The sequence below is a fragment of the Schistocerca cancellata genome, chromosome 1, assembly GCF_023864275.1.
Source record: "Schistocerca cancellata isolate TAMUIC-IGC-003103 chromosome 1, iqSchCanc2.1, whole genome shotgun sequence".
Taxonomy (NCBI): domain Eukaryota; kingdom Metazoa; phylum Arthropoda; class Insecta; order Orthoptera; family Acrididae; genus Schistocerca; species Schistocerca cancellata.
This window is the reverse complement of record NC_064626.1, coordinates 492,306,239-492,594,596: the sequence shown is the minus strand read 5'-3', so window position 1 is coordinate 492,594,596 and position 288,358 is coordinate 492,306,239. Positions and strand designations below refer to the sequence as shown.

Here is a 288,358-nt window from a genome sequence, read left to right as displayed (position 1 = left end):
TGTCAAGGTGTGGAGTGGAGTGGGCAGGGGTCGACCACATGGGCCTGGCCATGGAGTCCCCAACTCCACCAACCAACCAGAATTTGACATGAAGGGAGAGTCAAGCAAGAAGATACTCAATTGTAATTATAAAATTTCATCGTGTGACATAGCAGTGGTAGATAGGGGGCCGCACGGGGTAGCCGCGCTTTCTGAGGCGTCTTGTACCGATTCGCGCTGCTCCCCCCATCGGAGATTCGAGTCCACCCTTGGGCATGGGTGTGTGTGTGTTGTCTTTATCTTAAGTTTGTTTAAGTTGTATTAAATAGTGCGTAGGCCTAGGGACGATGACCTCAGCAGTTTGGCCCCATAGTCCCTACCACAAATTTCCCATTTGGTAGATGGGGGGAAGTGAAATGGAAGACAAGGAAAGTGTGGTGTTATGCACTTCACCTGCTGGGGGCTTGAAGTAACGAGGGTGAATGTTAGTAGTGGTCCTCGACAGCAGTTGAGCCAACCACACAAGGCACAATCCAGCTAAGTGGGGGATTGCGCAAAAGCCCACACAGGTAATTGGCGAAATAGGTGTGGTAGGATGGATGTTGTTCAATCACCGCATGTGCATTCTGTAGGAGGCTTGAAAGACCGAGCCACGCTTTGTAGCCATCTCCATTGAGGTAGGTGATCACCTATCCTTCGACCCAGACTATTACATGAGTCTTGGTTGCAAGGAAACACACGTCCTCCGGACGAATGAAAGTGTACGTTTCAACTATGGTTGGAGGGGTGTGGAGGAAACAGGCGACCATTTGTTGCCCCATCGTCCAGATTGCATGAACACCGGTGTAGTCAGGCGATGGGCATCATCGTCCACCAAGTGACAGATGAAACATAAAGGTGTGTCCATCAAACCAATCATATGTAAACGCTGGTTAGTGGCGTGATAGCACGTCGATCAGACTGTTGTCGGGAGGTAAGGCTGAGGATGGTTGCGCCACATCAGAGTCCAACTTGTTAATGGATATCTGAACTCAATACTTTTGTAAGGTATGGCATTCAGTAATTGAACATCGAAATTCTTCGGATGTGGGGGGGGGGGGGGGAGGGGGGATGTACGTGGGAGGCTGACATGTTCATAGCTAAGATCCACAAAAAAGGCAGACAGATACATGAAGAGAGACGCAAAATGTCCTGCTGACACAGGTGGGGAGATGGAGGTTCAACATGTAAATGTCCAAGAGTTGTCACATGAGTGAGTTCCTGTGCTGGACCACTATTTGTTTATGGTGTTCAGATATAAGACGCAGCTCGACACTGGATGATTGTGTGTCCAAGTCCCCCTGCCTTCTGGGGGAAGGTGAATATATCTTATTTGACTTTAAAAGTGTTATCAGCCACTATAAAACAGTCCAACGTGTGTTGTAGGATGCGACCAGTTGCTGGCGACATCGGAAGAACCTGTGCAAAGAATCAAGGCAATGGAGATGATGCTGCTGAACGGTCTCGCTGGTGACTTAAAGGGCATTACAGAAGCTGACCACTGCAGTGCGACATGTGGCGCTTGTAATGACAGGGTCAAAGTATTGGAAGCTCTGGACGCAAGGTAGTGGCGCCATTTCTCCTCATGTGCGTCCACAGCCAGTTGGCATCAGTGAAGCTTTGGCAACACACAAAGCACTGCCTGCCACAACCCTTTACGCGGAGATCAGTTCAAGTATGCACATGGTTTCTTCCCTTAACCTTAGAAGCAGTAACAGGTCATCTGCATGGCCATGACAGCAGAACGTGTATTGCCGCAGGGTGAATCCAGACAAGTGCATTGTGTCAGTCCGAATAAGTGGCTCCTGGGAAAGAGTATAGAGGAACATCGATTGTAGGCATCCCTTACGTAAGGAACAGCGGATCAGTACTGGTCTGGTGATATGACCATTAGCCTGGACAAGGGAGCAGGTGCTGGCATAGAGATGTCTTAGGGTACCAGCGATGAGGGCCAGAAAGCCCATCTGCTCCCTGATGGCGAAGATGTAACCATGTTGCACCTGATCAAAAACGCTGTCAAAATTGGTGGCCACCAATGCTGCATGGGCATTATACATAGCCACTAGAGTGATCACGTCTCAACCTTCACCAGTTGCTGTATGGGCACTGACAGGCCCACCTGGCGTCGTTTCTTTGGTGGATATTATATTCGGAAGGATCCGACGGCATCATGTCGCCAAAATAAGTGCAAATAACTTTTAGTTGGTATTCAGTAAGATTAGGTCACGTTAATGGCAACTCAGTGTTCAATGGCTCTAAGGGACTTAACATCGATTAGTGAACACAGGATTGTCGTAGCGAGATTGAATATTGTAATCGCCAAATCCTCGAAAAATAAGCAAAAATATACCTATTTAAAAAAGCAGATAAAAATTCACTTGACGCCTTCCTGAGAGACAATCTCTACTCATTCCAAATTAATAATATAAGTGTAGACCAAGTGTGGCTTGAATTCAAACAAATAGTATCGGCAGCAATTGAGAGATTTATACCAAATAAACTAACAAACGCCGGAGCTGATCCTCCTTGGTACACAAAATTGGTTAGAACACTGTTACAGAAACAACTAAACAAACATGCCAAATTTAAACAGACGCAAAATCCCCAAGATTGGTGATCCTTTACAGAAGCTCGAAATTCAGCGCGGAGTTCAATGCGAGACGCCTATAACAGTTTCCACAACGAAACTTTGTCTCGAAACCTGGCAGAAAATCCAAAGAGATTCTGGTCGTACGTGAAGTATGTTAGCGGCAAGAAACAATCAATGCTTCTCTGCGCGATAACAATGGAGATACTATCGAAGACAGTGCTGCCAAAGCAGAGTTACGAAATGTATTCACAAAAGAAGAAGTAAATATTCCAGAATTCGAATCGAGAACAGCTGCCAACATGAGTAACGTAGAAGTAAATATCCTCAGAGTAGTGAAGCAGCTCAAATCATTTAATAAAAGCAAGTCTTCTGGTCCAGACTGTATATCAATTAGGTTCCTTTACGAGTATGCTGATGCATTTAGTTCATACTTAACCTTGAACTGCTGACGTGCGGTCTGTGAGACCGGGCGCGTTTTCCATCACTTGATTTAAATACTTTCCCGCGCTCACTATAGCGCCACCGTTTCAGTAGCTTCTGAGAAGTTCAAGACGACTCACGTAACTGCGAGTGAAACAGCTTTTCCGCTAGACAGGTGAGTTAGAACTAATTAAATGTTGACGGCGGTCTGTCAGACCGCATGTCAGCGTTAGTGTAATTATTTACAACGAAGGGGTTACTTTGTCATTCTTCTTTATGGGTATTGTACACATAAATAAATGGAAGTAGCCGGTCCGTCTGGCAATAAAAGGTCGAAAAAGGGCCAACAGCAACACATATGTGTTACTAATGAACATTTTGAAACAACTGTGCAACGTTGGTTAGAGGAAACCGAAGATTCGGACTTCAGTGTTGTGGGACAGACCCCAGACAATTCAGAGAACTAAGAAATAGTCTTTGACTATGATACAGAAATGGTTGTTTCAGAAAAGGAAGAGGAAGACCTAGATCCCGTACAAAGAATTTCCAATGGTTTTTATGGCAAGAACCGGTACAAGTGGTCGAAAAATCCACCGAACAGAGCAGTTAGAGCTCCTGCGCATAATGTTATTGTAAAATTACCTTCTTCCAAGTTGCCTAAAAATGAAAAGCATGATCCTCTTTCCATTTGGTGCAAGTTGATACATAATGAAATGATGAATGAAATTTTGAAATGGACGAATGAAAAACTAGCCGCTTATAAAAATAAATTCTTACGCGAAAATCGGCCTGAAATCGCTGAATTAGACTCTATGGAACTGAGAGCGTTTTTTGGTATTTTATTCTATTCGGCAGTTTTCAAATCAAATCATGACAATGCTGACTACATTTTCGCATCTGATGGTTCTGGCCGAGAAATTTTCAGGTGTATTATGAGCAAAAATAGATTTCTTGTACTACTGTACTGTTTACGATTCGACGATGCAACAGACAGGATTGAAAGGTTGTTGAGTGATAAGCTTGCAGCTGCATCGTTCATATTTGAAAAATTTGTTTCCAGTTCTCAGAGCTTGTACAATTTAGGAGAAAGTGTCACTGTGGATGAAATGTTGGTGTCTTTCCGAGAACGTTCTTATTTTGTTCAGTACATGCTACAAAAACCTGCCAAATACGGCATCAGAATTATGAGTATGTGCGACAGCAAAACCAGCTACTTCTACAATGGATACGTCTATAGTGGAAAATGTTCCGATGGTCAAAATTTATCTTCTGAAGAAGAAAAATTTTTGGTACCAACTCAATCTGTTATCCGCTTATGTAAACCAATTTGTGGCTCACATCACAATGTTACTGCTGACAATTGGTCGATTATTTGATAAATGAGGACCTTACGTATGTTGGAACAATGAAAAAAAATCAAAAAAGAATTAGCTAGTGAATTTCTTCCAAACAAAAACCGTGAAGAAGGGTCTGCGTTAATTGGTTTCACCGGTACAAAAACGTTATGTTCATATGTGCCTAAAAAAAAATAAATCAGTGGTGTTAGTTTCATCAATGCACCATTCTAATGAAATAGATAGGCATACAAACAAACCTGAAATTATTGCCTATTACAATTCCACGAAGAGAGGTGTGGATGAGGAAGAAATGCGCAATTTACTCGACGAGCCGAAGGACAAGACGATGGCAGATGACAATTTTTTACAGAATTTTCGATCTGAGTGGGGTAAATGCGTATGTGATCTACAACACACAATTTACCAAGCCAATAGAAAGAGGAGTTTTTCTGAAAATGTTAGCACGAGCTTTAGCGTTGCCTCGAATGAAACGACGTGCTGTGAACAACAAGTTGCCACGGGAATTAAGAGCGGCCATCATCAGAGTTCTTGGACCCGATGCACCGGAAGAACAATCACCAGGCCCAGAAGAAGGACGTAAAAATAGGCGAACCTGCTACACCTGCCCTTCAAAACTAAAGAGAAAAACGGGTTATTCGTGAAACACATGCAAAAAGGCTATTTGTCTACAATGTGCAATATTTGCTTGTAAAAATTGCAGCTAATGTTGAGCTATAGCAATTTTTTTTATTATAAGACTGAAATACGCCATTAGCATGTTAAGTTACTCAGAGTTCCTTATAATTTATTTTTTTAAACAGTGTATGGTAAAATTAAAAAAAATTGTAGTTTTTTAAATTTTTATTTCGTTGTTCCTTCTCCGCTAATGCTTGTAACACACAATCATGGAATACGTCAAAAAAAACTTTATAAACAGTCCATTTCATAAGTAAATTTACATGCCTTTCAATTGTTATACATGTATTTGAAGTATTTATACATATAAAAACAAAAAAAAACACATCAAATTGTTGCCTGTACGACACAAACAATACAGCGGTCTGAGAGACCGCACGTCAGCGGTAGTGTGACAAGATCGGCACGTCGTCAGATAAAGGGTAACAATCATATACAACCGATCGCTCGACGAAAGATCCGTACCCAAAGACCGGAAAGTTGCACAGGTCACATCGATATTCAAGAAAGGTAATAGGAGTAATCACTAAATTACAGGCCCATATCGTTAACGTCGATATGCAGCAGGATTTTAGAACATTATGTTGTGTTCGAACATTATGAATTACCTCGAAGGAAACGGTCTATTGACACACAGTCAACATAGGTTTAGAAAACATCGTTCCTGTGAAGCACAACTAGCTCTTCTTTCACATGAAGTGCTGAGTGCTATTGACAAGGGATTTCAGATAGATTCCGTATTCCTGGATTTCCGGAAGGCTTTTGACACTGTGCCACACAAGCGGCTCGTAGTGAAATTGCGTGCTTATGGAATATCGTCTCAGTTATGTGACTGGATTTGCGATTTCCTGTCACAGAGATCACAGTTCGTAGTAATTGACGGAAAGTCATCAAGTAAAACAGAAGTGATTTCAGGCGTTCCCCAAGTTAGTGTAATAGGCCCATTGCTGCTCCTTATCTATATAAATGATTTGGGAGACACTCCGCACAGCCGTCTTCGGTTGTTTGCAGATGACGCTGTCGTTTATCGACTATTAAAGTCATCAGAAGATCAAAACAAACTTCAAAACGATCTAGAAAAAATATCTGTATGGTGCGAAAAGTGGCAGTTGACCCTAAATAACGAAAAGTGTGAGGTCATCCACATGAGTGCTGAAAGGAACTCATTAAACTTCGGTTACACTATAAATCAGTCTAATCTAAAAGCCGTAAAATCAACTAAATACCTAGATATCACAATTACGAACAACTTAAATTGGAAAGAACATATAGAAAATTTTGTGGGGAAGGCAACCAAAGGCTGCGTTTTATTGGTAGGACACTTAGTAAATATAACAGACCCATTAAGGAGACTGCCCTACACTACGTTTGTCTGTCCTCTTTTAGAATACTGCTGCGCGGTGTGGGATCCTTACCAGATAGGAGCGACGGAGTACATCGAAAAAGTTCTAAGAAAGGCAGCACGTTTTGTATTCTCGCGAAATTTGGAAGAGAGTGTCACAGAAACGATACAGGATTTGGGCTGGAAATCATTAAAAGAAAGGCGTTTTTCGTTGCGACGGAATCTTCTAATGAAATTCCAATCACCAACTTTCTCCTCCGATTGCTAAAATATTTTTTTGACACCGACCTACATAAGGAGGAACGATCACCACGATAAAATACGGGAAATCAGAGCTTGTACGGAAAGATATAGGTGTTCATTCTTTCCGCGCGCTATACGAGATTGGAATAACAGAGAATTGTGAAGGTGGTTCGATGAACCCTCTGCCAGGCACTTAAATGTGATTTGCAGAGTATCCATGTAGATGTACATGTAGAACATCGGAGGTCATCAGTCCCCTTTAATGGCAACTGTGGGCCCTGGCGATGACTTGTGAACTGGGGTGATAACGCCATCAACAACTGGGACCCATTGCAGTCAGCCTTGGCGCCACCAACTCATGGAAAGCCCTGTAAAATTCCACAGAGAGACCATCCAAGCCAGGCGACTCATTTGGAGCACCCTTTGCTATTGCATGTCTGATGTTATGACAAGTGATGTGCTCCATCAGAGATTTTGCTTCGACACATGAGATGGTGCAGGTGATATGGGAAAAAATCAGCTTCAAATCATGAACTTCATGTTGCTCATACTGGTAGATATGGTGAAAGTGTTCCACAAAGCCAGCCACGATATCTGCCTGGATGGTAATCCGATGACCCCACGAGTGCGACCCCTGAAACAATTTTTTGCAGACGATGCTTCCTGGTAATCATGATGTGGTGCACTGTGAGGTCTTCCTGCCACATCGTGTCTTGCTACCATATCCTCAGAACCAGTCCCTGCAATCTGAGATGGGTCAGCGCCACTATTTGAACCTTGATCCTGATGTGGTCGAACTGAGCAGCTGGAGTGGGTGGTTACATGTCAAGGTCACACAGAGCACAGCACAGTAGAAGTATGTTGTATGGCAGTTCCAAGCACACACCTCCCTGTCAAACTGCATCAAGGCTCGCTGTATTGCAGGCTTGGCACATTGGCACACTCCAACCAACAGGCCATCATTGTCACATATATCGGATGCAGGCATTCCCACGCCATCGAAACCTCCACTACATGTCACTGGCAGACAGGATTGTTAAGGTCTACAGTGTTTAATTTCTACATCACACGACTGAGTCACACTGCCTGCCATGTGTTGAGGAAGGTGCTGATGTAGTTACAGTGGTTAAAGAACGCCAATGGCCAGAGCTTTGCATCTTGGATAGCACTGGTGAGCCCCTGGGAGACATAAATCCTATCCAGGCTAATCGCAGAGTGGCCTGTCTGATATGGACAACCCTGTGTATCACCATATAGAATCTCCCAAGTGTCACAGAAGGAAAGGTCACAGAAGACGAAGTACAGTTCCTAACAGGGGTTGACGTGTGGTTGTTGTTCCTTCTGATGTAGAATACAGTCGAAGTTTCCACCAAGCAGGCAATGCCCATCATGGCCCAGAAAGAGCGGAGTTATCTCCTCAGAGTAAAATCGAGCTGTGACCTTTCTATGGCCAGAACCAGGTGGGGCAGAGCGTACATGTTCATAAAGTGCGTTCCCATCTGGTAAGTGCCACATCCCTTACAGATGGCAGATACTTGATTCTTCTGCTATACCCTCCTAAACACACACAGCCACTCTGTGCCCAAGCAAATCATTTTCCGCAGAAGGTGGAGTTTCACATCGCACAATAACCCTGAGTTTGCTGTGTGCCTGCGGTGGGGTGGGTGGACCACTGTGGCCTGTTGTGAGGTTGTGAACCACTGAGGGCTACAGCGGGGTGAAGCCTCTCCATCGTTTCTAGGTCCACAGTTCAATACACGATACACACAATACACAATGTTGTTGATTTAATCGTAGCCATGCAGTGTGTCTGAAGCTGTGGCCTACCATGTGGGGGGATCCTGCCAGTAGGCAACAGACATGCCTGTAATCCACCGTTGCTACCATACGTTTATTGCTCCATCGCAGGCGCTACAGGCCCCTACATGGGGTCCGGCACGTCCTCAAAGTCGTCGCTCAATGCCAATATCGTTGGAGCGTCGTATGTGTCCATATGATTCACTGAAAACATGGCTGATGGCAGCAGCAGAGCACATGAGCTGCCAGTGGGGCAGATTCGTCAGTTTGCACAGGCATCGCACTTATCACTGCTGGTCCATTAGCCAAAGTAACATTGTGGTCCTCTTCATCTTGAGAAATCATTGAGGTGTCACCACGGTGATGAGTCACGGAATCCCAGGTGGGAGGCGAGCATCCCAGTCGGAGGTCTTGAGGCGCCATCGCTTGCGCTTCTTAGATGACCGCTGCTTGTATACCCGACTTTTAGTGTAGGAAGACAGGAGGGATTCCAGACGTTCCAGCACAAAATCCGTCGTAGGAACGATGAGTGATGAAAGTTCCATTGAAGTATCCGGCACAGTATCGACAGGCGTCGATTTTGTAGGGGGTGGAAGGGATGCAGGCGCCTCAATTCCGTCTGTCTCCACAGATAGGTGTGTCACTTGTGACAGTGGCTCTGTTGGTCGCCAGCTAATGGTGGCCAAGTGAGGACCGCCATACAGTTGACAGGCAATACCGTTGGTGGAGTCTCTATCGGCATCTCAGTGCGCGGCAGTTGAGTGATGTGCCACTGCAGATTTGCTACACCCAGTGCAGGTCTTGGGTTGTCTATCGCATATAAGGGCCGGGCGACACCCACGGATGTTTACAGGACGTCACATGACATCGAAGGTCAATCGTGGCCTAACGGAACCCGTTTAAAACGGGACACGTACTGAACTGCACCCAGCGTTCTGCTGTGTGACTGTAAAGCTCACTGTAGGGCTGGAAGGCTGCTATGACTTTCTCTGTCGAAAGCTCTAAAGGCAACTCAAACATGCGTATGGTACAAACAACCACAACAACCACACCGACATTTCCGAAAGCGTGGCGAAACCAGATGCCATATTGAGCAGGTTTCAAGATCCTGTCATAAGCCGCATTTTCAACAACCTGGCACATGCGACATTACTAAGAATGAAAGGAAGTATTCCCAGCATGTTCGATCATGGTATCTTTGCCTCATCGAGGAAGCGTTCTACTTCGAACGCTTTTGGTCGTGTATATTCATCATTAAAGGTGAATCGAAGTGTTTCTTTCGTGAAGTGGCTGGTCATATTCCAGCTCACAATCAGGCAGAGTCTAACAAGGAACGCCTTGAGTGCGAAGTCGCAGAAGGTAAATGATGTTTACTGCATTCGACACCCCAGATATTGTCTACCATGCAACCACACTATTTGCTGCTAACTGGAAATGGGGGCGGGCCTGGGGGTATCCAATGGTGAGGACAGCATGAGGCTACAGAGCGTAGTTGAACTGCTTAGTGGATGAGTAACTCTCAACAGTGCTATAGTGCTAGTTCTGTTGATACAAAGGAGAGCATTATTTCTACAACAATTACCGAAGTTGACATTTCGTCAGAGAGGAACCCAAAGAATTTCGCGAAGTGAGAAAGAAACGGCAGATGAAATATTATTGTTTCTTCAAGATGAGTCAGTGGAATGCGTGGTGTATAAACTAGACTGTGCGGACAATGTACATGAGGGGTACAATGATGACGATACGTGTTTGAAAATTGAAAGTAATATAGAAACAGGTGTCGGGTCATGTAGTTCACCATCCTTGTCAGACAGAGAGCCACAAATCCCGTCTCCAGTGAAACTTAGTAAAGGACAATTGTTGTCCAAGTAGCGGGTACTGAACATAATTACGGAATATCACCGCATCATAGTAAAAAAAAACAAAACAATTATGAGCAGATTTCGAAGAAGTCCACAGCAGAGTGGCCGTGTAGTGCATAAGAAAAACTATGGATATTAAAGGGAGGACAAGGTACACTTGTTACAAAAACTGGTGTATGCGAGTTTAGAGGATGCTCGAGACAATTTACAGGATGTGCACGATAATGACTTACTACGTTATCCACATCAAGTTGCTCACGACGTTGATTACAATGATTTCAAGGGAAGCAGTGGATGGTTGCATAACTTCAGTGCTACAGAACTAGAAAACGTAAGATAACGAATTTTCAAACAAGGTGTCAACTTGACGATGCCCAGCAAAATACGGAATCGGTCCGAAAATTTGCAGATGCGACAAATAAACTATTCCATCGTCCAGTAACGAATTTGTTTTCAACTCCGACCAATCGGGATTTTAAGACGAAATGCATATGAAAGAAACTCTGTAAATTGGAGGTACCAAGAGAGTTGTATCAAGATCATATAAAATCAGTGCCTTAACGCGTTCGTACACAATTATGTCAACTGTTGATCTGGATGGTATTTTGGCTGGAAAGTTATTTATTACGCTGCGAGAAGCTGGAGGTGCTCTGGCCCCTATGATTGTTTCTCGTGAGCTTGATATTGCAAGGGCAGTAGGGAATATTTGTGTCACAGCCAGCAAGAGTGGGAAACTGGGCGTGAGAGAACTACAACTATGGACAAAGCTGGTCAAAATAAGTTTCTTTGTCTTGATTCCTGGTCTGCATATAAAACTCGTGCATTTAGAGAAAACTATCCCTCCTTAAAAGTTTGTGACATTGCAGTTCATATCACCTGGAACCAATGGAAAAATTCAGCCTCTAAAAGTTTGTTTTTTTCCGTGCCTGAAAAACATATTATCGCACTATATGCAGCTACGCCTTAAAGCACACCCAGTTGCACGATAAACTCCACGACAGACTGTTTTGCGTTCGGTTACATGCCATCACACCCTACCAGTTATCATCGCTCCATTACATCATTATGATTCTATGTGCATTCTTTAAGAGTGGATACCTAGCCAAACCTCCTTCACGGTTTGTAACTCCCAAGGGGTTCGCCTTCGATCTTGATGGTACGACCCTTTGTCGTCACTGTGGCGCTTGATTTTTTATTCGGCGTTCATTGTACACGTTAATGGTTTGTTTTAACATTTCTTGAATGTTGACGATATCCGTTTTGTGTAGTGCATACATCTACATCTACATACATACTCCGCAAGCCACCTGACGGTGTGTGGTGGAGGGTACTTTGAGTACCTCTATTGTTTATCTCTTCTATTCCAGTCTCGTCTTGTTCGTGGAAAGAAAGATTGTCGGTATGCCTCTGTGTGGACTCTAATCTCTCTGATTTTATCCTCATGGTCTCTTCGCGAGATATACGTAGGAGGGAGCAATATACTACTTGACTCCTCGGTGATGGTATGTTCTCGAAACTTCAACAAAAGCCCGTACCGAGATACTGAGCGTCTCTCTTGCAGAGTCTTCCACTGGAGTTTATCTATCATCTCCGTAACGCTTTCGTGATTACTAAATGATCCTGTAACGAAGCGCGCTGCTCTCCGTTGGATCTTCTCTGTCTCTTCTATCAACCCTATCTGGTATGGATCCCACACCGATGAGCAGTATTCAAGCAGTGGGCGAACAAGTGTACTGTAACCTAATTCCTTGCTTTTCGGACTGCATTTCCTTAGGATTCTTCCAATGAACCTCAGTCTGGCATCTGCCTTACCGACGATTAATTTTATATGGTCATTCCATTTTAGATCACTCCTAATGCCTACTCCCAGATAATTTATGGAATTAACTGCTTCCAGTTGCTGACCTGCTATATTGTAGCTAAATGATGAAGGATCTTTCTTTCTATGTATTCGCAGCACATTACATTTGTCTACATTGAGATTCAATTGCCATTCCCTGCACCATGCGTCAATTCGTTGCAGATACTCCTGCATTTCAGTACAATTTTACATTGTTACAACCTCTCGGTATACTACAGCATCATCCGCAAAAAGCCTCAGTGAACTTCCGATGTTATCCACAAGGTCATTTATGTACATTGTGAATAGCAACGGTCCTACGACACTCCCCTGCGGCACACCTGAAATCACTCTTACTTCGGAAGACTTCTCTCCATTGAGAATGAGATGCTACGTTCTGTTATCTAGGAACTCTTTAATCCAATTACACAATTGGTCTGATAGTCCATATGCTCTTACTTTGTTCATTAAACGATTGTGGGGAACCGTATCAAACGCCTTGCGGAAGTCAAGAAACACGGCATCTATCCTTAGAAGGTTGATCTCTGCACCTCCCCGACACTCATTTTCTGTCATCCTCCTGATGCACGTAGTTAGTCATTAGCAGCTAATATATTGCCTGTCATAGTAGTTAACACATGACTTTCTAATGACTCTTGAACTGGCGACCTCGCGCTCAGCAAAGTAGACGGGGCTGCGCGCTTCGCAGGCGGAAACAGCGTGCATCCGCACTGCTCAGCTTCTAGAGCCAGACTGCCACCTGCGCTACAATTTCCACCGCGTAATTAAAGTTTACTATATGGCATATACTGCGTCAACATCGAATCTGCAAATGTCGGTATTTGATATTTAATATGCAAAGTACCAAAAACACTCGCTGTTGATAGATCATCATTGTGCTGTAACATTAGAACGCTATACGAACGATATACTTTCGTAGAACACATGTTATGACACTGGAAACATAAATTACAGATAGCCTTCGCCTGCCGGCAAGTGTTTTCCTGTCATTTTATTATAGTAAATAGCAGCTAAAGCGACGCGTTTTCGAGAGATCATCAATGCTTTGAAACAGCTTTTAGATTCATACCAGGTACTCTATGAGATAGAAAACCCACGATACACGATTTTTAAAGGCATACAACTTGGCTTCTCGTACTGTACGTTCCGCTTGTGGCATGAAACGATGTCGCACCTCATGGCCAAGTTCCTCTCCACGAGGCAAAAATCTGACATGCCAGATTCTTTATTTTACGCACCGAAGTGGAACGGAAGTCACGCTGTGGCATCACCAGCTCCTCGTCCAGGTGCGTGGTCACGTTCCGACAACAAAACGTTTCGTCAGTAGCAGTTGGGCAAAAGGAGACTGTCGCGAAGAAGTACGTTTTGTAATATTCTTACAAAAAATACGAAACCTTTCACTGATACCGAATTAGTGAAGCAACGTATGATAGATGTTTCTCAAACTTGGTTTCTACGTTTCTCAAACAGTAAACAAATACTGGCTGGAAAATAGCTTACTCTTTAGAAATATACGTGTTGCGGTCACACTGAAGATATTTCAAAATATATGTTATATGCAAATATTTTAGTTCTGCATGTTATCCCAGTGCAGATACAGTTTTGACGGCTCAGTTTCCCTTAGTTGTTCGTTATTGTACAAATGCATGATAGTAGAAGAAAACGTGTTAGTGGTTAGAACCTTGAGAAGTCCCACAAAAGGTTGTGATTTTATAGGTGCAATTAAATATTTTGTCCTTTTTTTCTATGGGACATAATATTCCTTCATTCCATCCATCTGGTATCCTTTCCTATTCCCATGTGAGAGTGATAAGTTCAAACAGAGACTGCTCTAATATTGCTCCTCCACATTTTAACATTCTGCAGGAATGCTATCAGTGCTGGCGGCCTTGTTATTCTTCAGTTGCCTCAAAGCTTTTTTAACGTCCTCTAACCCTTGGCCATTCAGTGGCTTTTTATTATCCAATCCTTGCTCACAATCATTAGAGATATCCTCTGCTTGCTCTGTCTCTCTTCGCCATCTTTCCAGAGTCTCTTTACTCTCACTTATTATGTTTCCTTCTTCATCTCTAATCAAGCTGGTTACTGGAGCAATTTGTCTTCTAGCATTGTTTGATTTTATGAAGGACTTCCTTTTTTCATTCTTCTTCTTGGACATTCTATTTCAGCCTTGGTGCATTCCCTTTTCTTTCGGCGATGTGTCACCTTTTCCATTCTCCTTTTCTCTCCATAATCCTCCAGCAAGCTTCATGTGCAGCTCGCATGTAATATCTTTTGATGCGCAGTGTTCTTTGCTTCAGTCACTCTCTTACACTCTTCATCAAACCATGTGGGCCTTATTGATTTTCCCTCCATCCCTGGTGTTCCCTTTGCTGAAATGTCTGTAGCTCTTTTTATCGTCAGCCACTTTTGTTCTACGTCATTACTGTCTTGCATTGTTCCCTGTTCTTGTTCTAGGGCCTGAGAAACTTTCTGGCAGTACGATTCGTAAGTTTCTGTTAATTGCAGTGCTACAATATTATAGCGTTCTTTCCTAATATGTCTTTCTTTCTGAGCATTTGATATCGTTGCTGTTATCTTGGCCATTACAAGAAAATGATCTGAATCCACATTAGGGCCACCAAAGGTTCGAACATCCAACAAGTTAGATTTATGCCTCTGGTCTATCAGCGTACATGATCAATTTGATTAATGGTTCCACCATCAGGTGACTTCCATGTGCCCTTGTGTATCTCCTTGTGGGGAAACCTTGTAGAACCCACTATCATATACTGGGAGGCTGTGAAGAGGCTCAATCTTATTCCATTATCATTCGCGGATCCATATTTACTGTGGGCTCCAATTACGGGCTGGAACATGTCTTCTCTTCCAAGATGTGCATTAAAATCACCCAGCAAGATCTTGATGTCATTCCTTGGGTACTTATCATAAGCTTTTTCAAGGGCATCATAGGAATTGTCTTTTAGGTCTTCAATAGATTCATCTGTTGCTGCATGTCCATTAATTATACTATAATTAAAGAATCTTCCTTTAATTCTAATTATTAATAGCCTTGGATTAATGGATGTACAATTCATCACCAAATGTTTCAGATATTTATAAACAACCGAAACCTGTACCGAACTCATATCTGTTATCATCACAGGTATAGAACATAGTGCCCTCTTTCTTTTTCAGTACCGACTGAATGGAGTGTAGAAACCACCGTGGAATCACCCTCCTGAACCTGGGGTACAAGATGTTATCTAATATTATTTTTACTTGGCTAGTCCCATAGGTGGACAAAGACATTGGAATACGCCAAAGCGAATTTCGACGAGGAAGGTCAACAATAGAGCAGACTTTCAGCCTGCGCCAAATTTAGTAGAAAACTGTTGAATATAGAACTGGAACACATCATCTCTTTATGGACTTTAAGGCTGCATAAGACAGCATCAATAGAAACCAGTTGTTTCATGCCTTACAGGAGATGGGGATGCATGGAAAGGTCCTGAGAATGGTTAAAATGATGATGTTTGAGGTAAGAAACTGCATTCGAGTTCGAGGAAATTACTCAGACCCCACGGAAATAAAAAAATGGGGTGCGTGAAGGAGATGCATTAGCATGCTTATTATTTAATGTAGCACTCGAGAAGGTGATTAGCGAAGCAGGTCTCGGACCAGGGGCACCATCTTCTACACGTCAGTGCAAATTTTAGTACATGCAAATGATGTAGACATCATAGCACGGACAGTACCAACACTAAAAGAAGCTTTTACAGCCTTAAGTCAAGCAAGTAAGAAGATGAGTATTATGATAAATGAAGACAAAACTAAATACATGACCTGTGGTAAAGCATATCAACCCAATATGCCATCAACTTTCAGTGTGAATGGATACACATCTGAAAGAATTGATAGCTTCAAATACCTTGGTTCCACAGTCACTTGCTTTAATGACATCTGAACTGAAATTAAGATTAGGCTGATATCAGCAAATAAGGCATATTTCACCTTGAGTAATTTATTCCGGTCAAGGACGCCTCAGCCACCCAACAAAATTCACTATTTATAAAACCCATGTTAGACAAGTTCTCACTTATGCTTCCGAAACATGGCCCTTGACACAAACCGATGCAAGATTGCTCGACGGATTTGAGAGGAAAGTTTTGAGGAGAATAATGGAGGAAAAGGTACAATGCAGAATTGTACACTATATATGCTGATGCTCCTGTAACAAAAATCATACAATCAAGAAGGTCATGTGGCAAGAATGGAGCAGTCTGAGGTGATAAAGAAGATTCTCTTTGACAATCCAGAAGGACAAAGAGGGTGAGGTCAACCTCGAGCAAGATGGCTGGATGGAGTGGAGACCTACGGGACCTCAGATGCAAAAACTGGAGAAGGGTAGCATGTGACCATGATGGATGGCGGAAGCTCATTGGGTAGGCCAAGGTTCATCCTGGATTGTAGCGCAACAGAAGAAGAAGAATTAAATATTTTGTAGAAACAAACAGTTTACCTACGAGCAGTTTAATATCTTTGTGTACAGCGACTGTCTGTGAATGATGGGCATAAAAAATAGTTTTATACCATTGATCAAGAGGGAATCGAATTTACGAAATTTACACTCCATTCCCTGTTTACTGCACCAAGAAAGATAGGCATATCAAACTTCAAGTAACAAACTGAAGGATAATATGAGAGTCGTCAGAAGCTATTTTGATTCATGTTGGTTCTTCTGAACACTACGGCCTTTAATGATTGTTGGTAAACAAGACGGCCCTCCTCTAGTTGCCTTATTTTCCAACAACTATCATAACCGTTACACATTGAAGAGCCAAAGAAACCGGTATCTGCATGCGTATTCAAATACCGGGATATGTGAACAGGCTCAATACGGTCTGGCGCAATTGTTAGATCGGATACTGCTGCTGCAATGGCAGGTTATCAAGATTTAAGTGAGTTTGAACGTGGTGTTATAATCGGCGCACGAGCGACGGGACACAGCATCTCCGATGTAGCAATGAAGTGGGGGTTTTCCCGTACGACCATTTCACGAGTGTACCATGGATATTAGGCATCCGGTAAAACATCAAATCTCGGACATCACTGCGACCGGAAAAAAATCCTACAAGAACGGGACCAACGACGACCAAAAAGAATCATTTAATGTGACAAAAGTGCCACACTTTCGCAAACCGCTGCAGTTTTCAATTCTGGGCCATCAATAAGTGTAAGCGTGCGTAACATCATCGTTATGGGCTTTCGGCGCCTTTTCGTGTACCCTTGATGACTGGACGACACTAAGCTTTACACCTCGCCTGGACCGATCAACACCGGCATTGGACTGTTGATGACTGGCAACATGTTACCTGGTCGGACGAGTCTCGTTTCAAATTGTATCGAGCGGATGGACGTGTACGGGTATGGACTCTGCATGTCGGCAGGGGACTGTTCAAGCTGGTGGAGGCTTTGTAATAGTGTGGGGCGTTTGCAGTTGGAGTGATATGGAACCCCTGATACGTCTAGATACGACTTTGACTGGTGACAAGTACGTAAGCGTCCTGTCTGATCACTACATCCATTCACGTCCATTGTACATTCCGATGGACTTGCGCAATTCCAACAGGACAATGCGACACCCCACACGTCCATAATTGCTACAGAGTGGCTCCAGGAACATTATTGAGCATGTCTGGAATGCCTTTCAGCGTGCTGTTCAGAAGAGATCTCCATCCCCTCCTACTCTTACGGATTTATGAACAGCCCTGTAGGATTCATGCTGTCAGTTCCCTGCATCTTCAGACAATAGTCGAGTCCTTGCCACGTCGTGTTGCGGCACTTCTGCGTGCTCGCGGGGGCCCTACACGATATTAGGTAGGTGCACCAGTTTCTTTGGCGCTTCAGTGTATGTCATTCGAGTACAAGAACCCAGTCATGAAAATTTAAAGAACTACTGGAAGAACTGCAGGCTTGTCACTACGATGTTATCCTATGTGTTGCTATCAGAAATAGCAAAGAAAAACTGCTGGAACGATTTGTCAATTTGAAATGGGAAATTATTTTATTCGTACAATGAAGCTGAAGCTGGTAATGGTGAATGGTGACTACATATGGCATTTTCTTCTGATGTTACACAAAAATCAACAAACTTAACTGAACCTGCAGGGACGTAATAATATAATTGGGCATATGACTATTAAAATATTCGTATTTGAAGCCAAACTGCAACTTTATTTAAATGACCCTGAAGAAAAGAATTTGTATAATTTTCTAACTGTTGTTACGCTCCAATTAGATTTAACTACTTCCAAAAGGATTTACCAAGACATGTTGTCATAATTGAAAGAATAGTTGGAAGACATAAAAAACAAATTTGCGGATGTTAGAAATACTCGAGGCTTGTGATATTGAATATGATGACCTCAAATTGTTCTGCCGATTTGGGTTTCATAAAACTCATTTGACAAATGAAATAATCGAACTTCAATGAGAAACAAAACATAAAGCTCAATTTATAGAACCTTGTGAAGAGATATGTGGGGATGTGTAGCTAGCAATTATAAAAATTTATCAGACTATACACAATTCATTTTAACACAGTTTCATTCACTTACCTTTGTGAAGCTTTGTTTTGCCGGCCGGTGTGGCCGAGCGGTTCTAGGCGCTTCAGTCTGGAACCGCGCGAATGCTATGCTCGCAGGTTCGAATGCTGCCTTGGGCATGGATGTGTGTGATGTCCTTAGTTGGGTTCAAGTAGTTCTAAGTTCTAGGGGACTGATGACCTCAGATGTTAAGTCCCATAGTGCTCAGAGCCATTTGAACCATTTTGAAGCTTTGTTTTTAAAAATGAACTACTTGAAAAATAAATATCGAAATCAATTATCCAGTCATTTAGAAGATGCAGTGGGGATTGCATGAAGTCCAAGTGACACATACATAACGAGATAGCCAAAACAAGTATGTCATAAGTCACACTAATAAAGATTTTAATTATTTTAATCAAGTTTGATTTGCAATTAGAATGAATAAAAATCCAGATTTAAGAATAAGCTTGTAGCTTGTGTACATAGCCTTTGCCATGTGGAGGATATCAGAAACTAAAGGGCTTGTAAGTTTTATGACATTTGAAAGTTTGAAATTAATGCCATTAGAATAAAGATTATGAGACCATTTGAATATTGCCACATAATTTTTTAATTATATAATTGGCTAATGTTGTATAAAAGTACTCTGTAATCAACATCATAGACAATATACACTGATATCAGACTCGTTTTTGATAGTGACTCAAAATAATTAAATTACTAATGAGTTTCTTCCTTTCCTGCATTCTTCATATTTACCTGTCAAATAAAAGGTGAACTTTATTTGTACAGGGATAAGGTGGACTGGACCCAGTTAGACAGGCGCTATGTATTCCTTCTTTTAGCTTACTGAAAATGTATCAGCATCAGTTTATATTACTTTCCATTTTCTACATGTGCAAATATTGTGGCAGTCATTCTGTGAAATTGTATCAGTGATGAATCTCGCTATTGCCTGATTATTATTCTATTATTCGAGTCAGTGCCAACACTTGACTCCTGTGAATACAACCTTCTAAATCTAATTGTTGACAAACTGGCATCATTGTGTGTAGAAACGACATAAGTGTGCAGTATTCTATGGTTGTGAGGACATCATAAATACTTGCTTTGGTTTTGAAACTCCATAAGTTACTAAAACTTAAGAATACTTAAACAGACAACTGATGGTTAAATCAAACATGAGATGTTTCAAGGGAAGAATGCTCAGAATTTTCTAATGTAAAGTACAATTTCTACTTAAAAACTTTTCTCTGCTTTTGATATTCATCAGTTGGATGTTTATCTCACTTGTGATTCTTTCACTATTAGGATTAAAGATGGAAGTTTACCTGACATTGGAAAAAGAATAATTGTTTTCCAAAAAACAATACACCTTAGAAGAGCTAAAAAATTCTACAGTCTATTTCAACACATATCAGATATGTCAAAAAGAAATGGTGAATACACTAGGCATATGAACAGATTATACGCAAAACTGACTCTTACTTAGGCCACCAGTGCAGGAGGAAGTTAGTTGTGGCTGTGTTTCGTATTCACAGCTTATGATTCTGCTATTCACTGCTACCATAAGGGTATTGTAACTAAAGTGGCAGATGAGGTATGCTTATTTTTGAATGACTATATTAAAGAGATTCCTGAAAATGTAAAACATTCGCATATTATCTCAGGAGGGTGTTCCACCCAAAAGAGGAGTAATACTATAGTGAAAATGCTTCTTGTAGTTTTCAAAGTCAGATTTTATTCTATAAACCAGTACTTCCCTCTCAGAGGTCAGTCCTCCCCTTCCCTGTGACATGAGCTTTTCTGTCAACAAGAGAAAGGTAAGGAAATGTGATAGGATGTACTCAGTGATGAAGTATGTGTCAATGATTACTAATACAGACAGGTATTATAGATTCTCAGTCAAAATTGTAGAAGATAATGATATCATTGCTCGCAAAACCTTGTAGCCTCCCTTATTCAAGAAAACTGCCCTATCCATTGAATCGCATGGTGAAGCAATATCTGGAGTGAGAAACTATCATTTCAAGTATCACAATATAACTAGTTTGCTTACTCAGCAGAGCATTTTGTGTAGTTAAAGCTAGCCAATGGATTAGTAGCCTTGCATCTCACACATCCAGACTTGTGAGCTATGATACCAACACAATTATGATGCCAGAAAAAAAGAATATACTCCAGTAAAGTTCCAATACATTTATATAAAGGAAATGGAGGATTTTTAGAAAGCTAGAGAGATACTTGCCTATTGAGGATGAAAGTAAAAGATTTTGGAATGCTATATATGAGTAGAACACCATTAACAAGAAATCAACTGGAAATTTTTACTTTCATTTTCATTCAAGAAGCATATTCAATTTATCACTATACATTAATATATTTTCCTTGTGAAAATCGGTTGTAGCTTATCAGTAATGTAAATGTCTATTACATTTAATACTCAGATAAAGTAGACACACAGATCAATAATGAAGTTTGTTGTTTCTTAAACACAATAATAAACTGTTGTTCATTTCATTGTAAAATCCCGTAAGTCATAGGGTTTTAAACTTAACTCTAGGGAAATCTAATGAATAATTAATGTTCATGTCATACTTCCATGATACTAGGGCTATCCACAAAGTACATTACGTTTTGGAATTAAAAATAAATAAAGCATTCGAATTTTTTTATTATATACAGATGAAAGCCACACTTAAATACTACTTTTCTACATAGTTGCCATTTAAATTAAGGCACTTATCGTAGCGATGGACGAGCTTGGAAATTCCTTCGTCGTAAAATTCGGCCGCCTGCGCCTTCAACCACGTAATGACTGTCTTTTGGGACAGAAAAGGTGTGATTTTTGTGGATTTCCTGGAAAGAGGCTCTACAATAAACTCTCAAAGGTACTGCCAAACTCTGCACAACCCCAGAAGATCAATAAAAAACAAGCGCAGGGGAAAGTTGGGCTCAAAGATCTTGCTGATTCACGAAAACACCCGGGCCCACACGGCAAATGCCACTCGTGAAGTTCTCGAATCTTTTAAGTGGAAGTTGCTTCCTCATCCGCCGTACAGTCCCGACCTGGCACCGAGCGACTTCCACTTATTCCCAACAATGAAGAAGTGGTTGGCTATGCAGCGTTTTGATGACGACGCACAGCTTCAAGAAGAGGTAACCACGTGGTTGAAGGCGCAGGCGGCCTAATTTTACGACGAAGGAGTTTCCAAGCTCGTCCATCGCTACCATAAGTGCCTTAATTTAAATGGCAACTATGTAGAAAAGTAGTATTTAAGTGTGGCATTCATCTGTGTGTAATAAAAAAAATTCCAAATGTTAAAGGAATACTTTAATACCAATGCTTCTATTCTAACATCTGTAATTGATGTAGATGACAGAGAATTATGCTGAATAATGTTTATTCAAGAGATGACATCTCAAGTAAATGTGAAGTGGTTCTATGATATTGAATTACAATGAAAACGGAAAATATTCGTATCAAATACAGTGAATTTACATTGAGGGCATTATGAAAATGGTAGTAAAAACCCCAAACTAAATTATCACGAAGATAAGACAAAACTAAAGCAATTTCATAACCATAAAACACGAAATATTGCTAAAACAGTTCAGAGTTCAACATGATGATTTAAAAAATTATCCCACACGATAGGAAGGATGGGAACTCATACTCTGTCTATCCTGAGTTCTGTAATACAAGCAGAAAAAGTTAGAGCTCTACTCTGGAGCACATTCAGACTTCTCGAAATATAAAGTAGCTCCAGAAGTTAAAGTATGGCAGCGACCATTCATCACACAGAATCAGACACCTCCTGGTTACCGCAGGGAGGTCTACCTTCTTCCAGAGCTCACATAAAAGTGCCCTTGAGTTCTCTTGAAAAAGACCCAGGCTTCACATGACTCCTGTAGTGTTCCTCTACTGGCTGCTTTTTATTGGCTAAAGGCTGTCTGCACCAAAAACCATCGTTCTTAAGTTCTATGGACATCACTTGACTCAATTCACCAATACCTAGACTAAACTAATATATCACAACAGTATTTTACTAAAGAAATTTTATTAACATTCAGTAACACTCAGACCATTCACAATAAATGTAAATATAGGTTTATCCATAAATAAATATGCTAATAATCTTGTACGAGTGCACTCATCTTGAATGACCACAGACCATCATTAAATATCGTTTAAACAATTATTTACATCTTCTTGTCAGAAGCGTCTTTTGCCACTCTTTTAAAAAGTTAGTGTCAACTAATAAATGCAATTGACCACTTCTTAAATTACTGTGAGTTTTTATTATCAACTATAATTAGTATTTAAATAAAGCTATTGGCAAAATAGTAAACTGTTCATTAAATAAATACATTTATGACATGATGTGAGATATTCATGACAAAATGTGAGGTATTCGTGCTGTATTCATTTGTTGTGTAATTCTGGAGTATAAAACATTCTGACAAACATTTGCACATTTAAAAGATATAAAAAACGTAATAAATCGAGAAATAAAATACATACAGATGTGTAGCTTTCAGAGAAGATAGCTATAATACACTGCTGTCATCTGAGATATCAGATGTTGAAATCGCCTGATGAGTTTGAATGTTGCTAATTCAGAGGTTCATTGTGAAAGTGTTTATTCACTGTAAAATATAGACTTCCATAGTTTTAAACATGCTGACACATTCTTGTGTCATTCAATGCGCACCATTTTTCTGAGAATGCAGATGTATTCAGATTTGCTTTAAAACTCGACTGTAAGTTGTTATAGATCCTTGAAGAACAGTAAGAAGCCATGTTTCAGCTTGTCTGACACCCTTCCAATTCTTGGAGCATTGTCTGTCCTCTTAAGCAACAAAACTCCCTGTACTGGGACTGACCCATTTCTGGCCATGCACTCCTTGTCTTTGCACCTGGAGTAGCCACACAGTTTCCTCAATCTGGTGACTCACACCCAATCAAGCATTCAAATTCAGCTCTCCTCAATACCAGCCCTAGGTGGACAAATAACTTTACCACAAATTCAAGATACTCATTTCTTCATATGATTAAAATTTTCACATGTGCCAAAATGGCTATATATCCAGTGTGATGATGTTATTTAAGTAAATAAACCATATATTCTCCAAGATATTCCATTTTTCAATACCAGGCCCTTGATCATTGAACAATACTCCATCATGCAATTTCAACTCTTCTCTGTTAATTTGTTCTTCCCATACTTCTGACATCCTTCTCATTTTCTGTCTATCACTCTTTGAAGATACAGAGATTTGTAAAACATTCTATTCTCTTTCATTTTTATTTTTATTTCATGTCCTTGAATAATTCCAGGCGTTCCAAAACAAAAACTCTTTATATTCATTTAAGGTTCTTACCAGTTGCTGTCTCTGAAATGGTTCTAAGTCCACATTCTTGAAGTTTGGTGGACAAATCATCCTCTATGATTACATCATTTACAAGACGTTCTCCATTAAACACTACATCATGGTGCTGGCCAGGCACTACTACAGCAACCTGTCATACCTCTTTTTCTGACTCTTTCTCCTTCAATGGCAATTGATCACCCAAAAATCTTACTTCTCTCTCCCTCATAAAATGATTTCTGTTTCAGTCTCCAATAAAGACGTTGATTTGCTTTTCCCTAAGCCAGTAGATTCACAGCTAAATTTTCATGCTTAATCCCATTACTACAAACTGTCTGCTTGAAATTCATTCGTCCAATACAAAATCTTATGTTAGCCCTCTCCTTTAACGTCCTACTGCTATCACAATTCACTCCATGAAAAACTAAATTTTTTATTGGTAAAGTAACTGCCTCATCATGCTTCTTGATCATCTCTCAACGTGTTCTGTCTATCACACATATATCACTTCTAGTGTCGATCATTAATGTCTCCTCTTTGTCATTGACCCACCAATGGGTTTGATAAGGCTGACTGCTGTTTTAACTGTTCCTCTAATAATAATTTTTTAACTCAACTCCTCCATGTCATCTGACAAAAGCTCACTCATACATACATTACTATGTATGAAGTTTTCAGCTGAGCTGGTTCCTGCCTCAAGTGGATATTCACTAGTTCTCACATCTTCTGCAGCAACTGCTTCTCTCCAAGGTCTGTTAGTATATCTTGCCAGTTTCCACATTCCTTGATTCTCCACAGGTGGACTAACTCTTCATAACTTCTCCCATTATTGTTATAACTGTTATTATTTTAATAGTTCTGGACTCCCTCATTTCTGTTTGGGTAACTGATATTGTTTCTTCTCCTGTTCGTGTTGCTGTTCTGCAAGTTGGGTACTATCCATCCATAACTCGCTTAGTAGATGCATCCCTCCTGGCCATTTTCCCCCCTCTGATCATGTATTCACTTTATGTCCACTCTATTCTCTTTTATTATTATAACTGTCCCTTGATACATTTAAATAATCAAATTGATCAACAAATTCTAACTATTTCTGGACATTGTTACAGGTTTTCACTGTCGATTTTTCTCTAGCTACTGTGGGTAACCTACTGAAAAGTTCTTCGATCAGTCATGGTTCTTACTACCGTCATCTGAATATTTTGCCTGATTGATATGTTATTCCACGAAATACCTGCAACAATCTTAGGTCTCTCTCTATACACTTTGACACAGAAGCTGGAAGCTTAGTCTTTTCTGTGCACCCTTTGACCAAAATTTTCATAAAAATTCTCTTTGAAATTCCTTGTAGGACTCAGACCAGTCTATATCCAACAGTCCCCACTGCAAAGGATTTCCCTCCAAGTGATTTATCACAAAACTTACCTTTTTTGTAGTGCATGGGCACAGCTAAGATTCTATGAAATCCTTGCAGAAAAGTAACAGATTGCATTTTCCCTTCTGAGCTATGCCCTTGTCCTTGTCATAATTAAATTAATCCCAAAATTCATTTCCAGTATTACTACTCACCTCTCACTGTGAAGGAAAACTACTTTTAAAATTTGCCCTTCCTCTTAAACGTCCCATATAACTTTCAGAGTTTCTCCCGAGTGGGCTAATCCTCTCTTGCAACATGTCCTCATCTTCTCCAAAACTAAAAGGAGAGGTTATCTCACCACTACCCTGACCTACCTGCATTTTACTACTCTGCCCACAAGTGTCCAAACTGGTCCCACTCACACTATCCACAGATAAATCACAATCCTCAGCTTCTTTACTATTCAGTTCTGCACCTCAGATATCTTGTTATTCAGTTTCTTGTCTAAGAATTCTAATCCTTCTTCAGCATGTTGACTATCAGTCTTAAGTTCCCTAATCTTATGTAGCAATTTTTCAATCCTACCTTTCATCTTAACTTTTTCCACTATTCATTCTGAACTTGCCTTATTCATATGCATGACTTGATTACTTATTTTATCTACCTGTCCTATAAAATGATCTTGCAAGGCTCACATAAACTCTTATTTACTTTTCTGCAATTCCATAGCTAGTTGTCTTTTTACATCAACTACCAGATTTATGTTCTCTTCCTGTTGTATCAAATCCGTTTTTACATCATCTAATAACATCTCCCAAATGGGCTCCCAGTGGCCATCAATGCCACATCATCATTTCATTAGTTGCTAGCAAAACATTAAACCTCCTCTTTATTATTGAAACTAGCCATTTTGTTGAATATAAAAAGTCGTTCTCGTATACAGAAAATGGATCTCAATACATCTATATGTATCATATTAGCATGCTCAATGCTACCAGAACTATTGTGCCATTAGCAATCTACTAGCAAACTGCTAATTTTGTAGCAAAAATTCCTGTATCTCAAATTCGGAAAGGAAGAAGACAAGAAAAAGTTGACATTTCTGAACTTGAAGATTACTACAGTTACTACTGGAGGCCTTCAGTCACTACAAACGTGTACCCTTCACAACAACCCACCATCACAAATGTCAGTACATAAGCATGCAAGAGGAATTGTTATTTTCTGACGAACACCTTTACCTCACCTGTAGCAGTGTGCTGTAGTTTATCGGAAGTGCTCCCTTTTATTTCCACCTGACTGTGCATTCCTTTCTCAGCTGACAGCAATGTCATTTTAGTCTCTCGCCTGCTCTCTGTATCATATAGTGTTGCCAGTCCTACAATCTGGATCATACATCTATGATACTTTAAGATGGTGTAAATACAGTTGATCCAATCATTGTACATCTGTTGTATGGTCCTATGAAACACTTACTATTGTTATTAAAGTTTCATCATTTTTATTATTTTAATTTTTAGGGCTATTTAATTTTTGACAATGTAGTTCACAAATACGATTTTGAGCAGCCTATGTGCCAGCCTGTCTGTCTGTGGGATTCCTCAATTTCGTTACACTGTTGTTGCATGACTCAACTTAGGTTGTTCCCTGAGATGGAACAACCTGGGAAATTCACCATATTGACTGAATTGCACCATGCACGGTGCTCAGTAAGTGAAAAGAAATGGCACCATGAGAGGGTTAGCATTGGTCATTGAAGTAAAAATATTAATTTCTGTTGCAACTTGATTTCAATCATTGTTTGACCATCATCAGTGTTAGTATTAAAACCGCATGGACTCAGATTCAAGCAGTACAACTGCAATATTTGCACTTATCAATGAAGAGGACTTGTCAGACCAAAGGTGCAAATGCAACTCGCTAGCCAAAAACTGTACACTGGATGTGTTTAAATATAAGAGGCGAAAACAAATATAAAAAAAAATCTGGAAAATTAATTCTGAATTTAAAGGCTGGTTGTGTGCCGATGAATCGAACTCTAAAAGGGCTAGATGTGGAATTTGTAACATAACTTTTTCGTCTGAATTTGGATGCATTAAAACAGTCTAAAAGTGAAAATCTTGTCAAAAAATACAGTGGGTCTCATCTAAAGGCCAGACGGTTTTGAGTACATTTTGAAATCAGCTACCATTGATACCTCTCCTAATAAACAGACTCACAAAGCAGAAGTTAAACTGATAGGATGCATGGCAGAACACAATCTTCGTTTCAGGTTTGTATATTACCTGGAGAGCATAATTTAGAAGACACTAAAATTGCTGACACTATACATCTGAGTCGCACTAAATGTGCCCATATCATAAAAAAGGTTATGGGAGAGAGCCATAAGAATGAACGTCCAGAGAACTCAGGCATACAAAATTCATTCTGGTTGCTGATGAGTCAACAGACATAGGTTCTCTTAATACATTCTGTGATGTAGTTTGATAAAGTCATAAAATTGAAAGTAACTTTGAGAATATTCGTGAAATTTTCAAGTCAGGCGAATATGATAAGGCTAATGAAGGTGCAACAAGTAAAAACCTTTATTCTAATCTAATACTTTCATTGTTCCTGAAAAAATTATAGAATTTGCTTCTGATTGCTGTAATTCAATAATGAGGTCAAGAACCTTTTTGTTGCTACTCAGTTAACTGAAAAATGTCTTGAATTAATTATTTTCAAATGTATATATATATATATATATATATATATATATATATATATATATATATATATATATATATATATATATATATGCCAGTGAAGCTTGTAAATGTCTTTGCAGCCATTGTGAAGGCCTAGCTGGGAACATTCGTAATCATTTCAAAACTAGCGCTAAGAGACAGGCACAACTGCATGATTTTCAAACATTTTTACACATCTAACTTCATAAAACATTGCATTCATCACAGACTAGATGGCTACCTATCTGTAGGACAGACTGGTTGTGGCAGAAAAAAATTCACCAATCCCTCAATAACTATCTTTTTAAATTATTTTATTTATTTCTGGGCGATATTTTACCGAAATTTAGTGATCTGAAAAGTATTTGCCTAGTGGTAAAGTTGTTGTCATTGACATACATGAAAAGATGGTAGAAGGTTACTAGAAAATGTTGGTTTTCTACATGGACCAGCAGTATGTAGTTAGCAATAAACTGATTGACATTGACCCCAACAACAAGTCAAAGTTTCTACCTGACAGCGAAAAGTGTATAGGAGTTGAAGATCTGAAGGCAATTCAAAAACTAGAAGTATATAATGGACAGGATGCCATGAAAAGTTTTGCCACAAATGTAAGATTTTCATGCAGGAAGAATCTTCAGAGCTGAAATAGAGATATAACTGATGGTAATTTATTGCTATTGCTTGCAATTTTGACGCCTAAAAGAGCTCTATCACACCTCTTACGCCAAAATTACGAAGAATGGTCTCTTTCGATGACGGCAATAATCTACAGCAAATCGAAGATGACAGGAGGAAACTTCCTATTGCAAACATACACAGAAATATTAAGAACTGTTCAGGAATGGATGTATTTTGGGGCAACATACTCATCATAAAACTTTATCTGGTGAGAGGAAATTCCTTCTCCTAGCAGGATTTTCACTCTCATGTTTACCCCTCCCACATTGAAATGCTGGTTGCAAAAGAGGTTTTAGTCAAATAAATTTTACAAAATTTAAAAATAAGAATACTCTCACAGAGAATGGATGTTTGCTTGCCAGCCAGTTTGTGAGGAGCAGCAGCTTATGCAAAATTTTTGTTCATACCACAAATATACTCAGTATCATAAAGAAAAAGCAGTTATATTCACAGTCATTCACTTCCAGTTTTTCTGTTCCTGGTCCTCCAGAGGAGGAATATGATAATAATGATGCATTCAATTTTTAAGTTTTCTTCCAAGGTAAGGAAACAAAAGTAAATTTTTATGTCATTTTATTAATCATTTTTAATTTTAATAAATTATTTTCGAATAAAAATGTAATTTACCAATGACATTAAAATGTGCGGAAGTTAACGTGAAATAATTGGAACAGGCTTATTTTTCTGTCCTGTATGCTCGATACCCTAACAAAATGTATGATAATTTTGATGCAATTGTACGATCCAGCAACACTGAAAGGTTGGCAAGCTGTTATCACATTCACACCAACGAGGAACCTACTTGGTTCACATTGTATGCAGTATACCATTCAGCTGCAAACAAAGCACTGACGACAGTATGATTCTGTTTTCATTACCAGATTGTGAACCGCCTGAATATTTATTACAGATTTTGACAGAACAAAACTCGTCCTGTCCTGTTAGCGAAATCGTGAATCGGACTTCAAAATTAATATTTTACGTACTGAGTATTTAATTTCGATCGCCAGGATATTGGGCTAAAACCTGTATCCAAAGTAAATAAAGAGGGTTTGCTGTTGGTAATGTAATGAACAGTGAACTTAAGAACTAGATTTCACTGGATAGGCGGTATTCAGTTTCAGATTGGCAATGGCGGCTTTCAGGTATGACTGACCACAATTTGTAGATAGAAGATAAGATACATATCCCATTTCCTTGAAAATATGCTCTTGCACTTATTGTATTATATTTTGGGAGGCCAGAGCTACTACATATATACAGAGGAGCGTGCAGATTAATGAAAATCATCTAACTAACCAGCACACTTTCTCACTTCTATAGTCTTACAAGAAAACTAGACACCAACTGCCACAATATGAAACACACTCATGAAATGGTATTCACTCAGTGAATTAATGCTGAGCTACACCTCTCCTTAAAAGTAAAGATGAAACCAGTCCCATGTATGTGCTCCGATGCGCCATAGATTACTTATATCATAGCCAAAAACCTCTTGTACTGATTTTCTGTCACTTAAACGTTGTCTTAGAATTTTAAAAGAAAATAAGTAGTTCGCACTTTAACTAATGAAAGAAAGACTTTTTCATTACTTGTAACTCTATTCTAACATCCAGTTAATTAACATTCACTTGTAATTACAATCTCTTGTAAAGTAACTCTATTCTAACATCCAATTAATTAACATACACTTGTTATTTACAATCTCTCTTGTTATTTACAATCTCTCTTGTTATTTACAATCTCTCTTGTTATTTACAATCTCTCTTTCCTCTTTAAAATCCACAAGAAAACCCTTTTCTGTGTCTGTATCTCACAGATCATTTTCATTATATTACAGAAGAAAACAACACATTTCTCTGCTCCATTAAAGAACAGGACCAGCCCTCATAATAATTAATTTTAAATCACAATATCAGACTATAATTATCCTCAGTATAATTATATCTATACCGCTCATTTTAACAAAACTCTCTGGCGCTGCTGAGGTGTACTGTCTCGTCACAGATCTTCGTTTATCATTTTTTCCAAGTTCTCCTAATTCCCCACAGAAGCAGCAATTTCTTCTCTCAGAATTTCTTTTTCAGTTTTCTACAGCATGAAAAGAGGAATGAAAATTAGTGTCTACTCAGCCTTTCCCTATTCAGCCAGAAAAAAACATTTTATGCAATTATATTTCATTGGGGTGCTGTGAGAAATTATCTGAATTTGATAGAGTACAGAAACACACTGTTTGTGAAAGAAATTTGCGTGAAAGTATATATGCGATAAAAATGTTCCCTTACATCAGCACTCCACGAAGCTACTTTTTTGAAGGTGATGTGCTACGGTTCAGAACTGCTAAAGACCATACAAGTTGCTGAGTTCACTGAAGAGTGCCAATTCAAACTGGTGTCCTCCACCAGTCATGCTGGAGTCAGGGCAGCCAAAACGGAAAGTCCATAACTGAACAAATGCCCTTGTCGTGGATTCTACCGTGATGTTCGAGATTGGTATGGCTCCAATCCAGTAGCTGACTTGCTCGATAACTGAAAGAAGTAACAGAAACTTCCTGATTCAGGTGGCCTGATGAGATTCTGGTGAACATTCTGTAAATAATCTCCGGGTGTCGAGTAGTGGCCATTGTCGGCTGCGTGTATCGGCCTATTTTACAACATTAGTAGGCTATACAAGCCTGGATCTAGTGTTCACAATCACATATGTTGATCGACCATGTGAAACGGTCCATGATTAGTCTAGTTGCTGGAGTGCCAAACAAATGTGACACCCTGTACAGTGTGTCGAAACTACCGTTCCACAAAACGATTGGGACGACCTGTCTAAGTCAGTTCTGTGATATGTCACTCAAAGCTTGTGCTGATGTACCAGGAATGGTGCAACGTTCTATTTACAAGTCAGTAGCGGTGTTGCTTAGGCGATCGAGAAATTATGTCTCCTGAAGTTGTGCCTTGGCCATATCATCACAGAAAATATCTGCTGAGAGTATGTTCATAGAGACAGAGGACATTGTCTGTACCCTGGAGATGTCAGTTGTCAGTTGAAAATTGTGCAATATAATCTATACATCGAAAACGCTACAGGCAGTAGACTGTGGATGAATTGTGGACAGAGTCACCAACAACCTGAGATCTGTGTAGGAGATAACTGGCCTAACTTCAATATCATCTTTGAAATGGGGCTTCGATTCATACACCATCAACAGTTCCCTATGGTATACTGACTATTTGCACTGGGAGTAACAGTCAGTTTTTCAGATAAAATACAGACCTGTTGCTGTACACCTGCTGTCATCTGCTCAAGCACTGCACAAATATCAGAACTGCTTGCATCGGAAGTGATTTTCAGAGGGGCAGTGAGAAGTTGCTGTGCCAATGTCATATTTTGAGAGAGACTGTCTTTAATCTGCTCAAATGCTCATTGTATCTGCAAGGTCTACATAAGGTCATGTTTTCAGTATTTGTATTTTCTTACCAGAGTGTACATTAAATGGGCCTGAATGGTATCTGCATGAGGTACATGCTATGGTATCCCCTTTTTCTAGCCTTATTTGAGATTTAAAGGAAAGAATCAGACTATGCCTGTTATTACAAACTTGAAAAACAATTTCGCATAAAATAATATTATGCTGTACACAAGCGAAGTGCCAATGGTGATAGTATGCTGAATCTAATGCAATAGCACTATCCACTCTCTGACAGGATGGTAAATTTTTACTCCATGTATCAAAATTTCAGTGAAGGAGGAAACCTTGTGATGGGCTTTTTGTTGGAGTCATGGATCTGTGAAGACATATAAATTACTAGATACTCTATAATCATTCATTGTTATGGTGGCCAATGTAGCTATTTTCTGAACAACGGATTTCATATCTGCCTATGGACGAGCTTGATAAGGATTTGCTTTGCAAATGATAGGGAACACTTGAATTACTTAATGAAGAATATATATGGATGCTTGAACTGCTTAATCTGGATAACCTAATCCTCAATAATTCATGTGATGATGATGATGCCGGCCAGTGTGGCTGAGCTGTTCTAGGCGCTTGAGTCTGGAACAGCGCGACCACCACGGTCGCAGGTTCGAATTCTGCCTCGGGCATGGATGTGTGTGATGTCCTTAGGTTAGTTAGGTTTAAGTAGTTCTACGTTCTAGGGGACTGATGACCTCAGATGTTAAGTCCCATAGTGCTCAGAGCCATTTGAACCATTTGATGATGATGATGAGGTCCCATACTCCGAGGAACGGAGGGGAACCATGTGGGAGACCCACACCACCGACTAGACAAGGTTCTAACAGCGGTGGTTTGCCATTTCATTCCTCCGACCATAATGGGGATGAATCATTATGGTGAAGACGACACAACAACACCCAGTCATCTCGAGGCAGGGAAAACTGTGATCAATCTATCTATATCTATGTATAAATGGGTTGTGAGTGTATGTAATGACAGACTTTTCTTCATAACCATCTACTGTCAGCCCTTGCTGTCATACTGTCAATAAGGGAGTTTTGTCACATTTCATGGAAGTAAGTGCGTGTGGCGAGCAAAAAGCGACGAAATATGGAGCAATAAATACTTCTAGGAAAGGCTATATACTCTGTGACATATGAACTTTACCATACATGTGAAAATGTTTTATTGTTTCATTCGTCTGACAGAATATGATGCTCACACAGTTTCGTCATAAATAAAGATGTGGAATGTCAAATTTATCAGCTTTTAATCTTTCTGCATATTTTTGTCAATCACACTTTGCTGACGACCAACAGAGACACAAAGAAGAAAATGCAGATAGACCCAAACATAAAAATAATCGTAACTTGCAACAGTACACCACAGCGATTTTGGATAAACAATTCAATTATTCTTTGTGAATGTATTTCTTTTCAAAATGTAGTATATTTTCGTCAATCACTGCAAATATCGTCTATAAGCAAGCACTGTGAAAACAAGATATTATACTAATTTATATGCAATGAGAAGGAAGTATAATTAAATAAATTAACTTCCATTCCTTATCAGCTTGGTTTAAATACTATTATGTTAAGACAATATTACTGAACTAGCATTGGCCCCAGGGTGTTACCCATAGTTATATATGACTGTATAACGTAATGTTAATGCCAGTATGGGTGGAACAGGGTGAGGATTTTATAAGCTAGTATGTTTAATAATACAGTAAAGTTCAAAAGTCATAAAGAACATAATTTTTTGTAAGGGAACTTAGTGTTCCAAACTGCATATTGTATTGAGATATTTTTCAACCACAATCACCCATTTCCACCCAAAACACTATGGAGGAAACATGTTGAGGATTCTATCACCATTATACTACACCATAAGTGAAACAATAAAAACATTTTCACATATGCAGTAAGTTCGTAGCTTTACCTAAGAGTACCTGGTTTTCTATGTTTTGAGAATTTTTGCGCACCACACTCACCTACTGCCATGCACTGTGACCAAAGTACCTTATTAACAGATAATTGCATTCATAATTTCCTTAGTGAGATATACATCTGTATGCATCTCTTATCTAGAATGGTACTTATGTCTTTTCCCATACTATATGTTCTGACCTGGACAATGCCAGGTTTCTCAGCTAGTATCTTTATAATTCGTGGGAATATCTGCAGCATAACTGGGTAGATAGAACCTGCACTCTTTGGTAAATCATTATTTAACTTGACTTTCAGTCGTTAGTACAACCAAGAGCTACCCTTTCAATAGCCATACAGTGAGTCACACTAGCACACATATGGTCTCCCTTCTGTTTGTAAATACATAAAGAGACTTAGAATTAATTGCAAGTGCCCATATAAATGTACCGCTACCAGCATGTTTCAGATTTGCTACAGAATAATTATGCTGAAATGACAAAGACCACTTCCTGTTATATTATTAGAATCATTATGAATAGAAAATCGAAAGGCATAAACATTGATGTTAACTCTATATTATTATAGTTTCATCACTGATGAATTTGTACTTTGTAATAAAATTTGACCATACTCATGCACGAGGATAAAGGTAAATTCATTCACACTACAGAACTCGAAACAATATACTTCAATATCAGATTTTGTACATCGTTTCCATCACAACAATATTCTTTATATATGATTGATAAAGATTACATTTTAGTTGTGCACTAGGTGTCAGGACATTTGTATAATACATTACTGCAATTGTGCTAATTTGCATATTTTATTTTGTTCCATGTGTCCATGCTTGAGAACAAGGAGGTGTACCATGGATGAACCTACATCAATTAGATGAGCCCTGTGCATCGCTCCAACGTTTTGTTGAGGCAAGCATATGTACATTGACTGTCATCATTGCCTCACCTGTACCAGTTAAGTAACAAAGAGATTTTTAGCTCTTTTATTAATCTATGTTGTACAGTCTTTACTTATTTTCCTGTTATTAGAAAAATTCGGTCACCACACTATCTTCTGAATAGTCCTTCCAGGACATACTTAGTGTTATATTGTATGTCGCTTTTCTCCAGGATTCCATGTGCATCTTATATTTAATTTAAGTTATGAGTGTTAGTATTAAATTCATATCCCTATAAGTCAGGACAGATTTCAGTCTTCAGTGTATTGTTTGCATATTGGTCTGAAAATTAGCTCACAATTAAAAATGGAGCATCAACAGCAATTAAATGTTCAGGCTGTGGAGGAAATTGAAGAAGTTAGTGAAAGTGCAGTTGCTAGTGAATCCATACCAGATATGATAGCGGAAATTTTGTAGTAACACAAATTAATAGCAATGGGCAAGATAATCCACCTACCAAGCAGGATGTAGCCGTAATTTCACATCAGCAAAGAGACCTCACACTCAAGTTATCAGACCAGTCAATGAAACAACTGAGTTGCGCAAAGCTCAGGAACAGTTTCCTCTGAAAATGAAAAACTTGTCTACTGATGAGAAGAATAAAATCAGACCCTGGCAGGAAAGTTTAGACTTTATAGTAGACAGACTTGCAGAGCAAGTAGCAAATATAAATACCAGACACAAACCTTTCATTAAAGCCAAGTTTGAGGAACATAAGCAATGTGTCTCAATGGAACTAAATGCATGGTCCAATTTGAAGGAAGAACAGATCACCCAGCACATTAATCAGAGTATCCAGTCACTGCCACTAATTTTACATGTGCAGTACACGAAATAAAAGGTCAACTTCTTTCAGATTTCATACACAGGAGAAGCAAGATCGTCCCAATGGTGGAAAAAGTTACTCAAGAAGTCTAAGATATCTGGGGGGGGGGGGGGGAGACTGTGAAAGATAAACAGATGGGAATCTGAGAGTCAGAAAGACTACAGACCTTGAACGCCAAATCACTTTATGGGAGATATACATGCAGGCTAACCAATGCTCACCAGTGTTAAGTTTGGCACAGTGCTGTTCCTTCCACAACATTATATGCTGCCATGTTGAGGGAGGAGAAATTATTGAAACGGAAAATTACAAGCATTCATTACTGATAAAAAACTATTAACTCAGTCATATTTATAAATGGAGATTGGAACATGTTGCCTAGGTCATGGAGCGATCAAGAGCACGTTTGCTATGTTTCGGGATATATTCTTGGTGAAGGTGGCCTCTAGGCTACAGAAATGATGGAATCCTGTGGCTCTTATAATGCATTTGAAAAGCTTTTACTTGACAAACATTGGTCAAGAGGAATACAGGAATGGCTAAGGAATGAAGTTTTTAACCCTGAGCCATTTGCCTTCAGGAATGGAAGTCTCAGGAGATATTTAGAAAAATATTCAAATCGAAATATTGGTATGAACCCATAGCACATTCAGATATTTTTCAGATTCTGAAAGCAAAATTGCCCATAGACTTTCATGAGATGTTTCTACATGTCTCGAAGGCATACTGGAAGATATGTTTTCAACTCTCAATTCAATGGATTTAATACAGGAGGATGCGAGAGCAAAATTTACGCAGGAAAGCTTTAATTCACATAATCGGGGACCAAGCCATGTGCATGGTAACAGTCAACTGCTGTGAGAACAAAATGTGAACTGGTCTGCTCACAACAATAGTACAAATGGATTCACAGTAATGGCAAGTAGAAAACTTCCAACAGAACCAAAACAGACCAAATTTCTGTGCACATAGACACAACCTTGGGTTCACAGCAAATCAAAATCTACAGCATCGGGACCTAAACCAGACACCCCAGCAACATAGCAATGGTTGGTGGGCGCAGACCCCAATTATTACTATGGTAGTGGATGACCCTACTCGTAATAACAAACAGCACACATTAACCTCAAACTGGCTACATCACGCCCTAAAGGAGCAACTAAATGATGGGGCAGGCACCATAGTGGAACCATGAAATTCTTCGGATATGATGACAGTGAGGATGTACATGAGGAAATCTCTGCACATGTTAATCACTGCAATAAGGAGTATCCAATAATTATCCAGTCTGTGATACAGGCCATGGTTGAAGACATTCCTTTTACCATAGCCATGCATAAAGGAGCTCTGGTGAACGTGATATCATCCAACAGCCAACTTTTTCAACAATATTTCTGCGTGAAAAATGCTACAGGTCTTCCCAGTAACTGTTAACGCGTGATGTGACCTTTCTGTAATGAATACCACGAGGTGGGGTCTCTGGGACCCCTGAGTTTAAACCGAGATTTAAGGCAAAAATCATCTGATATTTTTAATTTATGCTATGTAACATTTATTTTTACAATTATTTAAGTGTTGTTTAAGTGCTTCTAGTTTATTTTATTGTACTAAACAAAGCCTGCAGCATTTTACTATTTATCAAACAAAATCACATAATTTTGTGTGGATCTTTTATATAGTACACATAAATAGACTGTTAGAGTACTGAATTTTACGTTCTGAAAAATTATACAATCTCTGTAGCGAATAAATTTCCAAATAAAACTAAATTCCAGGGTTTAAAGTTGTGCATGAAAATTCCTCCCGATAGGTACAAAAAGAAAGTCTATCAAATTGACATTAAATGCTGGGAACCACAATTTTAACACCGCTCAGAACATATTCGATTTTAACAGACACTTTAAGTATTTCACTGAAAAAACAGACAGTTCCCCATCACAACTTTCCTGAGGTTCTTCCTCTGAATGATACCCTTGTTCGATAGCAGATCTGCGATCGTTGGCTAATGTATTCTATATCACTGACACCTTACTCCATAGACCGACTAACAATTTAATCAAACACAGGAAAGTTAAAAATGACACATTCTTGCCAACACATTTTGAGCTGCCCTCAGGGGCTCAGCATTTGCTTGCTGAGTACAGGCTTGGTGACCCCGGGTTTCCTGAGCTGGGGACTGGAAAGTGCTGCCAGTCTCCTGTCACCGTAAGCTCTGGGCATGCTTCAGCGACCGCTGTGGCAATCTGTGGGGAACCTACCGCACCACAGTTGTATGAGGCTGACTCAGGCACATGGGGTTCTGTCTGAATGGATCCTTATTTCCCCAGCTGCTCGTAGGACCGAAATGGATCCTCTGAAATCTTCTTCTACTCCTCCCAATGGAACAGGTGGGCCACTGGAAACTACTAACACCCCCAACTAAAAAGAGGGCTTGGGTGGCCAGCCCTCCAGATTCGAGAGTAAGATAGCACACAGCAGTATCGAGTAACAGAACATAAGACAGTAATCAGAACGTGTTTTTAGTAATAAAAAAGAAAGAAGGTCATTTCAAGAAGGTCTCGCCCTTTTACATGCAGAAGGGCTTAGAAGGAATTGCTGGGACTTTAAAATCTGTAATGCAGTTGCGAAATGGGACGCTGTTGATTGAAACGTCCGATTCCCAGATAGCTGTTAACCTACAGAGTGCTAACTGCCTGGGCGAATATGCCATTGATACAGAGCTTCACAGCATTTTGAACTTCAGCAGATCTGCCGTATCATGTAGGGACCTCATAGATCTACCACTCGAAAAACTGAAGAGTGAGTGGGCTCCAGAGGGAATTGTGGATGTTCAGAACGTCATGAAAATGGTGGATGGAAATCTGGTCAAATCTGACTCCTTCATTCTTACCTTCAACACCTCCAAACTTCCAGAGTACATCAAGGAAGGCTTTCTTCGCCTAAACGTACTGCCTTATGTCCCAAACCCAATGCGCTGTTTTGGGCGAGAACCCTTGGGTGTAAAGGAGAAGCGATGTGTGCAACTGCGGTATGGCCGCTCATGGAGTTGGTTGCTTGTCTCAAGCTAAATGTATCAACTGCTCTGGACAACACCCAGTTTGGAGTAGGGACTGCAGAATCTTTCTAGAGGAACGCAAAGTACAGGAAATAAAACCAACAAAGTGTATCCCCTATGGTGAGGCCAAAAATATTTACAAGTCCATGCAGCCTCCCACGTTTGGTACGTCCATTCTTCAGAAGCCTACTCTGAAATCTGATGCCTCTGCACAAATAGAGGTGGCGAGTGTTGACACAAAACACCTGCATATTTCAGTGCACTTGCAAGGCAGCAAGTGTCCCAACGCCTGTAGCCCCCCCCCCCATCCTACAGCAGCAGACAAAGGTACAATGGCCAACTTGAGCGAGCCCCAGGCACCCTCGACGGCTGAGGCTGTTCAGAAGCCTGCACAGCCATTACCACTCCTACCCCAGCTCAAGAAAAGCCCACAAAACCGCGAAAAGCTACTGTAAAGCAGCAACAGCAGGTAAAGCCAACTGGTAAGCCATTCGACCATGTCGATCTGGTTCTACCTGATACTTCATTTGACTCTTCCCCAGAGCTGACGGAGTATGAGATATGTGTGGGGCAATCATCTTGACCCACGACTGCCCCTCCACCTGCTCCAGTCTCCCCATCCCAGTGGAGAGACAGGATGAAGGTGCTACAGCTGTGAGACATGGTTCCCATACCTCAGTGGAATTTGCAGGGGTTCAGGACGCATGTGGAGGAACTTCATCTACTATCTCAGGGTAAACCACGTTGTCTGTGTCTCCAGGAAACTCTTTTCCATCAGTCACACACCCCTGAGCTTTGCGGCTATATATATACACCATGAAAAGGACGACCTGCATGGACAGAGAGCTAGAGGACGCATAGGTATTTTCGTCAGGACCGACTACCACTCCTTGCCTCTCCCACTCACAACGACTTTACAAGACGTTGCTGCACGTACATCATCTGTTGACAATATGTTCCCTTTACTTGCCCCCACACGACGCACTTGATGAAGAACTTATTACACAGCTCCCCCAACCCTTCATCATCTGTGGTAATCTTAATGCCCACAGTGTGTTTTGGGGATCTGCAACTACCTGCCCAGGGGTAGAGCAATCGAGAGGCTTCTCGTGTCATCATGTGCATACTTGCTAAATGTGGGACAGACCACTCACTTCTGCACAGCAACTGGGTCATTCTATGCCAATGATCTCTCGTTTTGCTCTCCAGCCCTTGCTCATATGGCTCAATTGGAAGTTGTCGCCGACTTGCATGGCAGTGATCACTTCTCAATCAGGAGCCACTTGCCAGATGGGGTGGAACCTGAAAGGAAGCAGATTGGACACTTTACAGGCAGCTAGCCCAGTTAGAACAATGTGCCGATGTTGAGGAATGGGTGGATCATATTACCGAAATGATCCACCACCCTGCTGCAGCATCCACTCCACAGCCCACAGGGCAAGGGAAGAGGCACCTTGTTCCTTTGTGGAGTGGCGAATGCCGCACAGCAATCAGGACTAGGCGTGCGGCTGTGCGTAGGTTCAAGTGTCGACCAACTGCGGAAAATCTTCCAGCCTTTCGAGTGGCGAGGGCGAAGTGTCACCGGATTATTCGAGAGAGCAAGAAGAGGTCGTGGCGACAGTTCCTGAACTCTATTACTCGTTCCACAAAGAATTCTGTTGTATTGAAGACAATCAGGCGAGTTTCTGGGAGAGGAGTAATGTGCCCCATGGCTGCTGTAATGGGGAATGGCACTCTCCAAACAAATCTGCGAGACATTGTCCAGACGATGGTGGCCTATTTTGCCACAGTTACTGCAACTGTCAGTCAGGATCCAGGTTTCCAGCACCATAGAGCGGTTGCCGAGAGGAGCAGTTTGGATTTCCAGTCTGCCTCTGATGAAGATTACAATTCCATGTGTGAGCTGGATTCTGCATTCTCTGTGGCTCGTGACACATCCCCTGGTCATGACAGAATCCATTAAAGTATACTGTGGCACCTCACCATCCGAAATAAATATACCCTCCTCGCACTTTTTAATGCCATTTGGGCGTCAGGTCATTATCCCGACTCGTGGCGTAAGGCCATTTTGATTCCTCTTTTCAAACCTGGGAAGGACTATACGCACCCAATAGTTACCGCAGTGTTGCCCTCACTAGTTGCCTGGTCAACCGCCGCCTGGTCTGAATGTTAGAATCCAGGTAACTCCTTAGTCGCTTTCAGTGTGGGTTCACGAGGTATCGATCCACCTTTGATAACCTGGCCCTCCTTGATCCTGGCTATACAACGTGCTTTCCTGCCCTGGCATCACCTTTTAGGTATATTTTTTGGCATCGAGAAGGCCTACTATACTACTTTGTGGCAGCTCATCCTCGAGCAGCTTCACGACTGGGGTTTTCGTGGTTGTCTTCCCATTTTTATATGGGTCCTTTCTCTCGCCACAGTATTTTCGATACCGAGTCGATGACGTCCTGTCTGATCGCTTTGAGCAGGAGAATGGATTCCCTCAAGGTAGTGTTTTAAGTGTGACTCTATTTGCCATAGCTATTAATAGTATTGAGTTAGCAGTGCAAAATCCTGTCCAGTGTTCTTTGTTTGTGGATGACTTCTCTGTGTTTTCTCTTCTTCCAGCCTTACCACGACAACACGTCACTTGCAACTCACTTTTCGACGTTTGGATGAATGGACGCAGAGGAGCGGTTTTAAGTTTTCAGCCGATAAGTCTGTATGTGTTCTTTTTAAGCATTCTCGTTCCATGTTAAACTTTCCTGAGTTGAGGATGAGAGACACTGTTCTTAATTTTGCAGACACAGCGAAGTTTGTGGGCCTCGTATTTGACAGCAAACTTACATGGTTGCCACAACTTAAGGACCTGAAGAAATGGTCGCTTAAGGCTCTCAGTATTTTAAAATTTCTTAGCCACACTACAGGGGGAGCAGACAGGACTTGTCTGCTGCAATTTTATTAGGCATTTGTGCGATCTCGACTCGATTAAGGGTGCACGGTGTATGGGTTTGCAAGACCTTCTTATTTGAAAATGTTGGACATGGTGCATCATGATGGCATTCGATTGGCCACTGGGGCATTCAAATCAAGGCCCATACCAAGCCTCTGTGCAGAGGCTGGTGAACCACCATGTCACATCAGGCGACAGCTGCTTATGGTGCGCCAGATATATAAAACACTGTTCACATCATACACACGGTTGCTCAGCTTCCACTGGCGCGGCATTTTTAACACCCAACAATGTGCAACGAGGCCCTATGAGATTCATGCACAGAATTGCCTTTTTAGAGATGGACGTGGCTAGGCTTAATGTTTTGCGTCGAGGTTGGAGCAGATTTCCACCTTGGCTCCTCCAGAGACCCAGAATTATTTTAGAGTGACAAATTTTAAGAAGGATAGTACGCCAGATTTTACATTCCATAGTCTGTTTTTTAACATTTTAGATATGCATCACGGTTTCACAGTCGTTCCCACTGATGGCTCCAAATAAGGGAATTCCCTTGGCTGCTCTGTAGTGTTCCATGACCATGTCACCAGGATTCGCCTTCCTGCCGAGTATACTGTTTTTGCAGCGGAGCTCCTTGCGATCCTGAAGGCACTGGAGCAGATGCATCGTCTTCCGGGCAAACGTTTTCTCATCTGCTCTGATTCCCTTACTGCCTTACAATCGTTGCAGAACCTGTACCCAGCTGAGGAGTTGGTCCGGCTCATATTTGACCAACTGTACTTACTCCAATGGTGGGATTTTCTGTTGGGTGCCCAGTCATGTAGGGATATGGGGCAATGAACAGGCGGATCGGGCTGCTAAGGAGGGCTGCATGGGGCAGGATGTGGCACAGTGTCCTATTCCCTTGCAGTCTGTCGTTTCTGTCATACACAGGAAGTGCATGTAGCTGTAGGAGGAGGAATGTGTGGCAGTGACGACCAATAAGCTGCAGTTGGCGAAGTCGACAACCCAGCCATGATGTTCCCCCTGCCAGATTCTCAGGTGGGATGAAGTCACACTCACTCGTCTTAGAACTGATCTCTGTCCTCTCACACATGGTTTTGTATTATGGCAGCATGATCCCCCGTTTTGTGATGCTTGTGGTGTGCACATCTCTATCCACCACATTTTAACAGAGTGCATTTATACCATAATACAAGGGCAGCAGCAAATAGTGGTGGTGATCTGCTCTCTATTTTAGCTGATGATGAGATGAGTGTTACTGGGGTTTTAAAGTTTTGCGATGTGCCTGGACTCTGCCCTAAGCTTTTAGGCTGGCGATTTCAGTGTGATGCAGAGTGGCTGGCTCATTCTTTTTTTTTCCTTGCGGTCAGCCAGCCACATCCATCTGCTATATTGTTTTAGCTCCTTTTACCACTTTCTTCCCAGGTCGTTCATGTTTCACTACTAACGCCATGCTTCGTCCACTGCTTCAGTGTGTGTCTGCACATAGTTTTTCACCCTTTGTTACATGTGTTTTACTTGCTGTTTTATCTTTCTGTACTGAGTATTTTCCTGACACTCGTCTCAATCTGTTTTGGCGTGGGAGCTAAAGAACTTGCCGTTGTGCGCCCATACTACCATCACCATCGCCAACATTTTGAGCTATACACTGAAGAAAACAGGTACATAGTTCATGAGGCACGGTCAAGGAGACTCCAATACCTATCAGTAACACATGTCAACAGTAAACACAGAAGGCGATAACGCAACCGACAGCAAAATATAGTAGGCTTGGCAATTTAACGAGAGTAGGGGGAGTACAGAAGCATTCAACCACAACTGACCTTGGAGAGCGAGTTCGAAAATTTTCGCGCAGTCTGAGAGACCACACCTCATGAATTAAGGAATAAGTAAGCATGAGATTATTGTTGCTGCAGGCACGAGGTCCTGGAATGTGCGAATGCAGAGTTGTATAGCGATTAGACTAGAAAATGTAGCTGAAGCATGCACCTTCATAGTTATTGATGGTTTGATGGTGAGCTGCATCTTGGAGCTGGAGATTATTAAAGAAAGAATACAAAAATAGACTTTTCTACATGACATGTCTCATTCCACACCACATCAACAGAGCTGTAACCCAGATTGAGCTACTGAAACAGAAAGGAAGTTATGGATGTTATTGTCACAGTAACTAGATCAATCTTGTATTTAAACAATGCAGTCAGTCCTGAACGCTTCCAGTATGTGCTATGCAAGTACTTGGAGCAGAGGCACAGGTGGAACAGAAAATACAGGAGCCTGAGAACCTCAGCCCTCCAGTAAAATAATACAAACAGACCTACTGCTGCAATATTAAAAAGTATTCGAAGAAAAGCTGGGAGTTATAAAAGGTTTTCCCATATTAGACGTTATGCCAAAGTTTTTGTCCTGTCCTCTGGTTCCAGCGAAATGCTGTGAATGACGAAATAGGAAGGATGCTACAATGGAATTTGATTTAGAAATCTACTAGTCCTTACTGCAGCCCACAAATGGTTGTGTCAAAACTTGGATGCAAAGTTCGCTTGGTACTTGATGCTCATGTGATCAACAAGGGCATTATACACATCTGGACTCAGTCAGAAAACACTGTTGAACTAATCTAAAATTTTAATGGAGTCTGCTACCTGACTAGCATAGATTGACATCCCTCCTACTGGCCAATCTCACTGTCAAGAAAAAACGCTACTTTTATTGTTACTGCCTGAAGTTATCATTTCAAAGTCCTTCTCTTTGACCTGAACATTACTTTCGGTTTGTTTCAATCATGTCTGGGTTCAGTTCTTGGTCCAGAGATAAGAAGCCAACTGACATTATTCACTGACGATCTTCTGGCAGCATGTATGTCATGGTAAGAGTGCATAGCACTCCTAGTGAGAGAAATCTTTAAGCAAGCCAGGACGACACCTAACTTGCAAAAATCACATTTTGAGCTCAATAGAGTTAAACTTTTGTGATATCTAATAGACTCAAAAGGGATTCTTCCCAATAGCGAAAAGATTAGTGTGATGAAGAACTTCAGAATCCATGAGATGAAGAAACAATTGAAGAGATTTCTAGCCATAGCATTATTCTGTCATCACTTTGTACCCAATCAGTCAATGATTGTAGAACCACTATCACAGCTGTCACAAAAAGATGTGCCCTGGCAACAGACAGGCGACTGCTGATAAGCATTCAAAGCTGTCAACAAGGGACTTGTATGCTCCAGGATATTATTCCACCAGCATATATCACTTGATTACGGTGTAGTGACAGATGCATCATTAGTCACATTGGGAGCTTGTCTGTTCCAGATCAGAGGCTTGTATAGTAGGCAGATCTTTTACCCTATCGCTTTTATCTGACTGAGAGGAAGCACATATTGCAACAGAGGTTGAAGCATTAGCCCTTGTGTGGGAATTTCACAGATTTCAATATTACTGCTTTGGGAATATAAATCACTGTATAGTGTGATCAGGTGCTGAGCTTCCTCCAGGCCCATAAATCACTTCATGCTAGACTGGCTCGATGGACTTTGGCGCCCCAGTAGTATAATTTTAAGATAGTACACACAGATGGGAAATAAAATGTTGTCACTGATGGTTCATTTCGCCTTCCAGGGGAAATCGATCTGGGAACTCTACCAAATGACCAAGCCACTTATTTTCTAGTATTATTAATGAGAGATGATGCACGTCGATAATACTACGTTGATTTATGTAGAAACATGGCCCAGTTGCAAGTGTCTCAATTGTGATGCAATCTGGTACACCATCGGTTACAACAACCCATAGAAAATCGTGTAAAACAGTACTACCAGATTGTAAATGATGCATTATTTCACAAATGAAGTCTTCAAACGAAGAACAGGTATATACGTATACCTTTGGCATACAAAGGTTAGCTTATTTGGTATGCACATTTCACGTGGGGACATTTTGGTATTAACAAATGTTCCAGCAAACTGGGAACCCACTGCTACTTTCCCAGTCTCAGAACGAAACTTCAAGAGATACTAAAAACATGCCCTATATGCCAAAATATCAAGCCAGACAACAGAAGTTGCAGATGGCAGTTGCAAGCGATTAATCATGATAAGCTCTTAATTCTTGTTTCGGTCGGTGTCTATGGCCCCTTGCCAAGAGCTCAAGGGGGATATAAATACATTGTCGCCTTCTATGACGTGTTCACGAAGTATTCACGAAGTATTTATAGGTATACTCTATCAAGATGGCTACAAGTGCACCGACTCTTAACCCCATCTTGGATGACTAAATCCTGCTTGTAAGAAAGTCGAGTGTCATACTTTCAGACAGCATCTCAAACTTAAGTTGTTTTAGATGGTAGAACATTGTTCCTCAGAACAACATTACCCAAATACTCACTTTCTGATATCACTTGGAAAGTAACCCAGGTGAACACGTTTTTCGAGAAATAAATCGATTTATGAGTATGTATTGCCATAACTGACAAATGTTGTGGATAACCTATCTGCACTGATTCAAAGTAATAGTCAATAACCTTCTGCACCCATCAACACAGTATATGTCTACGAAATTGATGTCCCAATGAGCAGATAGCAATGGCTGGTTGGATAAGTTACCAAGAGCAATCAGTGAAGAACTTCAGTAAGAGGAGAAAGTTTAAGAGCCATCAATCAATCTCTTGGACAAGACTGTGCAGCGAAAACAACAAATATGATCACAAGTTTATATGAGTTCAACGTTGGAGACAATGTTATATCGACAATCTACGTTCAGTCATCATTGTTAAAGAAGCAAAATAAAAAATGGCAGTTCTTATGTACAGAGTCATTTGTTACACTGGAGATATCCAATTTGGGAACATACTTGCTGGGATATCCAGGAACCAACAAGATTAAGGGATTATACCGACACCAAATTTTAGAAAATATTGTATGTGAAGAAATAAGAATGACTTGAACTTTGAATCTATAATATTAACTGACTATTCATCAATTAAGATTTTGTGGCATGTCATAAGTAGGATTCACTGTTCCTTTGTAATTTCTCTTGTGAACTTGTGTGGGTAAAAGGGAGCAATATAGATGTAGGAACAAATGAGTATTATCTTTGTCAAATAATTTGACATTTATTTCAGTATATGAAAGAGAACTTACATTTCTTTCAGATTTTTCGAATAATTATGTATTCATAGATTGTGTTAATCATATTTTATTAAAGGAAATTTATTAATAATGAATAAAATGATTCTAATATATGTAAGATTTAAAGCTATTCTTTTTTTCATTTGTCATTCAATTGAAAGTGTATAAACTCAAGTAGTTGAGCGATTTTCGGAAGTCACAGTCATAGCTGAATATTTCCTATCAAAACCTGATGTAGATGAGTGTAATTACTCCTGTGGCAGGATAGTTTAAGAGCTAGTTCATTTATATGTAAAGTGACCTACACTTATAGAGATTACTGAGGTGGTACTGGTGAAATACTTGCATTGGTTAATGTGTGGTGCATTGCACTCTAAGTGTAATCTTCCTATGAAGCGACCTACTTAGTTTCTGTTATTGGTTCTGGGTGTGGTTTAGTAGAAGGTATATTACTGATCTGAATTTAATTTGGTTCAGGGTGATAACGTCTTATCAATGTAAAGCTGCAGTTATAGCCACCGAATTCCATGAGAAATGACTATCAAGTTACAGATTAGTCTATGCTGCTTTTCTGTAATCTGTGATGTGTGAAATATTGTCTGGACTAGTGATGTAGCATAGTTCGAGTATTTTGTGGTATGCACAATAAATACAAATCCTTGCTGAGTATTATGGAATGAATGTACAAATTCCATTGTTATCTCTGTTTCTCATTGCAGTGTGTTGACCTAATTCCTTCATGTAAGGAAATTGTGTTTGAATGAGAGACACTCAGCAGCTGTGTAATATATTCACCCACCAGTTCATCCATGAGAAATACTCTTGACGAAAATGGTCTACAGTTCAAAACAAATTGCACATTTTCAGCCTAATCTAAAATTTCAGACTATTATGTTCTCATTTCTGTACTTATCTCATTTGAATAAAATGAATTCAGGCCAACCTAACTAATACTTCTCAGATTTGTATAGAGATTCTACGAGGGTCACTCCAAAAGAAATACATACTATTTTTGTAAAAATACAATTTTCATTCTGCATGTGTGAAAGTTTTACAGTACGTAGATACATCCTTCCTGCTTGTTTTCAGACTTAGTTCAACCTGTTCCCGTGAGTGGTGTCTTCACAGCATGTCTTCAAGATGGCTGCTACACTTGACGTTCGTCAGAAGCAACTTGCTGTCATAGAATTCCTGTGCTGCGAAAACGAGACAGTGGGAAAGATCCACAAGCTATTGAAAAAGGTGTATGGAGATGCTGCTGTCGATTGCAGTACAGTTAGTCGGTGGGCAAGCAGGTTACATGATGAAAGCAGGCACGGCAATATTGAGGATTGTCCTTGCAGCGGCAGGCCTCTTACTGCACACACTCCAGACAATGTGCAGAGAGTTAACGAATTGGTGACTGCTGACAGATGCTTCACAGTGAATGAATTATCATGCTATGTTGGGATAGGGGAAGGAAGTGTTTGCAGAATACTGAAAGTGTTGGCGCTAAAAAAGGTTTGTGCCAGGTGGGTTCCCAGGATGTTGACAGTGGCTCACAAAGAAACAAGAAAAACGGTATGCAGCGAACTTTTGGAACAGTACGAGAAAGGTGGAGATGAATTTTTTGGAAGAAATGTGACAGGTGATGAAACATGGCTGCATCATTTTTCACCAGAGACGAAGAGGCAGTCAATGGAGTGGCATCATGCAAATTCACCCAAGAAAAAAATTCAAAACCACACCTTCTGCTGGAAAAGTTATGGCTATGGTGTTTTTCGATTCCGAAGGACACATGCTTGTGGACATCATGCCAAGTGGAACCATCACAAATTCTGATGCATATGTGATGACACTGAAGAAACTTCAAGCTCGACTGAGTGTTCGACCACATCGGCAAAAGCAGAATGTTTTGCTGTTGCACGACAATGCACGGCCACATGTCAGTCAAAAAACCTTGGAAGCGATCACAAAACTCAGATGGACAACACTGAAACACCTGCCTTACAGTCCTGGCCTGGCTCCATGTGACTATCATCTCTTTGGGAAACTGAAAGACTCTCTTCGTGGAACAAGGTTTAAAGATGATGACTCCTTGTGCACGCTGCCAAACAGTGGCTCCAACAGGTTGGTCCAGAATTTTACCATGCGAGTATACAGGTGCTGGTTACAAGATGGCGTAAGGCAGTTGAGAGGGATGGAAATTATGTGGAGAAATGAAAATATTGTTCCTAAAGGGTTTATCTACACACTGTAAAACTTTAAAACATGTAGAATAAAAAATGGATTTAAAAAAATTGTGTGCATTTCTTTTGGAGTGACCCTCATATTTCATTCAGGGCTTACTCTTATTCAGAAGTTACTAATTCCCTTTACCTGTGATTCATGTATGCATGCAGTCACCAGAAGCATGGCGCCCAGAGGGTCGTTTTACATTCCAATGATTGACTCAGTTCCTGACAATCCTATATCCTGTTGATATTCTGAAGGATGACCATCACCTACAATCCAAGATCCACTCCACAAAGATCCACTACACCATTCATCTACGTCATGCTAATGTAGCCATGATGTCCTATTACGATTAATCTAAAATGTCACTGTTTTATACCACAGCACGTTTATGTTCATCAACATATATTATGTAATGACAGCAAAATGTACTCAACACAGTTAAAACTGCTCAGTTACCTAATATGTGTAAGTAAACAGATGTCTTCTTATGAATTATTATTGATCTCTGTAGACATGATGATCCACTTCATATTTATTGTACCCTATGTAAAGGTCACTTGTATACCAATCGCTGATTGAAAACAAACTCAAATTTACTATACTTTTCTTATAAACCCAGCAGTTTTCTATAAATTAAATAAAATAACCATTGTCTCTTGTAAGTCTCAAAATCTAAAAGAAGGTTGACTGCACTTTGGTCCAGCTTTTCCATAGTTTCCCTTCAAACCCATTATTGAATGGAAACCACACAATCAGTCATTTACATCCATGGGTCCACAAGCAGCTCATGGGACAAAACGGTGTTGAGTGTCAGAAAATCAGCTACCAATATACACATAAGCAGCAACCAGTTAATAACAAATACTGATCCCATAATTGATGCATAATAGTCCCTAAATTCACTCATGTTTCATGCACTGAATATTGGTGGAAACTTTGTACGTTTTTTAACATAAATTGACAGTTTGGACACTTGTTATGATTAGAAGTCAAATGTAACTTAGATTAACACAAACAATGAGTGAGCTCATATTATTAATGTTGATAAACATTTGTAGATGATACTTCAACACGTATGTACAAACTTGAAGACTGTCTTAAAGAGTGATGTCAGAAAACTTCTTAACTTATTAACCATTTTCTACCATGGGGGCTTCATGCTACCCGTTTTGTATGCTCGCTTGTGATTTAAAGAAAAGAACTAAAGTCTAAATTTTATTACAAACTTGAAAATAATTTTTAAAAATGTAATATTACAATGTAAGTTAGTGAAGCACTGATGGTGATGCAACACTGAATCCAGTGCAACAGCACTATGTTCTCTCTGAAAGACCGGGAACTTTTTACACTGTGTATTAAAATTCAGATGAAGGAAAAAGGCTTGAAATTGACTTTTTCTCGAAATTATGAATCTGTAACAAAGTGTAGATTGATTGATATGGTATAATAATTCATTGTTACGGTAGCCATTGTAATAATTTTCTGAATAATGGATTTCATGTCTGTTTATGAAAGTGCTTGATAAAGATTCTCATTGCAAATGACAGGGAGTACTTACATCAATCAATGAAGAATAAATATGAATTTATATTAAAGTACATTTCAACTACTTAATTTGAATAACCTGATCCTCAATATTTTACGTACTACTATCAGTGTCTTTATAAGTCATGGAAATGTCTTCAAGATGAATTGAAAGATAGAACCTGCAGCACAGTCATTGCCCTCTTGTGTAAATCATTATTTAACTTGAGTTATGAGTACAACCAATAGCAACCCTTTCAACCCCATGCAGTGAGTCACACTGGCACATGTGCAGTCTTCTCTCCATTTATAAATATAGAAAGAGACTTCAAATTAATTACAAGTTCCAAAACTAATGCACTGTTACCAGCTCATTTCAGATTCGCTGAAACAACAAATACCACTTGCTGTTATTTTATTAGAATAAGGGTGAAATAGAACATTGAAAGGCATAAAGATTGAGTTAAACCTGCATTATTAAAGTTTCAGGATTGGTGGATGTGCACTTTTTGATAGAATTTGATCATACTGATACAAGAGGATAAAGTTAAATTCAGTTTCACTGCAGAACTAGGAGCAACATACTTCGATTTCAGATTTCAAACATAATTTCCATCACAATATTATATATTCATAATTAATAGATATAACATTTTAGAGTCAATGATAAAAATTTACCATCCCACAACATAGGCATAGTTCGTGTTAATTTTGTAGCCATGGCTGCTGGTGGATGAGTTCTGTGCATCTATAGTAGTCTGTATGCTGTCATTGCTAATGATATATCCATGAAAGGTAACAACAGAGAGGTCATCAGTCCCACATGTGGAGATGTGAAAATGACTAACATATTATCGAGGTATGCATAACAGAAGGTGAACTTGAAGAAAATATTGTCCATCGATTGCTGTCAAGCCCGTGCCATATTTTTCAGGTTGTATGGGATCTAAACAAATTTATAAAGTCCAGATTGAGTGATAATCGCTGTCTTGGGTACTTCGCCCTGTCCAAAGAAATCTGCAAGTAAGCCTGTCTACCATCTAAAATACTGAGCATAGAGGTGTCTGCTAAGGTATGGGTGAAATCCTGAATGTTTGCAGTCAGATAGCTGTCCAGAATAGTATAGGCACTGAGAGCCCAGTCATTGCTGCACAGTCTATATGTCATCCTTTTTTGTATTAGATGAATTGGTGAGCCCCAGGGAACCTTGTGGCTCATAATAATTCATCTATGACCGACTTCGATACATGAGGTCTATCTGGGGCTAGTCATCATATTGGTGGTGAACCAGGAGTGGAGTGGGGCGGGATCTGGGGTGGTACTAATATGATACACAGGGGTTCAGTGTCAGATATCACCCTTCTGTTGTAATATCACATTGAGACCTGATGGGCAGGGAGTTAAACATGGCAGATGTGCTGACATCATGAGAAAAATTCACTGCACTGACATATATTGGCGATAGTACAAGTGTTACAGACTGCCCTAATGGTGTGTGTCTACAGTTAAACGAATTTTGGCACACAGGCCTCTCTTCATGTAAGCTGATGTCATCATAATGCTTGGTAATGTATCATCATTCCAACTCCAAATCCTAACAGTCTTGGAAGATCTGTTGGTGGTTATCTTGCTCATCAATGGGCTGAAGTAGTTGCAGGTTGGTATCTGTCATTTGTGTGTATGGCAGTGGTGCACTTATGATGCCAGTAACATGTTCTCCATTGCTGCAGTGTAGGAGAGTACCCCATGCCAAGTCGTGAGAAAGCTGGAAACATCAGGGGAAATCAGCTCCCAGTATAGGCTTTCTGACGTCGTTGATTATAAACTGCCATGGAAACATGGCCGCACAGGATTAGCCAAGCAGTCTACCATGCTGCAGTTATGGACTGTGCGGCAATGAGGTGGTTCGATTCCTCCTTTGGGCATGGGTGTGTGTGTTTGTCTTTAGGATAATTTAGGTTAAGTAGTGTGTAAGCATAGGGACTGATGACCTCAGCAGTTAAGTCCCATAAGATTTCACACACATTTGAACATTTTTTGGAAACATGTCCTGCAACCTGAGATCCACAGCTCAAGAGGTGGATCAATAAATTACGATGAAAAAATCGTTTGCAGCACAAAGTAGGATGCTCATTATAATCAACTCTGTCAATTGTTGCTCACAGGGACCCCGTGTTGATGAGAAAGTATTGGTTGCTCAAACAATCTAGCACACAGAGTCTAGCCTAATCATGTGTAATTATTTTGGCCCACATGTCATGGTTGTAGGCGACTTGTTTTAGTTCAGTGATACAGGTGACTATTGCTGATCGCCTTTTGAATGTGGATGATCACAAGGTGCCACACAGTAGTGTGCTTTGTCACCAAAGCTTGTGTAGTTTCAACAAATGTGAAGCTGAGTCTGCCTGCCTGAGTGCAGAATATTGCTGACAGCCAGGGGCGCATTTGTTTTGACTAGCTGTAGGTCGCTGCTCTCATGGCGGTTGTAACTGATGTCATCCTCAGGAGCATCCATGCTTGCTTTGGGTGGCTTGGCTGCCTATAGATGTATCCCATGGTGTGATCCCTGGCTCGGTTGGAGGTGGTAATTGTTATCCAAATAATCCGTGTGTTGACGATGTTGTAACATGGCTAGAAGACATGAGAGATAATGTCCACTGACGATCTGCAGTGTCCTTAGTGCATAGTCTGGCATGAGGGATAGGGTGATTAACGTTTGTAGGCTACTCCAAAGTTGAGGACACATTATGGTGCATAGTCAGTCGTTCTAAATGGCTTGATGCAACTGTTGTTTCTGTGTCCTGGCTGATCAGTGCAGCAATGCTGCTGCCAATATATAGTATTTACCTGTCCTTGCAGTTATCTGAAAGATGTCACTGATGACGTTAGAATGCTCGTCTATATGGCTCAGTAGTGCGACAGACTCGAATCTGTTGTCGAAGATGTTGTAGTTGTGCGAATGCACTTCAGATAAAGAACGACATTGCCAGTTGTTCCAGGAAAAATGGTTGTAGTTTGCTGTGGATTCCTGCTTTAATAAAAGTTCTATAGAAATTTTGGCTCAGATGTGGTGTCATAGGAGGTCAGAGAGCATCAGCGGAGGAGCTCCTGTTGTCCAGACTTGGCGTGGAAGAAAAACCGATGATAGAGTGTTGCGGGGCCCAGCCAGCTGGGCTCCTCATGACGACCCAAACAGGTTCAGCGGAAATGTCCCAGAAACAGCTGTCCCAACATCCTTGGGTGGTATTTCATTGAGTCTCTCTGCGACAGACTGATGAACCGTGTCTTACTAATAGGAAAACGTGTTGCACTCGGTTCCCTACAAGTTATCACAAGGTTCTTGAGAGTGAAAAAGTTGGATTCTACACTACAGACCATCTACACACAACATACCGCACTAAAAGTTCAGAAAATTTGTGTTATCCTTCTTTTTGAGTAACTGACAACTCGATTATCATTGTTATATTAACGAAGCAGAGCACGGGCCATTAAATATAGCTATTGTTCTTTTCTGAATTTGTTCGATTTTTAACTCAAAGCTATTCAGATGATAGCTTACATGGTCTAGTGACATTTACGAATGGGCCATTAAGATACTTTGATGTAATTTTCATTTGCATGTAGACACACTGTACATGTGTTAAAGACCAGATGTGAACATGTTACAAACTTTAATATTATTACTATCAAAGCGGACTGCATTCACTCGTCTCACAACATCATTGAAAAGTGTCTCAGCAATTATATGACGCCACAGTAAATGTTACCGGTTAGGGCATCATATAGAATACAAACCATTGCTGACACATTGTTCCATTTAGAAGCTTATCTGAAGTTGTTTATAAGTTTCGTTATATGACTACTTCACAAGAGATCTTCAAGCCAAATTCGGATCCCGATGGACATAGCATAATCAATAACGTAGTTGTTTGGACGTATGCTATTATAGATAACTGCGAAGCATGGGGGAAAGTGAAGGCGTGTATCACTGTCCTCTCCAACAGTAAAAATGGTAGGGTGCGGACTTCCATACTTTTAATCTTTGGTCAATAAGGTCTTTGTCTTAACTTGTCTGAAAGACGCGTGCGGTATCGTTGAAAGTGTGTGGTAGTTTGATGTTGTGGTAAGTGGTGTTTATGTAATTCATTGCAGGAAAAAAATTACGAAAAATTTGTTATTTTAAAATAAAAGTGAAATGCGTTTCATATCTATAAGTGCTCACGTTCCGGTATACGTTTTAATAGAGATAGATAGTGACATCACTTTGTGTCAGGATTTCGTAAATATAAACAAAACTGGCAGAACAACCACTGTTGATCAGCAGATCGGAGAGGTAACTCTTGAATTGCATTTCCTTGTTTGTGTATGATTTTCATATTTGTATTTGCACATGTAACTTTATATTTACTCACTTAAGAAGAATCGTGCAACTTGCACGGAAAGAAAATGTTAAGTGATAAACTGCATATTTCAGAATCTGAATAAAAATTGTTATAAATGCTTGGTTAGAGAACAGAACTCGGGAGATGAACTGTGGCAGGCTCAGGAGTGATGGCACAAATACTTTTGCAAGTTCAAGTTTGTTTAAATGAATGTCGCATGTAATTTCCACCTGTTGTATGTTGATGGTATTGCATGCAAGTGATTATAATTTTTGTTTTTAAATTGTAACACGGTTAGCAGGTATGCATTTACCAATTATTTAGTCACCCAATTTATGATTTATTTTGTGTTTGCCTACAGATATAGTATAGAATGGCAGAAGATGCAAGCTGTAGCCCCAGTCTTCTGAATAAGATATATATGTTTAAGAGAGAGGGACCAGCAGCGACACTGCCACGTATCTCCAATGACTGTGATTTCCAACCAGTTAGAAATGGCATTGATGCAAACGTGATAGGTAAAATGCATTTTAAAAATTCTTTCACTTTTCTAAGTGTATTCCAATAGTTTTGAAAAATAGATAATTGTGGGATTGCATTAGCCGTGCTTTACAGTCTTATACCACTTAAACTCATTTATGAAGAATTGCACATAGTTTAGTTCCTTACAGGTCTGAATAATATAGGAGAGAGCTCTTTTGTGCAGTATTGTGATAAGTGTCAAACTTTATTAAGTGTAAAAATGTTGTTAACGAAATGAAAAATTGAAAATTTGTAATAAACCAAAAGTGATAGATATCTGAATTTATTTTCAATAAGGACTTTGGTCCCAAAACTATGAACATGATTAATACATACACACTTCTGAGCTTTTTTCGTTTATTTATTTATTTATAAATTGAGTAAGAAAATTTGTAACTTTTTGCAAATTTCAAAATTATGTTTTGAAAATACACTGTCTTGAGAAATGGTAAAGTGGAAGGACAGCTAATTGTCATCTATGACACTAATGCATGAAATTCTTAAAACTGTCAAAATATTTTTACATAAAGATGAAAGGATCTGAAATTTATTGTTTTTTTAGAATTTTTTTCTCCAAAACCTCCATCCTAAATGTTCTAAAAATTTCATGGTATGTTAGTTGGCCACTGTACTTAGGGAATGTACAATCAGAGTGGGCATTACTTGTCTGTACAAAATGTGAGGATTTTTTAGATAGACCTAGATCTACTCACAAGGTCGAAAAATCATGGACCCTTAAATATTTAAACTGATTGCTGATTTTAAGTAAATGTCATACAGAACTGTTATTTCTGAATCAAAATAATTACTTTACAACATTATAAGTAAGTGAGAAAACAATTTGTAATTTTGTTTGAAAGCATTTTATAACAAAAAGGAGACTATTTACACTCATTTTTCTTTTTATGATATTATTCACGAATTATTTTAGTCTTCTGTCATGATTTTACTGCTTCGTGACTTTCCATGAATTAAAATTGCTTACAATGTATCAACATTGCACTGTTGAAGAGAGTTCATTTGGTTTTTTCATCTGCTCCTCATTGAATTTGTAAAACTGAGCTGAATTTGGACAAGACAAGGATGATCCAACAAGAACAGTACTTGGGAAATGGGAAATGCACAGTCTTTTGATGAAGGCCATTTGAAAGCATTGGCAGGGCTATGAGGTGTCATAAAGGAGACAATTACATACTTGCAGCTCATAAGAGACAGTTATTATCTGTCCCAACCACCATTGATTCTCATACACACAAGAAATTAAGTGGCTCACTACAAAGTCACCTAATGTATACTTTGTTCTCTGCATTTCACACACAGTAACAGGCTGCATTTCATGGAGAACTGTTCGTAGGTGACACTCCAGAATGAATTCCTACTGCAGGCTTATAGCAGACCACTCTTCTCTTCATTTAGAATTAAGAGTTTAATGTTTGTTACTAATGTTGATATGGTGTGTACAAATCCAGTAGCATGTCTTACAGTGTCAGCAGCTTTATGCTGGAGATTAAATCTTGCTGCAAGATGTTTACAGAGACCTCCTACCCCACCAAATGCACTTGTTCCATTACCTGTTGCTGAAAATATCCATTTTCTGTCTTAATTCATGTAGTACACTGTTGACCAAGCTCATAAAGCTGAAAGCAGTTTTTAAAATGAGATGCTGCACCATCTTTCACATAAACATGCTAAGGAAATGTATGGCCTCAAGAAGCTGTGTCATCGATTGTCATGCGGACAGGGTATCCTGCATGTGCACTGTGATGAATGAGATCATCACTCATAATAGCTAAACAGTGTGGTGTTCCAAGAGAGTGAGCAACACATGTGAGTGTTGATACCTGTGATGTATGCCAGTAGTAACTTTAATTTTGTTGTGCAAAGCAACAGACCAGTAATCAGCAAAGTTGAAATGAAGAATTAATGTGTCAGTACTCTGGGATGTGGCTGATTGTATTTCTGCTATGGCCTGTCTGTGAATCCTCTGGATCTGATGGAGAGCTATTCCTCTCATGAGCCAATGCCTAACTTATGTAACAAACTTCTGTGGGTCTACTGTCTTCTTCACCAACTCTCCTCCCTCCCACAAAGCATAAATTATGTCATTGTCAATATCCTGAAGGTGTAATACTTCAACAGTCATCACTTCAGCACCAGGACACATTGCACACTCCTGCAACCAATATTTTATCTTGTGGCTCTTGACATATACTCAAAAGCATCAGGTCTATCTTTTTGTACTTCTTCCCTGTGACACTGTGTATGGTGATACAACACTGCGTATGGTGATACAAACAAGTGTCAAATTAGTGCAGTAAATCATGTGCATATTTCCTTCTCTGGCTGGCATTTTACCCATTTTGGCTGTAAGAAGTAGAATTTAGACCATTTTTTAAGATTGGGTTCTCCTGTTTCATTAGGAGATTCTCGTATTGATCTTGTCATATATCTTTTTAACTTTTTCACCAGAGGTAACATCAGCCTGGTTATGACTTTGCTTGCTGCAATATTTGTTGTCAATTAGGTAATATTCTAGAGCAACAGTAAGCATATCATCTTGCAACGTGTGCCCACAGTAAGAATCTGGGCATGCCCAAATACCTTTCTCATTCTTTTTTTTGTGTGGTTTTGAAATCAAATAGTAATGTGAGAAAGTGGGTAAGTGTTTCAGTGTCTACTGCTTAGAGTAGCTACCTGGTATCAGTGTCAGTAACTGTACCTTCTCAATGTAGGTGGCTGCTTTACAGCTGTATTTAGGATTCTAAACCACACATCACATTTTTGCACATATCACTGTCTTCGGTTTCTGCACCAAGTACATCTACATTATTCACTTCACAAAGTTTTGAAAATGTTGTTTGTGAAAATCTTGTTTCAGTGTCTTCCACTTTTATTTTTGCGTACTGTTTTCTTCTTGTGCTTCTTATCTTTCCTGGATGTTTAAGGGGGGGATCTAGTCGGGGCTATAGCAGCCATGCTAACATTTAATGCATCAACAATTTCACACCCAGGAATATAAACATCTGCACTGTCTTCTTCAGTTTCACATTCGGGTGATGGTGATTGTTCAGGTGGGTTGTCACTAAATTTCTTCTTGTAGTGAGTGTAGCAATTCCTGCATAATGGGTGTTATGCTAATACTGTTACTTGAGGACCAAGATATTTTGCAATGCTTCTGACAGATTTCCAACAAGTGTGAAGAGTTTTTTTTTTCTTCATTTTTCTTAAACACCATCTTCTTGTTTCTTTTTTTCATAGTCTGTGCACCTCACTCTTTTCACTACTGCTTTTCCTTGCTGAGATTGTATCTGACAAAAAGTTCAAACCAAGCATAAATCTCGATGCAGAATGGCTTATCTGCAAGTTTTCACTCGTTTGTTATAAACAGAAGAGCACTGGGGACAGTGTTGCCAGCATGCATATTCTACACTGGAAATTCAGTGATGTGAAATATGGAGAATGTTTGAAAAATTTTTAACATTTTACAAAGAAAAATATTGCCCACTGTGGTTGCACTGATTACTGGCATATTAACCAAACAATATTCTGTGTAATTCTCAAAAGATTTTGGATGGGGTTTTCAAGTAAATAATTCTTAAAAACTAGTAATAATGCAATTTTTTACGTTTTTAATAATAAATATTTACATAATACAGATAGCTGTAGCAGACAAGATACTGTTTATAATTACATCAGTAATATCTGGTAATATGAAAGAAAAGATAGCATTCTGTGACTTTCCAAATTAGAAAAAAATTTAATTGGAAAAATTAACTTAAATTTCGTATTTTCATCTTATCTCCATGAACCATGGACCTTGCTGTTGGTGGGGAGGCTTGCGTGCCTCAGCGATACAGATGGCCGTTCCGTAGGTGCAACCACAACGGAGGGGTATCTGTTGAGAGGCCAGACAAACATGTGGTTCCTGAAGAGGGGCAGCAGCCTTTTCAGTAGTTGCAGGGGCAACAGTCTGGATGATTGACTGATCTGGCCTTGTAACATTAACCAAAACGGCCTTGCTGTGCTGGTACTGTGAACGGCTGAAAGCAAGGGGAAACTACAGCTGTAATTTTTCCCGAGGACATGCAGCTCTACTGTATGATTAAATGATGATGGCGTCCTCTTGGGTAAAATATTCCGGAGGTAAAATAGTCCCCCATTCGGATCTCCGGGCGGGGACTACTCAAGAGGCTGTCGTTATCAGGAGAAAGAAAACTGGCGTTCTACGGATCGGAGCGTGGAATGTCAGATCCCTTAATCAGGCAGGTAGGTTAGAGAATTTAAAAAGGGAAATGGATAGGTTAAAGTTAGATATGGTGGGAATTAGTGAAGTTCGGTGGCAGGAGGAACAAGACTTTTGGTCAGGTGATTACAGGGTTATAAATACAAAATCAAATAGGGGTAATGCAGGAGTAGGTTTAATAATGAATAAAAAAAATAGGAGTGCGGGTTAGCTACTACAAACAGCATAGTGAACGCATTATTGTGGCCAAGATAGACACAAAGCCCATGCCTACTACGGTAGTACAAGTTTATATGCCAACTACCTCTGCAGATGATGAAGAAATAGATGAAATGTATGACGAGATAAAAGAAATTATTCAGGTAGTGAAGGGAGACGAAAATTTAATAGTCATGGGTGACTGGAATTCGTCAGTAGGAAAAGGGAGAGAAGGAAACATAGTAGTTGAATATGGATTGGGGGGAAGGAATGAAAGAGGAAGCCGCCTTGTAGAATTTTGCACAGAGCATAACTTAATCATAGCCAACACTTGGTTCAAGAATCATAAAAGAAGGTTGTATACCTGGAAGAATCCTGGAGATACTAAAAGGTGTCAGATAGATTATATAATGGTAAGACAGAGATTTAGGAACCAGGTTTTAAATTGTAAGACATTTCCTGGGGCAGATGTGGATTCTGACCACAATCTATTGGTTATGAACTGCAGATTGAAACTGAAGAAACTGCAAAAAGGTGGGGATTTAAGGAGATGGGACCTGGATAAACTGAAAGAACCAGAGGTTGTAGAGAGTTTCAGGGAGAGCATAAGGGAACAATTGACAGGAATGGGGGAAAGAAATACAGTAGAAGAAGAATGAGTAGCTCTGAGGGATGAAGTAGTGAAGGCAGCAGAGGATCAAGTAGGTAAAAAGACGAGGGCTAATAGAAATCCTTGGGTAACAGAAGAAATATTGAATTTAATTGATGAAAGGAGAAAATATAAAAATGCAGTAAATGAAGCAGGCAAAAAGGAATACAAACGTCTCAAAAATGATATCGACAGGAAGTGCAAAATGGCTAAGCAGGGATGGCTAGAGGACAAATGTAAGGATGTAGAGGCTTGTCTCACTAGGGGTAAGATAGATACTGCCTACAGGAAAATTAAAGAGACCTTTGGAGAGAAGAGAACCACTTGTATGAATATCAAGAGCTCAGATGGCAACCCAGTTCTAAGCAAAGAAGGGAAGGCATAAAGGTGGAAGGAGTATATAGAGGGTTTATACAAGGGCGATGTACTTGAGGACAATATTATGGAAATGGAAGGGGATGTAGATGAAGACGAAATGGGAGATAAGATACTGCGTGAAGAGTTTGACAGAGCACTGAAAGACCTGAATCGAAACAAGGCCCCGGGAGTAGACAACATTCCATTTGAACTACTGATGGCCTCGGGAGCGCCAGTCATGACAAAACTCTACCATCTGGTGAGCACGATGTATGAGACAGGCGAAATACCCTCAGACTTCAAGAAGAATATAATAATTCCAATCCCAAAGAAAGCAGGTGTTGACAGATGTGAAAGTTACCGAACTATCAGTTTAATAAGTCACAGCTGCAAAATACTAACGCGAATTCTTTACAGACAAATGGAAAAACTAGTAGAAGCCGACCTCGGGGAAGATCAGTTTGGATTCCGTAGAAATGTTGGAACACGTGAGGCAATACTGACCTTACGACTTATCTTAGAAGAAAGATTTAGAAAAGGCAAACCTTCGTTTCTAGCATTTGTAGACTCAGAGAACGCTTTTGACAATGTTAACTGGAATACTCTCTTTCAAATTCTAAAGGTGGCAGGGGTAAAATACAGGGAGCGAAAGGCTATTTACAGTTTGTACAGAAACCAGATGGCAGTTATAAGAGTCGAGGGGCATGAAAGGGAAGCAGTGGTTGGGAAAGGAGTAAGACAGGGTTGTAGCCTCTCCCCGATGTTATTCAATCTGTATATTGAGCAAGCAGTAAAGGAAACAAAAGAAAAATTCGGAGTAGGTATTAAAATTCATGGAGAAGAAGTAAAAACTTTGAGGTTCGCCGATGACATTGTAATTCTGTCAGAGACAGCAAAGGACTTGGAAGAGCAGTTGAACGGAATGGACAGTGTCTTGAAAGGAGGATATAAGATGAACATCAACAAAAGCAAAACGAGGATAATGGAATGTAATCGAATTAAGTCGGGTGATTCTGAGGGAATTAGATTAGGAAATGAGACACTCAAAGTAGTAAAGGAGTTTTGCTATTTAGGGAGTAAAATAACCGATGATGGTCGAAGTAGAGAGGATATAAAATGTAGACTGGCAATGGCAAGGAAAGCGTTTCTCAAGAACAGGAATTTGTTAACATCGAGTATAGATTTAAGTGTCAGGAAGTCGTTTCTGAAAGTATTTGTATGGAGTGTAGCCATGTATGGAAGTGAAACATGGACGATAACTAGTTTGGACAAGAAGAGAATAGAAGCTTTTGAAATGTGGTGCTACAGAAGAATGCTGAAGATAAGGTGGGTAGATCACGTAACTAATGAGGAGGTATTGAATAGGATTGGAGAGAAGAGAAGTTTGTGGCACAACTTGACTAGAAGAAGGGATCGGTTGGTAGGACATGTTTTGAGGCATCAAGGGATCACAAATTTAGCATTGGAGGGCAGTGTGGAGGGTAAAAATCGTAGAGGGAGACCAAGAGATGAATACACTAAGCAGATTGAGAAGGATGTAGGTTGCAGTAGATACTGGGAGATGAAGAAGCTTGCACAGGATAGAGTAGCATGGAGAGCTGCATCAAACCAGTCTCAGGACTGAAGACCACAACAACAACATCTTAAATTTGTAAGTTAAAGGAAGCCCATAAGTGCACGGGTGTCAACTAAATTTCAACACACTAAGAGGGAGCTTTAATGCAAAACATCTTCCACATCTCCAGTACTTTTGGTTTGTTAGGTTTTTTTCCCTTTCTCTCTCTCTCTCTCTCTCTCTCTCTCTCTCTCTCTGTCTCTACTGTTTCAAGAGTTGTTCACAAAATATACATTTTTCAAAGGGCCGTGCCACTTACAGAAGTTAAAGTAAATTCTTTATTTCTTAACACTTATGATACAGAGGATTTTCAGAGAAATTCATGACCACAAGTTGACATGACCTGTATGATTTGAGATGAAATAACCTATGTATATCAATCACATTTAACTGTAGGAGTTCATAAATTTAGAAATAAATATGTATTGGGTTGAATATGGGCTCTAAAGCTTCATAAAAATTGTCATAGCTGCTGATGAGTTTAATATGTGCACTCATTTTAATAAATGACAATTTGACTTGTTGTAAATGATTAATGGAAAATCTCATATAGAGATGTGAAACAAATACTAACAAAGAGATAGAGGGGCTGGCCAGTACTTACCTCAGCTCAGTACAGCCGATAGATACACACAAAACAAAACCGAAAATTTATGTTCCTAGCTTTCGGAACAAATGTTCCTTCATCAGGGAGGAGAGAGGGGAAAGAAAGGGAAGAAGGGAAAGGAGATTCAGTTACTCACAACCCAGGTTATGAAGCAACAGGGAAAGGAAAATAGGGAGGGTAGCAAGGATGGAGGCATGGTTGTCAGAGGGAAGCCAAAGATATTCTACTGTAAGTACTGTGCCAGCTTGAAGCATCCTCTTTGGTTTTTTATATATATATATATATATATATATATATATATATTTAGATGATGAGACTTACCCAACAAAAGCGCTGGCAGGTCGATAGACACACAAATAAACACAAACATACACACAAAACTCAAGCTTTCGCAACAAACTGTTGCCTCATCAGGAAAGAGGGAAGGAGAGGGAAAGACGAAAGGATATGGGTTTTAAGGGAGAGGGTAAGGAGTCATTCCAATCCCGGGAGCGGAAAGACTTACCTTAGGGGGAAAAAAGGACAGGTATACACTCGCACACACACACACATATCCATCCATACATACAAGACACAAGCAGACATTTGTAAAGGCAAAGAGTTTGAGCAGAGATGTCAGTCGGGACGGAAGTATAGAGGCAAAGATGATGTTGAAAGACAGGTGAGGTATGAGCGGCGGCAGATTGAAATTAGGAATTAGCGGAGATTGAGGCCTGGCGGATAGCGAGAAGAGAAATATATTTTTCCCACGTGGAATGTTTCCCTCTATTATATTCATATATATATATATATATATATATATATATATATATATATATATATATATATATATATATATAATAGAGGGAAACATTCCACGTGGGATAAATATATTTAAAAAGAAAGATGATGAGACTTACCAAACAAAAGCGCTAGCAGGTCGATAGACACACAAACAAACACAAACATACACACAAAATTCTAGCTTTCGCAACCAACGGTTGCCTCGTCAGGAAAGAGGGAAGGAGAAGGAAAGACAAAAGGATATGGGTTTTAAGGGAGAGGGTGAGGAGTCATTCCAATCCCGGGAGCGGAAAGACTTACCTTAGGGGGGAAAAAAGGACAGGTATACACTCGCACACACACACATATCCATCCGCATATACACAGACACAAGCAGACATTGGTTGATATGAAGCAGAAAATGTCTGCTTGTGTCTGTGTATATGCGGATGGATATGTGTGTGTGTGCGCGAGTGTATACCTGTCCTTTTTTCCCCCTAAGGTAAGTCTTTCCGCTCCCGGGATTGGAATGACTCCTCACCCTCTCCCTTAAAACCCATATCCTTTTGTCTTTCCTTCTCCTTCCCTCTTTCCTGACGAGGCAACCGTTGGTTGCAAAAGCTAGAATTTTGTGTGTATGTTTGTGTTTGTTTGTGTGTCTATCGACCTGCTAGCGCTTTTGTTTGGTAAGTCTCATCATCTTTCTTTTTAAATATATATATAACAGGCTGAAATGAACGATGCGAACGACTTTATGAACAGTATCGTGATATTGCAGACGCCCTCCTCCAAAGTCTTGATGCTGCTAGAAGAGTACGATGATGTGAGATGGTAGAAAGTGTAACTCAGATATTCAAGTAGAAAGGTGTGGAGCCTCCTGCTTAAGCTTGGCGGTGCCTCCAATAAATCCGGGCAGAAACGTGGTATTTCAGGAAAACCAAATCGCTAACCATATAGTTGAAACATCTAGATCGCTGAAAGGTTCAAAGAAGTTTCATTTCAAACACATACCCGACTCGTACGATTAAAGTTGGTGGTGACTTCTTACCCTCGATATTTTGGCTAAAATACATCATCTGTAATTGTGCTTATCACATTCTCTGAAAATTATTTTGAGCAGTTAGTTCATGAGCCCACGCAAATAGTAAATGGTTGTGAAAACACACTTGACCTCTTAGCAACAAATAATCCTGAGTTAATAACGAGCATCAAAACCAATACAGGGATTAGTGAACACTGGGTTGAATGTTGTAACCACCAAATCCTCCAAAAATAAACAAAAAATATACATATTCAAAATGCCTTCACAAAAGAAGACAAAGTAAATATTCCAGAATTCGAATCGAGAACAGCTGCCAACATGACGAACATAGAAGTAAATATACTCCGAGTAGTGAAGCAACATAAATCATTTAATAAAAGCAAGTCTTCTGGTCCAGACTGTATACGAATTAGGTTTCTTTCAGAGTATGCTGATGCATTAACTCCATACTTAACAATCACATACAACCGTTCAGTCGACGAAAGATCCGTACCCAAAGACTGGAAAGGTGCACAGGTTACACCAATATTCAAGAAAGGTAGTAGGAGTAATCCACTACTTACAGGCTCATATCATTAATGTTGATATGCAGCAGGATTCTGGAATATATCTTTTGTTCAAACATTATGAGTTACCTTGAAGAAAACGGTCTACTGACACACAGCCAATTGTTGAGTGCTATTGACAAGAGATTTCAGATCAATTCCATATTTCTGGATTTCCGGAAATCCTAACTAACCACACAAGCGGCTTGTAGTGAAATAGCGCGCTTGTGGAATATCGTCTCAGTTGTGTGACTGGATTTGTGATTTCCTGTCAGAGATGTCACAGTCTGTAGTAATTGACAGAAAGTCATCGAGTAAAACAGAAGCGATTTCTGGCATTCCCCAAGGTAGTGTTATAGGCCCTTTGCTGTTCCTTATCTATATAAACAATTTAGGAGACAATCTGAGCAGCCATCTTAGGTTGTTTGCAGCTGACGCTGTCATTTATCGACTAATAAATTCATCATAAAATCAAAACAAATTGCAAAACGATTTAGAAAAGATATCTTAATGGTGTGAAAATTGGCAGTTGATCCTAAATAATGATAAGTGTGAGGTCATTCACATGAGTTCCAAAAGGAATTTGTTGAACTTCGGTTACACGATAAATCCACCAAATCTAAAGGCCATAAATTAAACTAAATACCTAGGAATTACATTTACAAACAACTTAAGTTGGAAGGAACATATAGAAAATGTTGTGGAGAAGGCTTCGTTTTATTGTCAGGACACTTAGAAAATGTAACAGATCTACTAAGGAAACTGCCTACACTAGGCTTGTCCATCCTCTTTTAGAATGCTGCTGCACAGTGTGGGATCCTTACCAGATAGGACTGACAGAGTACCTCTTAAAATTTCAAAGAAGGGCAGCACGTTTTGTATTATCATGAAATATGGGAGTGTGTGTCACTGAAATGATGCAGGATTTGGGCTGGACATCATTAACAGAAAGGCATTTTTTGTTGTGACGGAATCTTCTCATGGAATTCCAGTCACCAACTTTCTCCTCCGAATGCAAAAATATTTTGTTGACACTAACCTACATAGGGAGAAATGATCACCACAATAAAATAAGGGAAATCAGATCTCGTATGGAAAGATATAGGTATTTTAAATCTGTCCTGCGACACCAAGGAAATGCCTTCTTTTGTCACCAAATGTGTTTCATGTTATTTAAATGAACTAACAGCAGTGGTCTTAATGAAACACGTATACCATTTGGTTTGCTTTCTTCATCAAAAACAGTGCATTACAAAAGATTTTGATTTTAGTACTTAAGATGTTTGCTCACACAAGAGAGAAATACAAAGATCTAAAAATTTATCAGGGAAAAATACTAAAACTGGTCTGGAAATCAGGGAAATATCAGGGAATTTCACTTGGGGAAACTTGTGGCAACCCCATGTGAGCAAGGAGAGGAAATTAGGTAATGGTCTACCACTGGGCTCCATTTAGGCACATCCCTCCCCACCATTATTCAATCTATATATCTCTGATCTCGCCAGTACCAGGTCATCAAAATTCTGCTACACGAACGATATCGCTCTTCTGTGTAGAACCAAGAATCTTGGAGGAGTGGAGATTGTTCTCGCAGAAGATCTAGCCGTTATGAGTGCCTGTTTTAGAAAGTACAGTCAAACAGATCAGTAACAGCTTGCACTGTACGTGCTTGAGCATTGTCCTGAAAAATCATGGTCAGATGTTGCAGAAAGTGTCATCACATCTGTCTCTATGCTGTTCATTTTTTGGAACACAACCTACTCCCAGGTTGACTGATGGGGCTGCTAAGTGCTATACCACCTACTGCACTCCCCTGACTTAAGCCCTCATGAGTTCAACTCAGTTTCTAAACTGAAGGAAACATTTCACAGCATTCGCTTCAGAACTGCTACAGATCCATTGGGCAATAGCCCGCGCCGCTCGAACTGTCATCACAACTGGCACTGCTAAGAGTATCTTACGACTTTCACATCGCTGGCAACAGGTTATACTCAATGCTGGTAACCGCTTTGAAGGTCAGTAAAACTTTGAAACACATATCTATTTTGCATGAGCTGTAAATAAATACAGGGCTATTACAAATGATTGAAGCTATTTCATAAATTCACTGTCGCTCCATTCATTGACATATGGTCACGACACACTACAGATACGTAGAAAAACTCATAAAGTTTTGTTCGGCTGAAGCCGCACTTCAGGTTTCTGCCGTCAGAGCGCTCGAGAGCGCAGTGAGACAAAATGGCGACAGGAGCTGAGAAAGCGTATGTCGTGCTTGAAATGCACTCACATCAGTCAGTCATAACAGTGCAACGACACTTCAGGACGAAGTTCAACAAAGATCCACCAACTGCTAACTCCATTCGGCCATGGTATGCGCAGTTTAAAGCTTCTGGATGCCTCTGTAAGGGGAAATCAACGGGTCGGCCTGCAGTGAGCGAAGAAACGGTTGAACACGTGCGGGCAAGTTACACGCATAGCCCGTGGAAAATTGACTCATGCCACAACTGGAGACCGACAGTGCCGACTTCATCTTTCAACAGGATGGTGCTCCACCGCACTTCCATCATGATGTTCGGCATTTCTTAAACAGGAGATTGGAAAACCGATGGATCGGTCGTGGTGGAGATCATGATCAGCAATTCATGTCATGGCCTCCACGCTCTCCCGACTTAACCCCATGCGATTTCTTTCTGTGGGGTTATGTGAAAGATTCAGTGTTTAAACCTCCTCTACCAAGAAACATGCCAGAACTGCGAGCTCGCATCAACGATGCTTTCAAACTCATGCTGCGCCGAGTGTGGGAGGAACTTGATTATCGGCTTGATGTCTGCCGAATCACTAAAGGGGCACATATCGAACATTTGTGAATGCCTAAAAAAACTTTTTGAGTTTTTGTGTGTGTGTGCAAAGCATTTTCAAAATATCTCAAATAATAAAGTTATTGTAGAGCTGTGAAATCGCTTCAATCATTTGTAATAACCCTGTAGTTACCACTATTAAAGTTCCAACCCTCGTATGTGTCTCTGCGGTCACCTTCATACTCTCTCTGTGAGATTGAGGTTGTTGGTGATGTCTCCAATACAATCAGCCACACCACAGGAACTGCTATTCCTCTTTCTACAGGCACACTCAGTACTCCAGTCCCATGGTGGACAAGAATATTGCAACAGCTTCTTATGATTGCCATAGGGCCCTGCAATATCTCAAGCGGCATCCCTTATAGGCCACCCTCATCACTCTCTCCACAAGTCCAAGAGAACGGCATTCCGCAGGCCTTCATCATGACCATGAGTGGGCTAGCGACCTCTTTCGGGCCACTGGTACACCCCCACACTGTCTGTCAATGACTTTTGCATTTGGTGCAACTCTTAATGCGTAGCCTCTGTTGCGCGCCAGCTTCAGTGTGCCATCTGAAGGGACATCGCTTGGAGCCCTTACCATGGTATCCAAATCCGTTCTCCTTGGGTCACACGTCTGTTGTCATATCACATTCCATCCTGATCGAGAACTCTAATTTGGTGTCCAGCACTTTGACGTTGTTGCAATCCCATTTTTTGGGTAACCTGTTTGATAAAAAACTGACTTGACTGCTCCATATTCATCAGTGAAATACTACGCACATGCAGAACCTTAGCAGTCTCTGCTTCCTTGTCCACACTTCTTGGGCTGCAGATCATGCTACTCTTATCCGTATTAAAGGGGTCCTGGTCTCATACCAACTGCCGACCAACCAGTTGCCAACATTAGGACTTGGTAGTAACAACTTCAGCTTTGACATCATTAGATCTAATCCACCATTGTGGCATTTGACTGGCTACTGGTGCCTTCTGGACTAGTTCAGTGACCAGTCTCCTTGGTGAAATGGGAATTTTCTCTCATCAACTCCAAGGTACCAACTGTTTCTCACTTACCACAGTCACCATCTGCCAACTTCCTCATCACCCAATTTGTCATGGTCTTTTCGCATGTGAGAAGCATTGATCCCCTGATACCCATCCCCAGGTGTGATTACCAGTTGGAATGCACTTAGCAGCCATATGTGAAGACCTCCACCTAACTCGTTATAATGTACTCCCCATGTTCCAGTCGCCATCATAATCTTTCGCAGTCTGTTCCTTCCAGTTCTCCAAGAGAATCAGCGTGCTACCATCATTTAACAGTTATGGCTGTAAAACCATGGTTTTGAGGAGATACGCATTTGCATCTCCTGCCAGTTGAGAACAACATTAGTCGCTGGGCGCATGGATTGATTTTACAGCAGAGCTGATAGCTGCTAACAGAGCCCTACGTTTTATTAAACAGACCTGCTATGACTATGTTTTAATTTTCAGTGACTCAGTGAGTAGTCTCCAGGCCATTAATCACTGTTATTCTTGTTACCCTGTTATTCACACTATGCGCAACCTTCTCTCTGAGTTTATTCGTAGTGCTTGCTCAGTTGTACTTCTCTAAGTCTTAGGTCATGTGGATATCCCAGGGAATAAACTGACCGACTGTTTGGCTAGAGAAGCAATATTTGGCTCAAATTCACTATGATGATCCCCAGTATGGATTTGCAGGTCCAAATAAGGCCTGTGTTCACTTGTAGATTGAACAAAATTTTTGGCTACTGCCCCCTCTATTAAACTCCACACTATCAAGAAGACTACTACTGCATAGTGCTCCTCCTTCCATTACTCCTGGAAGGCATCCACTGACATGTCACATCTGCACCGGTGATATGAGACTAACCCATAGTTATATTTTATGTGGCAAGCAATACCCACATTGTGGTTATGAAGTCTTTAATGCCTTGACCATAATGATCAGGAGTGGAACGGCTCCCGTTGTATGCTGACTTTCCTATTTTCCTCATCCAATTTTTGTTACTCATGGTCCAACTGATGTCCATTAGATTGTTAGCCTTCTCACTCTTATTGTCTGGAATTTGTAGACTAGAAGTCATTATTTGTTCTGTAACTGTCTTCGCTCTTAATTACGTTGGTGGTGATGGGATATGGGTCGGATTTCTCTCGCCATGGGTGAGCCCTGGGAGATCGCTCGTCTGCTTGACTTATGCACCAGATCAATCCATTTATTTCTCTGTAAATTATTTCTCAGCGTTAGTATTGCTTCCATTGCCTCAATTTGACTGCTCCTCTGAACCTTCATCATCAGAAAACGTTACTGGCAGATGTCACTAACTTCAAATGAACTATCCCTGAACTTAGAACCGATGACCTCGCTGTTCAGACCCTTAACTCTCCAACCACCCAAACAACACCTGAACTGTCATAAACCCACTGTGTCTTCTTCTGAAGCAAGCTGGCTCACAACTATTCTTGGTGGTCCTTGATATTCTGAATATTGGCACTTGGACTGAGTTGACATTGGAGCTGGTCCCATACATGTTTTATTGGGGACAGATCTGGGGATCATGCTGGCTGTGGGAGTACCTCAACATGACTCTGACTGTACAGAGATACACAAGATATGTACAGACAAACATTGTCCTGTTGGAAAATAGCACTATGGTACTGTTGCATGAGAGTTAACACATGAGACTGCAGGATGTCCATGACATTACATTGTTTCATCTGTTCTCTCAGTCACTACCAGCTGTGACCTGAAATCCTATCCAATGGGTTTCAACAGCATAATGCCAAAAGTAACACCACTGTACATGACCAACTCTCTGGAAGAATCAAATCTCTCCTAACGTTGATGCCATACTCATCGACAGTAATTGTCCAGGTTAGTGCAGATTCATCGCTGAACACAATGCTACACCATTCATCAAAAGTGGTCACAGCAGCACTCCAAAAACAGTTGGGGTGTTAGCAGCTGCCTACACAAGGAATGGTAATTTTGTTTCAGACTGCTGCTGTTCCCAGGCCAATGGTTCTGGATAACAAAGGATGTTGCAGTGTAGTATACCTTTTTCTTGGAAGGCAGGCACAGAAGAGAAGGGACTACAATGAGCTCAGTGCTCAGTATGGTAACCCTGTCCTGCTTTGGTCAGACATGGAAAACCAGGATCTTGACAATGAATATTGTCCTTGCATACCCATGCAGAACAACTTTGGATCACTGTCACATCTGAATGTCTTAAATATCTGGATATTACATGATACAACCATCCGGCCAAATGGAGACCCACAGAGAGACGCCTTTCAAACTCTGTCGGGTGCTGATAATGCTGTCACGCAAATGTACATGTCATCTCCATGTCCTTCACAGTGATCACTCTACATTTGATGCTGTTCACACCCCCTTGCATATTTATCTGGTAACAACAGTAAACACGAACAATGCTGATGCTCTCTGGTGACCGTTCTACCTGTCGGATAGAATTGCAGTTTTAATCATTTACATACATGTTGATGGTGTGTATGGCTATGAAATTACATTGACCAAGTCTTCTGGGTGCTTTCCTTTTTTTGTCAGGCAGTGTATACAAGGAAATAACTGCTACTTTTAATGAAACAACTGCTGCTTCTCTTATAGTAGTCAGTTGCTATTTTTGTCTAATGCTTAGGAACCATTTCGTGAAATTAGCATCTATTTTTTTAAATCTACGTCTGTGCTCTGCAAACAACCGTGAAGTTCATGACAGAGGGTACATCCCACTCTATCAGTTATTAGGGTTTCTTCATATTCTATTCATGTAGGGAGAGTGAGAATAATGATTGTCTGAATGCCTCTGTGTGTACAATAATTATTCTTAGCTTATCCTCAAGAACTTTATGTGAGTGGTACATGAGGGTGTAGTATATTCCTAGAATCATCATTTAAAACTGTTTCTTAAAACTTTGTTAATAGGCTTTCCTGGAATAGTTTTCGCCTGTATTCAAGAGCCTTCCAGATCAGTTTCTTCAGCAGCTCTCCCATAGATCAAAGAAACCTGTGACCATTTGTGCTGCCCTTCTCTGTATATGTTCAGTATCCACTGTTAGTCCTATTTGGTACGGGTCCCACACAAGTGAGCAGTATTCTAGAACTGGTCGCACTAGTTATTTGCAAACAGTCTCCTTTGTAGACTTATTGCACTTCTTCAGTTGTCTACAAACAAACTTAAGTATATCACTTGCTTTTACCCACGACTGAACCTGTGCGATTATTCCATTTCATATCCCTAAAAAAATGATACACCCAGGTGTTTGTATGAGTTGGCAGATTCTAACAGTGACTCATTGATATTATAGTCCTAAAATACTCCGTGGTTTTTTTGTGAAGTGCATGATTTTACATTTCTGAACATTTAAAGCAAGTTACCAATCTTTGTACCACTTTGAAATCTTATCGAAATCTGACTGAATATTTATGCAGCGTCTGCAAGGTCATTAATATACAACAGGAACAGCAAGGGTCCCAACTCACTTCTCTTGGGAACACCTGAAATTACTTCTACCTGTCACGATGACTCTCCATCCAAGATAACATTCTGCATCTTCCCTACCAAAAAGTACCCAGTCCAGTCACAAATTTCTTTTGATACCCCGTATGATCATACTTTTGACAATAAGTGAAGGTGTTACTGAGTCAAATGCTTTTCAGAAATCAGGAAATACTACATCTACCTGATTGCCTATATCCAAAGCTTTAAGTATGTCCTGGGAGAAAAGTGCAAGTTGGGTTTCACATGATCGATGTTTTCGGAATTCCGTGCTGGTTGACATTGAGGAGGTCATTCTGTTCAAGATACATCATTATGTTTGAGCTCAGAATATATTCTAAGATTCTACAACTAATTGATGTCAAGGATATTGGATGGTAGTTTTATCGATCACTTCTACTACCCTTCTTGCAGACAGGTGTGACCTCTGCTTTTTTCCAAGAACTGAGCAAGGCTCTTTGTTCAAGTGATTTATGATAGATCATAACAATACCAGAGAAGGAAAGTTGCTACTCACCATATAGCAGAGATGAACATAAGGTTAGTTTGCATGTTGAGGGATTTGGGGAATGATGTTGAGGCAAGGTTCGAGGTTAATAAATTCTGGAAAGTTAACAGGGGGTGGTTTGGAGGCAGTGTGGGTGGATCACAGTTGGATGGAGAAGTGAACTGAGTTAGGCAAGGTTCAATATTGGTCTTTGGTGGAGTCTAATTGGTCGGGTTGGTAGTGAAAAAGTGTTTCCACTGTAGGGACTGGGAGAAGGAGAGAAGGTCTTTAACTAGTCCAGCATGGTTGAATTTGGGAGTGGGGCTAAAGGTGAGCCCTTTGGAAAGGGCTGATATTTCTGTGGGACTAAGGCTTCTGGAGCAAAGGTTCATAAATGTGTTGCGGGTCTGTTTAGGTTCTGGGTTCTGTGTGGTGGTGGGAGGGAGTTTTGGAGGGTGGGGTAAATGTAGTAGGTCTGCAAGACAGGGTTTGTCAGCTATGAGGGGGTGTGGGGGAGGTTTGGAGGTGGTTGTAGAAGTGGTGGACAGTGGTATTCCGAGGTGGGAGTAGGAATTGAGCAGAATGGAGAGCTTTTTGAGGTGGTGTTGTGCATGTTGCTCAAGTTCCTGCAGGGCAAGGGTTTCAATGTGTGTGATGTTGAATTTGAGATTGCATAGCAGGAGAATTTTGCGGATAGAGAGAAGGTACTGCAAGGAGGATTGAGCTTGGTTGATATGGTTTTGCAGGACTATGTTGGTGAGGGCTAAGGATTGGCAGAATCTGAACAGGTGGAGGTCATTGTGGAAGGAGGGGTGGCAACCAGAGATGGGTAAATTGATGGAAAGCCATTAGGGGGGATTTCATGAGCCAAGCAACAACGTAGGAACAGTATGTGGGACTGGGATCTTTCCTCCAGAAGCCTTAGATCCACAGAAATATCGGTTCTTTCCAAAGGCCTCACCTTTTGCCCCACTCCCAAATTCATCCATGCTGGACTGGTGAAAGACCTTCTCTCTTTCTCCCAGTCCCTACAGTGGAAACACTTTTTCACTACCAACCCGACCAATCAAACTAAACCAAAGACCAATATTGAGCCTTGCCTAACTCAGTTCACTCCTCCATCCAAATGTGATCCACCTCCCACTGCCTCCAAACCACCCCCTGTTATCTTTCCAGAATTTCTTAACCTCGAACCTTGCCTCAACATCATTCCCCAAATCCCTCAACATGCAAACTAACCTTACATCCACAGAAAGAACTGCAGTCCACCCTGTAAAAACTGATCCTGACCTTATAATCCTACCTGCTGACAAAGGCTCGTGTGTGTGCGTGTGCGTGTGCGTGTGCGTGTGCGTGTGTGGGCGCGTGCGTGTGTGCGCGCGCACGTGTCTGTCTACTGCTGACAAAGGGCATAATGGTATTGTTACATTCCATCCTGGATTTTCCATTGTTTGTTTATGATAGATTATAGTTAGAAGAGGGGCTAACTCAGTTGCAAATTCAGTATAGAATCTGACAGGGGTACAATTGGGCCCAGGAACTTTGTTCTCTTTTAACGATTTGAGCTGTTTCTCATCACTGCTGACACTAGTACTTATTTCATGCATCTTTCAGTGTTATGGGATTAAATAGAGGCAATTTTCCTGGGTTTTCCTTTGTAAAGGAACATTTGAAAATGGAGTCAAGAATGTCAACATTTGCTTTGCTACCCTCAATTTCATTTCCTATCTCATTCATTAGGTACTGGACACTAACTTTGGTGCCACTAACAGCCTTTACATGTGACCAGCATTTCTTTGGGTTTTGTGAAATGTCATTTGGCAGTGTTCTGCTACGGTAACATTGAAGGCATCATGCTCTCTTGACAGCCAAACGCGTTTCATTCAGCATGTCTCTATCTATAGCCTACAATTTCTTTATAGTGACTGTATACCACGTGGAGTACCTTCCATTACGAACTGTTCTACTGGTTACATAGATATCCAGTGCAGAGTTAGTTTTTCTTTTAAACTTGATCTGTAGTTCCTCTACATGCTCCTGCCCTGTGCTGAAAGTTTAAAGTTCTTTACTGAGAAATGACTAATTTTTTTTGTATCTAGTTTACTGAACATATATACTTTCCTTCTTGTATTAGTTGTCATTTGTATCGTAGTAATCAATGTTGCCACAACCATGTCATGATCACTGATACCAGTTTCGATGTGGACATTCTCAAAGAGGTCAGGTTTATTTGTTGCCATTAGATCCAATATATTTCCATCATTAGTGGGGTTCCGAACTATTTGTGCTAGGTAGTTTTCAAAGAAGGCATTTAGTAAAGTTCCTCAGGATGTCTTATCACGCCCACCAGCAACAATACTATTATTTTCCCAATTAATTGTTGGATGATTTAAGTCTCCACCAATGATTACAGTATGATTGGGGAACTTGTGTACAAGCGAAATGAGGTTTTCTCCCAAGTTTTTGGTTACATTAGAAGATAGAGTCTATTGGGTGATAGTAGGATCCAGTTATCATTTTTTGCCTACTTCTGATACTGAGTCTTGCCCAAACAGTCTCAAATGCAGCTTCAATTTCTAACTTTGTGGATTTGAATTTCTTGTCTATTGCGACAAATACACCACCTCCATTTCCACTTCACTTCTTCTTTCGATGTACAGGTAAATTTTCCCCAAAAATCTCACTGCTATCAATTTTGAGTTTCAATCAGTTTTCTGTGCCTAGTATTATGTGAACTTCACTGCTTTTCATGAGTGGTTCAAACACTGGGAGGGGGGGGGGGGGGAATGTTGTGTGCACCCCACATGCTGTCATCTACGTGAGCAACAGGCTCTTAATGTGTAGCGCACACTTGACCCATTTAGGAGGACTCTCCTGTTCTCAACCTTATGGCACAAGTCCAGGAATTCGAAGCCTAGTTTGTCACAGAACCTTCGAAGTCTCTGGTTCAATCTTTCCACTTGACTCAGAACACAATCAGTTCCAGGGACAACGCAGCAAATTGTGAGCTTCGTTAAAACTCCGTACACTAGGCTGATCTTCTGAATCTTCTCTGCAGTTGCTGGAATGGCCTCCAGTTGACAACAGACAAGACAGGTTTCACCAAAACAGGCGAATTGAGTGCCACTGGCCCAGTTTTATTTAAGGACAGCACTTCAAACTTGTCCCTGCAGCAAACTGGGGCAGTGGCTAAGTAGTATGAGGCATCTTTCAGTCCACAGTCAACTGTGAGTGCACTTTGGTTCAAATTGCACTTTTTGCAATATTTTTACTCCTTGAAAAGAGAATGGAAGCTTTTGGGAAATTGGTATATTGTTATTTTCAGTTAACTACATTGTGTTGTGAAAATGGGCAAAGAGTGGTCAGTTGGAAGCCTCAGTATTTTACACAATGTTATCTCATACATTGTATGATCAAAATAAACTCCCACGTGAAATGCTTTCATAAAAGTAAATGAAGTTTGCTTCCCAAGACTTTTGTATGTGCAGGAAAATTGCAACAAATTAAATGACTCTTTTCTCTCTCTCTCTCTCTCTCTCTCTCTCTCTCTCTCTCTTTCTCTCTCTCTTCCTTTTTCTTAAAAAAAATAAAAATAGAGAAAATTGCATCCCAGCATTAATTGCATAACACATTTGGACCTCCGTTTTCTTCATAGTCCCGAAAAGAAATCAGGTAAGTTAAAAGGAAGTAACACATTATGTGAGAAAAACATTGAAAAACAGAATGACTGCATGAAGGATTAAACACTTCACAATACAGTTTTTCGTTTGAAGTAACCATATATAGATTTCACAAAGGCTTTCATTCTCTTGCTAGAGAGTAAAAATATAGAGAAAAGTCTGATTCGAGTCTATGCACATGGGAGCTGACTGATCTGCACATAGGCTTCATACCATTTGACTACTATTCCAGTCAGGAAGAACTTGCCTTATGTTTATTGGCTAAAGATCAAAATGACAAAGTTTTCAGTTTCTTGGAATCTGTTAGGTTACAAACTTGACATGTGTAAATGAACTTTCCTCATTTTCTAGTTTTCTACAAGTTCCATGTGGAGTGAAATGGGACCCGCATAGTAACCTCAGTCCATTTCACAAGACCTACTTTTGTGTGACTCTGGACTAGTATGCCAAAGCTCCTCGAAACCAATGTTGTCACCAGGTCTGTCCCATCCTTGTTAATCACCTGCACTTTGTGACACTTCACACACTGTGTAATTCTGTGTACATTATAATATTGTCTGATTACTTGGTATTAGATGATACTAAAGTTCATACTGAAAGAATGATATGTGTCATGTGTAATTACTTTTGAATTCTTGTTTTGTACAGTTCATACAACATTTATTATAATTTTGCTCATTATTTTTTTTCCGTTCTGTTAACACACTGTTCTCATTTTTTTCATGCTCTCAGTCTTTCTTGTTTGTTACCTTGATTATATGCTTTACTGTCTTGAAACTAAAGAAAAGTGTATTCTGTGCATTCCATTGCTTCTCGTTTCCTAGCCCATGAATGTGTTCTCGAACCATACACATAAGTACAAATAATACAATTGCAAATATATTGAATACAGATACACTATGTGATCAAAAGCATTTGGAAACCCCTAAAAACATACGTTTCTCATATTGGGTGCATTGTGCTGCCACCTACTGCCAGCTACTCCAATCAGGACCTCAGTAGTCATTAGACATCGTGAGAGAACACAGTGGGGTGCTCCGCAGAACTCACAGACTTCGAACATGGTCGGGTGATTGGGTGTCACTTGTGTGGACGTCTGTACCTGAGATTTCCACACTCCTAAACATCCCTAGGTCCACTGTTTCTGATGTGATAGTGAAGTGGAAATGTGAAGGGACATGTACAGCACAAAAGCATACAAGCCGACCTTGTCTGTTGACTGACAGAGACTGATGACAGTTGAAGAGGGCCCTAATGTCTAATAGGCAGACATCTATCCAGACCATCACACAGGAATTCCAAACTGTATCAGGATCCACTGCAAGTACTATGACCATTAGGCGGGGGGTGAGAAAACTTGGATTTCATTGTTGAGCGGCTGCTCATAACCCACACATCACGCTGGTAAATGCCAAATGATGCCTCGCTTCATGTAAGGAGTGTAAACATTGGACGATTGAACAGTGGAAAAACGTCATGTAGAGTGACGAATCACAGTACACAATGTGGCGATACAATGGCAGGGTGTGGGTATGGCAAATGCCCGGTGAACGTAATCTGCCAGCGTGTGTAGTGCCAACAGTAAAATTCGGACACGATGGTGTTGTGGTGTGGTCGTATTTTTCATGGAGGGGCTTGCACCCCTTGTTGTTTTGTGTGGTTCTATCACAGCACATGTCTACATTGATGTTTTAAGCACCTTCTTGCTTCCCACTGTTGAAGAGCAATTCGGGGATGGAGACTGCATCTTTCAACACTATCGAGCACCTGTTCATAATGCACAGCCTGTGGCAGAGTGGTTGCACAACAACAACATCATCAACATCAACATCCCTGTAATGGACTGGCCTGCACAGAGTCCTGACCCGAATCCTATAGAACACCTTTGGGATGTTTTGGAACGTCGAACTCCGACTTTATGCCTGACCTGAATCCTATACAACACCTCTGGGACGTTTTGGAATGCCGACTTCGTGCGAAGCCTCACCGACTGACATTGATACCTCTCCTTAGTGCAGCACTCTTTGAAGAATGGGCTGTCATTCCGCAAGAAACCTTCCAGAACCTGATTGAATGTATGCCTGTGAGAGTGGAAGTTGTCATCAAGGCTATGGGTGGGTCAACACCATATTGAATTCCAACATTACCGAAGGAGGGCGCCATGAACTTGTAAGTCATTTTCAGCCAGGTGTCCGGATACTTTTGATCACATAGTGTAATTGTTTATTTTAACATCGGAGTTTTATGAAGCTGATCTGTAAATGTGTATATTTTGTTGGCTCAAATAAGACACTGTATGCCAATGAACTTCATCTGAAAGTAGATGTGTGCTTGTCACTTTGTTTCCATCCTCTGTGCCATTACTTAAACAATGTAACATAACTCTGGAGTAGATTTGAGTTGTTAATACATACAGTGATACAGAATAGTAGAGCTGCTACTTCATTGATGTTTCAGATTCCTTTGTTAGTTTTTGCTAAGATCTTCATGACTCTTTCCTTACACATTTTCCATTTGGGATGACATGTGGCAAGTTGAAATGGAGTGTTAGTATACAACTTGCTACTGGTTGCTCCTGATTCTTTCAGAGTAATTGCATTGCCCATTCTAGGCATTCAACAGTTGATTTGAGTTTTGGTTTTAACTTCCCAATTCCATCAACACAGAATATACTATTCTACTTGGTCTAACCATCAAACCAATTGATATTATACTTTAAAATTCCTTATAAGCTATATTAATATTATTATTTTCTCTCATTCTTTCCTTCCAGAACTAGATGATGATGATGATGATGTGAAGCCGTTTCAGCGTAAGAAGATTACTTATTGTATAATAGATGATGATGATGATGATGACGATATCCAAGAGATACCTATCGAGCCAGTACCATCAGTTTCTGAAGAACAAGAGGTTATTCCTGTAGAGAATGGGGTAGAACCTGAGGCTGTTGATGGCATACAACCTGAGGCTGTTGATGACATACATGAAAAACAAGTAAGCCTTGACTTCCTGGAAGATGCATTTCCCACTAAAGATAAAATGGTGAGCAGTGCATGAGACCATTCATCTTTTTATTTTGTTGTTATTTTATAGTTATTTATGAAATGACAAGTTCTTGATTAAATTCTAATTAAAATTACTTGTGCCACTTGACCATTACCACAATATGTGGCAGCTACCACTGAGTTTTTGATGACAGAGGCATACTGCAGAGAAATAGAGGATAGTATGTAAATAGGATGAAAATTTTAAAGGTATATGCTGTCATCAGATGTTACTCGCCGGCAGCTGTGCTGCTCCAGAGTAAGTGCCACCACTCAGTTCATGATTATACTTTTAGAAGTAGTTGAATAAATGGTAGTAATGACTGAGCGAAGTGGTGCAGTGGTTAGCACACTGGACTCACATTCGGGAGGACAGCAGTTCAAACCAGCGTCCAACCATCCTGATTCAGGTTTTCCATGATTTTCCTAAATTGCTTTACGCAAAATCCAGGATGGTTCCTTTCAAAGGGCATGGCCGACTTCCTTCCCCATCCTTCCCTAATCCGATGGGACCGATGACCTCACAGTTTGGTCCCCTCCCCCAAATCAACCAACAAACAAGTGGATGTAACGATTAATTCATGTACATTTTGTTAGAAGGGACATTCATTATTCCACATTTAAAGAGACAGGATGCTGGGGAAAGGTAGTAAGCAAAGGACAAAAAAGAGAAACTGTTGAAAAAACTTCTGGAAGTCAGTCAGTAAATCAGTTTGTCTTGCTATCTAAAGGAGTGGAGGAAAGGCCTCATCCAGATGTAGTTGAATATATGTTGAAGCAGAATATTAGCTTAAAGAAAAAAAGACATGCCGGGATCAAATCAGAATAGGAGAATAGTTCTGCTTCTAGATAGCTGTAATGAGAGGGATGTAGGACAGCAGCTTCAGGAGAAATTAAGTGCAGGATACCAGGTCACAAGTTTTGTGAAACCGAATGCTAGCCTTAGCCAGGTGACAGAAAACTTAGGTCAGCTATTCAGGGACTTTGAGAATGGAGATCAGGTAATTATAGTTGGGGAGCAGGAAACAGCCTGGCTATGAATCCAAGATATAATATTAGGAGTGACCTGGATAAAATAGGAGCAGAAACTGGGCACACAAGTGTCGGGTTTGTGGAGTTCTTTAGCACCATGATCGGCCCTGGGTAAACACTACTTAAGGCATGTTAACACTGAGCTGAAAGGGATGCTCCAGACACCGGCAAAATCTCTCATAAGTGGTGTTCCAGTTGATGCTATTAGTAGTTGGGGATGCACTACACATGGTCTGCACCTAAATAGGAAGGGGAAAGATATGTTAGCTTCTCTATTAGCAGATACTGTAAGGAGTGCCACGTCACACAAGGGATGATCCCTGTTGTTAGTGGGACCATGCACACAGGTTTTTTAGGTTAAAGCCAAAGTCCAGACAGACAACAATCAAGAAAAATAGAATAAAAAAAGCTTCATGTACAGTAAATATGGATAAAGCTAAGGGTAGTATCAATTTACCTCATCAAAATATCAGGAAATAAAAAATAAAGTATGTGAGCTGTTAGTGTGTTTAGATCCTCTCAAAAATAAGAATGAGATTGATACACTTCATCTGTCTCAACACCATGTAAATGTAGGAATAGAAAGTGTCAGTATAAACGGATATAATGTAGCATCTTATGCTTTCAGATCTAACGTGGATAAAGGAGGAGTTGTCATTTACACAAAACAACGGTATAAAAACAAAACTGTAGAAGCAAGCATTTTGTGTAGATCAGCACTTTGAAGTTTGTGTATGTGAATTACAGCTAGATGATGTAGTGTTGATATTAGAAATAGTATACAGGTCTCCATTAGGAGATTGGGAGCTATTCACAAAAAAGTTTGAGTCCCTATTATGTTGTCAGTCAGACAAAAGGAAGTTATTAATCTGCGGTGATATCAGTGTAAACTTTCTAAGCAATTCTGATAAGAAAAGTGAACTACAAGTGTTATTAATGACATATAACTCAGAATCAGTGATAAATTTCCCTACACGTAGAACTCAAGACAGTAGCACTCCAATAGATAATGTATTTGCTCAGCAAGAGGGTGTAAAACTAACACATGCTTTCCCTGTCATAAATGAATTATCAGACCATGATGGACAATTGATTAATTTACAAAATCTAACAGGGTGTACATTTCAGAAACCATTAAGTAAAAGTGTAAGGTTGCCCAACCCGGTATCTATCCTTTCAGAGAAAGTTTAAGAAATGTTAATTGGGGAGATGTGTAAAACGAATCAAATGATAATTGAAATATATTTCTTGATAAATTTATATCCCTTTTTGAAAATTGTTGCCCCCCCCCCCAAAAAAAAAAATAAAAATAAAATAAATGTAACACCAAACAGTTTTCAAAGAAACCTTGGATTACTACTGGTATTAAAGTGTGTTAGAAAGAAAAAGAAAACTGTATGAGACAACAAGAATTAATAAAGACTCTGAAGTAATTTTCCACTATAAAAATTATTGTAGCATACTGAGAAAAGTCATCAGAAAAATCAAGAAATATGTATGTTACAGATTCAAGCGATAAAATCAAATCAGTGTTGTTAGAAGGGAGACAGGAAAAGTAACCACTGGGGTAGGTAGTATTACTATTAAAGAGACCATTTTAACCAACAGTACACGAGTAGCTAACGTGTGTAAAAACTTTTCTTAATTGTAGGCAAAAAAATTGGTGAGAATAGTTCAAAAGAAGAAGCCTTAACCAACAGTACACGAGTAGCTAATGTATGTAAAAGCCATTTCTTAAGTGTAGGCGAAAAAATTGGTGAGAATAGTTCAAAAGAAGAACACAAGCTGTACATGGAAGAGTCAATTTTGAGAACAACCTCTTGCGAAATAACGGTGTATACGACCCGGGAGATCTGGGAAAAACCCGGGAATTTTTTCATCCGGCAGAAAACCGGGAAAAACCTGGGTATTGTTTAGAATTCCGGGAATTTTTCATTGTTTTAGTTATCAGTTAAATTTTTGTGATTTTGACTGGTAAGAACCAATACTTTAACAAAGGATATTACTGTATCCCGCTTCTGCAGAATAATACTGCAGCAACAAAACATGACCAGGGGGAAAAAAAATAAAGAAAATAAAACTTAAGTTGCAAAGGAAATGCGCCATATACAACAACAAAACAGTGCTCGTGCAAGCGCCTGCCAACAGCAAAATGTGTCAAAGGCTTTAGGAAGACTATGCAATGCTTTGTAACAAGTTGCCTCTGATGAACGTGGTGTGACAACTGTTTAAATTAGATTTGTTTGAGCAGTAGCGGGCGGGCTCTTGCGCATGCGGAGTTGAGTCGCGTATGAGTAGTACATTCCCCCGCTTCTGGTTACAGATGTGTGGCTGGGCGCCACTACTTAATATTGCCCCGGTTCAGAAATTAGTAAATCTGGGGCTGATGCACAGAGCAGTCTGAGTTGTGGTGGGGAGGTGGATCGTCTCCACGTGACCTTTGTTTACGTTTAGTGATCTTGTTGTTTCCTCTTCATTTATTGCTCTCATGTTAAATGATAATAAAACGGATTTTTGTGGCCGGGAGCTATCAAATGAATTAAAATACATTTGCGTAATTACGGAAGGCTTAAATATGTTATTAGTTTTAGATTTTATTACCACCTAACTGACAGTCAAACATTAATCGCCTTACAGAACAATGAAGTTATTTTGGCCGGTTTGCTAAAGAGATTTGGCTTTTATTAATCTTTTCTGTTGAGGCAGTCCATTTATTTGAAACGAAGTGTTTAATTTCACACTATTGGCTAGTTTCAACTGTTCACTGCATTTCAAGTGAACGTATGGTATTATGCCATAATAAAGAACTAAACATGACATAATACAGTACTGGTACTCCAAGAAAATTTGCATACGAATGTGCATTTTAAGCTGAATTATGCGTTTTAGTATGGTTCACGAAATTCCGACGCTCATGAATTATCCTCTGATGTCTAAGTTTCTTTTATGACATATTGTGAGTTCTTTTAATGTTTTACACGTACAAACATATGGGCTTCCTTTGTCATTGTAGCTGCGCAAGCGCAGTGACGCTTGTTTTCTGGCGCTCTCTTGCAACTGCTGAAACAAACCTATTTCTAACAGGTCGCGGGAAAATGTTGCGAATGGTGGTTTGAAAAGCTTTACATTCAAAGGAGATTCCCTTTTACGTAAGATGAGCTATGTGCGAGAATTTACCATGAATTTATTAAATCACAAAGCGTTTGACCTTCATTTATAAATCAACTCTTTGAGGACGACCATTTAGAAGAATTTCGAGCCCAGAAGATCAGACATATACGTCATTATTAAAAATTTAACTGGCACATTTGTGTGATGTATCTTAAAGTGTAACAAGCGCAAGAAAGATCAACATTATATGTGGAAGCTTAGCTTCTCTTCCAGCTTATTAACCTTCGAGGCCAATATTATAGGTGAATGCTATGTATATCAATTTAAACCATTAAGTTTTCTTATTTGTGTGTTCGCGCTACTTAAGAGTGATGTTGCTATTGGCTGACTATATCACGTGTCCTACGTTGTCATCAGCTGGCAAGATCACATGACATGAGCTATGACTAGCTTACAAAAGCGCATCGCAATCTCGATTTCATTGCTTCGGAAAGTGACATGCAGTGTTTGATGGAATTAAAATTTATACCTTCGTAATATGAAAATATGCAGCGTACATGTTGCTGCACATCAAAGGTCTTTCAAAACTTGTTTTCCCCCCTGAGTTACGTTTTCTGAAGTGCCAGAAAATTCTACTCCGGTATATAAAAACATTAACATTCAAAGGATTGATGATTTTTACAGTGCCGAATAAGAGTATACTGTCACTTAACATGGAAAAAGTGTGTTTTCACCTGGGAGAAAGTGTATTTTTAACTGGTAAAAATCTGGGAATTTTTTTCCTTGTCCATGTATACACCCTGAATAAGGAAAAATCATTAAGTCTTCGAAAAATAAATATTCTGTTGGAGTAGATATCTTCTCTAATAAGATATTAAAACAATGTGGAGCAGTTACAGCTGATGTTCCAAGTCACATGTGCAATGTATCACTAACGCAAGGTATTTTCCCAAACAGATTAAAATATGCCATTGTCAAGCCTCTTTACAAAAAAGGGGACACCAGAGATATCAATAATTACTGACCAGTATCCTGGCTTACAGCATTTTCATAAATTGTTGAGAAAGTAATGTACTCAAGAGTGGTTAGCCATCTCAACAGTAATGGGACACTTAATAAATCACCATTCAGATTTCAAAAATGCTATCCCACCGGGAGGGCAATATACATTTTCACTGCCCACATAACAGAGTCTTTAAATAGTATAATTTCACCAACAGGAATTTTCTGTTACGTATCCAAAGTATTTGATTGTGTGAACTGTGACATATGCTACAGAAATTACCATTCTATGGTATGATACAGAACAGCATATGAATGGTTTCCCTCATATCTACAGAACAGGAAGCAAAACGTTTCTTTACATGGTTTAAGTGATTTAAGGAAATTTACCATCTCATCTAACAGGGAGAAATTACATTAGGTGTTCCACCGAGTTTGATCATGGGTCCCCTTCTGTTCTTGATGTATGTGAATGACCCCTCTTCTTATTTGAAACAAGAGGCTAAACTGACACTGTTAGCTGATGATACAAGAATCATTATTAATCCAGTAAAAGAAACTCCAATAGAAAGTGATACAAATAACGTCTTTGGAAAAGTTATTAATTGGTTTTCTGAAAATAGGCTTGCTCTGAACTTACAAAAAACACAGTACGTCCAATTTTCTGCTGCAAGGAGTACAGTTCCTTCAATAAAAATTACACATCAGCAGAAGTCAGTAGCTGTGATAGGGCATACTAAGTTTTTGGGTGTACATATACATGGGAATCTTAATTGGAAAATTCATATTTTGGATCTTCTAAAGCAACTAGGTTCAGCAACTTTTGCAGTCAGAATAATTACCAATTTTCAGGTTATTGAAATTAGCAAGCTAACTTACTTAGCATACTTTCACTCTCTGGTGTCACACAGAATAACATTCTGGGATAACTCAACACTTAGGCAAAAAGTATTCCTTGCTCAAGAGAAAGTGGTTAGCGTAAAGTGTGGGGCTCATAGTTGCACATCGTGTAGGCATCTGTAAAATGTTAGGAATTCTTACAACAGCCTTACAGTACATTTATTCAGTAATGAAGTATGTTCTCAACAACATGGACCTGTTTAAAAATGGCAAACATTCATGATTATAATACCAGAAGAAAGAAAGGCTTACACTATCCTCTTCTTAACCTATCTTTGGCACAGAAAGGGATAAAATATGCTGCCGTAAAACTTTTTGATAAATTACCAGATGAAATAAAATGTCTTGCAGACAGCAGTAATTGTTTTAAAAACAAATTGAAGTCATATCTCCTTGACAACTCCTTCCGTACCATAGATGAATTCTTGAATAGGAATAAATGAATCTATAGGTATAATATATGCATTTTGTGCCATTTAAGGGAATGGGGTAGGTAATAAAATTTTAAGCAAAAAAAAAAAAAAAAAGAAAAAAGAAGAAGAAGAAGAAGAAGAAACCCTAATTCATGTGTGCATTTCTGAAGCACTTGACACGTTCCACACCATAATGGTTACTGTGAGATTGATTATTTGAACACACAACTAACTAACTAAATTGCTCATTTCATGCATTTTACAGAAGCTCGCAGCCTCTTTCAGCGACATTTTCCACACTTTGCGCAGTTAGTTTCTCAACTCCACTGACACTAAACTTTTTATAGTAAAACACCATTTTTATGTTCCCGCATATTAAGTTTTCCCACTTTTTACATTCATTTTTGTCAGTCCAAACAGAAGTTCTATTCTGTCAGTACAGTGCAGTCCCATCATTAATGACTCTTTGTTACAACATTTCTCACATTTTAAGTTTTCTTTAATATTATTGCAACTTTTAACATTGATTTTGGCACAGATTTCTGCAAAAAAGTGCATTTTATTCCTGTTCAAAGTCAGGCTTGGAACAAAGCAGGAAAAGCAGACAACACAAAGTTATTGACCATGTAATGTGGCATTAGCATGGTAAGCAAGATTTTCATTGTCAGTGTGTTGGGTCATGGCCGCCTTTATTACAGTTTGCAGTGTTTAGAAAGATGAGAAAGTATGCTGTGTCACTGTCTTAGTGATAACCACAGTCTGGGGATAGTGATGCTAGAAGCAACCTTCCTTCTGCTCATTGCGTTGTATTACAACAGCTTTAAATTTCACAGTGATTTTTATAAACAAGCACCTCTTTTGAAGACAGTAGGCTCTGTAATGGGCTTTCATGAATTGTCATTACTTCCGCTTAAAATACACTGATCTGTACCAGGTGCATAGACTAAGGTTGTTACCACCTGATGTAAGACGTAAACATTCCTCCTCAGGATGCTCCTTAACATGATGACAGTTTCCACCCTCTTCCTCATCTATGATGTCCCTGAACCGAGTAACCTCCTTGTGGCAACAAGCTGTAGATTTTGTGCCTATTGTTCCCTGGTTACAAGAAATGCCAACTTTAGTGTTGTAACCAAATATTTTGTTACGAGCTTTCTACCACAATTTTATGATGATTATGTTAGAACACAAATATCTTTTTAATGTGGTTCCATGAAAGACTTTTGTTTCTGTGCTTTATTTACATCACTGGACATGGAGTGCTGACACACACAAATGCAAGCATCTTTTGTTAAACCACATTAAAATATATATTCATTTTTAATAAGAAACTTATTTTTCTTAATCATCATAAAATTACGGTAAATAAAATATTAGTTAATAGAATAAAGTTGGCAGCCTTCGTAAACAGAGAACAATAGGCATGAAATTTACAGCTTATTGTGTTTCCTGTATATTAAGTTTTCCTGCATTTTATACCTTCTTGGGCCAGTGTGATGAGCGTAAAAATGGGGTTTTACTGTATTTTGTTCCTTTTGAACTGATATACAACAATGTCAGTGATAAGGAGGCAGTCTTAAGGTAAAGATCTCTGTGTTATAACCCACTATGTTAATAGTTAGAGCTCTGTGGGGGGGAAAAAAAAAAAAAAAAAAAAAAAACGTTACCTGCACCACATCCGCATGACCCTTATCTGCATCTGCAAGTTCCATACTGCAGCCACAGATATTTGAAGATAACCCCAAAAAAGGGGGGGGGGGGCAATCTTGTCAGAAAAGCCATTTTACCTTCCGAAGTTGGCTGTGGAAAAGGATTTCTTGACAAGGTGCAGTTCATTATTGATGTGGAGGCCAAGTAAGGTGCATTGAATGTCATGAAGCAGGAGGTCTCAGCTGCGTTCACTGCAGCATCTCGGAAACAGTGCGGTGTGGGCGCTACGAGTATGAGGTCGACAATCGTACATAGTGCAGCTGACAGATGACAAGGCTCCACTGTCCCAGGCCATTTCAGAGCAAGCAACAATGCTCTGAGGTGTGTGTGCCGATTTCATTGTTCACAGAGAGCTACAATCCTCTATGAACAGAACCAGCCTGCAGTGTGTTGCTGTCTTGTGTTAGTAGTTTAGGTAGGCATTTAACAGATCATCATTGTTTAATTCCATGATGTTTTGCACATCTTATTTTGAAGTTAAATATTCTTGTTGGGAATAGTAAACATACTAAAAACATTTTGAGGTAGGTATTTTTAAATTATATCAGAAAGCTTACTACATCTTGCAACATTTTTTAGCAAAAAAATCATTTAAATTGCCTTGATTTATCTTGGACAAGATTGCTAGAACTTGGAAGAACTGCAAGGTAATTGACTCATACATGTCAAGTTGCTGTCCCATTATGTGTCCATATCTCCCTTCAACTACTTATACAGTTTGTTCTGAAGCCCATGTCTTTTAAGAAAGGTTGTGAAAGCTCAACAAGAATTTATTAATATTTACACATCACTCTTCATATTATTGATATCTCCTACAGTCATGTGCTCCAGCACATTATTGAGAATGTGCACTGAACATAAGAGTCTCTTGTATTGATGAAGTTCTGCTGCAATGCTTGGACCTCTGTTGACAATGAACACAGCATTTTGCACAGTTCTGGATAAACTGAATTACTCTAATATCAGTTGCCGGCCGAAGTGGCCGTGCGGTTAAAGATGCTGCAGTCTGGAACCGCAAGACCGCTACGGTCGCAGGTTCGAATCCTGCCTCGGGCATGGATGTTTGTGATGCCCTTAGGTTAGTTAGATTTAACTAGTTCTAAGTTCTAGGGGACTAATGACCTCAGCAGTTGAGTCCCATAGTGCTCAGAGCCATTTTTCTTAATCAGTTCATGTTTATGTTTTCCCCAGTTTTTTTTTTTTTTTTTTTTTTTTTTTTTTTTTTTTTTTTTTTTAATCTCACTCTTGAAATCTCTAGTGCACAACATTGAAGTTTTCCTTTTTCACTGTTAATGTAATGAGCAGTCACTCCCATGTAGTTTATTGTATGGTATGAATCACTCCATAGACCAATTGTTGGTGGCCTACCCTGGAAACATACCTCCTCTTGATCAGAGGTTTCTTTTTAATTTCTTGAAATGGTGGTTGGATGAGATGGCAGATGCTTGGCCCTCACTGTACTGTACGTGGACCCCACATCAATAAGAAACTGCGCCGTTTTAAGAAATCCATTTCTATATGCCAACTTCAAAAGGTAAATTGTCTTTCCTTACAAAATTGACAATTTCTTTCTCACAGCTGCCTTGAAATTTCGTGCAACTTCAAGAAACTTATATATCTCTTAGTATTTTTTAAAATAAAATTATAAACAGCCGACCAGTTGCAATGGATAAAGAATTCTTTACCTAGGTTTCAACAAATTTAAATTTGTCTTCTTTAGAAGGTGGCCTAAGGACAATGAACATCATAGCTTACATTAGAAAGGTATGAAACTTAAGTCAAGAATAGATTTTAACACAAATTAGAGAGCTCTTGCATTACAGAAATATGAGAACGACGACTGGTACTTACAATTTTACATTAGTATGGACTAATGTATCATCGCCGTTTTTACAAATGTCGGCATAGATCCATTTGTCAAAATTAAAATATGTCTCTAGAAATAGGGTTTGTCACATAAATATAAATTAGTACATGGATGTTGCAGAGCTCACAACCGACTGAGTGTAATCGGCCAGCGTAGTTACTCTGCGGCCAGGGCAGGTGGCGCTCATGGCGCGAACCATGTGCCAATTGGCGTACAGAAGCAACGTGTAAATTATCAGTATTAAGATCGTCCTTAGATAAAGTAACAATAAAAAGAAGGAAAGCGTTTAACACTCCCGTTATAACAGTATGGGAGCCTTGGTACAATTAATGTAGTTATACATCAAAAAGGCAGGTGGCACTTACGCCGAGAGAGTTACGCACAGTGGCATATACAGCCAAAATATAAAAATTACATTACTATATTAGTGAAGCCCACAAACGGTATATATGTCAGAACTTTAAAATTGACAATAATGGCTCTTGAGACAGAATTACGAACCCTGGTCCACAATCCAGTTAATACACATTCGCAGGGAACCAACGTTTTAGAGCCAGACAAAATCACATAAGGGCCGATGTAGTGGCAGCCATACATCGTGAGAAGACCTCATTACATAAAGGGTAGTGAGCTTAAAGCATTGAAAGTGCATCATAGCTTCCTGAGAAAGTAGACCACTGAGGTTACCAGCATTAATGTTATACCATAAACAGTACACGTTTAAGGCCTTCGAAAAATTGTCTACAAGCAAGGTTCAACTGGTCGTTCAGTATATTACCGTCTTTGAGCTCTAGATGTTTAAAAATTTGTAACTCTTCCCACAGATCTAGTCTACGCCCTTTGACTTGTCTGTGTAGGATAACAGTGTCTTCTAACTGTTTAGGCGTGTGGCCGGCTATCAAGAGGTGTTTGTACGCCAGTTGGCACATGGTTCGCGCCATGAGCGCCACCTGCCCTGGCCGCAGAGTAACTACGCTGGCCGATTACACTCAGTCGGTTGTGAGCTCTGCATTATCCATGTACTAATTTATATTTACGTGACAAACCCTATTTCTAGGGATATATTTTAATTTTGACAAATGGATCTATGCCGACATTTGTAAAAACGGCGATGGTACATTAGTCCATACTAATGTAAAATTGTAAGTACCAGTCGTCGTTCTCATATTTCTGTAATGCAAGAGCTCTCTAATTTGTGTTAAAATCTATTCTTGACTTAAGTTTCATACCTTTCTAATGTAAGCTATGATGTTCATTGTCCTTAGGCCACCTTCTGAAGAAGACAAATTTAAATTTGTAAAACCTAGGTAAAGAATTCTTTATCCATTGCAACTGGTCGGCTGTTTATAATTTTATTACGTGGAACCGTTGCTATTGTGCAGCTATTCTTAAAATACTATTTTTTAAAAAGTAATTTTACTGCTTTTTCCAGCATCACAAAATGTTTTAAAAGATTTGAAGCCCCCACTTTCGCGTCCAGTGTAAGTGTATACATTTCTATCTACAAAACAAGCCACTATGTCTTTGATTTTCTCATTGCCAGCAAATGCATAAGCAAATTTCTTCCAAATCAACAGTTTTAACTTCCAATAATGTGACATCATCTTGTTTCTTGTTACATGAAATTATGTCTATGGTGTGCATTTTATCACTAATGTTTACTTGGTCTTATTCATTACATGGTCACTCAGTTACTACAAGGCATTAACTGAAATCAGCAGAAACGTGGCAATTCTCATGTCTCAGGTAGCCAGTGGCTAGGGTTGTCATCCAGAATGTGCTTAACAGACTGCACAGAAAGGTTGCAGTAACGCACAGTCACAAGGTGTAGAGCCCTTGGGTGGGGTCACAGCCAGAAGGTAAGAAATGGATAGAGATTTCTGCTTTACTTGGGCTCTCAGACTTCAAGTTTCCCACTAACACTGCAACAGATATGTGGTGCTAATTCATGCAATCTCGTTCACTGACTGTAAGTAATACAATTTGACAAAAAGCATGTAATAAGATTGATATTGTCGTTTAATTTTTAGCTATCTGATTCAGTCCTTTGACTGGTGAGTAATATTCCAAGTATTGGTCAATAAGAATTTGTAAGCTACTTGTTTTGTGGGTGGACCACAGTTTCTGAGGAGTCTTTCAGTGATTCAAGGAGCACATCATCAACCTGGGCCACTGGTATCTACTGCTTTATGGGTCTAGTGGATAAGCAGGGTAATCTGGGTTCCATATGATTTTTGTTTGTGGATTCCATATTGTTTCCTACAGAGGAGATTTTTGGTTTCCAGAAATGTCACTGTGAGTATAAAATGCCTACCAAAATTCTGCATCATACTAACATGACATCAGTGGTACAGACCTAGAGTTTTGTGCGTCTGTTTGACAATGCTTCTTGAAAATGTGAATGACTTGTGCTTCTTTCCAATCTATCATTTTGGCATTTGTGTGATGATTAAAAAGAAGAACCACATTACGATCCTTCTCAGTGAAACACTTTTGGAGAAAGATACGAAACATTTCGGCTTTCTCTGTGTTATTCATTTCAGTGTCCTCTGTGTCATTCATTTCAGTGTCATTATGGTCCCAGTGTGTCAGGTCAGATGACTTCAATATCTTGACTGATTTAACACAAGACCAAAACTTCTTATGGTTTTCTATGAGATGAGTAGGTAGAATTTTAGTTTGGAATTCACCGAACACTCAACATGTTGCTCTCCGTATGCTAATTTTGGCTTTGTTCAGTTTTTGTTTCTCTAGGAGGCCTTGGCTGCATTTAAACCTGAGTGAAACTCTTATTGATTTCGGAGCAGCTTTCTAACATGGCTATCAACCACAGCAGGTCTTTCCCATCTCTCACAACTTTGCTCAGCACATGGTTTCTAAGGCATATTCTAAAATACTTCTAACTTTGTTCATTTATGCTCAATATTTCCGCTGCTAGAGATGAATGTTTCAATTTGATCTCACATGTAATTTGAAATCTGTTTCTTGCCACACTGGCTGAACAGAAATATCTTCCTACATTTACTATTTACTGCCATATTCAGCGATGTTGTAGCAGCCTTATGTTCACTGATTCCTCGTTCTACATTAACTGGGTTGAAAAGTTCGGGTCTCCTAGTAACCAGGAACTCTAAAAAATAAGGTTCTCTGGTTAACTGTTCAAGATAATTTTTGGATAAGACGTTTAGAACAATTTCACTCTCTTCCCTGCCCCTACAACTTGCCCTAATCACTTGAGTCTCCCAGTCCATAGCTGGTAAGTTGAAATAACTTGACCAAAAAATTTGTGGCCAACCTTCTCCATCTTTTCTCTTTAAATGTCTGCCATTACTGCTCCTGAGGCAGGGAGTCAATAAAATCTGTGATTAGCATATTGGATCCACTTTTAATGCTCACCTTCAAGCAAATCATTTCACATTTGGAATCTATACTAACCTCACTTGACATAATTGTATTTTTTACAGCCATAAGCACACTTCCACCACCAGTGTTCAATCTACCTTTGTGACATACATTTCAGTCAGAATTTAGAATGTCATTGCTATTAACATCTGGTTTTAGGCAGCTTTCTCTCCTGAGATCTATCTGGGTATTCTTGCTGCTTACAGGCAATATTAGTTCTTGGATCTATACATGGACACTCATGCAGTTCACTAATACTTTATTAATGTTTCCTTTCTCCAGTATGACATGACAAATGCTACTCTCTTTAATTAATAAGGCTGATATTCTTTTCTGCCTGACATCAAAAAGTATCTATTCAGATCCATGGAGGAATTTCTGTGTCCTAAAAAACCTACTTGTGCACACCGCTTTGCCATCTGATTGTGGAGATTGAGAAATTTGCATCCAAGATCATTACAGAATTGTCTGAGGCTCTGTTTTAAGCTTTCCACTCGTCTCCATACCAGAGGACTATAGTTGGTTTCTAGAATGGGAATCATGTTGAAAAATGCACTCGAGGCTAGCTGTCTTCTCCAAAAAAAGCCAGCTCCTGTAAGAAGCAGGATGGCCTCTGAACTACAAATGGGGGATCCACTAGTGTACTGATTCAAAGAGGCAGATCCTTCTAAGGAGTGACGGCTCAGTGAATCAGAATCATTTTACATGTCTAGTTCCATAGGGCCCAAGTTGAGGAGCAAATCTCCAAGGTCATGGAACGTGTTAGTACATGAAATTACAAAGAAAATTAATAACAGATGAAATAAAATGTTTATGAATCCAAAAAAAAAAAGACAAACTGTAAGTTTATGTAAACGCAATCAACAATGTAACACAGAGTAACACAGAAATCAGCTTAATTTTTCTAGGAACTTGTCAACAGAATAGAAGGAGTGACCCCTTGAGGAAACTCCTCAGTTTCAATTTGAAAGCATGTGGATTACTACTAAGATCTTTGAATTTTTGTGGTAGCTTATTGAAAATGGATGCAGTATTATACTACACATGTTTCTACACAAGAGTCAAGGAAATGTGATCAAATGCAGATTGAATTTCTGCCTAGTATTAACTGAGTGAAAGCTGCTAATTCTTGGGAATAAGCTGATACTGTTGACAATAATTGACAGTAAAGAATATATATATTGAGAGGCTGGTGTCAGAATATGCAGACTAATAAACTGGGGTCGCCAAGAGGTTCATGAACTTACATCACTTATTGCCCGAAGTGCCCATTTCTGAGCCAAAAATATGCTTTGAGAATGGGAAGAGTTACCACAAAATATAACACCACATGTCATAAGTGAATGAAAATAAGCAAAGTAGACTACTTTCTGTGTCAAACTATCACTTATTTCAGATACTGTTCGTATACTAAAAATGGCAGCATTAAGTCTTTGAACAAGATCCTGAACGTGGGCTTTCCAAGACAGTTTACTATCTAAACACCTAGAAATTTGAAATGTTCAGTTTCACTAATTGTATGTCCATTCTGTGAAATTAGGACATCAGGTTTTATTGAATTGTGTTAGAAACTGTAAAATCTGAGTCTTACTATGATTTGGTGTTAGTTTATTTTCTTCGAGCCATAAACTTATACCATGAACTGCACTATTTGAAACAATGCCAGTGTTGCACACAGCATCCTACACTACCAAGCTAATGTCATCAGCAGTTGATCAAATTATGACTTTCAGGACCCCTCTTACATCTGACTAGGGTTTTACATGTAATTACAAAACTCATTACAGTCAGAATATGTTACATAGTAATGAAATTAAAATAAAATTAAAGATGATTTGAATTTAAAGTACAGAATAGAGGCAGACATTGTTGTAGCTATCTTTTGTAGCTGGATATGTTATTTGGTTCTCTGACATAGTGAGGGACATCAGTCCACTGTGAGGTTCCTGATACAGAAAAGGACTTGCAGAAGATGGTTGAGTGATGGTACTTGACAGAAAGGATTTGGCTCTGGTGGAATAAGTATTTCATCTGTGTTATCCATATAAAAGCTTTATGGTCTAGGGAAAATATTAGCAGTTGTTATTGTGAGCAGTAGTATGTCAGTAATAAGCTTGATCAATTCTATTGAGGGGCTGTCATGTCCAGTAGATGCCCGTTATGTCCAGCAGATGCTGATTTGATACGCATGATGGATATTTTGACAGTGTTGCCAGCAACAAGCTTAAGATAGAAGTTTTCATGACAACCATAATTTATCTGCAGGAAATAATAAATAAGCCCCCCCCCCACCCGCGCGTTCACACACACACATACACACACACACACACACACACACACATACACACACAGAATTAAAGTGAAGACGGCCAGTGATCTCTTATGGGAATCAGCAACATGCTGCAAGTAATGAGAATAATGGGCAAAGGCCACTAGGTTAGTAATGTGTGGGAAGCTTGAGAATTTGGGCCTGATGGGAGGCTTGCTAGGGCAGTCCATGCAGTTGCGATGACCGCTGAGTCTGAATGGATTATTAGTAAGAGCTCTGGTTCAGTTACCAGCCTGGCACAAAATTTCCCCAATGATTTGAATCAATGCCCACTCACAGCCATTGTCTGTAATTACTTTGTGTCTTAATTCATAGTGGTGCAGTGGTTAGCACACCGGACTCGCATTCAGGATGACGACGGTTCAAACCCATCTCCCGCCATCCTGATTTTAAGTTTTCCATGATTTCCCCAAATTGCTTCAGGCAAATGCCGGAATGGTTCCTTTGAAAGGGCACGGCCGATTTCTTTCCCTAATCCAAGCTCGTGCTTCATCTCTAATGGCTCCGTTGTCAATGGGACATTAAACACTAATCTCCTCCTCCTCCTCCTCCTCCTCCTCCTCCTCCTCCTCCATAGTGGATGCTGGATCAAAATGGTGTCTGTTCTTTAGTAGGACATGGCTGAAAGAAACACACACACACACACACACACACACACACACACACACACACACACGCTGATCAGTCAGAACATTATGTCCACCTACGTAATTGCCAGTATGTCCATATTAGGCATGGGCACAGTGGCAATGCACCATGATACAGAAGCAATGAGGCCTTAGTAGGTTGCTGGAGGGAGATGGAACCACAATCGCACACACACAGGTCACCTAATTCCTGTAAATTCCAGGGAGGGGGTGCAGTGATTTCTGACACCACGTTTTATCAATACAGATGTGTTTGATGGGGCTCAGACTGGGTGAGCTGTGGAGCCAGCACATCAATTGGAACTCGCCACTGTATTCCTCAAACCACTCCATCACACTCCAGGCCTTGTGACGGGATGCATTATCTTTTGAAAAATGCCACTGCCATTCGGAAACATTATCATCATAAAGGGGTGTACGTGGTCTGCAACCAGTGTGTGATACTCCTTGGCCGTCATGATGCCTTGCGTGAGCTCCACTGGGCCCACGGATGCCCACGTGGATGTTCCCCAGAGCATAATGCAGCCGCTGCCAGCTTGTATCCATCCCGCAGTACAGGTGTCAAGGAGCTGTTTCTCTGGAAGAAGACTGATTCATGCCCACCCATCATGATGAAGAAGGTATCAGGATTCATCAGGCCATCAGCGCTCTGTGGTCGTGCCTATGTCCAGTGCCAAAGGTCACGTGCCCATTCAGTCATAGTTGCTGATGATGTAATGTTAACATCTGCACATGCATGGGTCATCAGCTGTGGAGGTCCATCATGAAGAGCATTTGGTGCACTGAGTGTTCAAGCACACTTGCCTCCCAGGGGGCTCACAGTTCTTTTGTGACTTTGTGCATGGCACGTATAGGGCCTCGAGCTGCTGCAGCCCTTTCTCCCTCCCCTGGCTGCATTTCCTTCACCTTGCACCTCCCTTCCCTATCTTCGCTCCTTCCTCTCTCTAGGTTTTCTGATTTATATCCACCTGGTTCCCTGTATTGATCCCCTCTTGACGTTTGACCTCCACTTCTAAATTTTCTGTTTTTAGTATGAGCCATTTGGGGAAGAACTCCCTCCTTAGCATCTACGGCATGGATTCCTCTTCCTCCTTCCTTCCCCACCGTAGCTCTCCACCACCCCGCTAGATCACCATTACATGTAACCAGTCCATCTGGTGGAGCTGCTATATACCCATTTGACTGAGCCCCCTGACAACACAGGGATCACACTACTGATACCTGAGCTTTTCCCTCCTGTGTATGCCAAAAAGTGGTTGCTCATCTTCCTGGAGCATCTGAACTCCCAGCGATGGCTGCCCTATCACCAGGAGCCCTTGCTGTGCCAGGTGGCGCTGATTGGGAGAGCCGCTGCTCAGTGTGACTGGCATCACGGTGGATGCTTGGCGCAAGAAGCATATCAAGCTGTAAAAATCTGGCCGTTCTCAAATGGACGTCTCTATGAATTGTAAAGGATCATTGAATGGTGCTTCGTATGTCCCAGTAGCCTTCCCTTCCCTGGCTACACCATGGGAGGATGGCCAGACTCGCTACCTTGGGATGAAGCACTTTCCCCACTACCTTATCTATACTAGGACAGATGGGGTCATATTAACTGCCACAAAGCGCCCCCCCCCCTCTCTCTCTCTCTCTCTCTCTCTCTCTCTCTCTCTCTCTCTCTTTTGTGAAGTGAAGTCTTCCAGTAAGATGCGGTCGGGCTCCCTGTTGATCAGAGCTTCTTCTGCTGCGCAGTCTGCAGCTCTTTGTGCTTGTGATGTCTTGCCAATGTCCCAGTGTCTGTTACCCCTCATCAGTCTCTGAATATGGTCCAGTGAGTGACTTCATAGGGATCTCATCCTGCAAACTGATTAGGAACTCTGGGCTAATCTGGAGCAAATCAGCATTCATTTTGCTGTAGGTGTGCAGAAGAGTCATAAAGACAATGCTCCGATACCAGTGCCTTCATTCTGGCTTTCAAGGGAGATACCTTCCCACAGATGTGACGTGAAGCCGTACGTCTCACCACCCATGAGGTGCCTTTTGTTGCTTGCATTTTGGGCATATGTCTTCCTACTGTACCCCAAACACTCTGTGTGGTGACTGTGGACAGCCCTCCATGAGGGACTTCGGATATTAGATGCTGTCCACTTTGCGGGCATTCAGATATTGACTGGAGCCTTTCGGACCAGCCCAGTTCAGAGTCTGTGTGCAGAGGCTAGTGAACCACCACTCTTGATTCGGTGACGTATCCTTTTGGCTTGACGCGCTGAAAATCTCAGCATCTCCCCAGTCTTTGGCATTTAGTTCAGTGATCCAACGCCCACCTTCGAACGACTGTTCAGGAATCGGCCCCAAGCGACCCAGCCATTTGGTATATGTGCTACGGACTGCCTCATGGATCTGGATCTCTCAGGTATGAAAATACACACCCAGGGATGGAACGCACTGCTGTCTTGATGTCTTCGGAGGCCCAAAGTGATTTTAAGCTTGATGCAGTACCCAAAAAATTGTACTCCAGATATGGTTTTTACAACTTTATTTTCGTCTATTTTAAGTATGTACCATAGTTTTATCGTTATTTATACAGATGGATTCCAGCAGGGGAATGCTCTCGGTTGTTCTGTGGTTTTCCCTTATAGGGGTTTTAAAGTACGTCTTCCAGAACAATTTACAAATTATGATGTGGAGTTATATGGCATTCTAATGGCACTGGAGAGGGTTCACAGACATCACTGTACGAGTTTTCTTATCTGTTCTGACTCTCTTGGTGCACTTAAAACGCTTCACCAAGTGTATCCAGTAGACCCTCTGATTCAGCTTATTCCTGACTGCTTACAATGGCTCAAACACCACGGCAAGGAGGTGATCATTTGCTGGGTACCTGGCCATGTTGGGATACAGGGTAACGACATGGCTGATAAAGCTGCCAAGGAAGCATGTTGGGATGATGCTGTCCACCAATGTCCCATCCCGTTGCACGCCATTATCTCATTTTCTGACAGATGCATCATGCATCAGTGGGAGACTGAATGGTTGCAGTTGTCGGACAACATACTGCGGTTGCTCAAACCGACCACAAAACTTGGTGGACTTCGTGTCAGCCTCGCTGCTGGAAGGAGGTTTTGCTTACCGAACTGTGCATCGGGCTTAGCCCTCTCACACGTGGTTTCCTCCAGGATCCACCTGTCTGTGAAGTTTGTGGTGTGCTGCTTTCAGTTCAGCATATTGTGGCTGCGTGTGTCCTGTATACTGTTATTAGGGCAGCCCTTGGTCTCGCTGGAGATCTACCCACCGTCGTCGCAGATACCGATACCAGTGTTAACAGAGTGGTGAAATTTTGTGAACTACCAGGCCTCATCCCTAAACTGGTGGGGAAGGGCGGCAGACTTTAGTACGTTCTAAACTGCTCTGCATGTGGGCACAGCCTTCATCCACACCCGTGAGATTTCATGTTGACTTTTCATCAGGGCGCTGATGACCCGTGATGTTGAGCACCCCCTCCACCCAACTCATCTTCATCATCATCATCCATGAGGGAAGCCCCAGTGTTCTGCCTCGTTTGTGTGTGTGTGTGTGTGTGTGTGTGTGTGTGTGTCAGTTGTCATGATCACCACTCTCCACACTTGGCAGATTGCCCAGCTTACAGTAGAGAAAAAAATATCCAGCTGTACAACTCCCTGGTTCGCCTGTCTTATGCTGAGGCTCACCAAAAATGTGACAGACTCCAACCAGTGTCACTTTCTTCAACTTTTGCTTCTGTTACATCCTTTTCCCCTCCTACCTCCTCTTTGCCCCAGCCCCGTCCCTTTTTCCCCTCCCCCTCCCCCTCCCCTGCAGTTCCCATGGCCTCTTGTCCTGGAGCTGCTCCCCCTCCCTGGCCAAAGAAGTGCCCTCCTCCTGCGGCACTTGCCGGTGATGGGGCTCGCCCCCGGGACCCCTCCCCCCAGCGTCTCTCAGGCTGTAAGCCTGCTACTACAACTTTGCCACCAGACTCACCATCTATGCACCCCTAGGTCACCTGCTATCTTTCGGTTCTGGATCTTGCAGAAACCTGTTCTCCCTCTGTGCCCTGCCCTCCCCCACCTCTGAAAGAGAAGAAGAAGAAGAAGAAGAAGAAGAAGAAGAAGAAGTCCCAGTACAAGGCCATCCCCGGTGTCCCCAAGGGGCCATCTCCCTCTTCTCAACTTGTGCCTGACATCTTATTCATCGATGTCACCCCCACCTTATCAGTAACTACCACTGACCAAGTGGTGTGACCTCCCCTCAGCTCCTTTATGCCTAACCTGGACTCTCGACTCTCGATAATGTAGTGGAATTGCAGTGGTTATTATCATCACTTACTGGAAATACAACGCCTTATTTCCCGGAAATACAACACCTTGTTTCCTCCTATTTTATGTTCTGTCTTGCTTTTCTAGAAACACACTTCCTTGATGACCATTGTTCAACTTTTTTTGGTTATTGGCTGTTCTGTTGGAACCGTGCTGGCCCCAGGATAGCATTTGGAGGGGTCTGCACTTTGGTTCACACCAATGTCATTAGTGACTGGATCCCTCTTTGTAACAACCTGGAAGCAATAGTGGTTAGAGTGCAAACAATTCCAGAAATCACCGTTTGCAATGTCTACCTTCCTCCAGGTAGGCCACTTCCATATGTTGAACTGTCTACCTTAACACAGTAACTCCCACCCTGTATCCCCTCCTTAGGGACTTCAGTGCACACCACCCACTTTGGTGCTTGCTGGGAGTGCCACTTTGATGGGTATAGGTCTTCTAGTTAACCAGTTTATTACAGACCTCGATTTGTGTTTCCAAATGATGGTTCCCCTACCCACTATAGTGCCACTCAAGGCATCTTTACTGCTGTCGATCTCACGATCTCCTCCCCTGCTCTCATGGCTTCCTGACATTGGTCACCCCATGATGATCTTTGTGACTGTGACCACTTTCCAGTGGTTATATCGTTCCCCTGCCAACGCAAGGCAAGCAGGCTCTCATGTTGGGAATTTTGCTGCATTTCAACACCTCTCTTGAATAGCTTTGATGCGGTCATGCAGGGCTTCTCTGCCACCATTTTTCATGCTGTTGGCACTGCTTTCCCCCTATCCATAGGCTCCCCTCATTTTTGACCAGTACTGTGGTGGACCAAGGATGTAGCAGTTGCCGACCAGAACCACCACTGCTGTGATTTAAACGACACCCTTCACAGACCAATCTCTTCGCTTTTAAGCATCTCCATGCTAAAGCTCGATACCTTATTAAGAGGAGTAAAAAGGAATGCTGGGAGCACTGTGTTTGCTCCCAGTGAACGTATGCCTCTTTGTCACTGGTTTGGTCCAAGCTCCACAGCCTTCTGGGCTGCCAGTGACATTCAACTGTCCAGGGTCTTATCCTCTGAGGTGTTCTGTGTAATTATCCATTGATTCTTGCAGAACGCTTTGCACCACACTTCTTGACAGTATTGGCATCCTCTTCCTGTCCTGCTACCTTTCTCTGGCAGAAACACTTGAGTTGAGCATATAGAACACTCCCACCTCTTTCAAGCTCCACCAAGCTGAACCCTACAATGAACCCTTCACTGAATGGGAATTCTTGCAGGCTCTTACCTCTTCACATGACACTGCCCCAGGCCCGGATTCTGTCCACAACTAGGTGATCTAACACTTGGACATTACCCAGAGGAATGTCTACTCAAGGTCTTCAACCACATTTGGCTCATGGGTACCTTCCCTTCACAATGTCAAGACAGTATAGTTATCCCTGTCCTTAAGCCTGGGAAGAACCAAATGTCTCTCCACAGCTTCCACATGATTAGCCTGATGAAAGTGCTTTGTAAGCTGTTAGAGAGGATGGTTAGTTTCTGATCACGTTGGGTACTCAAATTGCGGGGGCTTTTTCCCCATATCAGTGTGGCTTCCAGGAAGGACAATCTCCAACTGACCATTTACTCAGATGTGAAACAGCAATCCGACAGGTTTGTACTACCCACTGGCTCCTTGTCGTGGTCTTCTTTGACCTACTTACAGCATACGGCATGGCTAGGTGATATCACATTGTAGTTACCCTCTCTGACTGGGGCTTTCGTGGCCCCCGTCTGATTTTTATCAGTGAGTTTTAATACCACTGGCGAGTTGACACTTCACTCAGTGCCTTTCAGATTCACGAGAACGGTATCCCACAGGGTTCTGTGTTAAGTGTCACACTCTTCCTCATAGCCATCAATGGGCTTGTAACCTCTGTCGGGCCTCGGGTTACCCTGACATTGTATGTTGACAATTTTTGCGTTTGATCCAGCTCCCACTAGGTAGAGTACCTGCTGAGCTCTGTCTCCAAAGTGCCATCTGATGAGCTTCTGCATAGGCCGTCACAGATAGCTTCTAATTTTCTTCCTACAAAATGTGAGGTATGTATTTTTGCCATTGACCCACAGTACACACTGATCCAGAACTTCATTTAGGCAACCAGCTCCTAAACGTTGTAGCACAGTCCGGCTTCTTGGGTCTTATTTTTGATAAAAAGCTGACGTGCCCCATATTCGTCACCTGAAGACTACATGCATGCAGAAGTTTAATGCTCTACACCTCTTGGGCCACACATCTTGGTGTGCAGACCTTACTACTCTCCATCTTTACTGTGCTCTGGTCTTGTCCAAAATAGATTGTGGTAGTCAGGTTTATGGCTCAGTGGCTCCTTCCTCTATGAAAATATGTGACCCTGTTCACATTGTGGAGTGTGTCTGGCTAGTGGTGCCTTTCAAACTAGTCCTGTTGACATTCTCCTCAAAGAAGCAGGGATTCACTCTCTGCTTTCTTACGCAATCACCATTCGCCAATTCTCTTACCATCCCGTGTACCCTATACTCTTACCCACCGCCCCCCCCCCCCCCTCCCCAGTTCACTGGTTGTTGGACTGGTCCTCAGTTTCCTCTATGAAACTGGTTTTTATTTTCAGATACAAGATTTTGCTTCACTCTTAGAGCAGGGGAGGGTGACTGTGGTTGGGACTTTCCTTCATATTTTCTCAGTCTGGGACCCCATGACCACTCTTTTTTTCCACTTTTTAGATTTGGGCCACCATTTTATGCCTTCTACAGTGTTTGTTTTAATTTCCTCTGGCTGGATCCGTCCACTTTTAGCAGACCCTCTCTCTTGTGTGAGTAACTTTGGGATCGCAGGCTGATGACCTCGCTGTTTAGTCCCATAAGCCCTCTCAGTTATAGCCTATGATGTCTGACATTTGTAATGAGGGATGGCAGCCTTATCCCACAACGTCTGGATGTGGTTCTTTGTTTCCCTGAGTGTTGAAGACGCTCACCACAGCACTTCTTGAATACCAGACAAGTCATGCAGTTTCTGAAATGCTCGTGCCGAGCCTCCAGACCATCACAACCTGCCCTCAGTCAAACTCAGATAGATTGCACAGCTTCCCCCTTCTACACATGGACAGCATGCTCACTGATACTACATGCCCTGTGCGTGTGTGTGCGGGCGGGCGCGCGTGCGCAAAATTAAGGTGATGACAGCCAATGATCTCCTTAGTATGGATGCACACCAGGCTCAAACTCATGTGGGAATCAGCAGAATGTCATGAGTAATGGCGATAATGGACAGGGGGCACTACATTGGTAGGTAAGTTGAGAATTTGGCTCTGAAGAGAGGCATGTTAGGGTAGTCTGTGCACTTGTGATGACCACTGTATCCAGTCAGAGCACCTGCCTAGTTAGCAGGAGACCTGGGTTTGAATCCCAGTCCGACACAAATTTTCAGCTTTCATCCTTGATTTAAATGCCTACTCACAGCCAACACATTGATTTAAATACCCACTCGCAGCCAATGTCTGCAGTTCCTTTGTGTATTAGAATAGGTTTTGTTTGTGGTTCAATGGTGGTTGTCACTAAAGTGAACTGCTGGCTTACTGGGAGAATGGGATCAGTTGGTGCTTTTACTTTGTCTATATTTAGACTACACAGATTTTTCCATAGAAAATTTGATCTCTTTGTTGTTAATGTATAGGCATTATTATGTCTCTCAGATTCATTGAATGTTCCTTTCCTGTGTGTAATCAATTTGATTTTAAAGTGTGGGATGCTGTTTATATGTCAGATGTGTACCATCTCTGAGATTCATGACCAGTTTTAGCTTGTGTTAGTTGAGGTAGAGGTTTCCTTCTCAGTTTTCCATTCATTGGTGGAGCATATTTTTTGTGTAGATGGACAAGTTTGTTTGTAAATACGTGAAGTTTGTCTTTTTAAGTCTGGGAATGGGATGAAAGTTGTCTCCCAAACACTCTGGTGTCTCAAGTGTAAGTTAAGATATTTTGATGCCCTTAAAGTCACTGTATGTAGTCGATTGTGGTTTCTTTCTTGAGTATTTTAGTGAGCACATCATTAAAATGATGTCATGGGCAGATATTTAGGTTTTTCTGTTTGTACAGTACAAACTAATCTGCAGATTTCATTGCAAATACATGTATTAAGAGTGTGACTGTTTGCCGCGTTACAAGTAGGTGCAAACTGAAGTAACATCGCATTTGAGTAAGAAAGCATATGCTTGAATTTCCCAATGGAACTGCTGTTGTACAGAATATTTATGTTACTGTCACCAGTAAGTGTATATATGCTGCTACTCACTCCCTCTCCACAAGTCTGTTACAGTTCTGGTGTATTTGAAGGACATTGCAGTCTATATTTACAGAACTGGAGGGCATGCTTGGCTTGAGCCACATCTCTGATAGAAGTGTTACATGGATGCCTGTTTTACAACATAAGTGGAGGTCCTCAAGATCAGTTGGAAATGATTGAGCATTTATATGTGTGACAAGGAACATTGTGTGGTTAGATGTAGCATGTGTGAGGTTATCACTTTTAGGTACAACGTCTGACTATGTCTCAACACCTGGTTAAAAAAAGTGTGAGGAATGCACTTGAAGGGTGTGGGAGATGGAAGTAGGATAGACTGGAACAGTGGAGCAGCTAGGAGGAGAAGGAAGGTGTTGCAACGAAGGTCCGCTGGTTTTGCAGTAGTCGTGACAAGGAAAGGTGAGGCAGGATAACGAATCTCACTAAGAACAAGTATAATTTGCACATAACAGTACTACAAACAAAATAAAAAGAATGGGAACAGAGGGTATTATTAATGTTCGTGCTGCTAATGACATGTAATTCCATTAGTATGATAGTGTTGCTAAAAATTAAATGCTTAATTAGCACAGCAATTGAGAAAGTCAATAAAAATAGTAATAAGATCAAGTAAATCAGTTAATAAATGCATTAGTTAATTATGGTCAGCTACATTCTACTGTAGCAGTGCAAGCACATTTATAGAACTAGTGGCCGCATGAGTTGGCAAGTTCTCAGCTCCCAAAGCAAAGGCTTTTGAGTTCATTTGTATTGCTGACTGATATTTTTTCCAGCTTCTATCATCATCATAAGCCTGTCATCACTTGTCAACATGTTGTGTAGCCCAAATTTATGTACCAGCTATTCAGAATTTGTGATCTTTCATATGAGAAATCCATGCATATTGTCACATCTGACTTTGTGAGTTTGCTTTTTGCTATGAAGATTTCAGATCTTTTCCTGTATCATGCACAGTATGATTGCAGTTCTAGGTTTTGCGAATCATGATGTTCTACATCAAACTCTATAACTTCTGATTATAGAATACATTGCATGTACATTTATTCTCATCTTAAGTTTTTACTGTGTGAGAAGTCTGTCTTAATAGTAAATATTTTAATTTGTCCAATCATACTTTTCAGTGCCTCAGGACAATCAGTTAACCACTTCGCCTTCACCTAGAAGAAAGTCTTTGTGTGATAAATGATACCATTTTACTAAATAAATAAATAAATAGAGAGAAAAATTCCATTACTGCCAATGGATAATTCCATTTTCTTCTGTCTCCTTGTCAAGACTGAAGAAATATCTAAAATTAAAGTATCTTAGAGTACCTCTCCCCCCCCCCATGAACCATGGACCTTGCCGTTGGTGGGGAGGCTTGTGTGCCTCAGCGATACAGATAGCCGTACCGTAGGTACAACCACAACGGAGGGGTATCTGTTGAGTGGCCAGACAAACGTGTGGTTCCTGAAGAGGGGCAGCAGCCTTTTCAGTAGTTGCAAGGGCAACAGTCTGGATGATTGACTGATCTGGCCTTGTAACAATAACCAAAACGGCCTTGCTGTGCTGGTACTGCGAACGGCTGAAAGCAAGGGGAAACTACGGCCGTAATTTTTCCCGAGGGCATGCAGCTTTACTGTATGATTAAATGATGATGGCGTCCTCTTGGGTAAAATATTCCGGAGGTAAAATAGTCCCCCATTCGGATCTCCGGGCGGGGACTACTCAAGAGGATGTCGTTATCAGGAGAAAGAAACCTGGCGTTCTACGGGTCGGAGCGTGGAATGTCAGATCCCTTAATCGGGCAGGTAGGTTAGAAAATTTAAAAAGGGAAATGGATAGGTTAAAGTTAGATATAGTGGGAATTAGTGAAGTTCGGTGGCAGGAGGAACAAGACTTCTGGTCAGGTGACTACAGGGTTATAAACACAAAGTCAAATAGGGGTAATTCAGGAGTAGGTTTAATAATGAATAGGAAAATAGGAATGCGGGTAAGCTACTACAAACAGCATAGTGAACGCATTATTGTGGCCAAGATAGATACGAAGCCCACACTTACTACAGTAGTACAAGTTTATATGCCAATAGCTCTGCAGATGACGAAGAAATTGAAGAAATGTATGATGGAATAAAAGAAATTATTCAGATGGTGAAGGGAGACGAAAATTTAATAGTCATGGGTGACTGGAATTCGAGTGTAGGAAAAGGGAGAGAAGGAAACGTAGTAGATGAATATGGATTGGGGCTAAGAAATGAAAGAGGAAGCCGCCTGGTAGAATTTTGCACAGAGCACAACTTAATCATAGCTATCACTTGGTTTAAGAATCATGATAGAAGGTTGTATACATGGAAGAACCCTGGAGATACTAAAAGGTATCAGATAGATTATATAATGGTAAGACAGAGATTTAGGAACCAGGTTTTAAATTGTAAGACATTTCCAGGGGCAGATGTGGACTCTGACCACAATTTATTGGTTATGACCTGTAGATTAAAACTGAAGAAACTGCAAAAAGGTGGGAATTTAAGGAGATGGGACCTGGATAAACTGAAAGAACCAGAGGTTGTAGAGAGTTTCAGGGAGAGCATAAGGGAACAATTGACAGGAATGGGGGAAAGAAATACAGTAGAAGAAGAATGGGTAGCTTTGAGGGATGAAGTAGTGAAGGCAGCAGAGGATCAAGTAGGTAAAAAGAAGAGGGCTAGTAGAAATCCTTGGGTAACAGAAGAAATATTAAATTTAATTGATGAAAGGAGAAAATATAAAAATGCAGTAAGTGAAGCAGGCAAAAAGGAATACAAACGTCTCAAAAATGAGATCGACAGGAGTGCAAAATGGCTAAGCAGGCATGGCTAGAGGACAAATGTAAGGATGTGGAGGCTTATCTCACTAGGGGTAAGATAGATACTGCCTACAGGAAAATTAAAGAGACCTTTGGAGATAAGAGAACCACTTGTATGAACACCAAGAGCTCAGATGGAAACCCAGTTCTAAGCAAAGAAGGGAAAGCAGAAAGGTGGAAGGAGTATATAGAGGGTCTATACAAGGGCGATGCACTGGAGGACAATATTATGGAAATGGAAGATTATGTAGATGAAGATGAAATGGGAGATACGATACTGCGTGAAGAGTTTGACAGAGCACTGAAAGACCTGAGTCGAAACAAGGCCCCCGGAGTAGACAACATTCCATTGGAACTACTGACGGCCTTGGGAGAGCCAGTCCTGACAAAACTCTACCATCTGGTGAGCAAGATGTATGAAACAGGCGAAATACCCTCAGACTTCAAGAAGCAGGTGTGGACAGATGTGAAAATTACCGAACAATCAGTTTAATAAGCCACAGCTGCAAAATACTAACACGAATTCTTTACAGACGAATGGAAAAACTAGTAGAAGCCGACCTTGGGGAAGATCAGTTGGGATTCCATAGAAATACTGGAACACGTGAGGCAATACTGACCTTACGACTTATCTTAGAAGAAAGATTAAGGAAAGGCAAACCTACGTTCCTAGCATTTGTAGACTTAGAGAAAGCTTTTGACAATGTTAACTGGAATACTCTCTTTCAAATTCTAAAGGTGGCAGGGGTAAAATACAGGGAGCGAAAGGCTATTTACAATTTGTATAGAAACCAGATGGCAGTTATAAGAATCGAGGGGCATGAAAGAGAAGCAGTGGTTGGGAGGGGAGTAAGACAGGGTTGTAGCCTCTCCCCGATGCTATTCAACCTGTATATTGAGCAAGCAGTAAAGGAAACAAAAGAAAAATTCGGAGCAGGTATTAAAATCCACGGAGAAGAAATAAAAACGTTGAGGTTCGCCGATGACATTGTAATTCTGTCAGAGACAGCAAAGGACTTGGAAGAGCAGTTGAACGGAATGGATAGTATCTTGAAGGGAGGATATAAGATGAACATCAACAAAAGCAAAACGAGGATAATGGAATGTTGTCGAATTAAGTCAGGTGATGTTGAGGGTATTAGATTAGGAAATGAGACACTTAAAGTAGTAAAGGAGTTTTGCTATTTGGGGAGCAAAATAACTGATGATGGTCGAAGTAGAGAGGATATAAAATGTAGACTGGCAATGGCAAGGAAAGCGTTTCTGAAGAAGAGAACTTTGTTAACATCGAGTATAGATTTAAGTGTCAGGAAGTCATTTCTGAAAGTATTTGTATGGAGTGTAGCCATGTATGGAAGCGAAACATGGACGATAAATAGTTTGGACAAGAAGAGAATAGAAGCTTTCGAAATGTGGTGCTACAGAAGAATGCTGAAGATTAGATGGGTAGATCACATCACTAATGAGGAAGTATTGAATAGGATTGGGGAGAAGAGAAGTTTGTGGCACAACTTGACCAGAAGAAGGGATCGGTTGATAGGACATGTTCTGAGGCATCAAGGGATCACCAATTTAGTATTGGAGGGCAGCGTGGAGGGTAAAAATCGTAGGGGGAGACCAAGAGATGAATACACGAAGCAGATTCAGAAAGATGTAGGTTGCAGTAGGTACTGGGAGATGAAGAAGCTTGCACAGGATAGAGTAGCATGGAGAGCTGCATCAAACCAGTCTCAGGACTGAAGACCACAACAACAACAACAACAACAGAGTACCTCTGGAATGATGTAATTCAGAAAGCCAATGAAGCTCACCATCAACCAATACAGAAATTTGAGAAATAGTTTTTCATGAGTTGTCCTCACTGAGGTCTACTTCCATCTCCAACAAAGGCCTCCTCCCGGGAAGTGAAATTGAGTCTCGGCTGTACCCAGTGTGTCATTATTGTCTGGGTCTGAACCAAGTCATGGTTTGATTTCTTTTTTGACACCACTGCCCCCAACCACTTTCCATTTGCAACAAACCAGAAGTAAATTTGTTAATGTTAGCAAACTAACCACATTAAATAAAAGTATGACATTAGATACGCAACATAATAATTTGCAAAGAATATTGTTCTTTCTCTATAGTTCAAGGCACATAATTTAAAAAAAAATTATAGGTATACTGTGCCCATATTATAATTTACCAAGTCGAAAAACATTATCACTCTCTCCAATTCCTAGTTTGTATCATGATTTGATAAAATTGAATAGGGTTTGGCCACTGGAAAGACCGATTTCCTCATGGCTAACAGGTGGACAGATATAAATAATATTAATTTCTATGTGCTTGCAACACAATTCATAGATGAAAAAAGTCAACTAAAGCCCAGATCATGTAAGAAATAACTGCCTGTCTTTACTTCAAAATAGATAACTGCATAAATTGTTGTTCTATTGTGCAAGCGATGTCACAAATGATGCTATGATGCTTATTGACCTATATGTGTCACATTATTGACAACACTGCTTCTTCACTGATGTGTGTGAGGGTTATTTTGTTGTTGATAGCAAAACTTGGCCATAGTGCTGCATGCTGAGTATGTTCGCCCCACAGCAGACAGTAGCTGAAAGTGGGCTGTGGTTTCTACTGAGCAATTTTTCTCAAGTTTCTCATCAATGACAGCAGATTGACTACTGTGTTTTCTACAAACAGCATTTATTTCTGCTGTAGGGATAATTCTTACAATTATATGCTGTGTAAATAAATGAAATCAATGAAAAGCAACACTTATAAACATTTCTCATGAGTTAGTGTTTGACTACAGGTTGTACTGCAATAAAAACTTTCTGATAAATTGTTGGATATACATAGTCGCATAGTTTACACACTTGTAGGTCCCCCCCACCCCCCTCCATGCTGTGTGTTTACTATCTCTTTTACAGTTAATTTTATATGAATTATGATGCTAAAAAAGTCTCTGCGCGCAGATGCAGGGTGACAATTATTGAACTATATGAAATAAAATTGTCATAGCTTCTGAACGGTTTGTGTTAGGACATTCAAACTGCATAGTTGGCCGAGGGGCATGATGGGAATTAGGGTGGTTTGGTTTAGCGACGAAGCCCACTTTCATTTGGATGGGTTCATCAGTAAGAAAAATTGGCACATTTGGAGGACTGAGAATCTGCATTTCGCAATTGAGAAGTCTCTTCACCCTCAGCAGGTGACTGTGGTGTCCAATGCCCAGTCATGGAATAATTGGTGCGATATTTCTTGATGGCATGGTGACCATCAGTAAGAAAAATTGGCACATTTGGAGGACTGAGAATCTGCATTTCGCAGTTGAGAAGTCTCTTCACCCTCAGCAGGTGACTATGTGGTGTCCAATGCCCAGTCATGGAATAATTGGTGCGATATTTCTTGATGGCATGGTGACCACCAAACAGTACATGATGGTTTTGGAAGATGATTTCATCCCCATTACCCAAAGTGACACTGATTTTGACATGATGTGTTCATGCAAGACGGAGCTGTATCCCATCGAAGCAGGAGGGGGTTTGATGTCCTGGAGGAGCTTTTTCGGGACCGCATTCTGGCTCTGGGGTACCCAGAGGCCACTGGCATGGGCCTTGATTGGCTGCCATATTCTCCAGATCTGAAGACATATGATTCCTTTTTGTGAGGCTATATTAAAGACAAGGTGTACAGCAATAACCCCAAAACCGTTGCTGACCTGATAACAGACATTCAGGAGGTCATCAATAGCATTGATGTTCTGACACTTCAGCAGGTCACGCAGAATTCGTCTGCGCCGAGTCATCGCCAATGATGGCAGTCACATCGTACATGTTATAACCTAAATCTGAATATCTGTAGTGATATTTACATGTTGAATAAAGTGTGTGCATGCCATAGTTTGTTACTAATATGTGTTTGTTTTTCATATAGTTCAATAATTGTCACCCTGTATATCATTAGAAAGCTTTCAAATTCATCTCAGCTTCTTTGAATTTGGTTAATTAGTTTAGTGAGAAGTGTTGAACAGATATAGTACCAACACAACTGTAAATAAACAATTGTTAACTGTCTGAAGCAGATGAGTTTTGACTTGGAGGTCCTACGGAAATTTGGCTACACCTGTCTGAGTAATTTGTTTCATGCTTTTCCGTTTTATGGTTGTTCGTCACTTGCCAATATGGTCATAGTGATTCTCTCTGATTTCTTCTTATCAGATTCTAGCAATACTACAAATAAATTTATCCGAGTACAAGCAATCACTGTAGTGGATGACACAAGTATACAGGCACCCACTACTGTTCCATTTACTGTGTTTTTCCATCCATCTGCTTCTTCCTGACATTAAACTGAACACGTAAAACAAAAAATCACACACACAAACAGATTTCGCTGCATCAAATAAAAATTTAACTGATCAATAACAGGTGTAGAAGACTCATTGCCATCGCTATTCAAGTAAATTAATCGAGCACAGTTCATGTAGTAAATACAATTTTGGTATCACTGGATATCATGTTCTGCCACCATGGACGTAATCCCTTATTTTGAATAGTGTATGTACGAGGGGTGTTTTGAAAAGTCCGTGCAAAAAAAAAAAAAATCCTTGCGTATTTGGGGTAAACCCTTTTTTATTTTTCGACGTAGTCTCCTTTTAGACTTAGACACTTCGTCCAACACTGTTCAAATTTGTTGATCCCTTCCAAATAATAAGAATTGTCCAAATCTGCAAAATAGCTATTAGTTCCTGCAATCACCTTCTCATTTGAATAAAATCTTTGTCCCACCAACCATTTCTCTAAATTGGGGATGGGTAGGATGGAGCAGTCCTGTTTTAGAGATTTACAGCTTGGTCACTGGATCTCACCTTGATGCAACTGATGCAATTCTTTTCCTGATTTTCATGTTATTGACTGCATAAGAAATCATATAGGATGTCCATTTAAAAAGCACAATTTTGTGTAGAATATAATACTTGCTTACATTTAAGAATGTCCCATAATATTTAGTTTCACGAGCCCTTGCCTTACATTCACGCCCATAGAAGTTATTTTTCAACATGGTTCTTGAGATGTACCTTATGTGGTCTGATGGAAGACCTATCCTTTCGTCTGTGTCAAATAGTGTGATACCAGCATGATGGATGCCCTGTGCATAATGCTGAAGTGGCAAGAAATGCGCTACAGCAACAATACCCAAATCAATGGGTAAAAAGGGGGAGTCCTGTCAATCGCCTTCTAAGAAATCGCAAAGTGAAGTTGATGCTTGAAATAAACAAAGAGCACCACTATTGCGCATCCCGAGATGGAAGCATGAATCCCATGTTGCTCTTAATCACAATGTAATTGATATGTGTAATCTTACTTTTACTGTTTTCATGGGGGCCAAAAGTAATAATAGGGTTTCCTGCCACAAGTATTGATATGTACATAACAGTCCCCTCTTGTGTGTTTTATTTGTCTACGTACACACTACAGAACAATACCTGGGAGAGTTTGCTAACCTGTTGCACTACCTGGTACAAGTCCTCACCTCTAGAGTTGTGTACTGGAACGAATCACAGTCGGCACAGTATGTTGAAACACCACACTATGAAGCAGTTGATTTTTGTGGAAGTACATACAGGTAAATGGGGCTGGTGTACTGTACACTGGAATGGCAAAAATGTTGTAAACATGGTATTGATTTTCCTTACCATCCATTCTAGGCATTCAAAATGGTTTTCACAAATGAAGAAATGGTTGAAACATTACTGATTTTCAGGGAATGTCACAAAAATGGCACATGGGCAGCACAATTGCATGCCCAGAGTTAAGCCTAATAGACATCTGACCCACTGTGCCTTAATAAATACTGTTAGAAGGCCTCGCGCAACAACACACATCTCTATGAACACGGATCTGGAGTAAAACAGCAACACATTAAGCAGCAGAAGTAGCTGTTCTGCCAGCCACTGCAATAAACTCTCATGCCTTTTCTTGTGATATGGAGAGAATGGTGGGAATTTCTTGAACAAGTATGCTGGGTATTCTCCACAGACAGAAATACCACCCGTACCTCATGTTGCTACATTGAAGGCTATGACTTTCAAATTAACTAGTTAGTTAGTTGGTTGCTTGTTCCATTGATCAGTTGCTCAGTACTGAAGCTGTTATGATGTGGAACGTGTCAGTTGCCCAAGAAATGCACATATGATACAAGATTTTATAATATATATGTATTACAGTACAGTGTTAAAGATTAATATTTCTATTATTTACCCCAGTCCCTTAAATGGCACAACATGCATATACTATACTAATAGATTTATTTATTCCTATTTGAGAATTCATCTATGGTATAGAAGGAGTTGTCAAGGAGATATGATTTCAATTTATTTTTGAAGCTATTACAGCTATCTGTCACGCATTTTATTTCATCTGGTAATTTGCAAAAATTATATAGCAGCATATTTTACCCCTTTCTGTGCAAAAGATAGTATTCTGGTATTATAATGATGAATGTCACTGTTCTTTTAAAACTGGCCCATGTTATTGAGAACAAATTTCATTAGTGAGTAACTGTACTGTGAGGCTGTTGTAAAAATTCCCAATCTTTTAAAAAAGATGCCTACAGGACGTGCGACTATGAACCCCACACATTATTCTAACCACTTTCTTTTGAGCAGTGAATACTTTTTGTCTAAGTGTTGAGTTACCCCAAATATTATTCTGTATGACATCAGAGAGTGCAAGTATGCAAAGTGTGTTGGCTTACTAATTTCTATATCCTCAAAATTGACAATTATTCTGATTGCAAAAGTTGCTGAACCTAGTTGCTTTAGAAGACCCAAAATATGAATTTTGCAAATAAGATTCTCATCTATATGTATACCCACAAACTTAGTATTGTCTACTGACTTCTGTTGATGTGTTATATTTATTGAAGGAACTGTAGTTTTTGCAGCAGAAAATTGGATGTAATGTGTTTTTTCAAAGTTTAGAGCAAGCCCATTTGCAGAAAACCAATTAATGACTTTTCCAAAGATCTTATTTCTATCATTTTCAATTGGAGTTTCTTTTACTGGATTAATAATGATGCTTGTATCATCAGCAAACCGTGTCAATGGAGCTTCTTGTTTCAGATAAGAAGGGAGATCTTGCACATATATCAGGAACAGGAGGGGACCCATGATTCAACCCTGTGGAATACCTAATGTAATTTCACCCCAGTTAGATGAAGTGGCAAGGAAACTTTTTGTTTCCTGTTCTGTGACTTAAACCACTGATGTGCTATTCCATTTATACAATAGAATTGTAATTTCTGTAACATAATGCCATGTTTCACACAATCAAATGCTTCGGACAAGTCACAGAAAATTCCTATTGGTGACATTTTACTATTTAAAGACTCTGTTATGTGGACACTGAAATTGTATACTACTGTCTCAGTGGAATAGCATTTTTGAAATCCGAACTGTGATTTACTAAATATCCCATTACTGTTGAGATGGCTAACCACTCTTGAGTACATTATTTTCTCTAAGATTTTTGAAAACACTCTAAGCAAGGATACTGGCCGATAATTGTTGACATCTGTGGTATCCCCCTTTTTGTAGAGAGGCCTGACAATGGTATATTTTAACCTGTCTGGGAAAATACCTTGAGTTAGTAATGCATTACACATGTGAGTTAGAACATCAGCTGTAATTTCTCCACATTGTTTTAATATCTTATTAGAAATGTCATCTACTCCGACAGAACATTTATTTTTCAAAGATTTAATAATTTTACTTATTTCACAAGAAGGTGAAACTTAATCTGACTAAAATATTTCAAAACTGACTGTTCCATACACTGCCATGCTTTTTCTTTTTTTTCTCTTACACTTAAGAAATGGTTGTTAAATACATTAGCTACTTGTGTACTGTTGGTTAGGATGGTCTCATTCTCTTTAATAGTAATACTACCTATCCCAGTGGTTACTTTTCCTGTCTCCTTTCTAACAACATTCGGTATTGATTTAATTTTAATGCCGGAGTTGTTAATTTCTTCGCTAACATACATATTTCTTGATTTCCTTACAACTTTTCTTAGTGTGTTACAATAATTTTTATAGTGTAAAACTAGTTCTTGGTGTCTCATACAGTTTTCTTTTTCTTTCTGAAGACACTTTAATACCAGTAGTAGCGCAAGGTTTCTTTGAAAAGTGTGTGGTGTTACATTTAGTAATTTACGTTGGGGGACAATGTTCAAAAAGGAATATGAATTTATCAAGAAATATGTTACATTTATCATTAGCATTTGGCTCATTATATACATTCTCCAATTAACATTTCTTAAACTTTCTCTGAAGTGCTCTATAGATACCGGGTTGAGCACTCTCAAACTTTTACTTAATGGTTTCTGAACTACATACCCTGTTAGGTTTTGTACGTTAATCAGTTGTGCATCATGGTCTGACACTCCATTTACCATAGGGAAAGCAGGTGTTTGTTTTACATCCTCTTTCTGTACAAATACATTATTTATTAGAGTGCTACTGTCTTGAGCTATACATGTAAGGAAATTTATCACTGATTCTGAGTTATATGTCATTAATAACACTTCTAATTCACTTTTCTTATCAGAATTACTTAGAAAGCTTACATTGAAATCACCACAGATTAATAACTTGTTCTTTTTGTCTGATAGACCGCATAATAGGGAGTCAAACTTTTTTATGAATAGCTCCCAGTCTCCTAATGGGGACCTGTACACTGTTGCTAATATCAATACTACATTATCCAGCTGAAGTTCACATGCACAAACCTCAAAGTGTTGATCAACACAAAATTTCCTTACTTCTACAGTTTTGTTTTTATACCCTTGTTTTATGAAAATGGCAACTCCTGCTTTATCCATCCTAGATCTACAAGAGTAAGATCTAAATAACACCCATTTATACTGACACTATCCATACCCACAGTTACATGGTGTTCAGACAGAGTACATCAGTCTCAATTTTATTTTTGAGATCATCTAAACACACTAATAGCTCATCTACTTTATTTTTTATTCCCCTGATATTTTGATGAAGTAAGTTGATACTGCCTTAAGCTTTGCTCCTATTTACTGTACATGAAGCTTCTTTTGTTCTGTTTATCTTGATTGTTGTTTGTCTGGACTTAGGCTTTAACCTAAAATACCTGTCTGCCTCGACACATTAACCACAGGGATCACCTCTTGTGTTTGCCTGGAATACTGCCAGTGGGTTATGCCGCAAGGCTATAACATTATGCGTAATATACTGTTTACTGATGAAGCCAAGTTTACAAACCATGTAAACATTAACTTACATAATATGCACCACTGGTCACTGGAAAACACACATTGGTTTTGTCAGGTAGAACACTGATGTCAGTGTATGATATGGTATTACAGGACAACACATCATTGGTCCATATTTCATTGATGACACTATTAATGGGCAATAGTATATGTGGTTCTTGTGATGTATCCTATGTGGTCTGATGGAAGACCCATCCCTTCATGTGAGTCACATAATGTGATCCAACGTGATGGATGCTCTGCGCATAATGCCAAGGAGGCAAGAAATGCACTACACCAACAATTCCCAAATCGATGGGTAGGATGGGGCAGTGCTGTTTAGAGATTTACAGCTGGCTCTCACTTTCATAGACTTATTTGTCTGCAGACATGTGAAAAATCTGGTGTATAAGCAGATTCCAACAACAATGGACAGCACGAAAGCCCCTATTACTGGTGCTTGTGCTGCAGTAACACCAGAAACACTGACAGCAGTATAAGTCCATCAGTGCTGAAGCATTCACAGTGGTATTGCCATGTAAATTGCGATCTCTTCAGATGTACATTGTGGTGTTTCTACCAAGATAAATGTGATTACATACTGGCATACATTCTGTGTGTATCTGAGAAGACATATGTTCATTTTGTGGATACTATTGTATGTTTATGTAATCATTGCAGCCTGTGCAAAAGTTCAGTTGTAATGTAGTCATTAAAATGTTCAGTGACTCATGCTGTACGTGTCATGTACACTATATAATTAATGTAAAAGTACCTACAAATAGTCTTTACTCCTCTGTTATATCCTTGGTCCGTCATTAATTATGTTTACCCTGGCATACTCAATATTTAGTTACAGTTATACCCATTCTAGTACTGTAGTAAAGATCAACAAATCACAAATGAGTAAACACTTTTCATTGGGTTTCAATGGACATCTGTATTGTTTCCAGTTGAGTTATAACAGTGTAAATAGCAATAAGTACAGCATTTGTTGCTTTGTAGTAAATCAATCACATCACAATTACAGGCAACATGGTGTTCACACTTGCATCTCAGAACATCCAGCAGCAGTGCATTTAGTTTATTTCAATTGTCAACTTTGCTTTACAATTTCTCTGGATGTAATTGACGTATTGTGTTACAGCCAACACCATTTTTTCATATTATTGATTGCATAAGAAGTAATATGGGATGTCCATTAAAAAAAAGTTTCTGTTGAAATTAGTATATGCATACATTTTAGAATGTCGCATAGTATATCCTTACATGAGCCCGTGCTGTACACTCATACCTGTGAAAGTCGTTTTTCACTTCTGTTGTTGCTCCAGAGATATTTGTGTTGAAGTGTGTGTGTGTGTGTGTGTGTGTGTGTGTGTAAAATCTGCAGAGTGTATGTGTGGGTGTACGTCTGGAATCTCCTCCCAAATCTGCGGATCGAAATCAACCAAATTTGGCGCAGGAACAGGAGACCTCAAGAGTATCAGCACTGTGGGGGTTTACAACCACCTAGTTCAGATAGGAGCATAGATACAGGTAAAGAGTTACTTTTGTCCTCCCCCTGACATAAAGGTTGCTCTGCATGACAGGAATATTCTGTGGGGAGAGTAACACCTGCTTGATCATTCTGCTTTGCAATACAGCCTACAAGTCAGGGGCAAGAAACGATTTTCCAGCCCCTGACTTGAAAGATGCCAGCAGAACAGGCATGTTGTTGTTGTTGTTGTTGTACCAGCCTGCTTTATTGACATCTTTTGCAGAGGGAAGGTTGAGATGAATAGAGGAGGAGATGGAGAGAGAAGGGAATAGTTAGGGGGAGAGGGGGGCAGGAGGGGTTGGGTAGGTAGAGAAGGAGTGGGAGTGGATGCACTGAAATGGTGCGAGAGGAGGAAATGGACATAGAGAGAGGGGGTGGAGGAGATGCACAGAGAGGGAAAGAGAGAGGGGGGAGAGGAAGAGATGGATAGTGGTAGGGGGAGGGGAGAGACAAGAGGGGAGGAGAGATTAGATGGGCTGAGATGTGGGAGGAGGAGACAGACAAATTAGGGAGGTAAGGAGGTGATAGCAGAGAGGGTAGAGGAGGAGATGGCTAAGAGATTTGTGCATTATGCATGATGTGCATGCACTCAGGTAAAGCAATGGGGAAGAGGCTAGTATATATGTAATATGCAAAACAGAGAGAGAGAGAGTGTGTGTGTGTGTGTGTGTGTGTGTGTGTGTGTGTGTGTGTGTGTGTGTGTGTGTGTGTGTGTGCATGCGTGCGTGCGTGCATATATAAGAACTATGTCCAATTCCCTGGAGTCAGTGGGCCAAATCTGACACACAAATTCCTTGCCCTGAGAGGACCAACATAACTAGGTTTACAACACATTAGCTCCAGTATTTGTGGAGGTACAGACAGGCATGTTTTTTAAGCCCCTGCTGTATTGGTTGGCCTGCATGACAAATGCGTTATGTGGGAATATTATCTACCTGCTTTTCAGGGCAGCCCACACATCAGGGGCAAGAAACGTTGATCACCCCCCCCCCCCCCCCAACCTGTAGGCTGCCTCACACAACAAGCATGCTGTGTTGTTGTATTGGCCTGCTTTACCAGCTGCTTTACAAGGCTGCCTATTCGTCATGGGAAAAAGAGTGCCTCCAAGGCCCTGAGAGATAGACGATGCTGCATTACAGGCATGTTGAAGTAGTACCAGCCTGATTTGTCAACCTCTTTCGCAGGGGCTACATGTGCAGATGGGTACACCTGGGGGTAGAGGAGGAGATGGAGACGGAGGGGGGGGGGGGCAGGAGGGAATGGATAAGGAGGGAGGAGGGCAGGAAGGGAAAGGTAGGGAGAGGGGGGGTGGAAGAACGGGGTATACAGAGAGGGGAAGAAGGAAATGGACAGAGAGAGGGGTGAAGGAAATGGACAGAAAGGAGGGAAGAGGAGATGAGCTTGAGAGGTGGGTGGGAGAAGCAGATGAACAGATAGGGAGGTGAGGGCCAGAGAGAAGAGGAGGAGACGTACAATAGATATAGCGGAGGTTAGGTATGTATGTCTGGGATTGATTTCAGCCAAATTTGGCACATGAACACAAGGCCTCAGGAATATCAGTGTTGGATTTATAACCAGTCTCCAATAGCAGTGGAGATAATGGTAAAAATAATTTTTTCCTGCTTCTTGCATATAGGCTGCCCTGCATCACAGGCATGTAGTGTCGGAGCAGTAAGAGCATGCATGGAGGGGATATTCAGAAAGAGAGGGGGAGGCAGGAGGGCATGGATAGAGAAGGGAGAAGGAGGGTAGACAGAGAGAGGAGGAAGCAAATTGAGAGCGTGGAGGAAGAGTAGGGGCATAGAAGATGGGGGCAGAGATCAGGCATAGGAGTTGAAGAGAGAGAGTGGTGAGGTGAGGTGAGGTGAACAGAGAGATAGGGAGGAGGAGATGTACAGAGAGTGGTGGGGAAGGATGTGGATAGAGGGAAGGACATAGATAGATGGGGGAGGAGATGGTGATGAAGAGAAAATGGGAAGGATGAGGTGGACGTAGTGATGGAGGGAAAGGTGGGAACACAGAGGGGGAGGAAGGTGTGGAAAATATTGTTTTGAAGGCACATGTGGGTAAATAACAGTAATATTATGAAAATATAACAATGAAAACAATTATTGACAGAATTATTTAGCTGAATACATAAAAAAATCTGTTCATGAGGCGGCAGCAGAACGCTCATATAAAAGACGGTTGTAATGGGCAAGCTTTTGGAGCCAGTGGCTCCTTCTTCAGGTGAAAGGGTTGAAGGGGAAGGAAGAAGGGTGAAGGAAAAGGACCGGAGAGGTCTAGGAAAAGGGCTAGATTTTGGGAAAGTCAACCCGAACCATGGCTCAGGGTAAGCTTACCATACAGGATGGGACGGAAAGACTGATTATTGGGGACTGAATCGGACGAGATTTGAAAACGTGTTGTTTCGCAGGTGGCTCTCCCTTTGATAGTATATGTTTTGCCAGTTACAGGGTTATTATAGGTGGTGGTACGAGGGTGCATTAGGAGCCATAGGGTAGAGAGATGGGTGCGGAAGGAGCATAGGGTCTCTCAAGAATATTGCAGAGACTGGGAGGGTGACAGAAAGCTATTCTAGGTGTGGTGGGAAAAATTTCAGACAGAATGGATCTCATTTCAGTGTACAATTTTAGGAAGTCATGGCCCTGTCGAAGTAGCTGATTAACACATTCCAGACCAGGATAATACTGAGTCACCAATGGTGCTCCGAGGCTGTTTTTTGGAGGGATCAGCAGTACCAGGATTGGCTGTGATGGCCTGAGAATCCTGCTTTTTAACTAGGCTGGTGGAGTAACTACATACAGTGAAGGCTGAGGTGAGAAGGCGGTGTTTTGCTGTAAAGAGTCTGCATCCGAACAAATACCTTTGCCTTGGATTCCAATGCTGTATGGGAGGGAATGTTTGACATGGAAAGGATGGCAACTATCAAAATGTAAGTACTGTTGTTTGTTGGTATGTTTAATGCGTACGGAAGTGTGTAGGTGGCCTTCGGTGAGGACGAGATCAACATCAAGGAAAGTGGCATGGCATTCGGAATAGGACCATATGGAATTTAATTGGTAGAAGGTATTCAGAGATTCCAGCAATTTTAGCAGTTCAGCCTCACCATGAGTTCACTCGTCCTGACCTGCTGATCGACACGTCATATACCAGTTGTTATGTAAACACTGTTCAGCCTTCTTAATCGGCATGACTACCTGCAGATAATCAATTATGGGCAGAGAGTGTATACTGACAGCTCGCAATATTGTATACTGACAGCTCGCAATATCCTGTTGCAGAACATGCTCTACAATGTAACATTCGTGACCTCGGCGCCTGTTTCACAACACGCGCCTTCTAGATTCTTCCCCCAGATATCAGTTTCTCAGAACTCCTCAGGTGGGAACTAGTACAAAAACATGTCCTTGGTTCTCGCCGTCCACATGGCCTTAATTTACGTTATTTTCTTCTGCCTCAGCAGACAGTGACAAAATAGACTAATCAGATCGAGAAATCACACTAGTCTTGGGTACTAACTGTAAAGCTTTTTCAGTATTAGACAATTACATTTCGATTTTTCGTGTAGCATAATGTGGTACTTTGATGAGGTAATAGATTCTTTCGCAGAAAGGTAAGCACGCCATGTAAAGCTGCAGCAAGATTAGAGAGAAAAGAAATGCTAGGACCTAAGGATTAAAGAAATGTGTACTGTCTTGCTTGTCTCTTGTCTTTATTGTTGTATGTATCCTACATTTCATTTTATGTCACACAAAACAGCAAGTTATTAGCTAATAGGAAGTAAAGAGTGCAGATTTTCTGAAGAGTTCTTGTTCTCCCGGTTACAAATAATCCCATCCAGTGTCAATTGCGAGGTTTTTGGAAAAAGAGCGGCGGGATGTCAATCCAGCCGACTGGTAGCAGGAGAGGCACCACAGGACATTATAATTTCCACTTTCGTGATTATAGTTTGATGGTATCCATTACAAAATATACACCTCGGAATTCCACAGAGCAAAATGCAGTGACGTGCGATAGAAGAATGCCCTGTGAAGAGGTGTGGCACTGTACTTGGCACACTGAACACCAAATAACATATCTTACATTTCCTCGAACATATATGTTTTATGTGCCAGACTGTTCAGAAAGACATGTGCTAAAAAATTAATGTTTTTTCGAAAAGTCTATTTTTTTTTTGAATTTTTAGGGTCCGATCCCAAACGTTCAGGGAGGGGGGGTTGGAAATACTATAGATCCGAGGCAAATGCGCAGAGCAGTCTGAGCTCTAGTGGGGAGGTGGGTAGTCTCCACGTCATCCATGTTCACGTTTAGTGACTTTGCTGTTTCCTCTTCATTTACTGCTCTCACGTTAAATGAACACAAAATGGATTTCTGTGGCCAGGAGCTACCAAGAGAATTAAAATACATTCACATAATTATGGAAGGGCTAAAATGTTATTAGTTTCAGATCTTATTTTACTTCCACCTTTCTGGCAGCCAAGCAGAACAATGAAATTATTTTTGTTGGTTAGTTAAAGAAATTTGCCTTTTATTAATCTTTACTAACAAAGAGATAGAGGGGCTGGCCAGTACTTACCTCAGCTCAGTACAGCCGATAGATACACATAAAACAGAACCGAAAATTTACATTCCTAGCTTTCGGAACAAATGTTCCTTCATCAGGGAGGAGAGAAGAAGGGAAAGGAGATTCAGTTACTCACAACCCAGGCTATGAAGCAACAGGGAAAGGAAAATAGGGAGGGTAGCAAGGATGGAGGCATGGTTGTCAGAGGGAAGCCAAAGATATTCTACTGTAAGTACTGTGCCAGCTTCAAACCAAAGAGGATGCATACAGAAGTAAAGAGGTATATAGTATAAAGATAAACACAACTATGTAGGATGAAAAGGTGCGTGAATGGCTAAAGAGGAAAGGGAAAGAGGAGAAGACTGAAGAGTAAATGGGAGTGAGGTTGTTTAACGTAGGTTCAGTCCAGGGGGATGGCGGGATGAAAGGATGTGTTGGAGTGCAAGTTCCCATCTCCGCAGTTCAGAGGGACTGGTGTTGGGTCCCTCTGAACTGCGGAGATGGGAACTTGCACTCCAACACATCCTTTCATCCCGCCACCCCCCTGGACTGAACCTACGTTAAACAACCTCACTCCCATTTACTCTTCAGTCTTCTCCTCTTTCCCTTTCCTCTTTAGCCATTCACGCACCTTTTCATCCTACATAGTTGTGTTTATCTTTATACTATATACCTCTTTACTTCTGTATGCATCCTCTTTGGTTTGAAGCTGGCACAGTACTTACAGTAGAATATCTTTGGCTTCCCTCTGACAACCATGCCTCCATCCTTGCTACCCTCCCTATTTTCCTTTCCCTGTTGCTTCATAGCCTGGGTTGTGAGTAACTGAATCTCCTTTCCCTTCTTCTCTCCTCCCTGATGAAGGAACATTTGTTCCGAAAGCTAGGAATGTAAATTTTCGGTTCTGTTTTATGTGTATCTATCGGCTGTACTGAGCTGAGGTAAGTACTGGCCAGCCCCTCTATCTCTTTGTTAGTATTTGTTTCACATCTTTATATGAGATTTTCCATTAATCATTTTTATTAATCTTTTCCACTGTGGCAGTCAATTTATTTGAAAGTGTTTAATTCCACGCTGTTGGCTAGTTTCAACTGTTCGCTGTATTTCAAGGGCACGTTTTCATCTTCTAGCACGTATGACATTATGCCATAGTGAAGAACCAAACATGAGATAATACAGTACTGGTACTCCAAGAAAAGCCGGCTGGTGTGGCCGAGCGTTTTCTAGGCGCTTCAGTCTGGAACCGCGCAACCGCTGCGGTCGCCAGTTCGAATCCTGCCTTGGGCATGGATGTGTGTGATGTCCTTAGGTTAGTTAGGTTTAAATAGTTTCCAAGTGTAGGGGACTGACGGCCTCAGATGTTAAGTCCCATAGTGCTTAGAGCTATTTGAACTCCAAGAAAATTTACATCCCGAAAACCACACTGAAGAGCATAATATTAGGTCGAGGCCTACTTCATTGGGAATCTGGACATGCGAATGTGCACTATAAGCCGAATTATGCATTTTACTATGGTTCACGAGATTCCGATGCTCTTGGAGTATCCTCTGATGTCTTGTTTCTTTTATGGCATAATGTAAGATCTTATAATGTTTACACTTACGAACATAGGGGCTTCCTGCGTCGTCGTAGCTGCGCAAGCGTGGTGATGCCTGTTTTCTAGCACTCTCTGGCAACTACTGAAATGAACATATTTCTAACAAGTTGCGGGAAAATATTGCGAATTGTGGTTGGAGAAGCGTTAAGCATAGTTTACACGACGACATTGCGTTGCGCCACTCGTTGCGTGGAATGAGTTGCACGCAAATGGTTTCATATATGACTGTAGACACGGCGACACCAGCATACACTTCAGCTTCATCGTTTTGTGGGTTCCTGAATTGTGTCTGAAATGAAAGTTTTGGCAGCTGCACGTCACACAAGTTGTGATGGAGTTAAAAGCTTGTTGCGTGGAATCGCTGCATTAAAAAAAATAAGAAATATGTTTTGATTCGTGGCTGGATGGAAACAAGATGTCAGCTAGGTTGCTCAGCAACCTTGCTGAAATAATTTATAATGGATGACCCACGAAGTTCTTTTAATTATCTTAGAATGTTACCAGAACTGTTCACGTTTCTTCTAAATAGAGTTAATTATGAGATAGGGAAAAGACACTGTAATGCATGAAGCACTGTCGTCAGAACTGAAATTACATATCACATTGCATGCATTACAATCGAGAATACTCGGCATGCTAGAAGATGTAGTTTTAGTTGGTGATGACTCTTTTTCATTAACACCAATAATTATTAACATATCAGTAATAATTATTTACATTAATAGCAATAATTATTCGAAGCAGGCCGCATTAAGAACAGAATGGTTTGCAAACTACTGTCTTGAAGATAGATCTGTAGTGGAAATATTTCTAAATTCAAACATATGTGAATGGGGAGCATGGTACGACGTTTTGAATAGATGAATATTGAATAAAGCATGCAGCTTCTTGACTTGTGTAGCATTCCCTCCCGTCAATAAACCGAGAAAGGTGGCGCAGTGGTTAGTACATTGGACTCGCATTCGGGATGACGAAGGTTCAATCCCGCGTGCGGCCTTCCTGATTTAGGTTTTCTGTGATTTCCCTAAATCGCTCCAGGCGAATGCCGGGGTGGTTCCTTTGAAAGGGCACGGCCGACTTCCTTCCCTAATCCGATGAGACCGATGGCCTCGCTGTCTGGTCTCCTCCCTCAAAACAACCTAACCCTGTCAACAATGTCCCTTAAAAAAGAATCATCCAACTCGAACGCTGGGATTTTAGCCTTGTAGACGAGAGCATTTCTACAGCCAGAATTGTATTTCTCTTAATTAAGTTGCATATGTGCTCCATTTTCAATCAATTTTGCCCTGCAGCTCGGATATTGTAAACCATCTGTATTCTGATCACACATGACTGTTTCAGGAGCAGCAATATGTTGCTTATATTTTTGTTATCAACATCACTGAAATCCCACAGACACCTATACAAAGATATCCAAAAAGCAAACATTATTCTCCCTGCCTCACTTCATACTTGTTTTCCGCACTCTATGAACATACATAACCTCAAAACTCGTGCAACTAGTGTTGCCAAAGTATCAACACGCTGAAAGTGTTTAGTTCTATGGTCTAATTTCACCAACGAGTTGGGCAAATGTGCGGTGTGCATGCGCAGTGGCCGGTAGCGCAGTTGCCTACAACCTAGTGTCGTCGTGTAAACTAGGCTTTACTTTTCAAAGTAAATTTCCTTTTACGCAAGATGAATAATATGCGAGAATATACGATGAATTTCCAAAATCACAGAGCGGTTGACTCTGATTTAAAAATCAACATTTTTGGACGAGCCATTTAGAAGAATTTCGAGCCCAGATCATCAGACATTTATGTCGTTATTAAACATTTTACTGGCACATTTATGTGATGTATCGTAAGTGTAACACGCACAAAAAAGATCAGCATTATATGTGAAAGCTTAGCTTCTCTTGCAGCTTATTAATCTATAGGTAGTGGGGAGCGAGCGTGCTGATTACGATGATAATCACTTGCACTCCCGTCACTTACTATGAATACTTTTATTCTCGCAGTGTATGCACAATGCATATAGCATAGAGTTCGTACTTCAGAGAACTTATATGGAAAAGATACATTTGTTCTCACTGCGGTAGGGTAGCAATATTATTAGGGGGTGAGCCAGTGATTGTACGTCCTCACAAATCTTAGAGACCAATATTATATGTGAAAGCTTTGCTTTTCCTGTAGCAACACTATATATATTAATTTAAACCATTAACTTTTCCTATTTGTGTGTTCGCGTTACTTAACAGTGATGTTGCTATTGGCTGGCTACATCACATGTCATATACTCTGAATATCTGTTGTCATCGGCTGGCGAGATGTCGTGGCGTGAGCTGTGACTGGCTTACACAAGCGCATCGCAATCTCGATTTCAATGCTTCAGTAAGTAACATGCAGTGTTTTGTGGAATTCGCATTTATACTTTCACAATATGAAAATATACAGCATACATGTTGTTGCACATCAAAGATCTTTCCAAAATGTCTGTTTTTTCCCTCTGAGTTATATATGCTAAAGTGCCGAGAAGTTCTACGCCGGTGTATAAAACCATAGCCATTCAGAGGATTGATAACTTTTACAGTTTCGAGGGGAAGTATACTGCCACTACATGGGAAAAGTGTTTTTTCCACCAGGAGAAAATGTATTTTTAACCAAGAAATTCGGGAATTTTTTTTCCTTGTCCGCGTATACACCCTGAATATGCAAGCGGGCCTACGGGAGACATTCAGCACTGTCCTACGTTTGGTGTGAACAATTGTATCCTGAGACAATAAGAAAATCACAAGTTGCACTGTTTACACACTAAGTTGTAAGTGTTGATGCCAAACAACATTCTTACTAATTAGATGAGAGGCTATAATTATCAATCCCTTATCATTGTACAGTATTGTTGACGATGTTAATGTCTGTTGCTATTGTAATTCATGGCGTCACAAGTATTTCAGTCTTACAAATAATGTGTCTCATATCACACCATTGATTGGGATGATTTCAGACACACGCTTTTAAATCTCTGCCCGAAGTTTCAAAGTATGTGGGAGGAATTCGGATTTTTTTTTTTTTTTTAATTCTACGTTCTTCCTATTTGATTTTAGTGACTTAACACCTTCTTTTTCCTCCTCCTCCTCCACCTCCTCTTCATTTTCATTGTTTTTTATTTTTAACATGCATCACATGAATACCTTTTTTCCATTACAAAACTTGCTACTAACAAAAATATTGTACTGTTATCAATAACAAATCAATTCAAATTCACTGGCACCATAGACCGCCATGATGCAACATAGGCTTGACAGTGTGATGGTGGGGTGGGAAGGAAAGCTTGTGAATCTGCGCATCACATTTGTTGCGTCAGTGCACTGCAGCTGCCAATTCAAGCCAGTGATGCTAGATAGAGATAAGTTTCCCGTGGCATTGAATATATGGCCACCTATAAGACTAGCAGGTATTTTAAGCCAAACACTGAACATTTATATATCAACTTCGATTATAAGATGCACTGGAATCTGGAGCCAATTTTTTTTTTTTTTTTTAAAAAACAAAAAGCATATTATTGTCTGTTGAATACGGTAATGAATTTTATGTATTAAAGGTCAGTTTTTATTATGACACCTTGCTTCAACATTTCTTGTTGTTCCTATTTACTACTGCTTGTCCTCTCATTCTCCTCTTGGTAAATTGTTAGAAAATTTCTTCTTTTCGGCCAGATTTGTCAAGGTAGCCTTTCACTAAATATCTAATACCCAATTTAGTGAAAGGAAATCTCCAATGTACAGCCCTCAAGATACCTTGACATTCCTTCTTATTCCTGGTTTCATACTGGTTGTACTCCCAATTGTTTTTGGATTTATTTCCCATTCTTTATTTTGTAGGATTGATCTAAATATTCGATACAAACCACACATTTTCTCTACGATTACCATACTGTAGTACCTTCTCATCATTATCTGAAATGTCCCCAAATAGTCCACAATTTTATAAAAACTCTCGTCATGTTATAACTGTACACGAAAAACTGGACAAACTTCTACAGAAATTGTCTAAATGCCATACGCTACAGGGCTTGTTGACCATTGCAGTTATAATACTATCTCACCAGTTGCAACAATAGGTAGTTTCCACTTTCAACAGTGAGACTCTCCACCAGATATTTACCTAGGTAAACAATCGAGCCAAAAGAAAAGTTGTGGAACATAAAACGGTAAATAACTCAAAATAACTGGTGTGTGGAAGTGAAAATGAGTGCCAATTCATTGCTGCAGCAGGGAAGAGAAAATAAACCATACTGTCTGAAACCCTCCTCCCCCCACCCTCCAGTGTCCAAAATCACCCCAGTTGATGGTTATTATAGGTGTGAACATGTCGGATATATCTGACTTGATACACCTGTAGCACCTGGGAATGGCTTGTAAGGGCAAAATTGGCCAGTAATGCGAACCGAGGTTGAACCATTACAGTGACTTTCAACAAATATAAAACTGTGGTACCCCACATGAAAAAAATGATTGAGAATATAAGACATGACCAATCTCATTCTCTGATTGAGTTTTCCTATGGTAGGTGTCTTGTATACAGTTAGCTGTCAGTCATATTGTTATTCTGATTCAGGTGTAATTCTTCATCATCAATTAACCCTTTGTTGTTATAGCAGCGGCAACATTTGAGTATTTGTGTGCTACATATGCTCAAATGCAACAAATTTACGGTTACACTGAAAAGATGACATTCTGTCTTCGATGGTATGAAATGAAGACGACGTATTACAAGTAGCTGTTTTTTTTTCTGAATTCAGAATTTTTCCATGTTCTCCAGCATGTCAATCTCCGCTTTACATACAGCTCTTGTATTTGAATTAATGTAGCTCTAAATCAAGACCTTTGAAGGCCTTATTTTGTACTTTGCATGTTTCTTTTTTTCTTTTCTTTTTCAGATGTCAATTTTTCTTTGAGTTACTTATTAACTCCACAAAGAATTTTGTCATAATTGGTTACTTAAAAATTAATTTCCAAACATTCTGAGGTTGGGCAATATGTATGCAATCCATTGGTATTTGGTAACACATCAAAAAATGTGAATTGTGATCCCTTCTCTACAGGAATTACAAGATGCCCTTGCACGCAGCAACTGGAATGTGGAGCAAGCAATGGCCAGACTCTGTGAAGAGAAGTTTTCTGATACAGCTAAAAGAAAAAATGATGATGAACTGCAGCACAAGAAAGTTAAGAAAGGTTCATATTTATTTCTGTTTTTCTTTCTCTTTTGCTTTTAATTAGTTCAATAATATGAATGAATACCACAGTGAACATATCAGTGATTCTGAGGCTGTATTATAAAATGGAAATCCTATTTTTCTTATTATTTCCTAAGGTTTGTGTATGGCCTTAGTTACATAATTTCATCTCAACATGCATAAATATGGAATTTATTGTTTATTCATATTTGTTGTTTCCATCTCTCTCTGTAATGCATTAGTTCAGCTGGTTAAGACCTCCAGGCCGTCTCTTACATCTAACCAGACGTATTTTTAGAATTTATCTTGCAAATAAAATTACACTGTCATAGGAAACGCTATTACAGTAGTAATGCAGATACAGATGATTTTATACTTGGGAGCATAAATATTAAGGTAATGTTAATCACACATGTACAAGCAATTGAATTAGGCACATCTACCTAGTACTGTGTTGCCATCTGTTCACTTTGATGACGGTGGTGGTGCATCATGGCATGGACATAATAAGATATTGGGGTTACATTGTCATCCAAGAATGCCCAGTTCATTGAGGCCAGTTGGAACTGGGCCTAAGGTGTGCACATTTCACTGAGAGACGTATTCAGTAAGATTGAGTTTATATGTCCTTGTGAGCCAGATGAGTACTCTCATGTCTATAATTTTCCATCAGTCATTCTGACACAATTTGAAAGCAGTGGATTGGTGTATAGACTGTTGAAAGTATATTACTTTTTGGGTGCTGTAAGTGAACAAATGGATGCTCATGATTGTGCAATAGTTTCCTGTACCATTAACAGTGCAAAACATGGTAGACATAAGATGAAGCCCATTTTATTCTACATAGACATTCACTCACTTGTGAGACTACCACATCTACCTGAAAAGAGCCTTGTTGCCAAGTAGAACGCATTGCCTCATTTGGTTCTTAATCTCCTCATGCCCTATCATAGGTTTGTGCCATTCCACACTGCAGTTAATCAGCTTAGTAGGCAAACATTTCCCATGCTCTGAGCATTCAGTAGCACTGTTTATGCACTCATGCTAATTAGTACCTTGTGACATGTATCTATTGTAAGGAGTAGTTCTGGATGGTTTATGTACTCAGCAGTTATTGTCCAACATTCTACTGGCAAGTGTTTGTCTTCTAATGCTCATCTATCTGCTGTTACAATCTGCAGTAGTCAACGGTAATCTCTCTCATCAATGGTTTCTTTGCTCGCAGCAGTTTCTCTGGTGGTAGTGGTGGTGGGGCTGATGGTGAATTTCCGTGGTACACCTTTGAAGACCAAAATTGCTGATATTGTGCCTCGTGTGTGCCTTATTCTGTACAATCTTGGAGCCAGCTACCATAGGGCATGACCATGTGGCACACCCAACTATACATAGCATTTGGAACTTGCGTTTCCTTAGAGAGAATAGAAGAATGGATTGCATTAGCTTGGGAACTAGGAGCTAGGTCACTCAGATTCCAGGTACAAATAGATCTGCATGTTGTGAGGATAAGGGGACACAAACATCAACATGAAGGGGAAGGTGGTAGAGCATTAAAGATTGTACTCAACATTTTTTTTTCACTAACTATTCCTTTCTTCTCTCCATTTTAGATTTGTGTATATTTTATTTTCGGACTTGTCTATTTTTCCCTGCCCCCACCTCTACCACATATAAGGCACTTAGCTTTCTACTCTTATTAACTCTAGCACCAAATTTTTGTCAGTTATCGCTGCCTTGCTTATTAATATGCCTTCTGCCTTTAAGATCTCAGGTTTTCAGATCTTGTCCAGTGCAGTCCCTAACAATGAGTCTTTCCTTCTCATGCCACCTCCCTTGATCCATGGTTTCTGGGCGACATTTCTGAACTTTCCTAATTTCCTAAATCTCGTCAGTCCTTTTCCTTCGTCCTTCTTTCTTCCCCTTCAACCTTTCTGCCAAAAGAGAGAGCTACTGGGTCAAATAACTTGTACATTTATTTACCCTTTTCATGTGTTTTCCCATTCCGTCACTTGGTAAGTAGATTTTTTTATCTATCTGATAAGTGACAGAAGTGAAAGGTTCTTTGCATGCTGGACATTGTGTTTGGCCCAGTTTAGATGCTCATTCAGGATCACACAGAGATCTAGTATGTTTTTTTTGCTAACTTAACAGATATCGTGGAGTACGCGAGAAACTACTTCATGAAAGGGATTACTGGCAGGCTTGATGTACAATATGAGGATCAGTTGCAACTTCTTTAGGTTCCGTTTGAGGCCTAGATCCATGCCTGACTTAATACTGAAAAAATGCTGTAGCTGGAAGAAGTGACTACTGGCCTTCGGGTGCATGTTGATATCATCAGAATGTGAGTAATAGTCAAAAAAGGAAAATTAAGACAACTGATACATGATTTATATGGAAGAAGAAAATATTAAGATCCCAAGGACTGAATTCTGAGAAATATTTGTGAGTAGATGTAGGCTCCCATTTTGTTGGTGGGTTTTTTTGCCTGTTTAATTTTCAAAAGTGTTATATCAAAGTCAGCACTTTCAAAATGTTGTAATCCAGCAGTGTTAAAATGGGCACTTCACCTGTGTGTGTGTGTGTGTGTGTGTGTGTGTGTGTGTGTGTAGACATGTTTGAGATTCTTAACAGCTTTCATTAATACAGATATGTTTTGATAACTGTTGTGAAGACAATAGTTTAATTTATATGTCATTGCCTTTCTTATACTAAAGCCCAGGAGAGCTTTCATTTTTCACTTTTAATGTTATGTACTGAAACTACAAAATGCACGTAAGACTATGAAAAATCAAAAGCCTTGTGGTACTGAGAAACTAAGAAGCACATGTTTTAGATGAAGCGAATTCATAATTACTAAAATGTGCCAGTAATCCCTTTAAACGAAGACTGTTGCACCTAATCAACAAGTCCTGGCCGTCTACATATTTCGTGATGGCTGAAGAAAAGGTCTGGTGTTGCCTATGTTTAGAAAAGATGATAGTAGTATGGCTTAAGTTTATGAAACACCACATATAAATTATATGGGAAAAATAATTAATGGGATATTAAATTCGGAACCAGACACGTTACTGCTTGAAGAACAAGCTGAGTTTAGAAACAATCAGTAATGTATAGACAACACATTTTCTTTTAAAATGCTGATTCCAAGAAGACAAGAAATTGACTTAGAGGCTCACGTCATACTTGTCAATTATAAGGGGCGTTCAAAAAGAAATGAGCCAGAGGGATAATTATAGAAACCAGTAACTGTATGTTAGAAGTATTGACCCTGGCTGTTGAGACACTTGTCCCACTGTGAGACAAGGTGGTGAATGGCTGTCTAATAAAATTCCTGGCGCTGCGATGTCAACCAGTTCTGCGTGTACAGCTGGACGTCATTGTCCGAGATGAATCGCCCCTCAGAACCTTTTTAAGGGGACCAAAAATGGTGTAATCACAGGGAGAGATGTCGGGATTGTATGGAGGGTGGCCGAGAACCTCCCAATTGAATTTCTGCAGGAGTGCCGCGACTGTGTTGGCCGTATGAGGCTTTGCATTGTCGTGGAGCAGAATGATCCCACAGGTGAGATTGCATGGTCATTTTGATTTGATCACTTAGTGAAGAGTGGTCAAGGTTTGCAAGTAATGCTGGGCATTCACTGTTGTCCTGTGCTGCAGGAAGTGGAGCAGAAGGGGGCCATCTTGGTCAAAGAAGGACATCAGCGTAACCTTTCCTGCACTCGTGTGGATGGCCTTGGCTCTTTTTGGTGGTGGTGACCCTGGATGCTTCCACTGGAGAATTGGTCGTTTTGATTCTGGTTTGAACTGATGACACCATGATTCATCTCCAGCCACCACTCGTGCCAGGAACGCATTCCCTTCCCAAGCATAACGCTGCAGATGAGCAGGACAGTGGGCCATTCAACACATTTCATGGTGTGGTTGAAGACTGTGAGGCACTTATTGGGCACACACTTCGCGCATATGCAGTCATTCCTTCATGATGGTGTGAACACTTCCGACACTCAATCTGACCATGGCAGCTATGGCTTTCACTGTCACTCGGCAGTCCTGGGTAATCAGTGCATCCACCAGCTGGATGATGTCATTGGTAATGCATTGTGGTGCCCCAGACCATGCATCATTGGCTGACAACACTCGTCCTTCCCTGAAGCGTTTGTGCCATGCCTTGACCCTGGCAAGAGACATGTAGTGTTCGCCATACACTAGTGACATTCATCGATGAATGTCCCTTCCTCTTACTCCTTCTGCTGTCAGAAATCGAACAACACCTCTTTGCTCTTCTTTTGACGCCTCCATGTCACTGTTTCCAATGCGACTGGCGGTGTTGGAAGATTGATGGATGCTGCTGCTAGCTCTGTATAGTCACGTGACATGTATGCCTGCCCTCTAGCGATGGGCTGTGAACTTTCACACTCTGGTCGGCACTACACCTCGTTATACATGCCACGATATTACCCTCCTGTCACTGGTTTGCGCATTCCAGACTGCGGCTAATTTCTTTTTGAATGCCCCTTATACAAAAAGGCCTTTGACAGAGTCAAAAGATCCTAATCGTTTACAGAGCGAGGTGACACATTGCTTAGCACACTGGACTCTCATTCAGGAGAACAACAGTTCAAACGCATGTCCGGCCATCTTGATTTAGGTTTTCCCTGATTTCTCTAAATCACTTCAGGCAAATGCCAGGAAGGTTCCTTTAAAAGGGCACAACTGATTTCCTTCCCCATTCTTCCCTAATATGAGCTTATGCTCTGTCTCTAATGACCTCATAATCGACGGGACGTTAAATATGAATCTCCTCCTCCTCTACGATTAGACAAACTTACCTTCTCCATCATGTGGATGTCATAAAAATCTTACACTCTGATACACAAATACTGAAAAAAAAAAAAAATAAAAAGAAAATGTACTTCTAAAGAAATGTGTATCAACCAAGGAGTATATCAATGATGTAGAGCATCCCTTACATTGGAATAAGAATGCACCTAAGTAAAATATTGTTTACTGATAGGCAAGTTGTTATTCAACAAACTGAGGTGAGATGGCTATTGCCTTCATCAGATCTGCACGAGGTGTAACTTGACAACCTCTACACAAAATATTAAGACAATGTTTGTTAGAAGCAAATATCCAGTCTGGACAAAATTGCCACTAGGCTATGGACTTATTGAATAATTGTCTCACTTCCAATATCTTGTGTGAATAAACACCAGCCCATATGTGGAACAATCTGAATAATATTATGTAAAAAATGAGAAAAGAGACACAAATAGAATTTTACAGAGTGATAGTTGTGCCAAATTTGCTTTACAGCTCAGAGACATCGACAATAAGTACTAAACATCATAGGAAGATACAGAAATCAGAAATAAAGTTCTTGAAATCTGTGAAAGGCTACAAGGGACTGAATAGTTTTAAAAATAATTATGTGCAGAGAGAAGTTAATATTTTTAAAATAGCGGATATGAGCTACGAAAATAAAGGTGGCTGTTGCACCTGAACAGAATGCAAGAAGGAAGAATAGGAAAATAACTATTTTTCCTGTGGGGAAAATGAAAATCCAAGGCTGCGACTATAAAAATGTATATTCTATATTTTATGCAAACACACATTATTTTAATATTCAGATCAGTAGTTAACAAATAATAATTGTCTGAGTAGACAAAAGTGTTCGTTAAGGTAATTCTTTATCCATAAAAAGATCAACAAAATCAACTATTGCAGTCTTCCAAAATAGCAAATATTATGTTCTGCAAAGTGACTGTGATAGCGACTGTACTACAAAAGATCATGATCTTGAAAATACCAATGATTTGAGAACAAATGAACTTTTTGGAAATAATGTCAACAAGAAACATGGATCATCAAGAAAAGAAGAAACAGTGGTGTAGTTTTACTAATAAACAGCCACGGCAAAAAGCTATCTAATATTTTACAAGAGAAAAATCATGACATAACAGTGACTGTTCTAGTGAAACGTGGGGCAGGAACCTGACATATTGTAGATGCTGATTTTCAGACGAAAATTACACAACATAGTGACTATTGTTTGCATAATGGGATCGAATGATGTAGCTGACAATGAAGCAGATGTTTGTGTGAAAACTTACATAAATTTTTAGATGTGAATAAATCTAGAAACACAATAGTTGCCACAGTGCCTCAAAGGCATGATTTGATTTACATTTCATGTGTAAACAAAGAAATCCCGAAGACATATTAAAATAAAGAAACTGTGTTCAGCATGCGATAAATGCAAAGTACTAGAAATAAGTAAGCTGCATTGAAACCTGTACACCAAACATGGAATGCACTTGAACTATGAAGGGAAACTGTTTGTGTATGATCACATCAGTGATATAATTAAAGATCAACTTTAAAGAAATAAAACTGTCTGTCAGCTTCCTATATGTCATGCCGCCAACAGTGGTGAAAGTAACATGAGCAAGAGAGAAGAAATAGTTATTTCAAAGCCCTCAGATACTTTTTTGTGTGAAAGTATGCAGTTTTAGCAAGTGAAATTTTTATTCTTTTAGAGGATCCAAAAGGAATAAAAGGTGCTAATATATTATATTTTAGTGAACATTATCTGAAAGATGTTGAAATGTTGCAGTTGAGTGGTTACTGTCTATCAACACATTACTCTAGATCTATATTGGAAAAAGATGGTGATGTAAATTAGGTCGTAAAAAATTACATATCTTACAAAGCATTAGAGTTAAAGAGTCACTGTATAGAATGAGATATTGAAATATATGCAGTAGATATGGGGCCTACTGCAAATCTTGCCAGTTGTAGTGTTAGCACTTTACGAAGCTCCTACAGGGAAGATGAATATGTTCCTGTGGCAGATGGAGTCTCTCTTATTCCCCCTGTGTTCAAAAATCCAAAAATTTAATAACTGTAGGCAAATTCAATATCAATTTTCAAAATGAGAGCAACACTAAAGTAGATTTAGAGCATCTAGTAGAATCTTTTAACCTGATCACAGTAGTAGATTTTTCGACTAGGATTGCTAATAGCTTTCAAATTCTGATTGACAATAGATTTGTAGATAAGTCAAGAGTCAACAAAACCAGTGTACATCCTATTGTTAATGGCCTTTCTGACCATGATGGTGAGTTGCTTATCTTCACGACATCAATTTGTTCAACAAGTCTGACCGTTCTTGGAAATTTTTTAGGATAATAAATGATGAGTCCCTTAAAAATTTCAACTGCAGACTCCAGGGGATAGATTGGAGTCCATTTTTCAGTGGAACAGATGAGAATAAAAAGAATATGTTTGTAAGTGAACTTAGATCTCACTCTGAAGCTTGCTTCCTCAAAAAATAATTACAAACAACCATGTAACCACTGACAAGAAAAGTGGCTTACTGCATGGATAAAAACATCCTGCAGAAAAAAAGGATGGTATATAGTTCTCTCAGAACCTGTAATGACTCAAAGAAACAGCAACATTACACTAGTTTACTGTAGGATTCTGAAGAAGGTTATAAATAAATCTGAGAGTATGTGCATAATAACTTAAATGGAGACATCAGAAAACAAACTAAAAAACAATTTGGAATGTGAAAAGAAAGAAAATGGCAGGAAGCAGGGGACGGGACACAGATAGAAATTAAAACCAAACAAGGTGGCAATATTATAAAGAAACCTGAAATAGTTGCAGAAATATTGAGCAAACATTTTCTGTCAACAGCAGAGAAGGTAGTCTGTAAAGGATCTGTGGACGAAGCAATAGCTCTTCTACAGAAAGCTATCTGCAACAGGACTCCATAGACATCCTTATCTTTAGTACATTAAATGATATTGAAAGAATAATCACTTCATTAAAAAATAAAAAAGTCTGTTGGTTCAGACACTATTTCTAGTAAAATACTGAAATGTTGTTGTTGTTGTTGTTTTTGTTGTTGTCTTCAGTCCAGAGACCGGTTTGATGCAGCTTCCCATGCTACTCTATCCTGTGGAAGCTTCTTCATCTCCCAGTACCTACTGCAACCAACATCCTTCTGAATCTGTTTAGTGTATTCATCTCTTGGTCTCCCTCTACACTTTTTACCCTCTTCACTGCACTCCAATACTAAATTGGTGACCCTTTGATGCTTCAGAATATGTGCTACCAACCGATCCCTTCTTCTAGTCAAGTTGTGCCACAAATTTCTCTTCTCCCCTATTATATTCAATACCTCCTCATTATTTATGTGATCTACCCATCTAATCTTCAGCATTCTTCTGTAGCACCACATTTCGAAAGCTTCTAGTCTCTTCTTGTCCAAACTATTTATCGTCCATGTTTCACTTCCATACATGGCTACACTCCATACAAATACTTTCAGAAATGACTTCCTGACACTTAAATCTATACTTGATGTTAACAAATTTCTCTTCTTCAGAAACGCTTTCCTTGCCATTGCCAGTCTACATTTTATATCCTCTCTACTTCGACAATCATTAGTTATTTTGCTCCCCAAATAGCAAAACTCGTTTACTGCTTTAAGTGTCTCATTTCCTAATCTAATTCCCTCAGCATCACCCGACTTAATTTGACTACATACCATTATCCTCATTTTGCTTTTGTTGATGTTCATCTTATATCCTCCCTTCAAGATACTATCCATTCCGTTCAACTGCTCTTCCAAGTCCTTTGCTGTCTCTGACAGAATTACAGTGTCATCGGCGAACCTCAAAGTTTTTATTTTTTCTCCATGGATTTTAATACCTACTCTAAATTTTTCTTTTGTTTTCTACTGTTTGCTCAATGTACAGATTGAATAACATCGGGGATAGGCTACAACCCTGTCTCACTCCCTTCCCAACCACTGCTTCCCTTTCATGCCCCTCGACTCTTATAATTGCCTTCTGGTTTTTGTACAAATTGTAAATAGCATTTTGCTCCCTGTATTTTACCCCTGCCACCTTCAGAATATGAAAGAGAGTATTCCAGTCAGCATTGTCAAAAGCTTTCTCTAAGTCTACAAATGCTAGAAACGAAGGCTTGCCTTTCCTTAATGTATTTTCAAAGATAAGTCATAGGGTCAGTATTTCCTCATGTTTTCCAACATTTCTATGGAATCCAAACTGATCATCCCCGAGGTCAGCATCCACCAGTTTTTCCATTCGTCTCTAAAGAATTCGTGTTAGTATTTTGCACCCGTGGCTTATTAAACTGATAGTTCGGTAATTTTCACATCTGTCAACACCTGCTTTCTTTGGAATTGGAATTATTATTATTATATTCTTCTTGAAGTCTGTGGGGGTATTTTGCCTGTCTCATACATCTTGCACACCAGATGGTAGAGTTTTGTCAGGACTGGCTCTCCCAAGGCTGTCAGTAGTTCTAATGGAATGTTGTCTACTCCCGGTGCCTTGTTTCGACTTAGGTCTTTCAGTGCTCTGTCAAACTCTTCACGCAGTAGCAGGTCTTTCAGTGCTCTGTCAAACTCTTCACGCAGTAGCATATCTCCCATTTCATCTTCATTTACATCGTCTTCCATTTCCATAATATTGTCCTCAAGAACTTCGCCCTTGTATAGACTCTCTATATACTCCTTCCACCTTTCTGCTTTCTCTTCTTTGCTTAGAACTGGGTTTCCATTTGAGCTCTTGATATTCATGCAAGTGGTTCTCTTTTCTCCAAAAGTCTCTCAAATTTTACTGTAGGCAGTATCTATCTTACCCCTAGTGATACACGCCTCTACATCCTTACATTTATCCTCTAGCCATCCTTGCTTGGCTATTTTGCACTTCCTGTCAATCTCATTTTTGAGACGTTTGTATTCCTTTTTGCCTGCTTCAGTTACTGCATTTTTGTATGTTCTCTTCTTCTACTGTATTTCTTTCCCCCATTCTTGTCAATCGTTCCTTAATGCTCTCCCTGAAACAGTCTACAACCTCTGGTTCTGTCAGTTTATCCAGGTCACATCTCCTTAAATTCCCACATTTTTGCAGTTTCTTCAATTTTAATCTACATTTCATAACCAGTAGATTGTGGTCAGAGTCCACATTTGCCCCTGGAAATGTCTTACAATTCAAAATCTGGTTCCTAAATCTCTGTCTTACCATTATATAATCTATCTGAAACATGATTCTTGAACCAAGTATTAGCTATGATTAAGTTATGCTCTGTGCCAAATTCTACCAGGCGGCTTCCTCTTTCATTTCTTACCCCCAGTCCATATTCACCTACTACGTTTCCTTCTCTTCCTTTTCCTACTATCGAATTCCAGTCACCCATGACTATTAAATTTTCGTCTCCCTTCACTATTTAAATAATTTGTTTTATCTCATCATACATTTCATCAATCTCTTCATCATCTGCGGTGCTAGTTGGCATATAAACTTGTACTACTTTGGTAGGTGTGGGCTTCGTATCGAACTTGGCCTTTATAATGCGTTTACTATGTTGTTTGTAGTAGTTTCCTCGCATTCCTATTTTTTTAAATTCATTATTAAACCTACTCCTGCACTACTCCAATTTGATTTTGTATTTATAACCCTGTATTCACGTGACCAGAAGTCTTGTTCCTCCTGCCACCAAACTTTACTAATTCCCACTATATGTAACTTTAATCCATCTATTTCCCTTCTAACCTGCCTGATCTGTTAAGGGATCTGATATTCCACGCTCCGACCTGTAGAACACCAGGTTTCTTTCTCCTCATAACAACATCCTCCTGAGTAGTCCCCGCCTGGAGATCCGAATGGAGGACTATTTTACCCAAGGGGATGCCATCATCATTTAACCATACAGTAAAGCTGCATGCCCTTGGGAAAAATTACGGCTGTAGTTTCCCCTTGCTTTCAGCCATTCCCAGTACCAGCACAGCAAGGCCGTTTTGGTTAGTGTTACAAGGCCAGATCAGTCAATCGTCCAGACTGTTGCCCCTGGAACTACTGAAAAGGCTGCTGCCCCTCTTCAGGAACTAACAGATACCCCTCTGTTGTGGTTGCACCTACGGTACGGCTATCTGTATCGCTGAGGCACGCAAGCCTCCCCACAAACGGCAAGATCCATGGTTCGGGGGTGGGGGGGGGGGGGGGGGGAGATATTGTCATAAATATGTAAATCCAGTCTTATGCAACGTACTCAATGCATCTTTGCAAGAAGGAATTGCCACTGATAGACTAAAAGTGGCTGTCAGGATACATCTCTTTAAAAAAGGTGACAAAAACAGTTCAAAAATTCTTGAAAAACTTGTGCGCAAATTGATCATCAGCCATCTTAATCTCCACAATATCCCGAATATGAGTTTTGTGCTGGCTTTTGTACTGATCAATTCTCCTTTAGTAATCAAGTTTTGTGGGCTGTTAACATAATAATGTCTCCACTAGGTATTTTTTGGTTGAAAGCCTTCGAATGTGTAAGCCACCAAATTCCTTGAAAAAGGCAGAATATTATGGTCTAGGTGATACTGTTGGTTTGCGGCTTCAGTCATAGCTAAAGGACTGAAAGTAGACCATAATGCTGGATGGCTCTTCAAGAGAACCTTTTGCATCGGAATTGGGTACCGTAGGTTGTGGTGTGCTCCGAGTCTCAATTTTAGGTCCGCTGCTATTTCTTACTTTCAAAAATGACTTTCCTCTTTGTTCCAGTACAAAGATTAATTTTACTCTTTTTTGCAGATGATACATAAATTCTCATTGATGAATTGTCTGACAACAATCTTGACAAAACTACAAACAAAGTTTTCTCTGAAGTTTTAAATTGGGTTTCTCCAAATGGTCTCTCACTCCACACAGATAAACCCATTACGGTCCATATGCCACAAAGAAATCTTGACAAAATTAGCATAAAGTGTAGAGGTCAACCAATGCAAAAAATTGAGGATACAAAATTCCTGGGTGCATACATAGACAGCAAATGTAATTGGTCTACCCACATCCTTCATCTTCATCGCTATAAAAGATTTAGCTCAGCAATATATACAATATGAATTATTGTGTCTGTGTGTGAAGTGGATGCCATTAAGGCTTCCTACTTTGCCTACTTTCATTCAATAATGTCTTGTAGTATCGTGTCCTGGGGGAACCAACCTCTCGCAGAAAAAGAAAAAAGAAAAAAATTTCACTGCCCCCCCCCCCCCAAAAAAAAAGGCACCAGAATAATAAGTGGTGTCCACCATAGGCTCTCTTGCAGAAACTTGTTTCGAAAGATGGGGATCCTTACCACCTCCTCACAGTATATTTTTTCCTTGCCGGCCGTGACTGTAAAACCTTTGCTGTATACAAATACAACAGTGAATATCATGACTACAACACAAGAATGAAAACAGTCTACACATTGAATTGAAAAGTCTAAATCTGGTGCAAAAAAGAGCTTATTACTCTGGCAATAAGCTGTTAATGCACTCCCACCACATATCAAATGTCTGCACAAATAATTACCAAAATTCAGATGAATCCTGAAAGAGTACCTAATGGAGAAATTTTTTTATACGGGCGATGAATTTATGAGAGAAAATGAATACCACCACTAAATTTATAACTATTTTTCAAATACTTTTAATCTCAGTATCATAGATATATAATAATTTGGTTTTCTGCATTCATGTTTGTATTTATTGTGTTATTCAGCTTATTTTTGCTTCCTCTGTATGTTACAGACCTATCCTAAGTGTAACTCAGTATTCTGTTGATTGGATATATCTTTTTTATGTGATATCTCCATTGTACCTTTTATTGCATTTATGTAAATTAGCCTATATCTGATCCTGCCTCAGTGTACCACAATATTCTGGTAACCGGATATATGTTCCTTATTTGACACCTTTTTTATATTGTATCTGTAGTATTTATGCAAGAGATATCCGAAACATATACAATCTGACACATTCTGTATCTTTGCCATTTACTCAGTACCTGTATCTATGGAACATGAAATAAATAAACAAATAAAATGATGAAACTATTTTATTAAAGAGGATTTATTTACATGTTTTGATTATTAACATATTGAGTGGTTATTTTCATTCTCAGCAAAGAAAAACTATAGGGATATTGAAGACAGGACATCTGATGTTGATGATGAAGATGCCCAGCCATTCAAGAGAAGGTTATTTGATAGGTAAGATGTTTGTACTGTTCTGGTGTCTACTGTGTATTGTAATGGTTCCCTAGATGAGTCAAACAAAGGAAAGTCTAGGATGGAATAACGGAAGTACAGAAAAGACGGATTGCAGCTTGCTATTGAGTCACAGTGGAAAAGACAACGCTAACCTTGAGACGGTCTTTCTCTCTAGCACTTTTTCATTGTGCCAGGCTGTGACTCAGTGGTGAGTAGCAATCTGTCCTGTACATATTGTTGTTCTAGATGAGTAATTTCCTACAGTTTAACACTTCTAGTGCCACTGTGGTCATCCAATGATGATTTGTTCAGTTTTATAAGTACAACACATTAAAATTAATTTATGCTTCTTCATACTGAGTATCCCAGTATGACCCCAGTCTAAATTTACTTTTGTTTCTTGAAACTAACATTTATGATGACTGTTAAGCTGAACAGCTGTTCATATGTTAGCTTGTTAAAATACTGCCTGTGTAAATTATTTGGAGTCTTTGTGAACCCATGGTTCTCAGTAGGGGAAAAAAATTCATGGATGTAGGAAGGTTAATTTTTTCCAGCATTGTATTTATTTATTTATTTTAAGTGGCATTTTAAGGTTATTTAATTTGAATGTATGTGTGTTAAGTTTTCTCATTTGCACCACAGGAATGGATTGCTTGATACAACATGACTATCAGAATTAATACTGGAAGGGAGGGAGAGAGAGAGAGAGAGATTCTGCTAGCTCCAGAAAAGAACTGAGAGCAGTGTCTTAGTAACATTGAAACATGTATTATTCACATAGTGTTTTGGAATGTTGAGTAGAAGACTGAAGCAATGAATTCTTTAATATACTTATTATAAATATGAGACTGATCAGTTCTGAAGTATTTACACTACTTGGTGTTTATTCTGGTTTATTTACAACTGGAACACAGTCCAGTAAGATCGTAACCTATTTGAGCAGAATCAAAGTTCAGTAGAGCCAAAATAGAAGAGGCTAGTTTAACTAGGGAATCTAGAAATTCACAGCCTATTCGTCATATGCAGAATACACAATCTCCCAGTCAGTCTGGCAAAATCCAAGTCCATGGCACACCTTGTCTATATCAGATGTCACACTGATGCTGGACAGTATGAAGTGAAGTGAATTGGTCTGTGAGGGTTTCTGAATACAGGCCAAGCACTGTAATTGAGGGCACCACCGTGCACGTTGCAAGTGCTTTGTCGCATGGGTTGCTTTGTGCTAAGTGCATTCATTTTCACTTTAAAATCTGCCGTTTAAGGTGTGGGCAATAAAGTGAAACTGTGTTATGGTCACTGCTAAAGCAGTTATCACTTGTGTTAAGTCTTACTAAAATTCCACTGACTAGGTTAGTCAATGATATTGTTACAACACAATATTTATGTCTTAAAGCTGCTCTGGCAGGGAAATGTATAATATACAATTAAGGATGTTGGGTTAGGTGCAATGTTAGTGAAAATCACTTGCTTCCACTAATAGTTTTACACATTCTCATTGACAGTGATGATTCTGAAACTGAAACAGCTGATGTGAGTAACCATGACAAGAAGAAAGTCCTGGAGTTTTTGTCAACGGCAACAATTCCGGAACTGAAAGCTATGTCATACTGTTCGCAGAAGAAGGCAGAGGCAATTATTGAGCAGCGCCCTTTCAGTAGTTGGAGTGATCTCGTAAGTTTAATTGTTTTAATATTTGTTTGATCCTTAAGTAGTTATTTTACCTTTTAGTTTTTCTCTGATGTTCATCCAATATTGACTAGAAATGTCTTTTACTATTTGTTGAATTACCATAATGGTACAAGATTTTTCTCCAGAAGCATATTATATATTTATTTATGATTCTTTTTACTGTGCAACATCTATGTAAAATGTTTTGTGAGCTTGAATAATAAAAGTGCAGTTAGGATGATGTCTGAACCTCTTAATGTTTGGAAAGAAGATAATTATAGAGAAAAGAACATTGTGTTAACAACACTTCTGTGTTCATGATTTTGTGTTACTCAACTCCCTGAAAAATGGGTGCACAGCCGTGTTAAATTTTTGTAAGGATGTAGTATTTCTTTTTATTTTTGCTGTTGCAGTTTCAGAATTTACGCCATTATCAAGCACCTAAAAACATGTAAATGCGTCAGGAAGACATAAATGTAATTGGGGGACAACAACATTTACATCCCTACTCCTCCTTCCACCTTATAGTATGTGGCAGAGTGTACTTCTGATCCAATACCTTTTCTCCCCGTACCTGTTACATTCTAAAATGATGTCTGAGAAGAATGATTGTCTGTTAATTCCCACATGACCCCCAATTTCTCTGATTTTCTCATGTTCATCATTTCGTGAGAAGTATGGAGGAGGGAGCTAATATGTTGCCCGACTATTTTGGAACATATGCTCTCAAAAGCCAAACTGTATATCTCTTCTTGATGCACAGTTCATATCTGATAGTGTCTGTCACTGAGTATGTTGAGTATCTTTGTAATGCTCTCATGCTGAGAACATGACCACATGACGAATCACACTGTTCTTTGCAGATCTTATCTATCTCTTCTGTTAATCCTACTGATCTTATCTATCTCTTCTCTTAATCCGTCTTGGTAAGGACCCCAGATTGACGAAGAATATTCAAGAACCATTTGAATGAATGTTTTGTAAGCCATTTATTTCACAGATGGATTTCATGTCTTTAAGATTCTCCCAGTGAATCTCAACCTGGCTTGTGCGGTCATTGTACTTTAGGTTACTCTTGATAGTTTACTCAAAGGTATTGCACGGTAATTGCTGTTTTCAGTGATTTGTTGCCAGTAGTGTAATCAAACAGTAGTGGATCTCTTCACCTATTTATGCACAATGTGCTGCAATAATTTGTGTCCAGAGTCAACTACCAGTTCCTACATCGGTTGTCATGTTGAGTTATACCTGCAAGGAAGTCCTGTATCCAATCATAAATCAGGCCTGATACTTGTTAAGCCAGTATTGTAAGTGCGGGATTTGGTCATGATGGGAAATGACTGTAAAATGGTTGTGTTAGGAGAAAACTTCAAAAGAAAGGGACTGATTGCAGTCCTTCTCCAAAAGTGTACACCTAAGGGCTACGGCAAACTCAAACTTGTTACAGCAATGGGAGATCGACACAGTTAAATTGAGAGGTACTATTGGCCACATCTGGTCTTGGGTGAGAGCGCACTGAATACTGATGCTCTCTCACCAACCTGCCTGGTAAGCTCCACATGACTGATACCTTTCCTCCCATTGGTGGGCAGAGGGTGCTTCAGTGGGCATCCTTCCGGCAGTGGTACGGAAACATGGCATCCCTCGCCAGTGGTATTACTGTGAGATGATGTCTATGTGGACTGAGTGTAGTATTATACAAAACATCCAATGCTATGCCAGCCCATGCTTGGTCGCTGTCTTTTCAGAGAGTCAACTGCCAGTCCTTACATCAGTTGTCATGTTGAGTTATAGCTGCAAGGAAGTCCTGTACCCAATCATATGAAAGAAAATCAGGAATGAAAAATTGGAACAAAGTTAGTTAATTTGGTTTTGAGATTTGTGAAAGCTGTGTAGATGTATAATGACCACATAGGACTAGTTGCAAAAGTAAGCAAAATTAAAGAGAAGTGACCCTGTAAGTTTTATCTTGATATGGGATTGCTGATGCTACACCGTCAGAGTGGGCATGGTGTCAGGAAGACAACTGTGGTTGTAGTTGGAGGATTGTGGGAGGGCGCTTTCAAGACACTCAGCCTGACAGTGGGTGAGAGCAGCGTGTTGCAGGGCATGGATGCAGTGACGTAGGAGTGCAGTCAAAACCAACGGGGCTGATGCTGCCATAGGGTGGTCGGCAGGCTCAGTGGGTAGGCCTCAGATTACAGGCAACTGTAACCCTCAAGAATGGGGCTCACATCAGTGGAGGGCCAAGGAAGGTCGTCAGTATACAGGGGCTGTTTACAAGTAACAGTAGCACAGTTTTTAGTAGTCACATAACAGGTTTTCTTCAACGACAGTTGGGCAATCTCTGTATCTTTGATTTACAAATAATAATCAATCATACACATTTCTTAATAAAAGTTGCAAACTAACACTTGTGCCCAATATGCACAACTTTTAAATTCTGAGTACAAATAATTCTTGATACGCAATTATTTGCTGCAGTGACTGTGCATTACCCCATGACAAAACACAAAATGTGACCATGTAAAAGGAACATGACTGCAGTGATGCAAACAATTAATCTATGCAGCTTAACATAAAGGAGGGCTGTGCTTGAAGTGTGCCGAGGGCATTAGTCATGTTACTCACCCAGTGTCTGTTTCTTGGGTATTACTGGAGGCCATGGTTTAAAACTTTTACAGTGGACATGAGTATATATTGTCCATACAACAAATAAAATAATAATTCAAGCCAGAGCAGACATAAAGCTCACATGGGATTATCTGGCCAGTGTGCAGAAACAATTTCTCATTCTCAATGCTGGGCACGTCCACCCTCTATAACCTACTGAACTGTGAGCTTCCACTGCGGGAATCGAGGTGTGTGCACAGTAGTGGCACAGCAATCTATCTCAAAACTATTTTAAAGAAATTATTCATTAAAAAAATTCTCACACATCTCGTAGCCTCATTTTTCAGTTTCATGGTGGCATGCCTTATCATTTTGTTGACAGTCATAGTTCTTTGTGATATTTCTACATCTGATAATGAAGTGTGCTAAAGTTGGATACTTTGCAATGAAAAATATGCGTCACTATGAGTTTGCATTTGGTGCATGTTAGGTTATGTATTGTTGCATACGAAATGCAGCTAACAAATTGAATTTTTCCATGAACTTGACATGAGATCTATATCTATCACCAGTCTCAAGAAAATGGATTTTATTTATTGCACTCGCTTAAGATTGTCTGTCTAAATGAGAGTGGGAGTGAAATACTCATGTCATCCTTCAGAACTCATAAATGATTTGAGATTCAGAAACAAATTTGTGATAAACGATAGCGTGCAAAGCAGAGAGTATTTTGCCACGTAGCTAATATGTGAAACTTTCTTATCTACTGCAAAATATTCAAGACTACAGATTTTTCTAGTGAAATAATGTAATTCTTCGAAGGGCTATTGGTAGCTGGTGAAATGCTGGATGGATGGAAAGGAAGGAATCACTCTTTTATATTTATACCAGGCGTGAGCTTTTCATAAGTTATTGGCGTTCACTTGTCTTCAATTGTTTGATTAATAGTAGACTGCTTCTGGATTCTGTTGCAATTACAGCTGCATTAGCATGCTAGTGAGGTGAAATTGTGTAAATGCCACCTCAGTGTTTTGGGAAAAGACGCTAATTTTAATGTGGCGACAAGAGGAAGAAAAAAAGATGTGCAAGACAGGTGAGGGAAAAAAATTAGCACTCTCTGTTCCAGTTTCGGCATAAATCTGTACCCATTGTGTTTCTGAAAGTAAATGGTTGACTTGTCAAATTATTTGTCATACTGGCATAACCTGTTAGTATAGTTGTTGGCAGACTTGCTAGCTGTAGCCTACAAGTTTTGTGAGATGCATGTGTATGCAAAGGCTTACACTGTAGAACCCCCACTACTGCGTTGTCCTGTCCGCAAGGGATCCCTCTACCTTCCCTACCACCCCTTCTGCACAGCTAGTGACCAAAAAACATTGCACACATTCTAGCATAGAGTTACTGGATAGCACCAGCAGGCTGTATGGGTGTGGTAACCCATTAGGTACTTCAGACTGGTATAGTATAACAGGCTTAAGACAACCATTGTGAGAATAGGTTAAATGAGCAGAGAGCTTAACAGTGGGTGTAACTATGTCCCAAGAATAAATGTCAAACAAGAATCCACCTGAGCTGTGATGATTTGATAAGACTTGAGACATGAATGTAGACTGATGGCACATCAAAACTATTGAAAATAGGTTGTGGCACAGAGTACAACAAACTGTTTACGACAGAGACAAACAAAGCTTCGTGCATCATAAGGAGAGTATGAGAGTAAGAGGGGGTAATTCACCGCTTGTAAAACATATGGTCGTATAGATGTATTAAATCAGTGTATTGTGTTAGTAATTGGTGGGTATTTTGATGTCTGTAGGTGATGGGAAACACCGTGGACACAAACACATGCAGAATTGCGATTCTGCAAGTCAAAACACCAACTCTAGACACAGGAAGGATTAAAATCCCAAATTAAAACACTTTCAGCCATTCAAATTTCCACTTTTATTTGATTTGTGACATATAGGAAGGATTCCACCTCTGGTCTAGTCAAAATAGGGGCCAGCATTCAGTGACTGGTTTCCGTAGATTTCTTCTTAACACAGCGATGCCTTCTATCATCACTTGTCGATGCATTGCTTGGAAGGCTGGAAGATGGCATATTTGACATTTTATATTGAACAACTGAAGTACAGCAACCATCTTGTATGAAGGTGGACTTACAGCGACAAGAAGGATTGAGCAGTTAATTACTGTTTACAGTGCTTGATTGCTCTGCGTTAGTGGAGTGTTAAGCTAGTGAGAGGGAATATTTACCAAATTTTGATGGTAACCAAAGGGCTACAAACGGGGACAGTGATTATTACTGCCACACCAACTGGCATTAGCCAAGAAATTGATATCCTGTTTGTGGATCTGTTTGTAAGATACAGGTGGTGATTGCATGGTGCCATGCCTGCAGTGACTGCATGCATACATGAAACATAGTCAAAGACTAAGCGCCGAAAGAAATAGAAGTATTAGTTAGCTGGGTCTGAATTCATTTTACTTTATGATGTAAGTACAAAGCTGAAATTTCATATCAGGCTGGAAATGTGCAGTTCACTGAGAAGTCAAGACTATTTTGTCAGGAGTACATCCCATGGTCACACTAGTGGATGAACGTATTGCACAGTTGCTGAGTGTCTCTCATTCAAAAATGGTTGCATTATATGAAAGAATTTGGTCCACACACTGCTACAAGAAACAACAATAACAATGGAGTGGAGTTTGAGGATGCCAATTGTCTAGCATCATTCCATTGTACTTAGCAACAAGCATCATTCCATTGTAATTAACAAGGATTTGCATTCATTGTGCACACCACAAAATACTCAAATTATGATACACCTCTGGTCCAGACAATACTTCACGTATCACAGATTATAGCAGACCAACATAAGTTCATCTGTCACTTGACAATTATTTCTCATGGTCTTCAGTGTTTATAAAGTTCCATAAGCACAACTATAATTTTACGTGGATATTACCACTCCAACCATTCTGCCAAACTACACCCAGAATCAATAACCGAAACAGAATAGGTGGCTTCAGAGTAGGATTACACTTAGAGTGCAATGCACCACCCATTAACCAATGCAAGTATCTCACCAGTACCATCTCAGTAATGTCTACAACTATTGGTCACCTTACTTGTAAAGAAGCTATCTCTTAAAGTATCCTCCCACTGGAGTAATTGCACTTGTCTACATCAGGTTCTGATAAGGAATTATGATTATGACTTTTGAAACTCACTTAACTAATTGAGCTTATGAACTTTCATTTGAATAACAGCTGGGAAAAAATTGAATGGCTTCAAATCTTACATATACTAGAATCATTTTATTTGTTGTTAATGAAGTTTATTTAATGAAACATTGTTAAGACAATCTACGGATTCATAATAATTATTTGAACAATCAGAAAGAAATGTGATTAGTTACATGAATAAAAACATATATGTCCTCTTTTGTTTACTATCAAACAAAAGCCAAGTTGTTTGACAAACATATATTTGTTTTTTTCTACACTGATATTGCTTACATTTATCCACAGAAGTATCACAGTAGAAATTATGAAGAAACACTTAACCCTACTCATGACATGACACAAAATCTTAATTGATGACTAATCCGTTTCTTCAAACACAATATTCCCTCCAAATTGTATGTGGGTATAATCCCTTAATCCTGTCTGTTCATGAATATCACAGCAAGTATGCTCCTGGATTGGTTATCCACAATATAAAAACTGGCCCTGTATATAACAAGTGTCATTTTTTATTTTGCTTCTTTAACAATGATGACTGAAGGTAGGATTAGTAAGTGTGCGTGTTGGGTACTGTCGGAGGGGTACAATAATTTTTGCACTTTCTGTGAACCAGGCATTGGCACAGAGCATCAAAGCAAAAAAAAAATAAAATGTATATTATTTAGTGTGCAAGACTTAGCACTGTGTATTAATGAAGTTAAAAAATTAAACTAGAAATTCTAGACTATGAAATTCATTATCATTATTTTTGTTTCTTCATTCCGTTGTATCTCAGCTTAATATTTCCTTCTTCAAAAAGCTGAAGATGCCTACCAGTAATTAATGTATGATATCTGTTTGGAAAAATGATTTTAAATGTATCATCAAGCTACATACAAATTTTTTCACCATATCTAGCATTTAAATGTCCACATCCTGTCATTTACTTCTAGCTCACTAACTTTTCTACGCAAATCAGAATTGCCAGTATTGTTGAGCTTCTTTAGTAGAACATCCATTTATTTAAATAAAATTTTATACTAAAATAAAAAAAGTTTTAAATGAACAACAACAGATCAGATTTGGTAGTATTGTTGAGCTGCTTGAGTAGAACCTCTGTTTATTTAGATAAAATTTTTACTAAGATTTAAAAAAAATAATAGATGTTTTAAATGGACAACAGCAATAGCAAAAACAGTACTACTCAAGCTATTGAGTTAATTAAGGAAAAAATTTCTTATTTTTCATGAAGAACAGAAAAAATGCTTAAAAGAATGAAAAAAGGTTAAGAGTAACTGAACAGTACCTGTATGCCAGATATGAATATTTGTATAATAATTATAACTTTATTCAAGCAATATTAGATAAAGAGGAAAGAGGTTGTTACTTATATTTAGTAAGACCTGATATATGAAAAAAAAAAAAATCAGGTTTCTTATTTTCTGATTTTGATATTTTTCATGATTCTTGAAATTAGAGAAATCTAGAGAGGAAATAGATTTAGAAAACAGAATACAATAAAAACATTATTCTATTGTTATAATGAAATACCTGATATAGATTTCATTTGTAAATGAGAAGATATAGAAAATTTATTTTAATATCAATATGGCACTGTATCATAATTTTCTAGAACCACTCTTTTATCACATTGATATGAAAATTCTTTGTTAACTTGCTTTTGATGATTTTTTTTGTTTTTACCTCTCCATTTATCGTATCTTTTCTTTCACTTCACTCTCAGTTAATCTTATCATAGATTTGCGATTCAGCTTTTGAATATTCCTATAATTGAAAGTATATCCATTTATCGTCCTAACAGTATTTTTATCATTTTTCTCAAAATAGTAACTTTTAGGTTCAGTTGAAGACTAATCACTAATCCAATTATTTCGTAACACATCAATCCATTAACCTAACATACATTGTGTTTCTGCAGTATTTTTACCATCATCAATATATACTATACTATCCGTATCCGTATCAAAATATACAACAGATTCTTCCAGTGATTGAAGTTTTCCCGGCGTATTTCCAATTTGAACAGTGCTTGGGTATCCGACCGGGTAGCATCGTAATTTCTCCACAAATTACAATGCTACCTGGGCGGATACCCGAAAACTGTTCAGATTCTTCCAGCTTATCTAAGATATATGCAACCCAATCTTGGATTTGATGTAGTGAATGCAGCAATAAAAATTAATTGTAGCATTGTTATTTTTTACATAATAATCTTAGAAATTATACTTCATTTGAACCGTATTCTCATTAATAAAATGTGTATCTATATTATCTAATTAATCATCCAGTATCATCTCATACAACTGGTGCAAATCTGTAACATACTCAGTTTTATTCATAATTTGTCATTGTGCAAATTTTCCCCATAATTAATTTAGACATATCTCAGCAACAGCATATTTTCCTGGATCCCTTTTCTCTTATCGGATTCTAATAAAATATCGAATTATTCTTTAACTCTTTTGATATACATCTCATTGGTTTTAAAATCATGTGAACTGGCTTCTAATTTTATTTTCTTAAAGTATTTTACATAATTTTTAAGCAATATGTTTATTTTATTTCTAAAATCCTATACTTCATTGACATCTAAAATTTTGTATTCGTTTTCCACAGCTTCCTTTCTTTCATCAATTGTCCATGTTCCAATAAGGAAATTACAGTTTTTGATTTTTATCGATCTTTATCCGTACTGGTAAAACTGGATTATACAATCCTGTAGCTGGCAACACCTTACATTTTAAAAATCTGTACTATTTTTGACGTTAATGCCTTGGTCTATATATTTTTGTTGAATGTCGTTCAGGATAATACTCATAATATCATACAGTTGGATAGAGGGTACGCACATCACTATGTTTTATTCTCATCTTAATACCATCTGCTTTAGCTCTTAATTTTATTGTATTTGTACAACCACCACTAAAAGCATCTCTTGGATTTAGAGGTTTGACATCTTTGGGTAGTTGTTTTAATTTCTTTAGTTTTTTTCATATTCTGTTGAGTTTACCCAATCACATTCCCACATTTCCACTAAATTATATCCAGAATTTCGCTATCTCACTACTTCTTGTTAAAGTGCTTTAATATTGCTTGTCCATTGACTCTTTATTTTTGTTGTTAATCATTTCATCTTTAAAATATATTTTTGCAATTATGCCAAAAACAGTCATGGTATTGATAAACAGTACTTGTTTTTTTATCTAAACCATCTACTTCACCATCATTAAGAGCACATTGAATATTATAATTGTTTAAACTGTTTAGCCAAGCAGTAGACTCTTTACTGTAATTTTCTTTGTCCCCTTTGTCCGATACAGCAATTGTTCTGCCGGACAAATATTTTGGTCTCTATATAGCCATGCAAACTCCAGCAATTAACAGAGTGGATCAATATTAGTTATCTCCAGGAATTTTTTTCTTAATTCAATACAAGTCCAAACAACCTAGCGCACTGGACTCGCATTCGAAAGGATGACAGTTCAAATCCATGTCCAACTATTTTGATTTAGGTTTTCTGTGATTTTCCTGGATCGCTTCAGGCAAATACTGGGCTGATTCCTTTGAAAGGGCACAGCTGATTTCCTTCCCCATCCTTCCCTAATCCGATCAGATCGATGACCACGCTGTTTGGTCCCCTCCCCCAAACCAACCAATCTAAACAATGTCTTCTCAATATATCTACATCACAATTACAGTATTCATTGATTTCTTTCCTCATATTGAATACATAATTTTCTTTAACTTTGTTGCACAAGTGTGAAATTAACTTCGAAGCAACTGTTTATTGTCTGTTGTGTTCACACAGTGCAATCTGAGAATACTCTATAAATGTCAGAATTCAACAATGCCATAAATACATAAAACTTAACACACAATCAAAGACATTGCATTGAAATGTACAACTTGTACACTTATACAACTTAATACACAACACTGCACAAACACTATACAGCCACTACATCACTTTTCCCCTAAGTGTTAACGATATCTGCAATTAAACTTGATATGGCATCTCGATTTCATGACAACTGTTGTTGCTGTTGTGGTGTCGTCACTTGTAGAACTCAATGCCCATGGCAGGTTATCGGTGGCATACAGCAGGGTAGTGGGTGGTTTAGATGTGTCCATAAATGGTGTTTTAGCTGATTTGTGTGCGCAAGTATCGGCAGCTTTAAAGGTAGGTTTTAGGTGGCCAATGGAAACTGTTGTTGGTGTTCCCATGACATTCATTCTAAACGTTTTATCATCCCTGCTTAGTACAGTATATGGTCCATCGTACATGATTGTAGAGGTTTACGTACTGTGCCGTGCATAACGAACACTTGTTTGCAGCTCGACAAATTGGCTAAGTCAATTGGGTAACGAGTCACTTTGATCCTTTTGTTGCAATAGTCGTGAGTGGTTGCATCTATGTGTGTAAGTCACTGAAAAAAGTCTAACACATTGATGATTGTGTGCAGTACACTGCACAGGAACTCACCAGGTAGTCTAATTGGTTGTCCATAGCCCAGCTTTGGTGTGGTTGTATTCCGATCGACTTTTATGGCTGTGTGGAGGTTCGGTAGCATGATCGGTAGTGTCTGAATCTCCAGCACTGTGACTTGTGACATCAAAGAGATGCTTTGAGCCAACAGTGTAAGCGTTGTGTCAAGCCATTTGCAGCCAGGTGGTAAGCAGTTGTCCGGATGCATTTCATACCTAACAAGGTGACGAGTGGCTTGAATATAAAAGATTCTAATTGCCTGCCCTGGTTGGTAGTGACGAGTAATGGTACATCAAAACTGGCTATCCATCCCTTTAGAAATGTAGTGGTGGTGGTCTCGGCAGTGATATCAGTCATGGCGAATATCTCTGGCCAGCGAATTAATCAGTCTATGACAGTCAGACAGTAAGTACATCTCTCTGACAGCGCAACAGTTCACTGATGTCAATTGAACATGTTCGAACTACTGATTAGGTGGAACAAATGTTCCAAGTGGTGCCCTAACATGACGATGCAGAGGGATGTACTAACATGACGAGAGATCTTGTCATGCTGCCAGTGTTCCACACACTAGTTTTTTTACACCATTTGCACTGTAGCACAAACACCAAGGTGAGACAGGTCATGTTGTGACACAATGGCTGTCGAAAACCTTGAGTCATGAAGGGTTGTAGCTTCATTGAGATACGTCACAATCCAAAGCCACACTTGTTGGAGGCACTTGAATGCAACATAGCTGAAGGCTTGATGGCTGGGTCAAGACGTCTCGGAGTTCACCAACAGACTGTTTTTTTACAGTTAGTGCCTCGTAATCGACTAAATGACGAAGATGGCATGGTGACACTTTGTCGGAGCATTGAAGAAATGCATTTGGGAGCGGTTTGTGGTCCATGACAAGAGTGAAGTGTCTGCCTTCAAGCATGTGTCTGAATTTTTTTATTGAATTGTATGCCACATACAGTTCGTGGTGGGAAGTAGACCAGTTCTGTTGTGAACGAGACAGCTTTTTGCTGTAGAATTCCGAAGGTTGTCACTGTCGCTGATGCACCAACCATTAAGGTGAGTGCCGCTTGTGGGGCAGTGTGTACCAACAGAGTGGATTCGGCCATAGCAGACTTTACATTGTTGAAAGCTGTCTTGCCTTCACTGTTCCACAGCAGTCTGCCACCTGGTGTACGCGAACCGTGTATTAAATCATTCAGCAGGGCTAGTGATGTGGAAGTAATCTTATGTCAATTCTTTCAAATCAAATTTTTTGTGAAGCTACTAAGTGGGCCTTGGACAAAATTGCTGCTATCTACAATTTTTTGTTCTAAATGCTGTATCTCCAATAACGTCAGTTTAGTTACTGTGTAGATGGTATTACGGTATTATTGTATTTTCAGCAGAGTATTTCAGAATGAATTATGAATCATAACCTTGAGAGCATCTGCTATAAATGTATACTTTTGATATTTGTGAGATATCGTCCACCTACAGAATTCATAATTTGTCTTAAATTTGTATCACCATTAAAATTGTGAACTATTATTAGATTTGGAATATGTATACCAATTTCTTGTTTCACTTTGTAATCAAACCACATGTATCTGTAAGTATTACAAAAAGGAATCCTTATTGGTATGCCTTTTTACTACATTTAAACTGTTTACCTGCAACTATTTTTTATTTTTATTTTATTTATTTATTTATTTATTACATTTCCAGCACTGGAAAACACAATAATCTTGGTATTCTCTTTTAATGTAACAACCACTTTTACTACAATTTTGGCATCCTTTGACTATATATTCTTCACCAAAATTTCTTTCACAACACCACCATTTTGTGTTCTGTGTTGTATGTAATACTTATGATTTTTAATTTTTACTATTTGTTTCTACATATTTCAAAGTCACATTTACGTAATTCAGATCTCAAACAAATCAATTTACGTTCTTGACCTTTATAAACATCAACATTATATCAAAATATTTTGATTTTTATGCAGATAGATTTTTATTGCTATCTTAGGACCACTATAGATAACTGAATTGAAATTTTCAGCACACACAACATTTATATGGATATCTAGTAGTTGCTCAACATTTTTAATGTCATCTAGGGTAAATTCGCCTTGTTGTATTCTCCTAACTGGTTCTTAATTTTAACTGTAGTTTGTTTGCTACCCAGGACATTGATTTTCATTATTATTAATTCTTGTAATACACATTGTAGTCTTTTTGTCTCAGCTAAATTTATTATTTTATTACCTCTGCTGCCTGTAAGAATTGCTAACATGTGAATACTAAACTTGATGTTTGCTATATCAGTAGATTCAGCAGATGATAAGATCTCTTATTTATCACGCAAAACTTGAACATATTTTCGAGTATTAGCTGATGCTTTGTATCATGTAGAAATCAGACAAAACATTTTTGGATTTGCAGTTGTTATAATCAACTTATCTCCTTTTCTGAAGTTAGTTCTCATTTTAGCTACTTGTACCATAGAATTAAGTGCTTTCGTTATATAATCTGTTTTTTCAGTAATGGTATCGAATTTATTAGTATCATGAAAGATAATTTTAGAGTCAGCAGACTAAGCATTAAATTTTTCATTAAATTTTGATCATAATTCTGTAGTCTCAAATAACTCCCGTTTTTTGATGGTTTGGTCTCTCTCTCTCTCTCTCTCTCTCTCTCTCTCTCTCTCTCTCTCTCTCTCTCTCTCTAGCTCTCTCTCTCTCTCTCTCTCTCTCTCTAGCTCTCTCTCTCTCTCTCTCTCTCTCTGTCTCTCTCTTGCTCAGATAGTTGACTACTGAATAGATGTATTTGAGTTAGTCTCACAATTTTTTTCTTTTCTCAGTGGTAGAGTTTTCTCAGAAACATCATCATCAAACCTGTAAAAGTAATTTGTATTAGGTACACATTTTGGTCTTGATTTAGTGTTTTGGAATAATTCATTACAAAAAGGAAACTCCTGTAACACAGTGAAACTAATTAAATCTGATTTCTTTAATTTGCTGTAGCCACTAATGCCAAGATTTCTGGTAAAATTTCTGACACAGTCTACTTCCATGATATTGAAGTTGTTTGTGTTGGTAGGGATAGATTCAGTTGTTATATTACATGATCTAATTTAACCAACCTTTCTTACTTTACTATACCCCTTAAATTATTTCTCCTACTGCCATCACGAAGTTGAGTGAGTGTAAACTATCTCAAAGTCTGTTCCATTTAAGAAGAAAAATTGTTATAAGATTTGTGAAGTATAGAAATTTAATGAAAATAACGAATGTAGTGATTGATTAAAGTTCATTATTAGTTAATTTTATGTGTTTGGCTGACAGTAAATGTTTTTGAGACTTTTTCAGTTATTTCTTTTCCACACTTACACACCATTTTCATTTTTTGCCTGTATTCTCATTGAAAAATCTTACGTCTAAGTGAGAGCTTGTCCCTAGATGTAGGATTTAAGTAGAAAATAGACAGTAATTTTGATACAGCAGGAGGCATCATGTACACAAAGTCATGAACTCCAAAGAAGCATTGTTTGGCAAATTTTTGTTGGCTTATGCATTCCCTAGTGTTGAATTGATAGAAGGCACTAGTAGTCAGAAAACTTTGGGCCACTTGTCTTTTCTTCAATCCACTGCCCATATCGATGGCACACCAAGGCCTTTGCTACTCGTAATACCGGCTGCTGCAATGGTACACTCACTATTGTTGTATTGGGTTGCTTCTGAAGATTAAAATTCCAAATAGTAGAAAATTGCATCGAAGCACACAATTCGTAATCTGACACAGGGTACAATTAACCAAATTATGTTGCTGTAGAAGATGATTTTAGAGATAGTTTATTTCCTATCTTCAAGTTTTGTAGCATGTAAGCTTTGGATCTTTTTCTAGTGGAGTTTCATACTGAGGATGTAGGGAAGTATGAAGAAGAATAAAAAAGCAGTAATACGTAATATTATGTAGCATAAAGTAAAAATAAATTAAGTGTGTAATTATAGTGAAATACGTAAAAATAGGTAATGATAAAATGAAGTATATCAGTGCTGGCAGTATAATTCTTGACACTTGCACTGTTCACGTGTGAAGGATAAGACTGTATAATTACATAAAATCCCGCACACTGTTTGTTAATGCTTCATTATTATAATCTAAATGTTTCAGCTCAGTTCTCGAAAGACAATCACAACTTTCTGTGCTTCTTTTATTTGAACATCACCTTCAGCAATGTCTTGCACATGTGAAAAAATACTAATTTACACAGTGTGTCTGGCCTCCTCATGCTATATTGTTAAATGGAATTGTAAACACAGTGAAATTTTATGTGCCGTTGTTTTGTTGTATTATGTGGTAGTCAATCTCACACTAACACGATTAACTAATGGATGAAATATTGAAATGTTGTATCAATTTCAGGTTGAAAAGTTTCAGAGTGGAAAACACCTTGGTACAGAGTTACTGAATTCTGCACAGGATATCTTAAGTACCCGCAGGGAAGTGAAGGAACTAATGAAGAGATGTGTAAAACTTGCCAAAAAGTTAGAAAAAGCTGTGCTTGAAGGTGCTACTGGCATAAAGGAGCAGCCAGAATTGTTATCAGATGGGTAATTATGTTCGCTTATCACTATCATCTTTTAAGAACAACTCCCAGGGCATCTTGCGAAAACACGTATTGCTAAATAAATAAAATACTCATAATTTCCAGAATCAGTTTCTTCTTTGAAGATAGAAAAAAAAGTAGTTGTGGTAAGAAAAGGGGGGGGGGGGGGGGGCAGATCACTTAGAACCGATGGAACCAATGTTATCACAATGATGCTTCATCAGCCTCTCTTAATTTCTCTTTTTACAGAGTCAACCACTTTCTTTCAATACAGCGGTCTGGCTGAATTGCACAAATCTTAAAAAGTATATTTTCCCCTTACATTTCCCTGCATTGTAAACAAAAATGTGGAAAGACAGATACTTACTGCAGCTGATTGATACACAGTGCATAGGCATGTCTAGCTGCACAAAATATTGCACCAGGTTTCAAGTAAGCTTGTATTCTTTTTTTGTTTTAAATGCTCATACTTTCAAACATCTAAATGCACTCCCCTAGGGCTGTGAGAAAATATTTGTATTACAGACCTGTCCCTCTCATTCTGAGGTCTGGGTGACTTGCCCTTTCTCGTTTAATAGCCACCAACCTATTTATTTGTTTTATTTACATGTCAAGTTCTGTAGGACCAAATTGAGGAGCAAGTCTCCAAGGTCATGGAACATGTCAGTACATGATATTATAGCATAAAAGTAATAACAGATAAAAATAAAATGTTTATGAAGCAAAAAAAGTCAAGCCATAAGTTTTAAGTTCACGCAATCAACAATATAACATAAAAATCAGCTTAATTTTTCAAGGAATTCCTCAACAGAGTGACCCATGAGGAAACTCTTCAGTTTCGACATGAAAGCACGTGGGTTACTGCTAAGATTTTTGAATTCTTGTGGTAGCTTATCGAAAATGGGTGTAGCAGTGTACTGTACACTTTCCTGCACAAGAGTTGAGGAAGTCCAATTCAAATGCAGGTTGGATTTTTGCCAAGTATTAACTGATTGAAAGCTGCTTATTCTTGGGAATAAGCTGATATTGTTAACAAGAAACAGTAGTGAAGTGTATATATATATATATATATATATATATATATATATATATAATAGAAGGAAACATTCCACGTAGGAAAAATATACCTAAAACAAAGATGATGTGACTTACCAAGTGAAAGTGCTGGCAGGTCGACAGACACACAAACGAACACAAACATACACACAAAATTCAAGCTTTCGCAACAAACTGTTGCCTCATCAGGAAAGAGGGAAGGAGAGGGAAAGACGAAAGGATGTGGGTTTTAAGGGAGAGGGTAAGGAGTCATCCCAGTCCCGGGAGCGGAAAGACTTACCTCAGGGGGAAAAAGGGACGGGTATACACTTGCACACACACACATATCCATCCACACATATACAGACACAAGCAGACATATTTAAAGACAAAGAGTATGGGCAGAGATGTGAGTCGAGGCAGAAGTGCAGAGGCAAAGATGTTGTTGAATGACAGGTGAGGTATGAGTGGCGGCAACTTGAAATTAGCGGAGATTGAGGCCTGGTGGATAACGGGAAGAGAGGATATATTGAAGAGCAAGTTCCCATCTCCGGAGTTAGGATAGGTTGGTGTTGGTGGGAAGTATCCAGATAACCCGGACGGTGTAACACTGCGCCAAGATGTGCTGGCCGTGCACCAAGGCATGTTTAGCCACAGGGTGATCCTCATTACCAACAAACACTGTCTGCCTGTGTCCATTCATGCGAATGGACAGTTTGTTGCTGGTCATTCCCACATAGAATGCATCACAGTGTAGGCAGGTCAGTTGGTAGATCACGTGGGTGATTTCACACATGGCTCTGCCTTTGATTGTGTACACCTTCTGGGTTACAGGACTGGAGTAGGTGGTGGTGGGAGGGTGCATGGGACAGGTTTTACACCGGGGGCGGTTACAAGGGTAGGAGCCAGAGGGTAGGGAAGGTGGTTTGGGGATTTCATAGGGATGAACTAAGAGGTTACGAAGGTTAGGTGGACGGCGGAAAGACACTCTTGGTGGAGTGGGGAGGATTTCATGAAGGATGGATCTCATTTCAGGGCAGGATTTGAGGAAGTCGTATCCCTGCTGGAGAGCCACATTCAGAATCTGATCCAGTCCCGGAAAGTATCCTGTCACAAGTGGGGCACTTTTGTGGTTCTTCTGTGGGAGGTTCTGGGTTTGAGAGGATGAGGAAGTGGCTCTGGTTATTTGCTTCTGTACCAGGTCGGGAGGGTAGTTGCGGGATGCGAAAGCTGTTGTCAGGTTGTTGGTGTAATGCTTCAGGGATTGCGGACTGGAGCAGATTCGTTTGCCATGAAGACCTAGGCTGTAGGGAAGGGACCGTTTGATGTGGAGTGGGTGGCAGCTGTCGTAATGGAGGTACTGTTGCTTGTTGGTGGGTTTGATGTGGACGGATGTGTGAAGCTGGCCATTGGACAGGTGAAGGTCAACATCAAGGAAAGTGGCATGGGATTTGGAGTAGGACCAGGTGAATCTGATGGAACCAAAGGAGTTGAGGTTGGAGAGGAAATTCTGGAGTTCTTCACTGTGAGTCCAGATCATGAAGATGTCATCAATAAATCTGTACCAAACTTCGGGTTGGCAGGCCTGGGTAACCAAGAAGGCTTCCTCTAAGCGACCCATGAATAGGTTGGCGTACGAAGGGGCCATCCTGGTACCCATAGCTGTTCCCTTTAATTGTTGGTATGTCTGGTCTTCAAAAGCGAAGAAGTTGCGGGTCAGGATGAAGCTGGCTAAGGTAATGAGGAAAGAGGTTTTAGGTAGGGTGGCAGGTGATCGGCGTGAAAGGAAGTGCTCCATCGCAGCGAGGCCCTGGACGTGCGGGATATTTGTGTACAAGGAAGTGGCATCAATGGTTACAAGGATGGTTTCTGGGGGTAACTGATTGGGTAAGGCTTCCAGGCGTTTGAGAAAGTGGTTGGTGTCTTTGATGAAGGATGGGAGACTGCATGTAATGGGTTGAAGGGTTACATGCAGTCTCCCATCCTTCATCAAAGACACCAACCACTTTCTCAAACGCCTGGAAGCCTTACCCAATCAGTTACCCCCAGAAACCATCCTTGTAACCATTGATGCCACTTCCTTGTACACAAATATCCCGCACGTCCAGGGCCTCGCTGCGATGGAGCACTTCCTTTCACGCCGATCACCTGCCACCCTACCTAAAACCTCTTTCCTCATTACCTTAGCCAGCTTCATCCTGACCCACAACTTCTTCGCTTTTGAAGACCAGACATACCAACAATTAAAGGGAACAGCCATGGGTACCAGGATGGCCCCTTCGTACGCCAACCTATTCATCGATCGCTTAGAGGAAGCCTTCTTGGTTACCCAGGCCTGCCAACCCGAAGTTTGGTACAGATTTATTGATGACTTCTTCATGATCTGGACTCACAGTGAAGAAGAACTCCAGAATTTCCTCTCCAACCTCAACTCCTTTGGTTCCATCAGATTCACCTGGTCCTACTCCAAATCCCATGCCACTTTCCTTGATGTTGACCTTCACCTGTCCAATGGCCAGCTTCACATGTCCGTCCACATCAAACCCACCAACAAGCAACAGTACCTCCATTACGACAGCTGCCACCCATTCCACATCAAACGGTCCCTTCCCTACAGCCTAGGTCTTCGTGGCAAACGAATCTGCTCCAGTCCGCAATCCCTGAAGCATTACACCAACAACCTGAAAACAGCTTTTGCATCCCGTAACTACCCTCCCGACCTGGTACAGAAGCAAATAACCAGAGCCACTTCCTCATCTCCTCAAACCCGGAACCCTCCACAGAAGAACCCCAAAAGTGCCCCACTTGTGACAGGATACTTTCCGGGACTGGATCAGATTCTGAATGTGGCTCTCCAGCAGGGATACGACTTCCTCAAATCCTGCGCTGAAATGAGATCCATCCTTCATGAAATCCACCCCACTCCACCATACACCAACAACCTGAAAACAGCTTTTGCATCCCGTAACTACCCTCCCGACCTGGTACAGAAGCAAATAACCAGAGCCACTTCCTCATCTCCTCAAACCCGGAACCCTCCACAGAAGAACCCCAAAAGTGCCCCACTTGTGACAGGATACTTTCCGGGACTGGATCAGATTCTGAATGTGGCTCTCCAGCAGGGATACGACTTCCTCAAATCCTGCGCTGAAATGAGATCCATCCTTCATGAAATCCACCCCACTCCACCAAGAGTGTCTTTCCGCCGTCCACCTAACCTTCGTAACCTCTTAGTTCATCCCTATGAAATCCCCAAACCACCTTCCCTACCCTCTGGCTCCTACCCCTGTAACCGTCCCCGGTGTAAAACCTGTCCCATGCACCCTCCCACCACCACCTATTCCAGTCCTGTAACCCGGAAGGTGTACACAATCAAAGGCAGAGCCACGTGTGAAAGCACCCATGTGATTTACCAACTGACCTGCCTACACTGTGAAGCGTTCTATGTGGGAATGACCAGCAACAAACTGTCCATTCGCATGAATAGACACAGGCAGACAGTGTTTGTTGGTAATGAGGATCACCCTGTGGCTAAACATGCCTTGGTGCACGGCCAGCACATCTTGGCACAGTGTTACACCGTCCGGGTTATCTGGATACTTCCCACTAACACCAACCTGTCAGAACTCCGGAGATGGGAACTTGCCCTTCAGCATATCCTCTATTCTCGCTATCCGCCAGGCCTCAATCTCCGCTAATTTCTAATTTCAATCTGCCGCCGCTCATACCTCACCTGTCTTTCAACATCATCTTTGCCTCTGTACTTCCGTCCCGACTGACATCTCTGCTCAAACTCTTTGCCTTTACAAATGTCTGCTTGTGTCTTGTATGTGTGGATGGATATGTGTGTGTGTGCGAGTGTATACCTGTCCTTTTTTCCCCCTAAGGTAAGTCTTTCCGCTCCCGGGATTGGAATGACTCCTTACCCTCTCCCTTAAAACCCATATCCTTTTGTCTTTCCTTCTCCTTCCCTCTTTCCTGATGAGGCAACCTTTGGTTGCGAAAGCTAGATTTTGTGTGTATGTTTGTGTTCGTTTGTGTGTCTGTCGACCTGCCAGCACTTTCATTTGGTAAGTCACATCATCTTTGTTTTTAGATATATTTTTCCTTCGTGGAATGTTTCCTTCTATTATAACTATATATATATATATATATATATATATATTGGATATGTGTGTGTGTGTGCGCGACTGTATACCTGTCCTTTTTCCCCCTAAGGTAAGTCTTTCCGCTCCTGGGATTGGAATGACTCCTTACCCTCTCCCTTAAAACCCATATCCTTTTGTCTTTCCTTCTCCTTCCCTCTTTCCTGACGAGGCAACCGTTGGTTGCGAAAGCTAGAATTTTGTGTGTATGTTTGTGTTTGTTTGTGTGTCTATCGACCTGCCAGCGCTTTTGTTTGGTAAGTCTCATCATCTTTCTTTTTAAATATATTTTTCCCACGTGGAATGTTTCCCTCTATTATATATATATATATATATATATATATACTTAAAAACAAAGATGATGTGACTTACCAAATGAAAGTGCTGGCAGGTCGACAGACACACAAACGAACACAAACATACACACAATATATATATATATATATATATTTAAAAAGAAAGATGATGAGACTTACCCAACAAAAGCGCTGGCAGGTCGATAGACACACAAATAAACACAAACATACACACAAAACTCAAGCTTTCGCAACAAACTGTTGCCTCATCAGGAAAGAGGGAAGGAGAGGGAAAGACGAAAGGATATGGGTTTTAAGGGAGAGGGTAAGGAGTCATTCCAATCCCGGGAGCGGAAAGACTTACCTTAGGGGGAAAAAAGGACAGGTATACACTCGCGCACACACACACATATCCATCCATACATACAAGACACAAGCAGACATTTGTAAAGGCTCAAACTCTTTGCCTTTACAAATGTCTGCTTGTGTCTTGTATGTATGGATGGATATGTGTGTGTGTGCGAGTGTATACCTGTCCTTTTTTCCCCCTAAGGTAAGTCTTTCCGCTCCCGGGATTGGAATGACTCCTTACCCTCTCCCTTAAAACCCATATCCTTTCGTCTTTCCCTCTCCTTCCCTCTTTCCTGATGAGGCAACAGTTTGTTGCGAAAGCTTGAGTTTTGTGTGTATGTTTGTGTTTATTTGTGTGTCTATCGACCTGCCAGCGCTTTTGTTGGGTAAGTCTCATCATCTTTCTTTTTAAATATATTTTTCCCACGTGGAATGTTTCCCTCTATTATATTCATATATATATATATATATATATATATATATATTTAAAAAGAAAGATGATGAGACTTACCCAACAAAAGCGCTGGCAGGTCGATAGACACACAAATAAACACAAACATACACACAAACATAATGAGGATCACCCTGTGGCTAAACATGCCTTGGTGCACGGCCAGCACATCTTGGCACAGTGTTACACCGTCCGGGTTATCTGGATACTTCCCACTAACACCAACCTGTCAGAACTCCGGAGATGGGAACTTGCCCTTCAGCATATCCTCTCTTCTCGCTATCCGCCAGGCCTCAATCTCCGCTAATTCCTAATTTCAATCTGCCGCCGCTCATACCTCACCTGTCTTTCAACATCATCTTTGCCTCTATACTTCCGTCCCGACTGACATCTCTGCTCAAACTCTTTGCCTTTACAAATGTCTGCTTGTGTCTTGTATGTATGGATGGATATGTGTGTGTGTGCGAGTGTATACCTGTCCTTTTTTCCCCCTAAGGTAAGTCTTTCCGCTCCCGGGATTGGAATGACTCCTTACCCTCTCCCTTAAAACCCATATCCTTTTGTCTTTCCTTCTCCTTCCCTCTTTCCTGACGAGGCAACCGTTGGTTGCGAAAGCTAGAGTTTTGTGTGTATGTTTGTGTTTATTTGTGTGTCTATCGACCTGCCAGCGCTTTTGTTGGGTAAGTCTCATCATCTTTCTTTTTAAATATATTTTTCCCACGTGGAATGTTTCCCTCTATTATATATATATATATATATATATATATATATGAAGAAAGATGATGAGACTTACCAAACAAAAGCGCTGGCAGGTCGATAGACACACAAACAAACACAAACATACACACAAAATTCAAGCTTTCGCAACAAACTGTTGCCTCATCAGGAAAGAGGGAAGGAGAGGGAAAGACGAAAGGATGTGGGTTTTAAGGGAGAGGGTAAGGAGTCATTCCAATCCCGGGAGCGGAAAGACTTACCTTAGGGGGAAAATAGGACAGGTATACACTCGCGCACACACACACACACACACATATCCATCCACACATACACAGGCACAAGCAGACATTATATATATTTATATATATTGAGAGGCCAGTGACAAAATACCTAGACTAATGAACAGGGGTCAACAAGAGGTTTGCAAACTTACACCACTTACTGCCCGAACCGCCCATTTCTGAGCCAAAAATATCCTTTTATAATGGGAAGAATTACCCCAAAATATAATACTATATGACATATGTGAATGCAAATAAGCAAAGTAAACAAATTTTCGTGTTGAATAATCATTTCAGACACTGTTCGAATAGTAAAAATGGCAGCATTAAGTCTTTGAACAAGATCCTGAACGTTGGCTTTCCTTGACAGTTTACTATCTATCTGAACACCTAGAAATTTGAACTGTTCAGTTTCACTAATCACAAGCCCATTCTGTAAAATTAAAATGTCAGAATTGTATGTTAGAAACTGTGAAAACTGAGTGTTACTGTGATTTAGCATTAGTTTATTTTCTACAAGCCTTGAACTTAGGTCATGAACTGCAGTATTTGAAACCGAGCCAGTGTTGCGCACAACATCCTTTACTATGAAGCAAGTGTCATCAGCAAACAGAAATATTTTAGAGCTACCTGTAATACTAGAGGGCATATCATTTATATAAATAAGGAACACAAGTGGGCCCAACACTGATCACTGAGGCACCCCCCCCCCCCCCCCCAATCCCTCCCATTTGATTGTATCCCACGCAGACCTACATCACAGCCATTCTCAACACTGTGAATAATGACATTTTGCTGTCTGTTGTTCAAGTAAGTGGTGAACCAGTTGTGAGCGACTCCCTGTATTCCATAATGGTCCAACTTCTGGAGCAATATTTTGTGATTAACACAATCAAACATCTTAGTTAAATCAAAAAATGTGCCTAGCATTTGAAACTTTTTGTTTAATCCATTCAGTACCTCAAAGAGAAAAGAGAATATCGCATTTTCAGTTGTTACACGACTTTTAAAGCTGAACTGTACATTTGATAGCAAATTATGTGATATTAAATGATCAATTATTCTTACATACATAGCCTTTTCAATAACTTTAGAAAACATTAATGGCATAGGAATAGGTCTAAAATTGTCTACATTATCCCTTTCTATAAAGCGGCTTTAATCGTTCAAGAAACTGAACATACCTAAACGAAAAATTACAAATACGGCTAACAGGGCTAACATGTGCAGCATACTACTTTAATATTCTGCTAGGCACTCCAACGTATCCATGAGAGTCATAGTGTTCAGTGATTTAATTATTAACTCAATCTCCCCCTTGTCTGTATCACGGAGGAGTATTTCAGACATCAATCTTGGAAAGGCATTTGCCAAGAAAGTTATACGATTCCCTGTAGAGACTAAATTTTTATTTAATTCACCAGAAATCCTCAGAAAATGTTTGTTAAATACTGTACATATGTCAGATTTATCAGTAACAGAAATATTTTTACTGTGAACTGACTTTATGTCGTCGACCTTGTGCTGCTGACCAGACACTGCTGACCGTATGGTTTTAATTTTATCCTGTGAATTAGGTATTCTATTTGAATACTACATACACTTTGCCTTCCTAATACCACTTTTAAGCACCTTACAATACTCTTTGAAATGGACCACTGTACCTTGATTATAACTACTTCTAACATTTCAATATGATTCCCGCTTTGTTCTTCATGATATCCTTATCCCACTAGTCAGCCACCCAGAGTGCATTTTACTGCTAGTACCACGTTTAGAACATTCTAATGGAAAGCAACTCTTAAAGAGCCTGGGAAATGTGTTAAGGAAAGCATTATATTTGTCATCTATGTTATTGGAACTGTAAGCGTCCTGCCACTCTTGTTCCTTGATGAGTTTATTTAAACACACTATTGTCATTGGATTAACTTTCCCATATGGTTTGTAATTAAACTAGTGAAAAGAAACTCGTGTGAGTGTACAAAAATTTGCTGTAGAATCACCCTCACTACCAGCACTTGCTTCGCTCATACTGTGGCCCTTGAACATATTTTTGATGTCTTCTTTTGGCATGTAGTTGGTCACTACCTTTCAAGTATCAGAATAGGACTCTTTCTGCAGTGGAAAAGAAAGATGCCTGCTGATGATGAGTGAAGAGAGTTGTCTCCTGAATTCATCAAAGGGTACACTGGAGGTTTGTCATAAAGCAGAACCCAAGTCTTGCTTTAACATAGATTGGATTTCAAGCTCTTCACTTTTGGGAAGGTGGTCTTTCATGTCATCGTATAACTTGATGGTAACAGTCTGCCCTTCACATATTTCTTCTCTGATGATAAAGTTACAAAAGATGAATTTGATTAGCATCATTTTAATCTTTAATTTTACATCTTTTCTTAATGTTGACTTTGATTTTTTTGATTTTTCATAGGTTTGTTCACTCTCTGATGTGATGTTTTGCACAAGGGATTCTACTCGAATCACCACATTTATAACCACTGATGGAAGACATTAGGATGTTAGGATTACCCTCTGTTGTTTCAGTGAAATTTACTGTTGCAATCCATCTGCAATTCTTCATGTTCTTCTGTGAGAGTATGTGTTTAACATACCACGAAACCTCTTCATGTTTGGCAGGTTTTCAGATGTCTATTAGATGATGCTGTGGCGATATGGTCATGGCTCAGGATATCTCCATAGATTCTGCTTTTATATTGGGATCAAATAATATCAGGAGATAACTGTTATTTTGAAGAGAAAGTTAGATTTTTATTCAAACTGCATAAAACTACAGTGAAACAACATAAATTTTGTTTTACAATTGGGGTGGACGTAAATGATTTAATGAGGTACATGGTGTCCATTTATTTGTTTAGCATAGGGCACTGTACATCACATGAATTAATTCAGGATGTGTATGACCCGGGACAACCGGGAGATCCGGGAAAAACACGGGAATTTTTTCATCCGGGAAAAACCCGGGGATTTTTTAGAATTTCGGGAATTTTTCATTGTTTTAGTTGTCAGTTAAATTTTGTAACTTTGACTGGTAAGAACCAATACTCTGACAAAGACTATTACTTTATCTCGCTACTGCAGAATAATACTGCAGGAATAAAAAACGAAAGAGAGAAAAAAACAAAAATAAAACTTAAGTTGCAAAGGAAGTGCACCATATACAACAACAAAACACAGTGCTCATATAAGCGTCTGCCAACAGCAAAATGTGTCAAATGCTTTTGGGAGACTGCAATGTTTCACAACAACAAATTGCCTCCGATGAGTGTGACGTCACAACTTTTTACATGATTCGTTCGAGTGGTTGCGAGTAAGCTTATGCACATGTGCAGTTGAATTACGTACGAGTAGTACCTTCTCCCACTTTTGGCTACAGAAGTGTGGCAGTTAGCTATATAAGCAATAGCAGCAAGCAGCTAAATGCTATCCAGAAAAATTTTACTGGTGCGCCTAAGCTGCCAGATCCACGTATCCGCAACAGGCCCGGAACTAGGGGGCGGGAGCAAACCTGGGTACTGCCCCGGGCGGCAGTTTTGGGGGGAAGGGCGCCAAATTCATATTATTGAGGAAAAAGACCTTGTTTCACAAAGCGCCTAGCGTCCAGCGCACATTGGTCTATCGAGTACTCATATGATTTTGAACGCATCCCTGCTGGTTTTTGAATATTTTAAAACAAATTGTAAATTGATTTCTGAAAGAATCGTAAGTTCATTTTTGAATGTGTGCGTAGTGTATGTGATATCTCTGCCAGCAGAATCCCCGTCACATCTAAAAATAAACTTTCTTTCAGAGAAAAGGGGACGGGTCTATACGAGCTGAGTGAAATAAAGCCGAACGGGTGAATGCCAATCGCTGTTTATGTGGTTGATAAGGTTTGCAAATGGTCAGCGTTGTTATAACTACTAGCGAAATAAATTCGGACTGCCAGAGTGGAAATAAACAATTAACAGGAATAATATGCTACAATGATTGCGTATCGTCTCCTCCATGTATCCGAGAAAATGAAATTTTGACGGAAAATTTTTGACCAGACCACTACACCACTAAGGGCCAGTTGTACAGTCCCTGGCTAGCAGCCTCTAAAATTCTATTCTGGGAGCAGCGCGGAAAACGCGTTATACGAACACGTAATAATGCCTAACTGGAGAATAAATGCGGGGTAGCTAAACCAGTGATTGTGGCAGGGTTATTGAAATTAACCAAAGAATAAGTTTTGACACTGGCAGGAATAGTTACAGAATTAGTGCTGACAAGATTGTCTGTTAAAACGAGGAAGGAGAAGAAATGGGGACTCGCACAAATTACAGAACAATATGAAGATTCCAAATTTTTAAAAAATTTCGTACTACTACTTTTCGGTCTCATGCTTCAGAAGCGAGAGAGTATGAATGAAATGTGAAACTATTTCGTAACATAAAACTTTTTCTTGTAGTAGGCCTAATAGGCATTTGATATTGGTCATTGGTGAATTATATTCTGTCGTGTTGTAAAAATGACCATTTGTGCTAAAACAGTCTCGTTTATTTGGTGTGTGTAACAATTGCTGCAATATTGGACAGGCCTATTTCGTTTCATCTAGCAGTGACAAAATACACGTAATCAGATCGAGAAACCACACCAGTCCTGGGTACAATTTGTATTAACAGCTTTTCTAATATTAGACAACGACATTTCGTTTCTTCATGTAGCAAAACGTTGACGAACTTTGATGAGGTAATAGATTCTTTCCCAGAAAGGAAAGTACTCTATATAAAGCTGTGGCAATATTAGAGAGAAAAAAAGGTAGGGCTTAAGGATTGAAGAAACGTGTACTGTCTTGCTTGTCTCTTGTCTTTACTCATTTTATGTACCCTCTATTTAATTTTATATCACACAAAACAGCAATTTATTAGCTAATAGGCAGTAAAGACTGCAAATTTTCTGAAGAGTTCTTTTCTGCCAGTTACAAATAACCCCATCCAGTATTAATTGCGAGATCTTTTAAAAGAGGGGCAGGATGTCAAACTGGCCGACTGGAAGCAGGAGAGGCACCACAGGACATTTTAATTTCCACTGGCATGAATATAGTTTGATAGCACCCATTACAAAATATTACGTGTCTGAATTCCACAGAGCGAAATCAGAGACGTGCGATGGAAGAATGTTGTGTGAAGAGGCGTGGCACTGCACTTTGGCACACTTAAGACCAAGTAACATGTGTTAAGTTTCCCACGAACATATATGTTTTATGTATCAGACTCTTCAGAAAGATGTGCTCTACAAAATAAAGATATTTTTGAAGCGTCTGTTTTTTTTTTTTTTTTTTTTTTTTTTAATTTTTGGCATCCTACCACAAAGCTCGAGGGAGGGGAACGCCACTATCTAATATTGCCCCAGTTCGGAAATATCATAGATCCGGACCTGATGCACAGAGCAGTCTGAGTTGTAGTGGGGAGGTGGTAGTCTCCACGTGACCCGTGTTTACGTTAAGTGATTTTGCTGTTTCCTCTTCGTTTATTGCTCTCACGTCAAATGAAAACAAAATCGATTTCTGTGACTGGGAGCTATCAAGTGAATTAAAGTACATTCACATAATTATGGAAGGCCAAAATATGTAATTAGTTTCAGATTTGATTTTATTTCCACCTTTCTGACAGTCAAGCATTAATCGCCTTGCAGAACAATGAAGTTATTTTTTTCGGTTTGTTAAAGAAATTTGACTTTCTTTTCTGCCGAGGTAGTCAATTTATTTGAAACGAAGTGTTTAGTTCCACACTATTGGCTAGTTTCAACTGTGCGCTGCATTTCAAGTTCACATTTACATCCTCTAGCACGTATGGCATTGTGCCTTGATAAAGAACCAAACATGAGATAATACAGTACTGGTACTCCAAGAAAGTTTACATATGAATCTGACCACATGAATGTGCACTTTAAGCCGAATGATGCATTTTAGTAAAGTTCACAGAATTCCAATGCTGTAGGAGTATCCTCTAATGTCTTCAGTATGAGATTTTTACTCTGCAGCGGAGTGTGTGCGCTAATATGAAACTTCCTTGCAGAATAAAACTGTGTGCCCGACCGAGACTCGAACTCGGGACTTTGCCTTTCACGGGCAAGTGCTCTACCAACTGAGCTACCCAAGCACGACTCGCGCCCCGTCCTCACAGCTTTACTTCCACCAGTACCTCGTCTCCTACCTTCCAAACTTTACAGAAGCTCTCCTGCAAACCTTGCAGTGAGTCGTGCTTTGGTATCTCAGTTGGTAGAATGCTTGCCCGTGTAAGGTAAAGGTCCCGAGTTGGAGTCTCAGTCCGGCACACAGTTTTAATCTGCCAGGAAGTTTCATATCAGCGCACACACTCCGCTGCAGAGTGAAAATGTCATTCTGGAAACATCCCCCAGGCTGTGGCTAAGCCATGTCTCCGCAGTATCCTTTCTTTCAGGAGTGCTAGTTCTGCAAGGTCCGCAGGAGAGCTTCTGTAAAGTTTGGAAGGTAGGAGACAAGATACTGGCAAAAGTAAAGCTGTGAGTACCGTGCGTGAGTCGTGCTTCGGTAGCTCAGATGGTAGAGCACTTGCCCGCAAAAGGCAAAGGTCCCGAGTTCGAGTCTCAGTCGGGCACACAGTTTTAATCTCCCAGGAAGTTTCTCTAATGTCTTGTTTCTTTTATGACATAATGTAAGATCTTTTAATGTTTTACACATACGAACGTACAGGTTTCCTACGTCATCGTAGCTGCGCAAGCGCGGCGACGCCTGTTATCTGGCACTCTCTGGCAACTGTTGAAACGAATATATTTCTAACAGGTCGTGGGAAAATATTCCGAATGGTTGTTTGGAAAGCGTTACTTTCAAAGTAAATTTCGTTTTACCCTAGGTAAACTCTGTGCGTGAATATCCAATGAGTTTCTTAAAACACAGTGCGGTTGACTCTCATTCAAAAATCAAATCTTTGAGGATGACCATTTAGAATATTTTCGAGCCGAGAAAATCAGACATTTGTGTCGATGTTAAAAATTTTACTGATACATTTGTGAGATGTATCTTAAAGTGGAACACGTGTAAAAAAGATCAACATTATGTGTGAAAGCTTAGCTTCTCTTGCAGTTTATTAATCTGAGAGACCAATATTCGTTTCTTTTCTTGTAGCAACACTATGTATATTAATTTAAACCATTACCTTTTCCTGTTTGTGTGTTCACGCTACTTAACAGTGATGTTATTGGCTGACCATATCACATGTCCTATGCTCTGAATACCCATTGTCATTGCCTGGCAAGATCGCTGGACATGAGCTACGATTGGCTTACAGAAGCTCATTGATAAGTTTTACAGTTCTGAGGAAAAGTATACTGTTACTTAACACGTAAAAGTGTATTTTCATCCGGGAGAAAGTGTATTTTTAACCTGGAAATCCAGGAATTTTTTTTCCTCGTCCACGTATACACCCTGTAATTACTCGTAAAGAGTCTACAGTATGGACATTAAGAATGCATATAAGACGTGCAGGTTATATAGAAAGAAAAGAAGGATATACAAATACACCAAATATAAATAACCATAAAATGTATTAAAATATCCACAGCCAAATACCCATGTTATTAATGTATTCTACCACCTTTTTGGTAGCATGCAAGAATTTGGAGCAGTCTCTAGAGAAAGCTATCAGTGGGTAATTTTCAACTGTATGTTTTACAGTTTGCGTAGCTGCGTCACAGTCGCACTTGGGAGAGTCGATTCAGTGAGTCAGTACAGCTGCTGCCATTTGTTCATGTTCTGTTTAGAGTAGCCCAGATTTTGTAATGCTTGTCAAATCCAGATTGTGTGGTGGTGAGGCAAGGCATATTATTAAAGGCAGAGAGTGACTGTTTGGTCCACTATTTCCAGTGATCATATAAGCTGAATCAAATTTTCACCCAAAACTGTTGCACGTTTTAGGGGTTGACGCTAGAGTTCAGTCTTGTTCTCTCACTGCCGAGGATGCCATCATGAAATTGTAGAAGATGGTTGTTCTCGATCTTTTTGAGTTCATTAATGAGTGATTGCCCCTGTCACACATGGAGAGGACCTATTTTCCAGAATGAATTTTTCACTCTACAGTGGAGTTTTCCCTGAGAAGGAGAACTTCTGTGAATTTTGGAATGATGGGAATGAGGTAGTGATGGAAGTAAAGCTGTGAAGATGGCTCATGCATCCTGCTTGGGTAGCTCAGTTGGTAGAGCACTTGCCTGCAAAATGCAAGGGTACAGAGTTTCAGTCTCAGTCTGGCACATAGTTTTAATCTTCCAGGAAGTTTCAGGAGCTATTTTGCTTACTGCAGGTAGCCAATAGGATGGGGCCACCTTTATTATGTCTGTTATGTGGTGCATAGTTTGATTCAGTTGAACATCTGTCCAACTAGTGTGAGTACTGTTGAGACAAACCAATGCACAATATTCCACTACCAGATGGACTAGACCTAAAACTGAAGTCCATAACCGATGAAGTGCTTGGCAGGAGCTGACAGCAGTTTGTCATGTGCTTGGACATGTAAATAGCGCTGCCTAGTTTCTTAATGATTACTTACGGGGTTTTGTTGTCTTTCATAAGGTATCAGAAACCTTTTGGCTTCTGTGTTTTGATATAGGTTTTTCTGGACAAAGGTTCGTTATTTTATTTTGTTGCAGTTTTTGCCTCTTGATTCTATTGCATTGTCTCTGAAAGTTTATCAGAACATCACAAGAAAGCTAGATATTTTGGAACCCAAGAACTGTGAACATAAGTCGTGCTATCAATTTTTCAATTCGTTGTAAGTCGGGAGATAGTGAAATAAATGAAAATGCTATGTTTCCAAATAGTTCTAACAGATTACAATAGTTCATAGTTTCTTCTTCGTGACTTGTGTAACGACTTAAAATACAGTATTTTGATGTATAAAGTTCTTTATTTATTTGTGTGTGGTTGTACCATTGCTGGTTGCACAAGGAATGTAGAACAAGATTATGTTACACGTTTTTTTGGATGCTATAGTTGAGGGACTGTGAAACCACGAGTAGGCGACAAGATGTTAGATGTCAACAGTGCATCACATTTGTAGAGCTCAGAGGCTTACCCACACTGTAAAATGGAATCAGTAACAGTTCTAAAGCCAGAATACAGTGCTGGCATGGACTGAAGTGTTTCAGAGCACAGTGTTCAGCACTCATTATTGAACATAGGGGCCGCGCGGCTAGAGATACCATGTCACAGATTGCGCAGTCCCTCCCGTCGGATGCTCGAGTCCTCCCTTGGGCATGCGTGTGTGTGTTGTCCTTAGTCTAAGTTAGTTTAATTAGTGTGTAAGTCTAGGGACCGATGACCTGATCAGTTTGGTCCCTTACGAATTCACACACATTTGAACATAGGGTTCCGCAGCAAATGACACCTACATATTCCCATGTTACCCCAACAACATTCTCAATTATGATTGCTGTGGGTGTGAAATCATTGATAGTGGACGGATAGGTCAATGGAAATATGTTGCCTGATAGAAAATCAGATTTCTTGGTACATGTACATAAGGGGTTGCTTCCAGATATGCCAACACCATCATCCAGGTAAATGGCTGCTCAGAACGTGTACAGTTACTCAGATACAGGCGATTGTGAGCAGTATTATTGTATGCGACAGTCACTTGAGCTTCTATGGGACTGTTGGAACACATTTGGCATGCTATTGAGTGACAACTCTGCATATACAAATCAGTGACTCAAAATTTACAGAATTTCCACTTCCAAAGGCTGACTAACACACTATTAAGCAGGTAGTCATAATGTTTTGGTTCATATGTGTATTTCCTTTCTTGCTTAGTACAATCTAGAAAAAGGATTGTACTTAAAATCTATTGGTATAATGATCAACATAAAAAATAAAAAGGTTATGAGTTAACTACCAATTTTAAACTGAAATTTTTTAATCAATGTATACTCAGGTGATAGCCCATGCTCAAATGAGGTTGTGTGAACAGGTAATTAGTTTTGAACTTCGTTAGTTTAAAAGGGGAGTGAATTTTATTTAATTCGGACAGCAGGCAGAAGCATATTTTGGCACAGTTGGTAATAGCTTCAGTTCTCAGTGATGTACCTGTGTTATTCTGATGAATTAGCTTCTCAGTGAAGCATATGCTTCTTTTTAAATGGGATTTTGTGTTAGAATAACTCCAAGATTGATTTGTCAGGTAATAACTTTAATTCATTGTTGCAGTCTCAAGCTAACAGCTTATCAGATGGTTGGCCTAAACTGGTTAATGGTTCTACACAATCAGAAGGTCAATGGAATTTTGGCTGATGAAATGGGACTTGGAAAAACTGTCCAAATAATTGCATTCCTAGCACATCTCAAGAAACTTGGGATCGCACAAAATGTTCCTCACTTAATAATAGTACCTTCCTCAACTCTAGGTAAGAATTTCTTATTTTCCTGTTGAAATATCCAATCAGTCGAAGGGATCAATGGAAAAAAGTGCTAACTCACAGTTTAGTTATGATTAGAATGATCACTTTATCTTATGTGTTTTTTAGTTCACCACAGGCCAGCTACATTAATTTCCATATGCACCACTAAAAAGTGCTCTCTGCAATATTAATTGTTTAGTCGTATCATATTTATGTCTTTGGCTTTGAATTTTACCAAACATATTATTTGCAAAACCTCAAATAATGCTCTTAGAGGTTGGTACTTTCTTCCACCAATCCGTTCAATCAAAAATACTAAAAGAGTGTTCGTGTTGTGACTTGATGTGGCAGCAATTACTATTTACTATAAAGAAAATGTATGCCTAGCACAATGTTCTTTATCAACAATGGAGAATTAATCATCTGAAACCAGTGGCATTATTAGGATGTGGTATGAAAGTGGAATTTCATTTACTGCATCTAAGAATTTTTGTGCATATTGTAATGCAACATCAGGAAATAGAGAAAAACCAGGCATTATAAAGGGAAAACTCCATGGCAAGGCCTGTGAAGATATGTCTGACAAAGAAACTGAATGCAAATAGTGAAATGAAATGTTAAGAAATGCAAGTCAAAATATGGAGAATTAGTGATCCACCGATAAAGGAAAAGTTAATGCTTAATTCCTTGGTGGGTTAGTGTCAGCCTTCAAATCCAAAGATTCAGGGTGGTATGCAAAGAGTTTTGTACCAGTCACTTCTGTCACCTACAGAAGTAATTTGTTTATATTCATGTACATGTATTGCATCATGTTTTGAATTAAAGGTTTGTATCCGGCATATATGCTCGCTCAAATAGCTTGGTGTATTTATTTCCATGAAAAGTTGGCAGATGTCAATGTAGTCATTTTGGATGCTGAGTGCAATTGTGTTTGACTTCCTTCACATCTGTTCAAGCATCACATGCTCAAATAACCTGACCATCTGTTCTAAGGCTGTGTGAACACTGGTGGCGAAATTGCACAGTAAGCTGTTGCATAACTTTGTAAAACCTGAGTCGTGGGACTTGAGCTTGAACATTGCAGTCATATTCGACTCACTGTCTCATGTTTAGTTATTGGCATAATGGCTTCAACCTTTTATGACATTTCTTTTCTGCTGAGGCGAAAGCTGAGATGGTGTAAAAGCAGGGAAGAAATGAGCACATGTGATGCATAAAAGGAAAGAAGAATTGCCCAATGAACCAGATAAGTTTTACAGTTATTTTAGAATGACTCTGAAAACATGTGAGTACATTCTGACAAGTGTGGTTAGTCAGCATAATAACTGGAGCAACTTTTGGAAAAACCATATCTTCAAGTGATCATTTGAAAAATGAGGGAACTTCAAGAATTAAATGTCTAATTGGAGATTCCAGCAATGACAGATTCAAAACTGAATATTGTGAAGTTTTGTAAAAGTGGCATGATATAAAATATGGACATAGCTTTGAGTGTTACAATAAATTCTTTGTGTTGTTGACAAATATCAGATGTTGCAAATTATTTATGGTAGCACTACACAGCATACAAATTCTGCAATGTGCTACTGTGTAATAAAAATTACTTTCAAAATAATCCTGTTCATAATTTCCCCTGTAAATGGTACTAAAATGAAAAATACTCACTGCTTATGTTCATTTCTGTGGAAACCTCCCATTCATGCAGTTTTTTGCCACCAATCGTTGTGTGTGTGTGTGTGTGTGTGTGTGTGTGTGTGTGTTCTACTTCATAAGAAGGCTTTTTGGTCGGAAGCTTACTTGTTTAGCAATCTTTTTGTTCCTGTCTTTGACTCAACATCTCCACTATACGGTGAGTAGCTGTCTATTCACATACAATTGTTTGACCACAATCACCTTCAGAGCAGTCCGTTTTAGCTTCTTGACATGCCTCTCTTTGCACTGCTGCCACTGCTGGAAGATGAAAACCTCTTTTGGTATGGTATGCAGCTGCTCCATCAAATTCTCATGTCTTCCCTTTTTTGAAATTCTAGTTCCTGTCACAGTCATTTACAGTTTAGGGAAAAGCTATAAGTCACTTGGTGCTAGATCAGGGGAATTGGGAGGCTAACAAACTACTGCCACTTTGTGTTTGGCCAAAAAACTCTGAATTAATTGAGAACAACAAACAGGTGCGATATCGTGGTGAAAGTACCAACTGCCTGCTGCCCACAAGTCTGGCTGTTGTGTCTCTCTGCCTCATGGAGGCGATGCAGGACTTCTTGGTAGATATTCCTGATTGACATTAGAACCTTCTGGAGTGAACTCATGATGAACCATCACTGGAATCAGAAGAGACATTCAGCATGACTTTCACATTACTGTAGACCTGTCTCGGTTTTTTGGATTTCAGGAACGATTAATGCTTCCATTGCAATGACTGGGACTTTGTTTCCGAAATGTACCCATGAACCCAGTACTCGTTACCAATTATCACTATGTTAAGTTAGTTGGGATTACTGTTCACAGTACCCAGCACTGCCTGTGCAATCTCCAAATGAAGCTGATTCTGCTCAGTTATCAGCAACTTTGGCACAGATTTTGCTGAGATCCTTCTGAGGTCCAAATACTCCATTAAAACAGAATGAATTTATTCAATACTGATTTGAATCTCCTGCAAGTTCTCTGATCATGATTTATCTATCCTGTATCACCAGGGACATGCTCAATAGCAACCTCATTTGGAGACACTGAGGGCCTACCTGAACATGTTTCACACTTCACAGATGAGTGACCATCTTTGAAGCAGTTGTGCTCCTCCTTTGTGTGTTACACATTGTACACATTGCTTCATCCCCAAACATTTGCCAAATCTTGTGGACTGTTTCAACAAGAGAATCACCAAGCTTAAAACAAAATTTGATACAATAATGTTGTTCCACTTTTTCTGTAATTTTACCCACAACACAAAATCCGACAACTACCACTTACACATTTCACTTGTCACCAGCTAGCCAGTAACTGGTTTTTTCAGTCATGAAAAAAAAAATCAGGCACGCACAGTATGTGTGCCTACAAACATGGAGTCCTTGCACCCCTGCACCCCGATACCATTGTTGGTTTCAGCAACAAAAGATAAGGTCTGGTACTTTTTTCAAAAACTCTTGTAAAATCCCAGAAGGATGGCATCTGGTCACCGGTCACATGTTTACATACACAGTCATACTATTGATATGCTTGCAGTGTGAGCATTTCCGTTGTTATGCTTGTATTCAGATTCTTGACATGATACTGTGCAACTTTTGGTGAATGAAAGTCATATGACGATGCTTCCAGTGTGTCCACTCCTTAATCACTGTGGGCCACGTGATACGTTATCCACCAATGAGGTTGACCTATATTTAACCTGTATGGATGGCAGTAATGATGATGATCCACTTGATTGGTGGAAACAGAATAGTAGAAACTTTCCCAGCTTGCTGTTTTAATGAAAAGAGTATTTAATGTTTAGCCTCAAATGTGGCTAGTGAAGGAAATTAAATTGTGGCAGGGAATCTTATCCTGGATAGATGAAGTATACTTGATCGAAATGTTTTCTTTTTTTCCCTTTCTTTCTTCCTGTTAGATTTTTTATTTGCCATGTGGTAACATTCATGTATGTTAATGTAAATCTGTGAAGCAGATCTTGTTTGGGGGGGGGGGGGGGGGGGTAGCGAGCAATGTAAGTTTTCATTCCAAGACGACCATCGTCACAAAGGCTGGTAGTTAGTTAATTTTCCTCTGAAACTTTTAACTGTTTCAAAATTTTCTGTGTTGTTTGAAGCAAGCCTTTCTTGGACTATAATTATGTAGCGATAAGACACAACCATACAGAAATATAATGTCTGTGGCATGACTAAATTGATATGAGTTTAGTTCCTTCAACTGCTGGAAGTTTGTAGCAAGATACTACAGCAGTCACAGCAGGGGAACGACTAGCATGCCAAACTGGACTGCCTCTGCCATCCCCTCCTCATTTGGCACCTCATTCGGCCACACCCTGCCCATCCTGAGCATTCATGCTCGAGCATGCCATGTCTGAACACTCCTGGGTGAGCAAAATCCCCAATCTGCAGACATCTGCTTTGGTGCCCTTTTCAACGGTAAAACCCCTCTGAGCTGGCAGGTTAAGTCATCTGAAAGGCTGCTGGGTGTCCCTTCTGCACCTGAACCTCTCACGGACTCTGATATTTAAACAGGTTTGACATGACGCGCTAAAACATGTCTACAGCGACCATCATATGAATCTGAATTACTTAAACATGTCTGGTGTTGCTCACATCTGCTAGGAATGGAGCTCCAAGAACACATTGATTGCGTCTGTGTTTGAATTGTGCAGGCCACCGCTTGACCAGGAACTTGTTGGTAAAGATTGAACTGACAGTGACACGCATAACCATACAGACTCCCATACATCTTCCATTACAGTGCCTGTTTTGAACACCTGCTCAAGGTGAGCCACTCAGTCCTCTATTTTTAAGGCATTACTCGAATGTGCTCGACCATGACCTCACATTCTCTTGGTCAACTTGTGAAGGTTTTTGTGTTCTGATTTGCTGTTTGATTCACTTGCTTAGCTCTTCTGGCTGCAGTGATAGCTATCTTCTTGGCTCCAGCCACTTCCAATTTAGCTTAACGTGTGTGTCTTTTTTTGTGCCAATTGCAGCTTGTTTTGCTTCTATATTTTCTACAGCTTTCCCCCAAGTTCACTAATTTCAGTGAAAATCCGTTTAGTAAAGTCTTCGAAATTTGCGTCAATTCTCTTTTCTGTCTCTTCCCATCTTTTATCTACTTCCTCTCTTTTTCTTTCCATTTCTCTAAGAAAAGCTAAAATAAGATCCTGTGGAAGTTCATATGCAGTACCATTAACTGGGGATACAACTCTGGATTTTCGTGTGTTATTATCCTAGCACCGACTGACTGACCAGTTTGGTTGTAACGGGTTCTCGATTGTTACAATGGCTTCAGTAGGTTCCCTACGGGGTAGCTCAGTGGAATCTGCATTATCCTCAATGGAGTGTGCTCTCCATTCATGATCAGTCTCAGAACAGTGGAACACAGTGGCATCTGGACCTGTCTGCTCCTTATTGTCGACCACCATCTCGTCATCCCGAAATGTTGCTGCCCCTGTCATTAAATTCCTCCATCATATGGTTAGAATTTGTATGGTTCGCGTCACCTAACAACCTCATCTTACTCCGTGTCAGCATTCAGAACTGAATGAGATTACCAAACCACACCAATAAGTTAGGGGGCAGAATCATCCCACCCATGAATGTGACTGTTCAACAGACAAATGCTGTCCTGTAGATTTACTCTTTAAATGGAACACAAAATTTATCAAGAATTGTACAAGGAACAATCATGTATGTTAATGGAAACCAAACTTGTAAATAATCCTCACTTGATAGAAGTTTCGGCAAGAATCTAGTACAAATGACACTGCATGGAATCTAGTGTGCTTCTGTATTTTGAGAAGTGGGAGCAAAAAGAACAAGTGAAATGTTTAATATCAATTAACAAGTGGGTATTCGGATGTTGTACAACAATCCCACCTAAGGAGGCAAAGTGGTTCTAAGAAAGCCACCACTGAGAAACCTCAGTTCTAATTTTGGGTAGCTGAAAAATCAACCAAAACCCTACTGTATGATGTAAGGTAGCTTGCTGATGACAGCTGCTAATTGTGGTTGGCCGTTACCTTGGAGAATGATTGAAGCAAAAAAAAAAAAAAAAAAAAAAAAAAAAAAAAAAAAAAAAAAAAAAAAAAAAAAAAACAACCCGCTAAGTGTTTGTTCCAGGGGCCAGACAGTTGAAACTGTGAACAAAATTATTTTGCTGCAAGGGCAACAGAGTACTCAGCCAATCGTCACCAATTATGGCCGTACAACAAATTTGTCTTAACTCTTACTACCATACTCTATCAACCTTGGCACCAGTACCATTCCTTCCCAACGGTTACTGCAAACGTGTGCTGATATAGGAGTCGAGCTGCCTACTGTAGCATCCGTCAGGACTTTGCGCGGGAAGCTTTTTGGTGGCAGGCCAACGGAATATGATAATTGGGTTGCAGCTTTGTGTGGTGTCTTTCTGTTGGGTATCCAGTGGAGTTTGGTGACCACTTCTCTGAAATGTCCCAGACAATAGCAAAGCCATGGTGCTGAGCTGGTGCATTTCAGCCCAAAACATGAGGATTTTGTAAGAAAACTGCCTCCAGCCATTGTAAAAGTAGTGAGTGTTCATTGCTCTGGCCCCTGAGATCCGATATCAAAAGAGAAAGCCGCCAGCACGGTGTCAGAGCTCGGTCTGCAATTCCCAGTGACCAGATGTCGCCCCTCCTGCTCCTCACAGCCCAAAAGTTCCCACGCATCTATGCGAAATGAACAGAATTACAATATGCATACATCCTACTCCCAGTCATATACATGCCAGTACATAGCATCCCATTACCTGCTTTGCACGACAGTGTACTACAGCTGCGAAATGACATTAATATACATGTGTACAAATTCAGATCTTAGAAATGCAAGAGAGGATGATTTGATGGCCCTAAATAAGTGTGTGAAGAGGCCAGAACACCTGCCACCGTGCTGAATGCAATGGCATACAGCCTCCAGTAGGACCTTGCCTCTCATTGTGGTGTTCAAACCAACCTTCTACTTGATGACACCTTTATGTTGTATTCTGAGTATGATAAAAGAAGAGTTGGAATGGTGTAAAACTTGAGAAAGTATGAAGCCTGTTAATGGAAGTCATAAGGACAAACAGGATAACAAGAAAATTAAAAGAAGTTATGGGACCATGAGAAGTGAGACAAATATGTATCTCTGTTAGCTCGCTGGACAAAATATTAGCCATCCCCTTAAAAGCCACCTCCTAAGAAAAACAAACTGGTCACTTCAGAACACTAAATGGTGTAGAACTGGAGTAAATTATGGCATTGTAGTAGTGTGAAAGTGCTATGCGATTTTATGGAATCAGTGCAGTAATGTGGATCTACATGGCAGAAAGGACCTGTTAGATTTGGGTGTGCCCCTGAACACACCATAAGTGAAGTTGCCCTTTCTATTGGTGTATCAACACATACTGTCCAGTGTGTGTACAAGGAATGGTGTACCATTCACAGCCATATGTTATGGTATAAGAACAGTGGTCATGAAAGGAGCCTAATGGACAAAGATCGAGCCCAGTGGACAAACATCGAGCCCAGTGGACAAGGATTGGACACACATGTCATAACTTGTAAATGATCCTAACAGACTGGAATTGGAGATGAGTGTCATGCCTTGTCAAACTCAATAGATTTAAAACCTGATAGGGCTTGTTGCTGTCAGTGAAAGCTGGTCCATCTCAACCAATTTCCGAGTGAACATTCCGAAGATAATTGCATGCAGTGGACATTTTGGGTCAGCAACCTAGGAAAATGGCATTACTCGTAGCAGCATGTAAAGCTGCTCATCTTCATGGGCCAAACGGTGGGTGGTAGCTGGTGAACTGTGTTGTTTGGTCCACTGTGTTAGGATTTTGCCTCTTTTTCAAACACTACAAAGCATCAAATGCACCAGCAGCCAAAGGAGGCATTTAGCCTGCAGTATGTGGAGGGTGTAATTCGGGCTGGAGATTTTTCTGTTGTATTTTTTAGATGTTTTTCATACTGTGACTTGGGCAATTATTCAGGATACCATGGGCTTGAACCAGGACGTTTATTCCAACATTCTCGGTGAGTACATTGTGGACAGTCGTGTCTTTCAAGATGACATCAGTGTTCATAGACTACGAGCATGAATTTCTGGTTTGACAAACATTCTTGCATTCTGTTGCACCTAGACTGAGTCATTAAATCAATCCTATAGAAAATCTTTGGGGCTATTTGGAACAGCAGCTGAAACATAGCAATTAATATCACCTCAATTTGGTAGCTCTGTGGGATGTAATCATCACTTAGTGGCTTTAGCTGTATCTAGTGTAGCTGTAAAAACTTGTCCACTCTCTTCAACGATTCAGGTTGTTGTCAAAGCTAGAGGTGGTGGTACATGATGTTAGCGTGGTGTCTCCTTGGGGGTGGTAAATTTTTTGTCCGGTGTGCTTATTTATGTGTGCATGCTCACATGCTTGTGTCCACACATAGGTGCATGGGCATGTAGTTGCATATGACTCTTAATACAAAAGTCTATAATCTTGAACAAGTACATCTATCTATCTGGCTTGGGTCATTGAGTAGTTAAAAAGGGAGGAGCAACTAAGGAAAATAAGACTGACTACCTTGTGGTAGCTTACTAAGAATAAAACTTGAAAATCTAGGGACACTGGAGAGGAAAGAAGAGGTCAGCTGGAGTGCACAAGTGTCTCACTCAGAAGTTTAGCCGGTGAAGCTTAGCTAGGGGATGGGTTACCATTTTCAGAATTTTGGACCACTGTTGCCATGAGCTGTCGTTCATTTAACTGGGTCTGTACCATTATGTTATACAATTACTTCTTTAATGTGACTTTATGCATTGATATGTGGCTGTCAGTTTATGCCTTTTTCATGTTGAACTACCTTTTAATTATAATAGTGCTACATTAATATAAGGCATAAGATTGTGTGTTTGCAAAATAGATACAGTAAAATATTTAAGGGGGTTAGGACGTCAAATGGGCCGACGTGGAGCAGGAGAGGCATCTCAGGACATTTTAATTTCCAGTGTCTATACTTTTACAGATAAATTCATAAAACTTTGTCAGCATCACCAGGAAGGATTCAGGATTCACACTCATTGCAGTGGAAGTTCGACAACATAACAAAATAAATTTTTTTTACGTGCGAAATTTTATCATTTTTTCACTTACTAATGGCTGCATTTGTTGCTGTTGGTACACTTTCCTTCATAAGTTAGAGAGCTTCTTCGATGAATTTTGCACAGCATACATACCATACTCGCAGGTGTATGAAACTCTAGAATTTCCTTAATTTATGAAAAAAAATGATTGAACTGTTATATTTTTAAACTTCATGTTTAGAAAAAAAACACAAATTTTATAGTTAATTACCTCCATTTTTACCACGGTTTTTAATAGATTTGGAAAATTCTAGAGTTTCATACACCTTTAAGTATGGTTTGTATGCTGTGGAAAATTCATTGAAGAATCTCTCTTACTTATGAAGAAATGTGTACCTATAGCAACAAATGCTGCCATTAGTAAGTGAAAAAAATGATGAAATTTCACACATAAAAAAAATTACTTTATTATGTTTTAGAACTTCCACTGCTATGAGTGTAAATTCTGAATCCTTGCTGGTCATGCTGACTAATTTTTATTGAATTTATTTGTAAAAGTATAGACAGTGGAAATTGAAATGTCCTGTGGTGTCTCTCCTGCTCCAAGTCGGCCCGTTTGATGTCCTACCCCCCTTAAGGACCTCAGAGCAGGAATGCATTCTATCAGCAGCGTATGATGAAAACAGAAGAGCTGTAATTTGTTATTTGTGTTATTACCATCCTTAACTAATCATTCAAATTTTAAACACACAAGGTGTTATCAATAATTTTTAATTTTGCGAACTTTATAAATCCGATTTTCAATTTTTTTTATCTTGTTGGTACATGCGATGTATGTTTGCACGTTTTCGACTATTTTGAATATTTCGCTTACTGTTGACAGCTGAAAAGGTTAAACGTGCTTTCAAGTGCTCATCAAATTTTTACTTTCCAAACTCATGGATCACAGGATTTGAATTAAATTTTATTTGCAAAATGGAGTAAAGTGCAGCACCGCATTTGAAACATTGATCATGAATTTTGGTGAATCTACTACCAGTAAGACAAGAGTTTACGAGTCCTACAAACATTTCAAAGAGGTCCGAGAAGACGTTGAAGGTGATGACCTGGAGGCCCTAGCACATCAATCAACATGGAAGAAGTAAAGAAAAAGGTTCTGGAAAATCGCCGAATCAGCATCAGAGAGGTTGCTGATGTTGTTGGTGTATCCTTTGGCTGATGCCCAGCAATTTTTTCAGATGTTTTGGGCATGAAATGTGTAGCAGCAAAGTTTGTTCCAAAACTGTTGAATTTGGACCAGAAACGATGTCACATAGACACCACCCAGAAATTGCTGAATGAAGTCGACAACAATCCAGAACTTATAAAGGTTATAATTGGTGGCAAAACGTGGGTATATAGGTATGACATTGATGCCAATGCCCATTCCGAATGGAAACCACCTGAAGAGCCAGGACTGTAAGTTGGGACATAAATTTTCTGTATGCTTTATCATCTGCTGGACAGTTTGACTAAAACGAATTTTTAATCCTCATTATTGTTGCAATTTTTCCCTGTTTTATGGAAACCATTCTACTTGAGCAGAACACAGATTCAACCATTTTAGACTCCTTTGTTTTTAAACTGGAGAGATAGAAAACATGTTGATCAGAAAGTGGCAGAAAAAAATGCTGATAATTTATATTTCGCAGATCATTACATTATTTAATAATCCATCTATTTGTGTATGTTGCTATTAATTTCTAGATAATTGGAGCAATGAATTTGAAAGATGGTGTCCATCTTTACGTGTTGCTGTGTATTATGGACATCCTGATGAAAGAAGACTAATGCGTGTTAAGTGGATCAAGGGTGGCATGGATGACGTTGATGTTGTAATAACAACGTAAGCATGTAATAGTTGGTGCTTTCATTATTCTACCATCTTGACAAAATAGAATAACATTTAAATCATTAAATGAGGTCATGATGATGGTTCTATCTAAATACTATGCTGTCAGTAATATATTTGTTATTTTCATAGGTATACAGTCCTAAACAGTTCACCTGAAGAGAAAAAACTGTTCCGAGTGTTAGAAGTAAACTATGTCATACTAGATGAAGGTCACATGTTAAAAAATATGACAACTCAGCGATTTGAAACACTGATGAGGATAAATGTAAGTTTACAGTTTAATTTTCAGCATGTAATGGAGTTACTGTTTTATTTTAAATCAATATTGTTTTATATTTTTTTGTTTTTTAATGCAGTTATAATTATAAATAATATTTTATGTGTTGTCTTTTTTTTCATGAAAGGCGAGGAGAAGAGTATTGTTGACTGGCACCCCAGTGCAAAATAATTTAGTGGAACTTATGTCGCTGTTAACATTTTTAATGCCAAATATGTTTGCTGGAAGAAAAGAGGATTTAAAAAAGATATTTTCAAAAGGGCAGGTCTGTACTTGTTCAGTGATAAAGGTTTTTTTAAAGGTTTATCTTTGTGCAAACACTTTCTATAAATATCCAAAGATATTTCTTAATTGGAAAAATCTTTATTGTATAAGCAAACAATAATATGAATGAATGAAGTTGCTTCTTTGAATGAAAACATTTTAATGAATATACTTTGCTTTTCCGGATCATATCTACATTACATAGCTTGCTTTGGTGAAAACTGAAGTGTGTGATGTGGAAAACCTCTTGAAAAAGCAAACATTATAAATTACATGACTGTTGCAGTAAACCATGTTTATTGTTGGTGATATAATATACACATTATTGTTTTCTTTTTTATATACCACAAAAATGGAACAGTTTATGATTATGAAACATACTGTTAAGATATTTTTGAACTCATTCAGATATGGAAAATTATGTTTAACGTAACTATACTGTTGAATTCTGCCCCAAAGTAAAGGCATGGGAGATAAAGAATCACAAGAAACTGATGAAATTTGTAATGGAGTGCTTGTGATTTGAAAGTCATATATTATTTGTGCTGCTGAAATGCCAGAAAGCATTTATTTTTGTTATCATATGACAGAAACGCCAGGAAACTAAAATTTTGCTGTGAAGATAGACAAATATTGGTAATAGCAATCCACCTACTGTGACTTCAATGTCGGAAAATAACAATGAGTTTCCTTTCTTTATACATTGGTTCATTTTCATTACAATACATTTCTTATACTGAGTCATCATCTAGAAGGTTTTACCCATAAATCTGTTCTTCTCAACACAAAAACTTTCTGTGGCACATGAATCAAAATAAATTCATAATTGCTGAATTGTATTTATACTGAACACTGTTAGTTTATCAAACCTATTTGTGTATGCATTGTTTCAGAATCTATATAATTTCAAAGAACCTACTGTAATTGTAATATATAACAAAAAAATTACATGGGTATTATGAGGATGAAACTTTGAGATAGATTTTAGATTTTTTTTTTTTTTTTTTTTTTTTTTTTTTTTTTTTTTTTTTTTTTTTTTGTGGGGGGGGGGGGGGGGACGGATGTTCATCAAGTATTGTGCATATCCATATTCTTGTGCAGAGAATCGAACATAATTTTATTTTGGAAGTCTCTTTCATTTCTTTACAGAAACAAGCTGCAGAAAATGAAAAGAAAGACCAGCAACCACAATTTGAGCAACAACAGATTGCACAAGCACGAAGAATCATGAAACCATTTCTACTGAGGCGACTGAAATCTGAGGTATTGAAAGACCTCCCCAAAAAGACTGAATCTCTCGTGATGTGTCCCATGAATAAAAACCAGAAAATTATGTATGATAACCTGGTTAAAGCCTTCTCAAAAGCCGCAACAGAGACTGATTTATCGGAGGTAATGTCGAATGATAGTAGTTTCAGTAAAATATTTAGCATATTCCTGAAACACATGTTAAAATTTTAAACGCTTTTTTGTGATTAAAAGTTGGCATTAAAAAAGTGGAGAAATTTCATTTCAGAAAAGTATAATAAGATTGTGAATTTGCTCAGTGTCCAAGTCTGTGCATACAATTAGGGTGTATATGCCCTGGGATGACTGGGAAAAACTTGGAAGTTTTTTCATTCTGGAGAAATCAGGAAAAACCTGGTAATTTTTTAGACTTCTGGGAGTTTATCATTATTTTAGTTTTCAGGTATTTTTTTATTATCTTTTTAAAATTTTGATTGGTACAAGCCGATAACTCTAAAAAAGAATTTCACTTTAATCCGCTACTGCAGAATAATACTGCATCAATAAAATATAAGTGAGAGAACAACACCAAAATAAAACTTTAGTTGTAAATAAAATGCACCATTTACAACAACAAAACACAGTACATACACAAACATTTGCCGACAGCACAGGATGTCAAAGATTGTGCAATACTTTGTAACAACAAACTGCTTTTAATGCATTTTTCTAGTTGGCCTCATTTCGATGAACACACATCACAACTGTTTAAATTTGTTACCAGTCATGGAAACTATTGTGAATGGTAGTTTGAAGAGCGTTACTTTGAAACTAAATTTCGGTTTATACCAGATGAATTATGTTAAATGTGAGAATGTGCTGTGAATTTCTTAGATCATGGAGCTGTTTGATATATCTTAAAGGTAACACATGCTAAAAAAGACCAAGTTCCAAAGTTAGTTCTTTATATTTATTTTGGTTCTTTCATATTTTACAAATTAGGGACTTTTGATGACAAAAAGTATAATTATTCTTAAAAAGAAGAAGAAGAAGTGAAATGTGTTCTGAAGCTGTGGTGCAAGTAGTTGGCTTTTCGATGGAAAAGTAGAAGTGCTAGACGGAACATGTGTTCAGCCAGGTAATTCATGAAATGTTCATGGGTGCTTGTCAGAAATATTCAGCTCCTGCAATTTAAGCTGTGTTCTTAGGACCCTGCCTAATTCACTCTCAGAAAAAAAAGTTTTAGTGACCAATATTATAGGTGAATGCTTAGTTTCCTGTTATGTGTTAGTGCTACTTAACAATGATGTTCCTATTGGCTGACTACATCACGTGTTCTACACTCTGAATATCTGCTGTCATTGGCTAGTGAGATTATGTGACATGAGCTATGATTGGCGGACAAAAGTGCATCACGGTCTCAATTTCAGTGCTTTAGAAGCTACCGTGCTTTATTTGGTGGAATTCCTGTTTATACTTTCATAATGCAAAAATTTGCAGTGTAAACGTTGCCGTGCATCAAAGATCTTTCCAGAATGCATCGTTTTTAGTAGGTTTCCTTTTGAAGTGCTGGGAAATGCATAAAATCTTCACTGTTCAAAGGTTTGTTAATTTTTACAGCTCCGAGGCAAAGTATATTATCACATAAAATGGCAAAAACGTTCTTTCACCAGGATATAGTGTATTTTCACGTGGGGAAAAAATGTATTTTTAACTGAAAGATCTGTGAAAAAGATTTTTTTTTTCTTGTCCACAACATGTACACCCTGATAATTTTTATTAAGTATGTGTTTTAGTATATAGTTCAGTAAATGCTGTTGTATGTTGATGGTTGCACAATAGTTAAATCCTTGTGCAATAAATGTTGATATTAGAGCACAATGTAATCAACTATGGGATGCTATTGAAATAGTATAACAACTAAGATTGTGTGATGCTGAAGTTTATGATAACCAAATGAATTGATTTATTGTCTTAAGCAGGATGGATACACAGACCACATCTCTCAATATAGTCTGTAATTCTTTTAGTACTGAATCAATGTGCGCTGATCTGAGAGTTCAGGTTTGGTTTGTCTCAAAAAAATAGTCATAACTGAATTACTTTGTTCATAAGCTACATTTATTCCATTTGATGTATTCATAGTCTTTTATGCAATGTGTGCTGCAGTGGACCAAATAAATGTGTAATTATGTGGACATTGCTTCAGCTGGAGGAACAGATCATCATCTTGACAGTACTTCAGTATAATAAATTTTCACAACCATTTCTTACAGTTGAATATTTGCAAATAGAACACTGTACAAGAATTCTGATTTGCTTAAATCTTCTTTTCCAGATAGTTGTTCTTTGGCAGCTCATATTATTGCTCCTCTGATTGCTATCTATTTCCCAAAACTGAGCATTTCTTTAATTTTCCCTAAATTGGCCTTACATCATGATGTAAATAAGATTTTAATTCCTTATATGAATATTTCTTAGCTCCTCATCTTAAAATCCGGTCTGATGACTCAGAATGAAGTGATCCAGTATGTGATAGAATCATATGTAAAAATCCCCTTAAGTTTCCTGACTGGAGGAATGTATTCTCTGAATGGCATAGAGAGTAGGCAAACGATGCTACTAATGTAGTTGTCTTCTGCCATATATTCTCTTTGCTCATTTGTGATGTGTAAATGTTGATGCAGAAATATGCATCTTGCGTAATATGTCTTGCGGTACCAAGTGCGGCATAGTGGATAAGTGCCAGTTTACAAATATAATGGTATTGGGTTCAGTACTGAGTTCATCCTAAGATGTTTTTTGGCACTTACCTTTCTTTCACCTGTAGCAACAGTTTGATAATGTGAAATGTTACAAGTTGCACCATGGTTGGGATATCATGTTATACTTCTTGAACACTGTAACTGGTTTAGTCAGTTTGAAGGATGGAGGAAAACAAGGGCATGCCATCTCCAATAGGACTATGCCTAGTCAGGCACAGCAGTTATCAAACTAACATGTGGCTTGCAACAGCATTAATTGCCTAGGATACCAACAGAATATGAGCATGAGAGAGAGAACACATTGTGTTACAAATTTTGTGCTCTATGGCCTTAATAGGTCTGCTTGAATGAATGTAATGCAGTACACTTCCCAGTAAATGCTTGGAATTTGTGTCTGGGGCAATATGAATCCTTGACTAGTTCTCATTAACTAGTGAAAGTTGTAGATGACATTAGCTAACAGTGCGTGTAGCATAATAGTTGCAGATATTCATATGCTTAGACAGGAAACTTTAAGCTGAGGAAGTGAGTCGTAGTTGCTTAAATTATGAATAGGAATAACTTGTTTATAAGAACATTTTTTTCAAGTTGAAGTTATGACTAGTATTGTCCATTTTCTGTTTTGGAAGTAGCAGTTCAATGAGGTAAAGGCCATAGAAATATGCATACACCCCTTTTGTCTACATCTACATCCTTATACACACTTAACTGCCTGGCAGAGGGTTCATCGAACCATTTTCATACTACTTCTCTACCATTCCACCCTCGAACGGCACATGGGATAAAGGAACACCTAAACCTTTCCGTTTGAGCTCTGATTTCTCTTATTTATTATGATGGTCATTTCTCCCTACATAGGAGGGCGTCAACAAAATATTTTCGCATTTGGAAGAGGAAGTTGGTGATTGAAATTTCGTAAATAGATCTTGCTGCAAAGAAAATTGCCTTTGTTGCAGTGACTACCACCCCAACTCGCGTATCATATCATGGTCACTCTCACCCCTATTGCATGATAACACGAAACGAGCTGCCCTTCTTTGCACTTTTTCGATGTCCTCCATCAATCTCACCTGTAAGGATCCCACACTGCACAACAATATTCCAGCAGAGTATGCAAAAGTGTAATGTAGGCTGTCTCTTTAGAGGGTTTGTTGCATCTTGTAAGTGTTCTGCCAACATAGCATAGTCTTTGTTTCACCCCCCCCCCCCCCCCCACAATATTATCTATGTGGTCTTTCCAATTTAAGTTGCTTGTAATTGTAATTCCTAGATATTTAGTCGAAGTGACAGCCCGTAGATTTGTTCGATTTATCGTCCACCCAAAATTTATCGGATTTTTTAGTACCCATGTGGATGACCTCACACTTCTTTTAGGTCAGTGCTAATTGCCACTTTTCGCACCATACAGATATTCTCTCTAGAGCATTTTGTGATTGGAATTGATCATCTGATGATTTTACTAGACGGTAAGTTACGGCGTCATCTGCATACAATCGAAGGGGGCTGCTCAGATTATCACCTAGATCTTTTATATAAATCAGGAGCAGCAGAGGGCCTACACGGAATGCCAGCTATCACTTCTGTTCTACTCAATGATTTACCATCTACCATCTGTCACTATGAACTGCGACCTCTCTGAGAGGAAATCACGAATCCAGTCACACAACTGAGATGATACTCCATATGCAAGCAATTTGCTTAATAGTCGCTTTTGAGGAACTGTATCAAAAGCCTTCTGGAAATCAAGGAATATTGAATCGATCTGAGATCCCTTGTTGGCAGAACTCATTACTTCATGGGAATAAAGAGCTAGCTGTGTTGCACAAGAACAATATTTTCTGAATCCGTGTTGGGTATGTATCAATAAGTCATTTTCTTCAAGGTGATTCATAATGTTTGAGTACATTATATGCTCCAAAATCCTACTGCAAGTGATATGGGTCTGTAATTCAATGGGTTACTCCTATTTCCTTTCTTGAATATTGGTGTGACCTGGGCTACTTTCCAGTCTTTAGGAACAGACCTTTCATCAAGTGAGCAGTTGTATATGATTGCTAAGAAAGGTGCTATTGTGTCTGCATACTCTGAAAGGAACTTGATTGGTATACCATCTGGACTGGAAGACTTGCCTTTCTTAAGTGATTTGAGTTGTTTGGCGACACCTAAGTTATCTACTTTTGTGTCACTAATGCTAACAGCTCTTATGGTTTCGAATTCTGCAATATTTACTTTGCCTTCTTTCGTGAAGGAATTATGGAAAACTGTATTTAATAACTTCACTTTATTGGCACCATCATCTGTAGCATTTCCATCGTTATCGTGCAGTGATGGTATTGACTGTTTTTTGGCACTGGTGTACTTTACATATGACCAGAATCTCTTTGGGTTTTCTACTATATTTTTAGACAATGTTTAATTGTGGAAACTATTAGTCATCTCGCATTGACATCTGCACTAAATTTTGCGCTTCTGTGAAACTTAGCCTGTCTTGGGGATTTTGCGTTCTTCTGAATTTGGCATGCTTTTTTCGTTGCTTCTGCAACAGTGTTCTGACGTGTTTTGTGTACCATGGTGGTTCAGTCCCTGTTACTGTCATTACTGTATCTTTGAGCCATATCTGGTCTACACTCACATAATTAGCTTGGAAGGAAAGGAGACTCTCTCTTAGGAAGGCATTAAGCAGAATTTTTATCTGCTGTTTTAAATAGATATATTTTGCGTTTATTTTTTAGTGGTTTTGGTTGATATGGTTTTGAGCCCGCTACAATGACCTTGTGTTCAGTAATCCCTGTATCCATCATGACGCTCTCTGTTAGATCAGGATTATTTGTGGCTAAGAGGTCAAGTGTGTTTTTGCAAGCATTTACAATTTGTGTGGGCTCATGAACTAATTGTTCAAAGTAATTCTCAGAGAAAGCATTCAGTACAATTTCGGAAGATGTTTTCTGTCTACCACCAGCTTTGAACATGTATTTTTGCCAACAAATCGAGAGTAGATTGAAGTCTCCACCAATTATAACTGTATGAGTGGGGTACTTATTTGTAATGAGATTAAAGTTTTCTTTGTACCGTTCAACTATTATATCATCTGAGTCGGGGTGTTGGTAGAAGTAGCCAATTATTAATTTGGTACGGCTGTTGAGTATAACCCCTACCCATAGTAATTCACAGGAACTATCTATTTCAACTACACTACAAGATAAACTACTACCAACAGACACAAACACACCACCATCTACTTTATTTAATCAATCCTTTCTGAATACGGTTTGCGCCTCTGCAAAAATTTCGGCAGAATTTATCTCCGGCTTTAGCCAGCTTTCTGTTCCTATAATGATTTCAGCTTCAGTACTTTCCATCAGTGCTTGAAGCTCTGGTACTTTTGTTCTGCATTATTTCTTCCTGCTCCTAATCTTCTAAGATTTTTTTGTTGCAGATTATTTCATTTAGATCATTACTGTTCAAGATAATATCTTTCCCACATTTTGAGTAAAAGTATTTTTTTATTCAGCTCCAGGAATCAAAAACATCCCTAGAGGATGTATTTTCCATTCATACTTTAAAGATTTCAGTTTGGTATCTCTCTTTTATATGTCATTATTCTAAAATAACCTAAACCCTTTTGCAGTCAGCCAATTTTGAGCATTGGTTACTAAAAATGTCTAAATTTTTACACTGTCATGCAGTGTTCTATTTAAATTGTCATACATCATGCTGCATTCAATCTTTTTTTTATTTTTTTAAATGAAATAATATCACTTACCCACAAAAGAATGTAGCCAAAAACTATTGAAATAAATAAATTTGAAATGTTAACTTAAAGAAGAATATGATGTAAACAATATTAAATTACAATAATGCACAAAAAATGTGATGTTGGAAGATACATAAACAAGTGTCATGAAGGGTGATGTCGGGAAACAAACAATGCAGTAACAGAGTTATCAATCATCAATATTTCTCTGCAACAATGTTCAAAAGTTGATAACTATTGACGTATGCATAAACTGAAACACTGAGAATTAATTTTGGGAACTGCAGGTAGGAACATCAACAAGCAGGAAAAGACAGATTGCTACTTACCGTAAAGAGGACATGTCAAGTTGCAGTCAGGGACAGTTAAAACACCGTCACATCAGCTTTCGACCACAGTCTTTATCAGTAAACACACACACACACACACACACACACACACACACACACACACACACACACACACAACCACCAACTGCATTTCGGCAGGTGTTGGAATTGGCGGTCGTGTGTGTGTGTGTGTGTGTGTGTGTGTGAGAGAGAGAGAGAGAGAGAGAGAGAGAGAGAATGGTGTGTGTCTGTGTCTCTTTTATGGACAAAGGCTGTGGCCAGAAGCTAATGTGAGTCTCTTTTAATTGTGCCTGCCTGCAACTTGACATGTCATCTTTAGGGTAAGTAGCAAGACTGATAGGCATGATTTTCTGTATGTAGATCTGTAGTGTAGGGGTACAATGTGTTAATTACTAATTAGGATTTATTTTGTGTGACATGACAAATTGTGTCCTTAAACTGCAAAAAGCATTATAGTCATTTAATGAACAGCACAGCAACCTCAGCAATGGCCCCCTTTCGTCTCCACTCAGCACAACCTTACACCTCCCTACTTTTGTCATCTGTGGTTCACCAAAACCACCTAATGCCTTAAGGCATTCTTCAAAATGAACAGTCAGTTTTGTTCCTCATTATTTCCCAATCTGAGCATGTGTTCCACCTCAACTGACCTTGTCTTCAAAGGGACTTTTAACTCTTTAAAAATTAGACCCATCATACGATGTACTAAGGAGTGTGTGCCCTCGCTACACCAGGCCTGTCATATGATGGACCAATGAAAGTATCCCCTCACTATGAGGCCCATCACTGTGAAACAAAGGCAAAGTTTTTAAACTATTTTTTATTATTAATGTAGAATTATAAACCCAGTCAAATGATTACAGTTCAGTCTTCGCTTTTATTTCTTCATTTTCTGTAGGGACTCAACCCTTCATCACATAATGTGGAAAAACATTTTTTATTGTTAAGTGTAGCTGGATATTGCTTTTAAGAATGAAAATTTAGTAACATTAATTCTATATTTCATGTCAAAAATAGTAACATGCAATAATTTATAAGCTGAAAATATGACAGTCAACCTGTATACTTCTAATGTAGTCTACGTCAGTCCAATGTACAGGTCAAAATGAAGAAAGGAAAATATATATTTCATTTTACAAGCTAGCTGGTGTTGGAGTTAAACCCAAATCTTCCATACTAGATTTGTTGCTGTGTTTCTGGGTAATGTAGTTAGAATCATCCACAAAAATAGATACCCTGAATTTTTGCAGGGATTACTCCATCCTTGTTTAATGTTTGTTTTTATTGTATCTGATTCACAAAGACAATCCATATTTTCTTTTGCTGTATTCTATTCGGAAGTCACAGAAATTACTGGTTGAAATAATGGAAAACCAGTTGTGCATATTCTGTCATCTGAGTAGCAGCTGCTGTTTTAATAGTTGCTCAGTAGTAACTTCATGCCCAGTGGTAGTCTTATTGGTGCCAACTTTGTGTGGCGTTTGGAGGGAATATATTGACAGTGCCAGTAGTTAAAATGTGTTGGTCAGATTGAGGATGCAGTGTTTGCCAAGATGAGTAGTTGTTGCACAATAGTGCACTACAGTATACACATCAGTCCTCATTAAATGAATGTGGCATTTTTTAAAAATGTATTAGGATGTATGAATATTAAATGAATGTGCCCCCCCTCCCCTCTCCCCTATGAATGTGTTTGAACACCAGTGCAAAATGATGTATCAAGATGTCAAAAGAAGCAGTAGTGTGTAACCTTTGATATTGTGTAACTGCAAATATAAATACAGAAACAATAAATTTTAATTGTCATGTGCTATATATTCATATTCCTCCATCATAGTTCAGATCACCATGCCTTGGTGGCTTTAAAAGTTTAATGGGATGTGTATATTATATGAAACAATTTTTCTGTTGTTCATTTTGTCGCAACCAATATAGAATGTGTGTATAAAATATAAATTTGTGTTTGTTCTAGGGCAATGAGGGGGACGGTCTGAGTGGAATAGGTATGACAATGGATCTGCGTAAAATGGCAAATCACCCTCTGTTGTTACGGTATAATTACACTGACGAACAGCTGAAAAGTAGTGCTGCATATCTTGCCCGTAACCCATCATATAAAGGGGATAAGGAAGATGTCATCTTTGAAGACCTAGCATGTATGTCGGATTTCCAATTGCATCAGTTGTTCATAGAGTTCAAGGTAAGTTTATCCTAGTAATATTTTAATAAAAATATTTTCTTATTCCTAATAGTTTTTATTTGCAATGTTGGACAACGTTCTAGGTGCTTGTGTTATTGAGCTTTCTTTCTAAATTCCAACTTCAGGAGGTGCACAAGAAATCTTAGTGCCTAACCTGTCCCAAGAATTCTGTTATATTAAAGTATAAATTAGAAAAATTCCATCACGTCAGATATGGTGGTTCCTCTTTTTCAATTGTTCAAATGACACACATTCACAAAAAGCAAGTGATTAAGAATTGTCTAATTTGGTAGTGGACCAGATGGAAATGTGCCAGTAATCTTGTAAGTAGTGGTGTGAGTGTGGAAGATCACACCTTCTGCCATCTGCCATGGCATTTAACAGTGTCTGTGAACAACTGATCTGGAAGCTACAGGATAGAAAGCATGAGGGGAGATCAAACCCTCCATTGCACCTGAAACTCAAGAAACATTATCATATCATATATATATATATAACATAAGAGTTTGCATTTGCACATTTGGCAGACACACTCTTATTATGCAGAATTTCTTGATTTGCATATGGATTTCTGTTACCCTTAGTTTTTATGGAAATGGAAATGAAGTCCCATGCTCCTTGACAGCTTTTGACCAATGTATACTGCCAATAATAATTTATGGCTGTGTGACATGGGCATTAAATGAACTCATTGGTACAAAACTAACAGTAACATAAAGAGGAATGGAAAGACTCATGTTGGGCTACACAAAGGAAGACGGAAAGAAAGCAGTTGATATCATATAGACAACAAAGGCCGTAATAAAATGGAAGGAGTGAATACCTTGCAGTGGCAGTGAGCTGGTCATGTCACTCAAAGATAAGACAGCAGGTGGTCAAAATAATTACTAGACTGGAGCACATTTTACCAAAGAAGAAGTGATAGACCACTGGCCTGGTGGGACAGAACTTAGGAAAGAAGACAGATTGAATTGGCAACACTCAAGATTGACAGGAAGGGAAGAACCTGCTGGGGTCCTGTGTTGCATGCCAACTCAAAGAGATCACATCACCAAGTGATTGAACTGTCTGGTGGTTGTGGTGGTGGTGGTCTGCTCCTCAATGAAGAATGTATGTCCCTCCATTAGGTGTGGTCACAGCCTTACAATATATTTAGTGTCTCTCACACAAAAATTCTCTTTGTGAGGATAGTCCAGTTTTCATTAATTGCTGCCAAATGGTGTCACACGATAAAAGGCAACATATCTTATCTCTGAGCTACACAACAGTTGAACAAGGGTCCTCTTGTAAGTTTTCAGTTAACAGAATCTCTTCACTCCCTGTTGAAACATGCCAAAACAACTGCCTGGAATCCTTCCCACTCATGACATTTCATATAACCATTTAATTTCGTCCTAGGCCTTTTGCTGTAGTAGCTGTTGAAGCTAGAAACAATTGGTTCCCATCCCAATGACCCAGAATGATGTCCTTAGTGTGGCATCTTTGTGAGACTGTGGTTAGTTTTGAGTTATGACTTCAGTAAGTTTCACTTCATATAAGTATTAGTTGATGTGACAGCTCATGTTACTGACTCATTTGTGTATTCAGCTTTGCAAACAAGAAACCCGACATATTGAGTAACACTGTTGTGGGACAGAAGACTAGTGGTTATTTGTTATTGGAGATTGTATCATTGAACACATGCTCCGCTTTTAGTACCACACCACACACTGAAGCAATGTTATGTTTATGAAATCGGAATGCCAAAATTATTATGGAGGCAGTGCTAGGGAATGGAGTAGGCAATAGTGTCCAGTGACTTCACAATGACAGGAAAAGTTTGCTTAATGTGTGATGAAATGGGAGTTGGCGATTGAGGCCCCACCCCACTCCCTCTCAGTCTCCAACTCCCATTTTATCAGACAGTAGGCAGCATAAAACAGAGGAGGAGGAGACGACAGTGCACTAGGGACAACAAGGCAAAATCCCAGTGTTTTATTATTGTAACCAATAGTCTTTTTCTCAAATTTGGTTTGGGGAAGCGAAGGGAGCTCAATAACATTTTGACCTGTCTCTTTCTTTGATTATAATGTCAAGACTTTTGCTTTCTTATTTGCTACATCATCTGTTTTCATTTGTAGGAGCTTTCCAAGAATGCATTACCTACTGAATTATTCTTTGAGTCTGGAAAGTTTGAAAAGTTTGATGAAATCCTGCCTAATCTGAAAAGTGAAGGCCACAGGGTACTGATTTTTAGTCAGTTTGTGATCATGTTGGATGTTATGGAAGAGTACTTGAGACTTCGAGATTATTCATACCTTCGTCTTGACGGAAGTACCCAAGTAACATTTAGGTAGGTGTGGCTTATTCCATGTAGTCATTTTTTATAGTTTTGCAGTTATTGTCATTGGTGATTGAACTCTTACAATGTGTCATTTGCCCTATTAGGCAGGAATTAATCAATACATTTAATGAAGATGACAGTATTTTCATCTTTCTTCTGTCAACACGAGCTGGAGGGATGGGGATAAATCTAACTGCAGCTGACACAGTAATCATCCATGATATTGATTTCAATCCATACAATGATAAACAAGCTGAAGATAGGTGTCACCGTGTAGGGCAGTCAAGGTGAGCTGTTTTCTGTTCTCATCAAAAATTTGTCTCTCTTAGAAAGTTATTTATTTGTCTCTTCAGTTTTATGAAAGAACATGTTTTTAAGCTTAATTTCTCATTTTGTATTTTATTTGCTTGTTCTAAGAAACTGGGAATGTACACTAAAAATAGTGTGAGTAGAACTCGTGTACTGAGGGTTCAGTACAGACTTAATTATGTATGTAGATGGTTCATCAAGCCTGAGAATTGAAAATCTCTACAAATTTTTGCGTGTTGTCAATACTGATACTGGCAAGATATCGGTTGCGGGAGATTCCAAGACTATCAACCTCTCTACAGTAGTTTCTGATACCATACAAAAGGAAGTGCAGGGAACTTTAGTTCATATATGTAAGGATAGAAGATTTTGTAGAATATGTCTTATTTAAGTACTAAAACATGACTACAATTTACATTTTACGTTTGCATGAAGTAATATTTTTCTGTTATACTTGTGACTGATGATGAATGTGTTTGTTACTTCTCATGGCAAAAAATATTTTTATGTGGTATAATAACAATTTAAGAGTTTTTGAATTTTTTCCCATTATTTGTATTGTGAAAACTTGCTTCTCACCAGATTTCATAATTCTACATCAACAGAAAGTACTGTATGGATTTGGATGAATGAGTTTGCAAGTATCAAAATATGTGATATAAATGGCTGTATCTTTTCATTGCATGGACTTAGAAGCTTAAATGTTTTACACTGCTAAGGGACCATAGTCCTTAGTATCTGACTTACACTTCAACATGAATAAGTCTATCTGTTCCTGAGAAAGAAGGGTCTTAACAGACAGACACAAACAGTCAGAGAAAAAAGAAAAATAAACTTTTTTTGTGTCATATAATTATAGATTAACAGCTTTAATTTTTTTTATCCTTTACTTGTATTATGAAACCTAGCTGCTTGTAAAATTTCATGATTCTAGGTCAAATGGAAGTATGCTATAAGTTTTGATGAGTCAGTATGCAAGTATTAAAATATATGACATAAGTGGCTGTATCTTCTGGTTCCTCCCCCCATGAACCATGGACCTTGCCATTGGTGGGGAGGCTTGCGTGCCTCAACGATACAGATAGCCGTACTGTAGGTGCAACCACAACGGAGGGGTATCTGTTGAGAGGCCAGACAAACGTGTGGTTCCTGAAGAGGGGCAGCAGCCTTTTCAGTAGTTGCAGGGGCAACAGTCTGGATGATTGACTGATCTGGCCTTGTAACCCTAACCAAAACGGCCTTGCTGTGCTGGTACTGCGAACAGCTGAAAGCAAGGGGAAACTACAGCCGTAATTTTTCCCGAGGGCATGCAGCTTTACTGTATGGTTAAATGGCATCAAACCAGTCTCAGGACTGAAGACCACAACAACAAACAACATCTTCTGGTTGCTTTGACGTAGAAGCTTGCACCACCAAGGAACCATAGACCATAGTATGTAAAATCTTGTATTTCAAATTAATATGTCTCCCTGTTCATGAGAAAGGGTTTGTGACAGATAGACAGACAGATGGACAATAAAGCGATCCTGTAAGGGTTCTGTTTTTACCAACTGAAGTATGGAACCCCAAGAATTAAATTTAAATCAAGAGAGTGCATCCTTCGTGGCCTCACTGGAATCTTATTAAATTCTGTCTGGAAATGTTGTGTTTAGTAAATGCAGATTCATCAACCAAATTCCAGATCCACAAAAATTAGCATTCTCTTATTTCCAAACACAGCTTTTAATAAAGAGAGGTAATGGAAACCAAGGCATTATTATTATAAAAATAAAGGATCTTTACCACAAGTGTAATATTTGAGTTATTATGAATGCTGTAGGACAGATTTATTCATCAGGTAACTGCCTGTCTTACTTCACATAAGAATAATGTTAAATGTGTGTGCAGTTGACACTCAATTTACTTTAGTGACTAACAGTACTAACATTCTTGAATCTGACAGTGTGAGCTGAATATAAGGTTGAAACAAAGGATGTACCATCTCCAAGGACTTCGCTTTGTAAAGAACTGTTGTTGTGGTCTTCAGACTGAATACTAGTTTGACACTAGTGTATACTATGCAAACTATGCAAGTCTTCATCTCTTCATTACTACTGCCTGTATCAACTTCAACTTCAACCTGAACATTCTTACTGTAGTGAAGACATTGTCCTGTACAACTTGTTCCCTTCCACACTTTCCTCGATTGCCAAATTAACTATTCCTTGGTGTTTCAGGATGTGCTCTATCAACTTATCCCGTCCTATAGTCAGGTTGTGCCATAAAGGTCTTGTCTCCCCAGTTTGATGCAGTAATTATTCATTAATTACTTGGTCTGATTAGCTAATCTATAACATTCTTCTGTAGCACCACATTTCAAAACCTGTTCTCTTGTTTGTACTGTTTATAATCCATATTTCACATCCATAACAAGGTTACACTTGAGACAAATGCTTTCTGAAAAGACTCTTTAACACTTAAATTTGTATTTGACACCAACAAATTTCTCTCTCTCTCTCTCTCTCTCTCTATCTATCTATCTATCTATCTCTCTCTCTCTCTCTCTTTTCCCAGAAAAACTTTTCTTGCTATATCCAGTGTGCAGTTTATATGCTCTTTACTTCTGGTATAATCCATTATTTACTACCTTTAGTGTCCCATTTCCTAACATAATTCCACCAGCAGCACATGATCTAATTTGGCTATACTCCATTACCCTTGTTTTACTTTGTTGATGTTAGTCTTATAACCCCTTTTCAAAACACCATACATTTCATTCAACTGCTTTTGCAAGTCCTTTGTTGTCTCTGACAGAATTATAATTTTATTTGCAAGCCTCAGAATTATTGCTCCTCCATGAATTTCAACTCCTTTTGCAAATTTCTCCTTTGCTTCCTTTACTGCATGCTCTCCTTTCTACTACTCTTTTTAAATCTAGTGGTCATAAACAGTCTGAAAAGCTTGTAAGGGTGTTGCAGGGAAGGTTATGCTGAGGAATAGTTATTAAGAGAAAACTGTGATACATTGCACTGTTTCCAAGTTAGTTAGTATTGAAGTTAGTCAGTGAGACAGTTAAGTGTGCAGATTGAAGTGGCACGCAAGGATGGTGTCGCCAAACATGTTCTTCATTTGAGTTCTTAAAACTGAATGAGAAAGCAGTACAAAAATTGAAATGTGATGTCAGTAAGAATCAAACCTGCGCCATTGGCTTAGCAGTCTAGTGTGCTATGAACTACACTGTGAGAGAACAACTTATGCAATTGTACCTGGTGACCCTCCTGAATTTGTGCATGCAACAGCCTGATTCGTTAACTTCAATGCTAATTAACATGTCAAATGTTTTTGTTAACAATTATTCCTCAGCACAAGAAGCCCTGTGACACCCATGCAAGCTTTTCAGACTATTTCTGACCATCCTGTATATTCCTTTTGCTGTGGAGCCTTCCATTCTTTTCTCACTACTGACTTGCCATCTGCACTCTTGATGATCATACAGCTGCTTCTATTTTCACCAAGTGTTTCTTTAATTTTTCTTGTATGCATCATCATTTGCCATACAGTGATGCATGCTTCTAGAGTTTTTAATTTCATCTGTATCCACGCCTGCCTCAATAGCTGGATTTTAATATTTTCTCCTTTCATCAGTTAAATTTAATGGTTTCTCTCTTGTGGTTCTTAAGCTGCCTTCATTATTTCATCTCTCAAAGCTACTCGCTCATCTTCTACCACATTTCATTTGCATATTTCAGTCAGTCATAGTTGGTGTTCCTTTGAAAGCAAGATTAAAGAAAAATCAAGCCATGTTCATAGGATTTCTTGAACTGGAAAAAGCTTTTGCCAATGTAAACTGGTACAAGTTGTTCGAAATTCTGAGAAAAATTGGGGTAAGCTGTAGGGAAAGATGGGTAATATACAATATTGTCGCAGAAGAAGCTGAGTATCACAGTCGCTGTGTGTAGCGGTTATGATACTAGACTGTTGCATGGAGGGTTGTGAGTTCAAAACTCACCTGAACTGTAAAATTTTGATTCCTGTATTCTGTTAGAGTACATACTAGAAGTATCTACAAATGAGAAGAACCATTGTACTGGAGTGTTCTTTAGCTGTATATATTCTGTATGTGTTCTGGCTGGAGGCAGTTCACTCTGCACCCTTGTATGTGCAAGTGCTGAATAAACCTTCGTTAAGTGAAATCCCAAAGAGAGCAGGTGTTGACAGATGTGAAAATTACCGAACTATCAGTTTAATAAGTCACTGCTGCAAAATACTAACGCGAATTCTTTACAGACGAATGGAAAAACTAGTGGAAGCCGACCTTGGGGATGATCAGTTTGGATTCCGTAAAAATATTGGAACACGTGAGGCAATACTGACCCTAAGCTTTTGAAAATGTTGATTGGAATACTCTCTTTCAAATTCTGAAGGTGGCAGGGGTAAAATACAGGGAGCGAAAGACTATTTACAATTTGTACAGAAACCAGATGGCAGTTATAAGAGTCGAGGGGCATGAAAGGGAGGCAGTGGTTGGGAAGGGAGTGAGACAGGGTTGTAGCCTCTCCCCGATGTTATTCAATCTGTATATTGAGCAAGCAGTGAAGGAAACAAAAGAAAAATTCCGAGTAGGAATTAAAATCCATGGAGAAGAAATAAAAGCTTTGAGGTTTGCCGATGACATTGTAATTCTGTCAGAGACAGCAAAGGACTTGGAAGAGCAGTTGAACAGAATGGACAGTGTCTTGAAGGCAGGATATAAGGTGAACATCAACAAAAGCAAAACGAGGATAATGGAATGTAGTCGAATTAAGTCGGGTGATGCTGAGGGAATTACATTAGGAAATGAGACGCTTATTAAAGTGGTAAAGGAGTTTTGCTATTTGGGGAGCAAAAAAACTGATGATGGTCGAAGTAGAGAGGATATAAAATGTAGACTGGCAATGGCAAGGAAAGTCTTTCTGAAGAAGAGAAATTTGTTAACATCGAGTATAGATTTAAGTGTCAGGAAGTCGTTTCTGAAAGTATTTGTATGGAGTGTAGCCATGTATGGAAGTGAAACATGGACGATAAATAGTTTAAACAAGAAGAGAATAGCTTTCGAAATGTGATGCTACAGAAAAATGCTGAAGATTAGATTGGTAGATCACATAACTAATGAGGAGGTATTGAATAGGATTGGGGAGAAGTTTGTGACACAACTTGACTAGAAGAAGGGATCGGTTGGTAGGACATGTTCTGAGGCATCAAGGGATCACCAATTTACTATTGGAGGGCAGCGTGGAGGGTAAAAATCATAGAGGGAGACCAAGAGATGAATGCACTAAGCAGATTCAGAAGGATGTAGGTTGCAGTAGGTACTGGGAGATGAAGAAGCTTGCACAGGATAGTGTAGCATGGAGAGCTGCATCAAACCAGTCTCAGGACTGAAGACCACAACAACAACAACAACAACAACAACAACAAGTGAAATCGTCATTCATCTACCTACACGTTCCTCTACGTGACAATATTCTGGTGGAGGCACTGGGTATTGGAACTTGTGATACCGCACATTATCAATGACACAGTGGCTCCCATCAGACCACGACAGAGCCACCGTTTACGTGGCGAGAAACCCAAGTTCGAGCCATATTCAACAGATCGCAATCTATTGGAGACAGAAGATGTTATGATGACAGACAGAAGATGTTATGATAACAGCAACCGTGTACCACCACGTGAGACATCCTTCCTGGTTCTCTGGTGACGATGGCCAAGATCCAAACAAGTGGCCGAAGGTGTAGCCAAATTTAACAAATGGGATGACACCGTGTGTTTCACTAACGTATTTTTCTTCTTGGAGGGCACTGGAAAGCAATGGTATGAGTACAACAAGGAGAAGTTCACAAGCGGGGAAGTATTCCAGGTGGAACTGGGTAAGTATTTCGGTGACACACGATGACAGAAGTGCATGGCTGAAGATTAATTAAAGTGCAGGGCACAGCGTCCAGGAGAAACAACAGCATCCTACATTCAAGACGTCTTGGAGCTGTGTAAAATAGTGGATCCTAGAATGAAGAGGGTGTTGCTGAGGACATGTATCAAGCCCTACTCCTGAAAGAGGTTTCAACAGCTAATGGCTTCATAAAATGGTGCCAGTATATCGAGACAGTGCATCAAAAAAGAATTACATGCAAGAAGTTTGAACAGCTTCCAAATGTCGTATTGATGTCTGTGATGGAGGAAGAAACTGATTTCACAAGTGTTCATCATCAGATAGTGAGAGAGGAACTTCAGAAGTTACTTGGATTGCACAGTGAGCGAAAAACTGTGATGCTTCAAGAGGTCATAAGGGAGGAAGTGGAACAGACATTGTACCCAATCTTTACTTCATTTCCCTTTAAAACGTTAAAAAAATCGAGACCTAGGCAAAGTTACATTCCTACAATGGCACATGAGGAACCTGTTTGGGCACCAAAGAAGATTGACATCTGGAGGATCCAGGATAATCATCCAGTGTGTTTCCACTGCGGGTGACTGGGACATGTGGTGCGGTGTTGTCGAGAAAGGCAGTGGATATTTGATGACACCTGTGCCAGAAGACAGCAGACGGATCTTAGCCGATGCCAACTCCAGGACGACGAAGGTGAACAAGAAGATGTGGGTGCAGGACGACGTAGGTCACCATCACTGCAAGCTAGCTGCTGAAGAGGACGCTCCCCAACATACCAATCTAGATCTCCATCGTCGTTTAGAAGCTCCATCCAATCACCTAGCCGCCACAACCTGGAAAACTAAAGGGTGTGACCTTCCTTGGAAGTGAGGCCGCCAAAGAAAAAAATCCTCTGACATCGATCACTACAAAAATGGTAGGAAACTACATTGATATCCTCATGGATGGCCAACCAGCCCAAGCTCTTGTGGACTCTGGAGCATCATATTCAGTCATTTCGGAGAAGTACCGTCACCAGTTGCAGAAAACCGTGTTAGTCCACAACAAAACATCTCTGCTGAAGGTGGCTAATGGCAAATATGTAAAACCTACAGGAAGATGTGTCATTCGTGTGGGTGTAACTGGCCATACACAGCTCCCAGAATTCATAGTCTTACAAGAGTGTAGTCATGACGTTATCCTCGGATGGGACTTTTTTGAAAGCTTCTTAGGAAATTATAGATTGTGGTCACTCGAAGATTATGCTAGACAAGATGAGATACTGTGGACAGGAAGATGCGCATCCGAGTGTGTGGAGACTGTGTGCTGGATGAAGTGATCATTCCTGCAGTCAGCACTAGAATGGTAACTGTCATGTGTCATACATCAACCCATGGATCTTGTAGTGGAATGTAAGAGGAGCATATCACTGAAGAATAAGTTGGTCATCCCAGCCTCTGTTGTCTCGTTTAAGAACGGATTCGGTGAACTGTTGCTAAGAACCGCAGATCCTTCCAAGCCACATGTGCGTAGCAAATGCTGAGCCGTTAATTGCAGAACAGCTGAGCGTCATAGAAACCTCCCATGCCGAATCTGTGGGCAAAATTAGCGCTACCACTATGAGACAAGATCTTCTAGCTCTACTATCCCCAGATCTCACTAAGGAACAACAGAAGAAGCTACTTGCCATTCTTCAAGAGTTCTCTGAATGCTTCAATCCACAGGTGAAGAGCGAATTAGACAAATCGACAGTGAAGCACCAGATTAGCGCTGGAGACCATCAACCAATAAGCCAGTCAGCATACCGTGTGTCAGCAACTGAATGTCGAATAATTCGTAATGAGGTAGAGAAAGTGATGAAGAATGACATCGTTCAGCCTTCGCAGAGCCCATGGTTGTCACCAGTGGTTCTCGTCAGGAAGAAGGATGGCAGTTGGCGGTTTTGTGTTGATTACAGGAAGCTTAATAAGATAATTAAAAAGGACATTTACCCTCTTCCACGAATTGACAGTTCACTATATTGTTTGAAGGGGGCTAAGTTTTTCTCAACCGTGGACATGTACTTGGGATACTGGCAAATCGAAGTAGATGAGGCTGATCGTGGGAAAACTGCATTCATCACTCCTGAGGGCCTGTATGAGCTTAAGGTAATGCTGTTTGGTTTGTGTAATGCGCCAGCAACTTTTGATGGATAATCTTCTAAGGCACCTGAAGTGGACGATGTGTCTTTGTTATTTAGATGACTCTATATTGTTCTCAGAGACATTTGATGAACACATAAAGAGACTGAGGGCCCTTCTTAAGTTTCTCCAACAAGCCGGACTGAAACTTAATCCAAGAAAGTGTCTCTTTGGAGCAAAAGAAATCAAAATACTTGGACACCTTGTGTCAAACGAAGGTGTGTGGCCAGACCTGAAAAAGTTGACAGCTATAAAGGAATTTCCTATTCCTGAAAGTATTGGAGATGTGAGAAGCTTCCTTGGATTGTGTTCTTATCACCGTCATTTTATCAAAGACTTCTGTATCAAAACCAGGCCACTCCAAGAGTTGTTAAAAGCCGATGCTAAATTTATCTGGAGTGGTGCTCAACAAGATTCTTTCGATGTGCTGCGAAAAGCTCTGATGACTGACAATGTACTTGGTCTGTATGATGAGAGAGCACCTACAGAACTACACACAGGTGCCCGTGGGTATGAGATCGGTGCTGTTCTGGTGCAGATTTTGGATGGAAAAGAGAATGTTATAGCCTATGCTTCTAGGACACTTACAAAAGCCGAGAGAAACTACTCAAATACAGAAAGAGAATGTCTTGTTGTTATCTGGGCCATGTGCAGATTTCGACAGTATCTCTATGAAAGGCCATTTACAGTTGTTACAGACCATCATTCGCTTTGTTGGTCGACAGGTCTTAAGGATCTAACAGGATGATTCGCCAGGTGGGCACTACATCTTCAAGAGTATGACATTACCATACTGTACAAAAATGGAAGAAAACACAAAGATGCCGACTTTCTTTCAAGAAACCCTGTGCAAGACCATCAAGACTTTGATGAAGATAGTGACTGTCTCGCTGCACTCCAGGATGTCTCTGCTGAGCAGAGGGAGGACACCATACATCTCAAATTATGCTTGCCTTAAATCGGTCAGAGGATGTGAAAGGACAATTTAAGGTAGTTAATGGATTACTTTGCAAGAAAAACTTTGATCCGTTTGGAAAGAGGTGGCTACCAGTGATTCCTAAACGCATGCGCTTAGGAAATTCCATGACACACCTGAGGCCAGACATTTAGGATTTATTAAGACCTACGATAGAATCTGCAAGAGATTTTTCTGGCCAGGTTTATTTAGGAGTGTCTGTCACTGTGTGTCACACTGTCGAGAGTGCCAGAGGAGAAAGGCAGTTTCTCAGAAACCACCTGGCCGACTCATACCAATTCCACCAGCTGAAGCGTCTTTCCAGCGTGTTAGGATTGACCTCCTTGGGCGATTTCCAACGTCTGCTAGTGGCAATAGATAGATTATTGTTTGCACTGATTATCTGACACACTATGCCATTACAAAAGCCGTAAAAACAGCCGAAGCATCCGAGGTAGCCAAATTCATCGTGGAAGACATTGTATTAAAACACGCTGCCCCACGGTCTTTAATTATGGATCAAGGGAAAGTTTTTCAATCGAATCTTGTGACAGAGATAAAGTGTCAATGCAACATTACTCATCACATGACAACTGCCTACCATCCGCAAACTAATGGGCTTACTGGACGCCTTATTAAGACCTTGGCTGACATGCTATCAATGCTCATCAGTTGTGAGCAGAGCAACTGGGTGAGGTGCTACCTTTCGTGACTTTTGTCTACAACAGTGCCTAACGAGACACCACAGGATTTACACCATTTTTCCTGGTGCATGGGCGTGAGGCGATGACGACAATGGATGCTGTATTTCCATTACATCCTGATGATGTGGACGACGACTACATCAGCCAGGTGTTAACCAGAGCTGAGGAAGCTTGGCAGTTAGCTCGACTCCGCATGCTGCAGGCTCAAGAAAACGATCGCAGAAGGTGTGACGCGAGTCACTGCCCTGTTGTGTACCAGCCTGGTGGCCTCGTCTGGACCTTCACTCCTGTTCGGAAGGTTGGTCTCTCTGAAAAGCTCCTCAGGTGTTACTTTGGACCTTATAAGATTGTCAGACAGTTGTCTGATGTTACTTATGAAGTTGAAGATTTCGACCCTGACACAAGACAATGAAAGATCAGAGATACGGTCCACATCCTTCGATTGTAGTCCTATAAGGATCCTGCAACCCAGGGTAAATTCGAAGCTCCAGCACAGCCAACAAGCGGAAAGATGATGAAGAATGTAGTGGCAAGGGAAGTTCTGAGAAAATCACCACCAGGACGAACTCAGTCATCGGGAATCGGAGTATTCCCAGACTAGGGCGACATAACACTGAGACGCTGTTTTCTTAAGGAGGGAGCAATGTCGCAGAAGAAGCTGAGTATCATGGTCACTGCAGTGTAGTGGTTATGATACTAGACTGTTGCATGAAGGGCTGTAAGTTCAAAACTCACCTGAACTGTAAAATTTTAATTTCTATATTCTGTTTGAGTACATTCTAGAAGTATCAACAAATGCCAAGAACCATTGTACTGGAATGTTCTGTAGCTGTATATATACCGTATGTGTTCTGGCTGGAGGCAGTTCGCTCCGTGCTCTTGTATGTGCAAGTGCTGAATAAACCTTCCTTAAGTGAAGTTAGTGTTCGTCTTTCATCTACTTGCACCTTCCTCTATGTGACAACATGTACAAGAGCTAGGAGGGAGTAATAAGAGTGGATGACCAAAAGTGAAGTGGTTGCATTGAAAAGGGTGTAGGACAGGGATGTAGTCTTTCGCTTCTGCTGTTCAATCTGTACATTGAAGAAGCAGTGATGGAAATAAAAGGAAGGTTCCGGAGTGATATTAAAATTCAGGGTGAAAAGATAACAGTGATATGATTCGCTGATGACATTGTTATCCTGATTGAAAGTGAAGAATTGCATGATCTGCTGAATGGAATGAACATTCTAATGTGTACAGGATATGAACTGAGAGTAAATCAAAGAAAGACAAAAGTACTGAGAACAGCTAGAAACTTAACATCACGTTCGAAGTTCACAAAGTAGATGACGTTAAGGAATTCTACCACCTTGGCAGCAATATAGGTAATGACAGATGGAGCAAGGACATCAAACACAGACTAGCACTGGGATAAAGGGCATTCCTGGCCAAAAGAAGTCTTACTATTATCAAACGTAGCCCTTGATTTGAGGAGGAAATTTCTGAGAATGTACATTTGGAGCACAACATTGTATGGATGTGAAACATGGACTGTTGGGAAACCAGAACGGAAGGGAATCGAAGAATTTGAGATATGGTGCTACAGATGAATGTTGAAAACTAGATGGACTGATAAGGTAAGGAATGAGGAGGTTCTGTGCAGATTCAGAGAGGAAAGAAATATATGGAAAACACTGACAAGGAGAAGGGACAGGATGCTAGGACATCTGTTAAGACATCAGGAAATAATTTCCGTGGTAATAGAAGGAGCTGCAGAGGGCAAAAACTGTAGAGGAAGACAGAGACTTGAGTACATCCAGCAAATAATTGAGGAGATAGGTTACAAGTGCTACTCTGAGATGAAGAGGTTTTCACAGGAGAGGAATTCATTGCATGCCGCGTCAACCCAGTCAGAAGACTGATGACTCAAAAGAAAAAAAAAGAAAAGGAAAAAACATAACAGCTGCTTTTCACTTCTAACAAATTTTGAGACGCATGGCTGTTGAGATAGAATATTTGTTAGCGGGCAACCTCTGGGAAAATTGCCGCACCTCAGTTGTATAAGGCTTACTCAGGCAAGCAGGGTACTGTCTAAATGGACCCTTGCATCCCTAGCTGCTCGTGGGACCAAGGTGCAATCCTTGAATTTTGCTCCACCTCCTCCCAGAGAAATAGATGGGCCACTGATAAGTACTAACACCCAATCTAACAATAGAGCTTGTGTAGCCAGTCCTTCAGTCTCAGGAATATTTCATAGTCCTAGTGTATATGGTAACAGAATGGGTGTAAGGGAGAAGCCACTTGTGGCAAATGTGGTAAGGCCTCCCACAAAGGAGTCGCTTTTTCATCTCCTTTGAAGTGTGTGAATTGCAGCGTGTATCTTGGAAAACGGAAGATACAAGAACTTTAAATTAGAAAGTGTCCCATGGTGACAACAAACAGATGTATGAGGCCACACTACCCCACCCTCCATGTTTGCTACCTCCTTTGTTTCTGTTCTTAAACTGCCGGTTCAGAAGACAGATGTTGCTACACAAATGCAGGTTGGTAGTGTCAACACTAAGACTTGTGTTTGTCAATGCACAACTGCTGCTGCAGTTACTTCAAAACCCGTACCTATCCCCAGAACATCAGAAAAGATTGTGGATGCTGACATTGCAGATCTCCCTGGCCCTCTAATGGTTCAGTCAGGTCCACCATCCAGCACTGCCACTACCACTTCCATGGTTTTGGCTCCATGCTCTCCCTAAGCAAAATCAAAGTCAAAGGCAAAGACTCAACCTTTGATGGAGACGAGAAGAAGCAGTCTGACAGTGTCGACATCACTTTCTCTGACGTCTCTCATGATTTGTCTTCATAGCTGATGGACCTCGATGCTGGTCTGGGGCACTCACCTTGCCTCAAGACCGAACTTCTACCCACTACAGTTTCCCTCCCTGGTGGAAAAACAGGCTGAAAGTGCTACCCCCATTTTAAATGGCTGTCATAATTAAGTGGAAAATTAATGATTTCAGGACATATGGAGGAGCCGAAACTCCTAGTAGAGGAGTGCCCCCTGTGCTTGTGTTAACAGGAAATGCATTTTAAAGCATCTTATATACCCGTACTAGGAGCTGTACCCTCCTTTGCAAGAATGACCTGACTGGGAATAGAGCCATGGGAGGAGTCACTGTGTTTGTCAATAATGTATACCACTCCTTTTTACCCCCTGTGCCAGTGGAAGCAGCTGCATTGAAATTAATGTGTGTCAGAGGAGCACTGTTAGCTCACTGTATGTATGTCCACAAGATGTGACAGACTCTAATACTCTCACAGGTCTTACAGAACAACTGCCCCGACCATTTCTCCTACTGGGAGACTTCAATGCCCATGATGTATTGTAGGGCTCAATCTCTGCTTGCCCTTGGTGTCCGGTTCTGGAGAACCTCGTGACATCTCACGAGCTGTGCATCCTCAACACAGGCACTCCCACTCGTTTCTGTGCTGCTGCTGGGTCATCCACAGCCATTAACCTCTCTTTCTGCTCACCAGCTCTTACCAATTCTGTTCAGTAGGAAGTCACTGATAACCTTAATTTCAGTGACTGTTTCCCACTCCAGATTCACTTACTGCATGGAGCTCTCCCTGAAAGGATGCAGCCCCAATGGATGAACAGCAGAGCCAATTGGACGCTGTGCAGCCGGCTGTCTGTGTTTGAACGCCGTGGCAGTGTCTGGGAGTGGGTACACCACATCACATGAGTAATCTAACATGCCGCTGACTTTTTCATCCCCAACTCCTCTTGTCATCCTAGGCCACCACCTTTCTGTTGGTGGACTGGTGAGTGCCATCCAGTAATGTAGGTAGCCCCCCAGCAGGTTCGGGGGTAAGAATAGGCCCGATGTATTCCTGCCTGTCATAAGAGATGACTAAAAGAAGTTTCACACGTTTTGGCCTTTATGTGATGGTCCCCTGTAGGGTTTGACCTCCGTTCTTGAAAATTTTCCCGAAGAGTGAGCCAATTGGGGAAGGACGCCTTACTTGGTGCATTGTGTCCATCGTTCATTGAGATCCTTAGCCCACTCTCTCGTCACCGCATTTAAGTCCTGCTCATTCTCCATCTCTTGGGTGAAGACACCTTTCTGGGTGCATTTTCCACCATGCACAATGCAGTGTCGCTTTCTGCGTTGACGATGGCCATGGACTTCCTTGCACCTGATATCCAGCACAGTAGCCAGTCCGTTGTGATGGGGCCACCATGTACTTTGTTGGTTGTAGCCCCCTGACAACACTGGGATCGCTCTGCTGATGCCTGTGCCATTAACTCCCCACATATGCCAAGGGGTAGATGCCCATTGCCCTGGGGCATTGGAACTCCTGGCAATGCCCACACTGCCAGGTGGCCTTTGCTGCAGCTGGGTGGCGCCCATGGGGAAGGCCCCTGGTCGGAATGTGTGGCATCAGGGCAGATGACATGCGATGAAGCGTAGTCCATCATCTCTTGCTGGTGGTGAAACACCAGGAGTCTCTAAGCATTAACGAACTCAATTCAACTCACAGAAGTATGACCCCAAATTGTTCCCCTCCCTGGCCACACAATAGGAGGAACATCAGGGTAAGGATGGCAGCGGATCTTATTCCCTGGTACCTTGTATGTTGGTGAACTGATGGGGAATCTGACGATGAAGCCTCAGTTTTTTTGTTGAGGATTTAGAGGACAAATTTTGGGAGGTGCAGGGATTTTCCAAAATGAGATCTGGGGCAGTCTTGATCAAAATACCATCCTCTGCCCAGTCACAGACGTTACTCGCTTGTGAGAAGCTGGGGGATGTTTCTGTAACCATCATGCCCCATAAGAGCTTAAATATGGTTCAGCATATCATATTTCATAGGGACGTTCTTTTGCAGTCTGACAATGAGCTGCGCGCCAGTTCAGAGCGGCGAGGTACCCATTTTGTTCGGCGTGTCCATTGGGGTCTGAGGGATAATCAGGTTGCCACTGTTGCCTTCATCTTGGCCTTCAAGGGTGAAACATTGCCCGAGATGTTCAAGGTGATGGTCTACTGCTGTGATGTAAACCTCTGTATCCCTCCCCCAATGTGGTGCTTTAAGTGTGCTGATGTCTTCCCGTGGTCACATCCCAATACTCCATGTGCCCCTCCTCCCATCTGTGTCCACTGTGGAGAGCACCATTCACCTTGCTCATCAGACTGCAGGATTCTCCAGAAAGAAAGGAAAATCATGGAGTACAAGACCCTGGACCAACTGACCTACAATGAGGCTAAGAGAAGATTTGAACACCTGCACCCTGTATGTATGACATTGTCAAATGCCGCCGCTACAACAGGTCTGGCACCATCATCTGTGCCAACTCCAGTCACCTCTCAGAGCCAGAATACTACACCTTAATACCCCCTTAATGGTGGGGGCCATTTCCCTCCCTGTTACTCCTGCACCACCTACTTCAGGAGCAACACCCCCCCAACCATTGGGGACATCCATCCCCATTTCTAAGCCGTAAGTCGTCTTCAGCTTCTCTCACTAGGAAGGGGCCCTTCGTCACTCCCTTACCAGGTTTCTGCTTGTGGGAAAGATGATACCTACCAGTGTCTGAAGAGCTCAAAAGCAGCTGCTCGTAGGGCTTCATGCTCACCCTCAGTCCCGGAGACTGCGCCAGTGAAGTCCTCCTAGCCATGGAAACCCAAGGAGCTGTGAGAGAAATAAAAAAAGAAGAGCACTAAGACCAAGAAATTTCAGTGGAACCCACACCACCACTACCTACAAGCTCTGCATCTGAGGATGGGGTGGAGATTCTGGCGTCCGCAGAGGACCTAGACCTCGCCAGGTCCTCAGACACAAGGGATATAGACTGCCCAGGATAAAGTCAGTGGCAGCAGGTGCCTCTGAGGTGTGAACTGCCTCATTGAATGTTCCATGCCTTCCCAGGCTCACGATGACATCATCCTCCAGTGGAATTGCGGCGGTTTTTTCCACCACCTGGCTGAGCTACGGCAACTGTTAAAGCTTTACACCTGCTATCTGTGTTGCCCTCCAGGAAACCTGGTTCCCAGCAGTGCAGACCCCTGCCCTCCGTGGCTATAAGGGCTATTACAGGAACCATAGCGACTATAATCGAGTGTCAGGTGGAGTTTGTGTTTATGTCCTAAACTCTGTCTGTAGTGACACTGTGCCCCTTCAAATTCCTCTTGAAGCTGTGGCTGTCAAAATAAGGATGACACAGGAAATAACTGTCTGCAATGTATATCTTCCTCCAGATGGTGCAGTACCCCTGAATGTATTAGTTGCACTGATTGACCAACTCCCTAAACCTTTCCTACTTTTAGGAGATTTTGACACCCATAACCCCTTGTGGGGTGGCACCATGCTTACTGGCCGAGGCAGAGATGTCAAAACTTTACGGTCTCAGTTTGACCTCTGCCCCTTTAATACTGGGGCCAACACACATTTCAGTGTGGCTCATGGTAGTTGCTTGGCCATTGATTTGTCAATTTGCAGCCCAGGACTTCTCCCATATATCCACTGGAGAGCACTTGATGACCTGTGTGGTAGTGACCATGTCCCCATCTTCCTGTCACCGCCCCGGCATCAGGCCCACGGACACCTGCCCAGATGGGCTTTAAACAAGGCGGACTGGGAAACTTTCACCTCTGATGTCACTGTTGAGTCTCCCCCACACGGTAACATCAATGTCGTGGTTGAGCAGGTGACTACCACAATTGTTTCTCCAGCAGAAAATGCAATTCCTCATTCTTTAGTGTGCCCCCGGCGTAAGGCAATCCCTTGGTGGTCACTGGAAGTTGCTGAAGCAATTAACGGGTGTTGGCGAACTCTACAGCGGCATAAGCGGCACTCTTCCCTGGAGCACTTCATAGCCTTTAAGCGGCTCCATGCCCGCGTTCGCCAATGTATCAAACGACAGAAGCAGGAATGTTGGGAGAGATACGAGTCAACCATTGGGTGCCATACCTCACCTTCCCAAGTATGGGCAAAGATCTAATGTGTTTTCGGGTACCAGACCCCAACAGGTGTTCCCGGTGTTAACATGAAGGGCATGTTATCTGCGGACACAAATACAATTGCCAAGCACTTTGCTCAGCACTATGCTGGAGCCTCTGCATCGGAGAATTACCCCCCAGCCTTTTGCACTCTCAAACAGCAGCTGGATGGGAAAGTCCTCTCGTTTACTACATGCCACTGTGAATCCTATAATGCCCCATTTACAGAGTGGAAGCTCCTCAGTACCCTTGCACATTGCCCTGACACTGCTCCCGGGCCTGATTGGATCCACAGCCAGATGATTAAACATCTCTCATCTGACTACAAGTGACAGATCCTTGTCATCTTCTACCGGATCTGGTGTGCTTCACACAATCATAGTTCTCCTGAGCATCTGAATTACTGCCTCCATTACTGGTCCATCTCCCACATCAGCGGCCCAGGCCAGGGCTAACAATTGTAGTTTGCGTGCAGCCCCTTCTCTCTGAACTGGAGTCCTTCCCTTTACCACCTCTGCTTGCGGTCCATTCACGTATGCCTCCATGGTGTATACCTCGGCCGCAGCTTTGTCTTTGCACGGCCGTAAGGGCTCCATCATTCCTGCCGCTCTCCGCTGTCACTTCCTCTCTATTCTTGACATGTTCCGGGGCTCTGACATGGTTTACGCCGACAGCTCGATGGCTGATGGTTACGTAGGCTTTGCATATGTTCATGTAGGACATATTGAACAGCACTCTTTGCCAGATGGTTGCAATGTTTTCACTGCAGAGCTGGCGGCCATATCTCATGCTCTTGAGCACATCCGCTGATGCCCTGGCGCTTCATTTCTCCTGTGTACTGACGCATTGATGTGGGATCTAGATTCGGTAGTGTCTGCATCTCATAATACTGTGCCTGGTCAAGACCAGATCCAATACAGCGTGCTGCGGAACTTGAAACCAGCATTAAAGGAAGTCCTTTTACGATGTTTTAATTCGATTTGGCAGACAGGCCACTTGCTCAACTCATGTAGGGAGGCAACTTTTATACCTCTTCTCTAGCCAGGAATGTGTCCCAGTAGTTACTGGATGTGTGTTCTGGAGATGTCAATCCACTGATAACCTGACCCAGCTGGAGGCGGCTATCTAGCTGGCTTTCCTACAGAAACAGCATTGTATAGAAATATTCTATGACATCATTACTCGGAGACACAGTATTGTAGGGCAGCTCTACCAATGAGGCTTCCATGGTCATCTCCCCATCTTCATTCGGTCAGTGCTTTTTTCAGTAGTAAGTTGATGACATGCTGTCAAATCGTTTCAAGCACTGGTGTTCGACATGGGAGTATTTCAAATGTTTCTCTCTTTGTCATAGCATAAACAGAATCATATCTATGCTAAGGAGTTGTGTACAATGTTGCTTATTTGTGGACAATTTTGCAGTTTTCCATTTCTCCTCCACTATTTCAACAGTAACTCATCAGTTGCAACTTACAGTAAAGAGGTAGAGGAGTGGGCTGTAAAGACTAGTTTCATATTTTCTGCAGAGAAGTGTGTGTGTGTGTGTGTGTGTGTGTGTGTGTGTGTGTGTGCGCGCGTGTGCATTTTAATTGTTCTTCTCATATTTTTAATTTACCTGAATTGCGTATGTGGAACACCATTTTTCTTTGTAAAGACTCTTGAGTGGTTTTTGAGCCTCAATTTTGGCTTCAAACTCTCATTGTTGCCACGGCTGTTCAGGGCTGAAAGCACAGAGCCAGAAGGCACTGAACATTTTAAAGTGTCTTTGCAACAGGCTTTGGGAAGAGGACAGGGCACATCTGCTCTAGTTTTGTATGGCTGTCATGCAACTATGGTTGGACTGTGTGTGCACAGTGTATGGGTCAGTGTGGCCATCTTACCTGAAGGTAAAGTTAAACAATGGAAAATCCAAGGTGGAATATAACAGTATTATGAAAAGAATAGTTGCTACTCATCATATAGCAGAGATGCTGAGTCGCAGATGGGTACAAAAAAAAAAAAGTTGCAAAATGAGCTTTTGGCCAACAAGTCCTTTGTTGAAAATAGACAACACACACACACACACACACACACACACACACACACACACACAAACACACACACCTACCGGAAGGTAACTGATGCTTTGTTCCATGAGGGGATCATGCCAGTCATGGACACTTACAGCAGGACCAGCCCCATACCTGTTGAGGAAATGAGCTGTCATCCCCCCCCCTCCCCCCCCTGCCCTCGCCCCCAATGGCAACTCTCATGGTGTGTCAGACATGTACATTTGTCACTACTCCCAATTCACCAGCACAGCATACTGTTGCTCGTCCAGCTATGGAACACCTCTGTACCAATCGTCCATGGGCAATGAAGCTATTTGGGATTTGTGCGAAATGTGTGTTGGAGTCCCTTGGTGTGGGGCGTGTATGGGCTCAAATCAGGGGTTTTAACAGACTTCCATTCTGGTTGCTGCAGAGGCCCATTGTAATTTTAGATATAGTACAGCACAGGAGAGATTGCTTTCCCACTTCCGTTTTTCCAACATTTTGAATGAGCACCCCAACTATGTAGCTGTATTCATGGATGGTTCTAAACTGGGGTATTCCGTTGGCTGCTCTGTTGTTTTCCCAGATTTTGTTCTCTAAACTCGGTTGCCTCCAGAATTGGATCATTTTCTCGAGACTCCAGGGTTCACTGTATTTAGTGCCAAATTATCTGCAATCTTGAGGGTGCTGGAGCAGATGAGATGTGCCATGCCTGCTAAATTCCTCTTATGTTCCCACCTCTTGAGTGCCCTCCAGTCTCTAGAGAGCCTTTGTATCCAGCCAATAAAATAGTTCATGATATCCAGGATACCGGGAAGGAGGTGTCTTTCTGCTGGGTGCCAGGGCATGTGGGTATTGCTGGGAGTGAAAGGGCAGATGTGCAGCCAAGGTGGTGTGCCGTGATCCTCAATTAGTGCACTGTGCCATCCCCCTGCAAGTTATTATCTCACTGCTGAAGTACAGAATCATGCGTCAATAGGAAGATGAGTGGTTGGACGTGACATGCAATAAGCCCCATTTAGTGAAGCCCACAGCACAGCTGTGTTGTACCTCCTTCCAGCCACAGAGATGAGATGGGATAGGCCATAGCTCTATGAAGCATGGCTTCTCTTGCGGGCAAGAGGACTCTCCAGTGTGTGGTGCTTGTGGAATACAGATCACTGTACACCACATTTTATTAGACTGTGTTTTATTTTCAGACCAGAGGGCAGCAGCAGATCTGCTCTCTATTTTAAGTTGCATTCAAATGAATGTCCTGAGAATTCTAAGGTTTTGGGTATGTCCAACGTGTTTCTAAAACTTTTGTTAATGTGTTAACAGGGTGACTGGTTCAGCCATGTTTTTTTGTGAGTGGACACCAGTCACATTTCCCTGGACCTTTCTTTTAGCTCCCCTATCATTTTACTCATTTTTTAATCCAGGGTGTAGCACCATTCACCCTTTCTCTGCTGTCTTAAAGCATGTGAGATAGAGTGATCGTGTAGGTCATTGCGAGTGAGGTGGGAGTGAGTGTCCTTTTATAGGCTTCCTCCTCACTGTGTGACAACAGTTTTAGCCATTTTATCATAATTTGTTTCTTTTAATATGTGTAAGGGGCCTGATGACCTTGCTGTGGAGCGGCTGTTAACTCCAACCACACAAAGTCAACTGAAGCCTGTGTCTCCATGTCTGTTCCTTGCATACAACCTCCTGTTGCGATTCTTAATCCAAGTATTTGCATTTATAAAATGGTGCTCTGTATGAAATTCTACCAGGGCCTTCCTCTTCCATTCATTTCTTTCAGTTAATGTTCCTCCACTATTTTCTTCTCTCTTCGTTTTCCAAATGCTTAGTTCTAGTTCCCATCACCATTAAATTTTTGTCTCTCTTAACATACTACATAATTTCTTTGCTCTTGTCTCCTATGACCAATTCCAAAGTTGCTTTTTGCTAATTTTGGTATTATTACTTTTAACAGTTTCATTGCTGGTGACTATAGAATTAATATAACCACCTAGAATCTGTATTCAAACGTGGAAGATAAAATACTTTCAGTGTAACAGGGGTCATTTGACAGCCTCTATATTCCATGCTGGTATAGAAATTCTTCAGATTACCTACAAGGCTGCGACCAGGCGTTTGAGTCACTTGTGTTTAGCTGATAAATCTTATACTTTTGTAAAAGTCAAAATCCAATTTCAACTTTTTTTTTTTTTTTGTCACCATTCTTCTGGCTGTTTTGATGCAGCTTGCCACGAGTTCCTGTCCTGCATTAACCTCATCATCCCATAATAGCACTGTAGCACTTGTATCCTGCATCCTCAGTTATTTATTGGATCTATTCAAATCTCCATTGTCCCCTACAGTTTTTACCCTCTAATACCATAGAGGTATTCCCTGATGTTGTAATACATGATGTTTCCCATCATTCTGTCCCTTCTTCTTGCCAGTTTTTTCCTCATGTTTGTCACTTTATCATTTCTACAGAGAACCTCCTCATTCTTTATTATATCAGTCCATCTAGTTTTCAGCATTCCTCTGTAGCATCACATCTCATACATTCTGTTATAGTTTTCCCACTGTTCATAAGTCATTACCATACAGTCCTGTGCTCCAAACCTACATTATCAGAAATTTTTTTCTTCAAATTAAGGCCTGTGTTTGGTGCCAGTAGATTTCTCTTGGCGAGAAATGGCATCTTTGCCTGAGCTAGTCTGCTTTTTATGCCCTCCTTGCTTCGTCGATCATGGGTTATTTTGCTTCCAAGGTAGCAGAATTCCTTCACTTTGTCTACCTCATTATCACCAATTTTGATGTCAAGTTTTGCAGTATTCTCATTTCTGCTACTACTCATATCCTTTGTCTTTCTCCAGTTCTCTCTCGATTCATATTCTGCACTCATTAGATTGTTCATGCCAACCAGTAGATTCTATAATTCTTCCTCATATTCACTGGGGATTGCAATATCATCAGCAAGCCATATCACCCTGAATTTTTATCGCACTCTTGAATATGTCTTTTATTTTCGTCATTGCTTCTTTAATGTATAGATTGAACAGTAGAGGCAAAAGTCTGCATCCCTGTCTTACACTTTTTTTAAATCCAAGTACTTTGTTCCTTTTCCTCAGAATTTCAAACACCTCGCACTATTTTATGTTGCCAGATGCTTCTTAAGGTCGATGAATCCAATGAGTGTGTCTTCATTATTTTTCTTCAGCCTTGCATCCATTCAAGTCCAATGTCAGAACTGCCTCTCTGGTGGCTTTACCTTTCCTAAAGCCAAACTGATCATCTTAACCAATCCTCAGTTTTATTTTCCATTCTTCTGTATGTTATTCTTGTCAGCAGCTTGGATGTATGAGCTGTTAAGCTGATTGTGCAATAGTTTTCCCACTTACGTGCCTTTGCTGTCTTTGGAATTGTGTGGATGATATTTTTCCAAAAGTCAGATGGTACGTTGCCACTCTCATAGGATCTACACACCAACTTGAATAGTTTGGTTGGCACTTCTCCCATTGATTTTAGAAATTCTAATGTAATGTTATCTGTCCCTTCTGCCTTACTAAATCTCAAATCTTCCAGAGCTCTTTTAAATTCTGACTCTAATACTGAATCTCATGTGTCATCCATTTTGACTACAATTTCTTCGTCTATCTCATCACCAGTCAAATCTTCCTCCTCATAGAGGTCTTCAATGTAATCTTTCTATCTGTCTGTTCCGTCTTCTGTGATTAACAGTGGAATTTCCATTGCGCTTGTAATGTTACCCCGCTTGCTTTTAATTTCACCAAAGGTTGTTTTTATTTCTTATGTGCTGAATCAGTTATCCTGTCAAACATTTCTTTTTTGATTTCTTCACATCTTTCCTGCAGCCATTTTGCCCTGGCTGCTTTTATTACTGTTTTCTTATCTTTCCCTGAACATTTTTGTACTTTCTTCTTTCAACAGTCAGTTGAAGTATTACATGTGTTACCCAAGGTTTCTTTGCAGTTGCCTTTATTATACCTCTTTTTCCCTGTCCAACTTCTGTTATTGCCATTTTTGGAGACATCCATCCTTCTTTGACTGAACTGCCTTTCTCTGTTGTTCTTTACTGCAACATCTACTTCTTTAGCCAACTTCAAACACATCTAATCATTCCTCAGTACTCTCTACCCTCCTCACTGTTTCTTCCAAATCATTCTCTTAAGCTTCACTCTACTCTTCATCTTTACTGAATTATGATCTGAGTCTATATCTGTACCTGAGTACACTGCAATCCAATATCTGATTTCGGACACTCTGTCTGACTGTGATGGAATCCAGCTGGAACCTTCCCAGGGTATTTTCCCCGGTGTTTTCCAAGTACACCACCTCCTCTTGTGATTCTTGAACAGAGTATTCACTACTCTGCAATTTATTGGAGAACTCAGTTCGTCTTTCTCCTCTCTCATTCCTACAGTTAAGCCCATATTCATCCATAACCCCTCCTTCTATTCCTTCCTCTACAAAGGCATTTCAATCCCCCATGACTATTAGTTTCATCTCCCTTTACATATTGAATTACTCTTTCAGTACCTCACGTACTTTATCTCTTCATGTGCTGCTTGCGACATTGGCATATATACTCGAACTATCGTTGTCTCTGTTCATTTGCTGTTGGTTCTGATGAGAACAACCTTATCACCAAGTTGTTCACAGTAGCTCACTCCCTGCCCAGCTTTCTTATTCATAATGACTCCTACTCCCATTATACCATTTTCAGTCACTGTTGATATTACCTTACATTTGTCTGCCCATAAATCCTTCTTTCCATTTCATTTCACTGGCCCCTATTACACCTAGCTTGAGCCTTTGCATTCTTCTTTTCAGATTTTCTAGCTTTCCTGCTATGTTCTAACTTCTGACATTCCATGCTCCAACTCGTTGAATGTTCTCCCATTGTTGGTTATTCTGGCTTTTTCTCATGCTACCTCCCACTTGGCAGTCCTCTCCCAGAGATCCAAATGCGGGACTAATCTAGAATCTTTTGCCAATGGAGAAACCATGTCACTTTTACAATTACAGGCCACAAGTCCTGTGGAAACACAGTGTGTGTGTTTGATGCAGTGGTTTCCATTGCCTTCTGCATCTTCATGCTGTTGATCATTGCTAATTCTTCTGCCTTTTAAGGGCAGTTTCTACCCCAAAGGCCAAGAGAGTGCCCTGAACCTTTGTCTGCTCTTCTGCCCTCTTTGACAAGGCCATTGGCAGAATGAGGGTCACTTCTTATGCCTGAAGTCTTTAGAAGTCATTGCTGCTGATTTTTATTCAAAATTTATGCAGTGGTTGGGATTGAACCCAGGATGTTTTGATTCGTAGTGAAAGACACTCCCCTAGAGCACTTTCCAACAACCTATTTTGTTTTAGTAACTATCAGTTAGTGATTATAGTAAACTAGCATCCTCAAATTTACAACACTTTCGTTGGGAATGAGAAAATGCCAAATTTTCCAACATTTCATAAAAATGGAAATTTTTTTGTTCCTACTTGTAGTGATGTGTGGCTTTGTCTCTGTTTTGGCTATGTTGATGTGTTCACTAATGATAATAGCAGTTAACAAGCAGTCCTCTCTCTCTCTCTCTCTCTCTCTCTCTCTTTTTTTTTTTTTTTTTTTTTTTTTGCTGGATCTATTCCTGTGTTACTCCAGCTTGATTTTATGTTGATAATGTTGTTATCATCTGACTAAAAGCGTTGTTCTTCCTGCCGCCAAAGTTACTAATCCACCTTCTGTCTAACTTCCAGCCTATTTGTTTCTCTTTTAAATTTCTCTAATTTATTTACACAGTTACTGACAGTAACATTCTACACTCAGTCCCATATAATGGAAGATTTTTTAAAATTTATTTTTCCCCATTGATGTTCTTAGTCCAGTGAAACTGTCAGAGAAAAAGCCTGTACCTTGCAATAAAGGGGGAAGAAGATTTTATTTTTTTAACTCGTTCGTATTGTTGGAAAGGTTAGAAAACGAAGTTTTGCCACCAAAATTTCTCTTGGGAAAACTTTCTGCACTCAAAAAACTTGGAAAATTTCGGACTTTTTTCAGTTTTTTCAAAATATCTCAGTTTCATTTGCTCCTATCGCTTTGACGTCTATTTTCTTTTTTAAAGAGCACAAAATTCTCTACAGATTTGATTCTTACCATTTTTTTCTACTCCCAGTATCTAAGGCGCTACAGCACGTCAAAAAATACCTTTTTTTTTATTTATTTATTTTTTTTCAAATTTCGAGCAAAGTGGCAAATTACCTAATTTTTGAACACTGTTATTTCAGTTTCTATTTGTGTTGTATAAACATATTACTCATCATGTTATTCATTGGAATTTACCATCTCACTTTGCTGCAGGGCCAGGACAAACAGCATGATATTCAGTAACTACGAACACATTCACGTTGGATTGCGTGAAGTTTATTTGTGTTACAATATGTAATACGATTGCATGCAGGTGCCATACATTTTCTACAGTTGATTGACGTTAATGATCAGTTATAAGAAAAAGTATGTAGGAATTATTCTTTAGCGGACAAAAGCGTATTTATTCTTTGGCCTTCGTTCCAGTGGAAGATGTGAAGTCAGGTGGACCGAGTAAATTTTTTGTCATTGATGGAGGGTACATTATCCACAAAATGACTTGGACTTGAAATGTTTGCTTCAAGTCAATAGCCCAAAGCTATGTTTCTTACCTGCAACGTCATTTTGGATCTCAGTTTGCTATTGTACAGGGTGATTCAAAAAGAATACCACAACTTTAGGAATTTAAAACTCTGCAACGACAAAAGGCAGAGCTAAGCACTATCTGTCGGCGAATTAAGGGAGCTATAAAGTTTCATTTAGTTGTTCATTTGTTTGCTTGAGGCGCTGTTGACTAGGCGTCAGCGTCAGTTGATGCTAAGATGGTCCCTTTTTCTTCGAAGGTGCTACTGTAACTGGACTACAGTATCTGGAGATGTTAGAGAATTGGCTGTTCCCTCAGCTCGAACAAGAAGCACAACAATTCATATTTCAGCAGGATAGAGCGCCACCACATTGGCACTTATCTGTCCGTAACTACCTGAACGTCAACTACCCGAGGCGATGGATCGGCCACCAGGCAGCCCGTGACAGAGCACATCAATGGCCTCCAAGAAGCCATGATCTTACCCCCTGCGATTTTTTCTTATGGGGGTATGTTAAGGATATGGTGTTTCGGCCACCTCTCCCAGCCACCATTGATGATTTGAAATGAGAAATAACAGCAGCTATCCAAACTGTTACACCTGATATGCTACAGAGAGTGTGGAACGAGTGGGAGTATCGGGTTGATATTGCTTGAGTGTCTGGAGGGAGCCATATTGAACATCTCTGAACTTGTTTTTGAGTGAAAAAAAAACTTTTTAAATACTCTTTGTAATGATGTATAACAGAAGGTTATATTATGTTTCTTTCATTAAATACACATTTTTAAAGTTGTGGTATTCTTTTTGAATCACCCTGTATTTTATGGGTATCCATGTGAGGGAGACAAATGTAGCACAAAGAGTGCTGAGAGGATTCGTAGGTTCAAAAAACATTCTTCGGTTGACATTGTGGTTGAATCAGAGATGGTGAACCAAGTCCCTCAGGACAAGTTTTTGTACAATGAATGAAACAAGATGCGTTTGATCACACTTCTTAAAAAGGAATTTCTGGAGTGTAGCATTGAATTGCTCCAGGCACAAGAAGATGCTGACGTTATGATTGTAACATCTGCCATTTCAAGAACTAAAGATTTTGGAAGTGTTGTCATTGTAGGAGAAGATGTTGACCTGCTTATGCTCATGACCGGTTTGGGGCAAGGCATTGAAAACTTATTTTTCTTAAAGCCAGGGAGAAGAAATGCAGAAGACAAGTGGTTTTCCACTGCAGCTAACAAGTTTGACAGTGAATATATTCTGTTCACTTACGCTGTTAGCGGATGTGATACAACATCCGCTTTTTTTGGTCAAGGAAAAATTAAGTGGTGCAATATTGTTGCGAAAAATGAACACCTAACCTCAGCCCTTTGCACGTTCAATAAACCACATGCTACCCACGTAGAAATAACAACAGTAGGAGAACAGGTTACTATCGCATTGTATAGTGGAGGTGTCAGCAGTTCTCACACACTAGACCATTTGCGGTACCAGCTATTCGCCAAGTCTGCCACAAAAAGCAAACTGAATCTTGCACGGTTGCCAGCTACACAAGATGCTGCACATCATTCGTTGCGGACTTACCAACAAGTCCAAAGTTGGATGGGAAACTGGAAACCTCCTGAGAAATGGAGCTGGAATCACAGTGACCACGGTCCAATACCCGTTATAATGAGCCAAGATCCAGCACCTGAAGCACTTCTTCACATTGTTTCATGCTCAAGCAAGCTGAACTGTGGTGGAGCGTGCTCCTGCAGAAAAGCGTGTTTGAAATGTTCTTCAAATTGCAAGAAATGTATTGGGGTCAACTGTGAAAACGTGCCAAAATTTTTGTATGAAGACAGTGAAGATGATGTTATGGAGGATGTTGAGAAAACCGCTGACGAAATCTACGAACTTGCTGAGGCTGACTCGCTGTTTAAAGAAGAGGTCAATCTGGGATCAACTCTATGTACAGACCCTTAATCCGTAACTCAAGGTATTTCTGGTGACACTGAGGAACCTGGCCCATCAAAACGTTGGAAGTGATGCTCATATCTGTCTCAAGTGCGATATTACATGTATTGCACACCCATTTTTTAGTACTGACAATGCATTTTAATTGTAATAAAGCTACTTATTTTTAATGCCAACTGTGTGGCTTTTATACACAAGAATAGTTACCTACCTAATTAGGTTGCCTATTGCAGCTAACAATAGTTCAGTTTCCTGAGACAAATTATTTTGTGTGTGTGTGTGTGTGTGTGTGTGTGTGTGTGTGTGTGTGTGTGTGTGTGTGTGTGTGTGTCTCTTAATGATGTATTTTTATATTTATAGTTTTACAAATACCAGGGCAGAGGTGCCCCATAGTGAACTTGAGGTAGTGATGTAAGAATCACAATAGTTGGGTGCCCAGCAATCTTCATGTTGCATACAGAGAAATAGAATACCTGAAAGTGAGGTGGTAAATTCCAACATATAACATGATGTATAATGTATTTATACTACACAAACAGAAACAAAAAATAGTGTTAAAAAATAAGGTATCTTGCCACTATGCTCAAAATTTGAAAAATTGGTATTTTTTTAGGCGCTGTAGTGCCTTAGATATTGGGAGTAGAAAAAAAGGCAAGAATCAAATTTGTAAAGAATTTTGTGCTCTTTAAAAAAGAAAATAGACGTTAAAGCGATAGGAGCAAATGAAACTGAGATATTTTGAAAAAACTGAAAAAAGTCCGAAATTTTCCAAGTTTTTTGACTGCAGAAAGTTTTCCCAAGCGAAATTTCGTTGGCAAAACTCGTTTTTCTAATCTTTCCAACCATATCAACGAGTTGAAAAAATAAACTCTTCTACCCCACCTTTTGCAAGGTATATCTGCAATTTGACTGGACTAGCTGTGATGTTCAGACTAGCCTATGTATCACCTGACTTTTTTATACCTTACAGCTCCAGTTAATTTTTTATTTTTTTAAATTCTATTCTATGTAAATTATGCTCAGTGTTTGAACCACACAGTTTTTCGCTTATCTGAACAACAGTTGAGCAGTGAGTAAGGTGTTGCTGAAGCTCCGGAGGTGGTCTGTTGAAATTTTTCTTTTCAAATAGTTCGTGTGCTTCACACAGTTGTGAAATTGCTGCACTACTTTTGTGATAGCATGAATTTTTCCTGGGTAAGATGCAAACCTTTTCTTACACCATGTTAGTTTTGATATGGCAGTTACTGAAGTGAAGTGGTTTAGAACCCATTTCATTCTACCATAATGAAAATGTTAGAACTGTGGTACAGAGATGTTGTCAAGTCTTATGACATTTGCTGAACTTAAATGCGACTTGAAAGTCACTTAAACTGAAGTCTCTGGAGAGATTTATTCATTTCATGTTCACACAGTTTCTCAGCTTTGATCATGTTTAGTTGCCCACTAATATTTCTATTTATCAGAGGCTGATAAGTTGCTAGATTGAAAGAGGTGTTTCTTTGCAATTTTAATTTTGATTGCTCATTGCTTATTCTCTTTAGTGAACTCCACAATTCTTTTGCTGTGCACAGCCAAATGAAACCTAAATTGTTTCTGTCCAGTATTTTCTTGTGTTTCTGTGAAGTTAATGATACCTTATTATGTTTCTGGTCTTCCTGTTTCTCAAAAGTCTTAATTCGAAAGAAAGTGATACATTAAAAATGTAGGTCTCATAGCTCTGAAGTATGTTCAGAGATACACAAAGTGGTAACCTCATAATTAACTCAAGAAACCATTTGTGACCAACAGGACTGAAATAAACATATATTTGTTGGAATAGTTAAAGTTGTATTATGGGTTGATTCAGTACTGTTTAAAATGTGTCATTGAGCAGTGTAGAAATAGCACCTGTTAAAAAACAAGACAGGCTATGGACATGCAGGCGTGTATACCAGGCATACCACTGTCACCTGCAGTGTGGGAGAAATTAAATATCCCAAGTTTTTCATATACAGATCATCATTCAACTCACTGACAGAAACATAGCAAAGATGACACATTTTTGTGATTTTCCACCTTTGGGACAGGTATTACACATTGCTAACTGCTAACTGATCTTATTTTACAAGAAGACAACAATATGTTTCCATGCTGACTACAATTGTTTCATAAAAAACTGAGTTGCACTCAAACTAGAGAGTACTTGCAAGAGATATGTACAGGATGTCCTTTGGAAAAAGTGCCAGCTAACTTAAATCTATATTCCAAAACAAAGCTCAGTTCATGCTATATCAAAGTTCATCCTATGACAAAAAAGTCCACAATATTAACACATTAACCAAACCCGTAGCACACTAGCTATACACTTGTGAGCTGACTTGCTTCAATCCTGGGCCAGCATGTATGCCTGATTCCAGCACAGTCTTGTCAAAGGAAGGTCTGCCACCTTGTCATATCTGCTGCCACTCAAAATTTGTATCAAACATGTTATGCACCTTCTGTATTTCACAAACACATCTAACTGAGTTGCACACAGGCAAATATTTGACAAACCTAGTCAGGTTTGACAAATTGTTTGATCATGTATGAGGTGCTTCAGACTTTATTTCCTGACTGGTGAAGGCCACGACAAAGTCGTTCCTTAATACAAATCCATCGGCTATTTGCATTTCAGATATGTCACAGATGGTTGCATGAAAGAACAGTTACATACACTGCATTTGACTCCTTTTTGCTGTTTCATTAATTTTAAATTCAAAAGCATGAAGAGGAACTATCCAAAAAACATTGACCACTTTGGAGTCAGCTACCACAATAAAATTTGCTGGCTGAGTGACTTTGTTGTAAGTAGAACTGAAAGGTTTCCTAGCAAGGGCACCTGATGGTGTTCATGGGTCCACAGGTTTGCTCTGCTGCCTGCAAAGGCAACATCACTAAACTTAAGCAAGTAGATTGGTTTAACAAGGACACATAAGCATGGATGTCCTACAGTAACCACACAGTGTGTTCACCAATGAATGCATTTGCCAGGCTGTATTCTGAGAAACCGGCATCTCCATACATCCATCACTCAGTCGGTACACTTCCATTGGTTGGGGCATATCTGTGTCAGAACATGGGGCATGTTGCACACATATGGACAAACACGCTGTTTGAATGTCAAAGGAAACAATAGTGGTTTTTGTTCTATGGGCAGTGGTTTGAGCAATATTTCTTTGCCTAACGTTTCATCCTCCAGTGTTGTTGCCACCATCAGATGGTACATAGACTCAAACAGCAGCACAAAAGTAAACAAGCTCAGCAAGCAAGGTATCCATGCAATGGTTTGTTTGTGACGCTGTCAGAATATCGCCTGAGATTGCAGAGTTGTGCCGTTGTGTGTTATGGATGTTTTAGTGGGGAAGTGTTGGCAATGTTTGCTGCATTTAGCACTAAGGCTGATAACTTGTCTAATTTCAGTCTTTCTCATTGTCTATTATTTGTTTTTGTGCTTTCTAAGTTCTATGTTCTCCCTGTAAATTCTGTTATAATAATGATTGCATCTTGATAAAACCATAGTATCGGAGAAACATATTCATTGGTTACCTTGTCCCACTGCATGGTTAGGTCTTGTACTGCTGTCTGAGTCTCTGATGGTGTTTTCAGCACTGGAAGAGGAAATGTTAGATAGAGAAATATGCCTATTGCTAAGGACACAAAAAACAGGTGTGGAAGCCTCCACTATATGAAAGATATAATGTTTACAGTGCAGCAATTGTAGTGCCCTTGACATGTTCGCCCATTTCCACAGTTGTGGTCGTTTACAAGGTCATCCGTAAGTGAGGCCCCCCATTACATCTCGTGTGACTGACACCAGAGAGATGACTATCGTCACGATGTCTTCTTCCACCGTAAACAAATCCTAGGCTGTGTGGGCAATTCTATAGGTTTCCATCAGAGGCAGATCTGATTTCCTCAAGGTTCCTCACTTATAAGCCCATGGTAAAAAGACACTGTATAGTTCGTGATTAGTGTGTCCACATAAACTTTTAAAGTTACCACTCCTTATTCAGCGGATGGACAAAAATATGGGAACACCATGAGAAGTGCATGCTTGAACCTAAATGCAGGTGCTAACCAAGCCTCCAGGTTGAATTGTCGTATTTGATCATGAGCGGCACCTCCGCAATGTCCTCAGTTGTTGCAGGTGTCATTCATGGTCAGAACAGTGTTCTCTATAGTTGTGAATGCATTATGTTGAAGCTAAGTGTATTTGAATATGGGCAAATTGTCGGTGTTCATGTGGGAGCTGCCTCTGCAATCAAAGGGGCTGAAGTGTTTGATGTTTCAAGAGGCACTGTGCCAAAGATCTACACAGTATACAGGCAGAGTGGAAAACATCATCTGCTAAGTCACAATGTGGACGAAATTGTGTGTTGGGTGATAGTGACAGTCAGTCATTAAAGATAATTTTGGCAAAAACTAAGATGGTGACAACTACAAAAGTCACTGCAGAACTGAATGTGTCACTCGCGAATCCTGTCAACACCAAACCAACATGAAGGGAGCTCCATAAGCGGGGAATTCCAGGGCATGCTGGAATTCCAAAACACCACCTCAGTGGCGCAAATGCTTGTAACGAGAAAGTGTGGTGCCAAAGCTATAATACATGGGCTATGGGGCAGTGGATGGCTGTCTTTTGGTCAGATGAGTCTTGTTTCACACTGTTTCAGATTTCTGATTGAATTTATGTCTCAAGACTGAAAAAAATGGCAAGGGTTCTTGGGCAGCCATATTTAGGTATTCCATTGGTCCCATGGTTCCTCTGCAAGATTGCATTACTGCCAAGAATTTTGTGACTGTTTTGGCTGATCATGTTGATTCCATGGTACAATATTTCATCCCCAGTGGTGGTGGCATGTTTCAACAGGGCCCCTGTTCATACAACTTGTATCTGCCATGACTGTTTTTGGGAGCACGAGGGTGTAAACTATCACAACTCCCCTGGCCACTAGTCACCATATCTCTGTGTTATTGATCCTCTGTCATGTACTTTGGAGAGAAGATTGCATGATCACTGTCCACCCCATCGCCATTACCATTCCCTGAAGCTGCTACCATTTTGCAGGAAGAATGGTGTAAGAATCCCTTAACCATATAGCACCTGTATTTATCCATTCTGAGGCGACTGGAAGCTGTTTTGAATACCAGTGGTTTTCCGGCACCGTATTTGGCATGGTAATGTCTCGTGTTTTTGGTGTTTCCATAGTTTTGTACACTCTGTGCAGGTCGGCAGCACAGTCTACATGTCATTTTGTTGGAGCCCATTTTCCACTGTCAAAATTCTAAGTCAAGTTGCAATAAAATATTTCTTCATTCAAAAATGTACTTCTTATCAAGATTTAGCGGTAAGATGGCCCAGAGGATAGTCCTTCAAAAACTGAACAGAAATCAAGCATGAAAACAAGAAGAAGGTGTACTGAGCTGTAAAAAAAATGCAAAATAAAAACAGTGAACTGTCCAAGCTTAATAAGTGTAATATCAAGAGAAACTGAACAACCGTGACATTGTAGTTTAGTGGACACAATGTGGGACCATAAACCAGATGAGCCGTATTCAAAAGCCATTTATTATTATTTTTATTTTTTTCATTTTTTTCGCATCATTATGAACTACCTGTAGAATGTGGGTCATGTGGTAAGAATACATTACTGTCGCAAGTAGATGTGATGAATAGTGAGAGAAGGTGAGATAAGACATAGATGTCTCACAGAAATGAAAACAACAAATAAATGGGTGTGAACTATGTTACAACAAAGAAATTCAAGAGTCAAAACTTCCAAAATGGAATGCCACTCAAAAACATTAAAAACACGTGTTTTGACAGAGCACAGAGAAATTGTGTGATTATGAAATTATTTATTTGTTGCAGCTTATGTGACAAACTATTATATTTTCATCACTTCCTTGGGAGCGATAACATTCACACTCATACAAACACCTAAATCAAGCAAGGAGGCATATCTCACTCACGCACTCACCAGGCATACAAATTAGGTGCTTTGGTTAGAGATTTCATATGACACACATACTGTCACTAACACTATGTTTGATACACCAGGTGTGTTTTCCAGTGGCGGATTTGGTTGACTTGTCGCCTTGTAATTAAACGTTTGTGGTTCCCATTCAAAAGCCACTTCCTTTCGGCTGCTAATAGAACAGTTATGCACAATCAATTGTCATTATGGGTCCCTACCTTTGCCTCGCTGTTGCAAATGGACATTACACCACGACACAGACACAAATTAGAATACAGCGAACAGTGAAACAAAAAATAAATAAATAAAAATACAATACAACTTAGCACTAGGGAGGTTTGAACACAGCTCGCCAGCTTGCTAGTACAACACCGTGACCACTTAACCATTACGCCATTGGCCTTTGATGCTGCTCTATATTGCACTTTCTGTCTTTGGACCATGCACTGTTTCCTGTTTTGCTTTTTTCTTCAGAGTTTGGTACTCCTTCCTGTTTTCCTGCTAGATCTGTCAACTGGTATGTACACGTGATTAACGCTTTATCATAACAACTAACAGAAAGTTGTAGGTGATAATGAGTGACATACAGCCATCTATTACTGATCCTAGCAAAAACTGGTTGAGTTTAAATGCTGACTGCTTATTGACGAAGATAGTTGCAACTTTGGTTAACTATAATATGATTTTTACCTGGGTTTGATCAGCAGGAAAAGTCAGTTCTCAGTGAGCAGAATAACTGTTATATATAATGAGTGAAAATTTATGGGAAATCTTAATGTAAGTTGTGTCAGTGGGGAAGCTATAAGTAATCATAATTCCAAATGTAAAGCACTTCCATAAATACAAACTTATGGTAATTACTCTTAAAAAATCTATCTCAGTGCATAATTGTCAACAGTAATAAACCATATCTAATTAGTTGTTTACTAACGTCAGAGACAGTTTACAGCAGTACACATATGGGGCCAGAGAATATAAATTACAATTCCCAACAGTAATTATGAAGTGTTACTTTTTTTAATGGTATCCACACTTGAAACTGACTGGTTTGTACGCCCCTGAATTCTCACACTGTGCAACACAGCATTCTCTTGTCGCTACTTCCATTGGTTTATGAGTTAACCAATCAGTTGCCGATGGCAAACGATTCAAACATAACTTGATATTCGTAGCCAAGCAATGGAAAATCCAAGTTGGAATATCAACAACCATAAAAAGGACAGATTGCTACTAACCGTAAAGATTACATGTTGAGTTGCAGAAAGGCACATTGAAAAGACTGTTACACATTATGCTTTTAGTCAAAGCAGTTTCAGAAAAGAACTATAGTGTGTGTGTGTGGGGGGGGGGGGGGGGGGGGGGGGGGCTAGTGGGTGTGCATGCGTGCGTGTGGTGAAGGCTTTGGCTGAAAGCTTAATGTGAAACTGTTTTGAAACTTCCTGGCAGATTAAAACTGTGTGCCGGACCGAGACTCGAACTCGGGACCTTTGCCTTTCGCAGGCAAGTGCTCTACCAAATGAGCTACCTGAGCACAACTCGTGACCCACCCTCACAGCTTCAATTCTGCTGGTATCTATTTTCCTACCTTCATTCTGTAACAGTCTTTTCGTTGTGCCTGTCTGCACTCAACGTGTCATCTTTACAGTGAGTAGCAGTATATCCTTTACATCATTGTTAATATTCATAGAGAAATACAATCTATTTTATCCACAATGTGTTTTCCAAATTGGCCTGGTGTGTATACAAATAAATACAAGGCAAAATTAATTTTATTTGTTGTAAATGCTGCAGAAATATGAAATGCTGATACAGTGCTCTAAGCACACATTATTTGAGCACCACAAACCTAAATTAAGGATGATATTTGATGGCCCTGTATGTGACAGACAACTTTCCCCATTTTTTATTTACAAAATTAGACTGGAGATGGCAAGGAGTCCACCCCATTATAGGTATATTTTGAGGAGTGCCATTTATACTAATCTGATTCAGAAAACTAAGGAGAGAAAGAATGATAATGTACTGGTGATTGCAACTTTGATATTATCACAATGTTGAACTTGAAAACTGCATTGATCTATCCACAGTAAATTTCTCTGTTAATAATCTGTTAAATGCCTTCCAGTGATGGAAGAATTCTCATTCTAAAGTCCGTGCTTTGGTTCAGTAAGTGTGTATGGCAGCTGAAATTTGGCATAGGATTGTAAGTGATGTTAACTAAATTTGGTAAAAACAATTGTGGCAGGTTTTGGCATAACATGTCTGGTCATTCTCTTGTCAGAAGAATATAGCCAGATTTTGAAGATATGATTTAAATGCTTTTGTAGGAAATACAGCAAAGGCATAATTTGCTGTCTTTAGAGCATTACTTGCGATTTGCAAAGAAAACTCTGCTGATATTCAAAGGCAAGGAGTTTAGGAAGAGTGCTGCTACACTGGCACAGGGGAATGTAACATACAGCATTCCCCACAGTGAAAGTTTTGGACAGTGATTTTATTTAAAAAAAACTAATCTCTTTTGTTATTCGAAACTTCATATAGACACAAATGTGTCAGAGTAACACAAGAGATGGTGGCTAGTGTGAAACAGTATTGAAATGGCACCTTATGATAGCAGCATGCTACCAACATGCATAATGATAATTTAATTTGTAAATTTATTGCAAACAGTGTCATAGCATATTAGCAGCACAACAGAAATATGTTGGTATAATCCAGTTAATAAGTAATGACTGAGACAGCAACATCATGAACTACCATCCATCGTATTTGGATTATATATTTTTCCTTGTTTGGAATTGTTGCATTCAAAGCTGTGCATCATACCAGCACTCTGTTGTGAAATATAAAATTTACTATTTTGTCGCAAGAGAACTATTCTTCCTCGAGTGTATGTTAATATTTCAATTTCTTTTACAGAGATGTGACAGTAATTAGGTTAATTAGTGAGGGAACTATTGAAGAAGGAATGCTCCAGATAGCACAGGAGAAGCTTTCATTGGAACGACAGATCAATAGTGAAGGTAAAAGCAAAATTTTCTGTGTAATCTGTGTCTTAAATAACTCCTTCTTCTTGTGAAGTCAAAATTACTGTAACTTATTGCTACAGGTGCTCAATATACAGTGCCTAGTGAATTACGATTTGCTACCATTTAAAATGTGTTTGTATGTGTCTGCTTTATATTTGATTTTTTCTTAACAATTATTTTCTTGCAGATAATGTTGCGGACAGCAAGAATGTAGTTTGTTTATTGAAACAAGCACTTGGACTGGAAGCAAGGACTGCTGGCAAATAATTTATACATACTTAAATAAAGCGGTGCATAGCTTTGTTTGCAGTTTTTGTTGATGACTGCTTGTGGAAGGAAAGGCGTGTGTTACTGGTGTGAATCGAGTAATTATGAGTCATTGTACATTGTGGGGATGTAATATATTCCATAGTGTCGAGACAACAGGATTATATAATTATCGTCAGATGGTGAATAAGTGGCAGAGCATTTATGTATGTCTTGTTTACCAATAATATGATGATGATATCCTAAATGAGAAAATTTGGCATGGGTGCAAATATATATGTCAAATAATAATTTGTTTCTTTAACAAGAAACTTTTAGGCATCGAATTTTAAGTTGAAAGGAATGGCTACCTGATGTTAGGTGAAGCTGTACTTTCTGAAATGTGATATGCTTTACTTACTCTTTTACTTAACATTTTAACTCTCTTGCAGAGGTTTGATATCCATTTTCAGTATTAAGAACCTACAAACTCTATTGTAGAGAGGGCACATTCAGTTCTACTTTTGTTATAATTATTTATAATTTTGTTTTCCTTCAGAAATATCTGTTATGAAGTCTGTATGGTGTCACACATAGTTGTAATTAAATTTTTTTCTATTTGTACATATACTATTTCATGTGGAATTTTTGTCAGTCATTAGAATCATTTTTGTATAATGGAAAGAGTAAGGGTAACAACTTACTGTACAGTTGAGGGGCACATGAACGACTGAAGTGTAATTAAATTTCCTGATAAATCCAAATCCTTTTTTAGAGCTAATACAGAACACATTCACCTTTCAACTACATTGTGCAGGCATTATGGTTTGACTGTGGTGAGGTATTGTGTCACGTGTTTTGTGCACTACACACAAACCCCTCACCCCAGTTGAGTTCCAGCATAATGTGCTGTGCTGTGCTGTGCTGTGCTGTGTGTGTGTGTGTGTGTGTGTGTGTGTGTGTGAGAGAGAGAGAGAGAGAGAGAGAGAGAGAGAGAGAGAGAGGGGGGGGGGGGGGGGGGAATTCATAAGGGGGATTCATCCGGAAGCTTAACAGTGTTTGCACTCTTGTTTTGAGTTGTTACCATTACTCCTTCGAGTACTTCCACCAATGACTTTCCATTTTTAAGTATTAAACAGAAAAAGTAAACAGTGAAAGCCATAGATAAAATAATAGATAAAAATGGCAATATTAAACAATTGCAGATCTTGGCAGAACCAGTGGTGTCATAATTGTACTACGTCTTGAACTGGTCAAAGATAGATACATTTCTTTTAAATATTGGAGAAGAAGAGGATATAAAAGAAAGATGGTAGGTGAAAGGAGAAGTCACTCAAATCTCTGAAGTCAAGAAATTAATACAGGGTTTAACACGGAACAAGATGATGTGGAAGAGTCCTGATTTCAGAAACTTTGGATTCAATGTTAGATTTCTTGTATTACTGTTGGTTGTACCATATGTTCCATTGTTGTCAATTATAAACATTTTGTGTGTCTTTAATCTAACTTGTATTATTAAAAGAGCCAAAGAACTATCAGTCTAAGTGTACATACCACAGTATCTATGTACATACCAAAGTATTTGTCTCTCAAGAACAAACTGTTTAGAACACAAATGATGGTAATGAAGGTTTCTTGTGGACATAGTGAAGAACAGTTCTGTATTAACCTGGAAAACATTGTACTTAAAATTTTGAGACAGAATGACTAGCCCATACTTACTGTTCCCCAAGAAGCAAAATTCTTAATACTGCTAATGGACACAAGAAAGTGAGGAACTGTACTAATCTTGGAACTATTAGTTCTGGGGCAGAATTAGGGACAGACTGGGGAAGAATAGAAAGGAAGGGCAGGTCACTGACCTCAGTATTTAAGGGGCTAACTGTAGCAAGGACAAAGTATGGAAGAAATCATGCACATTGTATTTGAGTCAATGAAGCATTGTGGCTTTGATGAATGGTTTTGTATTGGTACCAACAGTCTAGATATATGTGACATATTTTGTCTTTGGTAAACATGGAAATATCATACTTCAGTGAACAGAGGATTACTTATTTCAACTTCTTGCAAAAATCAAAAGACAACATTGGTTCAGTTAGTACTGTTAATTTTATATAAAGTCAGTCTTTATAAGAAATGTTTGCTTTTTAAATTTAATACTTCTTTCTATTAAAATGGTACTGCTAGTCACAGGCATGGCACTTATCGCAAGAAGAGGAAGAAGGCTTTTTGCCAAACTGAAAACACAAATTCATGTGGCAACTGAAATTCTCCTATGTATAGCTGTTGTGTTACAGGGACCTGACTGTTGCATATTTTGTTTTTCATAAATAAATGCCATTTTCTGATGTCTGTTTCCTTCTTTTAAAGTCTTTCAGCTTGCAAAGGTAACATCTGACTCATTGATTTAATGATAGAGATGGTGAATTTGATTTGTGATCATATAGTTTTGTAAGAGGAGAGAGAGAGATGCACCGTAGGAATGCTAGTTGCTGATAACAGGTGGTCCTTTTAAGATTGTATATATTGCCTTGCTTCCAGTCATACATATTGATCTGTATTTACAACTGCAGAAACTATGCCACACGTGGTAGCAGCATAATTTCAGTTTTCAGTATGTTTTACAGCTACTGTTACCAGTAGTAGTTTTATGTCCTCTTTCATCTTTCTTTGATGCAAAAACCTCACATCCTAAAGGCTGTTAAACATTAAAACTTTCATATACTGGTATGTATTTTTAATTAATTTGAATTGTAATTTGGGGCAACATATAGGCTTTATTTCATTAAAATCAGAGCACAGGAAAAAAGTTGCCGTAATTTAAAGTTTTACAATTGCAAAAGCATGTTTGCCCATTACCTTTTCATTACTAAACCACTAGGACGTCATGGAAGGTCATAGGCTACTTTAGAAAGAGTGTATACAAAATATTTGATGATTTGTACAATATTTACTCTTTGAAAAATCAAACAATGAAAAATCTAGGAGAGAATAATTACAATATTATGAGAAGGATAGTAGTCGCTACTCATCATATAGCCAAGATGCTGAGGCACAGCTAGACACAACAAAAATACTGTCAAATAAAGCTTTTGGCCGAATAGGCCTTCATCAGAATAGACAAGATACACACACACACACACACACACACACACACACACACACGCACGCAAATGCTACTGACATATGCACATGACCACAATCTCTGGTTGCCAAGGCCAAAAGCTTGGTTTCACCATCTTTTCATTGTGCCTATCTGCAACTCAGCACTGCCACTATATAGTGAGTAGCAACTGTCCTTTCCATAATATTGTTATTACTTTTTGAAGAAGCTATTTATTGCTTGACTTTCGAAATTTGTCATATTTGTCACTGTTATTGATTGATTTGTTCTACATAATAAGATTCAACATAATGGATACAATGCTTATTCAGTCCTCAATGTGTTGAATTCACACTTCCACACCATAATATAATATGTGCAAAAGTAATTATGGTAATAAGTTTTCATGACTAAACCGCTGAACCATTTTCGAAGAAATTTGGTGTGGTAATAGCTTGAAACCTGTGGAAGGACATTATCTACTTAAGAAAGTAAAAATAAATAAATAAAACTCAACACTTGAAACGGTGAAGTAAGGAATGGAAAACATTTTTATTCTAATGAACATATATTGTGTTAAAAAATTATTAATTTTGTTGTGTAACGTACACACTGTACAATGTGTGGCTACTTCAATAGTGCAATGTAGAGACAAGTGTACCTGCCCATGTCCATCTGCATGAACCACTCGGCAGCAACACTGTATGCTTGCCCTGTGTAAATCGTGCTATGCTTGCGTAAACACACACACACACACACACACACACACTTGAGAGCAGCTGACACCATTGAATGTACGATATCTTGCTTACTTACCATTGTACATCATAATAAAGCTGCTATATGTGAATGTAGCTGTAGGGAATAGCTAGTAAATATAAAAGTATAAATTTACTTTCTTATGAGAGTGATAAAAATAAGCAGCCAAAAATTGTAGTTGAACAAGACGAACTCTAGTTGGTCAAATACTGATGGAAAAAGGTAAAAATACTGGAGAAGCATATAACATATAAAAATTTCAGAATGTATTAGATCGCTGAAGATGCTACTGTAGCTATTATGGATGAGGAGTCATGAAGTAAATGATTAAAGTAATGCATGTGACCTTAATACCTGATGGAGAGAGATATGCAGTGTAAAAAAAGAAGGTTTACCCATGATGATATCCAAAACACAACCCTGTAATGATTCTGCATTCCTTTGTGTAGTAAGAAATTAATTGTTAAAGTGGTAAAAAGAAGAAACATTAGAAACATTGTGCTTTCAATCATGTACCGAAAATGCTAAATGTTTTTGAAGAGTTGCACTATATTTAAAAGTACAGTGGCAATCAATTTCTGTAAAATGTATGTAGCAGTATTATATCATTCTCTAATGTCTGGTAACTAGTTTCTGAGATATTACTATATTTTTACTTTGAAATTATTTCTTTTGAATATTGAACTGATTGCTGACTTTTGCAAAGAGAGTACATATTATCATAAAGTGCTGTTGGAGCCGGCTGCAGATGGACACAGCTAAGAGAGTCTAATTGCAGAATTAAAGTAGTTGGGAAAAGTTTAGAATCTAATTTCATTTGACTGCGTGAGTCTGGACAGACTGAGAGGACGTGGCACCCAAAGCGGATTCACTAGTTCACGATGGTAATAGTTCTGCTCTTGTTTCTGTCAGACCCTTTAAAGACAAGTAGATTGAACGATTCTGGAAAAACAGGAAATCAGAATGTAAAGATTGTTAAACAATAACTTAACTAACAATTCGCCCTGGGTTCGGACAGTTAGCACTAGCCACAACTGGACAACTTGCCTGGTGTAACAGTAAATTTGTTTATGGGCCACTGCATAGAGCTGTGTATAAAATTCTGAGAACAATGTTGAGTAACTGAATATAATCAATTTCATATAGCTGAAGTGATGTAGGCACCATATGCTAGGAAACCTTTTAGGGGGCAGGAATGTCACCTTTTCCTTACATAATTGTTATTTGTAGTGACATCTCATGGCAGTAACGAGCACATTATGATTTGGTTAATATGTGTACAACAAATGTTAATATTTTACGCAAATTGTGTGTGTTGTGGGGAGGGGGGGTTGCATCTGTGTCTATAATGTCTGAAGGCCACAAATGAAATGAAAATGAAACAGAAAGATAGTGCCTGATGTAGGTGTGTAGCCTGAGACAGCACTCCTCTTGTAAACCTTAGTATTCACTGATTCGTTGCCAAAGACTCATTTTGTGCTGCCATGCGAACAATCACGTCCACATGTAGGTTTGATTGAAGGGAAGCTAGAAAGCTGAGTCATCTGCTTTGCTGCTGAAAAAAAACTTTATGTAAAAGAATCGAAGGTGCGCCCCTTGCTGAAGTATAAAGAGTGTTCAAATGAAAAGGTGCGAAAGATTGTAACAACCAAACATGCTGAAATTTGCAATTGCCACTTTGTGATAACATAGTGAGGTATCTAGGGGCGTGAGTTAGTGGTCGACGTGGTTGTTCGCATGCACGGGCATGCGAAGAAGGAGAGAAGCAGGCAGTTTTGTATTTTGTCCATTTGATGTGGCAGCACATATTCACAGTGCAAAATTCAGTTATTGAGGAGCAGCAAGGTGTTATCAGATTTCTGACTGCAGAAGGGGTTAAACCACCTTATATTCATCACTGGATGACAGGGATACACAGGGGAGACTGTATCTGACAAGTCAGTGAGAAAGTGGTATTAGGAATGTTTGAGTGATAGCCCAACACCCAGCCATGCAAACATGATAATCATGGCCAAACTTATCGACAAGGTGAACTATCTGGTAGGAACTGATTGGAGTGTGACAATGCAGGCGTTGGCAGTGATGGTGAAGGCCCGTGTTGCAACAGTGTGCACAATTGCACAAATAGCTTGGATTACCAGAAGGTGTGTGTGCATTGGGTTCCAAAGAAGCTCAGTGAACTGCCAATGGGCCTGCATATAGGGCTAGCTTTGCAACACCTGGTCCGGTATCGTGAGGCCCCACTTTCCTGAAGTGATTGTTGCCGGTGAGGAGAGATGGTGCTATCACTTCGAGCCAGAGACAAAGCTGAATAGCATGCAATGGAAGCATGTGTTGTCACTTGCTACTAAAACGTTCGAAGGTGTACCCTCATCAGGCAAGGTGATGCTCACCGTCTTTTTCAACACTGAGCTCCAATACTCGTTGAATTCCTTGGTCACAGAAAAACCATTAACAATTACATATTCTGTGAGACACACTGTAGCCTACACAAGTCCATCAAGAAGCCTGCACTGCTCACAGAGAGAGTGATGTTGCTCCATGATAATGAGCATCCACACATCTCCAACGTCACACAAAGTGTAAAGGCCCTATAGCCAGGAAATGTCACTCTGCTTCTTCCATGTGTTTGGTTCATTAAAAAAAAACTCAAAGAAAACCACTTAAAACTCAGACGACAAACTAAAAGATATATTGAAGGACTGGCTTCTGTCACAGCCACAGTAATTCTGGGAAAAGGGAATCCTTTGGCTTGTGAAAGAGTGAGATAGTTGTGCTCAGGCCTCTGGCGACTACTTTCGAATAAAGGCTTCAGTTATATCACAGTGTTGTTTTGTACAGTTTCTGCTTGAACATGCCTCATAGTTGTTTGGAAAATGGTTTGCTTTTGCATAAAAAATTAAAAAAGTAGATTTTGGATTCATATGCTGTATGTCGTTCTTCTCAAGAAATTGCTTATGATATTTTGAAGCCAAGTAACTCACTGCCCATTGGTTGAAGAGTATGCAGAGAATTAAGAGTTCAAATTGTGATTGCAAATGTGAGGGAAGCCGAAACTGTCAGTCTGAAATTGTCATCTTTCTTTGAAATCCGTCCCCCAATCATCTGTATAAGCCTTCTGGGATATTCTCTGGTCATCTGCTAGGAGTTTCTGAACAAGATTCCATCCTCCATTTTTAAGTTGTCAGGAAGGTTGTGCTCATGTCTTGTTTCCTTGTTTAAGCAGCTCACGAACCCACCAATATTTATGAGTAGTGCTGCTACTTTTAGGCTGGTGAGTGCTACACACAAAATGTACCTTAACTTCGAAGTGTCCAAATAAATATATCTGAATACGTTAAGTTGCATCCACACTGACTGCACTGTGGCAAACACATTCCTCCTGTTATTTTTATATAAAAAGAAGTAGAGCATTTGTGCGTACTCCGTCTGGTTGTGGGTACATTGCACTATGCAGAGCTGTGGATACCAGGGGTTCTACTGTTCACTGCTAGATGACAATGGCATTGTTTTCACTACAGTGGTTGAAAAATTCATCATAGTTAATCAAGTTTGCTCAAAATATTTATAAATTATGTGCACAAGCCTTCGTTATAAACCAGTCTATCCATAGGTGAAAACAGTATCAAAATCCCTACAGTAGTTCTTGAGTTTAGCCCAAATATACAGAAAGAGGTGAGCAGGGGACTTTAAGTATGCAGAGAAGATATGGGGGGGGGGGGGGGGGGGCGCTTAAAAAAATAAATGTAATTTGATTTTTAGATGGACTCTTGCATTTGCACTGTATATTGCAATAGGAACAAAAAGTAAATCACAAAAAGAGTGTGATCAGAAACACTTCCATAAAATTCCAGTTATCATCAAGTGTTTGAAATTCTCATTGTGCACTGCAATGCACTTTTTGCTGTTGCTAGTGTAAGGCTTTCTGGACTGACTGAAGAGATATCTTTGATTACATTGCACATGAATCAACAATCCAACTTGTAAGTCCTCTTGGGTCATTACAACTTGTGAGTAGACTTAATCTTTGGTCTTACCCCAGAGGCTAAAGTTGAATATCAAATGAGGCAGACATGAGGGTCAACAAATAATGCCTTCGCACACTATCAACCAAGAAAAAACTATCTGAGCTCTTCCATGGCCACAGGCAATTAGAAAGCTGGGCACCCATTGTGGTGTTACCACATACATTTATGTACCTTAGGTCATTTCTTTAGAAGAGCTGGTAGCAGTTCATAAGAAATTGTGCGTTTTCTCAATAAAGAAGGATCAGTCACATAGTCTCCTGTATCAGATGTTCATAATCTAATGCCACTGATGTCCTACTTGCCTCAGACAATGCAGATTTTCAGCAGCGAATTTCTTATATTCAGCTTTTCATGATATTTTTTGAAGAAATAACATTTTGTCCAGATGTAACATCAAAGTTGAACTACAGAATTACATGCATCTTCTGCAATCTTGCTGATCAATATACTGTTAAAGTGACCCATTATAGGGATGGAAGTTCTTCGCAAGCACAAGGCAACTAATGCTGAAGTGAGTAATTCTAGATGTTCTCATAATTTATCTAGAGTTAACATGTAAATTATCAGTAACAGCTGCCAGAACATCTGTTTCATTCATTCTGATTGTTGTACATAATGATCTGTTGCCTCTGTGTAGCATTCTATTGCCCTCTACCAAACATTACTATCCACACTTTTAACGAATTGTCATTCTTTGGACACTCGTCTATCAGGGTATCTTCTTGCACACATGTCAACTGTTTCTTTCCCACTCCTTTTGCATTCTCTATAAAGATGGAGAATGTCTCACTTCTCTTGATTTGTAAAAGCTTCTATTTTTAATAATAAATGAAAAGCACCAGTTTGCTTTTGTTCTACATTATATTCTACATTTATTATTATAATGTTGTTCTACCAAGAACCGACGGAAGATTCTGTTAATATGCTTCTATTTTTATTAAAACTAACCAGCAGTCTATTCATTTAATTAGTTATAATAGAGGGAAACATTCCACGTGGGAAAAATATATCTAAAAACAAAGATGATGAGACTTGCCAAACAAAAGCGCTGGCAGGTCGATAGACACACAAACATACACACAAAATTCTAGCTTTTGCAACCAACGGCTGCTTTGTCCCTCTTCGTCCCTCTTTCCTGACGAAGCAGCCGTTGGTTGTGAAAGCTAGAATTTTGTGTGTACGTTTGTGTTTGTTTGTGTGTGTATCGACCTGCCAGCGCTTTTGTTTGGTAAGTCTCATCATCTTTGTTTTTAGATACATTTAATTAGTTAGTTTCATGTTCCAGGGATCACTTTGTGCGATAAATCGTAATGATGTGGAACGAGTCATTTTACATTCACATCGTAAATTTATTTGTAAATGTGGTTACCTGCTGAACATTTCTAAGGTGTGCAATTTTGTAAATATACAAATGTGAGTTGGTAATTCATACCAACCACCTTTTACACATTATTACAGTAGAAATTCTTCTGCGGAATAGAAGTTGTCAAGGACAAACTTTTTAAATTTGTTTTCAATTTTTTCTGATAGGCATTTTATATTGCTGGGTAACTGCCTCTTTTAGAATAATGCAGCGTGGTGTGGGATCCTTACCAGATAGGACTGACGGAGTACACCGAAAAAGTTCAAAGAAGGGCAGCACATTTTGTATTATTGCGAAATATGCGAGAGAAAAAAAATCTTTTTGTTGCAGCATTGTGCACTCCTGTTTGTGCTGAAGACAACCTTAATGCGCAGTAATGAATGTCATTTATCCGTCTGTTCCTTTTCAACTATAGTGAATTATTTACAACAAATTTCATGCAGGAATCAATATACTGTGAAGCAGTAGACAGAATTCCCAACTAATTAAATAGATGTCTCCAGTGTGACCTTGGATGAGCAGCATACGTTATTCTTACAGCACATTTTGGAGCAACGAAGACTTTCTTAAAGATGAGTTACCCCAGTCAGGCAGTAGTAGCCGTAGTAACAGTAATAACCGACGGAGACACAAGCAGCAAATGTGGCGGAACAAAATTGTTTTAGGCGTTCCAAACTGTGCTTTTTCTAGTTTAAATTCTCATCGGTACAGACACCTAAGAATTTTGATGTATCCGCTCTATTTATTTCTTCATCACCATGTGTTACACTTACGTGCAGAACTGCGTATGTTGTGTCTTTTTAACTCTGAGGATGAGACTGTTTACAGGAAACCAGTCGATGATACTTTTAAGAACATTGTTTACCATTTCTTCTATTTCTGTATGTATGCTTGGATTTATTACAATAGTAATATCATCATTAAAAAAAATCTAATTCTGATTGTTGTGTGTTAGATGATATATGAGGGAAAATAGTGGACCTGATGGAGCCTTGGAGAACACCATACATGATTTCTCCCCAGACATAATTATGTCCCTGCACTACATTGGCTGAATTAATAAATATCACTTTCTGCATTCTTTTGGTTAGATATGATATTATCGATTAGTTTGTTATACCATCAGTCCCATAAAACTTCAATTTATCTTGGAGAATACTGTGATATACACAGTCAAATGCCTTAGAAAGGTTGCAGAAAATACCAGCTGGTGTCATTATTTAATGCTTGTAAAATTTGGTGAGTGAACATGTAAATGGAATTTGCAGTAGAGCAACTCTTCTGAAACTCAAAATTTGATTTGCTGAAGATATTACTGATAGCTATGGTGAGATACCATTCTAGATTACATCATCATCTCAAAAATTTCAGAAAACACTGTCAGCAATGAAACAGGTCAGTAGTTACTGACATCTCTTTTGTCACTTTTCTTAAAGAGGGTTTTAACAACACCATATTTCAGTCTCTTTGGAAAACCGTGTCACTTATTGCAGATAAGACTGGGTTTGTAATATGGGAATAAATCGTTTGTAGTCTATTGAAAACACCATCAAAACCATATGAGCTTTTATTTTTCAGAGAATGTAAAATTCTCATAATTTCAGAAGGAGAAGTTAGTGATACATTCATATGATCGAATTTTATAAGCATTACTCTTTCAGCATATTGCTGTGATTTTTCTCTTTAACTATTTCTCCTTATACTTTCTACTATATTTAAGAAATGATTATCATCATTTATAGCCCTTCGATTTAGTTCAGTAGTGATGGTATGCTGTTTGGTGGATGATTGTCCTGTCCTGTATTTCTCTACATTCCACATAACCATAAGCCTGTTGTTGGAATTCTGATTTCTGACATTATGTGTATGTTCCTTGATTTTTTAAATGTGAACTAAACATGCAATAGAAAGCTACATGTTTCCTTTGTGCCCTTTTAATGTTAGTGTCACAGTGGTGCAACACTCAGTTGCCACCTATTTCATGAGTGAATACTTGTAATACTGTTGGGAAGAAGAGCAATAATTTGAAGCACCAATCTCAACAAATCGTAATTTCCTCGTAATTATATGTTGTAAAACCTGGTGCTTTCAAACTCTACAAAATGAAGGATGCATTGTTGAAGTCAATTTTTGGGACTTAATCTTATTGGTTATCTATTTTGAAATGTACTTTGTTTGTAAAGGAAATAAGATTTAATTATAATGATAATCTGCACAAAACAATAAGGCACTGAGACAAGGTACAACATATTACACACAGTATAGTTTAAATCACTCTGATTCTTATAAGTGGGTATACTTTCAGAGACAGTATAATATATTGGAATATTACAGATAGTATATTTCAACAGGTGTTCATATGACACACAAAGATCTTTAATTGCTGTCAACATGGCTTCTTACCATTATGTAATTGACTCCATTAAATTAATGGCACCTTAACCCTTTAACTGTTCTGGATGTATTAATGGGCACACCTTTGTACCTGTCCCTGTGTGCTCTGAATGTGTAGAAGGACTGATGGTGCGCGTAAACACGTTCAGAGCACACAGGGACAGGTACAAAGGTGTGCACATTAACACGTCCAGGGCAGTTAAAGGGTTGTCACATTTTTGCTATCGTCCAAGAAGAGCAGTTTCCAGCTCAGAGATAGTTGTATAAGATGTTGGCCTAGCTGCAATTCATTTACAAAGTGAGTAGAGGTGAAGCATCAAGAGTACGAGTATGTACACCATGGCATCTGAGTGGTATCCTCAGCTTGAAGTGTGATCCTCAACCAACTTACCTTCATGGAAGAAACCATTGTTACAATGGAAACAATCAATGACACCTGTTTATGGCAAAATAAAATGTTACAGTATCTTTTTGTTGTATCTTATAACTGTCAATTGTTTTGATTACACATATATAGCTACCAATATTGATACCTGTTAATGTGGTCCTCCACAATGATACTGAATGTACAAATGCATGAATATCTCATGTTCAAAAGTATCATTGCTTTTATATGCATCTAATATTAGACACAAAATTAAATGTTAACACATTTCCTTGGCGATCTAGTACTGTAGTGCCTGGGCACTCCAAAATAAGAGGAAAGGTGTTTCAACTGTAGAAGAGGTCAATATGTCCACAGGAAGAGAAAAAGGCCGTTTACTTACATGGATATGCCAAACACTCGTAAGTGAGGGACTGCGGATTTGATTGAATTTAGATCATGTTATTCACTAATGATTAAGGGTGGTCGTGGCATCTGTTTTCATGTGGCAGCAGCTTGTAGATACAAATCCTTCGTTCATTATCTGCAGTGGAAATACTGTTTTCTTTCTGCCATTAAAACTCGACCAGCCTTCTCTTTCACAGAACTATTTCTGAGTCACATCACTATTCATAAATGTAGCCAGAGCTGTTTGCAATAACATCTAGTGAATAAATTGTTACCTGTTCCCTTGAAAGAGGTTAGTTTCTCACCTTCTTAGGCAAAGAGATTTCTCTTGTGTTGTGTGGCAGTTCACAATATGTGGTGTAGAATTTGCACACAACTATAGACAGAAACAAAACTACATAAAGTTCGTAAATAAAATGTTCAGAGAGTAAAACAGCAGATTGGAAGGACAGTGGATAGCTCGGAAGAAGATGGATTAAGTCTCACTTGGTTTGCCCGATAGACCTTGCAACATTTTTGGATACACATTCCAGAAAGAATATAGAACAGTAATGGTTGTTATGGAAACAAGTGTACTACAACATGGTGATAAAGTCTCAGTCCATTTCTATGAAATAACGCATGCATTCACATGATATGCATGTATGTTTATTGCCAGTCTATCGCCAACGGCCTTGCCGCAGTGGTAACACTGGTTCCCATCAGATCACCGAAGTTAAGCGCTGTTGGGCTAGACTTGCACTTGGATGGGTGACCATCCTGTCTGCCGACTGCTGTTGGCAAGTGGGGTGCACTCAGCCCTTGTGAGGCAAACTGAGGAGCTACTTGATTGAGAAGTGGTAGGTCTGGTCTTGGAAATTGACATACGGCCGGGAGAGCAGTTTGCTGGCCACATGCCCCTCCATATCCACATCCAACGACACTTATGAACTGAGGATGACATGGCGGCCCAGTGGTACTGTTGGGCCTTCATGGCCTGTTTGGGAAGAGTTTAGGTCTTTTTAAATTTTTTTTCCCCTTTTATGCATACATACTCATTGCAATTCAACATGGCCTCCCTCCAGTTTGAAAGCATTGCTCTCGTCATTGAAGAGGAAATCTTGAGTACTTGCTGAAGAATATCCTTTCATATAGCCGAAGTTGCATCTCAGATCTGACCTCTTGGATCCTGGTGATCCCTCATGTTTGTTTTGTGCATCCGTGACAGGATACATGAACTGCAGTCTTTTTGTGAGTCCAAGCCACACATTCGCTTTCCATGCCCTCTTTATCATTAGCAGAGGTGCAGAATGTGACCTCATCAATAAACAAAATGTGATCCATGATGTGTTCATTGTGTTTATCAAATTGTAACACAATTTCGCATGCCCAACTAGCTGCTTAAATGATGAGTTGATGCATTCAGACTTCTTTAGATTGCTTCTCTGATTCTATGAACAGTTTCCTATCGTGCAGAAGATCTCTCAAAGCATAATTCATTGGCAACACTTCCAACTGTTTGAATCTTATTGAGAAGCAACCAAGTTTTTGCTCTTGTCAGTGCTGGCATGTGAAATTTCCGAGTGAACCCTTGTTGTACCTCCAGATAAAATGAACTGTGCATTAACATCAGTCACACATTCTTCTGTCATAAACATTCTTCTTCAATCTGCTGGGAAAAAAAGCAAGAGACCCACACACAAATGCATTATAATTTCAAAAATATTCATCTCATTTCACAAGACTATATCGTCTACATGTACAAAGATAGAAATCTGGCACATAAGTACTACAAGTTTTATTTTTATTTTTGAAAGAACCATCCAATTTTGCTAGTATATATCTTATTAATCAATTAACTGGATGAAAATTTACATTACCTATCACAAATCTTCATGTGCCCCACCACCAGACACATGACAAACATCTAGACAATATTCGAACTTGTCCAATACTTTTGCAATTATATCTGGATTTAGTGCATCACTGCATTCTCTGTTGTTATATGCAGTGTCACCAAAAATTGTAAGGGGACGCACACAGATGGAGTCTTTTTACAATTCCACAAAAAACCATACATACTGGGAGATCAAGTGCAGGATGGGGGGGGGGGGGGGTTGCCTTTGATGGAATTCAAAATCTGCACAGCTATCATGGCTGATCCATCAATGAACCCATACACTCGTGTAAAGTCATACTGCACAGTTGTAACTGAACTGTACCCTTTCACATGGAGAATGCAAAACAGCTTTTTTGCTATGTTATTACCTTCTCAACCAGATGCACATTTGACAGTTAACCAAGCAACTTACTTGTACTAGGAGACCCCCCAACCACCAATCATGTCAACCAGAAACTTGCAGCTGGCAGCAAGGTAAACTTTTTGATGGGTAAATTTAAATATGCTGTAAGTTTCTGCCATAATTCATGGAGGAGATACAGTCTTTTTGAAACACATTGTAGCAGGTACAGGAGCAGAGGTTATTAATTTCATCCAGAAAAATAGGGACAGTACAGTGATGATTATGCCTTTAATTCCTCTACTTCCTCCTGCTTTGCAGATACATAGCTGAATTTACATACCTACCCAGCTCAGAAATTAATTTTAACTGATGTCTTGTAAGTATAATTAGATCCAATACCGCATGCATCTACGTAGTTGTCACTCTACTTATAAAATGTAAGCCACATACTTTTTCTATGGAATGTATTAAAGTGAGATATGAACAGTTGAAGCATAGTGGAACACTATGTTATGAAAGAGGCTCCACAAAAGCCGTTCCTTTTTAATAACAATTAATTACAGTTGTTGCATAGTTAGACTAGGAATTGTAAACTCTTTTGATGAACCTATGTGGAATGTATTGTAATACAAAAATAGGGTGTGTGTGTGTTTTTTAATCAATATGTATTTATATTTTATGGTGTCAAGCACCAGAGGCCATGTTTCGGAAGTGAGTGCCGTCTTATTCTTCAAAGTGGCTACAGTGTGTGTCTTTCGTAAACTTGATACCTGTATCAGGTAAGCTATACAGCAAATTGTACTGGATAATAATCTGATTAATTGGATAAAAATGAAAATAAATGAAGAAAAACCTTTAAATGATTTCCAAATAATAGTTATGAATTACACTCGATCCTTTCACCTGACATTAATATCAATTTATGAGCCTGATGTACAACTTCTTGCAGAAATCTGTATTGTTCACGCTCAGATTTCATTGTTGCATTCACATACATTATCAAATTCACTGTAGGACTCCAAAATTTTAACTAAATGATTTCACTGCACCTAACCAGGTCCACTCCTCTTTGCATAGCAGCACCACTATTTGTTTACTAATTTTACAACAACGGGGCCACATACTAAAGGCCCCCGTTCACTGGTGGACTACACCCCTGGCTGGATCCCTAGTCTCGTCAGGTGTGTGTGGCCACTGGCAACCATCTGGGGGAATCTACCTGTGATCCTCGAATTATGTGGCAGTGTACTGAAGGAGTGAGGGTTTGTAGTTAGAAAGAAGTTTGTGTAAGCAAGTAGCAGTTAATTGGTCGAACTGACAGATGTGGACCATGGACTCATCATCCACAATAGGTGGACACAGATGTAGTCTGTCTGTGAATGGGAGCTTTTAGGAAGAAAATTTCTCCCATTTAAGAGTCTCAGGTCATCACCAACTTCACTTCATGAAATAGGTTGCACAACCTGTTCTGAAAACCATCTTGTCCTCAGATGTCTGACACTACACTGTTCAGTGAACTTGCAATTCATGGAGATTCTAGGTGGACAATCTTGCTGCATGTTTTCTATATGGTTACACTGACTGACTTCATAAATTTTTAAAGTTTGTTTCCAAATCAAAAATCTGTGTCTCATATTTTAACATTAAGTGCAGCCTTTGACCACCCTGGGAATTTCAACTCAACCGAGTTAATTTTCTTCTGTCTTTTTTTGGGGGGGAATTCTCATGTGTCATGACTCTCATGTTTCATATAATACTACTGGAACCACCACTGTTTTATAAAGCATCAGCTTAGTTTCTTTTCTGGTTTTATATTTCAAAATTCTCTGCATTGTTCGCCATATATGTTTAAATTTGCAAAGTTTTGTTTCTGTATTGTGGTGTGTTGTTGGGGATATTTTACATCCAAGAGGGTTAAATGTGGATACCTGCTCCAATATTTTGCCATTATTTCAGTTTTGGCTGTTATCATGTTCTCCCCCAAGAAATGTCATTACTATCAGTCCATATTCTTCTGCTGTATTTCATAAGTTGTATAGCCTTCTGTGTAAATCATCTTCTGTCTGTTGCACAGTGATATTGTCTGCATACAAAATACTACTTAAACATTGTTTCCATTGTACTATTACTTTGTCAAAGTAGATATTAAAAAGTATTGGGGAGAGACAGCAGTCTTGTCTATTTCCTTTATTTGTTTTTATTAGTGCCATTGCTCACTTCCACATGTCAATAACCCCAGTAGTGTTTTGATAAAAGTCTTCTGATCACTTCTACTAGATTATCTGGTAACTAGTCAAATTATTAAGAATATCATTAAATGAATAGGGCTGTGCTATCTTGAGTGCTTGTGTGAATCACAACATACAGTTGGTTTCTCAGTCAGTAAGTTGAAGCATAACATCTGGATGGTTTTAAATGACTGGTTTCTGTTGATGTGCTACAATACATGCAGATCATTTGTTTTTTTCTTTATATAATGTAATCAAAATTTTATGTTTAGAAACAGGAGTGACATAAACTGAAACCCAGTTAAGATCTTAACAGTTGGTCATTGTGCATTGTTTTCCTTTGAATTATCCTACAACTTATTTTTGTTAGAAACTTTGTGTTAGAAATTATTATGATTACTTGTGTTGTTTTTGTAGTCTTCAATCCAAAGATTGGACTGATGCAGCTCTCCATGCTACTGTATCCTGTGCAAGCTTCATCACCCCTAAATAACTACTGCAACTTACATCCTTCCAAATCTGCTTGCTGTATTCATCTCTTGGTCTCCATCTATGACTTTGGCCTCCACACTTCTCTCCAGTACTAAAGTAGTGATCTCTTGATGTCTCAGAATATGTCCTATCAACAATCCCATTTTATAGTCAGGTTGTGCCACAAATTGCTTTTCTCCCCATTCTATTCAGTACCTCCTCATTAGTTACATGTGAGCCGTGGCTGGCTCAAGTCTGCTTGTCTTGGGTTAAACCTTGGTTGCAGTCCTGTTGTTTTATATCTCCTGTGGTTATTGCAATAATGCTGCTGCCCTCTCCGTGGGTGGCAGCAGCAGCGTGTATCGATACTAGTACTGCTGTACTATCTTTGGTGTGGTGGATATAGTTTCCGGCTGGGTGGTGTGTGACCAGTCAGTCGTTTGACAGGGAGCAGCAAGGAAGTCTCAGTTGCGTGTTACTCTGGCCGGTGCTGCTGGCGGCGTGCACGTGCGGCTGGAGTGTGAGGTGCTGCTTGCGAGTGCTACGAAGTTCGTTGCCCACCATTCTTGGACATGAAAGTTGAGTCCTCACTTAACCTACTATTGAGCCTCAACTGTTAACATTTCTTCGTTTGATCCTGGTTGTCGCTTTTGAGCAACAATGTGTGTATATTCAAGTCAGCTAAGATTCCAGCCGTCTTCCTGTGGAAATTAACTTCACTTATTCCCTGTCACTGAAGTTGAGCAGCGGTATCTTCTGACTTGTGGCCATTGACATTCTGGTTACCTGCCCTGGTTGTCGATATAATTTTCGGCAGTGTATTTTCCTCATCGTGTTGTTGCTGTCCAGCGCGGTGTGTAGTTAGACATCTGAGGTGTTGTTGGTTGTAGTGTGCGCCAATATTCTGTGTGTCATTGTATTGAGATCTTGTGGTCATTTTGCTGAATGCATGGGGCGGAACAGATTTTGTTGATTGGTCGGCTGGCTGGCTGTCGGATGGGTTGCCTTCAGATTAAGAAGTCGCTGGACAGGCTGCCTGTCTCACCTAAATGGGCATTAGTGTTACAATCTTAGGCCGACCCTTGGAAACTTTTGAGCGCTATTCCTTGTGTGTTACATAGTAATTTCCCTGTTTGGGTTTTAGTTATTTGGTTGATGTGTGGCCTTCAGCTGAGTATCAATATCTCTTAAATTAATGTTCTTGTCTAGTCCTTAAGGCATGAGATTGTTATTCTTTTATATGGGGTCTTCATCCAAATTTTAGATGTTTTAAGATAAGGCCTTCTGCCTTTTAAATTGAAACTCTTCTTTCTAGGGCTTAAGCTGTTAAATTATTTGTTGATGTGCAGCCTTCAGCCGAGTTTTAATCTCTCTTAAATTAATGTTCTTGTCTTGCTCTTACGGCATAAGATGGTTATGCTTTTGTATGGGGCCTTCAGCTGAATTTTACATGAAATGTTTTAAGATAAGGCCTTCTGCCTTTTGATTGTAACTCTTCTTATTGCTTAATATGCAGGCTCCAGCCAAGTTCCATTAAAATTCAGCCTATTTAGGTTGAAGATTTAGAAAGTATTTTTTGGTGAAACCTCCAGAAGAACCTTGTATTTCAATTTCTTGCTTAAGCCCTGTGTCTTGGATTTTGAGTGTGGCCTTCAGCCGATCTAAAGTTAATCAAAGGAGGTCGATTAAAGTTTTGAGTGTTTTGCATCCTTGTTGTAATATTGTGTGTTGATAAATAAAGTTTGTATGTTAAGTGCAACTGACAGCAACTTATTTTTGCCCCTTTTCACATCCTAAACTGCTCTGTCCTGCTAGCCCAGGCATTTCAATGTGATCTACACGTCTAATCTTTAGCATTCTTCTGTAGCACTACATACAAAACCTTCTATGCTCTTCTTGTCTAAACTGTTTGTTATCCATGTTTCACTTCTGTACATGGCTACACTCCATACTTGTACAAATAGTTTCAGGATAGACTTCCTAGCACTTAAATCTATACTCAATGTTAACAAATTTCTCTTCTTCAGAAATTCTCTTCTTGTCATTGGCAATTAACCTCTTTACTTCAGCCATCATCAGTTATTTTGCTGCCCAACTAGCGAAACTCACCTGCTACTTTAATACAACTACATTCCATTATCGTTGTTTTGCTTTTGATGATGTTCATATTATATCCTCCTTTCAAGACTCTTTCAAGCCCTTCTTTGTCTATGACAGAATTACAATGTCATTGGCAAACCTCAATGTTTTTATTTCTCTTCCCTGAACTTTAATTCCTACTCCAAATATTTCTTTGGCTTCCTTTACTGCTTGTTCAGTGTACAGTTCGAATAACATTGGCATAGGCTACAACCATGTCTCACTCCCTTTTCAACCATGGCTTCACTTTCATGCCCCTTAACTCTCATAACTGCCGTCTGATTTCTGTTCGGGTTGTAAACCACTGCTACCTTCAGAATTTCAAGGAGAGTATTCCAGTCAACATTGTGAAATGTTTTTTCTAAGTCCACAAATGCTAAAAAAAGTTGTACAGTCAGTATTGCCTCACATATTCCTACATGTCTCCGGAATCCAAACTGGTCTTCACCAAGGTGGGCTTCTGTCAGTCTTTCCATTCTCCTGTTAAGAATATGTGTTAGTATTTCAATCTGTGCTTATTAATCTGATAGTTCGGTAATATTCACACCAGTCAGCTTTTGCTCTCTTTGGAAATGGAATTATTATATTCTTCTTGAAGCCTAATGAGTAATCCTGTCTCATACATACTGCAAACCAGAAATAAGAGTTTTGTAGTGGCTTGATCTCCCAAGACTATCAGTAGTTTTGAAGGAATGTAGTCTACTCCAGAGGCCTTGTTTCGAGTTGGGTCTTTCAGTGCTCCATCAAATGTTTTTCGCAGTATCATATTTCCCATCTCAACTTCACCTACCTCTTCTTCCATGTCTATAATACTGGTTTCAAGTTCATTTCCCCTGCCTAGACCGTCTATATACTCCTTCCATCTTTTAGCTTTCCCTTCTTTGCTTAGGACTGGTTTTCTATCTGAGCTCTTATGGTTACACAATTTTACACAACAGACAGAGAGACAAGTCTTATTGGTAGCAATAAGCTTACATCACTTATTGTATTTTTTCTATAACATGAAGTCTGAATATATTGAGTTTGTTACTCTCTACATGTAGTAGTTACATTCAATAAAAATACATACAGTTCTATGGTCCCCAGTCTGGTGCAAGCACTTTCAGTTTGATGTAGAGTCTCCATTTCATTTTCATTGAAAAAGGGGACATTTAAAATAAATTAGAGAAAAACCTGGGACAATGAAGAAAAAAAATGGGACATAAATATTGTTTTGACTAAATTTAATACACATCTGTGCTTATTAATCTGATAGTTCGGTAATATTCACACCAGTCAGCTTTTGCTCTCTTTGGAAATGGAATTATTATATTCTTCTTGAAGCCTAATGAGTAATCCTGTCTCATACATACTGCAAACCAGAAATAAGAGTTTTGTAGTGGCTTGATCTCCCAAGACTATCAGTAGTTTTGAAGGAATGTAGTCTACTCCAGAGGCCTTGTTTCGAGTTGGGTCTTTCAGTGCTCCATCAAATGTTTTTCGCAGTATCATATTTCCCATCTCAACTTCACCTACCTCTTCTTCCATGTCTATAATACTGGTTTCAAGTTCATTTCCCCTGCCTAGACCGTCTATATACTCCTTCCATCTTTTAGCTTTCCCTTCTTTGCTTAGGACTGGTTTTCTATCTGAGCTCTTATGGTTACACAATTTTACACAACAGACAGAGAGACAAGTCTTATTGGTAGCAATAAGCTTACATCACTTATTGTATTTTTTCTATAACATGAAGTCTGAATATATTGAGTTTGTTACTCTCTACATGTAGTAGTTACATTCAATAAAAATACATACAGTTCTATGGTCCCCAGTCTGGTGCAAGCACTTTCAGTTTGATGTAGAGTCTCCATTTCATTTTCATTGAAAAAGGGGACATTTAAAATAAATTAGAGAAAAACCTGGGATAATGAAGAAAAAAAATGGGACATAAATATTGTTTTGACTAAATTTAATACACATACAATTTTACCTTTACAACGTGCACTCAGATGATCCCAAATCACTATTTACAATTATTCTGCCATGCTATCATCGTACCTTTCACTTTTATATACTTTATGAAGTGCATTTTTGTTTGAAATGGTGTCATAAAAGTCAGTACACAATACACCATTAAAGTGTGTTTTGACAATGAGCAAGGCCCTGACTGTTTCAACTTTCATTCTGTTTTTTTCATCTGACCACAAAGAGTTCACTAACGAAAACACATTCCACAGCAGCATTTGACCCAGGAATTGCCAGACAAAACTCCACCAAGTGAATCATGTTTTTCATGTTAATGTTTTTACTTTTGAAATAAGCAAATATTTTACACCACGTTGCACTAACACGTTCTTTGTCTCCTTCTTCACTTTTTATGAACTTCTGTGCACATGAAAATTCATCGAACAGTTCGTCTTCATCAGCAGGAAAATTTGGGACAATACTTTTAACAAAAACACAACAGTCCTGAATATCCTTCCACTGTAGCTGCTCCTTTTCAGTATTAACCCAGCCAAATGCCTTAAAAGGTGTGAGAAATGGTAAACACCATTCTTTAATATACTCAATGCAAGAGTCATGAAGATGTCAGCATAAATATGAAATTGTTCTACAGTAATTTCACCCTCTTCTTCCAGCTTTCTTAGAGTCTCATGTACAAAGGATGTGAGAAATCTTTCAGATTTTCTACATTGTAATTTGCCCAATAATTTGTTTATTTCTTAATAAACTTCCACTAATGTGTTTTCTTGTTTCTCAATACATTTAATTGTTGTGGAGAAAGGTTTTAGCTGGCTAACAAGAAAATGTAGAAGAACAATAGACACAGGGTTATCAAAGAATTGTTTAAGGATAACAGGACACTTATCAAGGGAAATGAAATATGATTTCAAAGCAGGAAATATCTCTACAATTCTTTCCAATGCTGGTAACGAAGATAGCCACCTGTCTTACTGTGCCCAAGTACAGGTTTGTATTCAGTTTTAGTAAACTTACTGAATGACTTCAGAAATTCAACCCTTACTGTATATATGTGGAAATGCTGGTAGATTTTGTTTACAATTAATTGGCAGTCGATGGGTAGGCAATCTGAGCCAGTTTGTAAGGAATTGTGCACCACATGTGCTGGACAGCCAACACCTACTATATTATTCACTGTGTGCAGTTGCAGGTTATACAACAAATTGTTTTTTTCCTTTCCTCTGCTTACCACCAAAATTGGTGTTAGTGTTGTATGCAGAAACTGCAATCACCTTTCCCTCAAGATCATATTTTTTTAAAACCTCCAGCACATAATTCTAAAGTAAATCTGAAGTTTCTCCAACTAAATTAACCAATTTGTGCACTTTCGCCAAGCTGCCATTTTCAGGGTGAAAATACCTGATAAGGAGAGGAACCAACTTCAAATCCAGATGATTCGATGTATCAGTCATTACAGAAATGAATCGAGCACTTTTCAGTTCATTTAAAACCTGCTGAGCTGCATACGGTGCAATAACATTTGAAATGATTGCATTACATTTTGTGTGTCCACATGTGAATTTAGGATTGAAAAGTTTTTTTAACAACTGCTGTAGTACAGTCCATTGACTTAAAGCTATGGTTATGCATTGCACTGTGGTATGCAAACGTAGCTTCTTGTGCTGCCAACTGCCTATCCATTTCTGTTACTGATTTTAAGTTTACATAGCAGTCACTCACACATTTATTTTCTCTTTTAGTTTGATCACTCATGCGATGTTTCTTTGTCTTAATGTGATTCACAATGTCAGACCTTCCACCGTGACCAATAGCAAATTTTGATCTGCACAACGTACATTCTACAGTTTCTCCACTACCAGTGATTAAAGGAAACTTGCTTTTTATACTGCTGTGAAAATTACACTTTCGTTTTGGCATAATGAAACAGTGATTGCACAGTGCAAAATATTAACAGTGTGGTGACGAAAGCCAGAGAGCAAGTATCAGTGGTGTAGAGTATCTCTGGACCCAAAGGACGGATTCAGTGAATCGATTTAGAAGAGAAGAATCTGCGTTGTTATTCGTAACCTATAGTGCGTCTAAAACTACTTGCGATTTTTGACAGTTAGGTACATGTTTGGGGTATGCTGAAAGTCATCATACGCTTCCTAGCGTAAATAATTGCGCAGTTAATAGCAAGTCAAACAATCAGTAGCGTAAAATACTCTAGCCAAGCTGAATAATAAAAAAACTGGACATTTGAGCGTCCTCAAAAAAAAAACTTTTGGAACAGCGGGACATTTTGATAAAAAACGGGACTGTCCCAGGAAAAACGGGACAAATGGACACCCTAATTTGATGCCATATTAACAACTTTCATCTAATTTTGCTGCTTCTTTTCTCAAGCAGCTTCTTTTTTGTTTAACAATGTTAGAGGGACACCTTTTGAGGATTACTCACTCCAGTAAAATTAGAATTGTCTACAATTATTCAAATGCAGAACCTTTGCATAACTATTTATTTAGTGCATGGCAATACAAACTAAACTGTAACTTACGTATCTGAATTGCATAATTCTACAAAATAAACAGAACTAAATGAATAAATGCACATGAAACCTTCTCGGGCTTCCAACTGCATGAGGTAGTTAAAATCGTTTGAGCTTCCAACCGAGCTCTCCTCGGCCATTGTCAAGTGGTGGATAACTGCCATGTTGCCATTGCCACACCATTATATAACCATGATGCTAGCTGTGATATAACTGGCGCTCTCTTTCTCACCAAGTGTGGCAATGTTTCAACCTGTATCAATCACACATGCTTCAAACTCGCCATGGCTCGGTCCCAGGCTGTGCTGCAAGCCACCATCCTTATTGATGGTATTTTCAGATTTTCTATTTCTACTGCTTCTTTTATGATGCTACCCAAAATCCCTTCGTTCTCATAATGACAGGTGTTTTGTTGAATAGAATTCGGTGTCGATTTTCTAAAGCGTGTTCTGCCACCGCTGATATTTCAGGATAGTATAGTAGGTATAAGCACCACTCGTGTTCCATCCCGCATTGCTCCACAATGCGTACTATTTGGCCAGTGTAGCAGCAGCTACACTGGTATGGTATTTTGTACACTCCTGGTGTTCTAAGCCCTAAATCATCTTCCACAGGCTGCATGAGCTGTCGTATTTTTGCTGGGATCTTCATACTAATGAGATTATATCTCTCTTCAGGAAACTGCTAATCTTTCCACACTGTGCCACATAAAGGCAAAAACACAAATTTCATGTTCTCTTCTTCAGTGGTGCTTTTCCTACATGTCTCATCAGAAATAGCCTGTGATACCTGGCAGTGATTGTAACAATTTTCCCGGAAGACTTCCAGAGTTGGCTTAGTTCTAGTGGCAGATTTTCATCGGAGATGACTTTAGCGTGGTGGACAAGGGTGTTTAGAACACTACGTTTTTGTGTCAGATGGTGGTGGCTAAGTGCATGCAGATACTGATCCGTGTGTGTGTGTTGGGGGGGGGGGGGGGGGGGGGGGTTCCTATACACACTGTAGCTGAGGTGTCTGTTAGTGTTCTAATGAATGAGGACGTTGAGGAAGGGCAGTGCACCATCTGTCTCTACTTCCATCATAAACCTAATGTTGTTGTGAAGGTCATTCAGGTGTTCTAAGAATTCTTCCAGTTTTTCACATTGGTGGGGCTAGATGATAAAAGTATTGTCAATGTAATGATAAAAGCAACTTGGCTTATCTGGAGCCATGTCCAAAGCATTGCTTCAAATTTCTCCATGGAAAGGTTGTCTACGAATGGAGTTAACACTTCCCATCACTACAACATCCACTTGGTTGAAATACTGGCCACCATATAGGAAATACGGTAACGTCAACTTGTCCTTAAGTAATCCCACAGTTGTACTATCAAATAACTGGGAGAGGAAATCTATGCAGTTATTGCACACCTGCCGCCAGGTGTCACAAGCTGTTTGTGGTGAGACATGCAGGAAAAGCATCACCAAAGAAGAGAAGAAGAAACTTGTGTTTTTGCCATTCTGCAGCATAGTGTGGAAAGATTAGACAGTTCCTGAAGAGAGACAACATCTCATTTGTGCCGGGCCCCAAATACGACAGCTCATGAGGCCTGTGAAGGACAATCTTGGGCATAGAATGCCTGGAGTGTACAAAATACCATATTGTGGCTGCTACTATGTTGGCCAAACAGTACACACTGTGGAGCAATGCTGGATGAAACACGAGACTTGCTTACTCCTATGCTGTCCTGATAAATCAGCCATGGCAGAAAACACTTCAGAAAATCAATACGAATTCTGTTCGACAAAAGACCTGTAATTATGAGGATGAAGGAATTTTTGGATAGCATCATACAAGAAGCAGTAGAAATAAAAATACTTGAGAACACTATCAATAAGGATGACAGTTTGCAGTTCAGCACAGCTTGGGACCCAGCCACAGCAAGGTTGACAAGGGCACAACAGACACGGGACAAAAGCATTATCATATTTGGCGAGGAAGAGAGTACCAGTGACATCACAACGAGTAGTGCTGCTATACAGCAGTGAGGACGTGGTGACACAGCAGTCATTTATCACTTGACAATGGCCGAGGAGAGCTCAGTCAAAAACTTGTAGGATTTTAACCACCTGACACAGCTGGAAGCCCGAGAAGCTTTTATTAATTCGTATCACTGAGAGACCATGCATTCAGGCTAAATGTACAAATTAAAATGTAAATGTTCAATCAATTCAAGGGCTTCCTGTCACTTTAAAGAAAATTTCTAGCTTTAGTGGGTAAGATCATGTGCTACTGATTGTTACAATGTGTTTAATGGTCTGATGTTTATTACCACAGTCACATTGGCAAGATGAAGCCTTTACCCTTTGGTGGAGGCTTTCTGCACAGATACCGTGCCCTGTACAAATCTTGTTGATTGATTTCCAAGCAGGTCCTGGTAATTCCATGCTGCCTGGTCTCATGCCTGGTCTCACAAGGGTCTGACATTTCTCATGAGCATTATTATTCCACTTTTCTGACCACTTCTTACTTATGTTGAAATCCACTGCTTGTACAAATTGTGCCAATATAAAATGTGACTGCCTAGATTTGAATGGGCTTGTTTTAAGTGCAGGCACATCAGAGTGGATCGGGAGGTGAGAAATTTTAATTACTTTTTCGTATTCCTTGAGAAGGGCTTTGTCTTTGAAGTTAGGTGGCATGATACATCTTAGAGTTGGTAACCAATGAAGATGGGTAGATATGATACAACCTGCTATTGTCCTAGTTAGCTGAACATTGATTTTTCTCACATGTGAACTATTAAGCCATCCTCAAGCACAGTAAATGAGTCCAAAGGAAGAACATAGTAGTGGTGTAGCTCTTTACACCCCAAGAGGAACCACTGAGCTTCTATATGATGTCATTGCACTGTTTTGCAGCAGTGTTTGTCATGTGTTTCTTGCATGACAAGGTTCTATAAAGAGCTCCTGCTTCATATTTTGGGAAGTCTTTGTGATGGAGGACTTGACCATTAAAGGTGACATGTAGCTTTGCATTGGCCATTCTATTGTTAAAGACGAAAGCAGCTAACTTTGGTGTTAATCTCCACTTTTCAAAGTACTCACGCATTCTACTTAGATCTGCAGAGAATACCTTTTCACCAGTTTCAAAACTTCTCTGTTGAGTGGCCAAAGCCAGATTGTTCACATAAATGAATTTCCTTGACTCTGTTTCAGGAAGATGTGCGTAAGCTGAACAGAACTGTTGCCAAAACTGAACCCTGTGGAAGACCGCTATAGGATAACATGTTGTTTATGAGCCTAATTATGGTTTGGCATTATATAACACTTGCGAATGTGTACAGGAGTCCATGTTTCTATACTGTATCCTAGGCAGCTGTATGATCAACAAAAGCCAATGGCTTTTAAGTCATTGTTGGAACCCAGCTTCTATGTGTGAAGTTAAGCTTCTGTTAGGTCTGAATCCTGCTTGTTCCAGGGGAGTAATTTCATGGGTCTTTGGACCAATTCCATTAGGGATGAGTCTTTCTAAGAACTTGTAGCAGCAGCTTAGGAGGGCTATAGGATGATAGCTAACAGTTTTACCCGCTGGTTTACTGGCCTTCAGTGTAGCTACAGTTTTTGTGCTTGTGAAAGCTTTTGGAATGTTACCTGACAGCATAATATTGGTGAAGAACTTCACAATCCATTTACAAGTCTGGTTTCCACAATTGATGAGGAACCCTAGGAGTATCCCATAAAATCCTGGAGCTTTGCCTTTTTTCATTTCATTGAGTGCTGCACTGACCTCATCTAAGGTGAAATCTATGGAATACTCTGATTTGTTGTGTGTTTTCTACTTCAGGTTGCTGTGTTCTTTCTTGACTATTCTTGTAAATGGCTTCTTAAGACTTGCACTCTCCTTTCTTATTCCTACCATAGCCACCAAAAGTTAAATATAGCAAAAAACATACCACACAATTTCTTTACCCTGACCTACTGACATGAGGACCGATCAGATACTCTATTTGTCACAGGCAAAATATGTGTTAAATATACACAAAATGTTAATCACCGATTGATATGCTGTATTTAAAATCAGAAATTCTTATCTTCAGACACAAACACCATTGTAACTTATAGGTACTACAGAGATTGTCCTGTAAGAACCACAAAACACTTCAACAATCAATAAATTTAAACTGTGTTGTAGGCATACCATATTTTTGATTGATTGTGCGATCAAGTGAAATTCTTATGTCCATAATATATTATTTTTATTGTTGTGATGTTGGACTCAGAAAGTATGAAATCTTCCTATATATTGAAGCAGCACCACTCTTGTCCTGCAGCAGCTGACAGTTCTTGTAATAGAAGTGACACAAAAAAGTTCTGCCAACTGCAGCTAACAGAGGCATAATTGGACTATACTAATTTTGATTTGCACCCAAGTATTAGATTATGTAGCTTGTCTGAATTGTGTGGAAAAGCTAGTTATCTAAGATTAGCATTATCAGGTTGTGCCACATATAATGTATTTGACAATAAAGTTTCAATAACAATAAAATAGTGAATAAGAACTGGTTTTCTGTATTATTTACCCTATAAAACAATGACTTCACCATCATAAACGTTTACTGTGTGCACCGTAAAAATGGTGGAAGTGGGCTAGTGACAGTATCTGTATTAGCAACTTTTTGCCAGCAAAATACGAACCAGATTACACACACACACACACACACACAAAAAAAAAGTCATGAGAATTTTGTAGTGCAAGCTGTATATGTTTTGGACTGTTCCATTAAAATTCAGGAAACACACTAAAGGTCAATAACTTGCTCCAACAACATGTTGGTGCAGAGTCTTCTGGCTATCTTACTAGCAAAAGCACACTGAGCTCCTCTAAAAAGACCTCACTAGCATATATGTGATGTACAAGTAAGTTGCTGTGCAGGCATTGCTTTTGTGTGTGCACTTCTGCTTTGTCTGTACATTTCTCCACAGTAAAAAATCTTCCCTTATTCTTTACCTTTGTTCAGTAAAATCACACGAAAACATCAGTTACGCAGAGCTTGAAGTATCCCAATGACAGGATTTTGTGCATTATCAAACTGGAAACCACATTTCTCATTGATCAGGACCTCAGTTTCTAGTTGGACACATTATGGAATCTTGTTACTGTCCTTAATGTTCTTTATAACCAACATCACCTTAAAAAACAATGTTGTTGTTGTGGTCTTCAGTCCTGAGACTGGTTTGATGCAGCTCTCCATGCTACTCTATCCTGTGCAAGCTTCTTCATCTCCCAGTACCTACTGCAACCTACATCCTTCTGAATCTGCTTAGTGTATTGATCTCTTGGTCTCCCTCTACGATTTTTACCCTCCACGCTGCCCTCCAATGCTAAATTTGTGATCCCTCGATGCCTCAGAACATGTCCTACCAACCGATCCCTTCTTCTAGTCAAGTTGTGCCACAAACTTCTCTTCTCCCCAATCCTATTCAATACCTCCTCATTAGTTACGTGATCTACCCACCTTATCTTCAGCATTCTTCTGTAGCACCACATTTCGAAAGCTTCTATTCTCTTCTTGTCCAAACTAGTTATCGTCCATGTCTCACTTCCATACATGGCTACACTCCATACAAATACTTTCAGAAACGACTTCCTGACACCTAAATCTATATTCGATGTTAACAAATTTCTCTTCTTGAGAAACGCTTTCCTTGCCATTGCCAGTCTACATTTTATATCCTCTCTACTTCGACCATCATCGGTTATTTTACTCCCTAAATAGCAAAACTCCTTTACTACTTTAAGTGTCTCATTTCCTAATCTAATTCCCTCAGCATCACCCGACTTAATTTGACTACATTCCATTATCCTCGTTTTGCTTTTGTTGATGTTCATCTTATATCCTCCTTTCAAGACACTGTCCATTCCGTTCAACTGCTCTTCCAAGTCCTTTGCTGTCTCTGACAGAATTACAATGTCATCGGCGAACCTCAAAGTTTTTACTTCTTCTCCATGAATTTTAATACCTACTCCGAATTTTTCTTTTGTTTCCTTTACTGCTTGCTCAATATACAGATTGAATAACATTGGGGAGAGGCTACAACCCTGTCTCACTCCTTTCCCAATCACTGCTTCCCTTTCATGCCCCTCGACTCTTATAACTGCCATCTGGTTTCTGTACAAATTGTAAATAGCCTTTCGCTCCCTGTACTTTACCCCTGCCACCTTCAGAATTTGAAAGAGAGTATTCCAGTCAACATTGTCAAAAGCTTTCTCTAAATCTACAAATGCTAGAAACGTAGGTTTTCCTTTTCTTAATCTTTCTTCCAAGATAAGTCGTAAGGTCAGTATTGCCTCACGTGTTCCAACATTTCTACGGAATCCAAACTGATCTTCCCCGAGGTCGGCTTCTACCAGTTTTTCCATTCGTCTGTAAAGAATTCGCGTTAGTATTTTGCAGCTGTGACTTATTAAACTGATAGTTCGGTAACTTTCACATCTGTCAACACCTGCTTTCTTTGGGATTGGAATTATTATATTCTTCTTAAAGTCTGAGGGTATTTCGCCTGTCTCATACATCGTGCTCACCAGATGGTAGAGTTTTGTCATGACTGGCTCTCCTGAGGCCATCAGTAGTTCTAATGGAATGTTGTCTACTCCCGGGGCCTTGTTTTGACTCAGGTCTTTCAGTGCTCTGTCAAACTCTTCACGCAGTATCTTATCTCCCATTTCATCTTCATCTACATCCTCTTCCATTTCCATAATATTGTCCTCAAGTACATCGCCCTTGTATAAACCCTCTATATACTCCTTCCACCTTTCTGCCTTCCCTTCTTTGCTTAGAACTGGGTTTCCGTCTGAGCTCTTGATATTCATACAAGTGGTTCTCTTCTCTCCAAAGGTCTCTTTAATTTTCCTGTAGGCAGTATCTATCTTACCCCTAGTGAGACAAGCCTCTACATCCCTACATTTGTCCTCTAGCCATCCCTGCTTAGCCATTTTGCACTTCCTGTCGATTTCATTTTTGAGACGTTTGAATTCCTTTTTGCCTGCTTCATTTACTGCATTTTTATATTTTCTCCTTTCATCAATTAAATTCAATATTTCTTCTGTTACCCAAGGATTTCTATTAGCCCGCGTCTTTTTACCTACTTGATCGTCTGCTGCCTTCACCACTTCATCTCTCAGAGCTAGCCATTCTTCTTCTACTGTATTTCTTTCCCCCATTCCTGTCAATTGTTCCCTAATGCTCTCCCTGAAACTCTCTACAACCTCTGGTTCTTTCAGTTTATCCAGGTCCCATCTCCTTAAATTCCCACCTTTTTGCAGTTTCTTCAGTTTCAATCTGCAGTTCATAACCAATAGGTTGTGGTCAGAATCTACATCTGCCCCAGGAAATGTCTTACAATTTAAAACCTGGTTCCTAAATCTCTGTCTTACCATTATATAATCTATCTGAAACCTGTCAGTATCTCCAGGCTTCTTCCATGTATACAGCCTCCTTTCATGATTCTTGAACCAAGTGTTAGCTATGATTAAGTTATGCTCTGTGCAAAATTCTACAAGGCGGCTTCCTCTTTCATTCCTTCCTCCCAATCCATATTCACCTACTATGTTTCCTTCTCTCCCTTTTCCTACTGACGAATTCCAGTCACCCATCACTATTAAATTTTCGTCTCCCTTCACTACCTGAATAATTTCTTTTATCTCGTCATACATTTCATCTATTTCTTCATCATCTGCAGAGGTAGTTGGCATATAAACTTGTACTACTGTAGTAGGCATGGGCTTTGTGTCTATCTTGGCCACAATAATGCGTTCACTATGCTGTTTGTAGTAGCTAACCCGCACTCCTACTTTTTTATTCATTATTAAACCTACTCCTGCATTACCCCTATTTGATTTTGTATTTATAACCCTGTAATCACCTGACCAAAAGTCTTGTTCCTCCTGCCACCGAACTTCACTAATTCCCACTATATCTAACTTCAACCTATCCATCTCCCTTTTTAAATTTTCTAACCTACCTGCCCGATTAAGTGATCTGACATTCCACGCTCCGATCCGTAGAACGCCAGTTTTCTTTCTCCTGATAACGACGTCCTCTTGAGTAGTCCCCGCCCGGAGATCCGAATGGGGGACTATTTTACCTCCGGAATATTTTACCCAAGAGGACGCCATCATCATTTAATCATACAGTAGAGCTGCATGTCCTCGGGAAAAATTACGGCTGTAGTTTCCCCTTGCTTTCAGCCGTTCGCAGTACCAGCACAGCAAGGCCGTTTTGGTTAATGTTACAAGGCCAGATCAGTCAATCATCCAGACTGTTGCCCCTGCAACTACTGAAAAGGCTGCTGCCCCTCTTCAGGAACCACATGTTTGTCTGGCCTCTCAACAGATACCCCTCCATTGTGGTTGCACCTACGGTACGGCCATCTGTATCGCTGAGGCACGCAAGCCTCCCCACCAACGGCAAGGTCCATGGTTCATGGGGGGTAAAAAACAATAAAGGTCCAATAATGCACTGTCAGTATATTGCTACCCACATAATAATTTTCTAATCATGCAGTGGTGTTTCAAGCACAGCACGAGGATTCTCCTTTGACCATAATCGTGTGTCTTTTGTGTTAACATCACCATAGAGGTGGAAGCATACCCCATCTGTGTAAATGGTGACATCAAGAATATCAATAGTGTTCCTCGCCCCGGCAGTGCATCTACATATGGCACCACCAGGACTGTAAGATTCGTATTCAGCACTGTCAGTGAGAAAATGAAATGAGAGTGCCTGCTTTGTGTGCCAGCAGTGCCCCTGGGTGAGTGGTTCCGGCAGCATGCTGCAGATATGGCCTCACTCTCTCTCACCTCTGCCATGTTCAGTGAATGTCCTGCTGCTAAATAGGACAGATCAGTAATATTGCATTTTATTGGACTCAACCTCAATTGCAGTTCTTCTGTTAATGTTCTCATCTGCCTGTGTGATTCTTGTTCTCTGTTCACCACCAATGTAATTTTGTGTGTTGGTTGTTGTCAGGAAAGAACTGTAGATACTACAGTTTTTGGCAATGAGATTGTTTTATTTCTGCCCATGTTCCATGAGTACAATGGACTCTGCATTGGATCAGTCGTTACAAAAACAGCAACAACAGGGAGCAGCAAAATCAGTTTGAACAGCAACAACAGAAGCAGTTAGAATTGCTTTGTCAATTGGTTACAAATTTGCAAGATGCCATGGGTCCCCCGCAACTGCGTTCTCCATGGTCGATTACTCTCCCAGCTATTCCACCATTCCGAGAAGCAAAAGTTTGCAGTGTTTTGGATAGAGGACCTGTTTTTGCAAACTTTTTTTTTCTCTTGTCTCAATTTGAGCCTCAAACCTTCATTTGGTTCAAAAACTTGCTCCATTGAAGGTCCCTGTACCACAGTCATTTTCTGAAATGAGTGGGTTGCTCAGTGCTTATTACATTAAGTTAACTCATATTGTATCTTCATGCATGAAGTTTCACCAGGAACAAAAGAAACCAGGCCATGGGTAGCTGACATCTGCAGTTTAAGTAGAAAGTGTCACTTTATTTGTGCGCAATGTAACCAGTACTATGCTGACTCTCCGATACGTGACATCATTATCCGTTCCACTCTGGGCAGAGAGGTACATCATGAGGCTTTGCATTAAGAGGTTCCTACAGTTGAGGATTTCTGGCTATCACTCAAGTTTACAAAGTGTCACAACTGCGATAATAATTTGAGGGCACCTTGGACATAATGTAATGCAAAGTCATCATTTACCGACAGTCTCATCATGCTCATTTGGTTCATGCCATTCACTGTTGTCCTGTACACCCTTCCAATTCAGATTCCCCCTGTGTCCTGATTGTTTCCATGCACATGCCCATTGTCACTGCCTGCACGAGCAGGCACAGTGTATGGCTTGCCATAAACACAGCCTTGTGGCAGCTGTTTGCCATAGCTGCCCACACAATCAGGCCTCCAGTGTGGACACGGAGTTCACAGAGGTTCATTGAGTTACACCAGTGCACAGCTAGGAACTCAGCATTCCCAATAAGATGTATAATAAACGATTTCCAGGTTGACAGGGGTCCTTGTGTCTCTCATCAACCTTGACACCTATCATTGCTTGGGTCACCCTGCTATGTCCTCCACAAATTATTATGTGGTCAATTATAGCAATCAACCAATTCCTTTTCAAGACCAGTTCATAACTGACATTGAGTATCAGCATGTCACAAGAGTGATCACGGTTTTGACCACTGGTAGTGCGAAATCGGAACACACTTTTGGTTCTGACACATTTACAGTTTTTGGGTTTCAAATTCAGGATGCTGCACATAATATTCCAACTCCATTCCATTCCAGGTATTGGACGACCTCTGCCATGAGTTCAGGTCTCTGTTTCTTCTGGATTAGGTGCTGCAACAGATTATGATGCTCACATCATCCTTAAACCATTGTTTGTTCCCAAATTTTGTCATGTTCAGCCTATTCTTCTTTGCTCTGTGGCCAGCTGTCAAGGGTAAACTGTGAAAGTTACACAACCTGGATTTTCTTGAACCCATTTCTTCCAGCCGGTGAGCTATGCCCTTGGTTGTTATTCATATGCTAACAGGGGTGCTTCATATGTCCAAGGATTTTAAGTCCACTGTTAATGCTCAAATCAATAGTAGAGTGCTACCCTATCCCACATCCCAAAGAAGTACTTGCAAGGCTGGCAGACAGTGAATGTCATCTGAAAATTGATTTGCGAAGGCATACCTGCAGTTTTGTCTGGATTCTGCCTTTAAACAGATTTTTATCATCAGCATTCCCTTGCATTGAACCTTTATACATATCTCTCATTCAGCATCACGAGTGCAACTGTCATATTCCAGAGATTTTTAGATCAGTTATGCAGGGTGTTCCATGCTTTACAAACCACCATGATGGCATTATCATCACAGGTTCCTCACAGCAGAACATCTCACTAGCCTTTTGATTCTGTTCACTGAACTGCAAGAGGCAGGTCTAAAGTACAATCCACATACAGAAAAAATTTTTTTCAGACAGAAACAGAATATTTGGGCACCTCCTTCCAAAAGATGATGTCAAACCTACAGAACACCTTGTGGTGGCTATTGAAAACCTACCTAAACCGTGAAAGCTGAAGGAACTCCAGCTTTCTGGGTAATGTCACAGATTATTCACACTTTCTCCCCAACACAGGGGGTATCATCCATCCATTAAACAGTGAATGTAAAAAAGGTGATCAGTTGATTAAGTTGGTGTGGACTGTGACTGAGTATTTTAATGCACTAAGTTACTGCTCAAGTCATTGCTGTGGCATGGTACCTTTATATTGGGTAAGCAGCTTGTCCTGGTCACAGATGCCTCTCTGTATAGGATTGGGGCAGTTTTGTCTCACAGAAGTGCTGATAACTCTGAACAGCCTATCATGTACATTTCCACAATGTTGGCAGCTGCTCAACACAATTATTCTCTGATACAGAAGGAAGCTTTGGCCATAATGTCTGCTCTCCATCTAATGAGTGATCATAACTTCTTGGCTCATTCATAGCTTCCCGACAGGACTGCAAAACAACTCCAAGATTGGGCCTTGTTTTTGAGTGAGTATCACCATGAGATTCATTACAGATATATCGTACAGCATGCAGAACAGCAGGCAGTACCACTACAAACTTTCCCTTCATGGCCCAAGTCTAGTCAACCATGTGACCACATCCACATGGATTTTGGAGGCCTCTTCTGTAATTCTATGTCGTTGGGAGGTGCTCATGGAGCTATTCAGTCATCTGTAGGTCATGCACATGCACTCCACCATGTCAAAAGCTACTATGTGGGCTCTCACCCAGGTTTTTGTAATCAGAGGGCTGCATCAGACCACCATCTGTAACAGTTGCCTATAGTTCATTTCAGCATTGCTTCATGATTTCTGCACCCACAATGGCATTTCCCCCCTCACATCTGTTCCACATCACCCACGGTTGAATGTGGGGGGTGCAGAGTGTATGGTGCACACCTTAACAAGTGGTTAAAACTGCTTGGAGGATTTGGCCATGGGCCATCTACAGAACTGGTCATAACCCAGTAGAGATCCTCCATAGAAAACAGCCCCAGACACTGGTACACCTGTTCTGCCTTGTGCTTTAGTTCGAAGTGCATCCCTGACCACCACGAAACATCCTTTATGACACTGTCTGGGCACACATGTTCTGCTGGCAGTATGGATAGGAGCTAGCAGTGGTGCAAGTGAAGTATAGTTAGCAAATGTTCACTGGGATTCTGGCAGCATGCTGCTCTCCCACCATCAGAATTAACAGCATCCTTGATGAGGCACTGACTGCAGCCACAGCAGCTTCCAGTGGGAAATCCTCTTACAAATGCCGTTCCACTCCAGGGGCTGGGCACCTGAAGGATGCCTCTGTTTGATGTTCTGCTGGGCAACAGCAAGGTCAAGATGCAGCAGCTGGCCGTGTCGGATCCTCATCTACTGTCTGATGGCAGCTACCTGGGCGGCATCCTTCTGCAGGAGCGTCAGGCAGCTCTTTCTCTATCATCACTGTTGCCACACCATGTGGGGTCATTCCCGCATGCGGCTTGCTATCGTCTGCACCACTTCTGGCCATATGCCCTATCAGGTTGTAGACAGCTGACAGTCCAGCCCCACAACAGTGTTGCCTCTTCAGACAGCAATGAGCCGAATAAGGTGAACCTCATCGCCCAACAGCTACTATCGCGGCGCTGTTGCCACTACCACCGGGTCACCTGGACAGACCTCATGGCCCCCTGGCCCATGCCAGCCTGTCTCCAGTGGTCCTGGTTGGCCCACTGCCTTTGTCCACCAATTCCTGCAGCACTGGTCCCCTGGAGGAGAGCAGTGTGCTCATGCATGCCGCATGATGACCGCAAAATTCATATTTGGCGTTGATGATGAGGAAACAAAATGAGAGCACTTGCTTCACTTGCTGATGGTGCAGCCTCTCTCATTTTCACCACAGCTGTATTAAGTGGAATTTCCACTTGCGGACTAGGACAGTTTCATAATATTTTATGATGAGAACTGCATGTTAGTGGACTCAACTAGACTACAATTCTTCTTTTAATGTTCTCATGAGCCTGTGTGATTCTGGCGCACCGCCATTGTATTTTTGTGCATTTTTTGTTGTCAATAAGGGACAGTAGATATTACATACTCAATAAAAGATTTAAACTATTTGCAGTAATGGATTTGCTTTTCATGATCCACATTTTCAATTCTCGCATCGCTGTCTCCTTACATGAAAAAAAGTTCAATGTTTGCCTAAGCGCTTTATGCACAGTTGGAAGCCTGATATGTTTTTCTTGTGTCAAATTCTGCAATGATTTTGCTGAGCTCTGCTGCATGGAGTTAGAAGTATCCAACAACTTCTGTTAGTTTAGTTTAGGTGGTCTTCCAGCTCATTTGGCATCTAACACTGAGCCTGGCTTTTGAAATTTTTCAATAAGTCAGTGAACCACATTATGATGAGGTACAGCTGTCCAGGTATTGGACACATGTTCGACAGGAAAAATATGTTCCTCCATTGAAAGCACCATAATTTAAAAACAGACTGAACATCTAAACACTACACATTACATTCAATATCTTTCATCAGCTGAACCAAACAGTATGTAAGAGTAGAATTCATCAGAAAAAACAGTTGTACAACTCTGTTTCGAGTGCCCAACATAATCAAAATTAGTCTGTAGTCCAGTGCACAGCAACTTTCCGAAAACACTGTAGAAGAGCTCAGTCTTCTTTCACCAATATAACTTGAAAATGACCAGAAGATTCTGTGCCAAAATACAATGGCAACAAATTAACACCCATCAGTTCTCCCATAATTTCAAACTTTAAGATTTTGCCTTATGTCTGCTTTATGTTACCTGATTCATGCATTTGGAGAGTTTCTATGCAACACCTCTGTGCATTCACTGGTTTGAGAATTTCAAGAACATGCTTAAAGTTACAATTCTCTTTCAGGGGCAAAAATCTTTTATACATTGAGAGCAATTGGGATAATATACCAGTAAGCCTGAGTGTGATATTTAGACTGTTTTCTATGCCTCAGATATGCCTACACCTAACATACAAAAATACACAGGACAAAGCTTAAACAACTTACAGTCAGTGACATAAATTATTTCCTTTGCTGTAAAGTGGCTCTGACAAAGGGCATCTACCTTCTGCCAAGCCAGCAATAATAAAAGTCAAGTTGCTAGGTGAGGAAATTGTGTGTGTGTGTGTGGGGGGGGGGGGGAGGGTGGCGAGGTGAGCAGGGAGGAGGAGGAGAGGCGGTGGGGGACCCGGCAACGATGTCGTGATAACACGAGGTAGGCAATGATGTCGCGATAACATGAGGTATGACAATAATTTTTAAACATATCTAGTATCAATTGGAACATTATATTTATAGAAGTTCTTTTACTGTTGCACAAAATAATGAAGCAATTAGTGTTTAAAATTATTTAATCTGGGTTAATAGTTACAGTATTTGCAGACATCTTCTATACTATGTAACCACCTGCCTACATATCTTCCCTCAGAATAACAGGTTTCAACAACTAAATGTAAATTCTGTTGCACTGTCACATTGTATACAAATAATTTTTCAACATAATAAAGACCTTACAAAAGATAAGTCAGACATAAATATAAGCAGAAATTGTAGTTCTGCTTACTATACAGTGTGAGGGGTAAGAGAGAGTAAATTTTGATCTAACATTATGTTACATTTGTGAATAAACTTTTAGTATAATGATCCTTTGTCTTCCTTGTATAAGAAATAGATTTTTACATGACCTTTTGAAGTGTGCACAATTTCTATGTGTTTTATAAGAAGAGTAGCAGCCAAGCCATAAGCTAAGCAGGGTATACCTGAAAATAAGAAAACTGTATGAAACAAAATCGAGGTCTGGGAAGAAGAAGAAGAAGAAGAAAAAGAAGAGGAAGAAGAGGAGGAGGAAGAAGAAGAAGAAGAAGCGGAAGAAAACCTGATCCATTTCGTGACATCAGATCGTTCTATCATTTAACGTGTTATTAGGAACCATTCTAGAAAGTGCACATATATTTCTATTGAAAGCAGAGCCTGTGTATACAAAAATCATGCATCTTAAACTTACAAATTTATAAATTCCTTGGTAGAAGATGCAAGATTGATAACATCAATTGTTATTGTCTCTGTTCGTGTTACTCATAATTACTTCAGTACTATTACTTTTATTATTTGCCCACTTATATTTTGGGTTCTTACACGCTTCTACCAGTCCCCTGAATGGTCAGTACTTTGCAGACCATACTTACATTAACACACTAATAAGTCACTGTGGGAATTTTCAGAATTGGATATAACTGCTGCCACTGAATCTGAGCCAAGAGAGGGGTTTGAGGTTTTGAGTGGCTGGAAAGATGCCTCTGGATAGCCCTTGAATAGCTTAGCATATGGGGGTCCACATCAAACCCATCAATCATCAACACCATTTCAACAGCTGCTACCTTTTCCACACCGAGATGGCCTTTCCATACAGCCTAGCAACCCATTATCATCACATGTGCAGTGACTAGCTGTCATTCTCAAAATATATCAACGGTCTCACTGAGGTCTTCACAGACTGAAATTAACCTTTCCACCTTATCCAGAAATAGATCTCCAGAGTCTTGTCTCCTACCATGCAGCATTCCCCACATACCCACCACAAACAACTGCCCCCCTAATGACTCTGTGCTACCCAGGACTGGATCAACTAAATTACATTCTCTGCCAGGGTTTTGGCTATCTCTTTAATGCACTGAGATGAGAAATATCCTCCCCACCCCTCCCAAAGCATCATTCTGCTGCCCGTCCAACACACATCTTTGTCTGTCCTCTTCCATCCCTACTCCCAACCTCTTGTCCCATGACTCATACAGCTGTAAAACACCTAGATGCAATACTGACCCCACTACAATGTACTCCAGTCCTGTCACAGACCTTTTGTACCTCATCAAAGACAGAGCCACTTTTGAGACCAGTCAACTGAACTGCAACCTGTGTGCAGTATTCTATGTGAGCATGACTGCTAACAAGCTGTCTATCTGCATGAGTGGCCACTGACTAACTTGGTCAAGAGACAATTGGATTACTCACTTGCCAAGCATTCCACATATATAGCACAGGGGTTAGCACACTGGACTCGCATTTGGGAGGACGACGGTTCAATCCTGTCTCCGGCCATCCCGATTTAGGTTTTCCGTGATTTCCCTAATTCGCTTCAGGCAAATGCCGGGATGGATCCTTTGAAAGGGCACGGCCAATTTCCTTTCCCATCCTTCCCTAACCCAAGCTTGCACTCCGTCTCTAATGACCTCATTGTCGAAGGGACATTAAACACTAAATCTCCTCCTCCTCTCCACATATATGGTGTGCTTAACTTTAATGCCGCTTCACAGGCTGTGCTATCTCAATTGTTCCAAAAATTCCAGATTTTCTGAATTGTGCAGATGGAAACTCTCCTTGCAACGTATCATTTGTTTCTGTAACCCTCATGGCCTTAATCTTTGCTAGTCCTTGTTCTCCAGTTGCCTCAGCCCCCCTTCCCCTCTGCACAGTCCTCTATTCTGTTCCTGCACACTCTCACAGGGAGTGCTACAGCATCATCTCCCACACCTAATCTGTGATCCCTCTCCTTTCCTTTTCCTATAAAATACCTCATCTATATCTGTCTGTACCCTCACTGCCCACCCCAGTGGTGCCACAGCACCCTGTGGGGGGGGGGGGGGGGGGTGGCCTGTGTTTCATCAACTGATGAGGGACATTGTCCTATAGCTAAAAAACATATCAAACAGACTACTTTCAAATGTGCCTGCCTGCTGTTCAGCACCTCCTGTATGTGGAAAGTAGTAACCTGTCCTAATTTATATTGTGATTCCATCTTGTATTTCCCATTGTTTTTTTCTGTAATATTTACTCCACTCTTTTTTACTTTTTTTATTGTCATCTTCCCCTCTTTTTTTTTTGGTTTTTCCACATCTCTTACTCTGGTTTCTTCTTGTTTCTCTTCCTCTTCATCCTTTGTTACTCCTCACTTTGTCCAACCGCCATTGGACTGAAACCAGCACACTGCTTATCAATATATCATCTTTAATCTACTCCCTCTGATATCTCCCCCTCCCCCTTCATCTTCGACCATCCTTGCAAGAGATGGGTCCCTTTCAACCTTGGGTTTGAATTATCTGTCCCTCCAGTCCAAGCTCTCTCCTCCCTGAGATGGACACTAATAGTTCTGGGAGCTAGGAATAGTTTTATCTACTTTTACATGTTTCTATTGGCAGTATTTAAATCTTTCCTTTAATGCCATTTGCTAATCTCTGCAGTTTCTTTTATTCATACAGCTGCTATAAATTGGGCGGTTGGAGCTTTTGTTTAAATTTCTTTATGTTATGAACTGTCTGTTAGTTATGTATAATTTCAGTATGGGAGCTAAATTTATAATACTCAAACTGTGAATTGGTAACAATAAAAAAATGTCTAAAATAAACTAGAAATAAAGCAGTAAGTAACACAAAAAGGAACAACATCAATTCATATTTTTGGAAAAATTGGACTATCCTTTTTGAAATTAATGAGAAGAATGAAGACAGTAAATGTAAGTGAAGTCAGGTAAAACATTTAAAATGTTCCAAGACACTTGAATGGGAACTTAAAAAAGCACGTTACACATGTCGCCCCATACTAAGACCATTGCGTAAAAGAGTGGGCCATTGTGAGAAGGAAGTACATCTTCTGGGTTTCCTGCAGACGCAGCTCTACAACAGTACAAATAACAGGTGCATCGCAATGTGTAGCTGAAATGGTGCAATAGCTGGAAACATACTCCAAACTTGAAATGTGCTGAAAAGTATGATTCTTGTGGGGAAAACGTCTAAATTGCACATACATTCACCATGGAAGGTTTCTTGGGGAATGGCAGCCCATTCTTCACAGAGTGCTGCACTAAGTAGAGGTATTGATGTCTGACAGTGAGGTCTGGCACGAAGTCGGTGTTCCAAAACCTCCCATATCAGTTCTATAGGATTCAGGTCAGGATTCTACTCTGTGCAGGCCAGTCCATTACAGGGATATTATTGTCGTGTAACAACTCTGCCACAGGCCGTGCATTATGAACAGGTGCTCAATCATGTTGAAAGATGCAATCGCCATCCCCAAATTGCTCTTCAACAGTGGGAAGCAAGACGGTGCTTAAAACATCAATGTAGGCCTGTGCTGTGATAGTGCCACACAAAAAAACAAGGGGGTGCAAGCCCCTCCATGAAAAATATGACCACACCATAACACTACCACCTCTGAATTTTACTGTTGGCACTATACACACTGGCAAATGACATTCACCAGTCATTTGCCATACCCACACCCTGCCATTGGATCGCCACATTGTGTACCGTGTTTTGTCACTCCACACATCGTTTTTCCACTGTTCAATGTTTACGCTCCTTACACCAACTGAGACATCGTTTTGCATTTACTGGTGTGATGTGTGGCTTATGAGCATCCGCTCGACAATGAAATCCAAGATTTCTCATCTCCTGCCTAACTGACATAGTACTTGCAGTGCATCATGATGGAGTTTGGAATTCCTGTGTAATGGTCTGGATAGATGCCTACCTGTTACACATTACTACCTTCTTCAACTGTCAGCAGTCTCTGTCAGTCAGCAGACGAGGTCAGATTGTACACTTTTGTGCTGTGCATGTCGCTTCAGGCTTCCACTTCATTATCACATCAGAAACAGTGGGCCTAGGGATGTTTAGGAGTGTGGAAATCTCGTCTAGAGACATATGACACAAGTGACACCCAATCACCTGACCACGTTTGAAGTCCACGAGTCCCCTAGAGTGCCCAATTCTGCCCTCTCACAATGTCTAATGAATACTGAGGTCACTGAAATGGAGTAGGTGGCAGCACAATGCACCTAATATGAAAAACATATGTCTTTGGGAGTGTCCAGACCTTTTGATCACAAAGTGTATGCATAAAGACCTGTAGAATGATATATATAACTGTGTGGTGGTAGTAAACATTGCACAGAGATTATTAGGCCTTGACACGGGGATTATTAGGCCTTGACAATGCCAATGGCTGTTGCTTAATGGAATTACGGAGCCCAAATTAGGAAATAAGTCTGCGTTAATGAATGTGGCTTTTTGTGTCATGAAATTGCAGGTGATATGACAGCAAGGTTAAAAGTTCTCAGTCTGATGCTGATAAAATTTGGGTTTTGTTATGTTGGTACATCTTCTTACATCTATGCTTATATAAAGTGAAGTCTGACACCACTTTTCTGTCTGTAAGTTCGGGCTAATCTCAGGAACTACTGTAGTTATTTTCATATTGTTTCCACCAACAGATAAACTAATTTATGAGGAAGGTTTGAGTATATAATAAATAAATATTTCATGCAAATTGCCTGAAATATGACGAATTACAGTCTCCCACTGCAGTGAAAATGATGCCATTGCCAATTTGACTTAAAGAAGTACGTAATATTTCCATTTCCAAAGAACCCACGTGCTGACTAATGTAAATATTACCCAATTATGAGTTTAACATGAATTATTTACAGGAGAATTGAAAAACTGGTAAAAGCCCAGCATCAGGGAAGATCAATTTGGATCCCAGAGAAATGTAGGAACACATGAGGCAATACTGACCCTACGACTTGTCTTACAAAATAGGTTGTGGAAAAGCAACCTTCTGTCTATATCATTTGTAGACTTAGAGAAAGCTTTTGACAATGATGACTGGAATACTGTCTTTGTAATTTGGAAGATAGCAAGGTTAAAATACTGGGAGCAAAAAGCTATTTATATCTTGCACTGAAGCCAGACGGTATTTATAAGAGTCGAGGGGGCATGAAAAAGAAGCCGAGGTTGAAAAGGGAGTGAGACAGGGTAGTAGCCTGTCCCCAATGTTGTTCAAACTGTACGTTGAGCAAGCAGTAAAAGAAACCAAAGAAAAATTTTGGAGTAGGAATTTAAATTTCAAGGAGAAAAAATAAAACTATGGGGTTTGCCACTGACATTGTAATTCTGTCAGAGACAGCAATGAACTTGGAAGAGCAATTGAATGGAATGGACAGTATTGTGAAAGGACGGCATAATATGGACATCAATAGAAGCAAAATGAAGATAATGGAATGTAGTCTTATTAAACCAGGTGAAACTGACGGGATTAGATTAGGGAACAAGACACTAAAAGTAGTAGATGAGTTTTGCTATTTTGGCTGCAAAATAAGTGATGATGGCTGAAGTAGAAAGGATATAAAATGTACAGGGTTATTACAAATGATTGAAGCGATTTCACAGCTTTACAATAACTTTATTATTTGAGATATTTTCACAATGCTTTGGACACACATACAAAAACTCAAAAAGTTTTTTTAGGCATTCACAAATGTTCGATATGTGCCCCTTTAGTGATTCGGCAGACATCAAGCCAATAATCAAGTTCCTCCCACAGTCGGCGCAGCATGTCCCCATCAATGAGTTCGAAAGCATCGTTGATGCGAGGTCGCAGTTCTGGCACGTTTCTTGGTAGAGGAGGTTTAAACACTGAATCTTTCACATAACCCCACAGAAAGAAATCGCATGGGGTTAAGTCGGGAGAGCGTGGAGGCCATGACATGAATTGCTGATCATGATCTCCACCACGACCAATCCATCGGTTTTCCAATCTCCTGTTTAAGAAATGCTGAACATCATGATGGAAGTGCGGTGGAGCACCATCCTGTTGAAAGATGAAGTTGGCGCTGTCGGTCTCCAGTTGTGGCATGAGCCAATTTTCCAGAATGTCCAGATACATGTGTCCTGTAATGTTTTTTTTCGCAGAAGAAAAAGGGGCCGTAAACTTTAAACCGTGAGATTGCACAAAACACGTTAACTTTCGGTGAATTGCGAATTTGCTGCATGAATGCGTGAGGATTCTCTACCGCCCAGAGTCGCACATTGTGTCTGTTCACTTCACCATTAAGAAAAAATGTTGCTTCATCACTGAAAACAAGTTTCGCACTGAACGCATCCTCTTCCATGAGCTGTTGCAACCACGCCGAAAATTCAAAGCGTTTGACTTTGTCATCGGGTGTCAGGGCTTGTAGCAATTGTAAGTGGTAAGGCTTCTGCTTTAGCCTTTTCCGTAATATTTTCCAAACCGTCGGCTGTGGTACATTTACCTCCCTGCTTGCTTTATTCGTTGACTTCCGCTGGCTATGCGTGAAACTTGCCCGAACGCGTTCAACCGTTTCTTCGCTCACTGCAGACCGACCCGTTGATTTCCCCTTACAGAGGCATCCAGAAGCTTTAAACTGCACATACCATCGCCGAATGGAGTTAGCAGTTGGTGGATCTTCGTTGAACTTCGTCCTGAAGTGTCGTTGCACTGTTATGACTGACTGATGTGAGTGCATTTCAAGCACGACATACGCTTTCTCGGCTCCTGTCGCCATTTTGTCTCACTGCGCTCTTGAGCGCTCTGGCGGCAGAAACCTGAAGTGCGGCTTCAGCCGAACAAAACTTTATGAGTTTTTCTACGTATCTGTAGTGTGTCGTGACCATATGTCAATGAATGGAGCTACAGTGAATTTATGAAACCGCTTCAATCATTTGTAATAGCCCTGTAGACTGGAATTGACAAGATATAAATTTGTTAACATCAAATATAGATTCAAGTGTTAGAAAGTCGTATCTGAAGATATTTGTCTAGAGTGTAGCCACATATGGAAGGGAAACATGGTCAATAAACAGTTTAGACAAGAAGAGAATGGGTACTTTCGAAATGTGGTGCTACAGAAGAATGCTGAAGACTAGATGGGTAGACGGCATAATTAATGAGGAGGTACTGAACAAAACTGGGGAGACAAGAAATTTGTGGTACGACTTGACCAAAAGAAGGGACTGGTTGAGAGGACACCTTCTGAGACATAAAGGGTAGTGTGGGGGGATAAAAATCATAGTGGGAGACCAAGAGATGAATGTAGTAAGCAGATTCAGAAGGATGTAGATGGCAGTGATTATTTGGAGATGAAGAGGTTTCCACAGGATAGAGTAGCATGGAAAGCTTCATCAAACCAGACTTCGGACTGAAAACAACAACAACATTGGTAAAAAAAAAAAAAAAAAAAACACAGTGTGCCTTGAGGTGGTCATAAATTAAAGGTATCTGACACTGCTGACACCATAGGAATATTAACAGAATGAGTAGATAACATTTTGTGTGAGGAATTAACTAGACAAAAATATTATGCAGCATCGATGCACATTTTTAGGATGCTGATGAAAGGCAAATGTGAGAACAAATATCTCAGCAGTGCTTGGACCATGTTAAATAGAATGAAACTGATTTTGTGTTCCAGTTGGCCTCTGTGGATAAGGTACAGTTTTCACTACATACCACATATAAAATAGCAATTAAAGCAATAGTAGACCTTGTATCATGAAAGTTAATTCAGTACATCTGCAATAAGGGCTATAGCCACTATTTGCTGGAAAACAAAACTGATATTATGAGTAATTAATTTGCAAAAGGTAAAACAACAACTAGTAATTAATATGAGCATTTTCTGCACCAATTGTACAAGAGTTTGCTGAAAAGCAATACCTCTGAATTTTTTGTGTTATAACTCTTAAATTTTTTTAAATAGAACACTTAATTAACATTTATATATTATTCTTCATGTCTACATATTTATTTCTCAACACAGTCACCCTGGCCAAGAACATATTTCTCCCAAATTGAGCTCAGTTTGTTGATACTGTCACTGTACAATGACTGACTTTGTTGAGAGAGCCACAAGCTCATCTCTGCTTGAAATTCTTAATCACTATGAAAGTGAAGTCCTCACAGATGTTCTTTAAGTTTTAGAAACAGATGAAAACTGGATGGGGACAAATCAGGGCTGTAAGGAGAACAACAGATGACAGTGAATCCAAGACATTGGATTCTTTCAGAGTTCACAGTTTGTGTTCATTATGATATTGTGAAGCTGAAGGAGAGGGTGTTCCATGTGTGGATGAACTCTTTGAATTCATGCTTTCCATTTTCTCAAGCACTAATATAGTTAATGTTACACACTGCCCTCTAGCAGCAGAACGTTGAAACTACGTCAGTGAGGTGGGAAAGTCAACCAAGTAATATGCATGGTGTGATACCTCAACTAAGATTGAGAACAGATTAAAAAATTTGGAGGCATTATGTTTCAGCATGCCATCATAACACAGAATACATGAGAAAAGACCTTGATGTGAAAAGAAAAACAATCACCCTTTCACAAAACAGTCTACCTGCCAGCAAATTTTTTATGAAAATGGAAAAAAATTAGTTGTTTGTAGACAAAATTATTGAAACTTTCACTCATTTCACCAGATCTGGCAGTGGCTGGCTTCTTTTCCCCAAAGTTATAACTTCCTTACATATGAGTTTCATTGCTGTTTACTGTCACAACAATGTCTCTTGTAATAAAAAAATAAAATAAAATATAAAAACATAAGTTATAGCATACATACCTAAATTAGCAATCTTTATAAAACGAAAGAATGTATCTTCAAGCTCAAGATCTTGATATGGTCTCTTTGTACAGTGATACTTTATGTAAGGATAACATCCTGTGCGGAGAATATGATAATTTGTTTCTTGAACTGGCCAGTTAAAATGCGACTGGCCCCATTGGTCATCATAAACACTGGTGTATTTCACAAAGTAAGATGTCCATGGTGGCTTTTTACATTGTATTAAGTATGCAGTTAGAACTTCTGATGCAGCTGGTTTATTTCCTTGTCTTCGTATTAAAAGTCTTGAAAACTGGTGAGTCATTGGTATCCTCTTATTACATGGTGACTATGTCTGTAGTACCAACTTTAACAGCTAAAAAATAAATATCACCAATGATTGAAAACAACAGATAATTAATTTGGAATGGGATTAAAAGAATGAAACAGGTGTAACGTAGATATCTTAAGAATATTGAAAACAAGTTTGCCTATCTCAACACAAATCTTATTTTAAAATAGTGACCATATTTAGATTCTGTGTAACAAGAACCCTGCAAATAAACTTTTGGTGCAGTTACTTTCATATTGTGGAAGCCACTACATAGTTTGTGGTGTCATTCTACCATTTTTCTTCTTAGATATCACACAAGAAAAAGAATTGGTTTACTGAGTGGGGTAGCACAATGTTCAGCGCATTGGCCTTGCATTCGGGAGGACAATGGTTCAGACCCGCATCCAGCCATCCTGATTTAGGTTTTCAGTGATTTCCCTAAATCGCTTAAGGCAAATGCTGGGATGGTTCTTTCAAAAGGCCAGGGCCACTTTCCTTCCCCATCCTCCCTTAATCAGAGCTTGTGCTCTGTTTCTAATGACCTCATGGTCAACAAGACGTGAAACACTAATCTCCCACCCCCCCCCCCCCCCCCCTCCTCCTCCTCCTTTAAGTATTGATTTCACGCAGTTGTACATCCTATGATCTTTCTAAGTTGATGCAGTATGATGCTTACATGAAGAGAGGTAGTATATTTTTAAAATCTTAAATAAAGAAAATAATCAATTTTTGAAAGTATAATATAATTGGATGGATACAAAAATCCACTCACTGAGCAGCAGCAGTGGAACACACATGTGAAAGCTACTATGCATACAAACTTTCAGAGCATGTGGCTCCTTCTTCTGACAGAAGGGTTGAAGGGGAAGGAAGAGGGGTGAAGGAAAAGACTCATGAGATTTTGAAAAAGGAGTAGAGTTTGGAAAAGTCATCCACAACCCCAGGTCAGGGGAGACTAACCAGATGCAATATCTTTTATATTTATGTTCCCCTACTGCCTCTTGGTGAGTAGATTTTTTAACTATCCAATTACATTAAGTAAAAAAAAAAAGTTCTCCATATTTTAGGGTATCCTTATCATTTGTTAAATACTACACTTATTATTTCTTTCCTTTCTCAGACGTTATGTCTGGTTAAAAATGGAAAGTGACGTGGACCTTGATCAAGTGTGACTTCCTTTAACTGTACGGTATATGTTACATGGCATTTAGGAACTTTCGGGTAATTGAACATGTGTCAATAACTACGGATTTCTGTAGTAGTATATATATGTTTGGATGTAGCTGTACTGCGTTGATGTACTGGTGGATATTGTGTGGTATGACTCCTGTAGTTGATAGTATAATTGGTATAATGTCAACTTTATCCTGATGCCACATGTCCTTGACTTCCTCACCCAGTTGGATGTATTTTTCAATTTTTTCTCCTGTTATCTTCTGTATATTTGTTGTATTGGGTATGGATATTTTGATTAGTTGTGTTAATTTCTTCTTTTTATTGGTGAGTATGATGTCAGGTTTGTTATGTGGTGTTGTTTTATCTGTTATGATGGTTCTGTTTCAGTATAATTTGTATTCATCATTCTCCAGTACATTTTGTGGTGCATACTTGTATGTGGGAACGTGTTGTTTTATTAGTTTATGTTGTATGGCCAGTTGTTGATGTATTATTTTTGCTACATTGTCATGTCTTCTGGTGTATTCTGTATTTGCTAGTATTGTACATCCGCTTGTGATGTGATCTACTGTTTCTATTTATTGTTTGCAAAGTCTGCATTTATCTGTTGTGGTATTGGGATCTTTAATAATATGCTTGCTGTAATATCTGGTGTTTATTGTTTGATCCTGTATTGCAATCATGAATCCTTCCGTCTCACTGTATATATTACCTTTTCTTAGCCATGTGTTGGATGTGTCGTGATCGATGTGTGGCTGTGTTAGATGATACGGGTGCTTGCCGTG

The 288,358-nt window shown here is 39.7% G+C and overlaps 1 protein-coding gene and 1 pseudogene across 3 annotated transcripts; both read left to right on the top strand.

Annotated features, from left to right (window-relative positions):
* Positions 1-54,961: 54,961 nt before the first annotated feature.
* On the top strand, positions 54,962-239,200 carry LOC126177843 (SWI/SNF-related matrix-associated actin-dependent regulator of chromatin subfamily A containing DEAD/H box 1 homolog). 3 transcript variants are annotated; one of them, XM_049924487.1, is made up of 17 exons: positions 54,962-55,017; positions 55,638-55,794; positions 80,132-80,403; positions 130,332-130,464; positions 143,447-143,534; positions 145,040-145,208; positions 159,966-160,153; positions 177,642-177,838; positions 188,350-188,488; positions 188,627-188,762; positions 188,902-189,039; positions 190,188-190,430; positions 199,107-199,334; positions 201,455-201,666; positions 201,762-201,944; positions 238,219-238,322; positions 238,516-239,200. In XM_049924487.1, exons 2-17 carry the CDS (start codon positions 55,650-55,652, stop codon positions 238,593-238,595), a joined length of 2,655 nt encoding a protein of 884 aa, XP_049780444.1. In that variant the 5' UTR covers positions 54,962-55,017; positions 55,638-55,649; the 3' UTR covers positions 238,596-239,200. The 3 variants fall into 3 exon arrangements, with proteins under 3 accessions (XP_049780444.1, XP_049780445.1, XP_049780443.1); XM_049924488.1 differs by having other exon boundaries at positions 54,973-55,227; positions 80,132-80,355; XM_049924486.1 differs by having other exon boundaries at positions 54,973-55,227.
* Positions 239,201-251,657: 12,457 nt separating this feature from the next.
* LOC126097755 (5S ribosomal RNA) lies at positions 251,658-251,775 on the top strand (annotated as a pseudogene).
* The last annotated feature ends 36,583 nt before the right edge of the window (positions 251,776-288,358 follow it).

Coding starts and splice junctions, on each gene's coding strand:
- LOC126177843 (XM_049924487.1), top strand. CDS start 55,650: ATGGCAGAAGATGCAAGCTGTAGCCCCAGTCTTCTGAATAAGATATAT. Junction 188,489..188,626: donor GTTGATGTTGTAATAACAAC/GTAAGCATGTAA, acceptor TTATTTTCATAG/GTATACAGTCCTAAACAGTT. Junction 190,431..199,106: donor CAGAGACTGATTTATCGGAG/GTAATGTCGAAT, acceptor TGTTTGTTCTAG/GGCAATGAGGGGGACGGTCT.